The sequence below is a fragment of the Erinaceus europaeus genome, chromosome 10, assembly GCF_950295315.1.
Source record: "Erinaceus europaeus chromosome 10, mEriEur2.1, whole genome shotgun sequence".
NCBI lineage: Eukaryota > Metazoa > Chordata > Mammalia > Eulipotyphla > Erinaceidae > Erinaceus > Erinaceus europaeus.
The window spans coordinates 49,753,370-50,041,727 of NC_080171.1; the positions used below are offsets into that span (position 1 = coordinate 49,753,370).

The 288,358-nt window shown below is 38.9% G+C and overlaps 1 protein-coding gene and 1 pseudogene across 1 annotated transcript; one reads left to right on the forward strand and one right to left on the reverse strand.

Moving 5' to 3' along the window:
* Window positions 1-17,416: 17,416 nt before the first annotated feature.
* Window positions 17,417-85,674, forward strand: LOC103125263 (polyadenylate-binding protein-interacting protein 1-like; annotated as a pseudogene).
* Window positions 79,645-220,554, reverse strand: TTC39B (tetratricopeptide repeat domain 39B). Its single transcript, XM_016193696.2, is given in 21 exon segments — window positions 79,645-86,694; window positions 88,899-89,015; window positions 92,243-92,360; window positions 104,870-104,978; window positions 107,757-107,883; window positions 114,399-114,490; window positions 115,429-115,590; window positions 117,418-117,477; window positions 117,563-117,630; window positions 118,196-118,304; window positions 119,212-119,277; window positions 126,954-127,059; window positions 128,118-128,182; window positions 131,459-131,526; window positions 139,475-139,551; window positions 140,809-140,940; window positions 144,817-144,927; window positions 151,314-151,406; window positions 181,834-181,868; window positions 220,317-220,431; window positions 220,433-220,554. Coding segments are annotated over 21 exon segments (2,043 nt in total). The 3' UTR covers window positions 79,645-86,603.
* Between the last annotated feature and the right edge of the window lie 67,804 nt (window positions 220,555-288,358).

Consider the following 288,358-nt stretch of genomic DNA (forward strand, 5'->3'; position numbering starts at 1 on the left):
AACACTTTCCTTTCACTGCTCTTTAATTACAGCTCTTGTTCTTATCTTTTCTCTTTTCTCTCTCTTATTTCTTTTTTTTTTTTTAATGTTGTCATATACTTCTTCCTTCCTTCTTCTTTGTCTTTCTGAATTTAGGAATTATTTGGGGGAAGAAATCTGACTCAGAGTGGACTCTCTATGTGTGTATCTCTGCTCTACTTCCATTTCCCCTCTTGTTACCCCTAGAATATACAATGGATAATAGATTTGCATAACTATCTATTCTTGCTATCCCTTCTTTCTTTTCTTTTTCTTCTTCACTGGGATTTGGTTACTATTTTTTCATGGACTGGAGACATTGTTTGGCTAACTGGTAGTGATTAAACTGCTTCAATACTTGCTTCAGTTGCTATTGTAATTCCTGAGGTTGGTGAGTGCAATTGTCATAAAGATATTTAGTACAGTGTTGCTTGTACTCAAGACACAACAACTGAGGAACAAAAGAGCATAAAAATAAGAAACACATAAATCAAAAAAATGGGTAGATCAAAAACAAATAAAACTGCTACTCCAATGAATGAAGACAAGAGCCCAGGAGAAACTACAAATCATCCAGAAGTAACCAATCTGAGATACTCTCAGATTCCTAAAGGGGGATCCCTCCTCACTTCCTGGGGATCAAATGAAACAGAGTTCCTGCAGCTTTCTCTAGAAAACCCCTCTGTGACCTACTAGAAACATTGTCTCTTTCTGTAGTTTCTCCCACTTCCTTAAATTGAAATTTCTTTCAATTTTCTTAGCTCCACAGTCTAGGATCAATCAGTAAAGGTACCTCTTCACTACAGACTCTCCACAGAGAAAATGATGTTCAATAGTTTTCACACGTGGATTCTCATAATGCTCATAGAAGCATCGTATTTTTTTTAGCTGCGTCAAGAATAACTTGATAATCATCTAATGGTGTGGTTCTTAAACTTCTATGAAGTTCTCGAGAATTGAACAAAAATTATAACCTCTTTTGCCAGAAACGTGCATAGGTATTGTATACATAATTTCAGAGGGCCATAGGACATCCACTAAAAGAAATATATGGGTAAGAGTGACTGATAGTGGCCAACCTTAACATTTGAAAGATGATAAATATATAAGGAATATAGGTGGGAAGTTAGTCGTTCAATATTTTAGACCTTGGTATGAATAGCATTAGAATTCTGACATTAGAACCCAGTCTCCTGATTCCTATTTTGGCCTCCTTTCTACCTATTCATGTAGAATTTTCATTCATTTTTCATGTTGAAAGATAGTTATTATTAAATATTGGGCAGACTGTGGCATTCCAATTCATTTGTAGCAAAGGCCTCATTTATAAGACTCTCTGGAGCTGGCAATGCTGAGTCAAGGAAGATGGAGGTTGAGGTGGGGAAATAAGACTCTTAACTCCCACATCAACCAGTCAATAGATACAGGTTGCTCAGAGACATGTGACTGTGAATCAGGAAGTTCTCTTCAGAGCCTCAGCTAAGTCACCAGCCAGCCATCTCCCAGCATGATAGTGACAGAATAGCTCTCTCTGGGGAGGGTGGAGGGACCTGAGTAGGGCACAATTACATTCACTAGACTGGATATAGAAACCCTTGCAATCAGCCTCCTATTCCTTCTCAACTAACTCAAAATTATAAATCTTTTCTTCTTTTCCTTTCTCCCTTCTTGAAGACCTAAAATCAGCCCACAAAACAACAGTAGCAGGAAGAATACATTATGAAGCCCCCAAACATATCAGAGCTAGACTGAGGACTCCTCTAAACATTTGTAATGACAATTGACCTTGACAAAAACAAGGAAGTCCAATTCCCAAAATAGTCTCGGGGGATCCCAAAAGTAATGGGATGAAATTGATTGAGCAATGCACTGTTTCGCTTTATAGCCTTTCCATTTGTCACACAAATTATAATGAATACTTATTTCTTGATTTACATTTCGGCCTTCACACAATTTGCAGCTCCTGCCATGTTTACATGCACCATCTGGAAGAACTAATGAGCCAAGGAGCACCAGAAATTATAACTTGCTTTGACTAAACCTAGAAAAAATTTTACTGGCAATAAAATGATTTTGCCTTTTTTAAAAAAAAAAAACTTTCTGAAATCGTAAGGAGATTAAAACATGAGTTTCACTAAGTGTAGGCAGAAATGTGCAAAGCTAATTATAATAGAAATAACCTGAAGGCATCTGGCATTTCTAATCAATTCAGAATAATTTAGTCATTATTGCAATAGTCTCTTGAAAGAAAGTCTCTCCAGATACCAGAATTCTTTAAAAATAATTAACTAACCTATATGCAAATGTCCCAGTGGCTCTCAATAAGTAATGAGGATAGGACAGTCTGGGACTCAGATTTAGGTCCTTAATGGACCTAACCCTAGCTCTGGCACTTACTGCTAATATGACTGGGGATACGGTGGGGAGTGTCAAGAGATAAAGTGCCTCCCTTACCATGTGAGGGACCTGAATTCAATCCCAAATACCACATGGGAGCCCTATGGACAGCAACAGGGGGGCTCATGGATGGTGGAGCAGTGCTTTAGTATCTCTTTCTATCTCCTCTCTCTTTTTCAGTTCTTTCTCAACATAATGCATCTACACGAGAAACTTAACACCTTTAAATATCAGGTGCTTTGTACATAAAATGAAGATAATAATATGAGCAACTAAATTCTGATATAGCAAATAGTCTAATAGACTCTAGGGTATTATAAATGATATAAAGATAGAGTCAACTTTTTAGAAGGTATTTCATACTCTATTCTTATTAAGAGGTAAATTTAGAAAAAAATAATGACTTTTATTATTATTTCTACTATTATAGAAAATTCCTCCACCTTTAAAGTGAAGGCAAGAGGAAAATATGAGGACTGTACACTAAATCCAACCTCTTCATATGACCATTTCCATATGACCACAGTCTCATCTTAAACTACTATAACGAAATATCATAAGTTGGATAGAAAAAAACAACAGAAATTATGTCTCCTGATTTTATAAATTAGGAAGCCAAGATAAGAAGCTCACAGTTTCCGTCCCTCTTCCTGGCTTAGACAGTCATCTTTCATTGCATGCTCACAAAGAGGAAAATGAGCATACTCTCTGGCCTTTTCTGAAATGAGAACCTTTTTTTTAATTTTTAAATTTATTTATTTTTCATTTTGTTGTCCTTGTTGTTTTTTATTGTAGTTATTATTGTTGTGGTTATTATTGTTGTTATTGGTGTTGTTGTGTAGGACAGAGAGAAATGGAGAGAGGAGGGGAGGCCAGAGGGGGAAGAGAAAGATAGACACCTGCAGACCTGCTTTACCGCCTGTGAAGCGACTCCCCTGCACGTGGGGAGCCGGGGGCTAGTCCTTATGCTAGTCCTTGCGCTTTACGCCATGTGCGCTTAACCCACTGTGCTACCGCCCAACTCCCAAATGAGGTCCAATTTTATCATAACCTTGTCTGGACAAAATTAACCAATTACTAACACCATCTATTGGAGTTAGGGCTTAATAGATGAATTTTGGAGATGAAGAAATAGTAAAGAAAAAAAAAGTCATGCAATTGACTGTGTATGGACTAATGGGACTTGAGTACTTTCTAGGTGTTCCCTTGAAGCAAAATGTCACACCACCCCATCTTTGCATTCTACTCCACTTACATATTTGACAGTGAGAACTGAAGCAGTCATCCTGGAAATAGAAACTGTGTGTGGAATATGGTAGAACAAGAACTTAGACACCACAACATTTGTAACATCAGTACTTATGATGCAAACTAAACTATCGAAGTCACTTCAGTTCTTTTTCTAAAACAGCTGAATCTATTGATATATCATAAATACTTCTTACCCAGATCACATCGCAGATAACTAACAGAGCTTAGTTATCTGAACCCAAATCTGTGTGAATTTAAAACTTAGTCTCACACTTAATAGACAGTACTGCCTTCAAAATAAAGAGGAAAAGAAAAAGACATACCAGAATGATATCAAGCTGGCTAAATACAAACTAATTTTCACTCTTCCATGCTTGGAACCAGACCATGTTGCTGCATGCTAGAATCTCAGAGACCTCACAATCTTGAATACAAACATCAACAAACAGCTAGAAGGATGGGATGGTGCTCTATTAAACTTTGACCATCCAGACACAATTCAGACAGTTAATGATAAGGGTGGATTCAGATTGACTGTGGGAAGTAACCACTTTAAAGACCTATACAGATAAGAAATAACACCATGTCAGTAACACTTCCCAGATGACAACCCACAGGGCAACACCAGGTGTTGTATTTGTGCTCACCTTTTACCCTGCACACACACACACACACACACACACACACACACACCCTCCTGGAGTCTGACATAGAAGAGCAGAAAGTCCAAAATCTATACTTTGAAAGAATCAGCTCTGACCCTAAAGACCTAAGCAAGCAACAGCACCCTGTCAGGTTCAGCCGAATGCCTTACCTTCTGTCACCAACTTGGTTTGGGGACATCATTTAATTCATATGAAACAAAGTAAAAGACTGAGCAATTTGCTTTTTTTTTAAAATATTTATTTTATTTATTTATTCCCTTTTGTTGCCCTTGTTGTTTTATTGTTGTAGCTATTATTGTTGTTGTCATTGTTGGATAGGACAGAGAGAAATGGAGAGAGGAGGGGAAGACAGAGAGGAGGAGAGAAAGATAGACACCTGCAGACCTGCTTTACCGCCTGTGAAGCGACTCCCCTGCAGGTGGGGATCCGGAGTCCAAACCGGGATCCTTATGCAGGTCCTTGTGCTTTGCGCCACCTGCGCTTAACCCGCTGCGCTACAGCCCGACTCCCTGAGCAATTTGCTTTTTAACATTGTTCCCTTTGTATTTGAGATAGAGAAATTGAGAGGTGAGGGAGGAAGAGAAAAGAAGAGAAAAAAAGAGACATCTGTAGCACTTCTTCACCACTTATGAAGCTTTCCCACCTGCAGGCAGGGAGCAAAGTCTTGAACCTAGATCCCTCAGCAAGGTCCTGCATGCACTCAACTTTGAGTGCACCACTGTCTAACCCCAAGTAATTTGCTTTTGACTTGCAGGATTTTCAAATGCAACAAGGAAGCACTCTTCCCACATTTTTTATATAGATGCCCTTGCCTCTTTCTCACCCCACCCACATCAGTACTCCCTTACCTCCCCTTCCTTCACCTGACTCTGAAACTGTGAGGATGCACTTCAACACAGATAGAAGGACTTGGGGGGAGGAGTAAAGGATTTCTTTTGTTTCTGTGGTCCTGAAGGAATTACTAAAATCAATTCTGACCTGAATGTCGAAAGTAAAGGACACATCTTATAGCCAAGCAAAATGGCTTTCTGCACAAAGTAGTCCAGCTGTTTGTCCCTGAGAAGGAATGTAGGGAATAGTTTCCAGTCTGCCTGCAGGCAGGAACAGAAATCCAACACCCCAAAGAAAGTCCCAATTCCCTGTAAACAAAGAAGGGAAGAACTGTTTATCACAGCCACTAAAGTCTTTTAATATCAGGATCCAAGTATGTCAAGCACACCAAACAAATTTAGCTTCACCACCTGTTCCGGAAAAGAAACGCCCATGCCAAAATCCCCCCAAAAGCGCATAGATATTCTCAGTGTGGATTAGCTGGGAGTCTTTTCAAATATGTTCTATATTAGAGTTTGTAAACTGGGCACTTGATGTACACCACATGGCTGCTGTGTAAGACATGTGAAGTTTTTGTTTTGTGCTTCAAAAAAAAAAAAAGAGTCACAGTCCTTTGCTTTACAAAATTTGATAGAATGGGAAGAAGTTCTAAAAACAACAACAACTTGGTTACACTGAATACGGTTTTAGGTTGGGACATGGGAAACAAAGAAAGGAATATGTCTTACTAAGAGAGAGACATATATTTGAAAAACTTCACTATCCAAGAGAAGTGCCAAGACAGAGGGTGGTTCATTGCCAAAAGAACAGGCTACATGGTAATTGATAAAACACAGATGTGTAAGTGTATCAGTGCCAAGAGGATAAGATGCATTATTATAAGCAGGTAAAGAAACAGGATACCTCAGTTAAGTCATATTAAAGAGTCAGGAAAAAACAAATTTAAGGCAAATAGCAAAATACAATGAGTGTGTTATGGAACTACACCCTATAACCCTATAATCTTATAATCTACTATTAATCACACACAAAAATAAATGAAAATGAAAAACAGTTTCACTCAATATTTACTTGCAAACCACCCTCTAACCAATGGAATATGACAGATTAAATGAGATATGAATGTGTCTGCAGTGTTTTAGAAAAAGCCACACACCTACTGAATTTTCCATATAGCCCTGTTATGAAGCCGGCTGCTAAAACAAAACTGTATTGCAGCTACAATGCACCCATAAACCTGTTGAATCCCTTTCCTTTAAGATGCAACTCAAAACTCCTCTTCCTTGCCTCCACTCCACTTCCCACAGTTATCAGGAGCTATACTACCCTTGGTCCCAATGTACAGTCTTAATGCAGAGATCTCCCTGATAAATCTAAGAACAATGTAAAATACATATAGATTCTTTGTCTCTACAAAGAATCTCGCAAAGTTGAAGCACGCTTGATGAATGAATGAGCCCTTGACACTAGAGGAAAAGCAGGCAGGCAGGAAGACTGGTAGAAAAAGCCAAGTGGGGAGTTGGGCGGTAGCATAGTGGGTTAAGCACACATGGTGCCAAGTGCAAGGACCGGTGTAAGGATCCCAGTTGGAGCCCCTGACTCACCACCTGCAGGAGGGTTGCTTCACAAGTGGTAAAACAGGTCTCTCCCCCTCTCTGTCTTCCCCTCCTCTCTCAATTTCTCTCTGTCCTATCCAACAACGACGACATTAATAACAACAATAAAAATAACCAAAACTATGATAAAACAACAAGGGCAACAACAAAAGGGGGGAAAATCCCTCCAGGAGCCGTAGATTCACAGTGCAGGCACTGAGTCCCAGCAATAACCCTGGAGGCAAAAAAAAAAAAAGAAAGATAAAAAGAAAATCCAAGTGGACTCCAACCTTACCAGTCTATAGACAGATGTGAGGCCTCACCAATATTAAAACCTCAGTGTTAAGAGTAGCAACTCTCTCCATCCACACTATCCGGGCAGTAATCCAATTTATTTCTGTTTCCCCAGACTATCGGTGCACTTCTCTAGAAGGAATCTCAGATGTGCTCACAAGTTAGTCCTGACAATTGTTTATCTTATTTTCTTGCTAATGTAAAGCCCATTTCTTGCCCTCAGATCCCCTCTGCCTCAACAGCTGCATCACAGCTTTGGGAGGAGCCCTTATGTAAGTACAGATCCTGCAGCTTTGCGGTCACAGGCTTTCCTGTCTGCAAGAACAGCTGGGTTGTCTGTTGAGAAATGAGAAGGGATGGCAGGCTTCCTTCTACCATGTTTAACTATGGGGAGTGGATTGGGGCTGACAGTGGGAGCAGGTCAAAGGGTCAGAAAGGTAAAACAGTTTTTCAGGTAGCACACACAGAAGTCAATTCTCTCTGCGGTGGCCGTGGGAACTCAGAGGAGCATATTTAGGATGGGTACAAGCACCAAACCCAAAACCCTCAAACACTCCAACAGAATCTAATTGGGAAAGCAGTCACCTACCCTCCTTCATTAGAAATTCTCTCGGGAGTCAGGCGATAGCACAGCGGGTTAAGTGCACATGGCGCAAAGAGCAAGGACCGGCATAAGGATCCCGGTTTGAGCCCCCGGCTCCCCACCTGCAAGGGCGTTGCTTCACAGGCGGTGAAGCAGGTCTGCAGGTGTCTATGTTTCTCTACCCTTCTCTATCTTCCCCTCCTCTCTCCATTTCTCTCTGTCCTATCCAACAACAACGACATCAATAATAACTACAACAATAAAACAACAAGGACAACAAAAGGGAATAAAGAAATATTAAAAAAAAATTTAAAAAAAAAGAAATTCTCTCAGGGCACCTCCATCCAGGCTTCTTTCACCCAGTAAGTAGTATTTAAGCCCCAGTGGCCACAGCTCTCCAGCAGTGTAATCAATAGCTTGTGAAAATACTTTGGCCAAGCACAGATCCACCAAAAATTATCTATCTCATGTGTGTGTGTGTGTGTGTGTGTGTGTGTGTGTGTGTGTGTGTGTGTGTTACATAGAGAGAAAAAGATACAACAGCACTGAAATTTCCTTGATTGTAGTAGAGGCTGGGCTTGAACATGGCTTGACTATGTAGCAAACAGTACACAAATAAGCTTCTTCACTGGGCCCTGATTTTTTTTAAAACTTTTAAAGTTAAAATTAATTTTAATTAATTCAATTAATTTCTGTATTAAATGTAAATTTCATCAACTTAAATATTTCCCTCTTATCCATGTCCACTGCTAATATTTCCATATTAATATAATCATTCTCTACACATCATAGATAATGGTACATTTTCATTTTATCAAGTAATATGGGCTGGATTATTTAACCTGAGGGGGCAAAGAGCCTTAAAAGGTCAAATTAGGTCAATATTTTTTAATCTGGTTCCTCAGACTATTTTTGGCCTCCTCAGTTGGCCAAATTTATCTGAAAAGTTTTGGGTTTTTGCCTCCGAGGTTATAGCTGGGGCTTGGTGCCTGCACAATGAATCCACTGTTCCTGGTGGCCATTTTTTCCCATTGTTGTTGTTGCAGCTTGTTGTTGGATAGGACAGAGAGAAATTAAGAGAGGAGGGAAAGACAGAGGGGAACAGAAAATAGACACCTGCAGACTTGCTTCACCACTTGCTTAACCACTTCACTCCCCCTGCAGGTGGGGAGTCAGGGGCTCGCAAAGGGATCCCTGTGTGGGTCCATTGCATTTCTTAGTATGTCTGCTTAACCAGGTGTGCCACCTCCCAACCCCCTAAAGTTCTTCCTTATGATGAGAAAGAACTGTGAACATTGAATAATCCAATGAAGAACTCCATGACACTGAGAAGTACTCATAACTAAACAATTTCACCATTCCTCATTCTATTTTTAAACGTTATCATGCATTCTTTTTGAAAGACGGCTTTCATGGCAGAGGGGGGAAAAGATTGAGAGACCAGATCACCACTTACCTCTGATATGTGGTATTGGGGATGGTATCAAAAGCCTCCAATGCTCATCCAAATTATCTCCTCAGCCCTCATCATTTGTTCTTCCTCTCTGTGAGACAAAGTTTAGTCTCTTCTATCTATAAGTCAATCAATGCCTGTCTTGCCTTGAAGATCTCAATTATTAATATTCCCCAAGAAATACTTATCTATTCCTTTCCCTCATTGGATCCATTCCCATAACTCTAGCTTTGTCCAAATCCTCTTACCTGATATGTTTAACCCCTTCTATTCACACATAGTTGATGTCCTAACTGCCTCTTTCAAGCTCTTAGTTCTGATTAAACCATAAGAATATTTTCTTCTCCAAAGTCCCATGAAGTTAAGATTTAGCCCACAACAAGCACATTGCATGACCTCATGGAAAGTGGAAACTGGAGCACAAAATGAAGCACACTGTGGGAGGAGTTTTGGGCAAGGTAACCACACCTGATGTTTCCTGTTGACCAACAGGATACTGGCTCAGGTGTGACGTGGTAAGAGTTTAAGAGGAGAGGTTTACACACAGAAGGGCCTTTTGAAACTTTGCCAGGGACCCTGGGAAACTGTCCCTGAGCTTTTTCTTCTCTCTAATTTAACTTCTGCATGAATCCTACCTCATAACGTAATAAAGGAAGATTTGGAAATCGCATACATATATATATATACATATATATATATATATACATCCCACAATGATAAAATTTATGATTGTTCACATTGTCAAGAATATTTTATTAATGTTATTTTCATTAATAAGATTCTCAACTGTCCTAAAGGAAAGAATGGTAACTCATGCACATTTTCTACCAAGCACAATGCTAAACACCTAGTAAATATTCAATGTCTGTTATGCTAATTTACATTAAAATTTTATACCTAACGTGGGAACTATCATTTTAGAACTTGTATGCTCACCAAGCAGAATTTCATAACCTCATTAATCTAAATGTAAAAACTTAGGTAGATGGCTTTATGACAATATACTATTATGGTATCTCTATCATAGTTAATCTGATACGTTTCCATTTATATAAGCTGTCATTTCCATTTTGACCAATTCATTTATCAGAACCACAGAGGACAAAGTCAATATATGAGTTGACATACAAACATATCTTAGTGTTGTCTAATGAGCAAGCATTTAATTTTTTGTCCTGTATGTCAATATCGATTAACATATTCTGAGCATTCAGGGGAAAAAGGCATTTATGATTTATCATTAGCTAAATTAAAGGTATTAAACAGGAAAACTACAAAAAAATAAAGATAAAAAATAGGAAAACTACATTGTTTTGAATTTTATCATACATTCCTGGAAATGGGAGGGTCTCTGAGAAACACTTAGATGAACATTTTTTTAATTATTTTTTTATATTTTTATTTTTCTCTTTTGTTGCCCTTGTTTTTTATTGTTGTTATAATTATTATTGTTGTTGATGTCGTCATTGTTGTTAGATAGGACAGAGAGAAATGGAGAGAGGAGGGGAAGACAGAGAGGGGAAGAGAAAGAGAGATATCTGCAGACTGCTTCACCGCCTGTGAAGCAAACCTCCTGCAGGTGGGAAGCTGGGGGCTCGTACAGGGATACTTACTCTGGTCCTTGCTCTTCCCGCCATGTGCGCTTAACCCACTGCACTACCGCCCGACTCCCTTAGATGAATATTTAAAGATAAGTTGAGACCTTCAGGATGTTATTCCTCAGAAGAGAGCTTGAAAATGCTTTGAGGAAAACAAGGGAAAGACTCATTGTTGTTTTTAAAGTGAATAGAAAGAGATGTGTAGAGAGGATAGAAAGAATAGCAAAGAGAATAAAACAAGAAAATTTTTGTTTGTTTGTTGAATGTGAACTTTATTGTGGCTTGGATTATTAAGGCAGTGTAGTAAAGGCACTGCAGAAGTTACAGGCTGGAAAACATGTAGGAGATGGGCTAGCTAAAACACAAACTATAATATATTTGTAATGAATGCTTGCTGAACTAGCCTAAGTACTACCACTATGAATTTTAATCATTGCAGAAGCATTGAAATATTGTTGCAGATGAGGTTTGGGGCTGAAAGGGGTGGTTTCATGGAGGAGTTGGCATTTATGCTGGGCCTTGAAGGAGGGGTTAGACTACTGGTAGTTGACGTGGAGGGAAGAATGTTTCAGAATGACTGACACTAGAGAAAATCTTGTAAAGTTGTGAGAAAGCAAGAGGGCAAACAAACATCCCCAGAGAGTGAAGTTTCCCAGCTAAGATCAAAAGTCTGAGGGGTCTGAACTTGGACCCAAAAATCTTACGCTCCTGAATAAGGTCTTCAGTGCCAATGATATTGGGAGGCACGTGAAAATGGGCTTGTTTGTAAACCTAGGAGGAGCAGCAGGAGGTTTCACATTGCAGTCAGGGGCCCCAAACTGGCTGTTTTATGCCTAGGTGGATTATCCCATTCTGTTGGGGTGGGGGTGTACAGTAATTAGCTGCCCTTACTTTTGCCCACTGACGGTCTAAATGGTAGTTCTTGCGCACCCACATGTGCGTGTGAGTGTAGTGTGTGTGGATGGGTGGGGGACAAAACTGTCTCCCACTGCAGCTTCTTCTACTTTTTCCTTGTGTGGCACACAGCTGGCTTCCGACTGAGCTGGAGCTCAAGCTAACAAGAAAATATTTTGTGATGAAAACTTTCCCCTGTCTACGAGGAGGAAAGGGTCAAAATCTGCCCCAAAAAGAAGGAGCCCAAAAGGGTTTTATATAATTATTCTGGACGATGTGAAATAGGACTGCCTATTTTGTTTGCCACCCAAATTTTATTTCAAACTATTTAATTTGTTCTTTGCAGGCGGGGGTAGATAGCATTATTATTATTATCATTATTATTATTATTTTGCCTCCAGGGTTATCACTGGGGTTTGGTCCTTACACTACAAATCCACTGCTCCTAGAGGCCATTTTTCCCATTTTTGTTGCCCTTGTTGTTATTGTTACAGTTGCCATTGCTGTTGTTGTTGGATAGGACAGAGAGAAATAGAGAAAGGAGTGGAAGATAGAGAAGAGAAAGATAGACACCGGCAGACCTGCTTCACCACTTGTGAAGCGACACCCCTGCGTGTGGGGAGCCAGGGGCTAGAACCAGGTTCCCTATGCCAGTACTTAGATAGCATAATTGCTATGCAAAGTGACTCTCATGCCTGACTCCCAAGTTTCAGGTTCAATCCCCAGCAGCACCACCATAAGCCAGAGCTGAGCAGTGCTCAGGTAAAAAGAGAAAAAAAAAAAAGAAAAGAAAATTGTTCTGCAGAACTCAATCTTGATAAAACTCATTCTCAGCAAAGATCAACTTCTACTTAAGATCAACTCTATCGAAGTCAAACTTTTCTTAATCTCTAATTAGTTAAAATTCTTCTCAATTTAATACCTGAATCAGCTCAAGCAAAATCTAATGCAGATTATTCACAAAGAGTTCTACTCAATCAAATTTCCTTACCAAACTTTAACTCTGCTAGTAGATGCTTTCCTTGAGTGTAACTTTTTTATTTCTTTAGGAAATTTGAGACTATCCAGAATGTGTCAACTATGTGCATTGTTTATCTTTAGCCATGTTATTCAAAGGAGAAAAATTTCACTGCAGGTGCTAAAGAAAACCATCAGATTTGAATTCTCTGTGAATTTATAGAAAATTTGGTAAGGATGGAATTCTACCTATAATGGTTTCTACATCTTTTTTTTTAATATTTATTTTATTTATTTATTCTCTTTTGTTGCCCTTGGTGTTTTATTGTTGTAGTTATTATTGTTGTTGTCGTTGTTGGATAGGACAGAGAGAAATGGAGAGAGGAGGGGAAGACAGAGAGGAGGAGAAAAAGATAGACACCTGCAGACCTGCTTCACCGCCTGTGAAGTGACTCCCCTGCAGGTGGGGAGCCAGGGTTCGAACCGGAATCCTTATGCCAGTCCTTGTGCTTTGCGCCACCTGCGTTTAACCCGCTGCGCTACAGCCCAACTCCCGGTTTCTACATCTTAAAGTAAACTTACTAGATTTTAAGGGACAATGGTCCATAGTTTACATGATAGTCACTCGAAGTGTTTAAAACTTCAAACACACACGCATGTAGAATATTTGAAAGTAGAGCAAGCCCTCCCAAACTACTCAAGTCCAAGATGATGCTTAATGATGTCTGTTTCTAAGATAATCATTTCAAACTAAGATGTCACTCTTCACAACCATAGAAATAGAAACTACCATGTTTACCACTGGTGTAGCATATGAAATATGAAGCATTCAAAATACCAAGTCCTGATAGTACCCAGTTCAGAAAGCACAGCACAGAGAGCAGACTCGGTTGCAAAGTCCTTATTTAGGCAAGAGACTGGCTCACTCGTTAATAGCTTTTTTTTTTGGACCTGAAATGAGTGCAGCCTAGAATGTTCCCAGTTGTGACCATGAACTGCAAGCTCAGACCCACAGGGACTCAGAGGTTACACAAGCTCCTGTACTAAATATGAATATATATGGGCCCTAGGTCAGGTGAATAGGGTAAACAGTTACTTTTATTCATAAATTTTTCTTCAAGGTTGGAAGCTATTCTCAGTCCTAATCCAACTTTCTAGCCCTATTCTCAAGTCTGACAACATCTCCCTAGAAAGTATTTTTCTCTACCATCATGTAAGCTATTAAATTCAAGCAAAAACTACAAAAGTCATGGGTTCCTAGAAACATACCTAAACAGGAGTCGGGTGGTAGCACAGTGTTAGGTTAAGCGCAGGTGGCACAAAGCACAAGGACTGGCATAAAGATCCCGATTCGAGCCCCCGGCTCCCTACCTGCAGGGGAGTCACTTCACAAGTGGTGAAGCAAGTCTGCAGGTGTCTTTCTCTTCTTCCTCTGTCTTCCCCTCCTCTCTCCATTTCTTTCTGCCCTATACAACAACTATGACATCAATAATAACTATACAACAATAAAACAACAAGGGCAACAAAAGGGAATAAATAAATTTTTAAAAAAGGAAAAAAAGAATCATGCCTTAAATACACTTCCTTGAATCTTTCTACCCTAAGGTCCCTACTTTCATCTGCTGTATTCTTACTTATGATTCCTGTCCATTAACCATCTTCTTCTGCTTTATTTATATCTTACCATCTTTCAGCCACCAAGTTACAGTTAATATCATGATTCCATCCTGACTTCCCTAGGAAGATGACCTCACCAATGTATCCAGGAACCTCAACTCTCCAGACCCCTATCATCCCACTAGGGAATGCCCTTGTCCAGTGGAGAAGTCAGAACTCCCACCTTCTGCTCCCCATATAGAATTTTGATCCTTATCTCACTCAACATGATGTCCTCGAGTTTCTTCCAAGAGGATGCAAAAGAGACAACCTCAACATTTTAATAGCTGAGTAGTATTCCATCATGTATATATACCACAATTTTTTAAACTATTCATCTGATGTTGGACATCTGGATTGCTTCTAAGTTCTGGCAACTGCAACATGTTGAGTGCGATAAGCCAAAAACAGAAGGACAAATAACAGATGCTTTCACTTATTAGCAGAACTTACTAAAGCAGGGACAGAGAGGGAAAAAACAAAATGAAACATGGACTGGACATAGTGGATTGCACCAAAGCAAAAGATTTTGGGGAGGGGTGGGGAAGGAAGATTGGAAGAAAACTTTGGGGGCCTATTATATAATGAAACTGTATACATATGTCAAAGATTGTACTGTAAAGCATTAACCACCCCCTCAAAAAAGAGTAGCTCTCTGAGAAATCAAATTAATATCTGTGTGGGAAAAAATTAAAATATTTTATTAAAAAATTTTGGTCGATATTCCTAGGAGAGAGATGATAGGGGAAGACGATCAGAGGGCTCTGAACTCCATCTACATCAGGATCTGGAGAGAAAAGAGGGAAAAAAATGAAGGACATTCAGAATTAGTAATAGATGTAGGTGTAACTTAGAAACGAAGAGAAGACAAGACCATAGGAAAAAAAAAGGGGGGGGGCATACACACACATACACACACACACACACAGAGAGAGAGAGAGAGAACTATTAGTCAACCTGTATCGGCAACCTTCGGAGAACTACTATAGCTTCCAATGGAGGGAATAGGGATACAGAACTTTAGTGGTGAGGACATTGCAGAATTTTACACTTGCTATCTTATTAAGTGAACAAAGTGCAAGGATAGATGTAAGGATCTGGGTTCCAGCACCCGGCTCCTCACCTTCAGGAGAGTTGCTTTACAGGCAGTGAAGCAAGGTCTGCAGGTGTCTATCTTTCTCTCCCCATCTCTGTCTTCTGTTCCTCTCTAGATTTCTCTCTGCCCTATCCAACAACAACGACAGCAATAACAACAACAATGATAAATAACAAGGGCAACAAAAGGAAAAAAAATAACCCCCAGCAGCAGTGGATTCATAGTGCGGGCTCTGAGCTCCAGCGATAACCCTGGGGCAATAAATAAATAAATAAATAAATAAATAAGTAAATAAACAGCCAGAATCACCACAGGAAAAAAAGAAAAGAAAAGAAAGAAGGAAGGGAGGAAGGAAGGAAGCAAGGAAAGGGAAAAGTCCTTATCCTGTACCTGGTCATCAACAACAGGCACTTTACAAATCATATAGTAAATAGTATATTTCTTTAGTAATAGAATTATGAAATATTAAAGTGCTTTAAAAAGGGTATATTTTGCATAATATAGTATAACAAAGAACTGTAGTTACCTACCAGCTTTTGAAAATGCCACTAAAATAAAGTTAATTAATTAAAAATACACAACTATACAAAAATAATAGGAAGGAGATAACTGCCAATGAGTGATGCCAACAAATTTTAAAAGAAGAAAAGCAGACTATTAACAACTACAGCAAAGGAGAGGAATCTTTTGGAATCTATAATTGCTAAGAGACAGAACCAATTCACTTGCAGCACCCTGGAAAGACTCTGGAATAGATGCATCAGAAAACAGAAAGGGAGATGAAGCCAAGGAAAGAAAATCTACAAAGTAGGGAGTATCCAAACAATGTCCCTTCTGCTGACTTCTTACAGCCAATACACTAACTTTTTTCTTATCATATAGGAGACTGGAAATTTGGTTTCTGGAAAAATTCAACCAGAGAAACTCAAAAGTATCAGGTTGTGGAAAGTTTTCCTAACCATGGAAATCAAATCAGGGGATCCAGAAAAATCTTCAGTGGCCTGGTGATGGCGCAACCAGTTAAGCACTATGTTTCAGGACCATGGTTCAAGACTTTGCCCCCCACCTGTAGCGGAGATGCTTCACAAGCTGTGAAGCAGGCATGCAGGTGTCTATCTTAGTCTCTCCCTCTCTTTCTTTTTATTTGTGTTATTGTTTTATTAGTGATTTAATACTGATTTACAAGAATAAAAGGAGTATAACCATAATAGGGGTGTAATTCCATACAGTTCCCACCACCAGAGTTCTGTGTCCCATCCCCTCTGTTGGAGACTTCCTTATTGTTTATCCCTCTTAGAATATGGACCAAAATTCTCTTAGGGTGCAGAAGGTGGGAGTTCTAACTTCTTTAATTGCTTCTCCACTAGATATAGGCATTGAAAAGTTGAGCCATACTCCAGGCCTGTTTCTATCTTTCCCTAATGAGGTAGAGCTCTGGAGAGGTGAGATTCCAGCAAGCACCGGTAAAGCCACATGCTCAGAGAAGTCAGAATGGAATCATAGTAGCATCAGCAACTTGGTGGCCAAAATTGTAGTAAGATGGAGAGCAGGACAAAATGCTTAATAAACAGGAACCATAAAGTAGGAATAGAGCAGATGAAAGTAGGGACTTTAGGGTAGAAAGAAGCTGGGAAGTCTATTTTAGGAGTGTTCTTAGGAGTCTATATCTTAATAATCTTTGCTTGAGCTAGATAGCTAACATAGTGGTGGGCCAGAAATACTGTCTGGGAAGATGGTATCAGAGTTGAGAGTAGAGGTAGGAAGCAGGACTAAGGCAGAGAGTTGCTCGCAAACTTGAAAATATATAAATGCAATTATCTATTTACCACAATGATCTAATCCCGGGGCTCATATCCATTCATATTTAACACTGGAGCCTGTACAACCTCTGAGTATCTGTCAGACAGCTTACAATCCACAGTCACAGCTGGAAACAGAGCTAGTATTCCTTAAGTGGCAGAGCAGACTGACCCAGTCTCCCTTTAAACAGTGGAGCAGTCCCTACCATTGCTACTTCATAGTGAGGATACAGTCCTGAAGAAGCCTACAAAAGGGCTTACAATGACATTCTCAATCTGTGTGACCAGTGATAGTAAAGAGACAGTGTCTACTAGAGGTCTAGGCCCAGTTCGCCATGGCGAAGCCCCAGGTGTTGGTGGCTAGGGTCTTGATGTCCAAGCTGTCCGCCAACACACCTGAGTCCTACCCATCAGGATACTCGAACTACATGGAATCCTATGAAGATGGTTGTGAAGATTATCCCACCCTATCAAAATATGTGTAGGATTTTTTGAATCATCTACAGAATAGCCCAGCAGTTCTGAAACTGAAACTGAACAGTTTGCAGACACCCTGACTGGCTGGGTTACAACCAATGATGCTTTGCAGGAACTTGTGGAACTCACCTATCAACAGGCCATGTCTGTCCCAAATTTTTCTTACATGGGAGCTCGTCTGTGTAATTACCTGTTCCATCATCTGATAATTAGTCCACAGAGTGATAACTTCTGCCAGTTGTTCCTTCAAAGAAGCCGGACTGAATACGAAGCTAAAAATCAAGCTGCAAAAGGGGATGAATGACTCGAAAATGATTACGTATATTTGTCCTATTTTGGGGGAACTTCATCTTAACCTAGAGATTAAGGGAACAAAGGGACAGGTTACAAGAACAGATATTCTTCAGGCTGGTCTTTGGGAGTTGCTGAATGTCCTTTTTTCTAATCCTGTGGATAACAACTTGATTTGTGCAGTAAAATCACTGAAGTTAACTGGATCAGTTTTGGAAGATGTCTGGAACGAAGAAGGAAAGAACAATATGGAAGAAATTAATCAGAGAACTGAAAATGTTGTCCTAGATGCAAATTGCAGCAGAGATATAAAGCAGATGCTCTTGAAATTTGTTGGACTCTTTGTGTGGCGATGCCTCTTCCTGGGCACAAACTCCTGGCTTACCTGCTCTGTTGTGCAACAGATGCAGGGGCCTAGGGGAATGTTCCAGAGCAGCAGGAACATTCAGAGCCATACAGGTCTCTCTGTGCCCAAAGCTAGTGTCACGGCAAGAGAAGACCTGGGGACTTGTCTCATGGACAATCCGTTTATTGAACAGCAAAGTAGGGCTTATAAGGGGTTGTAGAGGGAAGTAAGTTATCCATTCCATATATGGTTTGGAAGAAGAGGGACAAAGAGAAGTAGGGGGTTGGGAAAAGGTCAGAGCATTCCTAGTAAATATTGAACAAGGGGTTTAGTTGATCAAATGAATGAAGGAAGTAAGGTTATCAATAACCAGCAGACGGAGAGGAGCCTTAAGAGAGAAGATGGATCATGTAAGATTAAAAGGACCGGAGGGGGTGGAGGAGTAAGGAGAATGTCCCTGGTTATAGTTTGACAGAGCAGAACAATGATGTATGTATATATGATCAGAGAAGATGGACTTCTATTAACCTCTGAGTAAACAAACCAACTGGTTTGAGAACAAGGAAATGGGCTGCATGCAAAGTATTTTGTGAGGCAGAGAGACTGACAGAGGGAACTTATTCCTGATGGTCGCTTTCTTCCATGCTCGATCTCAAATAGAGAGAGACTGATAGAAAGGTCATGCCATCTAAACTCCCACTTTTCAATAGGAGGTCCCACACCATGCTCAACCATGCCTCACAATTTCCCTACAGAAACTTGTAGAGCTTTGGTCAAGTAATTGGGGTAGAGTCCACGCAACATCAACTTACAGAGAAGCAATGCCCAAAAATGACCCAAACTACTTCATGAATGAACCAACATTTTATACATCTGGTGGCGTTCCTTTCACTGCAGTTGATCCAGATTACCAAGAGAGTTACTTGAAAGAGAAGACTTTTTTCCAGATTATGAAGAAAATGGAGCAGATTTATCAGGGGCTGGTGATCCATACTTGGATGATATTGATGATGAGATGGACCCAGAAACAGAAGAAGCTTATAGTCTACGGCCATACCACCCTGAACACACCCAATCTCGTCTGATCTCAGAAGAAGCTTATGAAAAGTTTTGTTTGGAATCAGAGCATAAGCGAAAACAGTATAGCTAAATTTCAGCATATCAGTTTTATAAAGCAGTTTAAGTTATGGTAATTTAGCAGAATGCAGGGAAGCAAGAAAATTTGTCACACTTATGCCAAATTAAGGATTTTGAGTTTCATGATACTAATGTCTGCAGCTTTAATTTTGTTTTATACTCTCTGCCAAAATAAACATTATTCCCAATAACTTAGTGTGTGTGTGTGTGTGTGTGTGTGTGTGTGTGTGTGTGTGTGTGTGTAATAATTTATTATGCACAGTTAATTCTACTGTTTTGGCTGCAATAAAATCAATTTTGAAAAAAAAACAAAAACAAAGATTCCTTGTCTAGAGCCCCAGTAATGAGGTGATATGACAGTGGCCAAAGAGGCCATCATTAAGTGAGCCAATCTCTTGCTTTTTTCTAGCTTGTGTAGTCATTTCTTTATCTGACAAGCTTAGACTTTCTCCCAGTTGTTAAAGTGTTGAGTGTCCTTTGTTGCATTCAAATCAGTACTAGGCTTATTGGATTTGGCCTCAAGTTAGGGGGGAAATAGACCCAGGATTCTAGTGGGGTCTCAGCCTCAAGTTTTTCTGCATTTACTTGTTTGATGATTCTAACAAAGGTTGCCATAAGGACAATAATTGTCCTTTACTTGATATACAGTTTTTGCCAGTATAACATCTGGCCAGTTGTATAGTGGTTTTGTTTGTTTGTTTTGAAACTTATCAGAGGCTAACAATAATACTGATGCTCTGTCACAGATTTAAAAAGATGGAAGAATACTTCCTTCTGATAAGTTAATTAGAGAGGACAGTATTTGGACCTAAGTAATGAATATATGATTAGAGGATTTATGATGCCTTCTTTGGACCCTTCTACTAGAATTCCAGGCTTGTTAAGTCTAAATCTAATCTCAGAGGACTATTAAGCACTTTTACTTTGAGGTATATAATTGCCCCCTTGCTTGTGGATACATGTACACATGTACCTAGTACTCTAAGCCCTGGCCTGTAGCTAGTATCTGTAACTGTGTTAGGAAACATGCCATCTGAAATGAAACTAGGTAGTTCCATGTGTTGGGAAACATCTCACTAAACTAGGGAAAATGAGATGTTGACATTTCAGCCTTGGCATCTCTAGTGACAATCCACAGTAACAAGTCAGTAGCAGCATAACAACAGTATGGTGGCATTGGTAGCACTGATTTAGTCGAGGTCAACAGAGGCACACGATAAGGTATCAGAAAGAAAACACATCAAGGGCAGGGAAGTGGCACACCAGGCTAAGTGCACACATTACAGTGCATAAGGACCTGGGTTCAAGCCCCTGCACCCCACCTGCAGGGGAGACACTTCACAAACAGTGAAGCAGGTCTGCGGTTGTCTAGATTTCTCTCTCCTTCTCTCTTCTTTCCTCCTCAATCTCTCTGTCCCTATCCAATACATAATAAATAAAATATTTTCTTAAAATCCTTAGAAAACACATCAAGAAATACAAACACAGGTTACAGGACTAGGAGAAATATGGATCTTAAAGAGAATGGGGAGGATTCCTTGTAGTCTTAAAGTTTAAAATAGCAATAGATAATTATTATTATAACCAAATTACTGGGAGCTTGTTCTTCTTCAAAAATTCAATGGTTAGGATTTACTAAAATATACTTGAACTCACTATGCTTTATGACATTTAAGTATGTCTACTAATAACATTTTAGATTCTGACAGGGCTAAATGGTTTTGATCTGTATGACTTAAGGTTGTAGGTAACTTGGTTATTTAAAATATATATTAGAGCTGCTTAAAGCTTTTAAGCCCAGAGTCAGAATTTGATCATCTTACAAATCGGAGACATTAAATACTTAGGCTAAAGAAAATATGTATACTCAGAGCTCTGATCTAGGCAATTAGAAAACTGGAAGTATTAAATCTATTTTTCATCCTTGACATATTGAATCTATAATAAATTTTAAGATTATAAATTAATGGGGGTATAATTTCACACCACTCTCACCACCGAAGTTCTATACCCCACCCTCCATGTCCCAAGATAACCACTATAGTTTTACCTCAGTTTGGAAATGGGTTGACATTTTGTTGTTTTTGTTGTATGTTTGTTTTCATGTTCCTATATAAAATTTTCTATATTCCCACATATGAGTGAAAACATTCTGTAGTTATCCTTTGCTTCCTTACTTACTTCAATAAGCACAATCTTCAATTCTATCCATTTTACCCCAAAGGACACAATATTACCTTTTTATTGCTGAGTAGTAATCCACTGAGTATATGTCCTATAACATTTTATCTAGTAATCTGCTAAAGGGCATTTTGGTTGCTTCCATATTTTAACTATTGTGAATAATGCAGCTATGAATAGGGAGGTGCATATATTCCTTCAAATTTGTGTTATTATCTCTTTTGGATAAATGCTTAGGAGTGGGATTACTGGATCATAAGATATCTCCATTTGTATTTGACTAAGGATTCTCCATACTGGTCTCTGTGGTGCTTGCACCAGTTTGTATTCTCACCAACAGTTTAACAGAGTTCCTCTCTCTCCACATCCTCTCCAATATTTATCCTCTCCTGTTTTATTGGCAAATCCCATTCAAACAGATGTGAAGTAGAATCTCAATGTGCTTTTAATTTGCTTTTCTCTAATGATGAGTGAATTGGAGCACTTCTCCATATGTCTGTGGGCCATGTATATCTCTTCTTTAGAGAAATGTTTATTCATATCTTCTGACCACTTTTTATTTGGTTGTTCTTTTTCTTTTTGTTGGGCTATATAAAACTTCATAGATGTTTGTTATCAAACACTTGTCTGAAGTGTGATGTGATAATATCTTATCCCAGGTGCTGGGTTTCCTGTTTATCCTTATGGAATTTTCTATTGATGTGTAGACACTTTTCAATTTGATATAGTCACATTTGTACAACCTTGTTTTTGTTTCCCTTGCTCCTGGGGTTGAAGTCTCCAAATACATCTTTGATGTTAGTCATGAAACATTTCACGAATTTGTTCTTTTGTGTATTTTATAGTTTCAGGTCTGATATCCAGAACTTTGATCCATTTTGAGCTAATTTGGTGTGTGTGGTGTTAGTTGGTGATCTAGTTTCGTTTTTCTACGTGTGACTGTCCAGTTCTTCCAGCATCATTTGTTAAACAATCATTTCCCCACTGGGAAGTTTTGTCCCCTTTGTCACATAGAAGGTTCCTATACATGTGTGGGTTTAGCCCTGGGCTCTCTATTCTGTTCCACTGGTTCATATGTCCATTTTCCCCCCTCAGTACCACACTGTTTTAACTACTATTGCTTTGTAGTATAAACTGAAGTTGGACATTGTGATGCCTTCATTTTTTTTCTTTTTCCTTAAGAGGACTTTTGCTGTTCGTGGTTTTATAGTTCCACACAAATTTTTGTATAAGTTGTTCGATTTCCTTGAAATATGTCCTTGGGATTTCAGTATGGATTGCATTATATCTATAGATTGCTTTTAATAAAGATAAATTTGATATCAATCACTTGTCTGAAGTGTGATGTGATAATATCTTATCCCAGGTGCTGGGTTTCCTGTTTATCCTTATGGAATTTTCTAGTGATGTGTAGAAGCTTTTCAACTTGATATAGTCACATTTGTACAACCTTGTTTTTGTTTCCCTTGCTCGTGGGGTTGAAGTCTCCAAATACATCTTTGATGTTAGTCATGAAACATTTCACCAATTTGTTCTTTTGTGTATTTTATAGTTTCAGGTCTGATACCTAGAACTCTGATCATCATTTACCCACTGGGAAGTTTTGTCCCCTTTGTCATATATAAGGTGCCTATACATGTGTGGGTTTACAAAAGATAAAAAATGTTAGCCATATAGAAAAGTGTGTATGCAGCTCTTCTGGGGTGTATTGTCATCTTTCTCAATGATATGCCTGTCACCCTCAGCAAGTCCTACAGTGAGGTGCTGTCTGGTATATGTTATAGATAGAAATCGGCACTGGCCATAATTCAGGAGCAGTTCAAGAAAAGAGATGCTCTGACAAATGTTAATATTAATTAACTCTTTGCTTTTATCATTCAGAACACACATACAGGGTCCAGGCAGTGGTGTACCTGGTAGAAGACACACATTACCATTTGCAAAGACCCCAGTCCCTACCTAAAGTGGAGAAGTTTCATGCATAGTAGAGCAGTACTATAGGAGGTTGATCTCTCTCTCTCTCTCTCTCTCTCTCTCTCTCTCTCTTTCTCTCTCTCTTTCTCCTTTCTTCTCCCTCTTCCCCTCCCTCTTGCCCCCTCTATTTCTCTCTGTCTCTATCACAAAAGAAAAAAAAAAGAATTTGTAATGCGGTGACATTGTCACACAGATACCAAGCTCCAATGACAACCCTGGAGGGAATAAAAAGCATACTCTACAGTGTGCTTTATGTAGTCAGTGTATTCTTGGGATTTATTTTTAAATATTTATTTTTTATTTTATTTTATTTTATTTTCTCCTTGTATTGGTGATTTAACAAAGTTATAAAATCCCAGGGGTAAAGTTTCATAAACATACATGGTCAGTGTGTCATCACACCCTCCACCAAAGTTCCATTGGAGAGATTACTTTAAACTACAATCTTCTAACTTCTTTTACTCAGTATTAGCTATTCCTCTCCCCCCCCCCCTCCTTTTTTGGTTGTTGCACAACTCCACTTCTCTCTTAACTAGAACAATAAAGGATAAATTGCATTGTGTGAGCTAAACAAAGGGTATAGAATGCTCTAGTCCATCATACATCATGGAATAACAAATTACAATAATGTCAATACTGACTACAAAAGCAATTACTCATTACAGGAAATTGCTGTAATTTAAGATGATCTGACTATTGAAGCTTTCAAAATGCTAAGGCTGCATATTTTATTGCTAAATATCTACCCACCTCTTCATAAATGCACTTTTATAGTTGAAATGGCCCTAAAAGGCCAGAGTCCATAAAATAATCTTTGATTTAAAAAAAAGATTACTTTATGTTACTTTTTTAAATATCAAATTATGTTCAAAGAGCTATTTGTGTAACCAAGAGGCAAACAGGAATCAAAGGATTAAATGGCAAACCCAGTATGGAGTCCATGACAAGTCTCTAGCAAACCCTAAGGAGGGAAAACGGTAAATTTGTAGACACAGATGAAAGGAATTGTAAATAAAACTAGGAGACTTTTAAGCATTTTTTAAGTAACTAAAATCAAGGCTTCTAAAAATTCTTCCTTCTGTCATTATAGAAGGAGAGAGTCTTTTTCTTTTTTGTCTTTATACCTTTTTATTCATTTTTTATTTGTGATTAATAGTAGGTTACAAGTTTGTAAGATTGCAGTGTGTAATTCCACAGCACACCCACTACCAAAATTCTGTGTCCCCACAGGATTGGACTGGGGAGAAACTATAATGATTATGCAGAAGACTTTCATGCCTGAGGCTCCAAGGTCCCACGTTCAATGTCCCCAGCACCAATATAAGCCAGTGCTCTGGTCTTTCTTTCTTTCTCTCTATATTTCATTCATTAAAATAAAATATTTTTAAGAGAATGACAACACTATTAATAAAAGATAACTGAATATGGTAGAGGCAACCAAATTTTGATGTTAAGACAGTCAAGTCTACATTAGGGTGACCAGATAGGTTGTATCTATAGGCTCAAATCCCAACTCCTTCATCACTGGAATTGGGATAGTCTAAAAATCATTCAGCTTTGCCCAAACTGAAAAACTGCTGTAAGAATTAAGTGAAATTCTATCAGTGAAAATAAGTGATACATGGTAGGTGATCCCTGGCAAGCTACTAGGCAATAAGTTTCAGTACAACTGAATCAGAGCATGTACCTTATTACCTGCTGTTACCACCAGTGCTTCAAATAAATAATTGCACTGTCTGTGCTCTATCAATGGTGTTTGAATAAATGAATGAGCCTTATTACTAATCACTGATTAACAAGTGAGTGAACTAATTTGCAAAGGATGCATTCCTTTGAGGCTCTATTATTCTTTTTTTTCCTAATTTTTATTTATAAAAAGGAAACACTGACAAGACCATAGGATAAGAAGGGTACAACTCTACACAATTCCACCATCAGAACTCCGTATCCCATCCCCTCCCAATAGCTTTCCTATTCTTTAACCCTCTGGACCTAAGGTCATTGTGGGATGCAGAAGGTGGAAGGTCTGGCTTTTGTAATTGCTTCCCCGCTGAACATGGGCGTTGACAGGTCTATCCCTACTCCCAGCCTGCCTCTCTCTTTCCCTAGTGGGGCGAGGCTCTGGGGAGAGGCTATATTATTCTTTACAAACTAACATTCAAACAGAAGACTCATTTTAGTTGCTCTTCACCGAGCAGTAGGTGTAGATGAAATTTAATTAATATAATAGGTGTTGAGAGTAACTTTCATAATTCACTATGTAGGGGACTTTTGAAAGGACTAAGATTAACCTAAAATTGATATTTTAGTCAAAATAATCTAGCAAAATGAGTGGACCACTATAAATCACAATAAAATCAAGAATAGGGAGACATGACAAAAATGACAAGACATTATACTCTTACATAAATTAGAAAAGGACTTTTCCATTATGATGTCTAACTCCAGAAGTGGATGAATTGATAAACAGGCTCATCTATAGGGGAGTGGTAATAAAGATCACTGAAATTACTCATTTTTCATGTCAAATAACCAACACTAGAGCAACCAGGCTTCTATATGGAAAGTGCAACTGGCAGAATAATAAAAACCTGCCTGAGAGAGTAGTGACAAACATGTGTATGTTTGTTACAGTGATTTCTTTGAAGAGCACTGTATAGATTTTGAAGTTCACATTCCTTTCTCTTGCTAAAATTCAGTCCTATTCCCTTATACTATACTTTTTTGTACACTTAAGTGAAGACAGTTTGAGGGAATAGTAACATTAGGGATGGATAAGCCATGGAAAATGTCCCTGGCAAATAAAATCTACACTCATCAACTAACGTTTAGGAGAAATACAACAAGAGAAGAGGATATTTTTTCTCTTTTTTTCTTTTCCAAGTAAGATGCCTTAGGAAGTGACAAAAAATAATAATAATAAAGTAGGAACTCAAAGAAAGAAGGTTCTTAAGTGACTGCAAAGTCCAGAGATGTCCAAGTACCAAATGTACCAGTGTGAGGCAGCACATATCCATTTCAGAAAACAACTAACTCTCAAATATTTCCATGAAAGAATCCTAAACAATATGCCTAGGCTTTTTTTTTAATGTCTCTGTTTTCAATTAACAGTCTACCTTTATATTTTTTAAATATCCCCTCATTGTTTTTTTTAATATTTTATTTTATTTATTTATTCCCTTTTGTTGCCCTTGTTGTTTTATTGTTATAGTTATTGTTGTTGTCGTCGTTGTTGGATAGGACAGAGAGAAACGGAGAGAGGAGGGGAAGACAGAGAGGGGGAGAGAAAGATAGACACCTGCAGACCTGCTTCACCGCCTGTGAAGCGACTCCCCTGCAGGTGGGGAGCCGGGTTTCGAGCCGGGATCCTTATGCCGGTCCTTGTGCTTTGCGCCACCTGCGCTTAACCCGCTGCGCTACAGCCCGACTCCCCCCCCCCCCCCTCATTGTTTTTAAAGATAAAGATGCTGATGGATAATTTTAACATTGCCTTGTGAAAATAAAAATCCATATCAAGATAAAAAAATCATGATTCTGCACTAGTTCTTGGAAAATAAATACTAACAAGAGCTTTGTTTTGCTATCTTCTGATCTTCTAAGCAAGTGCATGAGGGCTGGAAAATGGAATCACTTAAATAACAACTCAGATTGTTTCCTCTCACAAACAAAATAATAGTGGGAACATTTCTGTGACTCCAAGGGAGCAAATGCTTCTAATTAGTGAACAAGATCAGCTGAGGTAGCTGCTTAGGGCATCTGTGCCTCTCATTAGGGACATTGTCCTATTGGGCAAAGCAACAAAATTGCCTGGATTCTGTTTGTGAAGGTTGCCACCTACTGAAGAATATGCAATACTACAGTCAGTTTCCAGAAGAGGGGATAAATGATGGAATAGGGGAAACTCGTTGAAGATACTGTGAGGAGGAGAGACACTTATGCCTTGATAAAGGGATAAATGACTTGATAGTTAACGGCTATGCATATGCCAAGAGTGTGATTAGAAGATTTGGGGGGGGATGTACTTAACTGGATTTTAGAGTCAACAAGATTTGTAAAAGGAGAGAGCAGTAGCAAGGGAAATGGAAGGAACAGCAGCTCAAACACAGACACAGATGTGAGAGTAATCATAGGAAGGACAGAGTTCAGTGTGTGAATAAGACTGGTTATAATACAGTGTTCCCACTAGGAACTTGTTGTAAATATGATTAGATACTGTTACTCTTGGTTTGAATAGTGAGATAGGTCTGGGAGCTGACAGTGGGTAAAGCACTAGACTTTCAGGCATTAGATCCTAGGTTTGATCACCAGCATTACATGTGCCATAGCGATGTTCTGGCTCCCTCTCTCCCTCTCTTCTTTTCTTTCATTAATAGGTAAATTATGAAAAAAAAGATAAGTTGACCAGTACTTTGACACCTTTCCCCAAAATCAAGAAGGAAAAGAAACCCTGAAGATTTCTCAAGGTCCTAGCAGAAGGCTCTTAACTATTGATAAATACTTTCTAGAATCATTTCAAGCAAATGTATATCAAATTACCAATTTTTCAAACTTAAATATACAGTTTTCAGTTGCACCTCAGTGAAACTAGAAAATGAAACATAAATATTTTAAGTTTTATTAATTAAGGAAATAATTCAAATAGAAATTACTGCACAGATGGCAAATATCTTAACTCTTTGGAAATTACCTCAAAGGAAACTATTCAGGTGGAAGACTGACACCATGATCTGACAGGTAAAATACTGGCTCAAAAATGCCCTGAGAAGGGAGTTGGGCGGTAGCGCAGCGGGTTAAAGCGTGCACATGGCGCCAAGGGCAAGGACCTGCTTAAGGATCCCAGTTAAAGCCCCAGTTCCCCACCTGCAGGGGAATCACTTCACAAGCGGTGAAGCAGGTCTGCAGGTGTCTTTCTCTCCTCCCCTTTTTTTTCTTTTTTATTTAAGAAAGGATTAATTAACAAAACCATAGGGTAGGAGGGGTACAATTCCACACAATTCCCACCACCCATTCTCCATATCCCACCCCTTCGCCTGATAGCTTTCCCATTCTCTATCCCTCTGGGAGCATGGACCCAGAGTCATTGTGGGTTGAAGAAGGTAGAAGGTCTGGCTTCTGTAATTGCTTCCCCGCTGAACATGGGCATTGACTGGTCGGTCCATACTCCCAGTCTGCCTCTCTCTTTCCCTAGTAGGGTGGGTCTCTGGGGAATCGGAGCTCCAGGACACATTGGTGGGGTCTTCAATCCATGGAAGCCTGGCTGGCATCCTGATGACACCTGGAACCTGGTGACTGAAAAGAGAGTTAACATAGGAAGCCAAACAAATTGTTGAGCAATCATGTACCCAAAGCTTGGAACAGTAGAGAGGAAGTGTTAGGGGGGTACTCACTGCAAACTCTAGTGTACTTCTGCTTTCAGGTATATATTTTGCAATAGTTTACAGATACGTGTGAACATATGCTCTCTCTCACAGAAAGTGGTGTATATCTAGGTTTTGGGACTTTGTTAGAAAGTGAACCACCTAAGATGGAATTAGAGTATACTATGAAAGGAAAGGTCTCACCCGAGTAATGAAGCTGAAGGGTTGTCATTCCACACGAGAAGTCTCTGGACACAGTCTGAGGTGAAGCATGTTGAGGTGGCAATCGTTGTGTTGGTTAGGTTGTGATCGGCAGATGCAATATTATTTGATATGCATTGGGAGAGGCATACACGAAAGTGGGCCCTATCCAAGGGTTCCAGGACTAGGGGAAGTAGGGGATCTATAGTGGAGATGTGAGGTTCCTGCTGTCTTAGGGTTCAAAAAGACAATGGGTAGGTAATATTATCATCACATTATTTGGTAATTGGGTTAACTTTGAAAAGTCCTTTTGTTAGGGTTTGCTGTACAGTACCCAGTATCTTGTATATAGCTGTGCTATTGGTTGCTTCTGATCTACTTGGTCTAGGCTTTTAAGATTGTCTTTTTGAACTCTAAGACAGCAGGAACCTCACATCTCCACTATAGAGCCTCTACTTCCCCCAGTCCTGGAACCCTTGGATAGGGCCCACTTTCCCGTATGCCTCTCCCAATCCATATCAAATAATATTGCATCTGCCGATCACAACCTAACCAACACAACGATTGCCACCTCAACATGCTTCACCTCAGACTGTCTCCAGAGACTTCACGTGTGGAATGACAACCCTTCAGCTTCATTACTCAGGAGAGATCTTTCCTTTCATAGTATACTCAAATTCCATCTCAGGTGGTTCACTTTCTAACAAAGTCCCAAAACCTAGATATACACCACTTTCTGTGAGAGAGAGCATATGTTCACACGTATCCGTAAACTAATGCAAAATATATATCTGAAAGCAGAAGTACACTAGAGTTTGCAGTGAGTATCCCCCTAACACTTCCTCTCCACTATTCCAAGCTTTGGGTCCATGATTGCTCAACAACTTGTTTGGCTTCGTATGTTAACTCTCTTTTCAGTCACCAGGTTCCAGATGTCATCAGGATGCCAGCCAGGCTTCCCTGGACTGAAGACCCCACCAATGTGTCCTGGAGCCCCGCTTCTCCAGAGACCCACCCTACTATGGAAAGAGAGAGGCAGACTGGGAGTATGGACTGACCAGTCAACGCCCATGTTCAGCGGGGAAGCAATTACGGAAGCCAGACCTTCTACCTTCTGCAACCCACAATGACTCTGGGTCCATGCTCCCAGAGGGATAGAAAATGGGAAAGCTATCGGGGGGGGGGGTATGGAGAATGGATGGTGGGAATTGTGTGGAATTGTACCCCTCCTACCCTATGGTTTGTTAATTAATACTTTCTTAAATAAAAAAAAATTTAAATAAATAAATAAATAAAAATAAAAAATAAATTAAAAAAAAAAGAATCTCCCCAATAACAAAAGTCCTGGACCAGATGGCTTCACAAACGAATTCTACAAAACTTTCAGGAAACAGTACCCATACTTCTTAAGCTTTTCCATAAGATTGAAGAAACAGGAATACTAAAAAAAAAAATAAATAAAAAAATAAAATAATAAAATAAAAAAAAAAAGAAACAGGAATACTCCCTTCCACCTTCTATGAAGCCAACATCACCCTGATACCAAAAGCTGATAGGGACAGAACAGAAAAGGAAAACTACAGACCAATATCTCTGATGAACACAGATGCCAAAATATTAAACAAGATTTGGCCAACCGGATACAGCAACATATCAAAAACATTGTTCATCACGACCTAGTGGGATTCATCCCAGGAATGCAAGGCTGGTTCAACATCCATAAGTCAATCAATGTCATTCACCACATCAATAAAAGCAAAACCAAAAACCACATGATTATCTCAAAGATGCATAGAAAGCCTTTGACAAAATCCAACACCCATTCATGCTCAAAACTCTACAAAAAATGGGAATAGATGGGAAATTCCTCAAGATAGTGGAGTCTATATATAGCAAACCTACAGCCAACATGATATTCAATGGACAGAAGCTGAAAGCATTCCCCCTCAGATCGGGGACTAGACAGGGGTGTCCACTGTCACCGTTACTCTTCAACATAGTATTGGAAGTTCTTGCCAAAGCAATCAGGCAAGAGAAAGAAATCAAAGGAATACAGATTGGAAGGGAAGAAGTTAAGCTCTCACTATTTACAGATGATATGATAGCATACATTGAAAAACCTAAAGAATCCAGAAGAAAATTACTGGAAGTTATTAGGCAATATAGCAAGGTATCAGGCTACAAAATCAATGTGCAAAAATCAGTGGCATTTCTTTATGCAAACACGAAATCTGAAAAAGAAGATATCCAGAAATCACTCCCATCTACTGTTTCAGCAAAATCAATCAAATACCTAGGAATAAAGTTGACCAAAGAAGTGAAAGACTTGTATGCTGAAAACTATGAGTCGCTACTCAAGGAAACAGAACCTGATACCAAGAAATGGAAAGATATCCCATGCTCATGGATTGGAAGAATAAATATCATCAAAATGAATATTCTCCCCAGAGCCATATACAAATTTAATGCAATACCCATCAAAGTTCCACCAAGCTTCTTTAAGAGAATAGAACAAACACTACAATCATTTATCTGGAACCTGAAAACACCTAGAATTGCCAAAACCATCTTTAGGAAAAGAAACAGAAATGGAGGCATCACACTCCCAGATCTTAAACTATATTATAAAGCCATCATCATAAAAACAGCATGGTACTGGAACAAAAATAGGCACACAGACCAGTGGAACAGAATTGAAAGCCCAGAAATAAATCCCCACATCTATGGACATCTAATCTTTGATAAGGGGGCCCAAAGGATTAATTGGAAAAAGGAGGCTCTCTTCAATAAATGGTGCTGGGAAAACTGGGTTGTAACATGCAGAGGAATGAAATTGAACCACTTTATCTCACCAGAAACAAAAAAAAAACTCCAAATGGATCAAAGACCTAGATGTCAGACCAGAAACAATCAAATACTTAGAGGAAAACATTGGTTAAACACTTTCCCACCTACACCTCAAGGGCATCTTTGATGAATCAAACCCAACTGCAAGGAAGACTAAAGCAGAAGCAAACCAATGGGACTACATCAAATTGAAAAGCTTCTTCACAGTCAAAGAAACTATTAAACAAACAGAGAGACCCCTCAAAGAATGGGAGAAGATCTTCACATGCCATACATTAGACAAAAAACTAATCACCAAAATATAGAAAGAGCTCAGCAAACTTAGCACCAAAAAAGCAAATGACCCCATCCAAAAATGGGCAGAGGATATGAACAAAACATTCACTACAGAGGAAATCCAAAAAGCTAATAAACATATGAAAAACTGCTCTAGGTCACTGATTGTCAGAGAAATGCAAATTAAGACAACACTAAGATACCACCTCACTCCTGTAAGAATGGCATACATCAAAAAGGACAGCAGCAACAAATGCTGGAGAGGTTGTAGGGACAGAGGAACCCTTTTACATTGCTTTTGGGAATGTAAATTGGTCCAGCCTATGTGGAGAGCAGTCTGGAAAACTCTCAGAAGGCTAGACATAGACCTTCCATATGATCCAGTAATTTCTCTCCTGGGATTATACCCCAAGGACTCCATAACACCCAACCAAAAAGAGGTGTGTACTCCTATGTTCATAGCAGCACAGTTCATAACAGCTAAAACCTGGAAGCAACCCAGGTTCCCAACAACAGATGAGTGGCTGAGAAAGCTGTGGTATATATACACAATGGAATACTATGCAGCTATCAAGAACAATGAACCCACCTTCTCTGACACATCTTGGACAGAGCTAGAAGGAATTATGTTAAGTGAACTAAGTCAGAAAGATAAAGATGAGTATGGGATGATCCCACTCATCAACAGAAGTTGAGTAAGAAGATCTGAAAGGGAAACTAAAAGGAGGACCTGACCAAATTGAAAGTAGGGCACCAAAGTAAAAACCCTGTGGTGAGGGGTAGACATGCAGCTTCCTGGGACAGTGGGGGGTGGGAGTGGGTGAGAGGGATGGGTCACAGTCTTTTGGTTGTGGGAATGGTGTTTATGTACACTCCTAGCAAAATGTAGACATATAAATCATTAGTTAATTAATATGAGAGGGGGGAAATCAATTGTATGTCTCGAAGTTTTTCAAAACACAAATTGAATATTTTTAATATATAGGCTGTGTAATTGATATGCAGACTCTCTCAAAAGCATCCAATAGCACAGCTATATACAAGATACTGGGTACTGTACAGCAAACCCTAACAAAAGGACTTTTCAAAGTTAACCCAATTACCAAATAATGTGATGATAAGATTAACTATCGATTGTCTTTTTGAACCCTAAGACAGCAGGAACCTCACATCTCCACTATAGATCTCCTACTTCCCCCAGTCCTGGAACCCTTGGATAGGGCCCACTTCCTGTATGCCTCTCCCAATCCATATCAAATAATATTGCATCTGCCGATCACAACCTAACCAACACAACGATTGCCACCTCAACATGCTTCACCTCAGACTGTGTCCAGAGACTTCTCGTGTGGAATGACAACCCTTCAGCTTCATTACTCGGGTGAGACCTTTCCTTTCATAGTATACTCTAATTCCATCTTAGGTGGTTCACTTTCTAACAAAGTCCCAAAACCTAGATATACACCACTTTCTGTGAGAGAGAGCTTATGTTCACACGTATCTGTAAACTATTGCAAAATATATACCTGAAAGCAGAAGTACACTAGAGTTTGCAGTGAGTACCCCCCTAACACTTCCTCTCTACTGTTCCAAGCTTTGGGTCCATGATTGCTCAACAATTTGTTTGGCTTCCTATGTTAACTCTCTTTTCAATCACCAGGTTCCAGATGCCATCAGGATGCTGGCCAGGCTTCCCTGGATTGAAGACCCCACCAATGTGTCCTGGAGCTCCGATTCCCCAGAGACCCACCCTACTAGGGAAAGAGAGAGGCAGACTGGGAGTATGGACTGACCAGTCAACGCCCATGTTCAGCGGGGAAGCAATTACAGAAGCCAGACCTTCTACCTTCTGCAACCCACAATGACCCTGGGTCCATGCTCCCAGAGGGATAGAGAATGGGAAAGCTATCAGGGGCGGGGGTGGGATATGGAGATTTGGTGGTGGGAATTGTGTTGCGTTGTACCCCTCCTACCCTATGGTTTTGTTAATTAATCCTTTCTTAAATAAAAAATAAATAAATAAATAAATAAATAAAAAGAAAAGAAAGAATGGATAGCAAGAATAGACCGTTATGAAAATCTACTTTCCACTGTATATTCTAGGGGTAACAAGAGGGGAAAGGGAACTAGAGCAGAGATACACACATAGAGAGTCCACTCTGAGTCAGATTTCTTCCCCAAAATAATTCACAAATTCAGAAAGGCAAAGAAGAAAGAAGGAAGAAGTATATGACAAAACAAAAAAAAAAAAAGAAAGAAAGAAAGAAAAAGAAAAAAAGAAAAAGAAAAAAGAGACAAGTGAGAGAAAAGGGAAAAGATAAGAAAAAGAGCTGTGATTAAAGAGCAGTGAAAGGAAAGGGTTTTTTTATTACTTTATTTTAAATTTAATTTAATTTTTTTAATTAGCTAGGAGGAGGAGGGAGGGGAGAGTCTGTAGAGGAGGTAGGAGTAAGGAGACAAGTTCTTCCCACAATAGATAAGATGCCCACTACCCTAGCAATGACAGATACCCTAAGAGTTAATTCTGATCAGCCTAAAGGGGTGGGGGGGAAGATATATGCCTTTATATAATATTAATAATAAAACAGAGCAGGGCAAAAAAAAAAAATCCCTGTTCCAGATTACCTCAAACCTCGTGATCAGAGGCAGCTGATTGTTAAGAATGAGAAAAAAGAAAAAACCTCAGGACTAGACAAGGATAGCTGAAATAGACAGTTATGCAAATCTGCTATCCACTGTATATTCTAGGGGTGGCTAAAGGAGGAAGGGAAGTTGAGCTGAGACACACGCAGTGAGAGTCCACACTGAGTCAGAATTCTTCCCCAAAATAATTCCCAAATGTGTATCAGTGAATTCAAAAAAGCACACTGTTTGGTGGTGTGGGAGCTGGGGCCTGTGGCTTTGGAAGCTGTAGGATTAAGGAAGAAAGGATGACAAGAATGAGAAAAAGAAAAAAAAGAAAGAGAGATAGAGAAAAATGAAAAAGATAAGAAAAAGAACAGTCATAAAAGAGCAGTGAAAGGAAAGAGTTTATTCATTTATTTATTTATTTTTAATTATTTAATTAGCTACACGGGGTGAGGTGGGGGGGGGTTGGCTACTTAGAAAGAAAAAAGGCCAGAGGTTTCAGAAGGGTATAGACTTAGAATGAATGATACTCCCTGGTGGGATAGGAATTTGGTAAAGACAGAAGCTCAGCAGGGGAGCCTGCTAGGAGCTGGTCCCCAGGGACTGATTATGGGGGGGGGGGATGCTTACTAATTAAAAGGAAAAAAATTATTTTCTCTTTTTTCCTACTCTATTTCTTAACCCAAATTAAGTTATAGTCACCTCCTTGGTATCACCGCTAGGACCCCTTATTGACTGGCCTACTAAAAGCAGAAAATCCTACCGTTTCCAGAGGATGTGGTCAGAGCTCAAGACACTAGCAGCTTCTCAGTCCACTATCTTCCGGGAACCTTCTCTCCCCTTTTGTCTTCCCCTCCTCTCTCCTTTTCTCTCTGTCCTCTCTAACAACAACGAGATCAATAACAACAATAATAAAAACAACAAGGGCAACAAAAAGGAAATCAATCAATCAATCAATAAATGCCCTGAGCATTGAACTAGTCAACCTGCATGAAGAGCTGTAGCACCTATGGTTACCCCACAACCTATCAATATTGGAACTCAATCCTGTTGTCCAAGACTCTGAGGCCCTGATTCTGCCTGCAAATCAGCACTTTCTCTGCCCTGATTAAAGCACAGCTCACTTCTATTCAATATTTCATCCATTTTTTCCTAAACATAAAAACTATGACCCAATCCTGTCCCTGGCATTAACCTTAGGGAAGCAGAAATGAAAAGAAGATATGACCCTTTCTTCATAGTACTTACGGTCTAGCAGAATGGTAAGAAGCAGTGATTAACCTAAATTAAGTGCTGTTAGAGCCTAAATGTAGACAACTGAGTTGGTATGAGGATGGATGAAAAGCAGCATTTAGCTACTAAACAGTTGACTTACAGCTGCAATTGTGAACTTCAGTAGCACAGCTGCCACAAGGTGGCAGACAAGAATACAGTATTTGGAGGGCTCAAGCTGGTTCTATCTGTACCAGCGCTGTAAGTCAGAACAAGTTATTTTATATAATTCTTAGTGGCAGCTTACTCGTGTACAACATGAGGAAAGTTATGGAAATTAAATTGCAAACTCCACAAAAAGTGTTAGCACAATTACTAGAATATAACATAGTTATAGTCACTGTTAGTTGATACTTCTCCTTGAAATTATTAATCCTCTGGTTTTATACTGTGTACTAGGAATCACTGAGTTTTTTTTTTTTAGGTAATAAGTAGCTAAATTCAGAACCAGTATGGAAACTGTGTCTACTTATGAATACAATTGTTCATTATGACATAGATTAGTTATATTTTATCAAACTATCAGGCAATGCAGCTTTGGTTTAGTTTTTTGTTTTTCCTTTTGAAATTTAATTTTCTGCTTTTAGATGCAGACAGTAAGAAGACAAAAATAAAAGGTTTTCATTTAAGGACAGGAATTTAGTCTTTTTTTTTCCTTTTGAAATTTAATTTTCTGCTTTTAGATACAGACAGTAAGAAGACAAAAATAAAAGGTTTGCATTTAAGAACAGGAATTGCTACACACACATACATACACACCATCTTGAACTTTCCATTCCAGATAAATCACAAGATCCGCAATGATGGAGAAGAGAAGCAAATAAAAAAAATTCTCCTCGAAGGAATCATGTTAAGTGAGATAAATCAGAAAGAGAAGGATGAATATGGATGATGTCACTCACAGACAGAAGTTGAAACATACTACCATGACTCCAACCTGCCTTCCCTGGGAAGAAGACCTCACCAATGTGTCCTGGAACCCCACCTCCCCAGAACCCTACCCGACGAGGGAAAGGTAGAGATAGACTGGGGGTATGGATTGACCTGTCAATGCCCATGTCTAGTAGAGAAGCAATTACAGAAGCCAGACCTCCGACTTTCCGCACCCCATAGTCATCTTAACCCACAATCTTGTCAACCATTATTAAATCACTAATAACAATAATAAGGGTGAAAAATAAGAAACACAAAACAGAACTTGCACTGGGTTTAATGTATTGCACCAAAGTAAAAGACTCTGGGGTAGGGGGGAGTGTTCAGGTCCTGGAATATGATGGCAGAGGAGGACCTAAAGGGGGTTGAATTGTTATGTGGAAAACTGAGAAACATTACCTGTGTATGAACTATTGTATTTTACTGTTGACTGTAAACCATTAATCCCCCCAATAAAGGAAATTCTCCTTTAGCTATCTTGCAGAAATTAAACCCTTATGTTTGATATAATGTATGTGGGGAATTTGCTCTTAACAAGACTGAGTTAACCAAAAACTTCCTTCGAATACAATGTATTTGTAAGTCAGTGACTTTTAATTTTTCCACACAAAATACTTCTGTTTCATATACAATGAAAAATAGCTAAAACATAGGGTAGTGCTTTGAGATAACCCTTGACTATTCTTCTGTTTTCTTTTATTTTTATATTTTTTTAATTTTATTTATTTTTCCTTTTGTTGTCCTTGTTTTTATTGTTGTAGTTATTATTGTTGTTATTAGATAGGACAGAGAGAAATGGGGAGGGGAGGGGAAAACAGAGAGGGGGAGAGAAAGGCAGACACCTGCAGACTTGTTTCACAGCCTGTGAAGGGCCTCCCCTGCAAGTGGGGAGATGGGGGCTACAACAGGGATCTTTACTCGGGTCGTTGAGTTTTGCACCACGTGCGCTTAACCCGCTGAGCTACCGCCCAACTCCCTATTCTTCTGTTTTCAAACTTTGTTTACTGGATAGAGGCAGAGAGAAATCAAGCAGAAAGGGTAGGTACAGATGGGAGAAGAAAGACGTCTACAGCTGTTTCAGTACTTGTGAAGCTTCTCCCCCAGCAGGTAGAAACTCAAGGCTGGAATCCAGGTTCTTTATGCTTAGTAACATGTGCGTTCAACCAGGTTAGCCCCTGGTTATCCCAACTGGATATAGTATTTGACAGCTGATACCACTCTCTCCTCATACCTGGGAAAGTTAAAGAAAGCATGTCATTTACCCAGGGGCCAGTCACTGCACTTAGGGGCAGGCTGGCAAAATAGCTCACTTGGATAGAGTGATCCTTTGCTATGTGCCCGACTCCCACTGCACTGTTTCAGGAAGCTTAATTTTAGTTGTCTAGTTTCTTTCACTCTCTGCCTCTGTCTCTATCTTTAAAAAAAAATGCAACTGGGGCGAAGTAGGAAATAGATTAAGGAATCTATTTCCTTTCTTACATTCTGTTAAATTACTACCCCTAACAAAGTCAGTTTTTTCTATGTCTTTTGTTATGTTCACAAGAATAGTCTGAGTTGTAAAAAAAAAAAAAAAAAAGCAAATTTGAGAGTTTTGCTGACTGTGCTTGTTTATTCAAATAATAAAAGCTAACTCTAAAGTATATCATCTGTTTTGAGGCTTTTAAATAAATTTGTAAATACTCTACCTAAACTTAAGTGTGGTGTATTCAAAAGTTTAAACTGTCTATATAGAATATGTACAGATATGTGATAAATTCTATGCAAATAAAGATTGAAGGAAATGTATTAAAATGTTTTAATCAGGTTTTTCCTTTTTGTATTTCTCATATTTTCATATTTTCTTTGATTTGTATATAAAAAAGCAAAAATATTTATAAATGGGCAAAATAAGGGGCACACAGTAGAACAAAATCATGAAATTTCTCTTAATTGAACAAAAGGATATTTAGCTCCCATAAATATCAATCATTTCTCTTTCTACTCAGGCACCATGGAAATGTCCAAAGAACCAGAGTAAATTTTTTTTTTTGTTTTTAATTCTATTACCTAGTAGTAACTCAATTTACTAAAATTCACTTCCCAGAAAGTATTTCAATGAATTATCAAATTGACTCAAGAAAATTAGCTTTCAGGGGGGGGGGGAATACTAAAACTGCATTGCCGAATTGTTTGATAAAATATACTAATTTATGTCAGAATGAACAGTTCTAGTCACAAGCACACAGTTTCCATACCCCTGCTTATTACTTGCCTGAATAGAGCCAATGATTTCTAGCCCCATGTGTTTAAACTCACAAAGTCTCCTAAGAAAGCAATTTTTTCCCCTCCTTATTTTGACACTGGAATACAACTTTCATTGAGTTCTGAAATCAGATTTACCAGATTCATGTATCTTTTCCCATACCAGGTTTTATGGAACAGACAGGGAGAGGTCCAGGCCCCTCAATAGTTTCCTGGATCATTTCCTGACTCTTTTGGCAATATTTCACATATATAGTAATCACTTTTACAAAACAAATCTCTTTCTTTCATAACACATCTTGTTTTTATATTCCTAGAGTTAGATAGCTTAAGTGACTCCTTCCTAAAAGCCCTACCCCATAAATCCATAAATTCCTCCTGCTATGATCAATTTTAGACAGACCTGCCATGCTAAAAAAAAACATTCCACACTTAAAGACTTTTCCACCAGTACATGCCATAAGTATTTGCCGAGACAAGAGGTCTTTCATTAACATGTTTATAAAGAGATTTAACCAAATTATCTTTCTTTCCATAAAACAGAGTGTGAATTTCAGACCTGGTGCTCTCTTTCCTTCCCAGTCATCAAAAGGAAGAGAATTTGGTTTAACTTGCTGCTTTTATTGAAAACACTTTTTTCTTCCTGAATTAAAAAAAAAAATGTTTGAGGACCAAGGAAACAGCATAGTGGTTTGAGCAACAAATTTTCATGTTTGAGGCACAAAAAGTCCCAAATTCAATCCCTGAAACCCTCATAAACCAAACCTGAGCAGTATTCTGGTAAAAGAAAAGAAAAAAAAAAAAAGTCTGCCAGTGCTTTTCTCTCCCCCTCTCTGTTTTCCCTTTCCCTCTCGATTTCTAGCTATCCTATCAAAAAATAAAATTGAAAAAAAAAAATGGCCACCAGGAACAGTGGATTCCTGGTGCCAGCACTGAGCTTCAGTGATAACACCATAGGCGAAGAAGAAGAATGGGGGGGGGGGGAGAAGAAGTCATATAACAATATTACAAACACCTCTATGCAAATTAAACAGAAAACTGGGGCTGAGTGTTGGTGGATCTAGTTGAGCATACATGTTACAATGCCAAGGACCCAGGTTCGAGCCCCTAATACCCACCTGGAAGGGGAAAGCTTTGCAAGTGGTGAAGCAGTGTTGCAGGTGTCTTGATCTCTCCTTCTCTATCCCCTTCCCTCTTGATTAAAAAAAAAAGAAGAAGAGAAAAAAAGATAATGTAACACTGACAGCAAAACTATTTTTATAAATAAATTTTTATTAAAAACATGAATATTTAGATTAACACAACTACTCATCCAGAGATTAGCACTGTATATCATTTTCCCATTTTAAATAAATGTATATATTAATAAAGTGACTACAAATCAATGCTCCTTGAGAAGCATATGAATTATAAAGAAATGGGTAGAAAGTTTAAAATAGTAGTGTGCATAGCATGGTAAACCTGTTAGGGAAACAACTTCCAAATCCCACTAGAAAATCAAGGAGACTGGGGGGCCAGGTTTGGGTGAAGGAGAAAGAATTTTATTGCTCAGGCCAAAAAGCCCAGATCATTCTGGAAGCTTTACAACTAGGAAAAAAGTTTCAACATCATTTATTTAGCAGGGTAGAAACAAGCTTTTGGACTTAAAGAAGCAGATATAGCATACATGTTTCTGACTCAGTTTTATCCCTCCCACTCCCCAGCTTAGCCCCCATTTGGGGAACTGAAACCATTAACCTTGAGGAAAGCCCCCCCACACATGCTAATATGGCAGTTGGCAATGCTGAGTTGGGTTCCTTACATCCTGTTTTTCTGCCTTCTTGCCCCACCCCTGTCCAGCCTCCTTTATCTTGTTTTCTCCTTCTCTTCAACTTTGCTGTCACACCCAGCAAAATAATTATAACTAGTGAAAAAAAAATTTTGCTTCCAGGGTTATTGCTGGGGCTCGGTGCCTGCACTATTCCACTACTCCGGGATGCTATTATTCCTATTTTGTTGTCCTTGTTACCCTTGTTGTTGTCATTATTATGATTGTTGTCATTGTTGTTGTTCTTGTTGGATAGGACAGAAAGAAATTGAGAGAGGTGAAGAGACAGAGGGGGGAGACACCTGCACTGCCTATGAAGCAAACCCCCTGCAGGTGGGGAGCCGGGGGCTCCAACTGTGATCCTTACGTTGGTCCTTGCACTTTGTGCCATGTGCACTTAACTCATTGTGCCACCACCCGACCCCCACTAGTAAAATATTTTTATTAAGGTTCTAGTTAAATATCCTAAGGCAGCACAGTTTCTAGAAAAACGTTAAAGAAAGAGTAATTCAAGAATATTAACAGTAATGAACATTTAAGGCATTTTTCCTTGTTCCTAGTTCAGAATAATGAAAGTTTTTGAATACAGGGTCACCACTTACACCAGCAATAATTCTGGAGCCTCAGTCTATCCGCGTGAGGACCAGACCACCAACATTTCTCACATCTAGCTTCATGTAATAGAAACTTTATTCTAGGCAAGAATAGTGAAGAGTTCTGGAGCTATCTCTATCATGAAATCATACAATGAATGTTCTCTCCTATGGCACAAAAGGCTAAGAATCCTAGAACATAATTCCCTTTCATCCCTGTGTACTAGTGGCCAGATATCCCATGCCAAGAGAAAGCAAGCTGAGATAAACACAGGCTTCTCCCAACTCAGCACTCTGCTCAGCAAGCAGTACTGTCATTCTGACAGAAGTGGACTAATGGTCCTTGCCCCGCACAGTGGACCCATGGTGCTGCAGTTTTGTCCATAGGGAGAAATAAGTCATAAGGACAGAAAGCTTTAACTCTCTACTTAGAAGGGCAATTTTATTTGGAGCAGGTTAGGGAAGGGCAAGCCTAAGGGCATTATTGAAAACCATAGAGATTTTAGTATTAAGCAATTAAGAGCCTTTATTAGAGTTTTAAGCACAATGGTAGACCAGTAGAAGTTTAAGATCTAAAGAAAAAAAAAAGCAGCTAAGAACAATCCTATAGTTAAAGTAAACCTCAAAGATTACCCTACAAAAGACTGTAGAACAATTTATAGTCCAGGTTATTGTTTTAAAAAGAGAGAGAGAGAGAGCAACCAATAGGAAATAAGTGAAGCCTAGCAGCTAGGTGTGATACCAACAGATGTAGATGGCCTAGCAGAGATACTAAAGTCAAACCAAGTCTGTCCATTACCACAGAAAGGCAAAACTCTATCACAAAAGCTTTTGTGTGAAGAGAAATTGCTTTGAACCCAAACCTGCAATCAAATGACAGAGTATATTAACTCAAATCAACTTCGACTCTTTCCCAAATAATATTAGCTTCTTATACTAGTGTATGTGGTAGCAAATCAGGTATGGATCAAAGGCCCCTGGGCCCTCCCATATAGTTTCTCAAAGCTCCTAGAACAGAAGCCTAAACCCTTAATTATTCTTTATTATAATTTACAATTTAATTTATAATTTAAAGAGGTCAAAGCAATGTATCAGTCTCAGGTCAGCTCTTCTCTCCATCCCAGCCACAATTTTAAGAGATAGCCCAGCCCTTTGAGGGTCTATCTCAAAAGATTAGGAAAAGAGAAACTCAGAACAAGCCCCACTAAAACCACTGTCATCCCAGAGTGAGTTTGAACACACTCAGGAATATACCCTCTGAAATGCAACATCAGACCCAGAAGAAACATGAGCCATTCCAATCAAGTCACTGGACAAGGAAAAAGAAAGTGACAAAAGAAAGTAACTTGAATTTACAGGGACAAAAGTAACAGAAATTACAAATAAAGTTGATAATGTGGGCAAAAATGGTTCACTTGGATAGTGTATCTACTTTGTCCTTCACGCAACTCGGATTTGAACTCAACCACTGTCGCACTGAAGGAATCTCTGCAGCTGTGGTGTCTTTCCCACTCTCTGATTCTGTCTGAAAAAAGTCAGCTCAGAGTGATGAAGCTTCAGCAGCAGCAGCAAAGGTTAATATAACAAGCACTATCGGTAGAGCATCTAGAGCCCATTCTAACTCTACTAAGGGCATCACAACCATGGTAAGTCTGGTCCCCTGGGGAAAGTGCATATGGGGAGTAGGCACCTCTTTTTGGCCTCTTGCTTGCACAGTTACAGTAAGTAATTAAGGGTTAGTTTCATTCACTGTTTTAAACTGCCTAAGCGTCTGTTCACTCAATAAGTAAAAAGTCAACTATAACATTAATTGTTTTAGTCCATCTGCACTGACTTAACAAAGACATCATAGACAGAGTGACTTATGAACAAATAGAAATTTATCACGGGAGTTGGGCTGTAGCGCAGCGGGTTAAGCGTAAGTGGCGCAAAGCACAAGTACCGGCACAAGGATCCCGGTTTGAACCCCGGCTCCCCACCTGCAGGGGAGTTGCTTCACAGGCGGTGAAGCAGGTCTACAGGTGTCTATCTTTCTCTCCTCCTCTCTGTCTTCCCCTCCTCTCTCCATTTCTCTCTGTCCTATCCAAGAATGACAACAACAATAATAACTACAACAATAAAACAACAAGGGCAACAAAAGGGAATAAATAAATAAAATAAATATAAAAAAAAAGAAATTTATCACATAGTTCTGGAGATTGGGGAATCTCAACATCAAAATGTTGACAGAGGACATGTCTGGTAAGAGCACATTTCCTAAACAAGCACTTTGTCACTCATGTGAGAGCACAAGTAATCTTGCTCAGTCTTCTCTTGCATAGACACACATTCCATGCACAAGGTCTCTGCCTCATAACCTAATCACCTCTCAAAGTTTTCATCTCCTGATGCTGTCACCTTGGTAACTAGGGTATCCATATATGAATGGTGGGGTAGGGACAACACAAATATTCAATTTATAGCCCTAAACAACATTGCTTAATGCCTAATGACCCTTGAATGATAAATCACATCTGGATTGGGAGATTATAGATGATCTCTAAGTGCCTAATCAGAGCATGTGGCTCTGGCTTCCTGAAGTGTCTTTGGGAACTTTAGAAACCTACCAAGTTGTTAAAAGAAATACATAGTTACTGTGAGATATGAGTCTTCCAGGCCATTAACTGTTCTTGTCCTATCTGGTATGCTTCTCCTGGACTTGCACCAGGGTTGTACCAAAAATACCCAATGCTGCCCTGCAGATGTGCTATGGTTTCTGTTTGACATCCCCTACAGCAGAGGGGGCCAAATGTATCCTCTGATAGTCATAAGTGTCAATGTTGAATTGACTCTAACAAGACCCCCTATGGGCACTGCATATACACACAAACACATGTTTTTTTATTACTTTACAAAAAGTGAATCTACCCATCAGTATTGCCTTGGAAACTAATTTTACCACATAAAATGTGATGTCCATCTTTCTAGTACTAAATACTCTCTATTATTTACAATAACTACATTATGTCCATCAAATGAGTATACCATGATTGGCTAAACTTGGTGTTGGATACGAAAGTTTTTTTCAAGGATTTTCTATTTTAAACCATGTTTTAAGAAATATGTGTTAAGCGCACATGATACAAAGCACAAGGACCCAGGTAAGAAACCCAGTTCAAGCCCCCGGCTCCCCACTTACAGGGTAGTTGTTTCACAGGCAGTGAAGCAGGTCTGTAGGTGTCTATCTTTCTCTTCCCCTCTCTGTCTTCCCCTCCTCTCTCCATTTCTCTCTGTCCTATCTAACAACAGTGACATCAATAACAACAACAATAATAACTACAACAACAATGAAAAATAAGAGCACCAAAAAAAGAGAAAATAAATAAATACTTAAAAAATTTTTAAAAGAAAGAAATATGTGAGGGGGCTGGGGCAGTAGTGCAGCAGGTTAAGTGTGCATGGCACAAAATGCAAGGACCAATGCAAGGATCTAGGCTTTGACCCCCAGGTCCCCACCTACAGGGGGCATCACTTCACAAGAGGTGAAACGGGTCTCCAGGTGTCTGTCTTCCCCTCCTCTCTCGATGTCTCTCTGTCCTATCCAATAACAACAACAGCAATAATAACAATAACAAGGGCAACAAAATGGAAAAAATGGCCTCCAGGAGCAGTGGATTTGTAGTGCAGGCACTGAGCCCCAGCAATAACCCTGGAGGTAAAAAAGAAAAAGAGAAAGAAAGAAATAAGAAATATGTGAAACCAAATAGGTTAATGTATCCATGATTATTGCAAAAACATAGTCCTAAAAATGCTAAAAATGAAAATATCAATTATGATGCCAAGATTCAGATGTCTTGAAATTTACACCAAAAGTCTACTATTTTTTTTTCAATGAGTGCTTTTTATAGATCTTCGACTTGCTAAGTGAAGGCCTTATCCATACCTATTATTCAGTTATCTTGTACTATATTTGCAATAATAACAAGGCAGTAAATATTATTTTTCCATAAATGTTCCATAGCATCAACCCAATTGATCCAGTAAGATATACTGTTTCATAGCTTTATAAATCTAGCAATCATAGTTTTTTTTTTAGTTGTAAGGTTAGAGTTAATAAATAAAATTAGTTTATAGCCTACACATTTCATTTTTCTTGCCAGTGAAATTAGAACAAGGAGAAGCTTCTTTGGTTCCTGAAACATGTTTATAAACCTCTTCTAAACTGGAAATAATTTATGACTGAATGTTCTGTACAATACAGTCGTGTATACATCAGGCCTTGGTGCTTCATTACCTGATACGTGTTATAGGGCACTTTTAGAATTTTTCTTTTTTATACATGCAGCTTATTTAATTTCCTTTTGCGTCTGGTCCCAATAATTTCAAAAAGCTATTTCATCCTCATGGAAAACACACAAAATAAATCTCATAATCCTACATGCTATCTTCCAAGGGCCATATTTATAAGGTCCATAAATCAAGAAGCTTTGGAAGCATTTTCTTCAGTTCTATTTAGAATTGGTTGCTTCTATGCATGAGCTAAACATTAACTGATAATGACATTGGCTTTTGCCCTAAATGGGACTATGCTTTTTTAGAATGACAGATCTAGCTACAGTAATGTTGCAAACGTCCTACAGATGCCTTTTATCAAAGAGACCACTTCTTAGGCATTAAAACATTTCAAGGAACAACAATTCAGTAACAGAAGGTTTTCTCCGACTTTGGATTAATGGTAGTACATAAATAATGATTGTGTTTGTCTACAACTAGGCTAGTATAAAGATGTTTTTTTCTATTTTTATTTGATTGCATAGAGAGAAGTTGAGAGGGGAGAGGGAGAGAGAGAAAGACACCTGCAGACCTGCTTTACCACTCTTGTAGCTTCCATCCTGCAGGTAGGGATCAGGGGCTCGAACCTGATTCCTTGGGCATGATAAAGTGTGCACTCAACCAGGTGTGCCACGGTTTGCCTCCTTACTATTTTTCAAATGTATCCTTCTGATATTTTTTATTGATTTAATAATGACTGACAAGATTGTAGGATAAGAGGGGTACAATTCCATAGTATAAAGATCTTAATATGGGAGGACTCTGTTCATAGACTGAAGTTGAAAAATAAGAACAGAAGGGAAAACACAAAGCAGAACTTGGACTGGAGTTGGTGTACTGCACCAAAGTAAAAAGCTCTGGGGTGGGGGAAGGGTGGATTCAGATCCTAGAACATGATGGCAGAGGAGGACCTAGGGGGACCTAGAATGACCTAGACTGTTACGTGGAAATCTGAGAAATGTTACACATGTACAAACTAGTGTATATTACTATAGACTACAAACCATTAATACCCCCCAATAAAGAATAATAATAATAATAAAAGAGCTTTCTTCAGGAAAGACCAAGAATCCTGAGCCAAACTAACCAAGACTGAACTGTGAACCACTGTGGAAACCCTAGCACTCCCACCCCTCCCCAGATGGTCTCTAAGGACACTTGCAAATGAACAAATATCACAGACTCCATCTTGATTTCCTCATGCATACTTTTTTCCATACACCAGTTATGTAGACCTCTGAGAAAAGATAAGCCTTCTATGCAGACTTTAGGGAGAAAGTATTGCTTAATAATTCTATTATGAACTTTTACAAATGATTATGCTATGGAAATTCATTCCTCTTGACATGACCCCCTTCCAGATGAACAACTTCAGAAAACAACCTTTTCTAGCTGGACAAATAACCGGGGACAGACAATCTTGTGATAGGACCTTTCTCCAGTCAGACAACCTCCTAACAGGACACATCTTGTCAGTCAAGATAATTACAGAACTAAACCCTTCTCCCACTCAGCCATTATCTGTTATAACCCTAGCCTCAGAGTAAGATGATTCCTTGAGACATAAGTCTGCCATCTTCTTATGTTTGGCATCATCTGATCAAATATGCTTTTCTTGAACCAACTAGTCTCCAAGTTACCAAGTTAATTGGTTTCTGAGAGGCGAACACAGAACCTTAGAATCAGTAGCACGCTCCCACAGTGCATTGCATCTGAAACTTGAGGGCATGATCAAAAGAGAAGCAAGTGGTAATTTTATTTTATTTATCTTTATTTAAGGAGTGAGAAAGACCAGAGCCCAGATCTATCATATGCATTACCAGGCTTTAAACCCAGGACCTCATGTATGCAAAGCATATGCACTACCAATGTAACTATCTCCCTGGCTAAGAGATATTTTACTTATTTTATGTTATTATTTCTTTTATTTATTTGTTTGTTTATTTTATTATTTTATTTTATTTTATTTTTTTACCAGAGCACTGTTCAGCTTATGGTGGTATGGACGATTGAACCTGGGACTTCGGAGCATCAGGCATGAGAGTGTCTTTACATAACCATTATGCTATCTACCCCCACATGAGATTATTTTTAATGTCTCCTGTAAATTTAAATAGGAGAATCACATGCCCTCTGTGAATGCAAAAATTTAAAATTTTTAAATTGACACTTTTAAAATGACATGATCTAGATATTTACTCAGGCAGAATCTGAGAAAACAACACTGAGGACCTAGAGAAAATAAAATTACAGTTTGCTTGGGTTACTCCACAGTCAGCATACCTAGCAAACCTCCACTTAACCTTGATTTCTGGCAATGGTAGTAATCAGACAGATCCCTGCAGATATGTCCTGAATTTGGGGAAGTTGGGAGTAAGATGGGGACTAAAGATGTGCTTCCTTTAGCTCGAGGACCCAATATCACACATTTTAAAGTTTATTTATTTACTTATTTTTCCACCAGGGTTTTCACTGGGGCTTTATGACTAGATAATCCTATAAATTTCAGTAGACTTTTTTTTTTTTTTTTAGCTAGAGGGTGAGAGACTGACAGAGAAGAAAACAGAGACAAGGAAAGAAGACATCACAGCCCTGCTCCACAACTCATGAAGCTTCCCTTTTGTACAGTCTCCTATCCAGGTCCTTGAGCATGGTAACATGTGCTCTCTACTCAGTGAGTTATCTCCCAGTCTCATATTTTAAGTCACAACCTTTGAAGTTTATTTTTATTTTTCTTAAATGACAAGGAAAATAAATTTGAAGGTACTAAATAATCTATAATGTTCTGTTCACCTCAAAACATTTGATTACAACTCTGACGCCATCTTCCCAGACAATATTTTTAGTTCACCTGCATGTTAGCTCATGGGCTCAATCAAAAGTTACTGGAACATACCTAAAATAGACTTCCTAGCTTCTTCCCACACGAAGACCCCTAATTTCATCTGCTCTATTCCTACCTTTGGGTTACTGTTTATTAAACAGTTTGTCCTGCTTTATATCTTACCACCTTTCAGACACAAAATTGCAGATGCTACTATGATGCCATCCTGATCTCCCTAGACAGACAACCTCATCAATGTGTTCTTAAGTTCCACCTCTCGGAAGCCCCACCCCACTAGAGAAAGATAGAAACAGGACGGGGGTATGTATCAACCTGCCAATGTCCATGTCTAGTGGAAAAGCAATTACAGACGCCAAATCTCCCACCTCCTACACCCCATAAAAAAGTTTGGTCCAGAGTCAGGCTGTAGCGCAGCTGGTTAAGCACACGTGGCGTGAACTGCAAGGACTGGCCTAAGGATCCCGGTTCAAGCCCTGGGCTCCCCACCTGCAAGGGAGTCGCTTCACAGGCAGTGAAACAGGTCTGCAGGTGTCTTTCTCTCCCCATCTCTGTCTTCCACTCCTCTCTCCATTGCTCTGTATCCTATCCAACAACGACGACAAGAATAACTACAACAATAAAACAACAAGGGCAACAAAATGGAATAAATAAATAAAAATTTTAAAAAAGAAGTTTGGTCCATACTCCCCAGTGGACCAAAGAAATGGGACACAGAACTCTGGTTGTGGGAACTGTATGGAATTGTACCCCTGTTATCTTACAATCTTGTTAATAATTATTAAATCACTAATAAAAATTTTTTAAAAAACATATGACTAATTAGCTAACAATGCCTACCATTACTTACTTAAGGCTCACTCTGCTCTAGGCACTGAGGTAAGCATAGCATAAGCATCCTCAAGACAGTGCTGGGTGTACAGTGGGCACTCCACAAATATTACATTAACTAGCCTAAAACTATATTTAATTCAAGTCATGAAAAGTCCTTCTAAGAAGGAGTAAGTCTTATAACTTTGTCAGTAAGAATTCAATATTCACTGTAGTAGCATAAACTATATTGTATAAGGGCTACATTTATTATTCTATTTGCTTTAATTAAGACATTTCAAGGCACACACACACACACACAAAAAAAAAAATCAAAACCTGAGCTTATTCTAGAAGAGGCAATCAAGTTTACTTCTTTGCAAAGGGCAGACTTATCTAACTTCCCTGTAGTAGGAATAATCCTCAAAGTATATTCCACAGAACACAGGTCACTCGTAGGTGCTTTGCATGATTAGTGATAGCATAAAATGATTTCAGTAGGGCTGACAAAGAACTTCCTTGGATAGTGTACTGATTCGCCTTGTATACCACCCAGGTTCAAGTCCAGCCTCCACTGCACTGAAGGAAGCTTTGGTGTTTTGATCTTGCTTTCATTCACCCTCTCACTCGCTCTCACAATCACTCCCTTCTTCTCTATCTTTATCTAAAATATAAAATGTTTCTTTAATAAAATTACCATGGATCATGCTGGGTTGAGAAAGTTAAACTATCTTATTTGTTGTAATATATATTGGAATCTTTACTACCCACCTATTTTGTGAACTTCTCCAAAGAGGATATGGACTGTGGCCTTTCTCAAATCTATGTGCGCCCTGAATATATTTTTATTACATACTAAAGAGTAATAGTTTACAAAATCAAATGTGGAAAGCACAGGCCTAGATCACTCATGCTTCTCCACTTGTCTGTAATACCATGCCTTCAGTTCCACTCTCCTAATTGACCATGCATTTTAAGTAGCTGGAATTACTCTGTGACCTGGAATTTTTGAAGAGGCCAAAGATTACATTCTAGAACTGTAACTTCTTAAAGGCTAGTTGCTGTAGATAGAACTAAGAAATGTCTTGTGAAACCAGATACACCTGCATTCCACACCAATACATAATTCCATAGACTACACTTAAGTCACCAGAGGAAATAATTCTGCAGGAGCAGATGACCACAGGTCTGAAGAGCAGCTTTTTGCTTTTTCTTTTATCTTTTTCTGTTTTCTAGGTCCTTTAAACTTCAGCTTCCTTAGACAGAAGTCACCTAAATGCATGGCAAATCTTTGCCATCACAGTGATATATTCTGAATGTTTCTCACGATTGGGCATTCTTCAATTTCAAATCTCTGATATACCCACCAAAATTTACTTGAAAGAGACACACAAATGCTGATACCATGTCTATTTGCCTTCAAATCAGAGTCATAGTTGTTCAGAGTTTAAGAGACCGTGGAGGCCAGCTTGTTTTGTTGATTATCTCACAAGCGACCCCAAGAGATGGTACTTTTATAAGCACTGCTCTCACTCTGAAGATCATTGAAAGCAAACTACCAATTCCCCTTTTCACTGTGACTTCCTGTCAGGATGGAACCCATATACAGTTAGATAAACATAGGTTACCTCAGCTATGCAAAAGATTATGGTGTATCACTTCACTTTAGTCAAAGTTGTAGATTAGTACTTGTTTTTCCTAACCATGAGGAACCTGAAGATTTTTCACAATTAGACAAAAGGAGGAAAGTAAAAATAACATTCCGAGTTTGTTCTAGTGATTCTAGAGACTGTTCATACTCTGAACAGTGAGAGTGGAACCTGCTTTATACAAACTGTCTTTAGTATATCATTCCTGCCTGATTTTACTGTATGTTAGTGTTATTTGGGAAGTCATTTGGAGGACCAAGGATCTGAAAATGTTCAAAATTTTATCTGTATAAGTTAGTGGTGAATGTTTATTTTTTCATTTTACATAATTTCAGAGTAAGTTTTCATAAGGAGACTGAAATTTCATAAAAATGCTCTACTTTTGGCTATCAGGTAAACAACCAGTGGTTTGCACTGACTATATCAAAGGTTTGGCATCTACCTGCAATAGTGCCATCTGGTGGTCTCAAAGTCCTACTGCACCACTTGACTGCTGAAAATAAAACCTGGATTTTAAGCAACAAAGTTGGTAACAACTTAAAAGTAGTACATACGTTCTGGAAAAGGACCCCAGAAATGTTAAAAATTTTACAAATTTAAGTCTGGAGTTGGTGTACTACACCAAAGTAAAAGACTCTGGAGTGGGGGAAAGGTTCAGGTCCTAGAACATGATGGCAGAGAAGGACCTAGAGGGAGTTAAACTGTTACGTGGAAAACTGAGAAATGTTACATATGTACAAACTACTGTATTTCACTGTTGAATGTAAACCATTAACCCCTTAATAAACTAAAAAAAGAAAAACATTTTAACAATTCCTCTTGCTACCCACTACATTAAAAAGTTCTGACAAAATAACTGTGATATAAGCCCTTGTTTCTATAGGGAAGCAGCTAGAGAAATACCTATTTTGACTGTAAGGGATGAGCCAAGTGGTGTTTTTGCTTGTTTGTTTTTCCTTACGAGAGCACTGCTCAGTTCTAGCTTATGGTGGTGTGGGGCATTGGGACCTCTGTCATAAAAGCCTTTTGCATAATCACTGTACTATCTCCCCAACCAACCAAGTGGGATTTTAAGTGAGATTTGTTTTCCGGATTTTGCAGTAACAACCACCCATTCAACTGAGAAATGGGTAGCAATTAGCTAGCCCAGCCTATATCCCTTGCATCACAATGTTTAAATGAAATGGCTGGAAAGGGAAATAGCTCAACTTGCAGAGCATTAGACTTGCATGCTTGAGGTTCCCAGTTCGATCCCCAATACTACAAGTACAAATGCTTTGGTTTGTCTCTTTCTCTCTCATGTGAACACTGTGTGTGTGTGTGTGTGTGTGTGTGTGTGTGTGTGTGTACCTTTTAACAAAGTGACAATAAATACCCCTCCAAGAATACTGAAACTGGGAAATTGAAAAAAAAATAATGTTATTGGTGTAAAGAGTTTAAAGAAGGGCACATGCCAAGAAATAAGAGTATCCAGGATAGTCCCTGTATACAACAAAATTTTAAGGAATCAGGATCAATGAAAATACAGACAAAGCTGGCCAAGAAAGAAAAGAATGTAGCTCCTTCTAACATAAAGATCCCAAATCTTACCTGCTATACTTTTACCGTTAGGTTCCTGATTATTAAACACATTGATCTGCTTTACATCTTAATGCATTTTAGCCACCAAGTTGCAGATGCTACCATGATGCCAACCTGACTTCCTTGGGCAAACAACTTCACCAATGTATCCTGGAACCCCACCTCCCCAGAGCCCTACCCCACTATGGAAAGACAGAGACAGGCTGGGGGTACCTACCAACCTGACAATGCCCATGTCCAGCACCTTTTGCTCCCCATAAAGATCTTTGGTCCATATTCTCAGAGTGATAAAGAATAGGGAAACTTTCAGTGGAGGGGTGGGGATATGGAATTCTGGTGGTGGGAATTGTATGGAAATGTACCCCTCTTATCCCACACTCTTGTCAATCATTATTAAACCACTGATTTAAAAAGAAGAGGCCCCCCTCAAAAAAAAGAAATAAATAAAGGAATGGAATCTATATGAAAAGAGAGGCACAAAGGACAGATAGGAAAATCAATGGAGAGGAAAATGGATAGAAGTGGCCGCTCAACAACAATGGTAGGGACTGCCCCACTCTCCGAAGACAGGCTGGGTCAAGACACTCTGCCACTCGAGGAGGACTGGTCCTGAAATGAGTGCAGCCTAGAATGCTCTTAGCTGTAACTACGGAATGCGAGCTCAGACCTATAGGGATGCAGAAGTTACACAGACTCCTGTGTTGAATATGAGCCCCAGATCAAACTGATGGGGTTTACAGTTAATAGTATTTATATACTTTTCCTATATGTGGGAGTTACTCTCTTCCCTGACAGTTTTCTAGTCCTATTTCCAACTCTGACACCATATCCCAGACAATAGTTTAGCCCACCTGCATGTTAGTTATCAGACTCAGGCAAAAATTCGTAAAAAGTCATGGGCCCCCTGGAATATACAACAAATGGACTTCCTAGCTTCTTCCAAAATGTAAACCCCAAATCTCAACTGCTATATTCTTACCTTTAGGTTCCTGATTATTAAGCAATTTGTTCTGCTTTGTATATTAATGCTTTTTAGCCACCAAGTTGCAGATACTACTATGATGCCAACCTGACTTCCCTGGGCAGATGACTACACCAATGTATACTGGAACCCCATCTCTCCAGAGCCCTGTCCCACTAGGGAAAGACAGAAATAGGTTGGGAGTATGGATCAACCTGACAATGCCCATTTCCAGCAGAGAAGCAATTACAGAAGTCAGAACTGCCACCTTCTGCATCCTAAAAGAATTTTAGTCAATATTCCCAGGGGGATAAAGAAGAGGGAAGCTTACAATGGAGGGGATAGAATGTGCAAGAAGTCTCTTACAAAATATAAATTTTGTTTCTCCTACTATACTAATTTCTGAATGCTTTTGTTGCTTATTTTACTTATTCTCTTCAGTTAACAACAGACTTGATAGCTTCTTGTTTGGAATTTTGAGGTATTACACACAATTCCATAGCAGCATTGAATATTAAGTCACCTGGGAAAAAAATATAACTACAGATCCCTTTGTCTTTTACTCAAAAAGGTCCAACTCATTCTTCACTGATGCTTGTTCAAACTGAACACATTCAAAGGCACTCACCATCTCTCCCCATGTCAGCTGTCAACCCTGCTCTTTTCTGTACTGTCAACTTGTTCAATAACTTGATCCTGTGCCAGAAAGCTGAGAACACACACATACACACACACACACACACACACACACACACACAATTTAGCTGTGACTCTAGACTGAATATATACCCCAAAGCTCTTATGTTAAAATCTAGCCCTCCTCTGGTGGTGGGAATTGAATGGAATTGTACCCCTGTTAGCTCCCAATCTTAATAATAATTATTAAATCACAAATTTAAAAATATCTAGTCCCCAATATGATATTTTGGAGGCAGAACCATTGGCAGGTGCTCAGGCAGTAAGAATGGAGCCCTTGTGATTGGGATACGTGCCCTTACTTCAGAGAGCTCCCTTGTCCCTTTTGTTATATGAGAACACAACAAGAAGACAGTCATCTATAAGCCCTTCTCATCCACTGAATGTGCCAGTACCTTGACCTTAGCTTCCTAGCTTCTAAAACTATGAAAAATGAATTTCTTCTATTTTTAAGCCATGCAGACTATGATATCAGCCTATGACTGTCTGTTACAGTAGTTCAGTGGAGTAAGACAACCACCAACTTGCTTTGTATACATAATACTTCATGTCTGCATGACAACTCTACCACTCCTGGAAGCCATTTTTTTTCCCTTTTTTTCTTTTCTTTTCTTTTTTTTTAGTTGAAAGGACAGAGGGTTTTGTTGTTGTTGCTGTTGCTTTGTTTGTTTACTTGAGAAGTGATGGGGTAATATAGAGGGAAAGAGACAGAGAGACACCTGCAGCGCTTGCTTCACTGCTTGTGAAGCTTCCCACTGCAGTTAGGGAGTAGTGGCTTGAACTTGGATCTCTGCACATGGTAATGAATGTATGTGCTTAATCAGGTGCCACCACTTGACTCCTCAAATGGGAATACTTCCAAAGAGTTAATATATTAAACCTAATCAGTTCTACCACACTGAATGTAACAAGACCTATGAGAATCGTTTTCCTGTTGAAAATTGATGTGGCTATTAATTAAAATTGTTTTGGTCTTAAGTCAACATTTATTTATCAAAAAAATAATCTAACAAATTATGTGTCAGGTACTCTGCTGGGCATAAAAAATATGATTCAAATAACTCCCATTTTGAAAAGACATACTTTCAAATTATTTACAGTTACGTGGCATGCATGCTATACAACTTGTCTAGTTTAAAAGCACCAACTAACAGAGGAAGAAATAATAAATTTTCTCTAAGGGATAGAGATGAGAAAAGAATGTGAACCTCTGAAGTCCAATAGATACCATTTTTTAAAAAAGTATAAGAAATATAATGGGTGTGTTTTCATGAGATGGTAAAGAAAAATAACACTAAAATATGATTCCTGTGTAAAAGATGAGACTGTATGTAAAATGTAAATAATTTCTACTTCCCAGTTTTTCTGCACTAAAAAAAAAAAAAAAAAAAAAAGCACAGTAGCTAGATAAAGGCTGCAACATGGCTTTTTCAAGAAGAAGATGGTGAGGCCAACAATTCTCAAAGTAGCTCCATGGAGGGAACCAGGAAAGAGAGAAAATAGGCTATGTGCTGAACTATTCATTCTCAAGTGCGACATCCTGCCGGCCAGTGCCCCACCAAAGGTGGGCGCGAGGAATAACATCATTGCAAGACTGGCCAGCTCCTCATGGGGCGCGAGTGCTTCCACACTACGATCATCATCTCTGGCATTATGCTATTCCACTGCAGAATACTGTGCCCCAGTATGGTTCCGTAGCCCCCATGTCCACTTGGTCGATTCCAAATTATATTCCTCCATAAGGATAATTTCTGGGACCATCCGTTCCACCCCAGTTCCATGGCTGCCAGTTCTTAGCAACATCGCCCCGCCAGATATTCGTCAGGATGCGGCATCATCTAAGTTCATTTCCCACGTCTACGACTGGACCTGCCAATATACGCGGATACCTTTGCCCACCCTGTTCAGAGCTGGCAGTCAGCTGAGGTAAAGAACAAACACCTCATCACAGACCCCTGCAAGCGTCAACCCGGCTTTGACCTAACACGTTATGACTGGGCTCTCCTCAATCGTTATCGAACAGGCCATGGCCAGTGTGCCGCTATGTTCCATCGCTGGGGAGCCAGAGACGACCCGAACTGCCCCTGTGGCTCCAGATAGACTATGACCCACATAGTCAAGGACTGCCACCTCTCCAGATTCAAAGGAGGTCTCGAAACTTTACATCAGGCTCAACCTGATGCTGTTGACTGGCTACGGAAGAAGGGCAAACGCTAGAAGAAGAAAGTGCCCCACCCACAGCATGGATTACTGGGTCTTCATCCACCATCATAAGAGTGGTGGTAGTCTGAAAATCTTGTGGCTTGGGGTAAGTTGTGTAACACCTTACTGACTTATTTACTGAGAACAAAACAGTTGAGAATCTTGCCACAGAACTGAACTGCAAGAAACAAACAGTCACTAACACACTGGTGCAGCATGGTATCAAAATGAATACCAAGGTAAAAGGACACAAGATATACAACATTTTGTACATCAAGTGCTTCTTGAGTGGAACAAATAACATACTGGGCTTCAAACTTCTCCCAAGGCTGTCTCAGCAAGATGTGATCAGTGTGTTCCCCACATCATCCCAACAGTACAGGTTTCTTACTCTTTCAAAGACTATAGTTCCTAGAACAATATCAAAAACAGTTATTTAGGGGGCTGGAGAGCTATTTCAACATTACAAAGTACAAGACTTGCCTGTTTTGCACAAAGACAAAACTTTTAGCCCACCTGCATGTTAGCTGTCAGGCTCAGGCAAAAATTAGTAAAGTCATGGGCCCTCTGGAATATACCTAAAATAGACTTCCTAGATTCTTCCAACATGAAAACCTCAAATATCATCTGCTACACTTTTACCTTTTGTTCTGCTTTATATCTAAAGTCTCAGACAACCTAAAATCAATTTCTGGCACTGAAAATGTCAGAGTTGAGGAGTAGTTCTCTCTCTCCCTCTCCCTCTCCCTCTTTCTCTCTCTCTCATTAAAAAGTACATAAAATTGATATTTTTTTTAGAAGTCTGTTATTTTTGATTCCTAAAGATGAAAAAGTGGGAGAAATAAGGGCTTGAAAGACTTCTAGGGATGTAAAAATGGACATGTGAAAAGTCTCTTTGGCATGTCAAAGTATTAAATTAAGCGACTTTCAGTCTCACCTTTGGGAGTGTTACCCACTTGGGGGAGCCATCATACTCCTTTGGGTGGCTATAGGAATATGGGATTTAAACAGAAAACAAATTGTGCTGAAGCTCACATATGGTGTCCTAAAAATGTCTAAAATGATGTCATCTAAGGAGGGGGGGACTGTAATTAGATAGTTGAGAAAGAGGCAGTTGAAAAAACAGATTAATGATGCCTTTGACACAGTCAGCCTGAGAGGAATACTGGTTTCCATGACAACTAAACCACTTAACCCAAATTAACAAAGCTGCTAAAAAAAGAGAGAGAGAGAAGGAAAGAAGAAAAGAAAAAAGAAAAAGAAAAAGTTAAAAGACTGGGAGAGGAAAACCCAGTACATCCTCTTTGGGGAAATTAAGTAGCTTGTCCCACCAGTGCCTGTGAAAAGTGTATGTATTAGCTACATATCCTCAGGGTATGTATCCTCTTACACTCTGGTTCGCAGTAATTAGTTTTCAGAAGCAGTCCAAAAATGTTGAGAAATAGCAACTAATTAGCACAGTTTTCTGATAGGACAGCCTTATTATCTTGATGAAGCCTTAGCTAGACAGTAAGAACAAGGAATAGACAAAGGCTGCTTCTGGCTTCTCCCAAATTTTGTGTTGATGTCCACGCTCACAATGTTCACAGCTTCTTCCTGGAAACACTTCCTCAGAAAAAAGCAGGTCAGCCTACAATCTGGAATTTTGTCTGTAGCAGAGAATTGTGGCTTTTACATTCCTACTGAGACAAATCAAATGATTGCCTCATGATAACCTTAAATGAAACAGTAAACTCTATACATAATTTAATGTCCCCTATGTAAAAAAATAAACTATACTTTCCTGAGGGGATTTTAGGACAGTGCATAACTAGCCCCAAAGTTTACTGCACTTGAGGTGAACTTGTCAGAATTACAGTGGACATGAATGGACAAAGAGAGGTCACTGACAGAAAGGAGCAGGGACTGAGGTGTGGGGAGTTGTGCAGTCTGACCTTTATTTACCTGTAAATCTGCATTATGAATTCCAAATTATCCCCTCAGTATCCGCTTAATGGTGGCCAGAGAAAGGGGATATCTGTTATATTCTTTGTTCATTCTGGCATCAGCTTCCTAGACAAAACTTTTAACCCACCTGCATGTTAGCTGTCAGGCTCAGGCAAAAATACTTTAAGTCATGGGCCCCCTGGAATATACATAAAATAGACCTACTAGCTTCTTCCAACATGAAAACCTCAATTCTCATCTGCTACACTTTTACCTTTAGGTTCCTGATTATTAAACAATTTGTTCTGCTTTGTATCTTAATGCTTTTCAGCCACCAAGTTACAAATGCTACCATGGTGCCAACCTGACTTCCTTGGGCAGACAACCTCACCAATGTGTCCTAGAACCCCACCTCCCCAGGGGCCTACCCCACTATGGAAAGACAGACAGGTTGGGGGTACCTACCAACCTGACAATGCCCATTTCCAGCAGAGAAGCAATTACAGAAGTCAGACCTCCCACCTTCTGCACCTCATAAAGATCTTTGGTCCATACTCCTAGAGGGATAAAGAATAAGAAAACTCCCAGTGCAGGGGAGGGGATATGAAACTCTGGTGATGGAAATTGTGTGAAATTGTACCCCTCTTATCCCACAATCATGTCAATCATTATTTAATTAATAATAAAAATAAAGAAATAAAAATTTACTTTGGAGGAAACTACTGTCAACATAAAAGAAAGAATAGGGGCTATATACTGAGAGCATTGCCAAGTTTTAGCACTTCTTGCAGCAAGTTTTGTGAGAAAAGAGGATATTATAAAAATTAAGTTTATTATGGGAAGTAGATGAACAATGAGTGCACACTCTCCTGATTTACTCTATGTGGATATTTTAATCTATGTGCCTGGTGGAGAAGTGCCTTTCCTCTCTGATATGGAGACATAAAGACTGCATTTCCTTTGTGTTTGCTCTTCTGGCAATTAAAACAGTGGCTATAGATGCTACCCCTCCTCCTCTTCACATTCCTATGCTAATGAGCCCAAGACAGCCCTGCTAAAGGTAAACTGATGGCTAGGGAGTAAATTCAGCTGTCTCAAGACTGATACATACCAAGCACTAGTTCTGCTCTTTCTTTACCCATACCAAGGCCACAGATAAGGAAAATGTATAGCAGTTACATGAAAGATTGCTGTTAGCGAGCAGAAATCAAACCACCATCCACTGCAAGGAAGCAAAAGATGGTTTATTCACGAATTCGAATCCGGGCCGAGAGGCGACTGGCAGCAGTCCACCAGCTCGACCCTGAACAAGGCTCAAACCACACAATTTATAGGAATTCAGACTACACTCAGGGATGGGGAACACATCACCATATCAACTTATATACAATAACATGCTATAGAAAACGCAAAATCCAGTCATTTCAAACCTAGCAAAAAGCGTGATCCACTCAAAGCAAAGCGCGGGCTAGTTTCAAACATTGCAAAGTCACACAACCAATAGAATCTAGCCAGGTAGGGTCACCACATCCTCCCGCCATCAGCTGACCCTTCCTGGAAAATAATTTCCTTGTGCAAAGGCCCTGATAAGCCTTGCCTGTTTGCAGGGTCTTTCAAGCAACTTGCAAAACAACCGATGGCCTTCATTGATTAGGTCCTGTTTTTCAAGGGGAAAGGGCAAAGAATTTTCCATCTCACACTGCAAGCAGAAAAGCAACTACACTTAAAACAATTCTAAAGCTACTGCTTCTAACAATTGCCTTTGTTTGTTTCTGCCTACTTTGTAATAGTGAAGCAACCCTGCTCCCTCCACCCCTTTGGGGAGGGGGACCTCAATAAAACTGTGTGCTTTCCAAAGGTCAGGGAGAACTTCCTGGAGTGATCAGGAGTCTCCAACACACTGGTGTAATAAATTCCTCTCTTTCACCAAGAACTGACTTAAGTCTTGTGTTTTGGGAATCATTTCTGTGACAAGTTAACAGGAAAGTTTAAGGGGCTGGGTGGTGGGGCACCTGGTGAAGCACACAAGCTCCTATGAACAAAAAGACCTGGGTTCAAGGCCCTGGTGCCCCCATTCGGCGGTAGGGGTGGGGGAGCTTCACAAGTGATAGAGCAGTGCTACGTGTGTGTGTGTGTCTCTCTCTCTCACCTCGTTTTCTGTTTCTAGCACTATAAAATCGAAAGGAAAGGTGACCACTAGTAGCACTGGAGTCATAATGCAGGCACTGAGTCCGAGCAATAATTCTGTTGGCAATAATTAATTAATTAATTAATCAATCTAAAAAAGAAAGTTACCCATAAAGGATGCTCGTGGAAGCATAAACTCAAGTTCTTGCCCCTTCTCCCACCTCAGATCAAAATCCTCCTTAAGAGAAATTTTTCCTGAAAGCTTTTTTAAAAATTATTATTTATTTTCCCTTTTGTTGCCCTTATTTTTTGTTTGTTTGTTTTGTTTTGTTTTTTGTTGTTGTTGATGTCGTTGTTGTTGGATAGGACAGAGAGAAATCGAGAGAGGAGGGTAGACAGAGAGGGGGAGAGAAAAACAGACACCTGCAGACCTGCTTCAACACCTGTGAAGCGACTCCCCTGCAGGTGGGGAGCCAGGGGCTCGAACCAGGATCCTTCTGCCCGGTCCTTGTACTTTGCACCACGTGAGCTTAACCTGCTGCACTACCTCCCAACTCCCACCTGAAAGCTTTTTTCTACTCTAACCTCCAAGATCTTTCATATAAAATTCACCTATTGCCAAGGACATATTTTGAGAGGTGACAGATTTTTGCTCCTTTATATCAGCAAATACCCCCCTTTTTTTTAATGCCTCCAGGGTTATCACTGGGGCTCAGTGCCTGCACTACAAATCCACTGCTCCTGGAGGCCATTTTCCCATTTCGTTGCCCTTGTTGCTGGATAGGGCAAGAGAAATCAAGAGAGGAGGGGAAAACAGAGAGGGGGGAGAGAAAGATAGACACCCGCAGACCTGTTTTATGGCTTGTGAAGTGACACCCCTGCAGGTGGGCAGGCAGGGCTCGAACCAGGATTCTTAACTCCGGTCCTTGTTTTTCAAGCCATATGCCATGTGCCTGCTGCGCTGCTGCCTGGACCCCAAATAGCTTCTTTTCAATAGCTAGCCCAGGCTCCTTCTTCAAAGCTGCTACCATAAAGAGCATTTTAAGATGGGGACTTTAAATAGCAAGAAAGATTTCAGAAGACATTGAAATCACCCACAACTCTTAAAAGCTTTGTAGTGACCCTTTACAGTCAGAAGCTTCTATCCTCACAGCAGCTATTGCATTGACCTCCCTCCTTGCTTTTACCCCCAGGCGTCCAGGCTGCTGGAGATAGTTGCACCAGTGAAACACTTCAAGCGCCAAGAGCAGACACATCACAATGAGCTCACACCACCGCTTCACCAGGAGAACTGAAGCTGCAACCAGGCTACAACCCCAAGACCCCCCAAAAACACACACAACAAACACACAGGTAGCTGCTTTCTTGTTTTTTTTCTATTACTATTACTATTATTATTATTATTATTAATTATTATTATTATTATTTTATGACGGCACTAGCACCGTGTGCATGTAACTTCACTGCTACAGCAGACTTTTTCAGACAGAAACAAGACAGACGGCAGAGGGAAAGATGCCCATGGTTGCAGCACTTGCTGTGTGGTGTTTCTGGGCTCGAAACTTGGCCCCAGACATGGGAAGGTAGGCAATTTCAGGTGAGCAATTTCTCCAATCCCTCCTCCATATGTTTTCAATTCTAGACATTGTTACTTTGACCCAACCAAATCTCCTTGTAATACACTTCCCTGAACTGAAAAACAAAACAAAACAAACAAACAAACAAAAACTTGAAATATAAAAACTGCATTGCCCAGATAAAGTTCTCTTGGTTAACACCTGAAAGCGCTCCTCTGAAGCTTTCCTAAACCAAGATGGCGTACAGCAAAGTGACATTTAACACAGGAAAGTTTTTTTTCCCCCCCAGACTCGAAAAATCATCTACAAAATAGTGTCAAATAAGATGTTAAACTTGGAGGCCGGGTGGTGGTGTACCAGGTTAAGCGCACATAGTACGAGGCACAAGGACCCGGCTAACAATCCGGGTCAAGCCCCTAGCTCCCTACCTGAACAGGGGTCGCTTCACAAGCGGCAAAGCAGGTATACAGGTGTCTTTCTCACTCCCTCTCTATCTCACCTCCTCTCTCAATTTCTCTCTGTTTTTTCTCTGTTCTAGCCAATAAAATGGGGGGAAAATGGCCGCAGGGAGCAGTGAATTCATAGTGCCCGTATGGAGCCCCAGCGATTACCCTAGGGGTAATCAAAAAGACATTAAACTTAGACTAACACATACAATACAAGCACAAACAACAGGTGATAACTCACCCAACCCGGAAGAGTGTACACATTTCCCCAAGAGCAAATAGCAGGTCCCACTTCCGGCCAGCAGTGGGGAGCACTTGCACCAGGAAATGTTGAGTGGTGGGAGCTAATGTGCGGTCTATCCATTCTTCCTCACACTCCCGCCCCCTCCCTCTCTCAACCTTAAAATCTCAAAAATAAAAAAGAGAGGAGGAGAAAAGAGTGCTTGGAGCATAGAAATCATGAAGCCCCCATGATAATTATGGTGGCAAATAAATAAATAAATAAATGGCAAGAAAGATAACATATATATATATATATATACCTTCTATAAACAGCAGCTCCTGGGAGAGTTTAGCAGTGCCATTATCACTGCTCCTTCTCTAGATGTTTTGTTGCAGTTTAAAATGGTTGTGGAGAGGTTAGAGGGAGGTGGGTGGTTGCACATAATCTATCTATGTCTCTTATATCTTGGAAGTAAAAAGAATGAAAAAGTGATGGTCAAGGAAGAGTGGAATCTTTCTGGACAGGGACACAGTAGCAAAGAATATAATTGCTGCAAAGCAAAATAGAGGAATGATCTAGTGATTTTGTACGTATCTAGTGTCCTGTATCAAGTCTTTTTCTTAAAATACCTGGAACAAGGGAATCGGGCTGTAGCGCAGCGGGTTAAGCGCAGGTGGCGCAAAGCACAAGGACCGGCATAAGGATCCCGGTTTGAACCCTGGCTCCCCACCTGCAGGGGCGTCGCTTCACAGGCGGTGAAGCAGGTCTGCAGGTGTCTATCTTTCTCTCCTCCTCTCTGTCTTCCCCTCCTCTCTCCATTTCTCTCTGTCCTATCCAACGATGACAACAACAATAATAATAACTACAACAATAAAACAACAAGGGCAACAAAAGGGAATAAATATTTTTTTAAAAAAAGGAAAAAAAAATATCTGGAACAGGGGCAATGAGGCAGGCCATATCTCATCTGACAGAGCTCACACTTTCACACTTTACCTGTTTGAGGAATGGGCTTCCAGTCCCAGCCACCACATTGGAACACCAAGCAAAAGGGAAATGAAAAACTGTACTCATGTGTCAGCAACTGTACTATAATCCATTAATCCCCAATAAAGTTAAAAATATGTTTCAGAAAATTATAGATATACCAGTTATCCCTCTTCTGGGTATTTATCCAAAGACCATGAAACTATGAATTTGAGGATTTATAAATATCTCATGTTCATTGAAATATTATTTACAGTAGTCCAGAGTTGGAAACAACATAGATACCCATCCACAGTTGACTGAATAAAGATTAGGTACACACACACACACACACACACAAACACACACTGTGAGGTATTACTCAGCTAAAAAAAAAAAAAAAAGACGATGAAATATTGCTGTTTGCAACAACGTGAATGGATGGATGTCAAAGATATTATATTCAGTGAAATAAGTCAGATAAAGAAAAAATAGGGGCCCGGGTGGTGGTGCACCTGGTTGAGCGCATGTATTATAATGTATAAGGACCCAGGTTTGAGCCCCTGGTCCCCACCTGCAGGGGAAATCTTTGCAAGTGGTGAAGCAGTGCTGCAGGTGAATCTATGTCTCTCTCCCTCTCTATCACCTTCTTGATTTCTGGCTGTCTATATCCAATAAATAAAGATATTTTTTAAAAAAAATTTTAAAGAAAAAGAAAAAACAGACACTGTCTGATCTCACTTATGTTATAAACAAGAAACAAACTAAAGTGATCCAGGAGGTGGTGCAGTGGATAAAGCATTGGACTCTCAAGCATGAGGTCCTGAGTTCGATCCCCAGCAGCCATGTACCAGAGTGATGTCTGGTTTTTTCTCTCTTTCCTCCTAGCTTCCTAATAAATAATAAACATATATATTTTTAAAAATATATATATATATTTTTAAAAAAAGAAAGAAACTAAATGGAAACCAAAACCTGGGGAGTCTGCATAATGGTTATGCAACAGATTTTCATGCCCGAGGCTCCAAAGCTCCAGGTTCAAAAAAATCCCCAGTACTACCACAGCCAGTGCTGAGCAGTTCTCTGGTAGCTCTCTGTGAGTATCTATATATATCTCTCTGTTATTAAAAATAAATAACAGGTGGTCTGGGAGGTGGCGCAGTGGATAAAGCATTATATTCTCAACCATGAGGTCCCAAGTTCAATCCCCGGTAGCACATGTACCAGAGTCATGTCTGGCTCCTTCTCTCTCTCCTCCTATCATTCTCATGAATAAATAAATAACAGCAAAGGATGACAGAGGACCTAGTGGGGGTTGTATTGTTATGTGGAAAACTAGAAAATGTTATGCATGTACAAACTATTGTATTTACTGGAGATTGTAAAAACTTAATCCCCAATAAAGGAAAAAAATGTTAAAATTAATGAATTTTTTTTTCCTCCAGGGTTTTGCTGGGGCTCGGTGCCTGCACCAGGAATCCACTGCTCCTGGAAGCCATTTTTTTTCCCTTTTGTTGCCCTTGTTGCTGTAGCCTTGTTGTAGTTACTATTGTTATTGCTGTCGTTGTTGTTGGATAGGACAGAGAGAAATGTAGAGAGAAAGGGAAGACAGAGAGGGGGAGAGAAAGATAGATACCTGCAGACCTTCTTCACTGTCTGTGAAGCAACTCCCCTGCAGATAGGAGTCGGGGGGTCTCAAACCAGGATTCTTATGCTGGTCCCTGCGCTTTGTACCACGTGTGCTTAACCTGCTCCGCTACCGCCCAACTCCTGAAATATTTTGTAAAAAATAGAAACCAAATAGCTATAAAAATATAGAGTGGACTGGCAATATAGCTTGTTTGGATACTGTGCTGCTTTGCTGAATGCTGTGCATGACCCATGTTTGAGCCCAGCCCCTGTGGCATTGCAGGAAGCTCCTGTGCTGTGGTTTCTTTTATTTTAAACTTTGTTTATATATTTATTAATGGAGAGAAATGGAGAAGGGAGGGGGAGATAGAGAGAGAGAGAGAGAAATACCTGCAGCCCTATTTCACCACTCATGAAGCTTTCCCCCTATAGGTAGAGGAACAAAGGTTTGAACCTGGGCCCTTATGCATTATAATGTGTGTGCTTAAAAAGGTGTGCCACCGCCTGACCCCTGTGCTGTGCTTTCTTTACCCTCCTCTCTTTGAACCTCTTTGTCTCTATCTTAAAAAGTCATCCCAGAGCAGTGACGTCTCAGAGATGACAAAAAGTAGTCAGCCCTAAATCAATAAGGTGCAAGGGGGAAATAACAAAATAGTAAAGCAAAAAGACTTTCATAACTGAGGCTCTGAGGTATCCCACACCAACATTGGCTAGAGCTGAGCAGTGAGTGCTCAAAATAAAATAAAAGAAAAGGAAGGGAGGCGGGACTACGAGCAGCAGCAGATCTGTTTCTGTTCTCTCCTCTCCTCTCCTCTCCTCTCCTCTCCTCTCCTCTCCTCTCCTCTCCTCTCCTCTCCTCTCCTCTCCTCTCTTCTCCTCTCCTCTCCTTTCCTCTCCTCTCCCTGATCAACTAGGAATACCAAAGGAGACCACCTGGGACTGAAACAAGAAAGGACTAGAACGACTACAGGAAGCCACCAAATCACCGGTGAGTGCAAACACATGTGGCTGGTGACAGAGAGGAGCCTAGGGAGAGACTAAGTGGCTGGTAACAGTCTGACACTCTCTCAGTTGAGACACCACCTTCAGTCTGTCCCACCAACAAGGGGACAGCTGAAGGGAGGAGAGGACTCCCTGGAGACTCACCAAGTGTAACTCTGAGTCTCCATTGCTATTGCCCTCAAAATCTGGAGCAGCGGCAGGGAGGGACACGGGGGGGGGGGGGGGGGACAGAGATCTAACCAGGAAATTCAGGAGAAGACCTGTACCTCTGTGGCATAGCTGTGGGGCTGTGAAAGTCTCTTTGCATAACCACTGGACTATCTCTGCCACACCATGCCTTATCTCTTGGTTAGGAGTCAGTGATTAAGTTAGAAGCCCTCAGGCTCCCATAGCCTACAGAGAAGGAAAAAAAAAAAAAAAAGAGGCTTTTAAATCACTGAGCTCCTACTCAGGGATTAAAATACTATTGAAACAACTGTTAACTTCCACCACTGTGAACCCTTTAATTACCTTACTTAGACACAAGTCAATCCAGGAAATAGTGATCAGTAATTTTAAAAGTACTAAGAGAGGGAACTCATAACATAATATATAAAATGGGTAAACCAACAAGAAGAAATATTGGAGAAACTAACCAGGACAACAGTCCAGCTAAAAGCCCCCCAAAGGGTGAAGCACAAAATAACGAGTTCACCATCCAAACATTAGCTAAGGAAATAATCACAGGAATTAGTAAAGAGTTTGAAAGAATTGTAATCAGAAATACAGGAACAACAAATGAGACTCTGGAAGAAAACACTAGCTATCTCAAGGTTATTAGAGAGCTGAAAGCTGAAATAGCTGAGCTAAGAACACATCTAGCTGAACAAGCTAAAACAGTATCAGAACAGGGAAACAAAATAGATGAACTCCAGAAAACAGTAGAGGGCAGAGAGAATAGAATGAGTGAGGCTGAAGACAGAATTAGCAAGATCCAGGATGAATTAGAGACAACTAAAAAAGAAGTAAGAGATCTTAAAAAGAGATTAATAGATGCTGAAACCAACAACAAAGACCTATGGGATGACTTCAAAAGAAACAATATGCGCATTATTGGCTTACCAGAGGAAGAAAGAGAAGGAGAGGAAGAAAGCACTCTACAGGACATAATAGCTGAAAACTTCTCTAGTCTAGACAATATCAAAGACATAAAGATTCAAGAAGCCCAGAGGGTCCCAAACAGAATTAACCCAGACTTAAAGACACCAAGACACATCATATTTAGAATGGAAAGGAATAAGGATAAAGAAAGGATCCTGAAGGCTGTAAAAGAAAAACAAAGAGTCACCTACAGAGGAAAACCCATAAGATTAGCAGCAGACTTCTCCACACAAACACTACAGGCCAGAAGAGAATGGCAAGATATCTATCGAGTGCTCAATGAGAAAGGCTTTCAACCAAAAATACTATATCCTGCTAGACTGTCATTCAGACTAGATGGAGGCATTAAAACCTTCTCAGACAAGCAACAGTTGAAGGAATCAACTATCACCAAGCCCGCCCTGAAAGAAGTTCTGAAAGGTCTTCTATAAACAGTCAGACCATCATAAATAGGCTGTATATCAGAACACTCTAAAACTCTACAAGAATGGTGTTAAAATATCTTCAATCTTTGATATCAATAAATGTCAATGACATGAATTCACCTATTAAAAGACACAGAGTAGGAAGATGGATCAGAAAACACAACCCAACAATATGCTGTCTATAGGAAATCCACCTAACTCAACAAGACAAACACAGACTTAAAGTGAAAGGATGGAAAACTTATCATATAAGCCAATGGCCCACAAAAAAGGGCAGGAACAACTATTCTCATATCTGACATGATAGACTTTTAAATAGATAAGATTAGAAAAGATAGGAATGGACACTACTTAATGCTCAGAAGATCAGTCAATCAAGAGGACTTAACAATTATTAACATCTATGCACCCAATGAGAAGCCATCTAAATACAACAAACATCTACTGAAAGAGCTACAGCAATATATTAACAGCAACACAGTCATAGTAGGGGACTTCAACACCCCACTCTCTCAACTTGACAGATCATTCAGGCAGAAAATCAATAAAAACATAAGGGAGCTAAATGAAGATAGATAAACTAGAACTATTGGACATTTTCAGAGTCATTCATCCCAAGAAACTGGAATACACATTTTACTCAAATCCACATGGGTCATTCTCAAGGATAGACCATATGTTAGGCCACAAAGACAGCATCAGCACATTCAAGAGCATTGAAATCATCCCAAGCATCTTCTCAGACCACAGTGGAATTAAACTAACACTCAACAATCAACAAAAGATTAATAATAGTCCCAAAATGTGGAAGCTCAACAGTACACTTCTTAACAACCTCTGGGTCAAAGAGGAAATCAAGGAAGAAATCAAAATGTTTCGAGAGTTCAATGAAAATGAAGACACAAGCTATCAAAATATTTGGGACACAGCTAAGGCAGTACTGAGAGGGAAGTTCATAACTATACAACCACACATTAGAAAACAAGAAAAAGCACAAATAAAAAGCCTGATTGCACATCTTAAAGACCTAGAAGAAGAACAACAAAGGAACCCTAAAGCAACCAGAAGGACAGAAATCACTAAAAGTAGGGCAGAAATAAATAACATTGAGAATAAGAAAACCATGCAAAAGATCAACAAAAGTAAATGTTGGTTCTTCAAAAGAGTGAACAAAATCAACAAACTTTTAGCCAGACTCACAAAACAAAAAAGGGAGAAGACCCAAATAAATCGGATAATAAATGAAAAAGGAGATATCACAACAGACAACACAGAAATTCAACATATCATGTGAGGCTTCTATGAACAACTCTATGCCACCAAGCTAGAGAACCTGGAAGAAATGGATGATTTCCTAGATACCTACCAACTTCCAAAACTAAGTAAAGAAGAAGTGGATAACATGAACAGGCCCATCACAGCTAATGAAATTGAAACAGTTATCAAAAATCTCCCCAAAATAAAAGTCCTGGACCATATGGTTTTACAAATGAATTCTATAAGACCTTCAAAGAAGATCTAATACCTCTACTTTTAAAAGTCTTCCAGAAGATTGAAGACACTGGAATACTCCCTGCCAGCTTCTACGAAGCTAACATTACTCTGATACCAAAAGCAGACAGGGACACAACCAAAAAAGAAAACTACAGACCAGTATCTCTGATGAACATAGATGCTAAAATAATGAACAAAATTCTAGCCAACCAGATACAGCAGTATATTAAAAAAGACTGTTCACCATGACCAACTGGGGTTTATCCCAGGCATGCAAGGTTGGTTTAATATACGTAAATCAATCAATGTGATCCACCACATCAACAAAAGCAATACCAAAAACCACATGATCATATCAATAGATGCAGAGAAAGCCGTTGACAAAATACAACATCCCTTTATGATCAAAACACTACAAAAAATGGGAATAGATGGAAAATTCCTGAAGATGGTGGAGTCTATATATAGCAAACCTACAGCCAACATCATACTCAATCGTGAAAAACTGGAAGCATTTCCACTCAGATCAGGTACTAGACAGGGCTGCCCACTATCACCATTACTATTCAACATAGTGTTGGAAGTTCTTGCCATAGAAATCAGGCAGGATCAAGGAAGTAAAGGCATACATATTGGAAGAGAAGAAGTCAAACTCTCCCTATTTGCAGATGACATGATAGTATACACAGAAAAACCTAAGGAATCCAGCAAGAAGCTTTTGGAAATCATCAGGAAATACAGTAAGGTGTCAGGCTACAAAATTAACATTCAAAAGTCAGTGGCATTGCTCTATGCAAACACTAAGCTAGAAGAAATTGAAATTCAAAAATCAATTCCTTTTACTATAGCAACAAAAACAATAAAATATCTAGGAGTAAACCTAACCAAAGAAGTGAAAGACTTGTATACTGAAAATTATGAGTCACTACTCAAAGAAATTGAAAAAGACACAAAGAAGTGGAAAGATATTCCATGTTCATGGGTTAGTAGAATTAACATCATCAAAATGAATATACTACCCAGAGCCATCTACAAATTTATTGCTATCCCCATCAAGATCCCAAGCACATTTTTTAGGAGAATAGAACAAATGCTACAAATGTTTATCTGGAATCAGAAAAGACCTAGAATTGCCAAAACAATCTTGAGAAAAAAGAACAGAACCGGAGGCATCACACTCCCAGATCTCTGACTGTATTATAGGGCCATTGTCATCAAAACTGCTTGGTACTGGAACATGAATAGACCCACTGACCAGTGGAATAGAATTGAGAGCCCAGAAGTAAGCCCCCACACCTATGGACATCTAATCTTTGACAAAGGGGCTCAGACTATTAAATGGGGGAAAGCAGAGGCTCTTCAACAAATGGTGTTGGAAACAATGGGTTGAAACATGCAGAAGAATGAAACTGAACCACTGTATTTCACCAAATACAAAAGTAAATTCCAAGTGGATCAAGGACTTGAATGTTAGACCACAAACTATCAGATACTTAGAAGAAAATATTGGCAGAACTCTTTTCTGCATAAATTTTAAAGACACCTTCAATGAAACGAATCCAATTACAAAGAAGACTAAGGCAAGTATAAACCTATGGGACTCCATCAAATTAAAAAGCTTCTTCACAGCAAAAGAAACTACTGCCCAAACCAAGAGACCCCTCATAGAATGGGAGAAGATCTTTATATGCCATACATCAGACAAGAGTTTAATAACCAACATATATAAAGAGCTTGCCAAACTCAACAAGACAACAAATAACCCCATCCCAAAATGGGGGGAGGACATGGACAGAATATTCACCACAGAAGAGATCCAAAAGGCCGAGAAACACATGAAAAAATGCTCTAAGTCTCTGATTGTCAGAGAAATGCAAATAAAGACAACAATGAGATATCACTTCACTCCTGTGAGAATGTCATACATCAGAAAAGGTAACAACAGCAAATGCTGGAGAGGGTGTGGGGTCAAAGGAACCCTCCTACACTGCTGGTGGGAATGTCAATTGGTCCAACCTCTGTGGAGAAAAGTCTGGAGAATTCTCAGAAGGCTAGAAATGGACCTACCCTATGATTCTGCAATTCCTCTCCTGGGGATATATCCTAAGGAACCCAACACACTCATCCAAAAAGATCTACGTACACATATGTTCTTGGCAGCACAATTTGTAATAGCCAAAATCTGGAAGCAACCCAGGTGTCCAACAACAGATGAGTGGCTGAGCAAGTTGTGGTATATATACATAATGGAATACTACTCAGTTATAAAAAATGGTGACTTCACCATTTTCAGCCCATCTTGGATGGACCTTGAAAAATTCATGTCAAGTGAAATAAGTCAGAAACAGAAGGATGAATATGGGATGATCTCATTCTCAGGCAGAAGTTGAAAAACAAGATCAGAAAAGAAAACACAAGTAGAACCTGAACTGGAGTTGGTGTACACCAAGTAAAAGACTTACACCAAGTAAAAGACTCTGGGGTGGTGGGTGGAGAGAATACAGATCCAAGAAGGATTCAGAGGACCTAGTGGGGGTTGTATTATTATATGGGAAACTGGGGAATGTTATGCATGTACAAACTATTGTACTTACTGTTGAATGTAAAACATTAGTTCCCCAATTAAAAAAATCAGAAAGAAAAAAAATAAATAAAATAATAAAAGATATAAAAGTATAAGTATAAACACAGATAAATAAAATCACTATAAGACCAAAATAGGGACCAGTAGGTTGTTCACCTGGTAAAGCACATATTTTACCATGTGTGGACTTGGCTTTGAGTTTTAAGCTCATATAAGAAAATCATGCACTAGTACTAGGGAAGCTCCATGAATGGTGGAGCAGTGTTGTGGTATTGCTCACTCTTTTTCTCTCTCTTCTCCTCTCTTTCCATCACCCCTCCTTCTCTTCTTTACTCTTTCTCTCTCCTCTGCTGTCTCTATCTGCAACTAAAAGGGAAAAGGGGGGTCTGGAACAGAAACAGCAAAAAAAAATTAAGAAAAAACATTTAAGGGGCCAGATGGTGGCACATCTGGTTAAGTGCTCATGCTACAGTGAGCAAGTAGCTTGGTTCAAGCCCCTGGTCCCCACCAGCAAGGGAAAAACTTCACAAGTGATGAAGCAGGGCTGCAGGTGTTTCTCTTGTCTCTCTCCATCTCTATCTCCCTTTCCTCTCAATTTCTGGCTGTCTCTATCCAATAATAAATAGATAAATATGAATAAAAAAGAGAAAAAAATTAAAGAACAAATTAGTACTTATTAAACAGGAGGAAAAAGAGGGTAAAATGAATGAATAGTATGAATAATGGAACTAGATTTTTAGTGATGTACACAGATTAGACATCAGCATATACAAGTAATGGCTTTTGATTTACAGTGATGTATACTTGGAACATATATAAATGTTGTAAACTAATGTTATTTTAACTACAACAAAAAATTCTCCTGTTTTCAGTACTCTTACAAAATAAAAGGTATGGGGGCTAAGCTGTGGTGCACCTGGTTAAGTGCACACATTATAGGGCTCAAGGACCTGGATTCAAGCCCCTGGTTCCTACCTGCAGGGGGAAAGCTTCACAAGTGGTGAAGCAGGGATGCAGGTATCTGTCTGTCTCTTTCCCTGTCTCCATTTCTCTTCTCTATTTTCTTGTGTCGTTATCCAATAATAAATAAATATTAAAAAAAAACATTTTTAAAAGAGTAAGCTTTCACTTACTGCTGAATGTAAAACATTAATTCCCCAATAAAGAAATTTTAAAAAAGTGACAGAAGAAAAAGAGTAAGCTTTCTTTTAATAAATAAATAAATAAATAAATAAATAAAATCTATGAGCTATAGGCCAGAACAAGGAAGAACAACCTCAATGGCTTCAGTCCCAGGAGACAGCTGAGAATTCCTGTCTGAGTGCAATCACTAGTTCAAACTGTGAACTAGCTGTAGATACACATCCCACAATGAGAGGCAGGGAACAGCCTTTGCTTCATCTCTAGGTTCTCCCCAAGGAAGGGCTACTGCCAAAAGAGCTAAAGACTGGAGCATCAGGATTTGCTCACATTCATGGGCAAGCCAACAAAAGACAGCAATGAAAGGACAGTTGGTAGCTGGCTGGTTGCTAGGCACCATCTGGAGAAAGAAATTTGCTGATAATTGGAACAGGAGACTTTTTCCTTTGAACAGAGCTTAACAGACCCTTAGGAGGGCAGAAGATTGCACAAATAAATCAAGAAATCAAATTTGCAATGAAACAAGTGATGAAGAAAACAATGGAATCAAATTCATCATGTTTCCTAAGATTTTGGAAGATATCCAGGAATCTCTTTTAGGGGAGATGAAAATTGGCCATCAAATGTTAATGGAGAAATCACTATAGGGAATATGAGAAAAAGGAGTTTATTTGGATAAAAGGATAGAATAGTTGCTGAGGTTGTGTTTCCCTGGTCTGGACTTTTGTTAAGAGTCACAGTAATGGATCTAAGTCTAGGAGATTCTATTTACCCATCACTGACTTGCTCTATAACCAATAACCTTAAAAAAGATGTTAAAATCAGTTATTGGGAATTTACACTCCCATGGTGCCCACATTCTGTACAGCATATTGTCCAACATTGACCATCCAGACATGGATTTGATTAATCAGAATCTTAGCCAATTACTAATTTTTTATGTATGTGAACAAAGTAAGTGCTGAGACACAAAGTTCATCTAAATAGACAAGGAGATGAACTTCCTAGAAGTATAGAGATCTGTGTCAGAAACACCGTTCCCCAAGCCCCACACCACCCCATTTTCTGTTAGGTAACAGGCTTAAAAGAGCCTTAATACCTCCTCCCACTGCATTCATACCTCCTCAAAAAGAAAAAAAAAAAAAGTTCAATTTAAGATGTGGAAAGCTGAGAACTAACACATAGTGACCAATTCTCTATCCATAGGTTACCCTGTGGTTGAGGGGCCACTTCTGGTCCTGAAAATGAATGAAACTAGATGTCAGAAAGAGCAAGTCAGTTACTGTTTTTGTTCAACTAATGAGCTGAACCATACTGCACATTTAGAAATAGAACACTCATCTCCAAAAGCCACTTTCCTTGGCAAAGGACAGGGAACATAATGCAGCTGTTTCTAAAATAAATAAATATTTTGGACAGCCAGTCAATAAGTAATCTTTTTAAAATAATAAATTTTATTAGTGATTTAATGATGGTTAACAAGCTTGCAGGACAAGAGGGGTACAATTCCTCACAGTTCCCTCCACCAGAGTTCGGTATCCCATCCCCTCCACTAGAAGGTTCCCCACTCTCTGACCTTCTGGGAATATGGGCCAAAATTTCCCATGAGGTGCAGAAGGCAGAAAGTTTGGCTTCTTCAATTGCTTCTCCGCTGAACACGGACGTTGGCAGGTTTATAAATAATCTTTTTTGGTCAAACTTTACTTGATTAGGACTTTGAAGGACTACCTCGGTGCTAGATGACGAAGGGTGAAGAAGGAATGTGTATGGTTCTTACAGGACAAAAGTTACACATAAATCTGACACAGATTAGAAAAGAAAAAAAAAGACTCGGGCATCGGGCGGTAGTGCAGCGGGTTAAGTGCAAGGACCGGCACAAGGATCCCGGTTCAAGCTCCCCATCTGCAGGGGAGTCGCTTCACAAACGGTGAAGCAGGTCTGCAGGTGTCTATCTTTCTCTCCTCCTTTCTGTCCTCCCCTCCTCTCTCCATTTCTCTCTGTCCTATCCAACAACGATGACATCAAGAACAACAGTAATAACTACAACAATAAAGCAACAAGTGCAACAAAAAGGGAAAAAAAACAAAAAAAACAGAATCCCTCATGGCACTGAAATGTCAGAATATACATTTTTCTTGCTAGATTAGTGAACATCATAAGTGTTACAGAGTCAGCTGGTGGTTTTATCTCATAAAGGAAAAAATAAAATAGGAGATAAGACAAATACTAAGATGGAACAATTCTTAAATAATTATAGGTCTAATAATTTCTTTAAATCTACTTTCTTGAAATAAAATATTCCTTTTTTTTTTCCAGGTAACCCATTTTATATCACTTTTATCTCCATATCAACCCAGAACTTGGCAAGTAGATATTTTATCAAATACAGATTTATCTAGGTAGGGCCATAGAAGTGAATAAAACTGGGCAAATAAACATAAATAAATAATTTTTAAAAGATTTATCCATATAGGGGGCTGGACAGTGGCACACCCAGTTGAGCATAAACATTACCATGTGCGAAGTCCCCCGTAAGGGGGATGCTTCACAAGCAATGAAGTGATTGCAGATGTTTCTCTTCTGCTTTATCTCCCCCTTCCCTTTCAATTTCTCTCTGCCCTATCAAATAAAAGAAAAAAAAAAAGAAAAAATGGCTCCCAGGAGCAGTGGGTGCTTCATGTAGGCATTGAGTCACAGCTATAACCCTGGTGGCAGTAAAAAATAACTAAAAAATTTAAAATATTTATCTGTGATAACAAAAAATATCATATGATTATAGTCTGAACTTTTTTTACTTTTGGCGTTATCAGAGTTATTTATTTCTATAAATAAAATGTGTATGATCTAGTGATACACTTAAATTCACATCTAGCTTTTACTAGAAGTTCAATGAAATATATATGTTGATATACATATACATATATTTATGTTCATAAACTATTTTCTTAATTCATGAAGTCATCATTTGCACACACAATTGTTAGCACAGAGGAGTTTTCAAATATATACTACTATTTAATTTTTTAATTTTTTTCCTTTATTGGGGGATTAATATTTTACATTAGAATACAATTACAGTGAATACAATAGTATGTACATGCATAACATTTCCCAGTTTTCCACATAACAATACAACCCCCACTAGGTACTCTGTCATCCTTTTCTAGGATCTGTACTCTCCCCCCCATCTAGTGTGAATTTTAAGAGACATTAGTGGTATAAACTTCAAAAAATTAAAAATAAAAAACGTTTCTTCAGAGGGTGGGTGAGACAGCTTACTTGGAGCCTACCTGCTTTGCCAAGCATGGGGCCCAGTTTTGAGCCCTAAGCCCTCAGAGTCTGGAAGAAAGCTGTGATGCTATGCTGTCTCTTGCTCTCTATCTTTCCTTTTCTACCTGAAAAGGCTTGGCCCAAAGCAATAAAGCTGTAGCAACAAGACTGTTTCTCCTCTTAATAAAAATACAGAGTCCCCAAAACATTACTAAAATGGCTTTCCTTTTAATATTAGCATAAAAGTGCCCTGTTTAAAACTATTAATAGTTTACTAGCATAAACTAAGTGAAGGAGAGGAAAAATATACATTGAATAACATAGAAATTTTCAGGCCTAGAATGAGTTCTAGGCCTGAAAATGAGTTATTTTCCATTTCATATTTGGGCCAAAACAATTCTTGGAAATGATCATAAATGCAATAATTACTGGCTTAATTCTAAATAGATTTGCAGTCATTGCTTTTCGTGTTATTTTTGGCAGACTGGCTGTAGCAGTGGCATGCCATCATGTTGATATAGCCAGTTTCTCAGAAAACAAGATTTGTGACAATTTACTCCATTCTGCGCCAGAGACTATCTGAGGCTTTCACAGTGGACTAAAAATGCACACAAACCCTCCCCCTTGCAGCTGCTTCTTGTTTAACATTCTCATATTTTTTTTAATTCAAATTTCAGATTTTATGCTTGGCTTCTCCTTCTGTCCACACCCCCCCCCCTTTTTTAGAGCTCAAATAATACTACCTCTTTTAGATAAATGGAAGTCTAGGGGGTGGGATGGGGGAGTACAGATAAAACCTTAAATGTTGGATCAGAAGAACTCATTTTAAGATGTGTTCTTAATTGTTTTCATCTGTATTGTGTTTTTACTCAACTTGAATACATCAGGCTTCCCTGAACTGTGTTATGAGAGTGCACAATTCACCCCAAATCATTATTATGCTCTCTGAGCTTGCCTCCTAAATCTCCAATCCTGTAACTTTGAATGCTCAGGACTTCCAACTTTTTCTGAGCCCAAACCTCTCTCCCATAGTTGAGTCAAGTTACTCAACTGCATTCCGAACACTGAAATATCTAGTAAATTTCTCAAAATCACTGTCTAAAATGGATTTCTCAGTATCCTCTCCCCAAATCTGCTATTTGTCACTTTCCCCACCTCAAGTGATGCAACTCCATCCTTCCAGTTGTCCAAGTCCCAACCCAAAGCATCATATTCTGATCAGTCATCATTACTCCTTGAATGGATCAATACAATCACCTCTACTTTTATATATCTGCCACCCTTGCCCATTTCAATCTATTTTCCATATGGCAGCTATGGTAAGCTTAAAAAAAAAAAAATCAGTCCTTTGTGTTCCAGGTGGTGGCACAGTGCATAAAGCATTAGACTCTCAAGCATGGGGTCTTGAGTTCAATCCCTGGCAGCACATGTACCAGAGTGATGTCTGCTTCTTTCTCTCTCTCCTATCTTTCTCATAAATAAAGTCTCTTTTAAAAAATTCAGTCCACGCCTCTCCTGTACTGAAAACTCTGTAATGGTTATTCGTCTAAATCAGGGTATTTTTGCTTTGAACTGCTGAAATTTGTCTGTTTTTGCTACTACAGCATAACCTAACCCAATACAGAAATTACTTCCAGACGGGGCCAGGTGGTGGTGCACCTGGTTGAATGAACAGGTTACAATGCACAGGACTCAGGTTCAAGCCCCCCAGGCCCCACTGCAGGAGGAAAACTTCACAAGTGGTGAAGCAGTACTACAGGTGTCTATCTCCCTCCATCACTGTCACCCCCATTTCTCTTGATTTCTAACTCTATCCAATAAATAAAGATAATTTTTAAAAAGAAGAAAAAAATTAAAGAAAAGGTAGGGAGGAAGGAAGAAAGGTAGGAATGTGGGAAGTAATTGCTTAATATTAACAAGTCAATGGTGACATTGACTAGTTAATATTAAGTTTAGCCAATTAAATCAGGGGAGATTGAACATGGAAATAAAATGACTGGAAATATTACTATGTCTCCTTTTTTATGTGTGTGTGTATGTGTATATGTATGTGTGTGTGTATGTGTACTTATATGTACATACACATATACATAAGTAGGTATCTGTGTGAGAAATATACACATATGAAGTATATATTTATATGCATAAATATATGTATATAAAATTTTTAAAGGAATGAAAGGCCCAGGAGCAGTGGAATCATGTATGTGTGAGGACAAAACACCATACACACACACACATACACACACGCACACGCACACACAGGCAATAAACCAAATGCCTGGACAATAGTTATGATTAATGATGTTCATCAACAATTTCTGGTTCTTTTCCTTCCAGGCACATGAGAGTTGCGCTTTCTTGCCCAGCTGAAGTTAGCTAACACTTATGATTTTCTTGGAACATAAAATACATGGCACTTCTAAGTAGGTACTCTAAGAGTCCTGTCATAGAGACCATATTTCCTTCTCCCTCCCATTCCAGATGATAGAGATGGTGGAGATGGACATCCAGCGTTCTGTGTGAAGACAATGTGAAATGAACCCTCACCAGTCCAAAACAAAGATAACAAAAGTCAGTCTTTGGTGCTATGAATATTTTCTTCCTCTTTTTGGGTAGAGACAGAGAGAGAGAGAGAGAGAGAGAGAGATAGAAAGAAAGGGAGAGAGAGAGAAAGAAAGGGAGAGAGAGAGAGCTCCACAGCATCAAAGCTTCCTTCATGAAGGATGTGAGCCTTTAGGAGAGATTTGAAAAAAGAAAGTCAGACCAAGAAATAAAATTGGATCAAAGACCACCGTAACAGATGTGCATATCAACCAGAATAAGATTGTAATTCCATCAAGTGCAATTTATTTAAATAATTTGCACATTATAAGTGAACCAGTTGTGATAATATAAAAATATAGAATTCTGAGAATATCTGGCAGTTTAAACATATACACAGATATGTATTTGCAGATTATTCCGTAATGCTAAGGAATGAAAATTGAAACACTGACTTTCAAGCTGGAATGATTTATTTGCACTTAAAAATACAATTTCTAAGATGACATCTGTTCTCAAAAATGTCTCAGTGTTAAAAATAGGTTACATAAATTGCCTGTTGAAATTTTATATCTCATATCAACATTAGCTTAAAAATTATAGACAACTTTAACACAAAATCAAGCAAGCGGATACTCATTGGGAACACATTTTTTCTTTATATTCAAGATATCAGAAGTTCACAGTTTTCTTTATTCTTCCTGACTAACATTGTTAAATCAGATTTAGGCTACAATCTACTTGATTTTCTGGCACCAGATTCAATGCCTACTTTATCAACAGATGGATGTAACTAACATTCATCTTACACAAAACTCACACATCTTCAATTTCTAAAATTGTTAGTTCTGAAAAACAGTGACCATGGGGAATGAGAAATAGAAGGCTAAATTCAAATGTAATGCAAAGTGAGAAAATCTGACAATTTTTACTAATAAAACATTGGGTTATAAAATGCACAAAGGTAGCTTTGATAATTCAACAAGAACTCAAGCGTTGACTTATGAAAACACTATGGCCTCCAAGGTCTTGTTTATTCCAAATAACAATACACATTGTCAAAGACTGAAAAAAAAATCCTCCTAAATGTCAAGGCAAAATTAAAGATTTTTAAGTGACCAGGTCTTAAGACAGCTTTGCTCATGTGTTTTAAGGCAAAACAAAACTACCCAAGTGAAATGCCTAAAAAATAAATTTGCTTTGGAAATAAATTTCAGTAATAAAAGAATACTTTTCACATATTAAATATATATCTTTATATATAATTTAGCAACTTGCATAAAATGCAAGAAATCTATGAAAATCTGCAAATAAATATTTTAAAATACTAGAATATAAATGAGTAGCTGGAATTTATTCAGGTGTTTTGATGTCAACAGTTAACAAAAGGAAAAATAATAAATAATAAACTATTTAGTTATAAAACTGCTCCTAACACAACATAAAAGGCAACATACTGTTGAGAATTTAGTAATATACATAGACAGAACATATTTGTGAAACACATGTATTCTTCTTTTGAAAATCTGAGTTAAACAGAACTCATTGGTTTTCTTGAGCCATGAAATCAATAGCCTGAGCTTTATAATTGTAGCCATAATCTCTTTTCATGCAAATTTAATTTTAAATAAAATAACAAGTCACTGTATAGAAAGCAGTTATCCACTATAAAGAGTAAAATTACTTCAGAAAAAAACAGTACAATAGTTCATCAAAATTGTTTAAACTCAGTTACTGTACCTAAACTGCCACATTTTCATTTGATTCCAATAAAAATAAGAACTAAAATGTCTGTATGGTTTACAAAGCAGAATTGTAGTCTCTTCAAATGAAGACCTTCTAGCACTTCAAAAATAATTTAATTCTTTTAAAGCTGAGATGATAAACAATGTTCTTTAGTGTTCATCATATCCACTTTCTCTAGCATTCAGTTGTTACAAGACCAATTTTCCCCATAAGTGACACAAAACACTACAAATTCAAAACCATACAGGAAATTTTAAGTAAAAAAAAATTAAATGTTGCTTTGGGATATGCCAACATCCCTACATTCATCACTTAAATTCTGTGTATCTAACAACTAGTGGATTGACATGTGAGGTGTATTTTATATTCATATGTAATAAGTTAAACCTAATGTACCTAATTCAAATACTAACATGCCTTGCACTTCCCTATTAAATACCCAATCTGTAGGTAAGTGTGTGCCCCTGCCCTTTTTTAAAATTAATTTAACAGTGAAGAGAGGGCTGGGGATTATGTAATGATTATGTAAAACAACTTTCATGCCTGAGGCTCTGAGGTGCTAGGTTCAATCTCTGTATCACCAAAAGCCAGAAATGGTGCTACTTAAAACGAATAAGGAGACAAAATACATAAAGTGAGGGGGGGTACTTTGATTTTTCTCATGCAAATTCATTTGACAACATTACTGTGTTAACACACACAGTAACTGAACAGAATGGGAACTGAACTTCCTTGAAGTTAGAGTTCCATTATCCCTTCAGGATGATTCAGGCCAAGAACCTGCTCAGCCTTCTCTGTCAGCAAGTTGGTCCTCACATCATTTCTTTTTGTAGCTGCACAGTCACAGAAGGACTGGAATGAACTTCAACACTGTCAGGATCAAAGAGTTATAGTTCAACACAGAAAACATTTTTCCCCTCAAGATAAGCTTTGATGTGTAGTTTTCGTTAAATTTCACGTTCAACATTCTGAAGTAATGAATCTATCAGCAAATGTAGAAAAGGGAAAACTCACAATAAAAAGAACAATGTGGTTTTGCAACAAGCAATCTAACACATAAAGGAAAAAAAATGTAAATAATTGGGGAAGGAGTAACAATCAGGAAAAATATTCTACACTCTTTCTGAAAGAAAAATATTAAGCACTGAAATTTGTAAGTTGTTTTCCACCTGCTAAAAATGGCTATAAAGACTAAAATATGTTATTTTATTTGATGCATATCACTTAAGTACCATGCATGCTTAAATATTAGCAATAGGCATCAAGAGGCATGGTATAATTTTAAATCACCTGTCAAATAATTCTCTAAATGGATAATCAATACTTGAAAGCCTATAGACAGTAATATCTGTTGGCTAAGTCAATGTTGAAACATATCAATAGTGTTACTAATATAAAGGAATTGAAAAGGTCACTACATTTTTAGGAATAATATTTATTTTTGAAAACATTATTTTAACCATAAAATCTAGTAATATCGCAAAAGTGACAGTAACACTTCTAAGGCTTTAAGAATTTAATGCTGCATCTAAAACTGCAAGGAATGTGTATAAAATTCAATCTAAGTTAATAGCATTAAATAAGGTTTCTCAAACTAAAATACCAGGAGATCTTGGTGTGGGGGGGGAAGGGAATGGATAATGTTCAATCACCATCATCATTTGCAGAATAAACATGATAAGGTGAATATTATATAAAGTAAAATAGTAAAAACAAAATTCAGATTGGATGATCATAGTAAGATGTAAGCAAAAGCAGGAATCCCAAGAAGCACACTGTCAAGAGGTCTTTAAAAAGAAATGCAACAAAAATTTCTGCATGAATGTTCCCTCAGCATCATTCTAACATGTCACTAGCTGTGATTCAAGTGCTCAGTTACTACATGTAGATAGTAACTACCATACCAGATAGAGAAGAAGTGAAAGAGAGACAACATTGACTGTTTATAGAGTGTAGGAAGGTCAAGATGATTCCTCCAGATCCATTTCAGGTCCTGTAACTCACAAATTTTTAAGAACTTGGAATGATCCCTGGAGTTTTTTTGTACCTTTTTTTTTTTTTATAAAAAAAAAACATTTTTAAAACTGCTTGAGGGGTCTAGAAGGGGATTCAGTGGGTAGAGTGCATGCTTTATCTTGTGTCAGGTCCTGCACCACTTGAGAACGTCATGGACAGCATCAAGGGGAGCTCCATGGATGTTGGCAAAGCAGTGTTTTGATGTCTCTCCCTCCCTTTTCCTTCTCTCTATTATAATAAAAAACAAAAAATAACTTGAGACTGGAGGAGGTTCATTCCTGACTTCATTCTCTTGTTCTGTGCAGAAAAATGTTTGAATTATTTATAAATATAGTAAATGTAACTAGAAAAAAAGCAGAAATATGGAAAACAATCAGTAAGGAATTAAAGAAATTATAGAAATTTGGAAAATGTTTTAATGTTCAAAGAAGAAAAATTCCTATTTATGAAGATCAACAGGCACACTTTAGATGAGAATACTTATGAGTACTATTGCAAGGACTATTAATGCATCACAGTGTACCTACCTCTAAAAAGAGCTTCAAAAGAGAAAATTCTTCAACAAGGGCAACAAAAGGGAAAAAAAATAGCCTCCAGGAGTAGTAGATTCATAGTGCAGGTACTGAGCCCCAGTATTAACTCTGGAGGCAAAAAAAAAAAAAGAGAGAAAGAGAGGAAATTATTTTCTTTGGGGGGAGAGATTAATTATTTGTACACATCCTACTGATTTGAAACCCTAATTACAAAATCATAAAATAACCTGAAAGTTTGCCTAAACCAAATTTCCAGACCCGGGAGGAATGGCATTATTGTGCTAAACACACTTCTTTTCAAAAAAGATGATTGTATGGTTACATTATTTCAGTGACTTTTGGGGGAAAAAAAAATCTTCCTTGAAGCTGACTAATCTGGAATGAACCTCTTTATAGCTTCAACCAATGTATCTCATCTTCTGTCCTATGAAGAGACAGTAGTAATGAGCTTCCATTTTCTATCTGACATGGGTCCTTTTTGTATATAGGAGAAGCTTAGCAAACATTAAATATATGATCACATAAGAACTAATGTAGTCTATCAAGTGGGAAACCATGACTTCCTTGTCACCCATCCAACAAAAGCATAACTTCTACTTGAGTCTTAAATGTCTGCAGAGCCAATCAGGACTCTGGCTACATTTGAAAAACTACAACTATACTAGGAATTGGAGAAATTGCACAAAAATGAAAGACATCATGACAACCATACTCCATCACATATGATCTTCAAAACAATAAGTAAAACAATGTCACTTCAGCACTAATTCATTACAAACTATGAATCACAAAATAACTCCATAAACACAGTATTAGCTGGTGAAGAGAAACTGATGCCACCAGGGCACCTCCCATGTAGCAAGTGATGGTTAATGTCTGTAGTGAAAATATTCCTGTGCTTAAAAATCTATTTAATAAATTATCCATACTACTAGGTATCTAACTATAAAAGCACTAGGAAGCAATAGTAATAAAAAAATAAAGGAAAAATAACAACAGATAAAAATTTCTCTATATTTGTTTGATAGTATAAAGTTAAAATGAAATAACAATTAGACTCAATTATTGCATTTTATAGCTGAAAGATAACTTTTTACTGACTTTTCAGTCTGACTTGTAGTTTCTCACAAAACCAATATGGGTATTTATACTTCACAAAATAATGGTATCCCAATTTCACTTAAGGAATTTATAAACTTTTTGCAAGTAATATAGACATGTTTCCCACTAATAATTGCAATGAGAGTTAGCTCTTTTGTTTGGACCTACTGTTACTTGATTCATATATTAACTATACTATCTCTGAGGAGGGAATTATTCTGACTCAAGTTTAATAATACATTCTCAGTGTAGGTCAAAAATCATTTAAAAAAAAAGAAAGAAATACCTGCTGGTTATAGGCTTTTGTAGCAAGAAATAAACACTAAGGAAAAAAATCCAAAATGTGGCTACTGACAGTGCCTAACACATTAATTCAAAGGTATCCAAATTTCCAAGCTTTTCTTTTTTGTATCAGAGAGCATAGACTCGGCCAGTACTTTTGTGTGGGTACCATAAACAGTGCATAAAAACCATAATTACAACTCATATTCAGTTTTTGAAAGTTCACAAAAAAAGTAATGATATGCACTGTCTAATTAAGCATGCAGAAGTACTAAGAATCAGTTGCTAGCTCCATTCAGGAAACTGAGTCTCAGAAAACATGAATGACTTGTTCCATGTTGAGGAATTATAACTAACAGAGATAGGAAATTGTTAACCTGGAGCTGTCAAGCTGTAAGGACTTCCATGACAAGCTATTCTTTGTCAAAACAGAACTAGGAGAAGAGTCCTGATTCATCAGTCCTTCAACTGTCTTTTCTTTCTCTGGATGAAATGTTATCTTTAGCCATAACCCATTCATTCATATTAGGGGGAGGAAATAGTAGTGATGACACATTAAAACACATTCTAACTAGGAGTGGTTTGAATTAAACATTTTAACCTTGGTTGATGAAAATAAATTCTAAAATAGACTTACAGAAAAAAGAAACCTTGAAACTCATCTGTCCTTTTTCCATCTCACAGATGAGGAAAACATGGTGACGCCAAGAGCAATGGACTCCTTGAAGGGCAGCCCACTCACTGACTGCCAGCCAGCACCACAGCCAAAACCACAGTCAGGCTTTCTTCTGCTCATGACCTGATTGAGTTTCCTAACTAAAGGACCAAGCACAGTCCAGATATTTACAAGGAACTGTCACAGTGCTAGAGAGATTATAAAATTAGATCTAATTAATATCACGAGGGTACAAAAGTATTAATTGATATTTTATATGTCGCTTGATGCAGCAGGAACTACTTGGTTTCCTATAAGAAAAATAATCAATGCATATATTTCATGTTCTCTTGCAAAGGTTGTGGATAATGTCTAAAATATGACTTTTTCTTTCCTTTAAGTATACAGAAACTGAAAATTTTCATAACTACATTAGACTTAAGTACATTCAAAAATAGCATAGTTACTCAAAAGTGTTACAATTTTTAACTTACATGAAGAATAAAAACAACACAACAAATCATCCTCTTTTCTAGACACAGGTCTCTAACCTATGAAGTACATTTTCCTGTCTATGTTTATACCCACTGGCTTCTTTGGGGGGGGGGAGGCATCATAAGATTATTATTAAGCTGTTTTTGAATGTAGGCGATTTTTATTTGCTCCTGAAATTTAAATACTATACAACAAAATATCTGACCAACAAATCTAAAAATAGCTCAACTTGCAAGCCATTTGCTACTTAAATTATATTAATTTCCACATTAAAAAAATAAATAATTAACCTTTATTGTACCTGTGAGTACTTTAAAAGAGATTTTTTCACTCTCCAACAAAAATCTAATTATTAAATCTTTTTGGAGAGGCAAATGTAAAAATTATCTCTATTTCACTCCATAGAGGAAAGAAAACCATTCATGTAGACCAACAGTTACCACACACATGATAGAAAATATTAACAATAAAATTGGATTTTTGTCTCTCATTCACAAGATTACTTTTCCACTTTAATACAAGGTCTAATCTATAGCAGATGCCAACACTAATTGAGGGAAAATTCCACCCTTCATATTCTGATCAATCTGAGGAAGGCTTTTTCCAGAGGTGAAGAGCTGCCTGAATTCTGAAGTGTAGTCTGGACTCCATGGAGTAATCTTTGTAGTTGTTTCTAAAAACAATAGTAATAAAGTTGGAATGTCAGAATGCCTTTGTATGTCAAGGGTACCAGCACCAACCTCCCTGTCCTCTTTTTTTTTTTAAATATTTATTTATTCCCTTTTGTTGCCCTTGTTGTTTTATATTGTAGTTATTATTGTTGTCTTCGTTGTTGGATAGGACAGAGAGAAATGGAGGAGGGGAAGACAGAGGGGGAGAGAAAGACAGACACCTACAGACCTGCTTCACTGCCTGTGAAGCGACTCCTCTGCAGGTAGGGAGCTGGGGGCTTGAACTGGGATCCTTAAGCCGATCCTTGTGCTTTGCCACGTGCGCTTAACTCACTGTGCTCCCACCTGGCTCCCCCTCCCTGTCCTCTTATCTTCAATTCTTACTTGCTTCAAAATTTTAATATGCAAAACAGTGATTTTGTTAGACGAGCATGATAACCAGTACACTATAGAAACAATACAACAGTCATCTTGTTAGACTGTAGATTCTAGTTCTGTGAGAAGAGGGGTGGCAATATTCTACATTTCTAGAAGTTTCTTGAATGTGATCTAAAAGTCATCTTTCAGTAGCAAGTTAAAAAAAATTTTTTTTTACTGCCTTTGCTTATTTATTGGATAAAGACAGCCAGAAATCTAATAGGAAGGGGGTGGTAGGGGGAGAGAGAGAGAGAGAGAGAGAGAGAGAGAGAGAGACCGGCAGTATTGCTTTTCCCCTGCAGATGGGGACTGGGGGCTCAAACCTGGGTCTTTCTGCATTGTAAAATTGTGCTCAATCAGGTGTGCCACCACCCAGCTCCGCAAGTTTCTACTTAATCACAAGCACAGCAAGAAGGGTTATGAGGAAGGCTTAACCAATCTTGTTGACGAGCTGTCAACAGTTTGGCAACCTTTTTTAAATTGGAAATTTTAAGACAGTCTCATGTAAAAAACGTGAACATGATCATTATTTGAAACAAAATGTTGCAGCCAGGGAAGTGGCTCAATGGTAGAGCACATGTTTTGTATGATGAGGTCCGGGGTTCTACCTTTAGCACGTCATACAAATAAGAAAGACAAAAATATATAGAATATCATAAATGGTGGAGTGGTTCTCTGGTTTTTCATTTCCTCCTCACATGTAGCTAGGAAGTTTTTTTAAAATTATTTTTATCTTTATTTATTGGATAGAGACAGCCAGAAATCAACAGGGAAGGGAGTGATAGAGAGAGAGAGACAGAGAGACACCTGCAGCACTGCTTCACCACTTGCAAAGCTTTCCTCTTGCAGGTGGGGACCGGAGGTTCAAACCCGGGTCCTTGCGCATTGTAATATGTGCGCTCAACCAGGTGCACAAACACTGGCCCCAGAAGTTGTTTTATTTTAAGTTTAATATTTAACATTGATTTATAAATAATATAATTTGAAGAGAATAGTTTCACACCTGTATATTTAGGTACATACAATACCCTGCACCCACTACCAAAATTCCAACATTCACCCTTCTGTATAATCACCATCATAACAAATTTTTACAAAATCTTAAACTCTCATGAAACAGCAGCTACAACAAAGACAACATGATTATTTTGGTGACATCAAAATTATCCCACGTTTTCCACAAGCAAATATTAATGATTTGGCCAGTAAGTATCCTATGGTAATGTAGAAAGAGACCAAAGAAATCCACTGATATTTTAAAACTTAGGTCACTCTTCTTGACACACAGCTGTGAAGAAAGTTGTTATGAGCTTAAGGTGAGAACAGGGAAGTGACTGCTGAATTTGGTAGCATGGCAAACAATGAATGTTGTTGACAAGATTGTGGGATAAGAGGGGTACAATTCCATAGAATTACCACCATCAGAGTTACATATCCCATCCCATCTTTATCCCTCTAGGAGTATGGACCAAAGACCTTTATGGGGTGTAGAAGGTGGGAGGTCTGGCTTCTGTAATTGCTTCTCCACTGGAAAAGGGCATTGACAGGTCAAATCATACCCCCAGTCTGTTTCTATCTTTCCTAATAGGCTACCATGTAACTCTAAAGCATATAGCATAATGGTTTGTTTTCCATATTATTTATTGATTACTATATAAAGATAAGCAGGCAAAGATGGCATTTAACTGATTTTTTTACTATTGTTTTAATTTATGTTGTTGCTGCTACTAAAATGACTTTAATATTCCTGACTTCATAGGAATGAAGGAAAGCTTTAGTCATCACTTACCTTGCAGTTTCTAGAACTTTTACAGCCTTGTCTACTTCCCCTTGGCTTTTGTATAAAAATGCCAATTCAAACAGGGTAAATGGCACTAGGTAGTGATCATACTTCAGTAGCTTTTCACTAAAAAAGTAAATGAAAAGCAATTAAGTCTAAATAAAATAAGAAACATACCATCCTCTTTCACAATTAACAGATGCAGCCTGGAGTCCATCATTAGACAAAGTTGTCATAATATACCCAAAGAACTTAATAAACCATGGCAATAGTATGTATGCACTTAATGTACTAATCTTTTATTTATTCTGTAGTCAAAATCCAGCACTAGGGATTGTTTACGGACTCTTAGGGAGATGAATGCAAGTAATTCTCCAAAGAGCAAATCTGGAAAGGACAATTTTATACTAGTGAACATAGATGTACTTAGGAAATGACTCAATTTAGAAATAAGAGAGCTATTCCCTTTTTTAAAAAACATAATTTCTTTTTTCTCTTCTTTTTTCTTTTCTTTTGTTTTTGTTTTTTTTAATTGATGTTCTTTTTTCTTTTAATTTTTTTTTATTTGTTATTGGATACAGAGAGAAATTGAGAGAGAAGGGGGAGATAGAGAGGATGAGAGACAGAGAGACACCTGCAGACCTATATCACCGCCTGTGAAGCAACTTCCCTGCAGGTGGGGAGCCGGGGGCTTGAACCAGGATCCTAACCGGTCCTTGCGCTTTGCGCCACATGCGCTTAACCCGCTGTGCTACCGCCCGACTCCCTTCTTTTTTCTTTTCTTTTCTTTCTTTTTTTTTTTTTTGTGCCTCCAGGGTTATTGCTGGGGCTTGGTGCCTGCAATATGAATCCACTGCTCCTGAAGGCTAATCTTTTCCCCCCATTTTGTTGCCTTTGTTGTTGTCTTTATTGTTATTATTGCCATTGATGTTGTTGTTGTTGGATAGGACAGAGAGAAATCGAGAGAGGAGGGGAAGATAGAGAGGGGAGAAGGGGATAGAAAGATAGACACCTGCAGTATTGCTTCACCACTTTTGAAGCAACTCCCCTGCAGTTGGGGAGCTGGGCGCTTGAACCGGGTTCCTTGTGCTTTGTGCCATGTACTTTTAACCTGCAGCACTACCGCCCAACCCCACCTTTTTATTTTATTTTTTTACTAAAGTTATAACCTTCCTTAGTATTTTAAGTCTTATAATTGTAGAAATGTCAATAAAATGGTCAGCATGTCTATTTCCAGCAATATTATGAAAACTCTATAGTTATAAAGCATCAGGAAACACTTAAAAAAATATGAGTAAGACCATATCAAATGTGTAGCTCAGTTCACAAGAATTTAAGAAAGGCAGTCAAGTAGCAAAAGCAGAAATGGAACTGAAACAAAACAAAACAAAACAAAAACAGAACTCCAAGTATTTAGGATTGATGCCAAAGCAGTTTTGGGACCTAATTCAGAGGGAATCAACCAAGGCATTGTGTCTAATGTCCATGCAGGAGCTAAGGTCTTATGAATATAGAATAAACAGGGGGCCAGAACTATGACCTCTATACAAAAATGAGACCATCAGATAAAGAACAGACTGGGAAAATATACTTGCTGGCATAAAAGGATAATAAGAGTACACTTTAAGTGGGAAGAAAATGTATTTCTTAGGAAATTAATAACCAACACTCCTGCCCTAACATGAATCTCAAGTTCAGAGTTACTTTGCCAAAAAGATCTGAGAACTTCCAAACAATGAAACTATGTATGAATGTGGGTCTGGGCTAGAAAAAAATAAAAGCACCTGGCAAAAACAAAAGCAAAAATGCTTTACAAAGACTTTTCATCAATGCTAGCCACATAGGAGTCTCAAGATAAAGCCCCACTGAAGATGAGCTCACAATACAAAACTACAAAAGTTAGTTCTGGTTCATCCTTTTAATCCTTATACAAATACTGATAAAATAGAGCTCAGGGGATGGGGGGGGGTGTAGATAACATAATAGTTATGCAAAGAAACTTTCAGGCTTGAGGCTCAATCCCAGGTTCAATACCCTTCACCATAAACCAGAGCTGATCAGTGCTCTGGTAACAAATAAAAATAAATAATAAATAAAATAAAGTTCAGTGGATAGTTTCTCAATATGTATACTAGAAGATCAGGTAGGGATGTCAGCCTGTTAAGTGTACTTGGACACCTAAGCCTCAGAGGCTGCAGGTTCAATCCCCATCACTTTATACCAAAACTGTGATCCTGGTCTCTCTCTCTCTCTCATTTCCTCCCCATAATAAACAAATCTTTTAAAATATATATGTTTACTAGAAGCAGCGCTTATTTGGGAAATAGACATGATCTCTTTCCACTTCTTTCTTTTTTATATATTTATTTATTTTCCCATTTGTTGTCCTTGTTTTTTATTGTTGTAGTTATTATTACTGTTGTTGTTATTGATGTGGTAGTTGTTAGATAGGAGAGAGAGAAATGAAAAGAGGAGGGGAAGACAGAGAGGGGGAGAAAAAGACACCTGCTGTGAAGCGACTCCCCTGTAGGTGGGGAGCCTGGGGCTCAAACCAGGATCCTTAGCCAGTCCTTGTGCTTCGCACACTCTGCTGCACTACCGCCTGACTCCCATCTACTTCTTTCTTAACAGGACACCAATCCTATGTTCTCATAAAATAATGTTAGAAAGAGTCTGATCAGTGGCTACTTGTAGAAAACAGGTTATTAATTCACAGCCTGTGGTTGCATTCTGTTCATTCTGCAATGCTTTCAAAATATTTGAGCCAATATCTAAGAATCAGATTTTTTTTTTCCCCCAAAAGATTCAGATACCAAGCTACTCATGAAAATCTAAGGATTATTGCTACTGGGACAACACTATACAGACTAATTAAATTAACTCTGCACTTTTCAGAAAGATACAACCTCTTAAGTACAGTCCCCACTAATTCCTAGTCCTCCCATCACTCAGTAAGTTTACTTGTCTGGCTCCAGTAGATATCTGCATTTGTGAATCTAGAGCAGAGAAGAGGGCCTGACATCAGAAGATGCAACTCTCTTCACAAAACAAACAAACAAACAACAACAACAAAAAAAAACAAACCACTAGTGGATTCTCTTTCTTTTACCAAGTAAAAGTTGATTAAAAAAAAAACAAAACTCCCAGTCCCCACCTGTAGGGGGAAAGCTTCACTCGTGGTGAAGCAGTGCTGCAGGTGACTCTCTGTCTCTCTTCCTCTCTATCCCTCCTTCCCTCTTGATTTCTGGCTGTCTCTATCCAATAAATAAATTTTTAAAAATACCCATTTTTTTCCACAATAATTCTCTAGAAACTGCAATTTGCACTGAGGCTAGATTCATTGTTCGTTTCACCTTTGCACAACATGATTGAAACACAATTCTGCTTGCAGGGGCCGTTGTAAATTCTTCAGGCAGCATCCTTTCAGTAGCTTCACTAAGCACTCATCATCCACAGAGTAATCGCTGAGGTCTTAAAACAAAACAAATAAAAAATTACACACAAAAAAGGAAGATGGTTTTAAAAAATCCTATTTGAGAGGAAGAACTAAAAATTGTCAATTTCAGAGGAGTTCTTTTAAAATAAAGAAAATATCTTTGGTATTTGATATGCCTTAGTAAATAAAATATGTTACGTATTGGTGAATATCAAATGTGTTACATTAGTTTACCATGTTATTTAGGGATTCACTCTATTCATTTGAATTTTTTAGGAGTTTATACTCTGAGTTCTGTGATGTTAGAGGTAACAATAGGAAACCTGAACTCTCCATAAAGTAAGAGATTTGTTGATTCTAGGAAAGGGAAAGCCACTGAAGATGAAGGTTGCCCCTCACCCCCCTCCTGAGATTCTGGCTTCTAACTGGTGGCTTCATGCAGTAAAGAAGAGCACTTCCATATGGAGAAGCAGATGGACACCTACCCATTAAAAATTCAGGAAGTAGAAAATCCTCTCCAGATCATTATGTTTACAGCTTATCAATTCTCATAGATTATGTTCCTTTGAGGGGAAAACTACATAATAAAATCAGACCAAAACAGTCCCCAAAGTAGTTCCAAAGCACCTAAAATCTTCACAGATTTCTAGCTTCTTGTGGCTAATGTAAAAGATCCCCCTCCCCGCCGACTCCCATCACTTCTCCCCTTTTGAAAATGACTCTTGGCCTTGTATAGCCCAAGGCTGCAGAGTATTAAACAGAAGGAGCCATATGATGTGTGTGGCATCAATCTGAAAAAGGATAGTCACTCTTCTACCACTTTTGACTCAAGGGAGGAGAGGGGCCTTTGCAAGTGAGGCACAACTAAGAAGTCATTTAAATAGACTGATAATTCATAAATCTCAGACTAGAACAGCACATGTGGAGGGGGCAGTAAATTAATTAATCAGCATTTAAGTGCTCTTCATATTGAAATCCTCTTGTTTTTGATAAAAACCTCAGAACTTTCTGTTTAACACAGGCTGGTGGTTTAGTTGGTAAACAGCTTGTATATGGGACTTTGATAATGCTACTTAACCAAATAGAAAGAGAGTCACTTACTTCTACAGCTGAAAACCTCTGATTTCCAGCTCTGGTAGTTCATCCACCAAGAAAACCACAGATATCAACACCACATTGCCTTTCCTATTACTTAAGGACTAGTTCTCAAGAAAAAAAAAAATCTATTGTCTCCATGAATGTTCACTAGAATATACATTCATAAATCATTATCTTTTCAGGTATACAATCAAACCCTTTGGGTCCAAACAAACTGCTAGATTTCAATATAGTAAATAAAAATAGATTTGAACATTCTGAGTAGCATCTTGTGACAGTTCTGTTATCACACCACTACAATGCTCAGTCAACAGAGATTTTGCTGAGGAACAAACATAAGATCATATCAAGTTATCAATAATACACTTGAATTTTCTTTAGATCATGAGTATGAAGTATAGAAAATAGGTTTAAAAACTACATTTGTCTATAAGAATCCTAAAAAGCAAGGTATTTTCTCCTCAAGCTACAGAATACTCTGTCAGATCATTATTTTCCCTTAAACACAAATGCTTTATAATGACTCTCAACCTTGAGTGAGTTCATAGATAAACATTCTAATAATTTCCATTTTACATTCCAAGAACACTGCCCAGTAATGCTACCAAAACAGATTTTCATTACAAAAGACCTGCTGAATGTAATAATAAAGCAAAGAGTAGGCTAGGGGAAAAAAGAAAGTCTGAAGCCAAAGTGACAAAAATATCTGCACTGAATGTTCTGCAAGCCTGGTGAAAAGCACCAAAGGAAAAATTTGGAAATGGGTTTAGAAAATGAAAAGCCGTAAAGTAGCTCCTTTATATAACTCTGATTATAAACCCTACGCTCCTTCATATAACTCTGATTATAAACCCTACGCTCCTTCATATAACTCTGATTATAAACCCTACATCATTTCAAAGAGCAAAGTAACTGCAACAACTAGTCTATGTAGAGCTGCTATAAGACCTTCTGGCTACAAGTTTAATTTAGCTAGATTTTATTTATTTTTTAAAAATATTTATTTTTTATTTATTCCCTTTTGTTTCCCTTGTTTTATTGTTGTTATTGATGTCGTCATTGTTGGATAGGACAGAGAGAAATGGAGAGGGGAGGGGAAGACAGAAAAGGGGAGAGAAAGGCAGACACCTGCAGACCTGCTTCACCACCTGTGAAGTGACTACCCTGCAGGTGGGGAGGGGGCTCGAACCAGGATCCTTATGTAGGTCCTTGAGCTTCGCGCCACCTGCGCTTAACCCTCTGCGCTACTGCCAGACTCCCTTAGCTAGATTTTAAGTGGAAGTCTACGAAAATCAGTTGACTCCAGGCATATTACCAAGTGTTTTCTGGTCTTTGAACAGTACTTTTTTTTTTGCCTCCAGGGTTATTGCTGGGGCTCAGTGCCTGCACCACAAATCCACTTGCTCCAGGAGGCTTTTTTTTTCCCTTTTTGTTGCCTTTGTTGTTTTATCATTGTTGTGGTTATTATTGTTGTTGTTATTATGTAGTTGTTGTTGGATAGGACAGAAAGAAATGGAGAGAGATGGGGAAGGCAGAGAGGGGGAGAGAAAGATACCTACAGACCTGCTTCACCACTTGTGAAGTGACCACCCCTGCAGGTGGGGAGCTGCGGGCTCAAAAAGGGATCCTTACTCGCTGCTGCTACCGCCCAACCCCCTTTAAACAGTATTTTTTTATATCAGTTATTATTTATGTATTCAATATTTGGATAACACTGAAACTCTAGAAGGAAAACCAACAAAGACCCAGGGGTCCTTGATGATTAGAAGGCATAGGGAGAATCTGAGAAGCATAATGACCATCACAGAATTTCTTATATTTACATAGATAAATTCCTATATTTACATAGATGTTGTCTTTTTTTTAATTGCATATGTGATATATTTCTATATGTGGATTTCTTTATTTTTTAATTTATTTATATAAAGGAAACACTGACAAAACCACAGGAAAAGAAGGGTACAAGTCCACACAATTCCCACCACCAGAACTCCATATCCCATACCCTCCACTGATAGCTTTCCTATTCTTTAACCCTCTGTGAGTATGTACCCAAGGTCATTGTGGGATGCAGAAGGTGGAAGGTCTGGCTTCTATAATTGCTTCCCCACTGAACATGGGTGTTGACAGGTTGATCCATACTCCCAGCCTGCCTCTCTCTTTCCCTAGTAGGTTGGGGCCCTGGGGAAATGGAGCTCCAGGACACAGTATTCTAACCTTCATAACTATGGCACTGTAAGGGTAAAATACCATTTGTGCCATCTTTTACTTTAAATGCAGTTAGTAAAACTAGGAAAGAAGGAAGGAAAGGAGGGAAGGAGGGAGAGAGGAAGGAAGGAAGGAGGGAAGGAAGGCAGGCAGGCAGGCAGGCAGGCCTAAAAATGAAAGAAGAAAAGGAGGATCTATGGGTGGTGGAGGCTGCAGTTAACTCACATTTACAAATTCATGCCCTTTTCCAATTTGCCTCTCTACCAACTTCGAAGGAGTAAGTGCACACAGTACTACGCACAAGGACTGGGTTCAAAGCCCTGCTCCTCACCTTCAGTGAGACAGCCTTGAAGCAGGTCTGCAGGTGTTTACTTTCTCTCCCACTCTCTACCTCCCCCTCCCCTTTCAATTTCTCTCTGTCCTATTAAAAGGAAAGGGAAAAAAGGTCACCAGAAGATCTTCTCCCATTCTGTGAGGGGTCTCTTTGTTTGTTTAATAGTTTCTTTGGCTGCAAAAGCTTTTCAATTTGATGTAGTCCCATTGGTTTGTTTCTGCATTAGTCTGCACATCCAAAGAAACTATTAAACTAAGAGACCCTTCACAGAATGGGAGATCTTCACATGTCATACATCAGACAAGAAACTAATCATCAAAATATATAAAGAACTCAGCAAATTTAGCACCCAAAAAGCAAATGACCCCATCCAAAAATGGGCAAAGGATATGAACAAAACATTCACCTCAGAGGAGATCCAAAAGGCTAACAAACACATGAAAAACACATGAAAGACTGCTCTAGGTCACTGATTGTCAGAGGAATGTGAATTAAGACAACACTAAGATACCACCTCACTCCTGTAAGAATGTGGGAATGTAAACTGGTACAGCCTCAGTGTAGAGCAGTCTGGAAAACTCTCAGAAGGCTAGACATGGACCTTCCATATGATCCAGTAATTCCTATCCTGGGCTTATTCCTCTCCAAGGACTCCATAACACCCAACCAAAAAGAGGTGTGTACTTCTATGTTCATAGCAGCACAATTCATAATAGCTAAAACCTGGAAGCAACCCAGGTGCCCAACAACAGATGAGTGGCTGAGAAAGCTGTGGTATATATACACAATGGAATACTATGCAGCTATCAAGAATAAGGAACCCACCTTCTCTGACCCATCTTGGACAGAGCTAGAAGAAATTATGTTAAGTGAGCTAAGTCAGAAAGATAAAGATGAGTATAGGATGATCCCACTCATCAACAGAAGTTGAGTAAGAAGATCTGAAAGGGAAACTAAAAGCAGGACCTGACTAAACTGTAAGTAGGGCACCAAAGTAAAAACCCTGTGGTGAGGGGTAGACATGCAGCTTCCTGGGACAGTGGGGGGTGGGAGTGGGTGGGAGGGATGGGTCACTGTCTTTTGGTGGTGGGAATGGTGTTTATGTACACTCCTAGTAAAATGTACTCATATACATCACTAGTTAATTAATGAGAGGGGGAAAATTAATTGTATGTCTCGAAGTTTTTAAAACACAGACTGAGTCTTTTTAATATATAGGATGTATATTTGATGTGCGGACTCTCTCAAAAGCCTAGACCAAGTAGATCAGAAGCATCCAATAGCACAGCTATATACAAGATACTGGGTACTGTAGAGTAAACCCTAACAAAAGGATTTTTCAAAGTTAAAGTTACCAAATAATGTGATGATAACATTACCTACCCATTGTCTTTTTGAACCCTAAGACAGCAGGAATCTCACATCTCCACTATAGAACCTCTACTTCCCCCAGTCCTTGAACCTTTGGATAGGGCCCACTTTCCCGTATGCCTCTCCCAATCCATATCAAATAATATTGCATCTGCCGATCGCAACCTAATCAACACAATGATTGCCACCAAAACATGCTTCAGCTCAGACTGTGTCCAGACTTCATGTGTGGAATGACAACCCTTCAGCTTCATTACTTGGGTGAGACCTTTCCTTACATAGTATTCTCTAATTCCATCCCAGGTGGTTCACTTTCTTTTTCTTTTTTTTTTTTTTATTTAAGAAAGGATTAATTAACAAAACCACAGGGTAGGAGGGGTACAACTCCACACAATTCCCACCACCCAATCTCCATATCCCACTCCCTCTCCTGATAGCTTTCCCATTCTCCATCCCTCTGGGAGCATGGACCCAGGGTCATTGTGGGTTGCAGAAGGTAGAAGGTCTGGCTTCTGTAATTGCTTCCCCGCTGAACATGGGCGTTGACTGGTCGGTCCATACTCCCAGTCTGCCTCTCTCTTTCCCTAGTAGGCTGGGTCTCTGGGGAAGCTGAGCTCCAGGACACATTGGTGGGGTCTTCAGTCCAGGGAAGCCTGGCCAGCATCCTGATGGCATCTGGAACCTGGTGACTGAAAAGAGAGTTAACATACGAAGCCAAACAAATTGTTGAGCAATCATGGACCCAAAGCTTGGAATAGTGGAGAGGAAGTGTTAGGGAGGTACTCACTGCAAGCTCTAGTGTACTTCTGCTTTCGGGTACATATTTTGCAGTAGTTTATAGATACGTGTGAAGATATGCTCTCTCTCACAGAAACTGGTGTATATCTAGGTTTTGGGGCTTTGTTAGAAAGTGAACCACCTGAGATGAAATTAGAGTATACTATGAAAGGAAAGGTCTCACCCGAGTAATGAAGCTGAAGGGTTGTCATTCTACACGTGAAGTCTCTGGACACGGTCTGAGCTGAAGCATGTTGAGGTGGCAATCGTTGCGTTGGTTAGGTTGTAATCGGCGGATGCAATATTATTTGATATGGATTGGGAGAGGCATACGGGAAAGTGGGCCCTATCCAAGGGTTCCAGGACTGGGGGATGTAGGGGTTCTATAGTGGAGATGTGAGGTTCCTGCTGTCTTAGGGTTCAAAAAGACAATCGATAGTTAATGTTATCATCACATTATTTGGTAATTGGGTTAACTTTGAAAAGTCCTTTTGTTAGGGTTTGCTGTACAGTACCTAGTATCTTGTATATAGCTGTGCTATTGGATGCTTCTGATCTACTTGGTCTAGGCTTTTGAGAAAGTCCGCGTATCTAATACACAGCCTATATATTAAAAAGATTCAGTTTGTGTTTTGAAAAACTTTGAGACATACAATTGATTTTCCCCCTCTCATATTAATTAACTAGTGATCTATATGTCTACATTTTACTAGGAGTGTATATAAACACCATTCCCACCACCATAAGACTGTGACCCATCCCTCCCACCCCCCACTGGCCCAGGAAGCTGCATGTCTACCCCTCACCACAGGGTTTTTACTTTGGTGCCCTACTTACAATTTGGTCAGGTCCTCCTTTTAGTTTCCCTTTCAGATCTTCTTACTCAACTTCTGTTGATGAGTGGGATCATCCTATACTCATCTTTATCTTTCTGACTTAGCTCACTTAACATAATTCCTTCTAGCTCTGTCCAAGATGGGTCAGAGAAAGTGGGTTCATTGTTCTTGATAGCTGCATATTATTCCATTGTGTATATATACCACAGCTTTCTCAGCCACTCATCTGGTGTTGGGCACCTGGGTTGCTTCCAGGTTTTAGCTATTATGAATTGTGCTGCTATGAACATAGGAGTACACACCTCTTTTTGGTTGGGTGTTATGGAGTCCTTGGGGTATAATCCCAGGAGAGGAATTACTGGATCATATGGAAGGTCCATGTCTAGCCTTCTGAGAGTTTTCCAGACTGCTCTCCACAGAGGCTGTACTAATTTACATTCCCACCAGCAATGCAAAAGGGTTCCTCTGTCCCCACATCCTCTCCAGCATTTTTTGCTGCTGTCCTTTTTGATGTATGCCATTCTTACAGGAGTGAGGTGGTATCTTAGTGTTGTCTTAATTTGCATTTCTCTGACAATCAGTGACCTAGAGCAGTTTTTCATGTATTTGTTAGCCTTTTGTGTCTCCTCTGAGGTGAATGCTTTGTTCATATCCTCTGCCCATTTTTGGATGGGGTCATTTGCTTTTTTGGGTGGTTCACTTTCTAACAAAGACCCAAAACCTAGATATACACCAGTTTCTGTGAGAGAGAGCATGTTCACACCTATCCACAAACTACTACAAAATATATACCTGAAAGCAGAAGTACACTAGAGTTTGCAGTGAATACCCCCCTAACATTTCCTCTCCACTATTCCAAGCTTTGGGTCCATGATTGCTCAACAGTTTGTTTGGCTTTGTATGTTAACTCTGTTTTCAGCCACCAGGTTCCAGATGCCATCAGGATGCCGGCCAGGCTTCCCTGGACTAAAGACCCCACCAATGTGCCCTGGAGCTCCGCTTTTCCAGAGACCCAGCCTACTAGGGAAAGAGAGAGGCAGACTGGGAGTATGGACCGACCAGTCAACGTCCATGTTCAGTGGGGAAGCAATTACAGAAGCCAGACCTCCCACCTTCTGCAACCCACAACGACCCTTGATCCATGCTCCCAGAGGGATAGAGAATGGGAAAGCTATCAGGGGAGGGGGTGGGATATGGAGATTGGGTGGTGGGAATTGTGTGGAGTTGTACCCCTCCTACCCTGTGGATTTGTTAATTTATCCTTTCTTAAATAAAAAATAAATTTAAAAAAAAAGGTCACCAGAAGCAGTGGATTCGTAGAGTCGGCACAAAACCCCAGAGACTGGAGAAAAAAAAAAAAGTATGGTATGTCTATCTCATTTTCCCCAGCCCTACTTCCCTACTTAAAAATATTTAAAGTAGGGGGATAGGTGGTAGTGCAGCGAATTAAGTGTACATGGCCACATGATGTGAAGCACAAGGACTTGCATGAGGCTCCCCACCTGCAGGAAGGTCGCTTCACAGTGAAGCAAATCTCCAGGTGTCTATCTTCTCCCTCCATCTTTCCTTCCTCTCTCAATTTCTCTCTGTCCTATCCAAGAACAATGACAGCAGTAACAACAATGATAAACAATAAGGGCAACAAAAGAGGGGGAAAAAGCCTCTAGGAGCAGTGGATTCCTATTGCAGGCACAGAGCCCCAGTGATAACCCTGGCGGCAAAAAAACATCTTTAAAGTATGTCATCTCAATATGTCATTATAAGAAATGAAAGGATGGAGAGAGCATCCTGGTTTTCTAATCCTCTTTTGCATTTTAAATGTTTTACCTGATACATACATTACTCCTTTAATTGTTCCCCCAACTAAGGAAGGGGCAAAATAAACAGAGAAAGGGAAATGGTCTGCTTTTTTGAGGAACAATATCTTACCAATGTTTACACTTAAAAAGGTTTTCGTTTAGCCCTGAAGTCTTCATGACTTTGCCTAAAACTTATTTTTCTTTTTAGTTTATGGAATTTTGACTTCACTCACAGGTAACTGTATTAAAAGTATAATGCTTTCTCAACCTATTATAATTTTATATCTAGTATGGAAACCTGAAAGTGTTCAAATGAATAAATTAATGAAACAGAAAAGGCCAAATAAATTGAACAAAACAAATCCCACTGAATTTGCTCAAGAGTCCAAGTGGATTTGCATAGAAATATATTTTATAAAATCTCATTTTAGATAAACTGGCATGCAGTTTCACTTAAATTTCAATATAATGTTATTTTACAGTGACTCTTTACTCCAATGTAAAGGAAATATATTTCCTTTATAAAATTATCCTCTATTAAAAACAGTAAAAATGGGGGGCCAGGTGGTGGCATACCTGGTTAAGCGCACACATTACAGTGCGCAAGGATCCGGGTTCTAACCCCTGGTCCCCACCTGTAGGGGGAAAGCTTCATGAGTGGTGAAGCAGGTCTGCAGGTCTCTCTCTTTCTCTCTCCCACTCTATTTCTCCCTTCCCTCACAATTTCTCTGTCTCTAGTCAAAATAAAGATTAAAAAATTAAAAGAAAAACAGTAAACATTTCCTCACACTCACTAGGAAGGGTAAAAAAAACCCAAAATCCTACAAGTGTTTGCAAGAAAGGTACAGAAAGTGAAGCTCTTGTGCAATGTGATGGAAATATAAAATGCTCAGCTGATGACACTGCCCCAGCAACTCCAGTTCTTAGCATATATCTGAAGAACTAAAATCAGTGTCTCAAAAACTTTTTTCTTACTCCTATAGACGCATTATTTACAACAGCCTAAGTGTAGAAGAAACACAAGTAGCATCAACAAACCAGTGAATAAAACAAACTGCTCCACATACAGATACAACTGTGTATGGCAACAAATGGCAAGTCATTTAAGTATGATTATGTTGTATCCCTGAAACATAATGGGATTGTAAACTGTATCTCAGATGAAAAGCATATGATATGTTAGATGCAAAACAAATTACACTAGTACATTTCCAGGTAGACACACATTCTAAGTACAACAATGTAAAACTAGGTTCCAGCCTGGCCTCCAGTGCACTGGAGGAAGCATCAGTGCTTTTATTTATTTATTATAAGTAAGTTTTATTCAGGTTCAAGGTATGAACCCCATAACCTTACCTAGACACAAGAGTCAAACATTTCAACTAATAATATTCACAATCTCCAAAAGTTTATTTAATCATCCCTTTCACCCTTCCTTCCCCTCTTCTTTCTTTCGCTCTTTTATTTTTAACTTTATTATTTAATATCAATTTATAAAATTACATGTCAACAGAGGTATAAATCCACTCTATTCCCACCTTTGTATTCTTTCCTCTTTCCCTCTCTGTCTCTCGCTGTCTGAAAAAAGTCAGCCCAATGAGGTGAAGTCCCACTGATGACAAAACAACAACAGTAAGGTAGAAAGGACAAAAATCCTAAATTGACTATGCTTAAAGCAAAAGGTTCTAGGGAAGGAGGAGAAAGGATGGGATAGGGGGACACTGGGGCCCTGGTATATGATGGAGGGAAAGAATCTAGGATGGAGGAGCAAGTATTTTTGCTGAAACCCAGGCAGCTATCATGGGGAAATGAGTTGTACTTATGTGTTCACCTATACTATAAGTCATTAACCCTCCCTACAAAGCATTTTTTAAAAAGGCAACAAACATATGGGTGGATTTTTTTTTGCTCCCCCCCATTGTTGTCCTTGTTGTTGTTGTTATTATTATTGTTGTTACTGATGTCGTTGTTGTTGGATAGGACAGAGAGAAATGGAGAGGAGGGGAAGACAGAGGGGAGAGAAAGACAGACACCTGCAGACCTGCTTCACTGTCTGTGAAGTGACTTCCCTTTAGGTGATGAGCTGGGGGTTCCAATTGGGATCCTTATGCAGGTCATTGTGCTTCACGCCACGTGTGCCTAACCCATTGCGCTACCACTGGAACTCCATGGGTGGCTTTTTTTTCACCTACACCTACTACTGTATTTACATGTTTAACTTAAAAAATATAGAGAGAAAACTATTGCTCTTTTAGCTTTATACTGTATATCAAAGCACCAGAATGAGTCGAATTTTTCATACCTAGAGACATATTAGAACCCTTATACACAGAAAGTGTATATTAACTTTTCCCACATTTGAGAGCTTCTTTCTGCTCTGATCCAGCTTTCTAGTCCTATCCTCAACTCTGACACTATCTTCCCAGACAATACTTTTAGCCTACCTGCATGTTAGCTGTGGGGCTCAGACAATAATTAGTAAAATCACAGGCCCCTTGGAATACACCTAAAATAGACTTCCTATCTTCTTCCAACATCAAGGCCCCAAATCTCATCTGCTGCACTTTTATCTTTAGGCTCCTAATTATTAAACAATTTGTTTTGCTTTGTATATTAATGCTTTTCAGCCACCAAGTTGCAGATGCTACCATGATGCCAACCTGATTTCCCTGGGCAGACAACCTCACCAATGTGTCCTGGAACCCCACCTCCCCAGAGCCCTACTCTACTAGGGAAAGAGAAATAGCCTGGGATGGATCCCCCTGCCAGCACCCATGTCCAGTGGAGAAGCAATTACAGAAGTCAGATCTTCCACCTTTTGCATCCCATAAATATTTTTGGTCTATACTCCCATAGGGAAAAAGAATAAGGAAACTTCCAATGGAGGGAATGGGATATGGAACTGGTGGTGGGAATTGTATGGAATTTTACCCCTCTTATACCACAATCTTGTGGATCATTATTAAATAGCTAATACTTTAAAAAAATTCAATAAATAAAATACTTATAAAACTTTAAAAAATAGTTCAAAAAGTGTATATTAAGTATAGAATCAATACTCATTAGAGCCCATCTTTTTCTAGTGAAGAAAAATGAGTAAACTGTCTCATTTTACTTCGTTGGCTAGAACAGATTACAAAATAAGCCCACTGTCCTGGTATGACACCTAAGTGACTTGGAGAATGAAATGGAATACAAGGAAAGGTTAATCATTTATGACTGGGGTTATCAAAAGACAACCTTAGTGAAAGATGCAGAACTAGAAAATGTCAGAGAAAGGATGCCTTAGATATTATCTAATCGAACAATGCTCCTTTCTTAAAGGAAGCCTAAGGTCCAGAAGGATGAATAGTATTTCTAAGGAACATGCAGCTGCAGAGCTGGGACTATTGCCCAGATCGCCTGATTTTGTTCTTTCTACTAAGCCAACTACTTCCAGTAAGTGGAGTTTCCAGAAAGTTGGAGAGAGGCCCTCTAGTACAACAAGAGAATGAGTTAAAAAAAAAAATTGTGGAACACTTCAACATGAAATCCCTGTCTGCAAAAAAGGTAACAGACATTAAAAAGGAAAAGTAGGCAAGAAAGAAACTAAAACCAAAGAAGTATATATTGACCCTTGTTCTACTCTAAAACTCAACTGTCTTCCTTTGTCTTTTTCTGGAAATCATTTCATAATGATATTTCACATACCATACAACCCCTCTACGTAAAGTATACAATCCATTGGTTTTGAGTATGTTGGAGCTGTGAAACCATCACCACAATCAAAATTAGGCCATTTTCATCACGCTGCCACTAAAAACCATACCCTTCCTTTAGCAATCACACATGCCTGCTCTCCCACCCCTAAGCCATCTCTGAGCCCCTTCCTGTATTTTTTTTCTTAGAATGTTCTCAAAATTCACACTGTTTGTGTCTTTTGTAACTGGCTTCTTTCTCTTTGCCTAATGTGTGTCCACCTCACAGTGGGCATTACTCCTCCTGTTACCCCAGTGCCATCACCAACGCATCAGCAGGACAGGTTCCTGCTTCATAGGAGCTCACGGTGGTAGTTATGTACAGAGATGGCCGGAGGGGGTGGCAATGGGAAAGAACTCCAGGCCCTTACATCTCATACTTACTTTCATTTTGTAAAGCTGCCTCAGCCTTTTCAACAGTGACCAACAGACTTTCTGAAAGGTCTTTTCTTTTGCCCACTATTGGAAAGCCATTCCAGATGTACATCATTTCCTAATGAGGATGAATGAGAAACAATTTGCAGTTATTCAGTGTCCTTCATGATGACAAGCCACATATGAGTGTTGTGCCCTCTCGGCCAGGGATCCTCAAGCAACATTTTGAGATCATTTCCCCTTCCTTCCCACATTTGAAGTTTTGAAATATAGTTTCCTCTTTTTTCATTTTATTATGTGTGTTTTGCCTGTTCAACTTTGGAAGAATTCAATATGTAGCATACCATGCATTGCTAACAAAGAATTTACCGTGTCATTTAACAAATATTTAATTATTTATATTATATATACACCAAATTATTGGTATTTGGTCTATAAGACTAAACTACAAACTAAGAAAAAATAACTTTTAACTGAAATTATGAACAATTTAAATTTTTATTGTTGATTTTAAGTAAACAAACATTTTATAATAGGTCCCTGAGGAGGGCCTAGTGGGGGCTGAATTGTTACGTGAAAAACTGAGAAATGTTACACATGTGCAAGCCACTATGTTTTACTGTTAACTGTAAACCATTAAACCCCCAATAAAGAAAATAAAAATAGCCACCAGTTGTTTACATAAAGTGTTTCCAAGATTATTAGTGGGAATGAACATAGGAAATATTTTACTGGGCTCAGGTTCTATTATACCATTAAAAATATGTGACAGGCCAGTAATGCAATCCATTATGCAGAAAATGCATTCATTTAAAGGCCATATGGCTGGATGACAGCCCCTGGAAATGTAAACTAATGATTTTCCATTGCAAATTACATTTAATAGACTAACAGATGAGAATTTCTTTTGGATCAAAAGCAAATATGTTTTGCTTGAAAATATTTTTCCAAACTCCCTGGTGATGAAGTATATATTTTGAAGGGTATGAAATAAGCAGGGCAAAATTAGTATCTTCTCAGGTAAAATAAATTTTGAAATATGATATTGTTTTGAACACTTTTACATAGAATCAGTGGAAATGGTTGAAAACTAAGATCAAAACACTATACCTTTTATTTCACATTTAACAGTTTCGGATTGCAAAAGTGTAAGAACTCAATGCAGTCACTAACAAAATCCTTTTAATTGATAAAAAATGTTTTCATCGAGACAATAGTTCATCAGAAGGATATCCTATCTACAATTTTAAGAAAAACAGGACTTTGCTAAAATTTCTAGTGACCACAAATTCAAGCCAATTCTATACCCATAGACCAAGAGTAAGAATAGCAGGACACAGTTACGTACATATGAGGCCAGAGAAACATCTGTGATGCTGTAGCAATGTTTGAGAAAAGTTTCTTCTTATGACACAGAAAGAAAAATAATACCCCAATGCAAATCACTTGGCAGAACTGAATAAGCAAAGGAGCTCAAGCTGTAAGTGGGAAAGAAGCGACAGGTTTTCACGTCCAGCCAGGAAATTGGAGTGCTTGGTCATTTTTATGATTTTTGATGGTTCATTACTTTTTTAACCTGTGCTCTAACATGATTATAGAATAGTCACATTTTTGTTTTGTTCCACCAGAGGCTCAAAATAATCTGGTCTGGTGTTGTCTGCTGGGGTTATTTACCTTGAGTTGGGAACACCTAGGCCTACTGGTGTAGGCCCTACTAGCTTTTACCTGACTTCTGTCAGGGCTACAGTTTTCTTTCTCAAAGAATATACAAAGAGCTCCTAGAAATCAATGATAAATCAATGTAAAGGGCAATGATAAATTAAGGAGTGAAATGAATTAACCGAAGAATGAAATAAAAATGAATGAACATAAGAAGAGATTAAAACAGTGAAACTCTGGTAGAAATTCAAATCTGCATGACCTTTTTAGAAGGCAATTGGCAATATAAAAATATCAAATATATGGGGGTCGGGCGGTGGCGCAGTGGGTTAAGCGCATGTGGCGCAAAGCACAGGGACCGGCAAGGAACCCGGTTCGAGCCCCCGGCTCCCCACCTGCAGGGGAGTCGCTTCACAGGCGGTGAAGCAGGTCTGCAGGTATCTATCTTTCTCTCCCCTTCTCTGTCTTCCCCTCCTCTCTCCATTTCTCTCTGTCCTATCCAACAACGAATTGCGTCAACAAGGGCAATAATAATAGCCACAACGAAGCTACAACAAGGGCAACAAAAGGGGGAAAAAATGGCCTCCAGGAGTGGTGGATTCATGGTGCAGGCACCGAGCCCAGCAATAACCCTGGAGGAGGAAAAAATATATATATATATCAAATATATATTACCCTTCAACAATGAATTTCATTTATATAATTTTCCTCAGAGTATATTACTTGCATATATACAAAAGGAAAAATATAATTGGATATTCATTATAGTATGTTTGTAATAGTGAAAACTAGAAGTACCTAAATAACTTTCAGTGAGGAAGAACTAAGTAAATTAGGAATTTTTTTTTTTTAATCAGCGCTGGCAAAATAGCTCACTTGGACAGTGTACTTGTTTTATCATGATCATCATCCAAGTTCAAGCCCACCCTGTACTGAGAAAGCTTTGGTGCTATGGTATTCTTTTGTTTCTCTATCTCTGTTTCTTTCTATCTGAAAAAGTTGGCCTGGAGCAGTGAAACCCCAGTGATAAAGAAGGAAGGGAGGAAGGAAGGGAGGGAGGGACAGAAAGAGGAAGGGAGGAATAACCCCCTAAATTTGCATTTCATATACTCTCTCAAAAGAGAAGGGAAGACCCAGCAATTCACTGGCAGCAAAAATAAGGTTAGATGTGCTCTCTGTTGCTGTGAATAGAAATTTTTTCTCTAGAATGCAAACAGTATATAAAATAAAGACATACCAGGGCAGGCAAGACTAGCTTCACAGGTGCAGGAAAAGAAGTGGAGTAACGTCGAGACTTCCTCACAGCAAATTTCTCAGTAGGGATGGATTTCCCAGCAATTCTCTGCTTCAAGCCATCCACCTGTCTATGAAGAGCCAAGCCCCAGAGAAAAGTTATCAAAACACAGTCACCATTTACATCTGTGGTCTCCTCACTGCACAATAAATTTATATCACCTACAAACTTGTTCCAAAAGTAAACTCACAGGCTTCACCCCAGACACACTACAAAGTAGCTACAGCACTGGGCTCAAAGACCTGGAGTTTCATTAGTCCACTAGTGATTCTTTTTTTTTTTAAGATTTTAAAAAATATTTATTTATTTATTTCCTTTTTGCTGCCCCCCCTTTTTTATTGTTGTTGATGTCATCGTTGTTGGATAGGGCAGAGAGAAATGGAGAGAGAAGGGGAAGACAGAGAGGGAGAGAGAAAGACACCTGCAGACCTGCTTCAATGCCTGTGAAGTGACTCCCCTGCAGGTGGGGAGCTGGGTGCTTGAACCGGGATCCTCACGTCAGTCCTTGCGCTTTGTGCCACGTGCGCTTAACCCACTGTGCTACCGCCCAACTCCCTTCCACTAGTGATTCTTACGTTTACACACAAGCTAGAGTCACTGGCGCATATATATTTCTTTTTTTTTTAATTTTCTTAATCTTTATTTACTTATTGGATAGAGACAGCCAGAAATTGAGAGAGAAGGGGGAGATAGAAAGGGAGAGAGACAGAGAGACACCTGCAGCACTACTTTACCACTTGCAAAGTTTTCCTTCTGCAGGTGGGGACTGGGGGCTTGAACCTGGGTCCTTGTACATTGTAACATGTGCGCTCAACTAGATGCACCACCACTCAGCCCCCCATATATATATTTCTAGTTAACTTAATCTACCATAGTTCACGAAATCAGGAAATAAAATTGGTAAAATGCTTGAGTCAGCTGGAAATAGTTCAAAGCATTTACTTACTTTGTGAATACTTAGAGGGAGAAAATCTCTGAATTCCCTCAGACACATATGTAGATAAGTATAGCTGTTTCTATTTGCATAGTGCAGGTCTATAAAATAAAGTGCTCAAACGACAGCCCTCAATTAATGTTTTACTTGAGAAAATGTTTCTTGAGCATAGGTGAGTTAAGGACATGCACTAGGTTTATAAACTTCCTCCTAAAATTTTAAGGAATACAATTATGAAATAACAAATACATAAAAATGAGAAATGGCTGGGGGGGGTGGACGATTGCACTATGAGCACTTAACCTGGTGCACTAAGAGCAAGGACAAGTGCAAGGATCCAGGTTTGAGCCCCTGGCTCCCCACCTGCAAGGGGGAGTCACTTTACAAGTGGTGAAGTCTATTTTTTTTTCTCTCCCTCTCTATCTCACCCTCCCCTCTCAATTTCTCTCTGTCCTATACAACAACAACAACAATGGCAGAAAAGGCTGCCAGGAGCAGTGGATTTGTAGTGCTGGCGATAAACGTGGAGGCATAGGAAAAAAAATGGCAGATGGGAAGATTATGTTCCTGGAACACTTTCTTACATATAACTTTGTAAATATATCAAGCAGGTGAGTTCAGGGTGGAATATACAATTATATCACCAAAACAAAGAGTAAAAGGAGAAAAGAGAATAAACACTCCAATATTAGAACAAACTTGTGTTAGGATGGTTTTGTGCAGTATTGGAGATGAGGATTTTACCCAGAATACTCATCATGTGATGTGCATTACCTTGAGGCAGAAGAAATGTAAGGTGGTGACTAAAATAAGGGATAAGAGCACATACTGGATGTGAAAATACATGTCTTAAATATCACAGAATCTTTGTGAAGAGATTATTCAGTTTGGAGACTAAACTCCCATTATATAAATCAATTACATGCCATCAGACAGAAGATTCCAAGCTTGGTTATTTTTGAAAATAAGATTTGTGACATTTCATAGAATCTGTTTTGAAATAGAGGAAACTGATTCTAAATCAAAGGAAACAGAAATTCAGAAGACTTACATGTATCTGTACAAGTACTGCTAACCGATTGTGCCACTGGAGCTCCAAGACTTCAATATATCTGAACTGCATATCCCCTTAGTTGCTGCTTGTGTGAAATGTGAAATGCATTTTGCCATTAAGACATGGCATCGATTCTTCTAGAATTTCTACTAGTATTAATTCTACACTTAATAGACATGGCCCTACTTAAAAAAATTTTTTTTAAATATTTTTATTTATTTATTTTCCCTTTTGTTGATCTTGTTGTTTTATTGTCGTAGTTGTTGATGTCATCACTGTTGGATAGGACAGAGAGAAATGGAGAGAGGAGGGGAAGCTAGAGAAAAGGAGAGAAAGATAGACACCTGCAGACATGTTTCACCGCTTTGAAGCGACTCTCCTGCAGGTGGGGATCCAGGGGCTCGAACTGGGATCCTTACACAGGTCCTTATGCTTAACCTGCTGCACTACCACCGACTCCCGGCCCTACTTTTTTTTTTTTAAAAAAAAATCTTATAAGAAATAATTAAAAGTGGTCATGGTCTTATCTTCAAATTTTTTTGACAAGCCTAAGAGTTCAACTAAGACAGTTTTTCCCCCCCAAATAAATGTGATCACAAAACAGTTTCAGTTAAAAGAACCCTGTCATCAATTATTTTTGGAGAGTATAGTGGTCTCTATTTTATCTCCATTGGTCACCATTTCCTTTCTACCACTGTCATGCATGCTTACAGTCATATTTTAAACTACTTCATCTTTTCTAACTTAAAACACAAATTCTGGGGGCCAGGAGGTAGTTCACCTGGTAGAATGGACACTATTATGTTTGCGGACCTGAGTTTAAGTCCTGCTCACTACATAGAAACACCATACAAAAGGGAAGCTTCATGATAGAGCAATGCTATGGTGCCTCTCATTCTCTCTCTCTGGCTCCCTGTTCCTTTTTGTCTTTCACCCTCTATCTGGCAAAAAAGGGAAGGAAAATAAAAAAGTCAACAAGAAGCAGTAGAACCCTAAGCTCCAGCAAATCTCTGGAGACAAGTAAAAACAAAACAAAAGAAACAAAACCATAATTTCTAGCACAATTCTGAGCACCATTTTCCTCATTTTAACTTGTGTTTTCTAGTATGACTGTCAGCTCACTTGCCCTTCAAGTTTCTTCCAGTTCAGCAGTCTCCTGTCTCCCCACTAACCCATATCCCTTTGTTCTTTGACATTCCTTGTCCATACACACATATATGTATGTGCATATAATCTATGTGTATATCTACATACTATGTACATGTATGTGTGTCTAAGTCTGTGTATGCATTCCTATCTAGAAAGAAACATCATGTTGAGTTAAATATCTGTTATTTTCCTTTTTTCAATGTGCTGTGCTCCTTCCTACACTGGGCCTTCTCACAGGCGGTTGCCTTAGTTTGAAGCTCATTGCCTCAACTCCTCTCCCTGACCCACCAGGTCCTACTCTACCCTTAGTGTCTAAATTGCCACTCCCTCTCATCTCATTGGGGAATGTGGGACAATGGAAGGGTCAGTGATGTTAAGTTTTATTTTCTGATTTGCTAACTGATTATCCAAATCAGAGAGAGAAAAGAACACCAAGCTTACTAAGGAAGACCAGATTTGGTGGCTTTAGAGTATTTTGACATATCCAAGAAAAGGTAGTCAATGGGAGCTGCGTATGGCTCCGTCATGAGAGTAAACCCAGGGATTTAAACTTTACTCATAATTTAAATACTGAAATAAATTTTATTTTTTAATTTTTAAATGTGGGCTGACTAGAATTTCTAAGGTCTATACTTTAACACAGACCTTTGTAATAAAAAAAGAAGTGAGTCAGAAACAGAAGGATGACTATGGGATGATCTTACTCACAGGCAGAAGTTGAAAAAAAAATCAGAAGAGAAAATACTGAACAGAACTTGGACTGGAGTTGGTGTATTGCTCCAAAGTAAAAGACCCTGAGGTAAGTGGAGGGGAGGGTCCAGATCCTGGAACATGATGGCAGAGGAGGACCTAGTGGAGGCTGTTCTGTTATGCAGAAAACTGGGAAGTGTTATGCATGCACAAACTATTGTATTTACTGTTGACTTTAAAACATCAATCCCCTAGTAAAGAAGTAAAAAATATCAACATTAACTAGCTAGAGAAGTTGGATGAACCTATGACAATACAATTAAAGAATGGTAAAAGAAATAAGAACAGGAATAAAATCAGTCATGTTATTCTCCTCACCTATTTCCTATTATGGACTGCAAAAGCTGAATAAGGGCAAGAGACTGGCATACTTTAACAATGACTCTTTAGTTACTATCAGGCCATCCCATCAACTGGGGCCCTATTCGGGGAGTCCTGAGATTCCCAAACAGACACGATGGGCCTAGATCTCTAATAAATCCCTTTCTCCATTGTTACCAGTCATCTCTATCAGGAACAAGACATTAGACCCCTTTGTGGGCCCCCATAGGACTTTGCCCTCAACTTGGATCAACAACAGTAGAGAGTGTTCCATCCTTTGAAGGGAGGCTGGACAACATACTCTATGCTACACCTGAGGAAGATGGGTCCTGATATTGGGACAGGTTGGAACGTTCCTACTCATGACCACAGAATGTGAGCACAGATCTACAGGGACGCAGAGGTCACATAGGCTCTCAAACTGAATATGGGTCCCAGATCACATCAGATCGATGGGGTTACAGTCAACAGTATTTATACACCTTTCCTGTATCAGGGAATTTACTCTCTTCCCTGATCCTTCTTTCTGGTCCTCTTCCCAGCCATGACATCTTCCCAGACAATAACTTGGGTCCACCTGCATATCAGATTTCAGACTCAGGGGAAATGAAGGAAAAAAGAAAGAAAGCAAGCAAAAAAAAAAAAAAAAAAAAAAAAAACTAGTTTAGCCACAGGCTCTTTGGAATATAACTAAAATATGCCTACTAGCTATCTACAAAACAAAGACCCCCCTCCCAGCTCTTCATCTGCACTACTCCAGCCTTTAGGTTCATGATTACCCAACACCTTATTTGGATTTTTACTCTCTTTTCAGCCACCAGGTTCCAGATGCTAGCATGATGCCAACCAGACTTCCCTGAATAGACGACCCCACCAATGTGTCCTGGAGCTCTGCTTCCCCAGAGCCCTGCCCCACTAGGGAAAGAGAAAGACAGGCTAGGAGTATGGATTGACCTGTCAACACCCATGTTCAGCAGGAAAGCAATTACAGAAGAAGCCAGACCTTCCACCTTCTGCATCCCACAATGACCTTGGGTCCATACTCCCAGAGAGTTAAAGAATAGGAAAGCTATCAGGGGAGGGAATGGGATACAGTGTTCTGGTGGTGGGAATTGTGTGGAGTTGTACCCCTCTTGTTCTATGTTTTGTCAGTGTTTCCTCTTTATAAATAAAATAAAATATAAAAAAAAATCAGTCATGTATTATAACTTTATATTTATAAGATTATTCCACTGTCTGGTTCCACTACAAGATTATAAACTCCACCAGGAAAAGATGCTTCTCTATTCCGCATCTCATACAGTACCCTTCACAGTGTAGTTACTGTATTGTGTTTCTTAACTTCATCTAACTCATAGCAATAGTTAATACCTTTTGACAACAATACCATTTTAGGAAACTGTTCAAAATGTAGTTAGCAAAGACCCTAGTAACAAAGCAAAATTAATGTGTCTCAAGATTCTCAACTACACTGGCATACTGCAAAATCCTACTGAGAGAGTGACATTTTTATTCTTGAATAAATACATTGTTTTTAAGAATTCCTGTGTTGTGATAAATTAATGAAATATCAAAGTGAAACATGCAGAGCATTACAGAGGAGAGGGAGACAATTTATTTATGTGCCTCTCTGTTGTTTTCGATGGGTTAGATTGTTTTCGCCAGGCTGGCTTCACGGGCGGGTAACAGACAACCCGGGACTCATGGCTGGGTTGTAGGCAGTATCTCTTTATTCATGCAGGACGCAGCACAATCTAAGACGAGCTAAGTTAAACTCAAAGTACAGTAAAACTCACAATGCTGTCTTTATATATACTTGCCAAGTAGGGTGGAAACAGGATGTGACATAGAGAGGGTGGAGAGAAAAGTGACTGGTAAAAATCAGAGTGTGACAAGGAGGGGGCAGATTAGGCGAGAATCCTATCACTGAACCACAAATGCCCTGGAGGGAGGGTGGAACTTGTTAACAGTAAATAGAATGAAGTGGTTATGTAAATAGAATAGTGTTAAGCAGGGGGGATTTAAACCAAATGAAACAGAAAGGGTCTCATGCATACCAACACCTCTCTATACATCCAGGGTGTTTGGTATAGAAATAATATCTTCACAGGGTGCCTCCTCACCTGGTAGAACATATGCCTTACCATATATGATGCACTGGGTTCGATCCCTGACATCGCACAGAAGCACAATGGACAGCATCTGGTGGAGCAGTACTAAAGTGTCTTTATTCTTTCTCTGTCCCTGCCTCCCTCTCTAAGTAAAATGGAAGAGACTGGCACAAGGAGGCCACTCAATTGTACTGTACATATATGAGACCCTGAGTTCGTTCCCCAACACTGCATAAAAACAGGGAGACAGACAGAACCTTGCTTACCTGAATAAAGCTACCACATTCTCTTTTGTTGCTAGTACATCCTCCTCTGGAAGCATACTCAAAATTGCAGCTTTCAAAAATACATATGTTGCCTTGAGGAAAAGGAGATAGGTTGCTAGTTACCGAATATTTCTAAGTACAGGACATCTCTACAATGCAATGACCCACAAAATCTTACAAATATAATACTTAAGGGGGTAGGGATATAGCATAATGATTATGCAAAGAGACATTCATGCCTAAGACTCCAGAGTCCCAGGCTCAATCCCCCACACCATCGTAAGTCAGCGCTAAGTAGTGCTACGGTAAAATAACAACAGTATTATTATTATTATTATTATTATTATTTAAGGGGCATGGAAGAAATAAAACAAAATACTATAGTGGCCATTCCAAATGAGAAAAATGCTTTTTACTTAGTTTTGATCAATTTTTTTTATCACAAGACAACAAAGTTAATAGCTGAAAAGCTGGATAAGATTAACAAGAGATCATGATCTCAATCCTCTCAACTTCTAACAAATGAACCAGAATTAATTTTGGTTATTATGAAAGAAATATTTGTCATCAGGACATAAGAAAAACTACAAAATTTATCAGAAGCACTGATATATGCATTTAAGATAGAGACAGATAGAAAGAAAGTAAAAGACACCACAGCACTGGAGCTTCCTTCAGTGTGGTGGGGGCCAGGCTTGAACCTGTGTTTCTCACATGGCAAAGCAGCACACTATCCAAGTGAGTTGCTTCACCTGTCCAGAAGTATTGGTATTTAATAACTTTTAAATATAAGTACAGTTTATCTTCAGAGGTAAAGTTCTGTTAAAAAAACTCAAGGTAAAGGTACTTTTAAAGCATGTAATACTGGGGACAATCTTTAAAAACAGAGGGTACTTAGTGCATACTTCTCCATTTGATAGATCTGAATTAGGGAAAAAAAAGTGTTGATGGAACAATACTAGGCTGCAAAGTGAAAATTATGGCCATTTATTAGAAAACCTATGACATTAATGAAAGCACTGTACTTTACCTTGGACCATTTACTCTCTTTGCAAAGCAGATCTGAATAGTGATACGCCTGCATCCAATTTTGTTGAAATAGGTGAATCCACATCAACTCCCAGTAGCAGAGATGGTGAAACTGTTTCCATTCTTCTTGAACTGAAATGCATTTTCGAAATGTCTCTTGTGCCTATAAGTCAATTGCATAAAGCTGATCATCCAGATATTAGACAAGGAGATAATAACCTAATGGGAAAATACATAAAACACTATGTACAAAAAGAACAAAATCATCATTCATTAAACCATTCAACATATGTTCCTTTCCTTACACGCAATGATACAGTTAAGCTCTATCTATTTAACTTCTTGAGGGGGCCAGAGGAACTTTATAACATAGGAATAAGGAAGTTCTTTCTCAAATAAGACATAAAATGCAGTGGTTTATTAAGAAAGACTGACAGGGAATCGGGCAGTAGCGCAGTGGGTTAAGCGCACATGGTGCAAAGTGCAATGACCAGCATAAGGATCCCGGTTCGAGCTCCCAGATACCCACCTGCAGGGGAATTGCTTCACAAGTGGTGAAGCAGCTCTACAGGTGTCTATCTTTCTCTCCCCCTCTCTGTCTTCCCCTCCTCTCTCCATTTCTCTCTGTCCTATCCAACAATGATGACATCAATAACAACAACAGTTATAACTACAACAATAAAACAACCAGGGCAACAAAAGAGAACAAATAAAAAATAAATATATATAAAAAAAGAAAGAGTGGTAATACAAATAAAAACACCCAGAGGGTGAAATATACTTTAAACAAAGTTTAAGGTAATTAATAAACCAAGAGAAAATATCACTATATAAGTAAATGTCCTTATCACCACAATTTAAAAGATCCTTAAGAAAAATAAAAATCAATGGGTAAACTGGCAAAATATCAATAGTCTAATCAGAGAAAAAAATGTTCACATGACAAATATACATATTAAATTTATAAACTGAAAGGTAAACACTTTAAATTATATCATTTCTCAGCTATCACATTGGCAAAAATTAAATAGAAAGCTAATGCCCAGACTTAGCAAAATATATTATAAGCATTTTCATATCTTTACAACAGTTTAAGGGGAAGTTAGGAGGGTAAATTAACTAGATTTATCAAAATGTAAACAGTTTTGACCCAGAAATCCTAATTATAAGAAATTATTATATATAAGCACATCTATGCATAAAAATAACACACAATACTTAGAACATTATTGTTTATATAAGCCAAATGACTATCAGCAGAATGACTATCCCTTTAATTATTGTATCTGATTCATACAACAAAAGTCACATCCAAAAGCATGAGGGAGCAAGGCTCTAAATTGAAGTTGGGAGGAGTGTGCAGTCACCTATCACAGGAAGATGAGAAATTGTACCTATGGTGTCATCAACTGCACTGTAAACTGTTATTCCCCAATGAAATGATTTGGTGGAGGGCAGGTAGGCGGGGGCTGAGAAAGAGAGAGCTATAGATATATTTACCTGGAAAGATGCAAATTGTCAAAAACCATCACAGGAAAATAAATATGCTTAGCCCATGTATAGAAGAAAGTTATGAATACAATTATATAGAAGGCTCCACTCTTCAAAGAATTAGTGAATAATTCCCATGGATGGAGTATGTACATATAGAACAGTGGGGACCCTATCTCAGGCAAAGACTAGTTTATAAGGTCAATACACATAATGCAGGAATTGATAACAAAGTTTTCTGAAAAACATTTAAATCATCCTTTTGTATTTTATATATTCTATCATGAACTGCCTTGTGTACTTGATGGCCAATGCAGACTACATTCAGTAGTTGCCCCATATAATAGAACACATACACAACATTAACCTTTGACTTTCAAATATGTTTTCCCTTTATATCTATTTAGTGCAAAAGGCTGAGTTTAATGTTGAATGTGTATATATGTGACTCAACTTCACCATACAGGCAACTCCCAAATAATTCTCCCAAATAAATTACCTCTTCTACGTTTCCTTTTAGCAGCTGTATTCGAGCATGATAAAACAACATGAGTGAGCCCTGTGGAGAAAGGAAGAAATCTGTTTAACATCAGTGCTGACTGACTGATCATGGCTGAACTATATACTTGAAATTGTAAGCATACATTTGGAAATTGCTGGAGGAAGGGTGCAAGGAGACTCTCTGCTTCCACAACATTCACTTCTCCTGTACCTAAAATTTAATAGGAAAAGTCTCAGTCCTCATGAAACATGGTACATATTTATAACTAATACTCCAAATTTCCTTAATAAGTATCATAGAAAAAGTGAAAACTGTGGTTTTATGATTTTTCACTTTTGAGAAATAAAAGTAATACAAATCTCATCCATGGCTTTATACTAAAAAGTCTAAGATAGAGTAATTCTTAAGAATGGAAGTGGCTATCTTAGATCCTTAATTGGAATTTCTGGTTTTAATGGCAATGTTAATTTTTTTTACAACATTTAATTTTCTATGAAAAAAGAAATCTGATATGAATATATTCAAATAAATTATTTGAAAGGAAATTTGTAGTTTTTTTTTCCCCTTCAACAGAATAAAATATATTCAGTAAAAGAAACTCTCCACTACTTCTAAATGTTACTATGATGACAAATGTTAACTGTTTTTATCTTTACTCAAAAACAGAGAAAGTAAAAAAATATGAATTATTTGTTCTAATATTTTTCTAAATGTTTACTTACTTAAATGAAATACATTTAACTTTCAGTAATATGAAATATAATCTGGTCCTTACCAAGTATTAGGGAGATATAAGTATGAAAAGCTAGAATAGTCAAGCAGCACAGTGGAGACCTCATGCTTATTCCAGATGCACCTTCCCTTAACTGCAGGAGACCTAGGTCCTGCGGGAATTAAATGAGAAAGACATGATTGAAGAACTATACTCAAACATTAAAAAAAAAAAAACATTTAAAAACTCACAGATAGCCAACCTTCATAAAGAGGGGTCTGTTTTCAATGCTTGCAACAGTGGTAATAACTAATTCTAAACAAGATTTACATCAGGGTGAATGATTAAGAGGAAGGGTGACCATAAAACAAGAAGATAGAGGCTATCCTGAAAAGATCACTATAATTATGCTATAGTCTAATAAGAACTTAAACAGTAGAATAAATGGGTGGCACTATAGCTTCTTGAACTTCCTCTCATACATTTCTTAAAACCTACTCTTTCAACTAACAAGGAAAGCTTTCACAATATGGTAAGAACATACTGGGTGTTATGATTCATGGATGTTACAGACTACAGTAATAGCCACACAAAAATGTGAGAATCGTGGAAAACTAATTTTTTTCTCACTTAGCGTTAGAGAAAAATTTATAGAAGTGTACAGAAACTCAAAGACTGCAACTATGTTTGAGTCATGCAAATAATAATAAAATGTTAGCTACAGAAATCTAGGTTACTCTCCTGATTTGACAGGAGATGCTAGGTTTACAAAAATGTTATAGAAGCATATATTCACCTTTAACTATACAAGAGTACTAGAGGTCTAGCAAGCAGAAATGTTTATAAAATGCAACTTTTCATTCCAGTATTTTGGTGACAAAGTTGAAAATGGTTAACTTTGAAAAGAGAGACCCATCTCTAACACCTGGAAAATATGTCCTGAGAGTAAAAGTTCTTTATCATTCTCCAAGTTGCCAATAATTGTCATGCTAGTTATGAAGTCCTACTGAATTGCCTGCATGTTGGATAAATGAGGTCTTAGCTTCCATGTCAAAGATAAGATAAAATTAAATTTGTACCCGATTTCCAGAAAATCCTATAAATTCTAGTAGTCTAATAATCCGTGCTGGTAAAAGGGACAGCATCTGTAACAAATAAAAAAAGTATACAAGTATGTTATTATATCTAACTAAAGAAAAATGTTAAAATCCGATTAAAAATGATAACATGAAAAAATTAGAACCAACTAGACATGTCTCAATTATCACAGTCTATCTACAATAATCATTACTTATAAATTAATTTAACTTAATTAAGATAAGGCATTAAAAATTAAAATCTGGCCCTTTCAAGGTGATATAAATACATGTTCCATTAAAAACAAACACTTATTTATGAGAGACAAGAAAACAAAACAAAACAAACAAACAAAAAAGCAGAGCATCTCTCTGGCACATGCAAGGCCAGAAAGTGAACTAAGACTTCCATCTTGAGAGGAGGTCAATGTTTTAACCACTGTGCTACTTACTGGGCTGTTACATACTCCTTTTATGTGGAATAATAAAGTGCTGAGGAAGCAATATCTCAGTGTCCACCTCTAAACATAGTTTAGTGTTCTATTCCAGAAAGCCAAAGTTTTTGTCATAGGTACCATTCAGAAGTCACAGGTACCACTCAAAAGTAGATATTTGTAGTACCACAGCCCTTCTCTGGAGCACAGCAGTAAAAGGAAACCTTTCCCTTAAAGAACTTTGAGCACAGTAACTGGTGTTCACTTTGCTTGGAAGGAGAAAGAGCCAGATGCACACTGATTATATACTAACTCATGGTCTATAGACTAAAGCTTGACTAAATGGTTGCAACATGGCTAGGAAATTGGCAGGGTTTGGGAGGGTTATATGACTAGAATTCTTGGAATGCATGAAAAACATGAAGATATTTGTATCCCCATGTGAATGCTGAATGTTGAGTTGTGCATGCTTAGTGATGAATGCTAAGTTCACCAAAAGCTAACTCAACAGAAGAGGATTTCCATAATCAAATGAATGGTTCTGTAGACGCCATACAGTTTCCTTCCCCAGCCACCCATGTCATCAACAAATGGGTATGTGAACAAAGTCATGGAGATAACTCGCAATACTTTTCCACATCAATCTGAAAATCTTAAATAAATTTTCAAAATTTCTAAATAAGATATTGCAACTTGACAGATATCTACTCAAACTCTATCTCACGCAGAGCATCAATATTACCCTCAAGGTAAATGGTTTCTGCCTCAGCTATTTGCATTACAACTACATGCCATTTTTGCAGTAATCATATTTCTGATGTGGAAATGGAACTGGATTCCAGGTTCCTTATTAACAAAAGCAGTTGCTCTCCTTTCCTCGCCTCTCCCGGATCAACTAGGAATACCAAAGGAGACCACCCGGACCGAAACAAGACAGCACTAGAATGACCACAGAAACCCAGTAAATCACCCGTGAGTACAAACACGCGTGGCTGGTGACAGAGAGGAGAGAGGGGCCTAAGGAGAGATTAAGTGACTGCTAACAGTTCGACAGTTTGTCAGTGGAGACACCACCTCCAGTCTGCTCCACCAACAAGGGGACAGCTGAAGGGAGGAAAGGACTCCCCAGAGACTCACCAAGTGCAATTCTGAGTCTCCATTGCTACTACCCTCAGAATCTGGAGCAGCAACAGGGAGGGACACCAGGGTACAGAGATCTAACTGGGAACTCAGAAGACCTATACCTCGGTGGCATAGCTGAGGGGCTGTGAAAGTCTCTTTGCATAACCACTGGATTATCTCTGCCACACCCTGCTTTATCTCTTGGTCAGGAGTCAGTGATTAAGCTAAGAAGCCTATTGATAGTTTAAAAGCCCTCAGGCTCCCATAGTCTACAGGGGAAAAAAAAAGGCTTTTACATCACTGAACTCCAACTCAGGGATTGAAAAAACTGTTAACTTATATAAAATGGTTAAAACAACAAGAAAAAATATTGGAGACTCGAACCAGGACAAGAGTCCAGCTAAAAGTCCTCCAGAGGGTGAAGCACAAAACGAGTTCAACATCCAAACATTAGCTAAGGAAATAATAACAGGAGTGAGTAAAGAATTTGAAAAAATTGTAATCAGAAATGCAGGAACAACAAATGAGAATATGGAAGAAAATTCTAATTATCTCATGGTTATTAGAGAGCTGAAAGCTGAAATCGCTGAGCTAAGAAGGCAACGAGTTGAACAAGCTAAAACAGTATCAGAGCAGAGCAACAAAATAGATGAACTCCAGAAAGCAGTAGAAGGCAGAGAGAATAGAATCAATGAGGCTGAAGACAGAATTAGCAAGATTGAGGATGAATTAGAGACAACTAAAAAAGAAGTAAGAGATCTCAAAAAGAGTTTAAGAGATGCTGAAAACAACAACAGAGTCCTATGGGATGACTTCAAAAGAAACAATATACACATTATTGGCTTACCAGAGGAAGAAAGAGAAGGGGAGGAAGAAAGCATTCTCCAGGCCATAATAGCTGAAAATTTCTCTAGTCTAGACAACACCAAAGACATAAAGATTCAAGAAGCCCAGAGGGTCCCAAACAGAATTAACCCAGACCTAAAGACACCAAGACATGTCATACTTAGATTGCAAAGGAATAAGGATAAAGAAAGGATCCTCAAGGCTGCAAGAGAAAAACAAAGAGTCACCTACAAAGGAAAACCCATAAGATTAGCAGCAGACTTCTCCATACAAACATTACAGGCCAGAAGAGAATGGCAAGATATCTATCGAGTGCTCAATGAGAAAGGCTTTCAGCCAAGAATACTATATCCTGCTAGATTGTCATTCAGACTAGATGGAAGCATCAAAACCTTCTCAGACAAGCAACAGTTGAAGGAAGCAACCATCACCAAACCTGCCCTGAAAGAAGTTCTGAAAGGTCTCCTATGAACAACCAGACCACCACAAATAGGACATATATCAAAACACTCTAAAACTCTACAAGAATGGCGTTAAAATATCTTCAATCTTTGATATCAATAAATGTCAATGGCCTGAATTCACCTATTAAAAGACACAGAGTAGGAAGATGGATCAGAAAACACAACCCAACAATATGTTGTCTACAGGAAACTCACCTAACGCAACAAGACAAACACAGACTTAAAGTGAAAGGATTTAAAACTATCATTCAAGCCAATGGCCCACAAAAAAGGGCAGGAACAGCTATTCTCATATCTGACATGATAGACTTTAAAATAGATAAGATTAAAAAGATAGGAATGGACACTACTTAATGCTCAGAGGATCAGTCAATCAAGAGGACTTAACGATTATTAATATCTATGCACCCAATGAGAAGCCATCTAAATACATCAAACTTCTACTGAAAGAGCTACAGCAATATATTAACAGTAACACAATCATAGTAGGGGACTTCAACACCCCACTCTCTCAACTTGACAGATCATCCAGGCAGAAAATCAGTAAAGACATAAGGGAGCTAAATGAAGAGATAGATAAACTAGAACTATTGGACATTTTCAGAGTCATTCATCCCAAGAAACTGGAATACACATTTTACTCAAATCCACATGGATCATTTTCAAGGATAGACCATATGTTAGGCCACAAAGACAGCATCAGCCTATTCAAGAGCTCTGAAATCATCCCAAGCATCTTCTCAGACCACAGTGGAATTAAACTAACACTTAACAATCAACAAAAGATTAGTAACAGTGCCAAAATGTGGAAGCTCAACAGTACACTTCTTAACAACTTCTGGGTCAAAGAGGAAATCAAGGAAGAAATCAAAATGTTTCGAGAGTTCAATGAAAATGAAGACACAAGCTATCAAAATATTTGGGACACAGCTAAAGCAGTCCTAAGAGGGAAGTTCACAGCTATACAAGCACACATTAGGAAACAAGAAAAGGCACAAATAAACAGCCTGATTGCACATCTTAAAGACCTAGAAGAAGAACAACAGAGGAATCCTAAAGCAACCAGAAGGACAGAAATTACTAAAGTTAGGGCAGAAATAAATAACATTGAGAATAGGAAAACCATACAAAAGATCAATGAAAGTAAATGTTGGTTCTTCGAAAGAGTAAACAAAATCGACAAACCTTTAGCCAGACTCACAAAACAAAAAAGGGAGAAGACCCAAATAAATCGGATAGTAAGTGAAAGAGGAGAAATCACAACAGACACTGCAGAAATACAACATATCATGCGAGGCTTCTATGAACAACTATATGCCACCAAGCTAGAGAACCTGGAAGAAATGGACGATTTCCTAGATACCTACCAAATTCCAAAACTAAGTAAAGAGGAAGTGGATAACATGAACAGGCCCATCACAGCTAATGAAATTGAAACAGTTATCAAAAATCTTCCCAAAAATAAAAGTCCTGGACCAGATGGTTTTACAAATGAATTCTACAAAACTTTCAAAGAAGAACTAATACCTCTACTTTTAAAAGTCTTCCAGAAGATTGAAGACACTGGAATACTCCCTGCCAGCTTCTATGAAGCTAACATCACCCTGATACCAAAAGCAGACAGGGACACAACAAAAAAAGAAAACTACAGACCAATATCTCTGATGAACATAGATGCGAAAATATTGAACAAAATTCTAGCCAACCAGATACAGCAGTATATCAAAAAAATTGTTCATCATGACCAAGTGGGGTTTATCCCAGGCATGCAAGGTTGGTTTAATATACGTAAATCAATCAATGTGATCCACCACATCAACAAAAGCAAAACGAAAAACCACATGGTCATATCAATAGATGCAGAGAAAGCCTTTGACAAAATACAACATCACTTTATGATCAAAACACTACAAAAAATGGGAATAGATGGAAAATTCCTGAAGATGGTGGAGTCTATATATAGCAAACCTACAGCCAACATCATACTCAATGGTGAAAAACTGGAAGCATTTCCACTCAGATCAGGTACTAGACAGGGCTGCCCACTATCACCATTACTATTCAACATAGTGTTGGAAGTTCTTGCCATAGCAATCAGGCAGGAGCAAGGAATTAAAGGCATACAGATTGGAAGAGAAGAAGTCAAACTCTCCTTATTTGCAGATGACATGATAGTATACATGGAAACCTAAGGAATCCAGCAAGAAGCTTTTGGAAATCATCAGGCAATACAGAAAGGTGTCAGGCTATAAAATTAACATTCAAAAGTCAGTGGCATTCCTCTATGCAAACACTAAGTTAGAAGAAATTGAAATCCAGAAATCAGTTCCTTTTTCTATAGCAACAAAAACAATAAAATATCTAGGAATAAACCTAACCAAAGAAGTGAAAGACTTGTATACTGAAAATTATGAGTCACTACTCAAAGAAATTGAAAAAGATACAAAGAAGTGGAAAGATATTCCATGTTCATGGGTTGGAAGAATTAACATCATCAAAATGAATATATTACCCAGAGCCATCTACAAATTTAATGCTATCCCCATCAAGATCCCAAGCACATTTTTAGGAGAATAGGAAAAATGCTACAAATATTTATCTGGAACCAGAAAAGACCTAGAATTGCCAAAACAATCTTGAGAAAAAAGAACAGAATCGGAGGCATCACACTGCCAAATCTCAAACTGTATTATAGGGCCATTGTCATCAAAACTGCTTGGTACTGGAACATGAACAGACACACTGACCAGTGGAATAGAATTGAGAGCCCAGAAATTAGGCCCCACACGTATGGACATCTAATCTTTGACAAAGGGGCCCAGACTATTATATGGGGGAAGCAGAGTCTCTTCAACAAATGGTGTTGGAAACAATGGGTTGAAACATGCAGAAGAATGAAACTGAATCATTGTATTTAACCAAATACAAAAGTAAATTCCAAGTGGATCAAGGACTTGGATGTTAGACCAGAAACTATCAGATACTTAGAGGAAAATATTGGCAGAACTTTTTTCCGCATAAATTTTAAAGACATTTTCAATGAAACGAATCCAATTACAAGAAAGACTAAGGCAAGTATAAACCTATGGGACTACATCAAATTAAAAAGCTTCTTCACAGCAAAAGAAACCACTACCCAAATCAAGAGACCCCTCACAGAATGGGAGAAGATCTTTACATGCCATACATCAGATAAGAGTTTAATAACCAACATATATAAAGAGCTTGCCAGACTCAACAACAAGACAACAAATAACCCCATCCAAAAATGGGGGGAGGACATGGACAGAATATTCACCACAGAAGAGATCCAAAAGGCCGAGAAACACATGAAAAATGCTCCAAGTCTCTGATTGTCAGAGAAATGCAAATCAAGACAACAATGAGATATCACTTCACTCCTGTGAGAATGTCATACATAAGAAAAGGTAACAGCAGCAAATGCTGGAGAGGGTGTGGGGTCAAAGGAACCCTCCTGCACTGCTGGTGGGAATGTCAATTGGTCCAACCTCTGTGGAGAACAGTCTGGAGAATTCTCAGAAGGCTAGAAATGGACCTACCCTATGACCCTGCAATTGCCCTCCTGGGGATATATCCTAAGGAACCCAACACATCCATCCAAAAAGATCTGTGTACACATATGTTCTTGGCAGCACAATTTGTAATAGCCAAAACCTGGAAGCAACCCAGGTGTCCAACAACAGATGAGTGGCTGAGCAAGTTGTGGTATATATACACAATGGAATACTACTCAGCTGTAAAAAATGGTGACTTCACCGTTTTCAGCCGATCTTGGATGGACCTTGAAAAAATCATGTTGAGTGAAATAAGTCAGAAACAGAAGGATGAATACGGGATGATCTCACTCTCAGGCTGAAGTTGAAAAACAAGATTAGAAAAGAAAACACAAGTCGAACCTGAAATGGAATTGGAGTATTACACCAAAGTAAAAGACTCTGGGGTGGGTGGGTGGGTGGGGAGAATACAGGTCCATGAAAAATGATGAATGAAATAGTGGGAGTTGTATTGTTAAATGGGAATCTGGGGAATGTTATGCATGTAAAAAAAAAAAAGAAGAAGAAGTAGAAACGCAAAGCAGAAATTGACTGAGTTTGGAGTATGGCACCAAAGTAAGAAAGCAGAAGTACACTAGAGTTTGCAGTGAGTACCTCCCTAATACTTCCTCTCCACTTTTCCAAGCTTTGGGTCCATGATTGCTCAACAATTTGTTTGGCTTTGTATGTTAACTCTCTTTTCAGTCACCAGGTTCCAGGTGTCATCAGGATGCCAGCCAGACTTCCCTGGATTGAAGACCCCACCAATGTGTCCTGGAACTCAGCTTCCCCAGAGACCCACCCTATTAGGGAAAGAGAGAGGCAGACTGGGAGTATGGACCGACCAGTCAACGCCCATGTTCAGCGGGGAAGCAATTACAGAAGCCAGACCTTCTACCTTCTGCAACCCACAATGACCCTGGGTCCATGCTCCCAGAGGGATAGAGAATGGGAAAGCTATCGGGGGAGGGGGTGGGATATGGAGATTGGGTGGTGGGAATTGTGTGGAGTTGTACCCCTCCTACCCTATGGTTTTGTTAATTAATCCTTTCTTAAATAAAAAATAAGAAAAAAAAGAAGAAAAAAAAAGCAGTTATGTTCTCTCTTTATTGTATAATCCAAAATTTTGCTGTACATGCACATAAATATTCATGTACTGACCAAAGCCCTCTCTGGGTGACAACACAGGAAAGAAAACTCATCCCATTCTAGTACTTATCATTCAAACCCAGGGAGAGGTTCTAGGGAAGGCTCAAATACATTTCAGTTCTTGAAACCTTAGGTCCTTTGGAAAAAAAAAAAAAAAACTACAATTATTTACTTACTAAATTAAAGGCCCCATTCCCAAGCTTAACACCCCCTTCAAATTCATAGAAGAACTGCTGTTCAGCTTTGCTTTTCTTGATCACATGCAGGATAGAAAGACATTCTCTGGAGTCAAAATAAAAGATAAAGCATCAGTTTACTATGATCTGTAAAACATTAAGTCAAATTACATACTTAAAAATTATAGATACTCCTAGTCAACATAATACAAGAGTTTCACATAGATAATGCTGTGCTGAGTTTATTCTTAATGTTACAGGCTAATACCAGTTACTAAGGGAAAATGGCAAACTCATTTCTACACTATCAAGATCAACCTTTCTGGGCTTAAAATAGGGTTCAAGCATCAGCAAAGCTCAGGTACAACAAGAGGACAACCACAGGGCTCTCACCTCACCATCCAGGTTCATCCAGTGCTGTGCACATTTCTGCAACTCTCTTTTCTAGTAATTGGTGACTGTTACAAATATTTCAAATAACATGCAAAAGCATAGCTGTTACTACAAAAGCAACCCACAGAGAATTGGTCACCCTTAACAGATTCTTATAAGGGCTGAGGAGATAGCATAACGATTTTACAAAAAGCCTCTCATGCCTGCAGTTCTAAAGGTCCCAGGTTCAATCAAATTAGAAATATTATAGTAACTTTTAAGTTTTTTCTCACACTTGTATTTAAATTTAAATTCTATAGTCCTATTGCATTGAATATATAGTGAGATAAAAAATATATCTAGTGCATTTTTACCAACATGAAATTTTTTCAAATATTATTTATTTATTTATATATTTATTTTCCCTTTTGTTGTCCTTATTGTTGTGGTTATTATTATTGTTATTGATGTCATTGTTGTTGGATAGGACAGAGAGAAATCAAGAGAGGGGGAAGACAGAGCTAGGGGGAGAGAAGGATGGATACCTGCAGACCTGTTTCACCACTTGTGAAGTGATCCCCCTGCAGGTGGGGAGCTGGGGGCTTGAACCAGGATCCTTATGCTTATTCTTGCACTTGGCGTCATGTGCACTTAACCCTCTGCGCTACCACTCGACTCCCAAACATGAAATTTTTAATAAAGTAGTCATCCATAGTGAGAATTATAAGTACAAACCATTTGGTACACAGTATAAGAATCACATAAAAACTACATCTTAATATTTTAACTTACTTATATATTTGGTAACTTGTTCTAATTTTGAGTCCACCTTTAATGAAGTTGATCATATTTTCATCCTGAAAACAATACAATTAAATAATTAAATCACTTAACCAAATGTTCTTAAATCTATCCCCAGAGCTACATTTTTGTAGCTCTTTTAAAGACATAATTTTAGGGTGAGGGTAGATAGCATAATGGTTATACAAAGAGACTTTCATGCTGGAGGCTCTCAAGTCCCAGGTTCAATCCCCCATACCTCCATAAGCCAGAACTGAGCAGTGCTCTGGTAAAAATAAATAAATAAATAAAAAAGGACAATTTTAAAATTAATATTCTTTTAATCAATACAAATTTCCTTCTGAGTTCATTCAAAATGATTGACTTCAAAGGCATACTCTAGGGTCAGGGAGATAGCAACAGGAGAGAGCTTTCATATCTGAGGTTCTGAGGTTTCTGATTCAAACCCCACACCAACCACAATAAGCCAGTGCTAAGCAGTATTAAAAAAAAAATAGGTATATTCTAATGTCAAATTTTCCTGTCCATCATACTCCAGTCAAGGAGAATACTGTCCTTCTTTAACAGATTACTTTTGCAAACAGGTTATTTAACATTGTGAATTTCATTCATATACATTTTCAAAATACAAATATGTGATCTGGATTATAAATCATCATTAATGCATTTGTTTTTTAGGGGAAAAAAAAGCCATTTCACTTCTCTTGCCATCAAGTCATGAACTAAAGAGAGGTAATTCATCCAGATGAATGTCATCTTGAAGGTGAACATTTTCAGATCTCAAGAGAATCTTTTAATAAATTGTATCAACCACTTAAAGAAAATTATTCTCAGGGCCAGGCAGTGATGCACCTGGTTAAGTGCACACGTTACAGTGCACAAGGACCTGGGCTTAAGCCTCTGGTTCCCACCTGTAAGGGGAAGCTTCATGAGTGGTGAAGCAGGGCTGTAGGTCTCTCTCTGTCTCTCTCCTTCTCTCTCAATTTCTGTCTCTATCCAATAATAATAATAATAATAAAAGAATAAATAAAAAAGACCTTTTTTTTAAAAAAAAATTACTCTCTAGTAAATGATTCTACTAGAGATGGTCTCATGTTTCCTGTTTCCAAAGATGCTATTCTAGATTATGAATATAAAAGTTATGCTCTGACACTGGATTTCTTATATACTTAATCATCTTTCTGAAACAAAAGATAAACTGATTTTAGTTTGCTATTTTATTACTTAATTAACACTTATAATATAATGATCAATAATGTAAGTTAACTAAGCAACTTCAATCTATATATTCCTACCTTTAGGAACTTTATGATTATACAAGTTCAAATATTGAGCAATAAATAGGTTATTCAATTAAGATCTGCTTCAAATAAAAACATTTAATTTCATGATTCATCAAACATTTACCAAATACCTTTTTTACCCCAGGCATCCAAAACCAAAATCAGATCAAAGCAATGCAGTATCCTAAGAGCTGGAGGCATGCACACAGATGGCAACATGCACAGGGTGTCATGAGAGCATGATAGAATGCGTAAAGGGACATGGAGAAATTCACAAAAGCCACTAAAAACAGATATGAACTGTGTCAGCAAATGGAAATTTGGGTAGAAAGGCAAGGAAGCATTAAAAATAATGATGCATTCACCATCACCCATGCTTTCATAATTCAACATTGCTACAGAACCTGCAGACAAGGAAAGAACCAAGAAGTAAGAAAACAGTGTCTACCGATGCCACTCAAGTGTGCACCACACCTGCCAGTAGCATTTGAAGACTTTGGTAAGAAGGGATTAGGGTTAGGAGAATACCAGGCTATTAGTTTGTGTTGCATTTCTGACGCTCTGATGTAGAATCACTGCAAGCTACTAAATGCTGAAGCAGAGATGACAAGGCAATAATCTCAGCCTTGAGAGTGGGCTCAATTACACAATGGAGGTAGGAAAAATTAGAGAGAAGGTCACTGGGTGGCTGTACAATCTAGGAAAGAGTTGATGAGCAGTTCTACTAGAGCAACCATGATCAGAACAAAGAGGAAAAGATGGAGCTGCTAAGTTTTCAAGAGCTAAAAGGAGCAAGACAGAATATGGAAGCATGACAAGGAACCAAGGATATCTCAAGTCCCCAAATAAAAAAATAAACCTTCAAGTCTCAGATTTGATTGTTAAATATTCACTTGGAAAACATATGAGAAAAAAGTTGGGGTCTCTATGATTAACATTATGTTTACAAAGGTAGTGAGACCATTGTTTTTAACTAATCTTCATAACATATAGGATTTTAGGAAACAGGGTTATGGGTCAGAATAATTCAATTTTACTAAATCAGAATCTAACCTAAAAGGCCAGCTCTAGGAAGGAAGGAAAAGGGAAAGGAAGGAAGGAAAAGAAAGAAAAATAATTTTGATACAAGGCAAAGCATAAAACCTGAGGAAGATCTTCCAGTTTACGAATCAATTCCTAATGCTTTACAATCTCTACCCCACCTCTCTCTCATTGTATCCATCATGGGCAGCCATGTTGTTAAAAATCCATGTTTTTCAGAAGTACTGGAATATACAGTGATAGGCAAAGTATTGGTTGTAACAGTTCCTAGTTGTGAAATTAAACTGCCTATAACAAAAGGATGTACTTGTTTTACTCAGGGATGTATAAAAATGTTATTTCAAAGAAAGAAATAAAAGCAACAAAGGAGAATGAGAATAGGAAGAAAGGAAAAATAACACCTGAAGTACACATAAAAAGTTTGGCTCTCTATGCATGCACAATTGGAGCTTTGCTGAAGCATCTGGTATAAGAATGGAATAGCCAAGGATGAAGGAACCTCCTCTGCTGGACTGCTCTTGCATGCAGCCCATCCCCATTAGCAAGTGCCAAGAGGGGCCGGCCGTTTCACAATTTGCATTCAGAGAAGCAGAGCCTAAAATAAGGCATGGCAGTTGCAAAACAGTTACTTTAAAAAGCAGCAGGTCCTGGGTGGGGGTAGATAGCATAATGTTTATGCAAAGAGCCTCTCATGCCTGAGGCTCCAAAATCCCAGGTTTAATCCCCTGTACCACCATAAACCAGAGCTGAGCAGTGATCTGGTAAAAACAAAAAAACAAACACAAAAAACAGCCGGTCCCAGTAAAACTCAATTACAAAATTAGCTCTTCTTACATATAAAGCTCCCTGGAATACATATATTTCTTTCAGTGCTAATCAGAACAACAAATATCTTTCACTGAAATTTCACATCAATAGAAGTGAAGCACTGACACAGAATTAAGTCACATTTTCTTTTTATGTCACACTGGCAGGCCTCCCAAGCAGTATGGATTCTAAGTTCATTACCTGCACAAATGTGAGTGCGGCTTTCTGTAGGAGACACTCGGCATAACAGATTTCAGCATGCATTTCCTCTATTAGAAACAAATAAGATTACATTAAGGGAAATCAAATGTCCACAGTAATTGCTGTGAGATGTTCAGAAAAGAGCGCTACGTAAATGAGCCCAAGAGAAACACAAAAACCTTGATTGCTCTTGTACCTTCATAAAAGTGGATGAGAATCTTGGTTCTTGCTTTTTCTGGAAGATTTTCCCAGAATGTGCAAAATGGTTCAGGGAAAGTACCTTTGGCCCCACTTAAATATAACTTCAAAAAGTCAGGCATTTAATGTCAGAAACCCATACTCAGTTCACAAAGGAAGTTAACATTCACAAACATTAAAAGAGAAAAGAGGAAGAAACTAATTTTTAACTTAACAGTAACATGCAAGCTTGACAGTTTTCAAGATTTATCAAGATTCTAGTTTCTAAAATATGATGGTATGTTGTTAAAATTCGGAGGCTCTTGCTGGCCGGGCTAGCTTCACGGGCGGGTAACAGAGACAACCAGAGACATACGGCTGGGCAGGGAAGCTGTATTACTTTATTCAGGAACAACGATTCATAAACTAAACCAAACTAATCACCAAACAGAACTCTGCTGTCTCTTTGCGGCGGCGCAAGCACTCTCTCTTACTCTCGAACTCAGGAACTCTCTAACTTTGCAACTCTTCAACTCTCCAACTGTGGAACTCTCCAACTCTTCTCTCTGGAACTCAGGAACCCTCTCTCGGGGTTCCTTGGGGCGGGGCCAAGCAGGCCCGCGAAATTAGCAGGACTGATCCAATTCTCTTGGCAGGGGAGAACTAGAACCCAATGTAAAGCATACAACAATTTTTTCTATTTTTTTAACTAAATGACTATAGTATCAACAGTAACTTTAAGTCTAAATTCTTACTAGACAAAGTTAAATGAAAAAGGTTTTCAACGTAATTCTCATAAAGATAAAATTAACTTACATTTAAAGTCTGAGGTAAAAATTAGTTAACAATCAATATATTTTAACTAAGTTGGTCTAAACAAAAGGTTAAATAGACTTGTTGATGTGTAAAACTCTCCATTACCTTCTCTATTAGAAATGGTAGATCGCACAATGGCTATGCTAATTATTCTCATGCCTGAGGTTTCCTTTCCTGACTCCATCTCGAATGGGTGTAACAAGAGGTTAAAAAGACGTTGTTGCTATGTAAAAGTCTCAAATTCCTTCTCTATTAGAAATATGCTAATAACAAGTTTTGTTTCATAGAAGTAAATTGCAGCCAGCTGCCTTTGGGACTCTAGGCCGTTTCCCTGCCCCCATGCAAATGCCCGTTGAGGCAGGTAGCCCCCCAGAGGCAAGAAATTTTTTTTTTAAGCTGATAAAGTTTTGCCCACAGAGACAAAAAATGGCCGGCCCCCTCAGGCCTTCCCTTGGCAACACACTGGTTCTTGTTACTTGCTTACATGTTTCTCCATGTTTGTGCCAGTTTCTTTTTTAAAAATGCCTGTATGATATATGTTTCTGTTCACCCCACACCCTTGATACTGTAGTCATTTAGTTAAAAAGAAAAGGGGGAATTGTTGTATGCTTTACATTGGGTTCTAGTTCTCCCCCGCCAAGAGAATTGGATCAGTCCTGTTAATTTCGCGGGCCCGCATGGCCCTGCCCCTAGGAACCCGGAGAGAGGGCCAGAGTTCCAGAGTTCATGAGTTCCGGAGTTGGAGAGAGTGCTTGCGCTGCCGCAAAGAGACAACAGAGTTCTGCTTGGTGATTAGTTTGTTTTAGTTTATGAATCGTTGTTCCTGAATAAAGAAATACAGCTTCCCTGCCCAGCCGTTGTCTCCGCGTCTCTGTTACCCACCCGTGAAGCTAGCCCAGCCCGCTAGAGCCTCCGAAATTTTAACAACAATGGTATGCTTATTATGGCAATGATTAAACACATTGTTAACTTAAAGAGAAAACTGTAATTCTGTATTTTTGAGTTCCTGTTTTGAAAGGACTTAATTTTTATGAGACAGGAGACCAGAACACTACTTAGCCCTGGCATAAGGTGGCATTGAGGATTGCGCCTGTGGCATTTGGTGACACAGGCATAGTTCATCTGTCCTAGTAGACTAAGCTATCTCTCCAGCTCTGGAATTCCCTAGAGTTATGTGAGAACTGCCCTCCATTCTTACCTTTTTGGTAAGAGCTTAGAAAGCATGACATTTTTCTGTGAAAGAAGTAACAGAAAAAGGTTACTTCTGAGTTCTTGAGAAATATTGCTCAATCAAAGTAGATAAGAGCTAGTATTGTATTTCTTTCACTTACACACACACACACACATACACACACACACACACACACACACACAGACACACACACTGGGTCTCACAAACTGGTTCAATTTCTTGTCATGTTCACATTCAAAAGAAGCAACTATACAATTACTATCTGACAACAGCACATAAAGATGGTGCCAGTCTCATGACAGGCCTACTTAATACATTAGTGGCTCTGGCACATTCTGGAAGCATCAACAGTCAATGACCTTTGAAATATCTCACCTCACCTCAAAATGTGCTTTTTCTCAGTGTAGTCAGTGGGGTATAAACTGGCAGACTTCCCTTTTACAACCATTGAGCTCCTCCTTCCTAAGTAAACTTGTAACAAAGCAGGAATTGTTAAAGATTATTCACTTTGAAAGCCTGTGAGGTAAAACACAGGTTGCTGGCATGAACATGTGCCAAGGAAATGAAGCTAGTGCAAAGACAGGATCAGCATGAGCAAAGACATGGGACAAGGAATGCACACAAAACTTCAGCACTCCGCTGAAGCACAAGGTGTATAAAAGAAGTGAGCAATGAACTTGGAAGGGCAATTCGGGCTTATTTTATGGACAACCTTAAACATCAAAGTCTGGGCTTGATTCAGCAGGCAACAGTGAATCCTTGCAGTGATCTGAGCAGATGGGTGGACAAATCAGGGTTACATGAAAGATAGAGAACTCTAAAAGCACCACATGGAGTACCAGAAAAAGAAGGCAGAGAAAAGGCTAGGAAGTTTGAACTCCTATACTTCTATACTACGTAGTCTTCATATTAAGCACCTTTCAAATTCTAAACAGTATATTGAAATATCTGCTTAATTTTAAAAACAATGTGCTAGCCATGAAAGAACAGGGCTGTTCCCCATTAAATCCAAGAAAAGTTTAATTAAATAAACTCACTCCTGCAGACAAACAGCCACTCAAGGATATAAATGAAAATTACTAAGGGGTAAAAACAAATCATATACCAAAGCAACAATGTTTTGACATGCTCCCTTGAACACAAAATCTGTTTGGGTTGTAGTGACAGCCAAACTCAACAGAAATAAAATGTAACAATTTATAAAAGTCTTATTTCTTCACTCCAATTGATTTATTCTGAGTAGTTCCTTAAGACTCAAAATGAGCTGTTCAGACTTTATGAGTAGGTACCTGCCAAAACATTTAATTACAAATTTCTAGTCTACTTAAAAAAACGTATTCATGATGCACTGAAATATTAAGTGCATCTTTAGATATAGAAACCAAAATAAAACTGTATTTTGGAGTAAGCTATGCTCACAATCGAAGTTTTGTTTTTTAATTAAGATGTAAGACTTTATTTTTTAGAACAATTTTAGGTTCACAGAGAAACTGAACAGAAGGTATTTCCTTCTTCAGAGGATATCCTACATGACTCTGCCCTCACACATGCATTGGCCTGCTCTCCACTAACATTCTCATCAGCATAATACACTTGTTAAAAACAAATGAGCATCAGTTGATGCGTGGCCTGGTGGTGGCACATCCAGTTAAGTGCACATAGTACTAAGTGCAAGGACCTGGGTTCAATCCCCCTACTCCCTACCTGCATCAAGGATGCTTTATAAGCAGTGAAGGGGGTCTGCAGGTATTTCTCTCTCCCTCTTTATCTCCCTCCCTCTCATCTCTTGGTGATGTATCTCTAGGCTCTATGAATTTGGACAATTGTACAGTGAAATGTATCTAATACTAAAATCCTAGACTGTTATCATTACCTTAAAAATCACCTGTGCTCTACCTAGAACTCCTCCCTCAACCCTTGCCAGTCATTCACCTTTCAGTGTCTTCATAGCTTTGCCTTTAGAATCATCTAGTCTTTTTTCAGAATGACTTCTTTTACTTGTAATATGCATTTAAGGTGCTTCCCAAGGTTTTGTGACTTGATCGCTCATTTCCTTTTAGTGTCTGGATGTGCCATACTTTTATCAATTCACCTACTCAAGGAAACTATATTTGCCTATAAATTTTAGCAATTATGAGAAAAAGCATATTTTGACACCCAAATGCTGGTTTTCATGAAGACATAAATTTTTAGCTCCTCTGGGTAAGTAATCAAGGAGATTAACTTTTGGCAATAGGAGATTTAGTTTTGGTCCAAGGAATGGCTCAGTGGATAAAGCACTGAATTCTCAAACATGAAATCTTGAGTTCAACCCCTGGCAGCACATGTACTAGAGTGATATCTGGTTCTTTCTCTCTCCTCCTATCTTTCTCATTAATAAATAAAATTAAAAAAAAAAAAACTTAAAAAAAAGAAACTACTGGGAGTTGGGTGGTAGTGCAGCGGGTTAAGCGCAGATGGAGCTAAGCACAAGGACTGACTAAGGACCCCGGTTCGAGCCCCCGGCTCCCCACCTGTATGGGAGTCACTTCACAGGTAGTGAAGCAGGTCTGCAGGTGTCTATCTTTCTCTCCTCCTCTCTGTCTTCCCCTCCTCTCTCCATTTCTGTCTGTCCTATCCAACAATGATGACATCAATTACAACAATAATAAAAAACAACAAGGGCAACAAAAGGAATAAATAAATAAATAACACAAAAAAGAAACTACTAAACTGTCTCTAAAGTAAACTGTACTTTTATTTATTTAATGTTTTTACATTCCCATCAGCAATGAGTGAGAGTTACTGGAGTTTTGTTTTTGGACTTTTGTGAGGGTTTTTTTTTTCTTTCTATCCTTGCTATTTGGTGTTATCAGTGTTCTGGATTTTGAACATTCTAATATAATGTGTGGTGATATCACAACATTTTTGTTCTGTTTATTTTTTTAAAAATCAGTAAAAAGTAATTTTCTTCTTTATTCTACTGTCTAAAATGTGATGTCCAAAAGTAGTATTTCATATATAAGAACACAGTACCATCTGTTTCTAAGATGTTTAATAAAGGAATAATTCAACCTTCCTCATTCATATGTGATGTATTTGTCCCATTTTCTATCTACCTACAGAAGAAAGTAGTAATTACCAGGGACAGCATTGTGGCTTAGAGAAAGACAGATCAGGTTCGAACCCAACCCTGCTCTCCTAGGCAATCTTGGGTCATTCATTTAATATCTTAGCTCCTACTTTATAAAGAGGAGGTAATAAAGATTAGATAATGTTAAGCATCTAGTACAATGCCTGATCTATAGCTAGATTTTTTTTTTTTTTTAGCTAGAACTTTTAATGAGCCACTACGTTACTTTTTTTTTAAATTATTCATTCTTCTTTTACCCAAATATGGCATGTCATTCTTCCAGAAACTAAGGTTAAAAAATAACAACAACAGGGTATTGGGCTATAGCGCAGCAGGTTAAATGCATATGGCATGAAACTCAAGGACCAGCATAAGGATCCCGGTTTGAGCCCCCAGATCCCCAAATGCACGGGGTGTCACTTCACAAGTGGTGAAGCAGGTCTTCAGGTGTCTATCTTTCTCTCCCCATCTTTGTCTTCCCCTCTTTTCTCCATTTCTCTCTGTCCTATCTGGCAACAACAACATCAATAACAACAACAACAGTAACCACAACAATGATAAAAACAAGAAGGGCAACAAAACAAAAAAAAAAAAAAAAGGAAAAAAATAACAACAAACTCAAGCACCAGCCTTCATATTGCCAAACAAAAAGGAAAGCAGGGCGCAATTAATCACTGAAGGAAAGGTTTATAGAGGAGAAAAAAGCAAAATATAAAAGAAAGAATTAAATTTCTTTGGGTCACATTTAACTTCCCAGTGACATCGATTAGTGAACTTATAGAACTACTAAGGGAATACTTACAGATTTCCAAAAAAAAAAAAAAAGGAAAAAATGAAGACATCCTTAAATATGGCTTCTTAGAAGTCAACTTCTAAAGAAAAAGAAGATAAGCTTTGGGTGCCTATGGTCATCAAACACCTTTCTACTCTATGATGGTTTTTAGGGTGGACATCACACAGGACAATCCTCTCCCGCAATCAGTACTCTAGTCTCATATGTGAAAATGATCCCAGGTCCTCCAGTACCCATAAGAAGCTGGAAGATACCTCACCAAATAGGGTGCCTGCAAGTATTTCCATGCATGTGATTCATATTCAAGCCCTGGCATCAATGGGAGGTATTATGGCAATGGAGAAAGCTTCCCAATTACAGAAGCCTTCTGTACCCCAAAAAGTATCTTGGTCCATATACTCCCCGAAAGGGAGAAATGTTAGGGGGAAATGGCCAGAGGGCTCTGAACTCCAACTCTATAAGGACCCAGAGAAAGAAGAGGAAAAAAGGAAGGACATTTAGAAGTAGCAATAGGTATAGGTGTGACTTAAAAAGGAAAAGAAGGGGCTGGGTGGTGATGCACCTGGTTGAGTGCATGTGTTACAATGTGCAGGAGGAAAGCTTTGTGAGTGTTGATACAGCGATTCAGGTGTCCTCTGTCTCTCTCCCTCTCTATCTCTCTCTTTCCTCTCAATTTCTTTTTTTTTTAATATTTATTTATTTATTTATTTCCTTTTTGTTGCCCTTGTTATTTTTATTGTTGTAGTTATTGTTGTTGATGTCGTTGTTGGATAGGACAGAGAGAAAAGGAGAGAGGAGGGGAAGACAGAGAAGGAGAGAAAGATAGACACCTGCAGACCTACTTCACTGCCTGTGAAGCGACTCCCCTACAGGTGGGGAGCCAGCGGCTCGAACCAGGATCCTGCCGCCGGTCCTTGCGCTTCGCACCACGTGCGCTTAACCCACTGCGCTGCCGCCCGACTCCCTCCTTTCAATTTCTGGTGGTCTCTATCCAATAAATAACTAAATAAAGATAATTTTAAATAATTTTAAATTAAAAAAAGAAAGGAAGAGAAGGCATGACCATAGGAAAAACGGACAAGTATATATAAATATAGAGAGATAGTTATAAAGATAATAGTCAACCCATATCTGCAACCTTGGGAGAACTACTGTGGCTTCCATTGGAGGGAATGGGGATCCATAACTCTGGTGGTGGGAATGGCATGGAATTCTACCCCTGTTATCTTATAATTTTGTAAATCAAGATTAAGTCACTAATAAAATTTTTAAAAAGAGAGAAAGCTTCAGTGCTATGGTATTCATTCCTTTATCTCTCTCGCTGCTCGCTCATTCTCTGTGTCTATCTGAATGAAAAAGAAGAAAATTAATAATAATACCCTTCAAAATAAATATAAACCAGCCTTTTGCAGAAAGTTGCACTGTCTAAATGCTTTCACTTTTCAAACCCTTAGGCCCACTAATTCTATTTAATCCCTCTAGTAGGATTCTAGAGATACTTCAAAAATGCATAAAAACATACGTACAAAGATCTTAGGACAGTATTATTTATAGCAATGAAAAAATTAAAACAACATAACTTTCCTTCAATAGAGAATAAACAAGTAATTTACAGCACCACATCTCACAGAATACTGCTATTGATACATTTAACTGGTATGAGGGGGAGGATCACATTGTGTATAGCATGTATCATGTGATTCTATACATGCATCATTAAAGAGATAAATGATAAACTTCAAAAATTCTATATACCTCATACATATGCTTATATATACACACAAAAAGTCTGCTAAGCTTTAAAATCAAATACTAACAATGGCTACTTCAGTAAGTATGATGGGGAGGAGGAAAAGTATTTATTTTATATAATATGCTGTTTAGTGGTTCAAAGAAAGGGAAAAAAAAACTTTTCATAGCTCTTACCTTCAGTTAGCTGTTCTAATGATCCTCTAGAAAGAATACTTGAGAAAGTTTCTACAACTGTGCATTTTTTCCTATATCTGTATAGAAAAAACAGAAAGGAAGATGGGGAGTAGGAAGAAAGAAAGAAAGAAATACATAAATCGGGCTGAGTTCATTTCAGTTGGCATTTTTTCTATCATGATGAGACCAAAGAGTCAGTAAGGTAGAGCTCTAGATGCTAAAGTCTGCAAGATCATTTTCTTTCCTGTTTTGATCATTATTATTGTTCCACCACTCTGGGATGACCTTTTCAGATAGAAAGAGAGAGACAAAGAGAAAGATACCACAGCACTGAAGCTTCCTCCAGTGTGGTGAGGGTTGGGCTAGAGCCCGGGTGGTACACATGACCCAGCTCCCAGCACCAGGCTGGCATTCTGTGAGCACTAGACGCATGCCCACTAGCCAAGAATGAGAAGAACCTACACAAAACAGTGAACACTAGCTCTGCTAATCAATACAACTTTGGAAAGAGTCTTCGCAGGCTAAGAACAGACTTAAGAAAACAGTATTGGGAGGTTCTGTTGATTTATGTGCTGCCAATATAATCACTAAAGGCACTAGCATATCAGTATTAAAATATCTCTACAGTTTCAGAGTGCAGGACCTGTATGTGTGAGGTTCCTTCTACCTTCAGTCCCCAGCACTTCATGTAGCAAAGATCACTCTGATTGGTGGGCTGGTTGGCATCGCTCCCTCTCTCTCTTTTGCCTTCCCTTTTTTTCTTGTAATATATATATTAATCTCCATTTCTAATTTATAGCTTTTCTAGGACCTACCTATATACCTACGGAGAAAAGGTTAAAATAAAAGTGAAAATTTATCTCATTTTTACCAACCAAAAATGCTTAAGTATACTTTTTTAACAACAGCAAAAAGGCACTCCCTTCTGAATAAGTGGCACCTCCCACACAAAAAGATGCAGTCCTTCCTTGGACTGGCTTAGCAGGTGGTACTCAGGCGACAGCCATGAGAAGCCAGAGAGATGCTTGTTACAAAAAAAAAAAAAAAAAAAAACAACTCCCTCAGCCTTTGCCTAGAGTTCAAGTTATCAGAAAGAAAGGTAGAAGACATAGTAGTGTTTGGCCAAACAAAAATCACAATGCAATTTCTAGCAAGATAATTTTGACTCTATTGTATAAAATTACGAGACTAGGAAATGTTGAACTCCAAGCCATTTTATACAACTGTGACCAACTTTGAACAAAGAGTTTTGAATTGGGCAAAACACATTCAGTTTGTTAAACCAGCAAAAAGGTCCGCAGTCACGTCTTAAGTATCAACGACTCAGTCCGTACCTTTGGCAGGTTTGTAAGGCGTCTCTCATAGCAGATATGCCATTCTGGATATCCTGTTGCTCAAAGGTCATGACAGCCTGCAACACCACAATGGTGCTGTAGCCTAAGGCATGATACATGCTTTCTTTAGCACTGGGGAGAACACAGGGAATTAATACATCTCAATTCAACTGAAGAGAATTCAGGTCTTATCTGACACCAGTCACAAGAAGTCCTAGTAAATTCATGTTGTGAGTTTCACAGTAACAACCTTTGCTCTTGAATGACAATCACTGAAATTATATAGCCTGGGAACATCGTAACCTAAGGACCTCAATTTTCAAGGACTGTCCAATTTAAGTTACTCAAGGTTGGAACAAAATTCAACAATGTGTTTTTCTCCTGTTTCAGCACAAGGGGGCAGTCTGCGGATTCAATTCCTAGACAGTGTTAAAAAGCAAATCAACTTTCCCCCAGTTGAACAAGGGGGCTCTAGCTCCTGTGATAACTACTAAAATGAAAAACCACTAGAAATGTATTTTGTAACAGAACGATTCTACTGGTTTCTGAAACATGAAGGACTGTTAAATGTTCCCTCACTTCTCCCAGTCAGAAGTCAAGACTTTCGCAGTAAATTAGGTTAATCACAATGGCCCCTAGATAACCTATCTAACCTACATCTATCATCTGGGTTCCTCATCAAAATTTAACAAGTCAGATTATCAAGTCATCAGCTAGTTCTACTAGCAGGCATTCCAAATTCTCAGGAAAGTAAAACCTCACTACTTCTTTTTCAAAATTTCTTAAACTGTTAAATCTTAAGCTGATTCATTTTATAAGATTTAAAATATCTTGGAGCAGTGAGTCATTGGTGGTGTCTATAGCCAAATTGAAAAAAAAAACAATAATAAACAACCCCAATATCAATAAAAATGATTTAAAATATCTAATCATGGTTTGTTTTTAATTCATATATAATGCACAACAGATTGCTGTTCCACAAAATAAGTGCAGGCCATATTGTCCTTCCCTCACCCCATGGAAGCAGTCTAAACAGCCTTTGGTAACCTGCAGTTTGTTGAGGGCAAAAACTGTTCAAAAGAACTGCAAGAAGTAAGAGCAGCCTAAAAGTAATCAGTAACTGTGACATTAAACCTTGCTCTGTAAGCCAAAAGTTCCTACAAAAAAAAAAGAAAAAAAAAGAAACCATTCAAGAGCCAGTAGGGAGGTATGTTTAGCAGTGACACATGAAAAAAGATCAGGTAATATAAACCTTGGTGAGGGCCAGCATTTGTACACCTGGTAAAGTGTATACTTTAGCCAATACATAAAGAACTGGGTTTAAAATTCCATCTCCACTTTCAGGGGTGGAGGGGGAGAGGACTTTACTCGTGATAAAGCAGTACTGCAGCTGTTTCAGTCTTTCACTCTCTTTCTCTTTCATATAAAAAAGAAAAGAAAAGAAAATGCATATTGATCAAATGTAATACTAATTTTTTTATTACAAATTATGACCAGCTGGGGGTCAGGGACAGACAAAAAGGGGAGACTTATTTTAATTAAAAAGCAAAGGAGGAATGGAGTGGTGGTACAATTCTGACCATGTGCAAAGACAAATGTTCAAGCCCCTGGTCCCCATCTTCAGAGAACAGTTGCACAAGCAGTGGAAGTGCTGTAGGTGTCTCTCCTGTTTCTTCGCCGCCCCCCCACATTTATCACTTGAGTATCAAAAAGAAAGAAGAGAAAACAATGGCAGCAGGAATCTTTGCATTATGCAGAAATGGAGCCCCTGTGGGAGCCCCTGAGGTAAACAAAAAGGCAGCGGGGGGGGGGGGGGGGGGGGTCAGGCACAGTGGGTTAAGGTGGCGCAAAGTGCACATAAGGACACCGATTCAAGCTCCGGCTCCTCACCTGCAGGGGAGTCGCTTCACAAGCATTGAAGCAGGTCTGCAGGTGTCTATCTTTCTCTCCCCATCTCTGTCTTCCCCTCCTCTTACCATTTCTCTATGTCCTACCCAACAACAATGACATCAATAACACTACAGTAATAATACAACAATACAATAAAACAATAGTAACTATAACAATAAAACAAGGGCAACAAAAGGGAATAAATAAATATTAAAAAATCTTTAAAAAAAAAAAAGGAAACATATGGGCAGGCTGACTGAAAGACAAAAAGGAAGAAAAGATTAAGCAGAGAGAAAACAAGAGGCAGATAAGGAAAGGGAAATATGAGAGACTATCAGAGCAGAAAGAGAAAGGCAGAAAACAGACAAAGTACAGATTCTGACTCAACTATTGGACATCACACTGAGTAATTTCCTTAGGCCACAGATCATCATCTGTTTTCTCATCTGCTCCTCATATCTGAAATGTGAACAGACAACAGCTCTTCTGAATCTTAACAGACTTCACATTAAGTTAAACTCCTCAGTAGATAAATTAATTTCACCTCAGTAGGTAAATTAATTTGCATGACTCAAAGTCACTGTGCAAAGTCACATCAACTTACTGATTAATTATTCAAATGAATGAGTGTTCTACATATGCACCCAAGGGACCCTCTAGAAAACTTATATGAAATTTAAGCTTCATCCAAGTAAATTAATATTTAGGAACACAACATTAGATTCTGTTAGTAAAGTTAGAATTCTGTCAGTTAAGTTGGAGATTGTGGTCAAAGTGGAATTTCATGAGAAGACTGAGCACAAATTATGCTGCTACATTTAAAAAATGAACAGGTATTATTAGTTAAATTAAAAAGTTTAAGTTGTCTATCACAAAACAATGTGCCCCAATGATATTTTATTCTCTTATACTTATTTTTAGCATTTGAAATTTGCATGCTATATTTCACTGAAGAAAATAAAATGAAGCCCTATAAAACTCTATGGACCATGACAATATTTCAAGAAGTATAGAAATTAAAATATGTGGTCTGAGAGGTGGCTCAGTGGACAAGGCATTGGACTCTCAAGCATGTGGTCCTGATTTCAATACCCAGGAGCACATGTACCAGAGTGATGCCTGGTTCTTTCTCTCTGTCCTATCATTTCTCATGAATAAATAAATAAAATATTTTTTAAAAATTAAAATATAAGAAAATCAAAATTTTCTATTGATTAAATTTGAAAAGTATAATCCTTAACTGGGTTAAACTTGGCTAACAGTAAGGGGTCTCGAGCAAATTAGCTCACAAATACTTAAGTGGAAATGCAGATAAATTGGCTAGCAAGATAGGATATGAATGTGATTACAACATATTACCCCAGAGCATGCCACTCTTGCATATTATTTTGAATTAAATTTGAGAAATAGCTAGTGCAAGAATGGCATTCTGTGGTGGGGAAGGTGGCTCAGTGCGAGTTCACAGGATTTGTATATGTGAGGACCCAGGTTCAATTCCCTCACTGCATATGTCAGAGTAGCAGCCTGGCTGACATCTCTCAGTCTCTCTCGTGAAAAAAAAAAAAGTTAAAGCCACTCTGATGCTCCTTTGTCCCTCAAATCAGAAAATAAGTCTCCCCTGTAAAACACAGTTCCATATACCAAGAAGTAGAGTGACAATTTCTAACCAGAAACAGATTTTTAAGCCTAGGAGTCTATGTAACTAACAAAGCTTTTGTCATTTCTTTACTAACTTTTCACCACAAGTTCAAATTTCTTTGTCCTGTCAATTCTTCATGAATTTATTTTTTCTATTTCTAATGTGTATAAATTTCCTTCTTTGTTCCTTTCTTTAGATTACACTTTTAGATCTCATATTTCTGGGTCACTCATATATATATATATATATATATATATATATATATATATATATATATATATATATATATATATATATATATATATAATACATTAATTTTGCATTTCTCTTGTTAATCAGCCTTATGCCAGTTTGGTTATTAGACCAGTCAAGTAACCCAGAAGAAAAGAATGAAAAAGTTCCACATCCCTATAGCATCAAAACCAAAAAATTCTGGGGGAAAAAAAGTATTTTATTTAAACGAAAAAAAAGTTAATTACCAAGGTCGGAGCAATTCTAAGGCATCTGTGAATCTGTTATTTAGAAATAAGTTCAATGCCACTGCACATTCTTCTAGTCCAGACTTGAGATCCATCTTGCTTAATGGTGACCTAATGATCAAGAGAAAAAAAAAATACATAGAATTTCCATAGCTTTTACTATGAGCAATCTGTCACAGAGAGAGTTGGGTTTGTCTGATGGTGGAAGAAGGGGCTGTACTGCAGAGAAAGAGGACTGGAATTCTAACTTTGCCACTTAACTTGCCTGTGTCTTTATCCTCTGGAAGCCTAACTTTCACTAACTTTTCACTGGTAAACTAGAAATACTAATCTCTATCTAATTCATGGGAGTGTTGTCAAATAAAAAAACTCTTACTCTTAGCAGGCCCTAAATGAATGAACCCCCTCCCCATCCGACTGCAAATACCACCAACTGTAGGAACTACTCTTATTCCTGGGCAGAGTAGAGATGATTTTATTTTACTTTGATTAGGCAGAGAGAGGGAAAATGTACTTCTGAGTAAAATTATGCTTTTTCGAGAAACCAGAAAAGTTTGATTACTTCTGATTCTACTGAGTAGTCTTACAACTCTATAAATTATAAGTAACTGACACCAATGCAAAGTAATTATTGTCTACTGATGCATAAATTCTGTTCCGACTAAGTAAAGGTTCAGTTGACTTCCCTCTATCAGATTAGAAAGAAGCTAACATTGTTTGATTTAGCACATTACAGATAAATATGTGCTGTTGTATATCTCCTTCAACCCTAGCTATGCTCTAGTACTTTCATTAATAAATTAAACTCTGTAGCATACGTTCAATTTTAATTCTGTATGACTGGTGATTTAATTTTTTAATGTTTTATTTATTTATTTCTATGAAAGAGACACCAGATCACCTGGACCCTTGTGTATACAAGCTATGAACTCTACCTACTTAGCCACTTCCCCAGACTATAGGTTTCTTGGTGTTTTTTAGTATTTTGTTTTAATAATAGAAAGGTAAAGAAAGACACAGAGAGAAATGCTGGGCACTACTCAGCTTTGGCTTATGTCGGCACTGGGGATGCGAACCCAAGACCTTGTAGTCTATGTAGAAAAGTCTTTTACATAACCTTTATACTGTATCCCTGGCCCATGATTTAACTTTTTGAAGATCATCTGTTAATTATTTATGATTAATAAAAATGTTGCTGTTTAGAAGTAGAGTTACATCTAGAATATTTTGTGTAGCAAATTTTAACAGGAAAATATTGGGCTGTCAACAAAGTCTACGTCTTTTTTTTTAAATTTTTTAAAAATCATCTTTATTTATTTATTAGCTAGGGACAGGCAGAAATTGAGAGGAAAGGGGATAATAGAGAGGGAAAGAGACAGACACCTGCAGCCCTGCTTCACCACTCGCAAAGCTTTCCCCCTGAAGGTGAGGACCAGGGGCTTGAACCTGGGTCCTTGCGCATCGTAACATCTGAGCTCAATCAGGTGTGCCACCACCTGGCCCCAAGCCTACATTTTTCTATGCAAAAATGTGTCATGACTTTTGCAATAACCCAATATTTCAGTAAGTTAAAGGAATAATACAGTGATTTCGTTAAAGTTGAGTTTCTATGCCACCAATCTGTCTGAAATGATTCTTCAAATGTGTCAACAAAACCCCACATCAGTTAAAACTTCTGAACCAGAAAGTGTTCTAAAGGGCTGACTTGCAATGTCCCTCTGTACTAAGATCTACCTTCTCAGGACTGGTTCCATCTTATTACTCAGAATTCACTTTAAAAAGCACCAATTCAGGGAGTCGGGCTGTAGCGCAGCGGGTTAAGCGCAGGTGGCGCAAAGCACAAGGACCGGCATAAGGATCCCGGTTCGAACCCCGGCTCCCCACCTGCAGGGAGTCGCTTCACAGGCGGTGAAGCAGGTCTGCAGGTGTCTATCTTTCTCTCCTCTTCTCTGTCTTCCCCTCCTCTCTCCATTTCTCTCTGTCCTATCCAACAATGACAACAACAATAATAACTACAACAATAAAACAACAAGGACAACAAAAGGGAATAAATAAATAAAATAAATATAAAAAAACATACATAAAAAAAGCACCAATTCAAACAGGACTCCCCCAACCCACACTTTGCTCACTGCTTTATTTGTTTTATCTGCTCTATCGCCACCTAAATGATCTTGTGCCTGTATTTGCAGGTATGTTTGTCACTTTCCCCTTTCCATTACATAAATGCAACAGGATCATTTAAACCACTGCTGTGACACCAGTGTCTTGGATGGTATCTAGAACCTAGTTCATACTCAGTGAATACTACCTGGTGGGTAAAAAGGTAGAGACGCACTGCACCAAAATGGAATTATTCCTCATGCTCAGAGTTAGAAAGCAACTCTTTTCCCACCTGCAGGGGGCAAGCTTTGCAAGTGGTGAAGCAGGGCTGCAGGTGCCTCTCTGTCCCTCTCCCTCTCTATCCCCCCCTCTCAATTTCTGGCTGTCTCTATCCAATAAATAAAGATAATAAATTTTAATGCTTAAAAAATACAACTCTCCTTCTAAGGGAGCACAATAATAAACTAAGCGGAGGGTGGAACAGAAGTAAGAATTGAGATGGTTGGTTTGATATATCAACTTGACTAGGTTAAGAGATATCTACACACCTGGCAAAATATTTCTGGACTTTCTAAGTGAACTGAGAATAGCAGATGGCACTGTCCACTGTGGGTAATCTTCTGAGGGCCAGAAATATTTGTTCACAAAGGCAGAAGAAAGGTAAATTTATGTTCTCTCCCCGAGCTGAAACATTTGTGCTTCTGCTCCTCGAGTCTTCAGGTTCAGACTGAATTGCATATTGGTTTTCCTAGGTCTCCAACTTTTAGACAGATCATGGGGTCTCTTAACTTGCATAATTATAAGAACCAATTCCTATAATGAATCTTCTCATATGTATGTCCTACTAATCCTATTTCTCTCGAAAAGTCTGCCACACATAATTACTCTGCCTTTATATTTCTAGTGAATGAAGTGACCAAATGAGAATACAAGGAATTCACAAAGCTTTCACTGCAAAAATTTTCCCATGAAGGTTGCTTGCTATCTATCATTTTATCTCCAAATTCTAACAGTATTACCTGAACAGCTCGAGAACCATCCTCACTGTCCAGTCTAATTTCACTGTCATTTGCTGCCTGGCATCTGCAGACACATTTCTCTCTCTATCCCTTACTCCATTGGCCCCCAGTGGAATCCCCACTAATATTTATGGAGTTCTAACTGGTAGCAGGTCCCCTTCTGGGTGCTAGGAATACAGCAATGAATGATTTACACAGGATCCCAGCTCCCAGGGAAATCTTTTATTATCTTAGGGATAATAAAAGTCATCTTAGCCTAAAATGAGTAATCTGGGAGAAAAGATGGAGAAATAGGCTCAACATTCATGATAGGAGGCACAAAGAAGGCCCCAATAGATGATATCTAAGTGCTAAAACAAACAAACAAAAAAATGGAGTCAGCCACCTAGATATATAGAGAAATGAGGGGAAGATTCTAAACTGGGGATTTAGTGAGTAAACCAGAGAACAGAAGGAGGACAGGAGATACCACGGTGACAGAGAATGGATTTTTTAATCCCAAGGGCAAAAGAAAATACTTTGGCTCAGAATTTCACACTCCCTTTATTTTTAATTGATTGACTGACTGGTTGATTGGATAGAGACAGAGATAAATGGAGGGGAGGAAGAGAGGGAGAGAATAAGGGAGACATTCCTTAGCATTGGTTCATCATTGATGAAGCTTCCCCTACAAGTGGGGACAAGTGGTTTGAATCAGTGTCCTTGTGCATTGTAACTTGTGTGATTAGTGGGTGTTCCACCACCCAAACCCATCCCACTCCTTTTTAAATTACTGATTCCCTTCAACTACCAGGTTTTCCAGTTTACCTCTCACCTGTTCTCTTAATATTTACTCCTACCAGTTCTCTCCAGTTACAGCTCACCCTTTATTACCAGGAAATGAGCTGTGGGCAGATACTGGTCTCTCACCAAATATCCACCTCTGCATCTCAGCTGTTAACACAAGTCACCTGGTAGGATGCGTTCTAATCACATCCAGCTTACAGGGGTAAAAGAAGTGGGAGACCAGTACCCCCAAACACAAAAAAACAAACTCTTCCAAGCAGTAAACCAAAATGTTTACATTGATATAAGACACTACTGACCCTCAACAAAACTATATATTCTGCAAGGAATGAGCACAAGAGAGCAATCATTTGTTTGTTCGTTTGCTTGTTTGTTTTTGCTACCAAGGTTATCACTGGGGCTCAGTATCTGCATGACTCCACTGGGTAGCTATTTTTTATAGAGACTGAGAGAGGGAAAGAGGAAAAGACAGGCAGAGAGACGGGGAGAAACCTGTAGCACTGCTCTCCTGAATCTTACTCCATGTAGCTAAGTATAGAGACTTGAAGTTGAGTCCTCAAGCAAGGTAGCACGTGTCTTCTATAAGGTGTGCCACTGCCTGGTCCCTGAGAAAGCAATTTAAATAGCAACCAGGACCCTACAGCACTCCTGGGAGTCCGTTGTTCTTTTCCATTTCTACTGACATCACATTATCAAGACTCTCATCACCTAATGACCTTGACCTCATCTTGATCTCATCACATCAAGTCCAAATTCTGAAACACTCTTCAAGAATACCTTCCTATTACAGATTTGATTCAGGGATTCTCAAACTTCAAAGTGATTGCAATAGACTCAGCTAAAGGGCTTATTAAAATACTGCTTAATCCCATCTCCCAGAGTTTCTGATTTGTAGGCATGGGGCAAGCCTAACAACTTTCCAGGTACAATTAATTCTGGTTTTTTTTTTGTGTGTGTGTGTGTATGTGTGTGTGTGTACCAGTGCACTGAGAAGCTCTGGTGTATGGTGGTGCTGGGACTTCGAAGCTTCAGGCATAAGACCCTCTTAGCATAACAATTATGCTATCTACTCCAACCCCTAATTCTGCTTTAATTCATTCTGGATACCATTCTCATGCTACCTTCCTAAAACAGGTGTTCATCATACTGCCTCCTTAGACATAAAATGACTAGCCTGCTACATGAAGTTCAAAATATTCAAGTTCCTGAAATTGTGTCACCACCACATCTCCCCAACCAGACTTGAAAGATGAGCTATTTAAAAACAACCAAGTATCTTGTAAGGTGGCTTATCAGCACAGCATCTGCCTTGAGCCTGACATGATACAATGAACAGACTCCTGGACTGTCAATCAGAAGTCAAGATGTCATTCTCCAGCTAGAAAGTCACTTATCCTCACCCCAGTCCACTCCTAAAATACCCTCAGTGTTACTGTGATTTATAATATATATATATTTGGTCTTTGTTCCCATTCTAAACAGTGACAGTCATAAAAAGCACTATTATCAATGAGGTAACATTTGGACCTCACCTAAGGATGGGGCCTGGTTGCCAAGCAACCTTATGATTAGAGGGTAGGAACTTTCCATTCCACCAACCCCCTTGAGTTCCAAAGAAAGGATTAAATCTGCAGATGGAATTGATTACCAATGACCAGCGATTTGATGACCTTGGCTATATACTGAAGCCTCCATAAATGAGAGTCCACAATTGTCTATCCTCCCCTTGAAGCAGTGAGCTAAGGCAGGTTCTAACCCAGCACCATCACCATCCTCACAAGAGAAACTTGTGATTTAGAAGGGAAAATTCCAATGCAGTCCATAAAAATAAATAAATAAATAAATAAATAAATATTAAAAACCTATGCCAGGGACCAAACCCAGGACATCACAAATGCAAAGCATATTCTACCACTGAGCTATAGCATTTGTTTAATATAATTAAATTTTTTAAAAATGCTTAAAGGGAGTATTACCTGAAAAGTAAAATTTACTTTTGTTTCCAAGTTTTAACATTTTATTAAGTATTTATCAAGAGAAACTTATCCCTTAGTCCACATATTCATCATTTGTATTCTGTGAAAAATTCTCATGAACGTCAACCCAGAGAATGATTTACATTTCAAAATCACTTTGTACTCTGACAGATACCAGCCTTCTTTATCTCCTCAAAATCTCTTGTGGAATCGTTTCTACAGAAATCTGCACGTCTTCTTTCTTGGTTTAGTCACAGCAAGCTTATTGAAAGCTACAGTCCCATAAGTATAATCAAATCAAGCTCTAAAAATACACACACACACACACACACAGTATATATACATATTTATACTCTTGTCAGCACAAATGTCCTTCCAAAATAAAGGGGCAATGACTGGTCTTTCAGCAGCCATTTTGTTTCTGCTTGTATGTAATCATGCCACCTATTGACTGAGTCCCTTAGCCTCTTTGAGCTTTCTTTCCTAATTTGTAAAATGGGCTATACTCCTATCAAAGCCTCTTCGCAGCCCACCAGTTAATAAAACGCAAAGTCCTATTCTGGCATCAGCATTATAATTAACATACCCAAAACATTTGCATTCCCTTCCTGACCTGCTCACATTAGATGTTCCATGCTGTCCAGATGCCTTTTTTGTATCAAATGATGCACAATGATGACTGCTTGTGGCCATGGTTGATCGAGATCTATTAATTAAAAAAAAAAGGTGTTTATTTCAGTGTCTTACAGGAAAGATCTACACAAATAAAAGTATGCGGCAAAGCTCTTATTTAGTATACCTCACCTCCATTTTCTAACGATTTTGATAATCAGTTAACAAAAGTATGTTGTGAGCTAAATATTCCCAAAGCACAACCCACATAAAATAAGTTTATTTTTATTCTAGTACATGGAAGCATAAAAAATTAATCAAAATTACCTCACAGTACTCTAGCCATTAGTCCAATATCTAATTATATGTAATATAGTATATATTAACTATATATATATATTACATTATAATGATGCCACACATATCTTCCCAGCTCTTTTCCCAAGCAAATCTACAGATTTATTAAAACATATTTTAAAAAATTTACTTATAAACACTATTTATGTAGTGGGATAGCATTATAGAAGAAAAAATGTTTCTTAACATTCTAATGGTCTCTTGTTGAGTCTGAATATTAAATAGCTAAATGGGCCAGGTGGTAGTCACCTGGGTGAGTGCACAGATTACAGTGCTTAAGGACCTGGGTTCAAATCTGTGGTCCCCACCTGCAAAGGGGAAGATTCCTAAGTGGTGAAGCAGTGTTGCAGGTGTCTCTATATATCTTTATTTCCCTATGTTCCTCTTCCTTCTCAACTTTCCTGTTCTCCATCGAAATAAATAAATTTTTAAAAAATTAAACAGATAAAAACAGAATAATGGGGGGAAGCAATGATTTGCATGCTATACACATATATTAAGTTCTGCTTTTTTTTTTTAAGTTGCGTATCAAGGGTTTTATTAAGGATAGAGTGCACACTTTGCCATATACACGAATCAGGTTTGAGGTCCTCACACCACATGGGAGCACCATGCACAGCACTAGAGGAAGCTTCATGAGCAATGGAGTTCTGCTAAAATTTATTAAGTTCTGTTAAAATCAAGTTTGTTGTGTCAGATTAATGTACAGATGTTTGCTGTACCAGAAATGCATTTATCAATTACATAAATTATTGTCTAATGCTTATTTCATCAAAAAACCTATTGTCTCATTTTTATAAGAAAAATTTCAAATATATAAGAAAAAGAAAGTCAGTTCTTAAGTGTCTGGTTTTTCTAATTTTGCCTTTTTCTCTTTCCTACATTGATAACATGTCTCAATGTTATTTTAAGTTTTGAACCTAAAATAACTATAATGAAACATTCTTGAACTTCTTTCAAAAGTACTTCATTACATAGTCCCTAATGGTCTTAACCTGATTTTTAAGGTATCTACCTTTGCAGAAAATAACCCATGATCCATTTCTTATTGGAAGCGACTGGCTCTCACCTGAAGTTTAGAAGTAACACTTAGTAGGCACTATAATGAATTTTCTGAACTAATCTCATTTCTATGTTTGGCAAATCAGAAAATTTCTGTGCATTGAGCCTTTGTGAATTACAGCAAGCTATCTGCCAAGTGTTGCCTCACCCTTTATGCAAGGGGACTGACAGGTCAAGGAAGAGAAAACAATAAAAAAAAAATATCAATTAAGGGAATATAACAGTTCTCTGTATTAGTCTCACACTTCTTTGCTAGGTTTCTAATTATTGCAAAATAAACTATTTTAAAGACAGTTTACATGACCCTGTGGCAAACAGCAATGGCAGAGATCAAATGGGAATAGCCACTCAACCTCAGATACCACCAATGGCAGTGAATAATGCTAAGTCAGGGTTATACCAACAGGTCCTGCCTTCACGGGTGCTTTTGTGGCAACAGCCACCAACACAGAGGTTGATGCAAAGGCATTTCAATGAAGGTGTCAAGCAGAGACCAATACACAGAGTGAGGCATCTTCCCTGCATGTAGATGCTAAGGGAGAGGGAAGAAGAGACCTTTGAAGAAGATGTAGGCCTGATGCAAAGCATAGGCTTTTCTTCATTAGACATTTCTTTCTCACTCCCTCCCAGAAAATCAGAGTCACTCCAAAAGAGTTTTGAACTAACGGTGCCATCCTTTGTTGCTAAGAATGGTTGTTATTCCTTCCTGATGAGTAGAGTTCTAAGCCAAAAGAAAAGTCATTGAAAAGAACAGACATCCACTTCCATATATATAGTTTAAAATGTATAGCCAGAGACGTAGCTCACCAGAGAGAACACATGCCTTGACATACACACTGGCTGAGTTCCAACCCTGGCACCATATGACAATACTATGGCACTGGGGGTAGCTCTGGTGTTGTAATGCCCCACCATCACCACCACTACCAATTTTCTGCCTCTCACAATCTATCTGAATGAAAAGGAGTAGTGAAATCATGCATGCACAATGCCCCAGCTACACACACAGAACAATAATTAAAATATGTTTCAGATCTTATTCACTAGAGAGGGCAGAACTAACTGGCTTTCTCTAGGAAAAAGAACTACCACTACAGATGTTGTTTTCCCTGCCCATGGCCACAACTAATCACTGACAGCTGGAAACTAAAACCACAGTCTGCATCTTTCCAAATTCTTTCTTTAGGCAAAGCAAATTGTACTCCCTCATATTATTTCAACAAACCACAGTGGAATGTAAGATTGGCGAGAGATGTATAGTTCCTGTTTCAGTTTACTGACTTACCTTCTTAATTTTTTCTTTGTTCTCTTCATTAATGATTTAACAGAGAGGTACAAGATTATAAAATAGCATGGGTATAGTTCCACACCACTGACGTTCTGTGCCTGCTCCCTACAGTGATAACCATCATAGGTCTCCTGAGATCTTAAAGACAGGTTGGCCAGATTTTTTTTTCCAGTGTATGTGTTTCAATTCTCTACATTCCACTTTTAAGTGAGCCTTGATTTTTTTTTTAACTTAAAAAATATATCCAAGATATAGTTCACCCAGTAGAACACTATATAAGGACACCATGCATAGAGGAAGCTTCTCAAGCAATAGCACAGTACTGTGGTATCTCTACTTCTGTCTTTGTTTTTCCTTCTCTGTCTCTCACCCTTACCTGGGGGTATAGGGTTGGGGGGGGGTAGGAGATAAAAGTGTCTGTCAGGACTAGTAGAATCATGCAGGCATGAAGCCCCAAGGAAGCCCAAGTTGAAAAGAGAAGGGAGACACACTTTCTTTTTGGAGGATCTTCTTATTTCTACAGAAATTCTTCTAGCTTCTACCTGATAACTTTCTCGCCGCTCACCTTTAACGCTTTCAAAGCAGGATTTCATAATGTGATTTAGGAGGAAGCATGCAGAATGCCGGGTTTCAGACCTAGGTGTGCCAATCCCCTGCAAACAATGTGAGGCTTTTGTTTAGTGTTTTGCTGGCGAGTGAACCCAGTATTTAGCACACATATAGTACCTCTACTGAGAGGCTTCCCCAGCCCAATTTTTCTGCTTCTTTATTTCTTAGAGAGAAATGAAGGAGAGACAGAGAAAAGGAAGTCATTACAGTATGACTGTATCATCCACAGAGCTCACCTGGGGTCAGGGTTCCAACACAAGTCTCACGGTCAGCAAAGCATGTGCTCTACTGAGTAAATCATCTCCCAGTCCCTTGTTTCAGTCTGATTAGATGAAGGGCGTCAAAGAGCTGGATGGTGGTGATGAATTCATACAGTTATGAATGAATTTAATAGCATTGAACTGTCTACAAAAAAATGGCTAATTTGGAGGACTAATAGCTTAGTTGGTAGAACGCAAGACCTGAATGCCTGATCCCCAAGATTTGACAGCAGCATCACAAATTCCAGAGTGGTCTCTATCCATCTCTATCTTTCATAAGATATATTTTTAATAGGAAGATAGTCAATTTTATGTATTTTGCCACAGTAGAAAAAGAAATGACTGAACAATGAAGGAGGTAGATAAGTAGTAGACGTTTTTTTCAGATAAACAGAGAAAGAGGGAGAGAGGGAAAGACACTACAGTCCTAAAGCTTCCCCCAGTGCAGAACAGCCTGGGCTTGAACATGAGTCATGTGCAGGACAGACTAGATGCCTATGCCAGGTGAGCAATCTTGCCAGTCCCCCCCCAAAAGAATCTTTTTTTAAATCTTTATTTAATTTTACTATTATTATAGAGAGAAAGGGAAATTGAATGAGGGAGGGAAGATATAGGGAGAGAGGGAGAAAGAGAGATACCTGTTAATACTGCTTTGTCACTCATTAAGCTTCTCCCCTGTCAGTGGCAGTGGGGGACCTGAACCTAGGGCCTTGCAAATGGCTTGCACATGCCACCACCCAGCCCCAGAAAAAGAATTTTTTTAAAAAAATAAGTTATCCTCTCATCTACCTCATGATTCATGAATGGAAATAAATAAGTTGAAAAAATAAGTAAGTACCCCCCAAAGTCCTTTGTCAGACTAGGCATCTTATGGTACTTATGTAAGTCAAGGTAAGTGCCTGTGATTGAACTTTCACAGAGACCTTCATTCTCAGACAAAATATTTTCAATAAATGCAAGGGCTTTCCCCACAAATATCTACATGAAAGGCACAGAACTAGAAGGGAAAGCATATATACATTCAAGCAATTAACACCCAAAGCTTAGCTTTCTTTAGCTCTTTTAACATGTGACCACTTTCCTAGTTGGTGTACTATATTTAGTTACCCTGTGATATTAAGCTGGCACGCAAAATTGTTTGGTCTTATAGGAATGCTATTGCTTAAAAAAAAATTAAACAAACCTCAGCTAATTTTAAGGAGGAGTGATAGCACATAAGCCCGGTTTGTTAGACTGTGTAAAGGCTGGAATTCTGCCCCACCCATCAAGTAAGATGATAATGGATACAGACCCAAACCACAAGAGAAATTCAAATCTTACCCTATACTTCCCTGCTTTCTGAAATACAGCTACCTTTAATAGCTTAAAACAACATCATATAATATCTTGTTTAGTATCTAAAATGATCAGCAAATAATAGCATTCATTCTACTTGGTTGGTCACTAAAGGCTACCCACACCTGTGGACTGATAAAATATCAAAAGGAAAATAAAAAGTAAACCAGGCATGAAATTTACATCAAACTCATACTCATGAACTCTACCCATATCTGTAATTCTACTCTTTCTAAAACGAGTCAGAAACAAGTGTAAATGTGGTGTTAAACAGTGGAAAACAAGCGCAAAATGCTAGTGAGATCTCTAGGCATAAAGCAGAAAGGGGAAGAGAGAAAAAAAAAAAACTAACTAAACATTTCTCATGGCACCAATACCCAGGCACTGTGGCTTTCTTTCTTTCTTTTTCTTTTTTTTTAAAGGAAAGAGAGCACAATAGTTTTAAGGAGCAGTGACAAACAACTTTTACTAGGATAGAGTCCCAGCACTCTGAATAACCGTGGGTATCTAACTTTTCTTATCTGTAAAATGGAAATGACAAGATCAAATAGTATGATTATCACTGAAGACAGAGACAGATCTACCATAAGCTTTAGGCCTGGCACAGAACTTGCAAAAGAAGGTAACCAAACTGACTTTGTGAAAACTATGGAAGGGTTAGGGGTGAGGGGAGAACTTTGGTGGAGGGTGTCATGACTTAAACACACTATGTATGAGTATGAAAATACTCCTGACATCTTACAATTCTATAAAGCACTGTTAAATCACTAATAAAAATATTGTGTTTTTTTTTTAGTCTAGCTCCTTTTTTTCTTCCATAATGATATGAACGTAATGACTCAGCAAAACAGTGACTAAACTTCCTTCACAGCTTTGTTTAGGAAACCACAGAGCCTCAAAATAGCTGCGCCCACAGAATGCACGCTCAGACTTAAAGGGATGCAGAGGTTACATAGGCTCCTGTGCTGAATACAGACCCCAGATCAAATCAATGGGATTTACAGTTAACAATATTTATATACTTTCCTCATATTTGGGAGCCACTATTTTCCCTGATCCAGCTTTCTAGTCTTTTTTCCAACTATGACACCATCTCCCCAGACAATACCTTGGGGGTCCACCTGCATATTAGATGTCAGGCTCAGGCAAAAATTAGTCAAGTCATGGGCCCCTTGGAATATACCTACTAGCTTTTTCCAAAATGGAGATCCCAAATCTTCACCTGCAATATTCCAACCTTTAGGATCATGATTAGTCAACAATGTGTTCTGCTTTATATCGTAACTCTTTTTCAGCCACCAGGTTCCATATGCTACCATGATGCCAACCTGATTTCCCTGAGCAGAAAACCCCACCAATGTGTCCTGGAGTCCCACCTCCCCAGAGCCCTGACCCACTAGGGAAGAGACAAGCTGGGAGCATGGATTGGCCTGCCAACGCCCATGTTCAGCAGGGCAGCAGCTAAAGAAGCCAGACCTTCCACCTTCTGTACCCCATAATGATTCTGGGTCATACTCCCAGAGGGATAAATAAGGCTTTCAAGGGAGGAGATATGATACAGAGTTCTGGTGGTGGGAATTGTACACCTCTTATCCTATGGTCTTGTCAATATTTCCATTTTATAAATAAAAATTTAAAAAATTAAGCCACTTGCCAAAATAAAACTAAAAAAAGAGACTAAAAACTAGGTAAGTTGTATATATGTTGTTTCAGGTAAGCTTGTTGAGTGTCATTGGGTTAAAAAACAAAACATGTTTTCTATTCGAACAAAGATTGAGATCATTATCAATACAAACAGGGATGTATTATGTACAAATATATATATATATATGAAACACACATGAGTATGAGATGAACAATGTCTAGGAAGGAACAGTGCTTATTGATCCCATTCTAAGTACTATGATTTCTATCTCCTCACTTCACTCTCTCTCCATGCCTAAATTGAAAGAAGAGTACACAAATGGTTCCTAAGCCTAGCTACCCACAATCAACAGAGAAACCTGTACAAAACACAAGTTGCCTGACTCTACTGAATGCCCATTTGAGTACCAGCATATCACACCTAGAATCAACTCATTCCTGTGTAATCTTAAATTACATAACCTCTCTGTACAGTGGTATTACTGTCTTGTTAAAAGAGAGATAGTAACTATTATGGCTTAATGAAGAGGCACATACATAGAGTATCAGTTAATGACTGGCCTGGAGAAGATGGTTAGTAAAACTGACCTTTTTGTGTATTCTCACAGAACCTTGGGACTTCTCTGCCACAGCCCTTAAGAGATTCTACAGGGGAGGGCATTTCAGTCTTAATCTCCACCCCATTCATAGACGCCAACACAATACCCATGACAGTGCACAGCACCACAGCATTCAGTAAACATTCATTGAATTAATAACTATAATACACTATATATACTGGCATGTAGCATAACCAATTTCCAACTTTTCCCCACTAGACTGTGAACTTTTCCAAAGCAGGATTATTTCGTGTGTGTGTGTGTGTGTGTGTGTGTATGTGTGTTTATTTTAATGTAGTGACTACCACAGGCCTGTTAGACTAATTAAATTATTTCCAGAATATCTTTCTAGTGTAAACATTGTAAGATATTGTGACTTCAAAAGATCTGAGACAGATTACTTGTAACTTTCTGTATGTCTTACATTTATGTTCAGCTGCAAAGTACTGATACTTCTACAATCAAAACAATATCACAATTATAATAAAACTAGGTAATGTTTTAATACCCTCCTCACCTACTAATATATATGTGTGTATGTATATATATATATATATATATGTATGTATGTATGTATGTATGTATACACATATCCCATGAGAGTAGATAGAATATCTTGTTTAGCATCATAGTCCCAAGTCTGGCATGGACTTTGTAACAAATGTAAGCATTTGTTAAATGAATGAATTAAATGAATGAAGTAATGAAGTACTTTGCAAGTCTAAGGCAAGATTCTTTTTTTGAATTTTTAGTAATCGTCCCTAATTAAATTCGAAATTGCTAAAATTAGGTATGACAAAATGTTCAAAAAATAAAAACAGCAGATGTTTGATATCTGGGTGGTAAAGTTTCTTTCTTTTTTTTTTTTTTTTTTTTTCCTAAGCCTTGGTTCATTTTAAGTTGCAGGAAATCTTCCAAAGTACTGGCACCCACAAACTCAAGTAACACATCTCCCAAAGTCAAACACATTCTGTGTCTATAAAGACTATTGCCAGTTAGTGTTTAAAAGTATTTTGACTAGTGATCTCTACATGTATTAACTTTTAGAAATCTCTAGCTGATATGATTTAAGATACAGGAATGAGATCAGCAGTCAAGTGATATGAATCAGTTCCCTAAAATCACAAGACTTTTCCTTTAACAAAGACAAATCAAGAACATGTGAGGGCTACATTAAGAAACAAAATTTAACCTTCTACCTTTACAAAATGTTCAACATTGACTCAGTAATAATTCAGCAAGGATGCACTGCTAGCCCCCACTGAATTCCAAAGGGGAAGAAAAGTGGGACACAATGACTAAGGACAGATGTTAAGACCAAAGGGGCTGCGTCACCAGAAAAACAATGGCATGGATTCAAAAACACAATTAGAAAAGGGTGGTCACAGAAAGATGACTCTGCTAACTCCCTTTTACTGTTCTCTGTTACACAGAGACTGAAGCTAACCCAGCTAACACAGGAAGCTAGGCAAGAGAAGACTATAACCATCAATTCATCCCATCTAAGAACATGGCACTGAAATATTTTTTTTTTATGTAAGGTTTTAATCACTCTAACAAGACCCTGCAATAAAGCCAGCAAAGGACGTAAGAGAAACACAGTGAACAAAAAGTGAGTTGTCATCATCCTTCCATTGTTCCGCAGCCCCATCTATGCACACCTTGCAGCAGCAGTAAACCAGCCAGCGTGGCATACTGGGAAGATTGCATCTCTGTAGCAGCAGGACCAGCTATTTTGTCAGATCCAGCACTCACCTTTAGGAAGTTATGGGGAGAAAAAAAAAAAAGGAAAGAAACAAGAGGAGATAGGGATAAGGAGGGAGGAAGGACACCCTGACAGGCTTGGCATAAAGCCCTTAATGAAGACAATGTCAACTAGCAAAACACCAGGTCTCCAGTGAAATTTAACTCTGATTTCTAAAACTGGCACGGCTTTCCATACATTAATCTTCACAGATTTAAAGAGAACATTTCAATCATACACCCAGGAACAGCTAAATAAATGCAACATACTCACAGGTTTAAAGCAGCTGTAACTTTGGAGGAATGACTACAGCCCCACTGTGGGGAAAAAAAAAAAGCCTTTCCCTCTCCTGTAAGATTTTTAAATGCAAAAAAAAAAAGAAGGAAGGAAAAAAGAAACAATCCTCAATATAAGAGCAACAAAATACCTCTATTTTTGTTTTATTTCTAGGTCTCCAGTGAGACTCAATCACCAGGCATAAGAAGTTGCCGAGGAGGAGCTGACAGCATCCCAGAGCTTTCCCAGGGCAGAATTTAAGACTTGTCAGTTAAAGTGGCAGCTACACTCACTGCCGTAGCTGATGCTTCTGCAGGAAGGGATGCTGGGAGATTTTTCCCCAGTCTCTGCTGCAGCCTAATTCTAATCCATCACTATTTAATTATCCTAGGGAAACAGGCAAGGAAAAATACTAATGACCTGGATTTACAGAATCCATAGGCTAGCTTAATGATTTTCACCTAATCCAAGGATTCACCAACATTTAAAGAGGGCCAACAGAAAAATAAAATGAATTGCCTCTTTTGTTATAAGGAAAATGAAAGAGCAGGTTGGAATTCCCAGGGAAGAGGTAGATTTTATCCCCTCAGGGACTTCGGCACAAGTTAGAATGGTGAAGTGAATTATGTATGCATATGACACCAGTATAGTTGAGAGCAGTATTTTGAAATCATTAATAGATAAACAATATTCGATCTGGCTTTGATAAAGCTGAAAAAAAAAGGCTCTGAGATGGTTGGTGACGTAGCTTTCTTGTCTTGCCAAAGGTATACTTGCACATACCAGAATTAAACTGCCTTTATTATGAGGCTCACCATCTTAACTGATTATAAAAATAGTGGGTAATATATTCTAATATTCCATGATCATAAAATACCAAACTCTTTGGAGAAAACGGAGAAACAAAGCTAAGGCACAGAGAATATTGTAGTGAACAGATAGACCATGTGGAGACCCTGAAACTCTAAGTCCAGCAAGGAAATCACATGTTCATCAAAGAACAGCAAATGTAATAGATACAGTACTTTTAAGGACAAATACAGGACACCTTAGAACTCTACAAGGAAAAAAAAATAAATCAGTTCTTATAGAAATCAGGGTTTCTTAAAAAGAAAGAGAAGCAGATCCAACTGAAAAATGATTATTAGTACAGTGTTTTCATATTTACATATTCCCATCAATATAAATATCCTTCATCAAAAAGGGGGCATTTGTGTACAAATGTAGACAGGTAGTTGTAGAGATTACAGCTAACCCATGTCTGCAGCCTTGGGAGAACTGCGGTGGTTTGCAATGGAGGGACTTGGGATTCAGAACTCTGGTGGTGGTAACTGTGTGGAATTATACCCCTATTGACATGTAATTTTGTAAATCAATATTGAATCGCTAATAAAAATTTTTAAAAATAAATATCCTTCATCAAACATTTATTTTTCCTATATCAAAGGAAACTGAAGTGCAGTCATAATTTCTGTGAATGTATTTGAACTTTTTAAAACTTTTTCTTGTCTTTTATTTATTTATTTATTGGGTAGAGACAGTCAGAAATCAAGAGGGAAGGGGGAGATAGAGAGGAAGAGAGACAGAGAGACACTTGCAGCACTGTTTCACCACTCAGCAAAGCTTTGCCCCTGCAGGTGAGGATTGGGGGCTTAAACCTGGGTCCTTGGACATTATAACCTGTGCACTCAACCAGGTGCACCACCACCCAGCCCTTTTGAATATTATCAACTTTGAATATTATAAACTTTGTTAAATGGCAAGGAACTGCTAAGTCAATAAAAGACCTGACACAGCATTTTACACATACATAGCTTTCAACTGTCTAAAAATAAGGTCTAGCTACTCTTGCAGAAAACTTAACTACCAAAATAAATAGGAATCACAAATCTGTATAGAGGGAAGGCTAAAACTGTTGCCTGCAATACCTCTAAAAATGCTAATTAGCAGAGCAACATGGAACTTTAACTTTCGACTTCTAATTATAACATTCTGCTTATAGGCAATTAAAAAAAATTAGTCCTTGCTGACTTGAAACATTCAACCAGGGCAATAAAAATAAAGTGAATAGCACGAAAATTACAACATTCTATACAAATCCCTAAATGCTTCTTCAGCTTTAAACAGTTTCAAAGTCCTTTATACCAGTCAGTGGCTATTAAGTCATCAGATTATTAAACACATGTTAGCAATGTTGAACTACATACTTTTCTTAAATGTTACTATATCCACCAAAAAAAAAAAAAAATCACTGTGCTTTTAGGATTTCTACCTAGGATATTCTACAAATAGGAGAAGCCAGAAGGGAGAGAATGGAAAGAGAGAATCAGAGAAATATATCAATCTTCATATCATTAGTGATGGGAAAGTTTGACACATTTCAAAAGGCAAATCTCTCAAGTATCTACATTTTGGAGTGTTTTATTAGTCATTTTAGGCTGCTATTTTTATTAAGAGGTAGGTGAAAGTATCAGGAAGTAAGGCAGGTTAAAAAATGGAAGAGTCAAGAAAACAGGATTGAGCTCAGTACATCTCTTAAGATTCTGACAGTTCATTTACTTAAACTTCATTTTAAAAAAAAAATGAGTCAGCTTAATAGCAAAAGAATTCATAAAGGACAGAAGATCCTGGCTACCGTTTACAAGGTCCAAACAACTGGACATTTACAAAATTATGTATGTATTTGGGGTAAGACAACCAGCTGTGATCATTAAAAATAAATATACATTACAAAAATATTTCTTATTTCTTTGCCTCATATAATAATTACAGCAATAATCATGGTGCCCTATTCTAGGAAAGTTCTCAATAAATGATGGCTGGAATTTTTTTAACATAAGTTTAAGTACTCACCTATATTTTCCAATTAGTAAATTAATGAGTGAATTTATTCACTCAACAAGTAAGTATGGGGCACCAACTATAAGCATGATGAACACTATAAAGTGTTGAGCAGAACAGACTAGATCTATCCTCATAAAGCTGAGAGAATGGGGGTCTGGCAGTGGCACACCTGGTTGAACACACATGTTACCAAGTGCAAGGTCTCTCTGGCTTAAGCGCCCATCCTCACCTGCAAAGGGAAAACTTCATGAGCTGTGAAGCAGTGTTGTAGGTTTCTTTATCCCTTTATATCTCCCCTCCACTCTCAATTTCTCTCTGCCTTATCAAAAATTTAAAAAAAAAAACAAAAAACAAGAGAAAGGAGCATTTGGTTTAAAAAATAGTAATAATTAGCTACATTATGAGAAATGGAGCAATGAAAGAGGTCACCTGTTTAGATGGTGTCACTGAGAAATGTTTAGGGGACATGGCAACTGACAGCTGAAGAAATCATAAAGAAGCTCTGGGAGGAGCAGGAGGAAGTCATTCTAGTCAAGCATGCTCAAATCTAGGACAGTAAAGAGCTTGCTCAGTCAAAATAAATAAATAAATAAAATCAAAAGAGCTGTGTGAGAACGGTGAGTGACGGTGAAAGCTGTTAGACAGGGTTGGAGTATTATGTAGGGGCTTGACTTCCATCCTTAGAGACCTTCAAACTGATGGATTATTTCTAAGCAAGAGCATGACATCATGCCATTAAATTTCCAAAAGGATCACTCTGTCCTGATTCAAATAAAAAACAAGTATGCTGTTAAAAAAATAAACTATGAGACAGCTGAGAAGATCTGAACACTAACAGCATATTTGATAAATAGTGGTAGCATTTTAAAGTGTGATGATAGCCTTGCAATTTCTTGAATGTGCATGCTAAAATAAAGATAAACTGATATCATATATAAGGCACATAAATTATATAATAATTCTCTATCAATATTAATTTCCTGAACTTGACACCTAGAGCTGAATTATGTAAGAGCACATCTTTATTTTTTTGAAAGCACTTACTGAAATATTTAAAGTAGATATAAAATATACTGTTGCTTGTTGTCTTGTAATTTTGTGGATCAATATTAGTTCACTAATGAAATTTAAAAAAAAAAAGACATAAAATATACTGTCTACGGATAGATTAAAAATGAAGTAACATTAGCCATGAGTTGACAATTGTCAAACTTAAGTAATACATAAAGAGTTCAGCTTACTATCCTCTCCTCCTTTTGTATATGCTGTATATTTTCACATTAAATTTTGTACTATATTTTTAATGGGTTGGTGTATAGAGAATGAGTGAGGTGCAGTTGAGAATATGGAAGGACAGAAAGCAAAGGAAGCAAGAAGACACATGAGGTGGCTCTTAAACCAATGCAGCAAAATCTGAGCATAGCTAATATTACAATGAGAAGAAAAAGAAAAGTGAATATGGGAAACAAATATTGGAAGATGAAATCATCCAATGTTTTAAAATATCAATAGAAGATAAAGGAAAAGCAAGGATAATTAAACATATCTCCCAAGATTCTGGTTTCTGCAAGTAGGTGGAAATATTTACAGAGATGGAGAAGGCTGGGGGAGAAAGGCTTCACAAGAATGAAGGAGATAGTGAAAAAAAAAAAAGTTCAATTTAGAAAATATGAATTCAAATGATTATGAAACATTCAATGATTTTTTTTTAATTTCTTTATTGGGGGATTAATGTTTTACATACGACAGTAAATCAAATGATTATTTAAACCAGAATAATTAAATAAACAATGACCGGGCCTATTTCCTATCAAAATTTCCCCAGACAGCACAGAGCAATATTCAGGTCCTCAAGGCTACTGACAGAGGAGGTGAGAAAGTCAGCATTCCTGTGGTCCAGGAGGTGGCACAATGGATAAAGCATTGGACTCTTGAGCATGAGGTCCTGAGTTCAATCCCCGGCAGCACATGTACCAGAGTGATGTCTGGTTCTTTCTCTCTTTCTCCTTCCATTTTTCTCATTAGTAAATAAGTAAATTAAATACTAAAAAAAAAAAAAAAAAAAAAAGTCAGTGTGTGGAATAGGGTCCCTTTGGCTTTAGACACAACTTGGGAATTAGTGTCAGGTTGAGTGATTATTGTCAAGAAGCCTCATGAGTCCACAGAAAGGATAACCACAATGGCAAAGTCCCTTCCCATAAGGATTACAGAGGACATTCATTTTGCCAAGAAGACACCATCACCTCTACTGGCCTCATTGAAGAGCTAATTGAAACAATGGGCTGCCAGGAAGCTTCCTTCCAGTTATAAAATGTTAATTCTCCTAGTGAAAAGGAATGCTAATAGAATATAGCCACCTATTCTTCATTATATAAGGACTTATCCATTTGGAAGGTCCCAATATAGGAGCACACCATTAAAGGAGATTTGATAGGAAGGACAAAGGAAGTACACCAAAAAGTAGAGCAAATGATAACAACACAGGGAAAGAAGACAAGGGGTATGCTACTCAACTTAGGCATTTTAGAAGACTTTATTTCCATTTACTATATTTTATTAACTCTATAGCACAAAACTTGCCATCAGGTCACTGTCAACTAAAATTAGGACGCATATTAAAAATGGCAAGTCCATTTCTAGCCTTCGGAGAGTTCTCCAGACTTTTCTCCACAGAGGCTGGACCAATTGACATTCCCACCAGCAGTGCAGGAGGGTTCCTTTGACCCCACACCCTCTCCAGCATTTGCTGTTGTTACCTTTTCTGATGTATGACATTATCACAGGAGTGAAGTGACATCTCATTGTTGTCTTTATTTGCATTTCTCTGACAATCAGAGACTTGGAGCATTTTTTCATATGTGTCTCGGCCTTTTGGATCTCTTCTGTGGTGAATATTCTGTCCAAGTCCTCCCCCCATTTTTGGATGGGGTTATTTGTTGTCTTGTTGTTGAGTCTGGCAAGCTCTTTATATATGTTGGTTATTAAACTCTTATCTGATGTATGGCATGTAAAGATCTTCTTCCATTCTGTGAGGGGTCTCTTGGTTTGGGCAGTAGTTTCTTTTGCTGTGAAGAAGCTTTTTAATTTGATGTAGTCCCATAGGTTTATGCTTGCCTTAGTCTTCTTTGTAATTGGATTTGCTTCATTGAAAATGTCTTTAAAATTTATGCGGAAAAGAGTTCTGCCAATATTTTCCTCTAAGTATCTGATAGTTTGTGGTCTAACATCCAAGTCCTTGATCCACTTGGAATTTACTTTTGTATTTGGTGAAATACAGTGATTCAGTTTCATTCTTCTGCATGTGTCAACCCATTGTTTCCAACACCATTTGTTGAAGAGACTCTGCTTTCCCCATTTAATAGTCTGGGCACCTTTGTCAAAGATTAGATGTCCATAGGTGTGGGGCCTCATTTCTGGGCTCTCAATTCTATTCCACTGGTCCATGTGTCTATTCATGTTCCAGTACCAAGCAGTTTTGATGACAATGGCCCTATAATACAGTTTGAAATCTGGAAGTGTGATGCCTCCGGTTCTGTTCTTTTTTCTCAAGATTCTTTTGGTAATTCTAGGTCTTTTCTGGTTCCAGATAAACATTTGTAGCATTTTTTCTATTTTCCTAAAAAATGTGCTTGGGATCTTGATGCGGATAGCATTAAATTTGTAGATGGCTCTGGGTAGTATGTTCATTTTGATTATGTTAATTCCTCCAACCCATCAACATGGAATATCTTTCCACTTCTTTGTGTCTTTTTCAATTTCTTTGAGTAGTGACTCATAATTTTCAGTATACAAGTCTTTCACTTCTTTGGTTAGATTTACTCCTAGATATTTTATTGTTTTTGTTGCTATAGTAAAAGGAATGGACCTACCCTACGACCCTGCAATTCCTCTCCTGGGGATATATCCTAAGGAACCCAACACATCCATCCAAAAAGATCTGTGTACACATATGTTCTTGGCAGCACAATTTGTAATAGCCAAAACCTGGAAGCAACCCAGGTGTCCAACAACAGATGAGTGGCTGAGCAAGTTGTGGTATATATACACAATGGAATACTACTCAGCTGTAAAAAATAGTGACTTCACTGTTTTCAGCCGATCTTGGATGGACCTTGAAAAAATCATGTTATGTGAAATAAGTCAGAAACAAATGAATATGAATATGGGATGATCTCACTCTCAGGCGGAAGTTGAAAAACAAGATCAGAAACGAAAACACAAGTAGAACCTGAAATGTAATTGGCATATCGCACCAAAGTAAAAGACTCTGGGGTGGGAGTGGGTGGGTGGGGAGAATACAGGTCCATGAAGGATGATAAATGACATAGTGGGGGTTGTATTGTTAAATGGGAAACTGGGGAATGTTATGCATGTACAAACTATTGTATTTACTGTTGAATGTAAAACATTAATTCCCCAATAAAGAAATAAAAAAATAAAATAAAATAAAATGACAAGTAACGCCAGTTACAATATATTAAAAAGATAGTCTGTCACACCCAAGTGAGATTTATCTCGGGGATACAAGGATAATTCAACATATGAAAATCTATAAACATAATTCATCACATTAAAAACAGGAAAAACAAAAACCACATAATTATTTTGTAAGATGCAGAGAAAGCTTTTTACAAGATTGAACACCCTTTCGTGAGCAAGACTTTTTAAAAAATGGGAATTGAAGACGGTTGGTTTGCCCTTTGCTGGCATGCCTCCCACTCTCACTTTGAAGCAAATGGCTGCTTTTTACCATCTGCACTTCTCTTTTTTTTTTTGATAACTAAGTTCTCAACTTGTTTATTCCAATAAACTTCCTATAACTTATGTTGCATGTTGCCTTATTCTCTCCCAAGTCCCGTGAGCACTGATACCCAGAAGACAGCACAAATATGTCTTCATCTGGTCACCCTCTATGGTTAATTGGTTGGACCTTTCCCTGACCATCTAGCATGCCTGTCCTACACTTTCAAGTCCTATTCTCTCTGATACTAATTTCTTAACTTGTTTATTCCAATAAACTTCCTATAATCTTTGAAAAAATGGGAATGGATGAAAAAGTCCTCAATCTATTTGTTATATCTAGTAAACCCACAGTCAGCATCATACTCAGTAGCAAAACACTGAAAGTTCTTCCTTTTACATGAGCTACAGGACAAGGCTGTCCACTATCATCATTAATATTCAACATAGTTTTGGAAATTCTATCCATAGAAATTAGATAAGTAAAGGTATAAAAGGGATACAGGTTGGTCGAAAAGGAGTAAGGCTGTCACCATTTGCAGGTAATTTGATAGTATATAAAAAAGTAAAAAAAAAATCCAGCAGAAAACTCTTGGAAATCATACACAATATAGTAAGGTGATGGGTTAGAAAAATTAGTGTACAAAAATCAGTGGTATTCCTCTATGCAAACAGCAAACCAGAAGAAGAAATGTAGAAATCATTCCTGTTATAGTAAAAGCAAAAACAACTAGGTATATAAAAGTAAACTTAATGGAAATGAAAGACATTGAAAAGTAGGTGTATATGAAACAAAGCCATATATGGATTTAATGACACTCCTATCAAAGTTCCATCAAATTTCTTCAAGAGAATAAAACAAAATTTGCAACAGCTTATCTGGAACTGAAACATATGCAGAATTGCCAAAGTACTCCTCAGGAGAAAAAAAAAAAGAGCAAGAACGAAGGTTATCATGTCTCCCGACCTCAAATTACACAATTGGGTTATGATGATCCAAACTAATTGGTACTGGAACAAAAATAAACACACAGTGGAACAGAACTGAGTACCCAGAAGTGAGTCCACACATCTATGGACAACTAATTTTTAACAAGGGGACCCAAAATATTAAATGGAGTCTTTTCAACAAATGGTGCTGGGGAAATTAGGTGGAAACATGCAGAAGAATGAAGCTGAGCTACCACATATCACTATGCACAAAAATCAACTTTAAATGGATCCTAACACTAGGACATTAGACCAGAAACCTTCAAATACATGGACAAAAACATTGGCAGAACGATCCATGATGTCTGCTCTGGAAACATCTTTGAAGAAAAGGAGGGAGAAAGAGACCCCATCAAACTAAAAAGCCCTGCACAAAAAGTAAATAAAAAAATAAATAAATAAATAAATCACCAAAACAGAAAGACATCTTACTGAATGGGATCTTTACATGCCTTATGTCAGATACAGAGCTAGTAATACAAACATATAAAGAGTTCACAACAGCTAGCAACAAAAATAAATAAATAAAGCCATTGAAAAATGGGGAAAGGAGAGGCAAGGTGGTGGAACACCTGGTTTAAGTGCATGTATTACCATGCACATGGACCCAGGTTCAAGCCCCCCAGTCCCCATCTGCACGGGGAAAGAAGCTTCATGAGTGGTCAAACAGTGCTGTAGGTGTCTCTCTGATTCTCTCCCTATCTCCAGATAGCCAACAAACATATGAAAAAGAAGTTCAAAGTCACTGCTTATTAGAGCAATGCAAATAAAAACAACAATGAGATGTCACTATTTTGTGCTAGGAAAAAAATGCTTTATTAAATATAGTAAAAATTTTCAAAAAGGCATTCTGCAAGGCAGAGAGGGGGATGTCTGGTCTTAAATCCACTGGCCCCCAAAATTTAAAGCAATTTAAAATTTTTTATTAAATATTTACTTCTTTACTTACTCCCTTTTACTGCCCTTGTTTTATTGTTGTAGTTATTATTGTCATCATTGTTAGATAGGACAGACAGAAATGGAGATAGGAGGAGAAGACAGAGGGGGAGAGAAAGATAGACACCTGCAGACCTGTTTCACCACCTGTGAAGTGACTCCCCTGCAGATGAAGAGCAGGGGGCTCAAACCAGGATCCTTACGCTGGGCATTGCACTACATGTGCTTAACCCGCTGCACTACCGCCCGCCTCCCAATTTAAATTTTTTGAAATTTTATTTATTTATTAGAAAATTAGGTTACACTTGTATGATTATAGGGTATAGTTCCACCCCACACCCACCACCAAAGTTCTGTGCAATTTTAAAGGTTTCCAGGTTTCAACTATTTGTGTTCAGGCAAGTCCATCTTAAGTTCCTTTGCAAAGGCCTTTTTCTTGTTTCTAGTTATGGAGGTTGAGGGTGTAAAATTCCAGTTTTCAGACCCTGGCACTTCCTGCTCCTGCCATTCAGTGATTTTTTTTTTCCAAGTCTGGGCCCAGCCCCAAACTGGACATTCTAGAACCTTCTCTAACAGAGTAAAGCAAACCTGACCACTCCCTTCAGAACAGCTCCAGCTTACTAAAGAAACAGAGATGGGGGACATTGTCTGACTTTTCACTTTTGCTTGTCTTTTTGTTTGTATGTTTTTAGTTTTTTATTTTTCTTATGCTTGACAGGACAGAGAGAAATTGAGAGGGGAGAGGGACATAAAGAGGAAGAGAGACAGAAAGATTCCTGCAGCACTGCTTCACCATGCATAAAGCTTACCACATGCAGATAGGTAGGGACCAGGAGACTGAACGAGGTCAGGGCCTTTGCCCTTGGAAAATACCACTTTATACCATGAGAATGTCATACATTAGAAAGACAGAAAGAAAAATGTTGGAAAGGATGGGAGGGGGGCAGAAAGGAATCTTTCTACTCTGAATATAAATTGTTCCAACCCCTATGGAAAACAGTCTTAAAGTTCCTCAGAACACTAGAAAAGGATCTCCCATTTATTTTCAATGTTAGGTATTTATTTTAGTTATTTCTGTCCTTCTGGTTGCTTTAGGGTTCCTTTGTTCTTCTTCTAGGTCTTTAAGGTGCAATCAGGTTGTTTATTTGTGCTTTTTTCTCGTTTCCTAATGTGTATTTGTATGGCTAAGAACTTCCCTCTCAGTACTGCCTTAGTTGTGTCCCAAATATTTTGATAGCTTCATTTTCACTGAACTCTTGAAACATTTTGATTACTTCCTTTATATCCTCTTTGACTCAGTAGTTGTTAAGTAGTGTATTGTTGAGCTTCCACATTTTGGGACTATTACTAATCTTTTGTTGATTGTTAAGTGTTGGTTTAATTCCACTGTGGTCTGAGAAGATGCTTGGGATGATTTCAATGCTCTTGAATTTGCTGATGCTGTCTTTGTGGCCTAACATATGGTCTATCCTTGAGAATGACCCATGTGGACTTGAGTAGAATGTGTATTCCAGTTTCTTGGGGTGAATGACTCTGAAAATGTCCAATAGTTCTAGTTTATCTCCTCATTTTGTTCCTTTATGTCTTTATTAATTTTCTGCCTGGATGATCTGTTAAGCTGAGAGAGTGGGGTGTTGAAGTTCCCTGCTACGACTTTGTTGCTGTTAATATATTGCTGTAGCTCTTTCAGTAGATGTTTGATGTATTTATATAGCTTCTCATTGGGTGCATAGATGTTAATAATTGTTAAGTCCTTTTGATTGACTAAGGATCTCCCATATATAGGAGTGAATCTAGAGACAAAAATTAATTAAACACTGATTGCCTACAGGCAGCAGTGGAAGGAAAAAATATAAAAGGGCAATCTTTTTTTTTTCAATTTTATTAGTGGTTTTAATATTGATTTACAAAATTATGAGGTATAACAGGGGTATAATTCCACACTGTTCCCACCACCATTCCTTTCATTGGAAACTTCAATAGTTTTCCCATGGTCACAGGTTGACTATTATGTCTATAACTATCTATCTATATATATATATATATATATATATATATATATATAGAGAGAGAGAGAGAGAGAGAGAGAGATGTTTGTCACACAATCATTTTGGGGAGGGTAATAAAAATGCTTTAAAATTGATTGCAAGTGATGTTAAAATTGATTGCAAATAAATTGTTTATGAGAGTGGCTACATGCCTTGTCACTAAGTATGGACCAGATTCATACCTTGGCACCGTATGGAAGCACCAATGGACAGGGGAAGTTCTGTTTCTCTCCTCTCTTTCTCTCTGTCTCCTTGAGTGAGAAGTCTGTCTATGAGAGGTGAAGTCACACATGCATGAGGTCCAAGATCAAGGGGAGAAAAAGGCATATATATATATATATATATATATATATACTGTATAATTCAGTAAATATGCTAAACTTGAAATAAACTGTAGACAGGAATTTAATGGGATATAAATATGAAGAGAGTAAGTATTGCAACAGAGTTGTTTAAACAACTTCTCAGGGCAGAGAAAAATAATCTCATGAGAGATTATGTTTCTATCCATAACTAGTACCAAGACTGAAATATAAGTTTCCTTACTATATCTTCCTGTATGACTTTTATTCTTCCTTTCCTTCATGGCCACTTGTAAAATTCTGTACTGTATTTTTTTATTCTCTAATGATATATAAGGTAATCAGAAAAATGCCACACTAGATCTAACAAAATGCCAAAAATTGTTAACTGATTAAGAAGCAAAAGGCTAGAAGAAGTAGAGGTTCCTCTCCAATTCAAATCAAGATTTGTATTAGAGAGGGGGTAATTGGATCAAAAAACAAATAAACAAAATAAAATGACAGTAAAATAAATCCACTTCTGCCTGAAACTACTGTTTATAATTTAACTATCATGAAGAAAAATATTAACTAGATGTTTCTCAACTACCATTCACCAACTTTCACCCTTAATACCTTAAAACTGACCAAATGATTGCAACATCATTAATTGATCTACCCTGAAGTGAGGGGCCTGGGGAAGGAGTTGGCCTTAACAGTTTTATTTCATTCTAATCGAATTCAAAAGAGAAGATGTGAAGAAGGGGAAAAAATGTCATGAGAAACGCTATTTCCACTGTTAGGTTCTAATCACCTGACTAAAACAATCTGCTTATTTAATCTTTTAGAAGTAAGGACAAATTCACTGTAAGGGTTGCACATGAACATATTTATCCTCACTGCTTTCTCACTGCCTCAGGACTTGAATTAAACATGTACACATTTCTATGTAAGGATAAATTTAAAATTATAATAAGACCCTATAAGCTAGAAGAGATCACTGCTGAGAACACATTAAACCTACATCTGTTCTAGCAGTCTTGGGACATAAATTTGATCTGTCTCTTCAAACTTCTCTAAATTACCATAAAAAAGAAAAAAATTATTAGTGAGTACCCAGCAGGCTCCCAGTTCATTTGATTTTTATCCTGTTGCTCTGTGGTTTATGAGGAGGTTGACCCAAAGCACTATCAAGTCACAGTGATCCCAAGTGGATTTTGACCATAGAAGCCAGGAATCCTGGTGAACTCATTTCATTAGCATCACAGGGATCCCCTAAAACTGAAAATCAATGTCTGCTGTTCCCATCACTCAATCAGAAGGCAGATTTCCTTTATAACCTATGAAATATTTCATTTCTTTTTTAAATTCATTAATTTTAATTGCCTATTTATTTTCAAAATAAGACAGAAAGGAAGGAAGGAAGAGAGGAAGGAAGGAAGGAAGGAAGGAAGGAAGGAAGGAAGGAAGGAAGGAAGGGAAAGGAAGAAGCAAGGAACCAACCCACCATTTACAAAGCTCCCGACTCTGCTCTCATGTGAGATCGAACTCAGTCTCACAATTATGAGATAGACACTCCTGCTACTGAGTTACCTTCCAATCCCATTGTTTATTAATTTATCAACAGAATTTACTTATACCCACCACTCTTTCAGAAATGATAGCTGTGGCAAACACTGGGAAAGAAGTACGTACTCGGTCATTAGAGCACCAAGCAGCTCAGATTAGATTAGAATGGAATCATTCACTCAGGAGAGAGAAAGGGAGAGGGGAGAATCAACAGCAGAGCTAATCTTCTGGCAAATTTCTGTGATCCCTGAAATGGGTCTAATTTACCATCATTCCTTAAGAGCTCACCTCCTATGTCAAGCAGGTCACAAGGTTTTAACTTTTAAAAAGAACATCTTGAATGGGCCACTGTTTAAAGAAAAGAAAATATTTTATCTTCAATTTCCCTCCAGTGCTGAGTAGTGGAAATGTTAATATGATCTGTCAGTTTTCAAATCTTGCAAATTCCCAAAATAGTTACTCATTAAAATAACAAAGTTGCTACTGACAAAGGTCCAAAAGTAGTAAATATCTGCATCTGCTGTAGTAAAAATCCATTAAATAGAAAAGGAGAGTAGGAAATATTTTTATTTTGTGGAAACAATTTGAGGCTTCCCTCTGTTAGCACGAATCTTTTCATTAGAAATTTAGGAGAGAATATGCACAGGAAGAAATAAAAGAAACCTAGAATATGTAGTTCCATCAGTGTAAGGAAAATGAACTCTACTGGTGGGTGATCATCACATCAGCTGAAAGAACTAAAGTAAATGATGTCCATAATGAATTGAGGGGAAGAAAGAGAAAAATACTGGCAGATTGAAATTAGGACAAACTGAAAGTTAACACAAAAAGCAGGTGAAGAATTTTTTTTTTTCTGAGCCTGACATCTGATATACAGGTGGACCCAAGTTATTGTCTAGGGAGATGATGTTATGGCTGGAAAAAGGACCAGAAAGCTGGATCAGGGAAGAGAGTAGCTCCCAAATATGGGAAAGGTGTATAAATGAAAAAAAAAAAACATGAATATAGTCATGGGCCCTTTGGAATATAACTAAAATAGGCCTACTAACTATCTAAAAAACGGACACCCCCAAATTTTTATCTGCACTATTCCAGCCTTTAGGTTCATGATTAGTCAACAATTTGTTTGGCTTTATATGTTAACTCTTCTTTCAGCCACCGGGTTCCAGATGCTAACATGATGCCAAAAGGACTTCCCTGGGCAGACAACCCCACCAATATGTCCTGGAGCCCAGCTTCCCCAGAGCCCTGTCCCATCAGGGAGAGAGAGAGGCAGGCTGGGAGTATGGATTGACTTGTCAACACCCATGTTCAGCGGGGAAGCAATTACAGAAGCCAGACCTTCCACCTTCTGCATCCCATAATGATCTTGGGTCCATACTCCCAGAGAGTTAAAGAATAAGAAAGCTATCAGGGGAGGGGATGGGATGCGGAGTTCTGGTGGTGGGAATTATATGGAGTTGTACCCCTCTCATACTGTGGTTCTGTCAGTGTTTCCTTTTCATAAATAAAAAATTATATATACGGGGGTTGAGCTGTAGCGCAGCGGGTTAAGCCTACATGACACAAAGCGCAAGGACAGGCAGAAGGATCCTGGTTCAAGTCGGGGGCTCCCCACCTGCAGAGGAGTTGCTTCAAAGGCGGTGAAGCAGGTCTGCAGGTGTCTGTCTTTCTCTCCCCCCTCTGTCTTCCCTTCTTCTGTCCATTTCTCTCTGTCCTATCCAACAACGAACGACATCAACAACAACAATAATAACCACAACAAGGCTACAACAAGGGCAAGAAAAGGGGGGGGGGGAATGGCCTTCAGAAGCAGTGGATTCATGGTGCAGGCACTGAGCCCCAGCAATAACCCTGGAGGCAAAATACATATATATATATATATATATATATATATATATATATATATATATATATATGGCAGAAGAACTGAACACTTTACTAGAGAAGATATACAGATAGTCAATAGTTGTAAAAATATATTCATTATCACTTATTATCTAGGAAATGCACTTTTAGAAAACAGTGAATTGCTGTTTATACCAGTATAAAGGCCTATGTTAATAAGGATAGAAAGAACAAATGTTAGTAAGGATGTGTTGGAAAAGGAGCTGTATTGGTGGCATTCTAAAATGATCCAGCCACTATGTAAAATAGTTTGGAAAGTTATCTAAATAGTAAAAATAAGCCTGAAAATGAAAAAAAAAAAAGAATTTTTTACAACTAACATGTATTTGAAATCAAAGAGAAAATAGTTTCTACCTCAAAAAGGTTGAATAATGGATTACTTTTTGAAATAGTTTCATTACAAAGAATAGTCAAAAACACAGGAGTTACAGAAGAGGAAGATCATACTTCATAATGGAGAAATAAAGGGATACATCCAAATGAGTTCTTTTTCCTGAAGGAAGCACAAACTATTTACTGTCAAACTGTTATCCCTAAAACATTTTCAGTCCTTCTGAAATTTTCTCAACATAATTACAATAAGTGTCTCTATCTTTTTTTTAATTGTTTTATTGGGGGGATTAACAGTTTATAGTCAGCAGTAAATACAGTTGTTGCTAATGTGTAAAATTCCTCAGTTTTCTGCATAACACTATAACCACCACCACCCCTGTTGCCCCCTGCCCCTCCCACAAGTCCTCCTCCATCATGCACCAGGACCTGAAGGTTTCCCCCTCTCTAATCCTTTACTGTGGTGCTATACACCAAACCCAGTCCAAGTTCTGCTTTGTGTTTCTCCTTCTGTTCTTATTTCTCAACTTATGTCCATGAGTGAGATTATCCCTTATTCATCCTTCTCTTTCTGGCTTATCTCACTTAACATGATTCCTTCAAATTCCATCCAAGGTGAGATGAAGAAGGTGAAATCACCATTTTTAATAGCTGAGTAGTAATCCATTGTGTAATATACCACAACTTCCTCATCCACTCATCCATCTGCTGTTAGACACCTGGGTTGCTTCTAGGTTTTGGCTATTACAAATTGTGCTGCTATGAACATAGGTGTACACAAATCTTTATGGATGGGTGTGTTTGGTTGTGTCTCTACCTTCTTGAATGAAATATGCTGGATATAAGTAACCCTTTTTTCAGTGTTTCAGAGATAACATCACAAAAATAATTTTCTCAGTAGAGAACAAAGGTAGGAGTAGTATCAAAGAACCAATTTATTTATCAATTTACTGAGCATCTACTGTGTACTTCCATTTTTACATTTAAATTCCAAATTTATTTAATTTTTTCTTCTCAATACATCCATAAAAGGACAAAGATACTGATCCCAGACCTTGGGGCAAATATACAGTAGGTTGAGACTATAGTAGCTAAGCATGATGGTTCAGATTAAGGCTGGGAAATAGATCATTCTGTAGAACAAGTGTTTTACCATTCACAATGTCATAGGTTCAAACCCCAGCACCACATGGAAGTATGATGAAATGATGAATAGCACCAAGGAAACCCCATGGGTGGCTGGTGGAGTGTGCTATAGCGTATCTCTGCTCTCTGCTCTCTCTCTCTCTCTCTTCTCTCTCTCTTCTCCTCTCCTCTCCTCTCCTCTCCTCTCCTCTCCTCTCCTCTCCTCTCCTCTCCTCTCCTCTCCTCTCCTCTTCTCTTCTCTTCTCTCTCTCTCTCTCTCTCTCTCTCTCTCTGTGTCCAGGTAAGTTTCAACATGAGTCTGGTTTGTCAGCAATGAGTACCTATCTTAGAGATGAAAAAAGAATTGGATTTGGGGGCTGGGTGGTAGTGCACATATTACAATATGCAAGGACCCGGGTTCAAGCCCTCAGTCCCTACCTGTAGGGGAAAAGCTTTGCAAGTGATGAAGCAGTGATGCAGGTGTTTCTGTCTCTCTGTCTCTCTTATTTATTTATTTATTTATTTATTTATTTATTATTGACTAGAGACAGAGAAATTGAGAGAGGAAGGAGAGAAACAGAGAGATACCTGTAACCCTGCTTCACCAGTTGTGAAGCTTTTCCCCTGCAGGGGCTTGAACCTGGATCCTTGTGCATTATAATTTATGCACATAACTACGTGTGCCACTGCTTGGCCCCTCTCCATCTCTATTTCCCCTCTGTCTCTTGATTTCTAGCTGTCTCTACCCAATAAATAAACAAAGATTAGGGAAAAAAATGGTTTTATAGTCAGTCAACTTTTTTCAAGGAATTTAAAAATTTTTTTAATTATCTTTATTTTATTTACTGGATAGAAACAGCCAGAAATTGAGAGAGAAGGGGGTGATAGAGAGGGAGAGACAGAGAGACACCTGCAACACTGCTTCACCACTTGCAAAGCATTCCCCCTACAGGTGGGGACTGGGGACTCGAACCTGGGTCCTTGTGCACTGTAACATGTGCGCTCAACCATGTGTGCCACCACTCAGCCCTGTCAGTCAACTTTTTACTTAAGCTAGAATCACCATTCCCACTCTCCTTGAATGTGGAAACAAGTCAGAAATCAAACACACACACACACAGAAAAAACACTAGAAATTGTTGCTAATGGTGACATTCAGATTCAGAAGTAAAGTTAATGTTAATCTAATGCAACCAGCAAGTTCTGAGAAACACAAAGGAATAATGTGCCCTGCCAATTGTCAAGTCAATTACATCTGTCTAAACTGCTTTCATCTCTGAGGCCAGAGCTCCTTTCTGATACGTGTCTGGGATTCTAACTTCCTATAGGGAACAGCCGTTCCTCCATGAGGAACTTAAATTACCAGCCCCACAGCCTGATCCTTTTCTAACTTCTGAACAGAAAGAAATCTCTCATTGCCACCCACAGTGCAACAAGAACCTGTGACAAAACTGAATAATAACCAATATCTATGTGGTGAACAAAATGTTCTTCAAAGTGATTCTTTGGAGTCACATTAACAAACTACATTGCAGATAGCATGATATGAAAAGGAAAAAATGAAGTAGCTTTACAGTGAAAACAGTTGACAAACATCTGAAGCCAGGAAACCAAGTTAAACAGTAACAATAGGAACCTCTTGATAGCAACCACCTTTAAGATGATATGATGAAAATGACACTTCAAATCTATGTTCTTCCTTCCAAAAACATGTTACCTCAGTCCAAATGTCCTTCATAATTTTTAGGAGAATCCACAAAATAACTGACCCTCACTGCTCAAAACTATCAAAGATCATCAAAAATGAGGAAGGACAACATATTCTCAACAACAAAGAGTAGGCTAACGAGACAAAATGAGTAAACATAATAATCTCTGAAAGGAGAACTGGGACAGAAAAAGACACTAGCTAAAACACTAAAGAAATATGAAAAAAGCATAAACTTTAATAAGAAATCATCCATGTTTGATTATTATTTGTGACAAACATGCCATGTTTATATAAAAAAGTCATAATAGGGAAACCATTTCTGAGACATACAGGATCTCTCTGTACTACTTATACAATGCTCTTGTAAAACTAAAACTTTCAAAATTTAATAGCTATGTATCTTTTAATCCTAGTCATTAAAAATTTTAATCATATAAAAATATTCAACACATAAACATTAGGACTCTTGGAAAATATATAGATTTTTAAATCTAACACAAAAAGAACTGGAGAAAAGTATCTGTAGCAAATATAGTAAAACTTTAAGTGCATCCATTGTTGAAGTTCAGAAACATGAAAGAGGAACACTGGAAAAATCTAAGTAAATGAAAGACTAGAACCTATACAAAAAGAAATGAGTGCAATGTACTAAATAGTATCAATAATGTTTGTAAGCTAGATTTCATTTAAGTAGCAAAACTGTTTAAAACGATACCTTTATTTAAAATAATAACAAAATTCCATATGTTAAGCCACTTCACTTACAGTATTGGTAGCCATGTGAACTGACAAAACTCTTGAAAAGTCTATGGACTAAATTGTGGAAAATTAAGTCTGTCCTTATAAGAAGAGATACTATAAGATCCTCTCTCTTCCTTCAAATGTGCCCTCTTCAGTTCTCTCTCTCTCTCTCTCTCTCTCTCTCTCTCTTTCTCTCTTTTCCTCCCCCCACCCCCTTTCTAACAAGCAACCATGAGTTATCAACAAGTCAAGGGTGAGAGTGTTCAGAAGATTCTGGCCATACTGGCATGTTGATCTCAGACTTCCAGCCTGCAAAACTGTGAGATCACGAGTTCCTGCTGTTCAAGGCATCCAATCTGGGGCATTTGGCTACAGTAGTTCAAATTCACTAATACAGAAAGGCAATTTGAAATATTTCAAGAGCAATAAAAAAGAGTCATCTCTTTTAATCCAGTAAAGCTAACCTTTGGAGATTATCTTAAAATAATGGCAAAATACAAAACAACAAGGGCAACAAAAAGGAAAATAAGTAAAACTTTTTTTAAAATTTAAAAATTAAAAATAATGGCAAAATAGATAAATATAGTATGGTGTTCTACAGGAACTATTAACACACTATGTAAAATTAATCCAAAACTATGATAGGAAATAATTAGAGTAAAATCAAATTCAAACAAAAGTCTATACTACTAAATGAAACACATAAGGGAGAAGACAATGTTTATACAAAGAGACTAATGCCTAAGGCTCCATCATCCCAGGTTCAGAGCAGTTCTCTGGTAAAAAAAAGAAAAAACTAAATGAAACAAATAAATACAGAGCAAAATGTAAAGGAATTCACAAGGGCGTCGGGTGGTAGCACAGCGGGTTAAGCGCACATGACGCAAAGCACAAGAACGGGTCTAAGGATCCCGATTCGAGCCCCCGGCTCCCCATCTGCAGGGCAGCCGCTTCACAAGTGGTGAAGTAGGTCTGCAGGTATCTTTCTCTCCCTCTCTCTGTCTTCCCCTCATCTCTCCATTTCTCTCTGTCCTATCCAACAATGACATCAATAACAACAACAATAATAACTACAACAATAAAACAAGGGCAACAAAAGGGAATAAATAAATAAATAATTTTTCAAAATGTAAAGGAATTCACTATAAACTAATATAACCTGATTTGTTAGAAAACATCTTGTGGGAGTAGGACTGTAGCGCAGCAAGTTAAGCGCAGGTGGCTCAAAGCGCAAGAACCAGTGTAAACAACCGGTTCAAGCCCTGGCTCCCCACCTGCAGGGGAGTCGCTTCACAAGCGGTGAAGCAGGTCTGCAGGTGTCTTTCTCTCCCCCTCTCTGTCTTCCCCCATCTCTCTCCATTTCTCTCTGTCCTATCCAACAACGACGACAACAATAATAACTACAACAATAAAACAACAAGGACAACAAAAGGGAATAAATAAATAAATATTTTTTAAATAATAAAATACTTTGTATTAATTTAATGTTACATGAATATTCAAAAATATGTGATAATAACTTCAAACAGATCCTTTCTTAAGTATAATTACATCCTAACTCTTAAATTATAGAAGTAACTATTTGTTTAATGCTAGGAACTTCCCAGGGCTGTGCACATGCACTTAGTCATCTAATCCTCAGAACAGCCCTTTGAGGAGGTCAAGCAGCAAGTGGTTAGCCTCGAGTCATCAGTGTCAAGGGCTTAGGGAACCCAGACTAGTTTCCAGGTCAAAACACTAACCACCTCACCCAACTGGGTGCTTTCTTCCAACCAGACACAAAGGCAGCAGAAGTGACTTTCTTTTTAAAGCAGTGCTGATCTTTTTTTGTTTGTTTGTTTGTTTGTTTGTTTCATTTATTTGTTTTTAGAGTAAGAGATGAGGGAGAGAGCAAGGCACCACTCCACCATCCATTAAGTTCCCCTTGTTGCTCCCATATGGTCACAGGGATTGGACCCAGAGCTTCCCATATGAGAGTCAGACACTCTACCACTAAAATGCCTCTCTAACCTCAGAGAAGTAGCTTTTCTTTTGATAGTAACACTGGACTCCCCCAAATGAGGTACATTTATCTGAGAAAACTTTCAATTTTTATTATATACTTCTTAATATGATACTACTTACATAGAGATGGTGTCTAAGGCATCTTCAAAGATGTCCTAGAGGGGGGAAGAAAAAAAATACAATGAGTTACTAAAGGATTAATAACTCTAAATCTAAAAGATAAAATTAATATGTATATGTTTAGGAAAGGATGACAGATGGTGATGGAGACAAGGAATGTTTTGGTGCGATGCATACAATTACTCAACGTAATATAAAAAAATTCCAGAAAAACCAAGCAAAGATATATATATATTTAAATGGAGAGGGGCTGGGCTATTCAAATTTGAAGAGAAGGTAACTTTTTTTAGTAGTCACCTTCTATTCTTCAGTCTCACTGATCTCAGAGATAAAATAAAACAAGAGAACTTGTTTTTTTCTTTCTTCACAGCTATTTCTCTCTGTCTTATCAAATAAAATAGAAGAAAAAGGAAAAAAAAAGTCACCGGGAACAATGGATTCATACTGCCAGCACTGAGCCAAAGCAACTGGAGGGAAAAAAAAAGAAAAAGAAAAAGAAAAAAAGGATATATATATATTTCAGGTAGAAAAGAGAGAGAGAAAGAGATATCATGAGGGGCCCAGAGGTAGCGCACATGGTACAAAGCTCAAGGGCCCATTCAAGGATCCCGGTTTGAGCCCACCTGCAGAGAGGGTAACTTCACAGGCAGTGAAGCAGGTCTGCAGGTGTCTATCTTTCTCTCCCCCTGTGTGTCTTCCCCTCCTCTCTCCATTTCTCTCTGTCCTATCCAACAACAACAATAACATCAATAATAATTACTACAACAATATAATAACAAGGGCAACAAAAGGGAATAAATAAATAAATATTAAAAAATTAAAAGAAGAATTGCTAAAAAAAAGAACTTTGAAAGGGGCCAGGTGATGGCTCACCCAGAAGAGCACACACATTACCATGCCTGAGCATCCAGGTTCAAACTCCCTCCAGACACCCACCCATCCCCCTCTGCAGGGAAGAAGCTTCATGAGCAGTGGAGCAGTGCTGCAGGTGTTTTTTCTTCTCCCTCTCCATTGCTCTGTCTCTCACTTTCTATCAAAAGCAAAAAGAAGAAAGAGAGAAGAGAGAAAGAGAAAGAAGGAAAAGGAAATGGCTTCTGGGAAAGGGAGTTGTGTAGGTACTAAGCTCCAAGCAATAACCCTGGTGCCAAAGAAACTTAATTTAGTTAATTGAAATTCGAGAATCCAAGACATAGTTCACTGCGTAGGTATGTACCTTGCAATATACCTAGTCTAGGCTTGAGCCCTGGCACCACGTGAAAAACCACATTAATGGGGGACATTCTGGTGCTGTGGTTCTCTCTCTCTCTCAATGAAAAAACAACTCCAGGAGTGATAAAAATCATGCTAGTTCAAAATGTCAGTACATGTCACAATAGTGACAACACACTCACTCCCTGACACCTATAAATATAGCTTCCTAGCTCCTTGGGAAAACAGGTATAGGATATATGCCTAAAAGGTGAAATACCAGAACCAAGGTCTAGGAGACAGTCTGGTCATACCTCTCACATACCATAGAATCAGAGACCCATTGGCTTCCTTTGCCTATACTCTTCTGTGGGTTCCAACAGCCACTTCAAATTCTAGTCCTTTCCACTATGATTCCAATCAGAACTAGATTTGACACTTGATCAGAAGTAGATGGCTAATTAGCAGCCTCACCCAACACTAAATTTACCCATGTGAATTCTTCATGTAGCTTAACTTCATTTGCCTACCTATACTCTCTGCTTCTCCATACCACCATCAACTTCCCAGTGCCTCTCTATGCTGGTTTTTCCCAAGGTTCAGAGTCTCACAAGTGGAACTCCCATTGAAACACACGCAGGCAGAGCAGTCAGAATCTTTCTAGCTAAGAAAATAAGACAAGAAAGATCATGCTGCCAATAGAAACAGTATGTTCAAGGGGCAAGGTGATGCACCTGGTTGAGCACACATGTTACAATGCACAAGGATCCAGTTCGAGCCCCTGGCCCCTTGAACATACTGTTTCTATTGGCAGCATGATCTTTCTTGTCTTTCTTGTCTGCAGGGGGAAAGCTTTGCAAGCGGTGAAAAAGGTCTAAAGGTGTCTCTCTCCCTATCACCCCCTTCCCTTTTGATTTCTGGCTGTCTCTACCCAATAAATAAATAAAGATAATTTTTAAAAATTTTAGTTAAAAAAAAAAAGAAACAGTATGTTCAAATGAGAGATTTACTGTTTACTTCATTCCTTGAAGGCAGTTGCCTTTGTCTCCTCCATTCCCATACTGGGGTCAACCTAGAAGGGAGACTCCCCATGTTTAGTTGAGCCGCATCTAACTCCTGATCACATACTGCCTCAAAAGGGTACCCAGCTTTTTCAAGAGTCTACCTTCACTCCCTAGCTGGAGTCAAGAGCCATCACATTCCTTTTGGACCCAGTGTTTAACCTCTCATCACAGTATTACATTCTTTATAGACACCTTAGCAAATAATTGTCTGACTAGCAAGTTGAGAACCCTTCTCTTCAATTGGAATGTCCTCAGCTTGAATGATTTCATTTTGCAATTCAGTAAATGGTTCCTGACCCTGTTCAATGCAAAAGTGGCTGGAGGACTTTCTTGAAGCAAGGTCTGCACTCTCAGATCTGCTCCCTGCAGGGTAGGGAGTCTAGAACCAATGCTCTTTCCCCAGATGGATGGAAGATCCTGGGTCAAGAATGACTGAAAGGTGTGGGGTGCAGCATCAACTGCTAGGGCTTTTTTAAATGTTTTCTAGCATAATTTGTCAGCTTTTGTCATTCTATGTAGCAAAAATGCATGTAAATGCATCTAAGTGGCAAGAAGTGCTTAATAAGGGTTTTTTTTTCATCTCAAATAATAAATGTATTAATCATGAAAATGTTTTCATTTTTTTTTCCTTCCCATGGTGGAAGGAAGAGGCTAAGAATAAAAATAGCCAACATGCTATTAACAGAAGTTATTTAGATGCTTTGTATTAATTTCCAAAGACAAAAAAGAAAAAATAGATCTACAAACTTTTTAGGCCTCCAGATCTAAAATTTAGTTCACTTTGTGGTGTGAAAAGAGACATATGGCACATCTTACTAGAAAACAAGAGTAAGGCAAACATGGTTTTAAAAAAATTATAACTAGGAACCACAAATGTGAAAAGTAAAATCATTTCCCCAAGGCCTCTTCTCTCCCTTACCTCATCTTGCTCCTCCTCTTCCTCTGTCTTTCCTCATCCTCCATCTTTCTCTCTGTCACATGGATGGCATTGTGGATCTGTGAGTGGAGTCTGCCATGCTCTCACTAAACATCTATTCTCTATGGAGGGATAATAAAGTTTTGGTGGGGCTTTTTCCTCTGGGAGAACACCTCTCACCCCATAGCATCAGATCTTCCTCATTGGAGCTTTCACCAAACATTCCATCCCACTGACCAATGAAGTGGTGTGTTTGGCACCACAGAGTCAAAGAACCCTAGAGCTGCTAAGGACTCTGACAAGTCATAGATTCTACACCTGTCTCCAGGGCACAACTGAGTCATTCTCAGGGCAATGAGATAAACTGAGGATAACCCACCTTGCTGCAGGATTAGGCCCTACGCAAATTGGGGAGCCAGACTGAAGTCAGTTGTTATATTTTATTATCATAATGATACAGTAGGAAGATTCCTCAAATAGTGGAAGTAAGTTGCTTTACAGTTAAAAGGAGAGGGCACATTGCTTGTCAAATCACATAAAAGGGGCCGGGTGGTGGAGCACCTGGTTGAGCACACATTACAATGCTCAAGGACTTGGCTTCAGGTCCCCACCTGCAGGAGTAAATAGCTTCAGGAGTGGTGAAGCAGAACTGCAGGTGTCTCTCTGTCTCTCTCCCTCTCTATCTCTCCACTCCCCTCAATTTCTGGAAAATAAATAATTATCTAATAAATAAAGATAATTTAAAATTTTTAAAGAAATTACATAAGAAATGCGGCAATTTAAGTCACATCATTTCCTTTCATAGCTTTTTCATAAGCATTTTTATAAATCAGTATTAATTAATCTAAAATACAACTTTATTATGTATCCATAAAGTGACTCCTCGAAAAAATATTGGACAAAGCATTTTAAATATATATATATATATATATATATATATATATATATATATATATATATATATATATGCTCTGAGTTCATCAGCCAAGCATGATTTTGTATTTTGCTCATATGTGCTATCCACTTCTCTGTAATCTATTTGTCAAGTTCAAAAAAGTAGTCCATGGTCTTCTGGAATATTTAAACTCCCCAAATGGATCCACGGGGCCACAAATTGCATTTTATATACAATGCTAGGCTTTTAATTCCACATTCTAAGAGGGTGTGTCAATGCCCTGTAACTCTGTAGCCAAATCTAAAATTCCACATCAACACCCTCATTACTGGTTTTGAAGGATGCAAACATCTTTTACACCTATTCTTAAAAGATTCACATCAGGGCCAGACAGTGGTGCAGCCAGTTAAGCACACATATTACCAAGCGCAAGAACCCAAGTTCGAGCCCCACATCCCCAACTGCTTTATGAGCAGTGAAGCAGGTCTGCAGGTGTCTTTCTCCCTCTTTGTCTCCCAGTCCTCTCTCATTTTCTCTCTATCCTATCTAATAAAAATTAGAAAGAAAAAGGAAAAAAGAAGGTAAAAATGGCAGCTGGGAGCAGTGGATTTGTGGTACCAGCACCAAGTCCAAGTAGTAACCCTGGTGGCAGTAAAAAAAAAAAAAGCACGCATCAAAATGAATTCTGTGAAACCTTAAGCTTTGCCTCCTGCTCTTTAATATCCAGACCCTTCTTACTCAGTCTGTTAAACAAACAGTAAACATAATTACAGGCAGGACCCAGGACTTCAGCTCACTGGGGAACAAACAGTGTGACCTTGGCCATCGCACTGTGATCTTGGTCAAAACACTCCATCTCCTGGGGTTCCAATTTCCTCATGAGTAAAGCAAAAGGAGCCTGGGGATATGGCTCAATGGCAGAATAGAACAGCCTATGCTTCACATGGATAAGGTTCTAGGATGAATCACACATACATACACATAAAGCAAAAAAACTGGCATAGATGTCATCCTTTACTCAAAATTCTAGATTATCTAAATTAAACAGACATCCTCCTCAGTAAGACAACTTGTTTAAATATCATACATGCTAAAATAAAATTTCTCAGGAAAGGCCCCCATTCAGGGGGATTATATCTAAATGGAGTATTAGGCTTTTTCAAAGTTTGAGCAGCGAATATAGTACTAACATGATCCTGAACAGTGAGCACGTCAAGTACCAAACAGAACAGTTCAACAGTGATTCTTTAGAAATTCTCAATACCTCGGGAGTCGGGCTGTAGCGCAGCGGGTTAAGCGCAGCCGCAAAGAACAAGGACCGGCATAAGGATCCCAGTTCGAACCCCGGCTCCCCACCTGCAGGGGAGTTGCTTCACAGGCGGTGAAGCAGGTCTGCAGGTGTCTATCTTTCTCTCCTCCTCTCTGTCTTGCCCTCCTCTCTCCATTTCTCTCTGTCCTATCCAACAATGACTACAACAATAAAACAACAAGGGCAACAAAAGGGAATAAAAAAATAAATATTAAAAAAAAAAAAAAAAGAAATTCTCAATACCTCTAGCCAAGCATGGAAAAACCATGACAATTAAAAAGGTACCACAAGATGTCACTCTCTCAAAAAACAACTGAACAGAACTCATTGCTTTAGTTCCTACCAATGTATAGATTAATAAACAATTAAAATTGGTTCAAAAATGAAATGGTTACTTTAGTTCCTCATCTGCCATCATGTTCCAGAACCTGAACCTTCCCTTAAAGTCTAAGCCAGTCCATAAGAGGAAAGCTACGCAGGCTAAATTAACATTGAACAAGTATTTTAAATTGCCAATGTGATGAAGTCCTCATGGTTTGGGCTATAACTCAGAGAAACAGTCATGTAAAAATATAAAATGTGCACATTACATATGGTGTTTCATAATGAGCACATATACAGACAATGCAAATGTATATTGTTGAATTTATTTAATGTGAGCAACTAATTTTACTATCCTGTGCACACCCTTCAGCTACTCCATATGATTGTAAAATTAACCCTGGCAATCACTTAATATGCCAAGCACTACATTCTCAAGTACCCATCTATCTAAGTCACTGTAAAAAGGGATTTCTAGAACATGCCATTTTTGCAATGGAAATAATATTACACAAAACAAATAGCACCAGGGTATAATACCTTCAGTCCCATAAGTTATGTTTTCCTCCTGGGCCAGAATTGCAACCATGTCCAGAAAAACAAAGGAAGTAAAGACTCAGACAACATAAGAATCTACTGGTGACAAAGGGTATATGTAGTGAGTCGGGGAGGTCTCTGAAAACACAGAAGGTTTAGTTCATCTGTATTTTCATGCAGGCCAAGTCTGGGTATCTGAGAAACTCTCCTCTCGGTCCCTGCCTGCACTTTCCCACCTGCAAAACCGGAGGACAATATGCTGTGTCCCAAACATGTCCAAAAGAAATAAACCAGTGGTGAAAACCTTTCAACAAGATCACAGAAAATGACTACAATCCCAGCTCCTTGTTACCACTGGCAGCTGAACATTCAGACTCATTCATACCCTCTAAGCTTTCAACATTCTTAGTTTAGTGATTTCAGGATGGTATTTTATTTTTTATTAGTGATTTAATAATGACTAACAAGATTGTAAGATAAAAGGGGTACAATTCCACACAGTTCCCAACATCAGAGTTCCCTGTCCCACCCTTTGTAGAAACTTCCCTATTCTTTATCCCTCTCTGGGAGTATGGACCAAACTTCCTTATGGGGTGCAGAAGGTGGAAGGTCTGACTTCTGCAATTGCTTCTCCACTGAGCACGGTCGTTGGCAGGTCGATCCATACCCCCAGCCTGTTTCTATCTTTCCCTTATGGGGCAGAGCTCTGGAGGGGTGAGGTTCCAGGATATACTGATGAGGTCATCTATCTGAAGTCAGGATGGCATCATGGTAGCATCTGTAACTTGGTGGTCGAAAGACAGTATGATATAAAGCAAATTATTCAATAAACAGGTACCCAAAGGTGGGAATAGGGCAAATAAAACTAGGGATATTTGTGTGGGAGGAAGCTGGGAAGTCTTTGAAGGGAGACTGGGTCAACCTACTATGCCATGACTTTAGTAATTTTTGCCTGAGCCTGATCACTAGCATGTGGGTGGACTAAAAGTATTGTCTGGGAAGACCGTGTCAGAATTGAAAATAGCACTAGAAAATTAGATTAGGGCAGAAAGTAGCTCCCAAATATGAGAAAAGTATATAAATACCATTAACTGCTAGCCCCACTGATTTGACCTAGGGCCCATGTCTATACATATTTAGCACAGGAGCCTGTGTAACCTCTGAATCCCTGTCAGTCTAGGCTCAAGGTCCATGGTCATAGCTCAGAACATTCTAGGCTGCACTCATTTCAGGACCAGTCTTCCTCGAATGGCATAGTAGGTTGACCCAGTTTCCCTTCAAAGAGTGGGACTGTCCCTACAATTACTGCTCTAGAGTGAGGGCTTATGATGGTGTTCCTGATGGGAGTGACCAGTGATGATGAAGAGAGGGATCCATTAGAGGTCTAGACCCATTATATCTATGTGAGAATCCAAGGATTCCCTGACTAGGGCCCTCAGATAATGAGGTATCTTGGAATTAACCAAAATGGCCATCATCAAACTGCCAGTCTCTTGACCTTACTCAAGTTTTATAGTCCTTACTCTATTTGACAAGGTTAGACTTAAAGTGACTGAGGAAAGTGAAGTGGGGGACAGGATGACATTAAATCAAAGAGGAAGCTGCTATTGGTGATACATAAAATTATACTTCTGTAAGTTTTCTTGATAACCTCAACTTATAGTATGTTTTGGGGATAGAAGCATGTGGTAGTCACTATGGTAGAATATGATGATCGTTGAGTTGAAGGTAAAATGTACTGATACCAATCTTGGAAAAATGTGGAAATGTATTCTTATGACAATAAAAATCTGGTAATCAGCATTTCCTCAATAAAATGATACTGAAATTGGGTGGAGGCAATTGTTAATATTATTTTCACTAGTAGCAGTTTTGTATATTTCTATTGCTTAAGAATATTTAAGGCTACTTGCAATTTGGAAATAAAATGTGTTGGGGGGTGCCTGTGGTGATGCACCCAGTCATGCGCACATAGAAGGACCCACCCAAGGATCAGATTGGAGCCCCCATTCCCAACCTGCAGCAGGGACACTTCACAAGTAGGAAACAGGTCTACAAGTGCCTTATCTTTCTCTCTCCCTCTCTATCTCCTGTTCCCCTCTCAATTAAATATATATATATATATATATGGAAATTAAATATATGTATATGGAAATTATACATATATATATATATGGAAAAATATATATGGAAAAATAGGGGGAGAAGCCTCCTGAAGTAGCTGCACTGAGCCCCAGTGATAACCCTTGAGGGAAAAAAAAAAAAGGAAATATAATGTATCTTTAAAATGTCTTTATCCTATTTTAGGAGGTTATGTACATTGTGTACAGTGCTGCACGTATATCTACTTTTTATTTATTTATTTATTTATTTATTTATTTTTGCCAGAGCACTGCTCAGCTCTTGCTTATGGTGGTATGGGGGATTGAACCTGGGACCTGGGAGCCTCAGGCATGCAAGTCAGTTTGCATGAATACCAGGCTAGCGTCTCGGGAGAGAGACCAGGAACTCATGGCGGAGCGGGAATGCAATGCAATGCCTTTATTGATCAGAGACAACACCTTTATATATATCTTTTACTGGAAGTGGCAAGTGGGAAAAGGAAATGGCTAAGAGAGGGGGTGGAGAAAGGAGAGGGGGTGAAGAAAAGAGCACAAAGGTAGAAAGCTCCCATAGCAGCTGTTGCAAAGATTCTAACCAATGAGATTAACCAATACCCTGCAGGCAGGGCGGGTCTCATGCAAAACAATGATTATGTAAATAGACCATAGTATCAGCAATGGAGCAGGGGGGCTGCCTGACACATAACCATTATGCTATCTCCTGCACCAGGTGTCTCTATCTGCCTCCCTCTTCCCTCTTAAATTCTGACTGTCTCTATCCAATAAATAAAGATAATAAAAAATTAAAGTTCAGCTGAGATACAGTATTTAGTTAACTAATTTAGATACTGTTAACCTGATAATATATCATTTCTTTCATTATCATTAAAGTCATAGACTAGGGTGAACAAAAGAAACGTTCTTTTGTCATCTTGCTCAACCCCCAAACTTTCCAGCTACAATAGAAAAGAATTTGAATTCTCTTTGGTAGCTCTATTCCAAAATGAATGTCTTGAAAAAAGTGGACATAACTCTTGTCACTTACTATGAGTGCTTGGAAGAAGCAGTACCTGAAGATCAAGGCTTCAGACATGACCTCAGATTGACAAAGCTCATGATTTTGGAAACAAAAGGGAGGACTTGAACTAACAAGTTTCCAATCAATCCGTCTGGGTTCAAATCCCAACTTCACCATTCATCACATTAGTGACATTAGGTCTTTTCCCTTTTTGTGAACAAATGGACCTTTTCTCTTTTGTGCTTCCACTTTTCATTCCATCTGGTTGTTCACAAATTAAATGGTACATGTGAAAATTCAACAGAACAAAATATCCAGTGCACCCATTAATTGTCACCAATGTTATTATTGGGACTTGAATGTCTTGCTATATACTGCAGCCCAGGTGTGTAGGGGATGGGACACAGCACTTGACACTAAAAATCTTGGTTCTGTCTCCTCTTACTGATGTGTGTCCTAGTCACCTCAAATAAATCAAGCAATCATAGTCATCAGCAACCCATGGGCCAAATCTACTCTACTTGGTTTTATAAATAAGGCTTTTTTTCTCTAACATTATCCTACTCACTTAAATACTGTCTATGCCTCCTTTCCTATTACAACAGAGGAGTTGAGGAGTTGCAACTGAGACCAAATGATCTAGGAAGCCAAAAATATTGACAATCTGGCATTTCATAGAAAAAGATTACCTACTTTTACATAAACGATAAAATATCAAATTTCCTTCCCTATCCCTTGTATATTTTGATGATAGACTAAGAAACTGATGAAATAGTAAAAATTGTTTACCAAAAAAAGTTTTGTTTTGTTTTGTTTTTTTAAGAAAAGAACTGCTTTGCAGCCTCAAGCATGAGAGTCTCTTTGCATAACTATTATGCTACCTCCCCAGCCTAGCTTTTAAATTGAAGGGGGAAAGAATGTAAAGAATGTGGTAGTAGAATCCCTGCTGCAGCTTCATCATTAACAAACTGTGTGTGTCCTTGGGAAAGTTACTCTGATATCTCTAAGATTCATATTCATCACTGCAAAATGGTGACAACAATATTAAACTTTTGGGTAGGGTTGAAAGATGTTGGTAGGGTTTGGCTTAGTGTATACTCCAAATGAGAAATCATATCAACTCTCACTAAATAATAATAATTACTAATTACTATTATTTCCATTGTTATAACTATGGGGGAAAGTTACATACTCAAATATTGGTCCACTTTCCTTCCCAGGTTTTCTCCCTTCATGAGAATTATAAGTGGCAGCAAGGCAGAGGTACAAAACTCAAAGAAAACCCAGAGTTTGATAGACTCATTTCTGCCAAAACTAATCTCTCCTCCACCCCAACCAGCTCTGTCCTCTCAAAAAAGACATTAACAAGAAGCGAAAGGCCTACCTCCACATTTGTATTATAAAAAGAAATAAACTATGTTTTAAGATAAATTAACTGAATCATTTCCATTATAAATGAAATCCTGACATTTTATTTATAATAAAAAGTAAATTAAATAATAGGAACTTATTTAAAACTAACAGAAAGAGATTACCAGAAAGGATCAGAATAATAGATCAGAACCAGTACCTTAGATTTAATGCATATTATATATACCAAAAAATTTGACTAAGTGAATTACAAATTCTAAACTTGTTAAAAGATGAATATTAAACTCTGGTAAAGCAAAGCATTAAAATGGCTTTGAAATGACAGCAGAGGGATACTAGGAAACTATCTGGGTTGAGGTAAAGATTCAATACCTTGATTATAGTGGTGGGAAAAGATGTGTATACATTTATGAAAGTTAATGTCTACTTAACATGGGTACATTTTATTGCATGTAAATAATGTCTGGGGAGTTTAGGGAGGAGGATAAATATAAAAAAAATTGGGAGGTTGTGAGAATAGCATAGTGATTATGCAAAAGACTTTCATACCTTAGTCCCTAAGATCCCTGTACCACCATAGCCAAGGCTGAGCCATGCTTTAGTATATAATAATAGTTATTATTATTATTAGTTAATAAAATAATAAATACAAATTTGGGGGGTAGAGCATCAGTCTTGCCATGTGTAAGGTCAAGGTTCAAGTCCCTGCATACCACATGGGAATACTATATAACACTGAGGGACGTTTTGGTCTCTCCCTTTCTGTTTCCATCTGTCTATCTACCTACCTGAAAAATTCAGCCAGGGCAGTGAAATTGCACATGTGCAAGGCCACATTCATGTGGCTCTATGAGGCAAAAATAAATAGACTACAGGGAGTGTTAAAAATTTGGATGTTAATGATGTCACAATTCCTAACATTTCTATTTTTTAAAGTTTTTTTTCCTTTTATTTTTTAATCTTATTTATTATTAGATAAAGACAGAGAAAAAAATTGAAAGGGATGGGGTGCTGGGAAATTGTGCAGATGCATTCACATCTGCCATGTTGTCCCCTCAGGCTACTGCTAGTTCCCTCGAGAGTTGGGACATTCTCAGAGTGCCTGTTCAGCCATGTTGTGCCCTCAGGGCACATTGTCTATATCCCCGTGATATCCGGAGTGCTTTGGTTACTCCTCCCCCCTCCCATTCTCACGAGAGTTATTATCCTATCCTGGAGTGTTATGGTTACTCCTCCCCCTTCCCATTCTCGTGAAAGCTACTCCTATAAAAACCCTTCGTTTTCTGTATCTCGCTCTCTTGCCAGCGCTTCACTCCGGTGTTCAGACAAAGGAAAGGTTACTACGTGAGGCGGCCATTTTCGCTACCTCCACGTGGCCCAACCTGCTTCTCTTGCACCCAACTCTGAGGTGCCAGCAAAAATAAAGATTTGTGTTTCCTCTTCACTTCGGACCCCCTCTCTCTTCTCCGTGGCCCGTGCACAACAACATCTGGCTCAACAACATCTGGCGCCCAACGTGGGGCATGAACCCACGACCCTGAGATTAAGAGTCTCATGCTCTACCGACTGAGCTAGCTGGGCTAAGCTAAACTAAAAACTACAAACAATCTTGTCCTTATAAATATACTAGCCCAGTAGGGTGGGAACAGGATGCGATGCAGAAAGGGTGGAGAGAAAAGTGACTGGTGAAAATCAGGGTATGACAAGGAGAGGGGGCGGAGCAAGTGAGAATTCTACCACTAAACCACCAATGCCCTGGAGGGAAGGTGGTGCTTGTTAACAGAGGTTATGTAAATAGAATACAGTGGTTATGTAAATAGAATGCAGTGTTAAGCACGGGGGATTTAAACCAAATGAGACAGAAGGGGTTTTTAGAAGCATACCAACAATGGGGAAGATAGAGAAGGAATGAGATAAAGAGACACCTGCAGCCCTACTTCACCACTAATGAAGCTTTCTCCCTATAGGTGGGGACAAGGGGATTGGAGCTGGGTCCTGGCACACTGTAACGTGTGTGCTTAACCAAATGCACCACTGCTGGGCCCCATTCCTAACATTTCTACAGCATCCTTTTTATCAAGTATTGTTTTACAAATTTTTACAAATATAAATTCATTTACTCTTTAAAACAACCCTCCAAAAAGATTTACTATTACCTCCAGTTTACAAAGAATGAAACTGGATCAGAAAGAAGTTAATTAGCCAACACTGTAAAATAGGTTAGTGGCAGAATCAGGATTTAAGCCCAAAGAGTTCAATTTCAGATTCTATGATTTAGGTTCATTCTCTTTAAAAATATTTTTCAGAAAATTTCTATGCTCAGTAATCTGAGTTATTTAACAAAATGAACTTCATCAATCTGGGCCCTAGGGATACAGATATGCTAACTTCTCCTTACAGAATATAGCTCAACTGTAAAATTATATATGTGCTGATTTGTCTCCTATCTCTCTTCCCTCTAGTCTGCAGGTTCCACAAGACACATCCACAAAGATATGCATAGAACCTACCCACGATGCCAACACCAATCATACTCCTTGAAAGAATGAATAGAGAAACAAATGAATACAACCAAGAATGCTTTTAGTTTCATATCAATCATATGTGTGTATACATGTGTGCATGTGTGTTCACATTTATGTACAAATCACAGTTGAGTACAGTGCACAGGCTATTATTAATTCATACAGAATTTTAACTGAACACATAAATTTTCTATCACTAAGAGGAAATATAAAATATTTGTTAGCACATTCATGCACTTATCATTAATCAAATGCTAAAAATAAAAAAATAAAAAATAAAAATAAATAAATAAACAAGAACATCACTATAATACTTGCAATATATAATACTTGCAATATATCAGAGCAAATAAAAAATTGCTGAATAATGGCACTACAATACATTAAATCCATAATATCAATAAATGTCAATGGCTTAAACTCACCCATCAAAAGGCACAAAGTGGGAGGATGGATCAGAAAACATAACCCAACCATATGTTGCTTGCAAGAATCCCATCTGACCCAACAAGATAAACAGACTTAAAGTGAAAAGATGGAAAACTATCATACAGGCTAATGGACCACAAAAAAGGCAGGAACAGCCATTCTCATCTCTAACACAAAAGAGTTTGAATTAAATAAAATAATAAAAGATAGGCAAGACCATTACATAATGATTAGAGGATCAATCAACCAAGAAGACTGAACAATTATTAACATCTATGCACCCAATGAGGGACCATCTAAATACATCAAACACCTACTGAAAGAACTACAAAAATACATCATTCGTATTACAATAATAGTGGGAGACTTTAACACCCCACTCTCACACTTAGATCAACAAAGCAGAGAATCAACAAAGAAACAAGAGAATTAAATGAAGAGATGGACAGACTAGACCTCCTGGACATTTTCAGAGTTCTTCACCCCCCCAAAACTGGAATACACATTCTTTTCAAATCCACACAACACATACTCAAGGATAGACCATATGTTAGGCCACAAAGACAGCATCAACAAATTCAAGAGCATTGAAATCATCCCAAGTATGTTCTGAGACCACAGTGGACTAAAGCTAACATTTAACAACAAACAGAAAATTATTAAAAGTCACAGAATTTGGAAACTAAACAACATACTGCTTAGGAATGGAGGAAGGAGGCTCTCTTCAATAAATGGTGCTGGGAAAACTGGGTTGAAACATGCAGAAGAATGAAACTGAACCAGAAACAAAAATCAACTCCAAATGGATCAAGGACATGGATGTTAGACCACAAACTATCAAATACGTAGAGAAAAACATTAGTGGAACACTTTCCCACATAACCCTCAAGGACATCTTTGATGAAACAAACCCAATTGCAAGGAAGACTAAAGCAGAAATAAACCAATGTTGTACAGCCTTCTTTCGGAGGATGGAACATTTTCTACCTTTGTTGATCCAAGTTGAGGGCAAGGTCCTATGGGGGCTCACAAAAGGGGTCTACTGAGTTGTTCCTGATGGAGATGAGTGGTAACAATGGAGAGAGGGATCTATTCCAGATCTAGGCCCATCATGTCTGCTTGGGAATCTCAGGACTCCCCAATTAGGGCCCCATCTGATGAGGTGGCCTGATAGTGACTAAAGAGTCATCGTTAAAGTATGCCAGTCTCTTGCCCTTATTCAGCTTTTGCAGTCCTTGCTTTGATAAGGTTATCTTTAGAGTGAATTAGAGAACTGTAATAGGAAATAGGTGAGGTGGAGTATCTAAGTCTAAGTAGACACTATTTTCATTATGAATTTTATACTGACTCACTATAGACTATTGTGTATTTATGCTTTCAGGTATATATTTTGCCCTAATTTATGGATACATGTGAACATATGCTCTATCTTATGGGACCTCGTCTATATCTAGGTTTTAGGACATTGTTAGAAAGTGAACCTCCTGGAATGGAATTAGAGAATACTATGAAATCCTAACAAAGGGATTTTTTAAAGTTAACCCAATTGCCAAATAATGTGATTATAGCAATAACTATCTATTGTCTTCTTAATCCTAAAATAGCAGGAACCTCCCACTTCCTCAATAGAGCCTATATTTCCCCCAGTCCTGGAACCTCTAGGGTGGGGCTCACTTTCCTGCATGCTTCTCTCAATTCATACCAAACGATATTGCATCCACTGATCCCAACCTAATCAACACAATGAGTACCACCTCAGCATGCTTCACTTCAAACTGTGTCCAGAGACGTCAGGCATGGAATGTCAACCCTTTACCCTCATTACACAGGTGAGACCTTTCCTTTCATAGTGTCCTCTAATTCCATTCCAGGTGGTTCACTTCCTAACAATGTCCTAAAACCTAGATATAGACCAGGTCCCCTGAGATAGAGCATATGTCCACATTCATCCATAAATGAGGGCAAAATATATACCTGAAAGCAAAAGTAAACAATAGTCTGCAGTGAGTCAGTATAAAGTTCCTAATGAAATAGTATCTAAATAGACTTGAATATGGGCTCTAGACCAAATCAAATAGATGGGGTTTACAGTCAACAATATTTATATCCTTTTCCCATATTAGGGAGCTACTCTCTTCCCTGATCCAGCTTTCTGTTCCTTTTCCAGCCATGACATCATCTCCCCGGACAATAACTTAGATCCACCTGTATATCAGATTTCAGGCTCCCAGGAAAAAAAAAAGTATAGCCACAGGTCCTTTGGAATATAACTAAAATATGCCTATTACAAAATGGAGTACCCCCCAACTCTTCATCTGCACTATTTCAGCCTTTAAGTTCTTGATTGATCAATAATTTGTTTGACTTTGTATGATAACACTCTTTTCAACCACCAGGTGCCAGATTGCTAGCATGATGCCAACCAGACTTCCCTGGACAGACAACCCCACCAATGTGTCCTGGAACTCCGCTTCCTCAGATCCCACCCTACTAGGTACTAGGGAAAGAGAGAGGCAGGCTGGGAGTATGGATCGACCTGTCAATGCTCATGTTCAGTGGGGAAGCAATAACAGAAGACAGACCTTCCACCTTCTGCATCCCACAATAACATTGGGTCTATACTCTCAGAGGGTTAAAGAATAGGAAAGCTATCAGGGGAGGGGATGGGTGGGAATTGTGTGGAGTTGTACCCCTCTTATCCTATGGTTTCGTCAATGTTTCCTTTTTATAAATAAATAAATAAGTAAATTGATTTATAATATTATAAGATTTTATCAGTATAGGTGTGTGTGTGTGTGTGTGTGTGTGTGTGTGTGTACAACTCACCATACCTACACAAAAGCTCCCTGACAGAATTTTGTGGAACCTGACAAGCAGTTCTAAACTATATGAGAGAAAAACATTTTATAGAATTTTCATTGCTAAATTAAAACCATAGGATTGGCAGAGGAATATGCAGTTATGTGAAATATAAATAACAGCTTTGATCTCTAAAAAAAAAAAGTGATACTTAAGTTCATTTTTTTGATAACTTTTTTGTCTAATGACTAAAGACTTGGCTCCACTGTACTGTGTAGAGCTTGTATGTATAAAGTGCCTAGTTCAACCCCCAGCACCACACACAATGGATTAAATGCTCTGGTTTCCTTCCACACATGTATACTCTCTCTCTTTCATAAAAAAAATAATATTTAAAATTTTTTTCATAGAGAACTTCAAACTTGCAATGAAATTACCAGAATAAGAATAGTTGAAAACAACTGTGTTCCAGGGAGCTTGGAGGTAGCGCAGTGGGTTAAGCACACGTGGTGCAAAACCCAAGGACCTGCATAAGAGTTCTGGTTCACCTTGGATAGGGCCCACTTTCCCGTATACATCTCCCAATTCAAACCAAATAATATTGCATCCGCCGATCACAACCTAACCAAAGCAACGATTGCCATCTCAACATGCTTCACCTCAGACTGTATCCAGAGACTTCACGTGTGGAATGACAACCCTTCAGCTTCATTACTCGGGTGAGACCTTTCCTTTAATAGTACACTCTAATTTCATCTCAGGTAGTTCACTTTCTAACAAAGTCCCATAACCTAGATATACACCAGTTTCTGTGAGAGAGAGCTTATGTGCACACGTATCCATAAACTACTGCAAAATATATACCTGAAAGCAGGATTACACTAGAGTTTGCAGTGAGTACCTCCATAACACTTCCTCTCCACTATTCCAAGCTTGGGATCCATGATTGCTCAACAAATTGTTTGGCTTCATATGTTAACTCTCTTTTCAATCACCAGGTTCCAGATGCCACCAGGATGCTGGCTAGGCTTCCCTGGATTGAAGACCCCACCAATGTGTCCTGGAGCTCAGCTTCCCCAGAGACACACCCTACTAGGGAAAGAGAGAGGCAGACTGGGGGTATGGACCGACCAGTCAACGCCCATGTTCAGTGGGGAAGCAACTACAGAAGCCAGACCTTCTACCTTCTGCAACCCTCAACGACCCTGGGTCCATGATCCCAGAGGGATAGAGAATGGGAAAGCTACCATGGGAGGGAGTGGGTTATGGGGATTGGGTGGTGGGAACTGTGTGGAGTTGTACCCCTCCTACCTTATGCTTTTGTTCACTAATCCTTTCTTAAATAAAAAATTAAAAAAAAAAAAAAGAGTTCTGGTTCAAACCTCAGCTCCCCACCTGGGGGGGGGGGGGTCACCTCACAAATATTGAAGCAGGTCTGCAGCTGTCTTCCTCTCCCCCCTCTGTCTTCCCCTCCTCTCTCTATTTCTCTCCTATCCAAAAATGACAGCAATAACAACAATAAACAAAGGTAACAAAACACTTGTGTTCCATTTATCCAGATTAATCTTAATCTTAATCTTCCCCTACTTGCTTTATAATCTGCTCTTCCCTTTCCTCTTCTTACCTATCTAGCTACCTAGCTGAGTAATACTATTTTCGTGAATCAACTGAAACTACATTATAAATAGTATAGCAAGTAAGGATATATTCTTATATTACCATAATACAATTAATTCAACTACTTTAAATTACTGTGTATATTCCAGTTATTCTGCTAGTTAACCCAGCATAACTCTCTCTCTCTCTCTCTTTCTCTTTCTCTCTCTCTTTTTCTTTTTGCCAGGGTTATTGATGGGACTCAGTGCTGGCACTATGAATCCACCACTCTCCATGGTCATTTTTTTCCCCAGATATATATAAGAGGACAAAAAAATTGAGAGAGAAGAGGGAGATAGAGAGGGAGAAAGAAATATAAGAGACCTACTTCAAAGCTCAAGAAGCATCCCCCTACAGGTGGGGAGTAGGGGCTTAAACCCAGTTCCTTGCGCTTGATAATGTGTGTACTTAACCAGGTACTCCACTGCCTGACTCCTCTTCCTCCTCTTCCTCCTTCTTCTAACCAAATACCACATCACAGGTTTATCATCATCATCATCATTACTATTGGTTGTTTATTTTAAAGAGAGAAAGATATACATACAAGGCACTCAGCTTATGATGACTGAAGCTGAAACTGCAGAGCCTCAGGCATGAGAGTCTTTTACACACCCATTATGTTGTCTCCTTATCCCCAATTTTTCTTTATGGCACCCTCCTCTCTCCCTCACAATACAGAATCTAGTCTAGAATCAATTTTTGCATTTGGTTGTGACATACTGTACCTCCATGAGTTGGGGGAGGGTAGTCTTTCTTTATCTTTGGTGACATTGGCATTTTTTTTAAAGTGCATCTGGGGGCCAATGATAATGCACCTGGTTGAGCTCATATGTTGCAATGCTCAAGGACCCAAGTTCGAGCCCCCGGTCCTCACCTATAGGGAGAAAGCTTTGCAAGTGGTGAAGCAGGTCTGCAGGTATCTCTCTGTCTCTTTATCTCCCCCTTCTTTCTCTATCTCTGACTGTCTCTATCCAATAAATAGATAATACAAAAAATGGTTTAATTTTTTTTTAATTTTTTATATATATTTATTTTCCATTTTTGTTGTCCTTGCTTTATTGTTGTAGTTATTATTGATGTTGTCATTGTTGGATAGGACAAAGAGAAATGTAGAGAGGAGGGGAAGACAGAGAGGAGAAGAAACAGATACACACCTGCATACCTGCTTCACCACTTGTGAAGTGAATCCCCTGCAGGTGGGGCGCTGGGGGCTTGAACCGGGATCGTTACATCAGTCCTTGCGCTTTGTACCACCTGTGCTTAACCCGCTGCGCTACTGCCCGACCCCCTAAAAATTTTTTTAAGTGCACCTGTTCTTAAAAAAACAAATAGAAAACCATCTTTAAGGTTTCTCCATGTTTCCTCATGATTAGGTTCAAGCTAGACTTCTACAGAAGGAACACTTCTTGCATGTCCATGTCAAGTTATTTATATCTGAAAGCACAGATGCTCATTTGCATCTAATGGTGATAGTAATTTTGATTGGCTAGTTAAGGTGTTGTTTAGTTTCTCCACTGCATGGTTACTATATTTGTCTTGCAAGAAATGAGGAGTCTCTGGAGACAGTGTAAGACTGAGCAAGGACCATGCTTCATATGTAGCCTTGCCCTAAAGTCAAAATTTATTGATGGCTGCCAATTTAACCCAATCTACTATTAGAACTGAAAACTGATTTTTCTGGCTCCAATATTCCCTCTTCTTTTACCAGATAACCTCTATCATTCCACTCAAAGTAGTGCCTCACTGTCTTCCTTATGTTTCTATCTAGCTATCATTAATATGGTCGAGAGGATTTTTAGTGTTTAAAATAATCAGAAATAGTACATAGGATTTACATGCAAGAAGTCTCACTCAGGTTCCATCCCAGACACCAGGCCATGATCTAGTCAAAATAAAATAAAATGGTCAGTAATATATTAATGTTCTTAATTATTTTCAAGTTGTTCCAAGTTGCTGTCCTCAGCAACTTTTAAGTATCTCTCTCTCTCTCTCTCTCTATTTTTAAACCTCCCCCAAGCAAATATTAATGCCTAGATTTACTTATGACAAGACTCCTGTTTTGTGAGGAATCTTACAAGGTTAAGGCATATCTAAATTTTAGCAGTAATACTGAATTACTATCTTGATTCACTGAATGAAAAGCAGGGTATGGGGGGGCTGGGCGGTAACGCAGTGGGTTAAGCTCACATGGCGTGAAGCGGTAAGATCCCTGCTTGAGGATCCCGGTTCAAGTCACCGGCTCCCCACATGCAGAGGGGGTTACTTCACAGGCAGTGAAGCAGGTCTGCAGGTGTGTATCTTTCTCTCCTCCTTTTTGTCTTCCCCTCCTCTCTCGATTTCTCTCTGTCCTATCCAACAACAGCAACAACAACTGTAACAACAATAACAGCTAAAAGGACAATAAAATGGGAAAAGTTGCTACTAGGAGCAGTGGATTCATAGTGCAGGCACCAAGCCCCAGTGATAACCCTGAAGGCAAAAAAGAAAAACAGGGTATGTAGCCACTGACTTAGACACTTAACATACCAATGAATAGTAGAAAATGGGATTTATTAAAATGAATGTCAATGGTCTACCTGATTTGTTGTCATCTAAATCTATATTATTACTCCTTAGTTCATCTAGTTATTCACTGCTCTAAACATTATGAAAGAAACTTAAAAAATAGTCAGTGTTTGTATCAGAATATAGGTGCAAACCTCTAAAACTTAGTCACTTTAAATCAGTGCTTTTTAATTAAGAGAGAGAATTATAGTAAAAACTGACAAAAATGTTCAGCCAATCTAAAATCATAATCAAGCTGGGAAGATAGGATAATGGTTATAAGAAAAATTTTCATATTTGTGGCTCTGAAGTCCCAGGTTCGATCACCAGCACTATCATAAGGCAGAGCAGAACAGTACTCTGATTCATTCTCTCTCTCTCTCTCTCTCTCTCTCTCTCTCTGCCCCTTCCCCTCCTTCCTCCCTCTTTCTGTATCTATTTCATTAAAATATTTTTAAAAAGAAGTAGAGAAACAAGATTGGCAAAAATAGCTCCTAATGATGGTGCTCTGCCCTTGTGTTGTGTCCACTGCAATGAAGGAAGCTTTGGTACTGTGGTTTCTTTCCTTCTGGCTTACTTCATCTCTCTGCTCTATGTCTCACTCTTTCTGTCTGAAAAAAATTGGCCTGGATAAGTGAAACCCAAGAGATAACCAAAATTTTTTTTTTTAATTTTTTGTTTTTAATTTGCTTTTTTCCCCTTTTGTTGCCCTTCTGTTGTTGTTGTTGTTGTTGTTGTTGTTGTTATTGATGCCATCATTGTTGGATAGGACAGACAGAAATGGAGAGAGGAGGGGAAGACAGAGAGGGGGAGAGAAAGACACCTACAGACCTGCTTCACCACCTGTGAAGCGACTCCCCTGCAGGTGGGGAGCCAGAGACTTAAACCGGGATGCTTACAGGGTCCTTGCTTCGCACCAGCGCTTAACCCGCTGCGCTACCTACCAACTCCCCCAAAAAAATTTTAAGTAAAAATTTAAAAAAGAAAAAATATGTTGAAAGAGAGGCTGTGAAACAGCTACAGATTAAAAAAAAAATCCTACTGTAACACGAGTTGTGGTGAATCCGAGCGGGATTTGAGGAACATTTCAATACAATTCTCAGGAACAGGAACAAATGTGTAGCTATGAAAGAAGCGCACTGACTGCATGAAAACCAGGTGACAACCATTAAGGTAACGCCATGCGAGATTTTATGTCACTTTCCTGTCCCTTTTGGACTCTTGCTATCAAACAAGGATAAGAAAATGAAAGCTGTCTCCAAGCAGCACTCCAGAGGTCATTCTCCAGCTTCCTCCATATTAAAGGCAGGATGCGGCAAAAGTTTCTTTGATCAGACTTCCAGATCCCTGAAAACACTCTACTGCAAAACTTCTGTGAACTCTTAGCTCTAGAATCATCCGTCAAAGCATAGGAGCATTTCCCATTGACTGCCTCAGTTCTGGATGGGGGTGAGGGACATTGCCAGAAATCCAGACCAGAACCACTCCTTCAGCCCCGCCCCCCACACACTTCTAAACACAATTCAGTCTTTCAATTCTTAAACTCCCTTAGGTAGTTCCTGTTTCCTCCACTGAAACCTGTCTGCATAAAACAGATGACAGAGAAGAAATTAAGTAAGAGAATATAGATTGTGATCATATCTAAAAGGAAATAAGCAAGATGTGGAACAGAGAAGAGAAAGGCTTTTTTTTTGGAAGAAAGCCACATGAGGAACCTGAGCTTCGAAATGAGGACAGAAAGCTGAAAAGTAGTTGGTCACATGAAGGACTGGTGAAGTTCTAGCCAGGCTGGGGAAATACCCAGACAAGAGCACTGTGATGGAAAAAGAACTCACTCAGCATGTTCAAGAAGCTTAATGTAATAGAGGAAAGGGGGGGAAAGGCCGCAGATTAAGTTAGAGGAGCAAAGCAAAATCAGACTATAAAGACTACTGAATGAAGACTGGATCTTATTCTGAATGTTATAGAAAGTCACTAAAACATTCTAAGCAGGCAGTAAATGTGATCAATGTTTGTGAAATAGCATTTACACTGTGGAGTAGAGGGTGGATTAATGAAAGCAGAAATGACGCAAATGCTCTCCCAGAGGTTCAGGCTTGAGAAGATGGTGGAGTGAACTAGGGAGATAGGGATGCCGAAGAAAAGGAGCAGTATGGTACATGTTTACCAGGTTATTAAAAAGAATTAGCTAATGACAGATATACATGGGAGCAAAAGAAGGAAAAGTTAAGGGGAATGGAAAGAAAAAAGTCAAGGATAATGTATAGGGAAGCTCCTTCTGGTTGAGCAACGTTGTTTTTAAATTGTTCCCTAATGTCATGTGTTTGTTCCTAAAATAATTACGGAGAGGGCACATATTCTCCACATTGTCACAACTGAAATGGAATGCTTTGTGGTCTCTCATAAAGAGATAAGAGCTTACTATGCCATGTGTCCCCTAGTCAAGCCTATTCTATTGCCAGGTAAAATTTGCTTCCTCAGATGGAGACCAAATGATCTGAGCTGGATAGGGGAGCTTGATTATATCAAACAGGATGGTTGTATCTAAGTTAAAATGTAACTTCCTTCCCAAAAACCTTAAAAAAAAAGTCTTTAAAAGAAAAGGTCACTTTCTAAACTAGCAGTTTTATTTTTTAATTTCATATAAGATTAGTATTATAGGCCACCACCAGATGACACACCTAGTAAGAGGTTAAGCCGGTCAGCAGGTGTCTCCTTCTCTCTCCCTATCTCCTCCTTCCCTTTCACTTTCTCTCTGTCTTGTCAAATAAAAATAGAAAGGAAAAAATTAACTAATTACTTTTAAAAAGGGGGAAATGGCTGCCAGGAGCAGTAGATTCATAGTGCCAGCATGGAACCCAAGGGATAAACCTGGCAGCAAGTTAAAAAAAAAAAAAAAAGTGTGTGTGTGTGTGTGTATGTGTATGTGTGTGGGGTGTGTGTCATTGTAGAGGAACCTTATATCTTAGTAAAAATGATCTCTACTTTGTTTCAAAATGAGACAAGGCTTGCTTAATGTCCAATGAAAGAAAACTCCACAAATCTCAATGCTTTCTATTTTGAAAGGCTGTGAGAAATACCACTATAAACACATTTGCTATTACTAAATAGGCAAATTGTTGGAACACTTCAGGCTTCTAAAAGCATTAAGTGCATGAATAAATTATAGGCATCTCATGTTGTGAATGTTCCCTATCTTAACCAGCTAGGTAGCAAACATTACTTCATATAGTGTCTCTCCTCCCTTGCACTCCCTTCCACCTTAGGAATGTGTACCTCCAACTGCCTTGTCCTTGGTTGCCTGGTTTGAGCCAGTTAACAAAAAGACATTTGTTAGTGTTTGTATTTTTAAATAAAAATAAAAACAAAACCTTCCCTCTTAAAACTAGATCTTTACATTAACAGATGTAAATAGCAATTAACTAGCAAGATAATTCTATGTAACAGTAGCCTTGGTTGAAACAATCTTATTATTATTTTTCCTGCTTTGCAAAATCATAGCCATCTGAATGTACCGATCAGAAACAATATCTATACATAGTTGTTAGTCAAGTTAATGACTATAAGTAAGTATGTCAGTCACCAGAAGAGGCGATGCCAAGGCTATATATACAGATTGCCCATGAGGGGGAAATTAGAATCCCTGTTTGACTGATAGGGTAACTAAACTAATGTATGTTCAGAAAAGTCTAATGAGATCCCTTGCTCTAGGTCACATTGCCAAAAAATAGCAGAACCCAACGCATATCTGCTAGCAAGCATGGCCACCACTTTCCCATAAGTCTTTTTAGGAAAAGACACATCAAAATTAAAATAAAATAAAAATAAATTCTAAAATTAAAAGAGCCTGAAAATAGGCTGATATTTTTTAACTATCTGTCCTAATGAGATTTTGACTGTGGTGATGGTCCTTGAACTGATAATGGCTTAGAAATGCAATTGCCTCTTCATCTTTCTATCAGGAAACTAACCAATCATATTGGATTAACAGCATCTTTTTAGAAGAATAAACTAAAAAAAAAAAAAAAAGAAAAAATCAGGGGAGTAGAGGGACTGTTATATATATAATATACACTATACATGAACAGCACTCAACCTGCTCTTTTGATGATGTTTCAATGTAAAAATCAAGTACTGACCCACTCAGTAGTCTTGCTTTTTGGTACCTAACACTGTTACTATTGCTTTATCCCCATCACATGTAATAACTGCTTATTTCTATGATACCTAAGAAATTTTATCCTGGTGATTTTTTTTCAGATATTTTAAGTGTGAAAAGTATTTTGAAGAGAAGAAATATTTATGAGATAATGGAAGTAGTCCTAATTTAGATGTGATAATGACTACACAATTCTGTGTACTTACTAACAATCATTGAATCATACACTTGAAAGTAGTAAATTCCATAGTATGTAAGCAACATCTCAGTAAATCATTTTTAGTATAGTGAGATAATGTTACAAGACTGTAGAGATAAATTCTCCTTCCTTTCAGAATGAGAGGATAAAAAACATCACAGTGATAGAACACCTTTCCCTTCTGGAACAACAGGTGCACGCATCCCATCTCTGCTGAGTGGCATAACAGGACTATCAAAAAGAGACTACTTCTCCTTGTAGGCATCCAAGAATGGGGGGAGGATAGCTTAGGTGGGGGGCAGGAATGTCTTGAAATAACAGAGGAGGAAATCTTAATAAAGTGAAGAGAAACTAGTCAGATTAGGGCACAGCACATAAAAAAGTTCGGAAGTGAGAAAGGACTGACCTTTTGGAAGATGGGACTATAGCAGGGGAACTATAAGCACTTAAGCAGAAAGGCATATTTCTATGTATCAGTGCTTTGTATAATAGGCTCTTCTTTCATCCTTTTCATCATCCTTATGGGACAGATGGTAAGAGTGAAAGAGACCACAGCACCAAAGATTCCCTCTATTCAGTTGAAGCAGGACTCAAACCTGGATCATGTACTAGGCAAAACAGTAACTATACAAATGAGCTATTTTCCTGGCCCTTTTATTTCCATTTTGAAGTATAGAGCACCAGAAGAGTTAAATAATATGTCCAAAGTCACATAGCTAATGGGGATCTGAACCCAAGCTAGTCAATCCTCAGAAACTCCATATTGCTCCATATAAGGAGTAGCTGTTCTTAGTCAATGAGCATCTGGTCAATGATTTTGCACAAATGATAACATATGAATGCTTCCAAAGGGATTCTTGTATTAAGCAAAAAAAAAAAAAAAAAAAAATCCAGGAAAAACAGAACTCTGAAACAAAGTGGTCTGGTGATACAGGGAAGAGTGAAGGAGTGATCACAGAGGAACGTGACTAATCCTGCTGTCCACCCCAGCAAGAAGGGTCAAAGTGGTTCTGTATCACAGAACTTAGCCTAGAGTATAGAGTATTTGACAAACAAATCTACAGAATTACTCAAATATGTCTGACTTATCTGATGTCTCCTCAACACTGAAGTTTGCCATCATCACTTTAAAACTACTGGTGCTTGGGAAATGAAGTTGGGAAAGGAAAAAATGAATCCAAGAAATGGGATTGGGTCAGCATTGCTTCTGTTAGAGAAAGAAAGAGGCATCTTCCCCAAATGTGAGAGGACATATATGTCTCTGCTATCAAAAAAAAAAAAATGAAATAGAGAAAACAAACCAAAACTCCTTAGTTGAGTATTGAAGGCCTATAAGAATCTGCTGAAACATGAACAGCACTGCTTTCTTCCTCACACCTTCTGCTCTAGCACAATGGCCTCCATCATGCTCATTCATGTCTGAGCACACGTCTGAGCAAGTCTCTTTTTAACTCCCTCTGACTGGAAGCAGAAGGGGTGGCCTCCAATGTGCAGCTCTACTGTTACCTGCTGAAATTCCACCCCTCTGAACATAGACCAAATATCACCTCCAAGATCACAGATGTCAAAGCTAGGAAGAACTTCATACAGATCATCAATGTCAATTCTTTAGGTCACCTATGAAGAAGCAAGCCAAGGCCCAAAATGTTATGCAGTAAAAACTTGGTCTGGACCCTAAATATACATCAGGACCTAGGGAACAGGGTACATGTACACGTTTCTGTAAGTTAGGGGCAACTATAGAACTTAAAAGGTCTCAATTGTCTGCTGCAATTAGACTTAACAAACTCAGCTGACAAGTAGAAAGAAGACACCATAAAAAAGAAGACACCATAAAAAAGAAGACACCATAAAAAAGAAGACACCATAAAGAAGACACCATTAAATATTTACTACTTAGGCCTAGAGACTGCCCTACACTACTTCCTACTTTACTTTCCTCAATCACTTTATATACTCAATTAACTATACAAAGAAAGTAAGAGATATCCTCTAATCTCTCCTGACAGCAACAGTATTAATGTCACCCACTTGATAATCTTTAGAAGAAATACTGTATACAATTGGCTAAGAGATATACTGGCAAAAGTATATCTGCAATGAGTCAGTATATGCAGCAAACAAGTAGAAAGACCTAAAAAGACACCATAAAGTTCATGATGAAATAGTGTCTACTTAGACTATATAGCATAGATCTATATAGCATAGAACATATATATATATATATATATATAATAGAACTATATAGCATAGAAAATGCTCCTTTCCCTCCTCACCTAATTCCTATTATACTTTCCTCACTCACTCCAAAGCTAACCTTATCAAGGTAAGGACTGCAAAAGCTGAATAAGGGCAAGAGACTGGCATACGTTTTTTGTTTTTTTTTTTTTTTTTTTTTTTTATAAAAGGGAAGCACTGACTAAACCATAGGATAAAAGGGGTACAACTCCACACAGTTCCCACCACCAGATCTCTGTATCCCATCCCCTCCACTGATAGCTTTCCTATTCTTTAACCCTCTGGGAGTATAGACCCAAGATCATTGTGGGATGCAGAAGGTGGAAGGTCTGGCTTCTGTAATTGCTTCCCCGCTGAACATGGGTGTTGACAGGTCGATCCATACTCCCAGCTTGCCTCTCTCTTTCCTTAGCAGGGTGATGACTCTTTAGTCACTATCAGGCTACTCCATCAGCTGCGGCCCTATTCGGGAAGTTCTAAGATTCCCAAACAAACATAATGGGTCTAAACCTTGAATAGATCCCTCTCTCCATTGTTACTACTCATGTCCATCAGGAACAACACAGTAGACCCCTTTGTGAGCCCCCATAGAACCTTGCCCTCAACTTGGATCAACAATGGTAGAAAATGTTCCATCCTCCGAAAGAAGGCTGGACAACACACTCTATGTTCCACCTAAGGAAGATGGGTCCTGAAATTGGGGCAGCTTAGAATGTTCCTACTCATGACCACAGATATGAGCTCAGATCTACAGGGATGCAGAGGTCACATAGGCTCCTAGGCAGAATATGGGCCCCAGATCACATCAAATCGATGGGGTTTACATTCAACAATATTTATACAACCTTCCCATATTTGGGAGCTACTCTCTTCCTTGATCCAGCTTTCAGGTCCTTTTTCCAGCCATAAAAATCATCTCTCCAGACAATAACTTGGGTTGACCTGCATATCAGATGTCAGGCTCAGGAAAAAAAAACAAACTAGTATAATCATGGGCCCTTTGGAATATAACTAAAATAGGCCTACTAACTATCTATAAAACAGACATCCCCAAATCTTCATCTACAATATTCTAGATTTTAGGTTCATGATTAGTCCATAATTTGTTTGGATTTATATATAAAATTTATATATATTATAACTCTTTTTTCAGCCACTAGGTTCCAGATGCTAACATGATGCCAACCAGACTTTCCTGGACAGACAACCCCACCAATGTGTCCTGGAGCCCCACTTCCCCATAGCCCCACCCCACTAGGGAAAGAGAGACAGGCTGGAGTATGGATTGACCTGTCAACACCCATGTTCAGAGGATAGGCAATTACAGAAGCTAGACCTTCCAGCTTCTACACCCCATAATGACCCTGGGTCCACACTCCCAGAGGGATAAACAATAGAAAAGCTATCAGGGGAAGGGATGGGATACGGAGTTCTGGTGGTGGGAATTGTGTGGAGTTGTACCCCTCTTATCCTATGGTTTTTGTCCGTGTTTCCTTTTTATAAATAATTTTTTTTTTAAAAAAAGGAAAAAAAAAATTTCTATCAACTAAAGGAACATTATGACAACCTCTATTATAATCATCATCAAACAAGTAAAATGCAGTAAAACTTAATAGGTCTATTCCCTCCCCAACTTGAAGCCAGATCACACAAACCCAAAACCAATTTGGATACAACAAATGACACTCAATGATTTAACAACTGGAAGAAAATCTAATCTCATCAGATAAAGACAGCTGGATAAGGGCAAGAGACTGGCTTGCTTTAATGACCTTTTGGGTCATACCACATCACCCCAACATCTAGGGCTCTAGTTAGGGAACCCTTAAATTTTCACAAAGATATGATGACCCTAGACTTCCAATAGATCCCTTTCTCCACAAACACTGGTCACTTCCATCAGGAACATCATTATATTCCCTTCTATGGGCCTCTCCAGGACCTTACCCTCAATGTAGAGCAGCAACAATAAGGAGTGCTCCACTCTCTGAAGAAAGGTTGAGTCAGCCTATTTTGCCAATCGAGGAAGATTGGTCCTGAAATGAGTGCAGCCTAGAATGTTCTGAACTGTGACCATAAACTGTGAGTTCAGACTGACAGGGACTCAGAAGTCACACAGGCTCCTGTGCTAAATAGGAATATATATGGGCCCTAGCTCAAATTGATGGAATAAACGTCAATGATATTTATACATTTTCCTCATGTTTGGGAGCTACTCTGCCCTAATCCAGCTTTCTAGCCCTATTCTCAACTCTGACACTATCTTCCCAGACAATATTTTTAGTCCACCTGCATGTTAACTATCAGGCTCAGGCAAAAATTACTAAAGTCATGGGCCCCTTAGAACATACCTAAATTAAACTTTCTAGTTTCTTCCCACATGAAGACCCCTAATTTCATCTGCTCTACTCCTATCTCTGGGTTCCTGATTATTAAAAAATTTTTCCTCCTTTATTTTTTACCGCCTTTCAGCCACCAAGTTGCAAACACCATCCTGACCTGTATAGGCAGTCGACCTCACCAATGTGTCCTAGAACCTCAACTCTCCAGAGCCCTACCCCTCTAGGGAAAAAAAGAAACAAGCTAGGGATATGGATAGACCTGCCAAGGAACATGCTCTGTGGAGAAGCAATTACAGAAGCCAGACCTCCCACCTTCTACACTCTACAGAGAATTTTGGTCCATACTCCCAGAGAGGAGTATAGAAAGGATGAGGCATGGAATTTTTGGTGGTGGGAACTATATAGAATTGTACCCCTGTTATCCTAAAATCTTTTTAACTATTATTAATAATAAATAAATACATACATACATACATACATACATACATACATACATAAATAAGACTTGGTCTGGGAACCAAGTCATTAATCTTGTAGTGAAAGCCCTGCTCTACCCAAGGACACCAGACCTGCTTTATTCTCTGCTGACTCTTAACTGCTTCTTGATATCCACATTCCTGATCATCTTTTCCAGCGGTGTCAAAACTTTATCTTTTTTTATATTTTATTTATTGAAGAGAGACAGAGAGAAATTAAGAGGGAAGGAAAAGATATAGAAGGAGAGAGAAATAGAGATACCTGCAGCACTGCTTTACCCCTCATGAAGCTCTCTGCCCCCACTGTAAGTAGGGACCAGGGGTTTCAACTTGAGTCCTTGTGCACTGTAACATGTGTGCTCTACCAGGCATACCACCACCCAGCCCCCTATCCTTATATTTTTAAAGATGTATTTATTTTCAGAGTGACAGAGACCAGAACATTACTACAGTCCAGTACCAGAATTAAACCTGGGATCTCACATACAGAAGTCCTGAACTTTGTGAACAAAGAAACCAAAACATCATTAAATGGACTGCCCCCACATCCAATCTTATGATAGCTATAATTTGGTATGAATGACTTCAAGCAGCCCTTCTACCCTTCTTGCCTCACTCCCTTGATACCACAAGCCCTACTTCCTTCCCCTCCAAACCTACGCATCCTATTCTCTCTTCCTCCTCGGAGACACACCATCCGTCATGAGTTCCTTTATCCCTGACTCTCTTCTATATGGGTAACCAATACTTATCCTGAAAGATCCAGAATTTTCAAAAAATGGCCTCCTGCAGGAAACCATCCTTGACTGCCCATTGCCCCAGGTGACATGACTGCCTTTGTTCCTAAAGCACTCTAGAATCTCTCCTCTCTACTTCTCAGCACAAGCATTGAATCTAGCTACATACACCCATCTCTACCCTTCATCGGGCTATAGCTCAGCACAGGAGTTGTATTTATCTCTCCAGAACAAAAACAATACCCAACACGTTAAATTAGAATGAATAATTCTTCTTTCTTACCCTGTGCAATCAAAACCAAACAGATATATGTAATGAATTATGCCACGGAAATATTTAAACATGTATGTATAGGCCCTGTAAAAATGTCAGCATAAGATCAGCACTGCTGGACTGGAGAGACAGCATAATGGCTAGATGAAAAACTTTCATGCCTAAGGTTCTGAGGCCCAAGGTCCAATCCCCAGCACCATCATAAGCCAGAGCTGAGCAGAGTGGTCCCTGACTCTCCATACGTATCTCTATTTTTCTTTCTGTATCTGTGTCATTAAAATAAATAAAACATTTAAAAATTAATTATCTTTATTGGAATAGAGAGAGAACAGAGGGACAGGAGAAATAGCAAGAGAGAGAGAGAGAGAGATACCTGCAGCACTGCTTCATCACTTACAAAGCTTTCCCCCTGTAGGTGGGGACAGGGGGCTAGAACTCAGGTCCTTCTGCATTATAACACATGCAGTCAACCAGGTGTATCACCATCCGGCCCCTTAATTAAAATATATTTTTAAAAAATCAGCAATAAGATGACATGCCTACAGATCTCAGGCGGAAAACATCATTTACTATATACTCACATTCTTTAAATAAAGAGCATAAGAGGCACAATGGCATTATGAATTGGCAGCATCTAACACTTGAGGAGTCCCTTTAGAGAGGTTTGGTCACCTCAGCAATGCTGGCTGGGCAGAAGGGCTCCAGGTGTACAACACATTTCTTCTAAGCACAGAGGAGGAAGGAGAGAGGACTGGCACAGCCAGGGACCCACAGCCACATAATGAAATAAGGAATTACTCCCAAGGAAGCTTTACAGGGGGTCCAAGGTTCACTGTTTCTGGAAAGTGAGTACACAGTAACTTCAGGAAGCCCACCTAAGAAGACCACTGGCGCACCTGAGAGGAGAGCCAGGGGCTATCCATATATGGCTAAATGGAAACTCTGGGCCCCACAGAATTCAGTGTCAGATTCATACTGTGGATAGTGAGTACCAGTACCAGAACTAAGAAAATCGGCAGTTATACCAGGAAGACCTGAAACCCACATAGAGAAGGATACCTGGGCTGCTGAGCTTGAAGAAAGAGGAAACTGGATGTGAGGGCAGGGCATGGAAGGAAGTGACAGGGTGCAAGTGGAGGAGAAAACAGGGGCAAGTGAGAAAGTGGGATTTCAGAAACAGATAGGATTTCAAGAGACTCATGATTGAATGAGGAAAATTGTGTTTGTGAACCTGAGTTGCAATTAAGACTGCTAGTAAACTGACAATAGTTTGTCCCTCCCACTAACATGCAGAGTCCATTTATACTCTCACAGCTTGCCCAAAATCATATACTCAAGAAATGGCTCATACTCTCTCAATAAGAAAATCCACAAATGAGTACAGAGGGGAATTTATTCTGCATGTTCTTTCTTACCTATTTATTTATTTATTTTCCCTTTTGTTGCCCTTGTTGTTGTAGTTATTATTGATGTCGTTGTTGTTGGATAGGACAGGGAGTAATGGAGAGAGGAGGGGGAGACAGAGAGGGGGAGAGAAAGATAGATACCTGCAGACCTGCTTCACCGCCTGTGAAGCAACTCCTCTGCAGGTGGGGAGCCGAACCAAGATCCTTATGCCAGTCCTTGTGCTTTGCACCATGTTCACGCTTAACCTGCTGCACTACTGCCTGACTCCCTATTCTGCATGATCTTATACCACCTGAAGGAGGGCTAGTTGAACCCTACTCCTCTCAGATAATAGCACCTCTAAATCACTGTCCCACTAGGGAAAGAAAGAGAGAGGCTGGGAGTATGGATCAACCTGTCAAAACCCATGTTCAGCAGGGAAGTAATTACAGAAGCCAGACCTTCCACCTTCTGCACCCCATAATGACCCTGAGTCCATACTCCCAAAGGGATAAAGAATAGGAAAGCTATCAGGGGAGGGGGTGGGATAGGATATGGAGTTCCAGAGGCGGTAATTGTATGGAATTATACCCCTCTTATGCTATGGTCTTGTCAGCATTTCCATTTTATAAATAAAAATTTAAAAAAAAAAAAAAAAAGTAGCACCTCTGACAAGTCACATGGAAACTGAAACTCATTACTGAAGAGCTCCTCTCTGTCTCCCTACTGCTGATTCTCAAAGTAGTGGACAGCTCCCCACCCACTCCACCCCACCCCCACCCCCACACATACAGACACCATACCACACCAATCCCTCTTCCACATTATCACTCAAATCTGGCATCTTCCTTCCAAATGCTGTGGCCTCTGCTCCACTTCAGTGCTCACCGCCACCCATAGTCTTTTGGCCTCCCTACTGCCACCTCCACAATTTGGCCACATCAACTTCACCAAAGTTATCTTCCTAAAATAATCTCATCACATCTGCCTAGTTACAAAACCTTCCAGATTCCCATTCTTTCGAATCCAAAGTTAGCATGACATTTCAAGCACTGCACAGTTCAAATGAGACTTTGCAGTCTCACACCCCCTAAGATTCTCCTTCCTTCCTCTCATCCCCACACACAAACTAAGTGCCCTATTGAATTTAAGATGTGCCCATCTTAGTTTCTACTCAGGCCTATGCCTTATCCTCTTGTTCCATCCAGTACAATCCTGCTCAGCCTTCAAGACCCACTTCAAATACCATCTCTTCTTTAAAGTCTTTGCCAGTCCGTAAACTACTGGGTTGTCAGAAAAGTCATGATGCATTTTTGCAAAGAAAGAATGCATCATGATTTTTCCAACAAGCCAATAGGATGGTCAACTGTGCCCTCCAAACCTGCTGCCCTAAGGTAGTTACTAAAAGCACTTTTAGTCTACAGTTCCCTACCAAGAACTATACATTATTTGGTCCTCCTACCCAAAGCCAAGCCTGGCCCAAATCAGAATTTGTAACTTATGTAACCATGTAACTATGTCTTTTGCTAGAGCCTAAGCTCCAGCACCGAGACTACAGATTGCTAGTATCTGAAAAAGAATGAGTGGGGGAATGAAAAAAAATCAATATAATTCTAAGAAAAGTACAGCAGTCTAGGAGGTGGCACAGTAGATAAAGTTTTAGACTCTCAAGCATAAGGTCCTGAGTTCAGTCCCAAGCATCTGGTGCCCTATCTCTCCTCCTCTCTCTCATAAAAAGTATACAAGTCAGTCTTCTCTAAATGGCATCTAAAATTCTAGTGGAGAAGTTATATCAGAATAAAAGGTGTGGGAGGGGTGACTACCATGAACGATAGAGCTGTTTTTTTGTTTCTTTTTCCTTTTTCATTCTGTCTTTGATAGATAAGGAGAGACTGAGAAGGAAGAGAAAGACAAAAAGGAGAAAATATACCTGCTGTACTGCTCCACCACTCAGGAAGCTTTCTCCCTGCAGGTGGGGATTGGAGTCTTTAAGCCCAGGTCCTCATGCATAGTAACATGTGCATTCTACTCAGTACACCCCACCTGCCCCCACAGATCTTTTCTCTTCTAAGTATTTGACATAAGTACTGGTGGACTGAATAACCTTAGTAGAGTTAAGTATAAACTATTCTGTATTTAATTCTCAAATCCCATGTTATAACAAAGCATTTAGGGCAAAATATAAACATCCACAAGGGAGTTAATGGGAAAAAATCAAGTAAGAAAAATCCTTTAGGAAATAACCTTTTGTTGACAGAATTCTGTAGGGTCACAAATCACTATAATATTTATGATGTTTATGGGCCTATGAGATAGTCCACCTAGTAGCATACCAGCTTTGCCATGTGTACAACCTAGGTTTGTTCCCTGGCCCTTACAATAATGAGGGGAACTTGTGCTATAGTCTGTCTGTCTTTGTTTTTGTGTGTGTGTGTGTGTGTGTGTCTCTCTCTCTCTCTCTCTCACTGAAAAAGTCAGCCCAGAGCAGTGAAATTCCAGTGAAGAAAGAAAAAAAAATAGTTAAAAACATTTTTCCTTCATTGAGGATGCAAGCCCTATTTCTATGCCCCCACATTATCTTCCTAGCACCTAAAAAGAAAAAGGGTACATAAGTTTATTGAAAAAAACACTCCATCCCAGAGGTACCAACCACGACAGTTCCTCTACTATCTTTAGTAAAAAAAAAAAAAAAAAAAGGAGCAAAAGAGGAGGAAGGGGAGGAAGAGGTGGTGGCAGGGGCCAGGTGATGGTGCAGCCAGTCTGGAACACATGTTACCAAGTGCAGTGATCTGGGTTCAAACTCCTACTCCCCTCCTGCAGGGAGGAAGCTTCACAGAGAGTGAAGCAGGTCTGCAGGTGTCTATCATACCTTCTCCCTTTCTATCTTCCCCTCCCCTCTCAATTTCTCTCTATCCTATCTAACAAAGAGAGAGAGAGAAAGGGGCCACTAGGAGCAGTGAATTCCAAAGGCTAGTACCAATCCCCAGTGATAACACTGCTGGCAAAAAAAGGGGGGGGTGGGCACAGGAAATTTCTAAACTATCCTCTTCTGCCAATAAGAGATCTCCTCTTCCTCACCAAAGCATAGAATTTTACAACTCCTCAGGCTAGTATAATACTTAAGAAGTAATGAGAACCTAGTAGTTGTTGAGTTTTTAAAACAAAAGATATAGGAAAACTGAAAAGTTATTAAACAACAGTTTCATCATTCATTCATTTAAAAAATGAATTTACAGGAGTCCGGCGGTACCTGGGTTAAGCACACGTGGCGCCAAGCACAACCAACGCAAGGATCCCGAAGGTCCCGGTTCCCCACCAGCAGGGGAGTCGCTTCACAGGGGGTGAAGCAGATCTGCAGATGTCTATCTTTTTCTCCCCCTCTGCCTCTCCCATCTCTCTCCATTTCTCTCTGTCCTATCTAACAATGACGATATAAATAATAACAACAGTAATAACTAAAACAACAATAAAAAAAATGAATTTACCAGGGTCAGGTGGTGACACACCTGATTGAGCACACAAATACCATGTGCAAGGATGACGTTCAAGTCCCCAGTTCTCACCTGTGGGGGGAAAGTTTCATGAGTGGTAAAGAGGTGCTGTAGGCATCTCTCTTTCTCCATCTCTCCAACTTGCCTCTATTTCTCTCTGTTTCTATCCATAAAATTTAAAAAATAAATAAAGTAGGAGTCCAGATGATGATGCACCTGGTTGAGTGTACACATTAGCATATGCAAGGACCTGCAGAAGCATATATAAAACAAATAAATAAAATAATATATGTTTTATTTTTCCTGGTGTGTGTGTTTCCAGAGCACTACTCAGCTCTGGATATTTTTAAATTTTTAACACTTATTTATTTATTTTGGGTAGAGAGAGAAATTGAGAGGAAAGAGAGAGAGAGAAGCACTACTTCACCACTTGTGATGCTTTCCCCACTGCAGGTGGGTGGCAGGGGCTTGAACCTGGGTTCTTGCACACGGAAGCATGTGTGCTCAACCAGGTGTGCCACCACCCAGCCCCATAAATCTTTTTTAAAATATGAATTACCATGTATCCGTGTGCCAGGTTTTTCTGCTGCTCAGAAGCATAATTTCACCCAACCTGGATAGAGGCCTCCTTCCTACGTAGTACATCTCAAGTCCTTGGTTCATTTTGTAGTTAATAGACATAGCTAAGGTGATTGGTCATATGTCTCAGTGCACCCAAGACAGTGCCCATTTATACCTATTGCCCAAGAGTTCATTCCTAACAGCACCTCCCTTCTCACTCAACACTGCCCTGATCCAGACAATAATACATAACCCTAAATATAACAAATCTTTTCTAAAAAAACCAATTAAGGACTCAAATTTTTCACCCCGTTTACTAGTTACTTCCAGTCTTGTCCTTTACAACATGAGTATAGCACTGATTTAATGAAAAGGACAAAGAAAGAAGCAGTTGGAGAATCCGGCTGGACATCAGATTGAGACCACATTGTGGAGTGGGCACATGCGTGCCCCAGATACAAGGACATTTAATTTAATATAAAATTAGGAGCAGTAAAAATTTTTGAGGGAGTGAATGATTAATCAAAGTACCACTAAAGTATTACTACCTTGATTACAGGGAAGGTTATTAAGAGAGGTGAAAAAATAAATAAAACTGACCACAGGTCATACCAACAGACAGCCTAAAGCTATAAATAAAGGGTGTCACAGATGAAAATAGCAACAAACATGCTAGCTGGTAATTTGCCTTTAAGTGTAGTTTGAAAGCTTCAGGGATAAACAGATTTAGTTGAGCAAGTTCTAGTTCATTTGGTCTATGGTCCTGAGGGCCTAGCACTAGCTAGGGATAGACCCGTCTGTCATTGGTGGAAAGGAACTCAATTTTTGTTTTATTTTCACCTTAAGGGTCACATTTTAAAATGTAGTATTCATTGTCAAGTTTTCCCATAAAGAAGAGGACAGGAATCTCAACATGCCTTCTCCAGATATTCCACTATTGCATCACTTGAAACCAACCCTCTTCAAGCAGCGACTTGTAAAAATCAAGTCAAGTAAAATGGCAGCAGCAGGAGCTGCTGTGAGTGTTGCTCCTACTGCTGCAGGGGCCTCAACTTCAAGCAAGAGAGAGAGAGAGTGAGTGAGTGAGTCTCTTCTTCGGAGCTGTCAAGGGTTAAAAAAGGAACAGTCAATAAATCAACAGGTCGCGAGCAAGAGCCAAGCCCAGGGTGATCAGGGTGCGCCAGCCACGGGAGGAAGTGGCTAATTACTTAAATACAGTCTTGACGACAGGATCCCAGAGTTATTTCGGGAAGCTTCTCCCCTCAACCGACCGCGGACAAGGGGAGCTGCTTGGGAAGAAAAAAAAAAAAAAAAAAAAAAAAGCATGATTCCGGTGAACAGAGGGAAAAGCACCAGTTCCTGGACTGCCGCTCCAGATCACTAGCCCCGGCCGGCCCAATCCTGCCCTCTCCAGCAGACAGCCCCCACCTCCCCGCCAGGCTCCTTCCTCTGGCGGTGCCCCTTCTCATCGATTCTAAATTATTTGGCCGTCCTGCCACCAGGAAACTTGCGTAGAAGGTGAGATTCCAGATTTAAAGACGATTCCACAAACCCTAGAGGACTAGTATCCGAGACCTCGAGGTCAACCTCGTAAAGGACCCTGGAGAGGTTCTCAGCAGCTCGCTGCACCGAGACCCGGGCAACCGCGTGCTCGCATCCATCAACCCGCAGAGACGCGGGGCTCTCCAAGCCCACGACCTCACGGTGCGGGTGCCTGGAAACAGCAGCGCCTCCCCTCCGTGTGCTACAGAGACCCTCTGCACTCTCTCCAGGACAGGACCTTCCAAGACCGGGTGCCCCCACCTGCAGCCCAGCTCCGGTCCTCGGAGCGGCAGACTGCAGGTCCCAGACAGGGGAGGAGGAGGCGGGTCCTTAGCTGCCCCGGCCGGATTCGTTCATCCCTCCCAGGTTTAGGGGCAGCGCCCGCACCCGCCGCTGCCCAGTACCTCGTCCGCTTCTAGCTCTGCCCGGTTGTCCACGAGCGCCATGTTCCTCCTTTGGCTGTCGAACCAAACAGGGAGCTCAGAGGCGACTCGGTCTCTCTGCCCCGCGCTCAGCCCAACAACCCAGAGAGGAAGGGGTCGGCCCCGGTTTTGAACCGGGAACGGGGCCCGGGCGGAGCCAGAGCGCAGCGACTCGAATGCTTTCTCCGCCCCCGAGCCCAAAGACCAGAAGAGCATCCATGTCCCGGGAGGGCGCGGGCCCTTGGCTTCGCCGCAAGCTCCGCCCCACCCGCAGCCCTCGCCCCGCCCTTCACGCGGCTCCGACCGAAGCAGCCAACCAAGTTCCTACAACGTTACTCCGCCCCCAGCCTGCACAAACCTTGGACCGCCCCCCCCAACCTGGGCGGGGCGGTGTCGCGGGCCGGGTCGCCCGATGAACTTGAGTCTTTGCAAGTCTGGTCTGACCTCCGGGATGGTGCCCTGAGGTCCCTTCTGCCTACTCTCTGTGGAGGGCTTGCACTTGCTTGGTGCTGAGAGCCCAAGATTGACAAGGTCATAGTCAAAATAAAGCCACTCAGTCCACCTGGTACTTGGACTTGATACAAAGCTACTTTTCCCACTCAGTGGGCACTGTGTATTTCAGATGGTGTAGTCAGAAGTCAGCCTGGGGTCACGGTCAGTAATCACCAGAAGTCTTTATCTCACCACACCACCTGACCAAGACAGTAGGTCTGTAGCATAATGATCAGATACAGTGACTCTAAATTTGAAAAATAAAGGGGGAAACCACACGACGTTTACACAATTAAGAGCTGCTCTACGCCTACTATGTGCTGTCATCTTTACACTCCCTGTAGTATTCCACAGTGAACCTGTTCTAACTCTAAACGTGTAGAATTTCGCTTGAACATTATCTTCTTCAAGACTGCATCTCTAGCGCCTGTATCAGTGTTTTGAATATAGTAGGTAGGTGCTAGACAAATAGTTACTGGCTGAATTTAAAAATTGACTATTTCTTCTAAGGAGTAAAATAATTGAACTATCCAAGCCAATTTAAAATGTTAAAGCTCAATTTTCAGATACTATTTTTAGGGTTAGCTTTACTTCACAAACCATAAAATTTACCAAGTGTGTACTTTGATGACAAAACTTTGCAGAATACTCATGCAATCATAATATTAGACACCTTAAAAAAGTTCCCTGCCTCACTAGATGTCAACTTCTTGCCTCTAGTCTTTCACCTCTGTAAACTAGTGATCTGCTTTCTATCATCATTGTTCTGCATTGTCTATAGTTTTATATAAATCAAATCACAGAACAGGTGACCTTTTGTTTCTGGCTCATGAGACACAGTTTAATGGTCATTAACTGATCTTTATAAAAATAGCTAAAAATGACTGAATACTTACTATGTGCTAACCCTTACCCTGGCATATATTATTCATCTTTCATAATCCCATAATATCTTACAGATGACTAGACAGGGACTCAGAGAGTATAAGTAACTTGCATAAGGTCAGACCGCTAATAAGCAAGTAGAGATGTCAGGTTCTGAACTCCAGCAATATGATTTTAGTATGTGACTACTTACCACTGGACTACACTGCGTCCTGCAACCCTCTATTTCTCCCTGTAATGTTTCATTAGAGCAGCTGTTTGCACATGTTTATACACAGACTTTCAGTGAGTCATTTTTGCATCCTTGAAACCTGCTCACTGACTTTAATGAGTCATCATATAATTTTATACTTGAAAAATAAATTTATTTCTATCCCATAAACTACATTAAAAAAGATCAGAGTGTGAAGATGTTTCCACAGCACTATGAAATCACTACAAATTGTTAGTTACAGTGAATGGATTTTATGGTTAAGTAAATTAAATCTCAGTAAAGCTGTTTTTTCTTAAACTGACAAACATTGTCATGTTATAAAGATGAAATTCTACAAAGTTGTAAAACAATGGTAACTAAGAAATTTTTAAACTGGTTAACATATTTTGGGGTATTATTATTAGAATCATATATCTGGAACTAGAAGGGACTTTGAGGCCATTTATTTCCAATACACACGAAAATTTCCATTTCAACTCTTCTGTTTATACTTCACTTTCTCAGGCTAGATTTCCTGTCTTAGTCCAGATTCTACTCTGTATTACTCATGCATGATTCTGTTTTAAAGTTCATTGAATGTTAAATTAATATCATATTTTACATGAAACTATTGCATTGGTCACTTCTTCCTCTTTTATGTGGTTTGTTGTGTCTTATGAATTTCAACTCCTCAAATTCTGAAAAGTAAAAAAAGTTAATTCTAGTGGCATGATTTGTGTTATGAATAAGAATCAAAAATCAGTAACTTTTCAAAAATTTATTCATATAGATGCAGTGGGTAGATTTGCTTAGATATGGTAATATCAATGCTTTAGCATAATTCATTATTAATGTCAGGCACAATCTGAAACCCTGTATATTTAAATTCACATGCCTAGGTGAGCAACACTTACATTTCTGAGGAAGTTAATTACAGACACTGAATGAATAAATGTGTTCTAGCCACTGGAACATTTAGTTAGATTCCCTTTACTCCTGGCAAATACCAACTTGCTTTCCCTGAACTTGTGATTTTACAAGATCATGATTCACAAATTTCAAACAGCTTTTGACAACGAAGAACTAGGATGGATTCATTTTTGCAACAGAATTGCCTTTGTCAGTTTGCTAATAATGTATGCCAACAGTAAAGTGAGATTACTCAGATATTCCATTTCCCAAAAGAAGCTATCATGGTGATTAAGCAAGAGCAATGTCTGAATCTCTGAATCTTTTTTTTTTAACTTGGAAAGCACACCTACCAAGGACTGTTAGGGTTTCAAAATAACTCTAACGCTGCAGATAATCTAATCTTTACTATTCCTAAATTTACCTGTAGACAGCATGGGTTGTTGTTGATGCTGATACTCTGACAGAGAAAATTGCAACTCATTTTCTATAGTAAGAAAGAGAATAGTTATAAATGTGGAAAAGAAAATTTTTAGATATGGGTGGGGTAGATAGCATAGTGGCTATGCAAAGAAACTCTAATGCCTGAGCCTCCCAGGTTTAATCCCCCTGCACTACCATAAGCCAGAGCTGATTAGTGCTCTGGTAAAAAAACAAAACAACAACAACAAAAAAAAAAAAACCTCTTTTTTTTTAGATATTCCCATCCAAGTTATTATTGTAAATCAAGTATTTGTTAATGACTCTTACACATTCATGGCTTAGCTCAAGGATAATTTCCCTCTAAAACAGGTTCTCTCCCTTAATAGCAAACTGCCACAGCGTCCTGCTAGCACATACCACTATCTGAAATAGTCTTGTCCATATATTTGTTTAATTGCTATGGCCTGCCACCCTCAACAACAAATTCCACATACTATATGGTGAGTTCCAAAAGGGAAGGACTTTGTATTTTGTGTCTATAACAAGAACTCTACTGCCCAAAACTTAACTAATACTTAACAAATAGCATTGAGTGAATTAATGAAAGTAGAAAAAGACTTGATGTTATTGATATACAGGGAAGCATGCTGCCTAACTAAAAAAAAAATATTCTGAAGGATTCCTATACTACTAGAAATAGTCAATGTAAAGAAATTTTGTCAGTTGAACTACTTGATTTCCAGAAAAATTAAAGAAAAATTGCTCAAGGGAGGCCTGTGCCCATTAGCTGTTTGCTTTTTCATCTCACAATCTGAATCTGGTGTGATAGTTAGAAGGTCCTGCAACCCCAATGAGCCAATTTTTGAGAATGAAAATCATTAACTAAAAGAGTGACACAAAAGATTGGAATGAGTCTGAATTTCTGATAATTGTCAAACTGCCATACATACTACCAATTTCCAGATTTCTACTACATGGATAATAAATTCGTGACTGTTTTGTTTATGTCACTGTTACACTGAGATTTAACCTAAGTCTGAATGCGTACACATCTAATTCGAAACTGCTCTGGATCCTCATGTGCATTCTACTCCAGCTATAAAGGATTTGGAACTTCATGTCAGTGTTGGACTGGTGAAGCTCACACACATCTCTCCTCAGAAGACTTCCCCAGTCCTCTTTCCAATTTCTGTTTCACCTTAGTTTCTGTTGTACTTCTCCTGACATTGCTAAAAGATACTAACCTCTTTTATTTCTTTTTAATTGTTTATATTTATTATTGGATAGAGAGGTGGCAGTCGTTGACTATGTGGGTCATAGTCTGTCTGTAGCCACAGGGGCAGTTCGGGTTGTCCACCTCTCCAGATTCAAAGGAGGTCTTGAAACTTTACATCAGGCTCAACCTGATGCTGTTGACTGGCTATGGAAGAAGGGCAAACGCTAGAAGAAGAATTGGATAGAGACAGAGAAATTGAGAGGGGTAGAGGGGATAGAGAGGGAAAGAGACAGTAAGAAACCCACAGCTCTACTTTCACCACGGTGAAGCTTTCCCCCTGCAGGTGAGGATCAGGGACTTAAACCAGGGTCTTTGTGCACTGTAATGTAACTTAACCAGGTGCACTACCACCTGACCCCTGAAGATACTAACAGCTTTTTCAAAAGAATATTCTCATCTGTAGTTTTAGTAAGACTTTAGTGATCTTCAGTGCATTTCAGCAATTTTATTTTATTTTATTTTATTTTATTTTATTTTGGTTCTAGGGTTTTTGCTGGGGCTCGGTACTAGCACTACAAATTCACTGCTGGGGGGAGTGGGGACTCAAACCCAGATCCTTGAGCTTCCTACTATGTGTGCTTAATCGAGTGCACCACCAACCGGCCACCCATATAGTTTCTTCTTATAACCTCTGTTAGGCCTAGTATATCAAGAGTATAAATAATTACATAGAAAAGGAGTTAGTCTGTAAGACTTATGACAAAGAGAAATTGAAAAGGGGAAGGAGGAGGGAGAAGGGGAAATTGAGAAGGGGAGAGAGAGAGAGAGAGAGAGAGAGAGAAAGAATGGAAGGCACCTGCAGACCTGCTTCACTGCTTACTAAATGTCCCTCCTGCCAATGGGAAGCAGACTTCGAACCCAGGACCTTGCATATAGTAATGTGTGTGCCTCTGTCTGCCCCACCCTCCCTGAGTTTCTGATCAGGTAGGGTCTGAGGCTGGGCTTCTTACTGCTTCTGCTGCTGCTAATGTTCACTCAAGGACCAAGCAAGAGGGTCACTGTGCCAAGTCTTAGCAAGCAGCGTGAGCCTTTCAGGCCTTCTGGGCATGAGTAATCTACCTACTAGATATTTTCCAGCAACCAATAGTTCAAAGTGAAAAAGTTTAAAAGACCTAGTGTTTTGCTATTTAGCACCCAATTAACATTCTATATAAAGGAAAAACTGCGACAATTTTCTGTAAGGTTGTCGTCCAACAATAAATGAAACCATGTAAGTGTTAAGAACATTTATTCATGGTGGGATTGTTCATATATAATGCAAGTGGAGATAAATAACATACTAAGAGTTTTTCTGAAACTTAGTTTAGGAAGGACTTGACAATAGTATGGTAACTGTTCTTCCTCCTTCCACTTTACCCCTTTGTCTTTTTTTCTTGCTTTTTTTTTCTTAGAAATATTATTGAAAGCTTAAATAACCCTCAAAGTACCTCAGTGTGCCAAACAAATCCCAGAAACTTGAAAGATCCCCAATCTCTAAACTCTTATCCAACTGTTTATTACCAGACAATCTCTTTGGAGACATATAACCTGGCAGACTTAAAATACACTTGAGCATTTTTTTATGGCACTTTCCAATCACAAGGGATTTGTAGAAAAACATAGATATCAAACTGTGAAGAAAGTGCTATGAACTGACTGATAATGACCACTTATGGTAGAGAGGCCCATAAGTTTCTGTGGTAAATTTGCTGCACTGAGGCAGTTTAGGGGATATGTGGGCCATTCCTAATCTCTCCTCAATCTCTCTCTCTCTCTCTCTCAGAAAGAAAGAGATACTAAGCTTTGAGAAGTTTCACAATAAGGATTAGAAGATTTAGATTTTACAGTTTTGCTCAGATGATATCCCTCTGGAATCTTATTTTTAGAGGTTAAATCAACAATGTTCAAAGATAAATACTGAAAGTTGTATAATTTTAACACTGTTTTAAATTTTTATTTGTATTCAACTCTGACAGGCAGAGATAAAAATTTGAGAATATGTTGTGCTATAAAATGTTAATACTAGAAGAATATAGTGAGGACAATTTAGTAATAGTCTATCAAAATTACAAATGCACATCTGGAAATTTCCCCTATAGATTTACTCCCATATATGAAAAACTAGCTTTGCACAAGCTTACTAACCATTGCAAGATTTACCATAATGTAAGCTTGAAATATGGCTATTTATTGGCAGTATATTGACTAAATACTTTATGATACTTCTAAGCAGTAGAATAATAGAATATTATTAAACTTAAAAAATAAAATACAGGGGCTGAGGAACAGCTCACTCAGTAGAGTACACACTTTACCATGTCTGAGGATATAGGCTCAAGCACCAAGCACTGTTGGTATGCATGAGACCCCTTCTGTTTCATTTGGTTTAAATCCCCCCTGCTTAACACTATTCTATTTACATAACCACTTCATTCTATTTATATAACCGCTGTTAACAAGCACCTCCCTCCAGGGCATTGGTTCAATCCCCACTGTTTCATGATATGTTTTGCTCCACCCCCCCTCCTTGTCACACTCTGATTGTCACCAGTCACTTTTCTCTCCACCCTCTCTATGTCACACCCTGTTTCCACCCTACTTGGCAAGTATATATAAAGACAGCATTGTGAGTTTTAGAGTACTTTACCTTTAGTTTAGCTCAGCTCGGCTTAGATTGTGCTGCGTCCTGCATGAATAAAGAGATACTGCCTACAGCTCAACTATGAGTCCCTGGTCGTCTGTTACCTGCCTGTGAAGCCAGCCCGGCGAAAACAACCTAACCCGGCGAAAACAACGAAGCACCACATGAGAACATATGCATTGTGCCAAAGGAAGCTTCATGAACAGTGAAGTCTTGCTGTGGTGTCTCTCCTTCTTTCTGTATGTCACTTTTTTCCCCTACTCACTATGTCTCTGTCTATAATTCAAAGGAGGAAAAGTGTCCACCAAGAGTGGTGAGTTGTGCAGCCTGATGCTCTACAACCAAATAAAATAAAATATCATATATAAAAATATGGAATCTACAATGCAATGTGCACCACCTGGGCATGCTTTACTTCAGACTGTGTCCAGAGATGTCAGGCGTAGAATGTCAACCCTTCAGCCTCATTACTCGGGTGAGATCTTTCCTTTTTCATAGGATTCTCTAATTCCATTTCAGGTGGTTCACTTCCTAACAAAGTCCCAAAACCTGGATATAGACCAGGTTCCATGAGATTGGGCATATGTCCACATGTATCCATAAATTAGGGCAAAATATATACCTGAAAGCAAAAGTACACAATAGTCTGCAGTGAGTAACCCCCAACACTTCATCTGCACTATTCTAGCCTTTAGGTCCATAATTGTTCAACAATTTGTTTGGCTTTGTATGTTAACTCTCTTTTCAGCCACCAGGTTCCAGATGCCAGCAGGATGCCAACCAGACTTCCCTGGACAGACAACCCCACCAATGTGTCCTGGAGCCCCACTTCCCCAGAGCCCCATCCTACTAGGGAAAGAGAGAGGCATACTGGGAGTATGGATCTACCAGTCAACGCCCATGTTCAGTGGGGAAGCAATTACAGAAGCCAGACCTTCCACCTTCTGCATCTCACAATGACCTTGGGTCCATACTCCCAGAGGGATAAAGAATGGCAAAGGTATCGAGGGAGGGGATGGGATATGGAGATCTGGTGGGGGGAACTGTGTGAAGTTGTACCCCTCCTATGCTACAGTTTTGTTAATGTCTCCTCTTTTAAATAAATAAATTTAAAAAAGAAAGACCTAAAAGACACCGTAAAGTTCATAATGAAATAGTTTCTACTTAGACTTAGATACCCTCCTCACCTACTTCCTATTATACTTTCCTCACTCACTCCAAAGCTAACCTTATTAAAGGACTGCAAAAGCTGAATAAGGGCAAGAGACTGGCATACTAGAATGATGACTCTCTAGTCACTATCAGGACACCCCAAAAGCAGGGGCCCTACTACGGGAGTCCTGAGATTCCCAAGCAGCCATGATGGGCCTAGATCTGGAATAGATCCCTCTCTCCATTGTTACCACTCATCTCCATCAGGAACAACACAATTGACCCTTTTGTGAGCCCCCATAGGACCTTGCCCTCAATGTAGATCAACAATGGTAGAGAATGCTCCATCCTCCAAAGGGAGGTTGGACAATATACTCTTAAGTTCCACCTGAGGAAGATGGGTCCTGAAATTGGGGCAGCTTGGAATGTTCCTACTCATGACCACAGAATATGAGCTCAGATCTACAGGGATGCAGAGGTCACATAGGCTTCTAGGCTGAATATGGGTGACAGATCAAATTGATGGGATTTACAGTCAACAATGTTTATACACCTTTCCCATATTTGGGAGCTACTCTCTTCTCTGATACAGCTTTCTAGCACTTTTCCCAGCCATGACAGGATCTCCCCAGACAATAACTTGGGTCTACCTGCATATCAGATGTCAGGCTCAGAAAAAAAATAATTAAAATAGGCCTACTAACTACGTATAAAACAGACACCCCCAAATCTTCATCTGCAATATGAAGATTAGGTTCATGATTAGTCAATAATTTGTTTGGCTTTATATGTTTACTCTTCTTTCAACCACCAGGTTCCAGAAGCTACTATGATGCTAACCTGACTTCCCTGGGGAGATGACCCCACCAATGTGTCCTAGAGCACCACTTCCTCAGAGTGCTGCCCCACTAGGGAAAGAGAGAGACAGGCTGGGAGAACGGATTGACCTGTCAATGCCCATGTTCAGTGGGGAGGTAATTACAAAAGCCAGACCTTCCACCTTCTGCACCCCATAATGACCCTGGGTCCACACTCTCAGAGGGATAAACAATAGGAAAGCTATCAGGGGAGGGGATGGGATCTGGAGTTCTGGTGGTGGGAATTGTGTGGAGTTGTACCCTTCTTATCCTGTGTTTTTTGTCAGTGTTTCCTTTTTATAAATAAAAATTAAAAATATATGGAATCTCTTTACTGACTTTGAATCATCTTCAAGATATACTATTAAATTAAAGGACAGTTTCAGTTGTTCTGCAACCCTTTTTAACCCTTCTTCCAAAATGTTTTAGCCAAATTCACAATCCTCTGGAATCCATTGTTTTTTCCAGTATCTGCTGCAGTTGGTCAAGCTCAATGGATGTGAGCAAAACTATGGCATGCCCGTCCTGAAGATTCTTCTTTTTGACACAAGAGTTCTCAAGAGTTCTGTGCCAATTGTCTTTCTTCTTCACTGGACACATCCTTAATTAGGTATTCCATCCTGCTGTTTTAAACACAGATTCTCTTATCTTGGTGTGCATTTGATCTAGAAAAACACTGGATCTTATTAAAAGTGTAGATAAGTAACAGTGCAGGATAATAAGCTCAAAATTTTAAATGATCAAGAGAAAACTTCTTTCTTGTTCAAACCACAGTTATTTTTAATTTTAGAGCTATTGGAAATTGAACCTAAACTTAACTTGTACACAAGCATGTTCATGCAAGAATTGTCCTAAACCTGGCTAAATCGCCTTCCTGAAAGAGCATGCCTATTTTTTTATGAGTACTAAATGAATGGCCATAAAGCTCCTTTTGGTGCACTGTGCAACCTCCCTGATGGATCCAGAGAGAGGAAAACAAAATCAAAAAAGAAAGAGAAAGGTGCACAATGTGACATAGAGTCCAGGACAGGCAGGAGTAAAGTATCTCTTACTGTGACTTTGACTAGCCAGATTCTTTCTCTTCTCATACTACACAGTGCCAGAGCTTTTTGTTCTCTTGTATCCTGAGTCCCATGCAATACCTAATCCAGGTCTATTCCTTTGGCAGGAAACTAAGAATTTGCTCCTCATATAATGAAGGAGAGAATAGCAGTCTTCTTTAGTTCTCTCTGCAGAGTGCTACAGTTTTCTAGCAGAGTGGGACTCCCTGACCCATGGCCATGACTAATATATCAAACAAGCAGGAAACGGAGATAGAAGCAGGAGGAAAATTTTTTTCCCCTCTATCTCATTACCCTTTACAGTTCTATTACTTTCTGCTTCTGGGTGGAATCCTGGTCATAGTTCACAAATCTTCACATCATTCCAGGATATTGTAGTATCTCATTCAACCTAACAATCAGCAAACTCCAAATACCAATCCAGTTAAACTCCCACCACCATCAAGAACCCCATTTCAGGCTTCTGCAGTAGGGAAAACAAAAGTTTGTATCTTCTTGTTTCCAACACTAGCTACAATTTTGGGGACTTCATAGGACAGATGTTGTTTAAAGGTTCAAATTTGCAAATATCTCTGAGAGATATAATGAACAATACTATGAATTTAGACAATATTTGCATTATAATCATCAAACTTGCTAAAAGATTAGAACTTAATTTTTCTAACCACTAAAAAGAAATCATTATGTGACACGATAGAGATGTCAATCATTGCTGCAATGGGCAATCATATTAGAATATATGAATATATTAAATTAATGTATTGGGTTTTTCTTTATTGGGAAATTAATAGTTTACAAAATTAATGTATTTTTACACAATAAATTTATACAACAATGTATAAAAAATTACTTTTCTGGTAAACTGCCTATAGTTTTAAATTCCCAAACTTCCAAGGCTGTATACTAATATTTCTCAACCAATAGTTACATAGGAAAAAAGATTTATTTTATATGAAATTTATATTGACATTGCCAAAATAACTTTCAATGAAACTCATAAAATAGAGTCCAAATTAGATTGGTAAAATATCAGAATCTCATTTGGATGATTTTTGAACAGTGTGGATGGGGAAGATAGCATGAGTCAGGGAGATATTATAATGCTTATACAAAGAGAATCTCATGACCGAGCTCCCAAAGTCCCAGGTTCAATCCCTCACACCACCATAAGCCAGAGCTAATCAGTACTTTGGTAAAAATAACAACAATATCCCCTATAAAGTATTAGTAATAAAGTCTTGGGTCAGCATAACCCTGGCTCAAACCTATCCCTCACCAGCCCCTCCCCACTAGAGGGAAACATCCATGCTGTGGTGTCTTTCCTTCTCTTCCTCTGTGTCTCTGTCTCTGTCTGAAAAAGTCAGCCAGAGCTCAAAAGCCCCAGCAATGGCAACAATAAAATCAAACAGATATTGTTGACGCAGAGATATGACGTCTTACAAAACAATTGTAGTTTGCAATTACATTAATTGCTTGTTGATATGCAATATTTTCTTTTTTTTAAATTTCCCCTGGGGCTGCGACTTTATTTTCTTTTAAAAAAAATTATTGGGTGGGGATAGATAGCATAACGGTTATGCAAAGAGATTCTCATGTCTGAGGTTCTGAAGTCTTAGGCTCACCGTAAGCCAGAACTGAGTAGTGCTCAGGATAAAAAAAAAAAAAAGTTATTAGTGATTTACTATTGATTTACAAAATTATAAGATAACGGGTATAATTCCACACCTTTCCCCATTCCCTCCATCGGGAACTGCATTAGTTCTCTCAAGATCACAGGTCTGTACAGCAAACAATAACAAAGGGACTTTTCAAAGTTAACCCAATTAACAAATAATGTGATGATAATATTAACTATTGATTGTCTTTTTGAACCCTAAGACAGCAGGAACCTCACATCTTCACTATAGAGCCCCTACTTCCCCCAGTCCTAGAACCCTTGGATAGGGCCCACTTTCCCGTATGCATCTCCCAATCCAAACCAAATAATATTGCATCCGCCGATCACAACCTAACCAAAGCAACGATTGCCACCTCAACATGCTTCACCTCAGGCTGTATCCAGAGACTTCACGTGTGGAATGACAACCCTTCAACTTCATTACTCGGGTGAGACCTTTCCTTTTATAGTACACTCTAATTTCATCTCAGGTAGTTCACTTTCTAACAAAGTCCCATAATCTAGATATACACCAGTTTCTGTGAGAGAGAGCTTATGTGCACACGTATCCATAAACTACTGCAAAATATATACCTGAAAGCAGAAGTACACTAGAGTTTGCAGTGAGTACCTCCCTAACACTTCCTCTCCACTATTCCAAGCTTGGGATCCATGATTGCTCAACAAATTGTTTGGCTTCATATGTTAACTCTCTTTTCAATCACCAGGTTCCAGATGCCACCAGGATGCTGGCTAGGCTTCCCTGGATTGAAGACCCCACCAATGTGTCCTGGAGCTCAGCTTCCCCAGAGTCACACCTTACTAGGGAAAGAGAGAGGCAGACTGGGAGTATGGACCGACCAGTCAACGCCCATGTTCAGCGGGGAAGCAATTACAGAAGCCAGACCTTCTACCTTCTGCAACCCTCAACGACCCTGGGTCCATGCTCCCAGAGGGCTAGAGAATGGGAAAGCTACCAGGGGAGGGGGTGGGTTATGGGGATTGGGTGGTGGGAATTGTGTGGAGTTGTACCCCTCCTACCTTATGTTTTTGTTCACTAATCCTTTCTTAAATAAAAAATTAAAAAAAAAAGATCACAGGTATGGGCTATTACTTCTATAACTATCTATCTATATTTATATATATTTGCCCATTTTTTTTCTATGGTCCTGCCTTCTTCTATGCTAACAACAATGCTTGTTTAAGAGTGCTTTATTTTTAGGTTATTTGGGGAGCTTAGATATTTAATGCATTATATTTTTTAAATTAAGATGTATTGGAACACAACATCATAATTTTGCATAAGAAATAAAAATTCTCTGAATCCACTGTTAGAATTCAATCAAATTACCTATTTGAAGTCCTTTTTTTCTTTTTAAATTTATTTTATTTATAAAAAGAAAACACTGACAAAACTATATGATAAGAGGGGTTCAACTCCACACAGTTTCCCACCACCAGAACTCCATATCCCATCACCTCCCTTGATAACTTTCCTATTCTTTAATCCTCTGGGAGTATGGACCCAAGGTCATTGTGGAATGCAGAAGGTAGAAGGTCTGGCTTCTGTAATTGCTTCCCTGCTGAACATGAGCGTTGACACGTCAATCCATACTCCTAGGCTGCCTCTCTCTTTCCCTAGTGGGGTGAGGTTCTGGGGAATCAGAGCTCCAGGACATATTGGTGGGGTTGTCTGTCCAGGGAAGTCTGGTTGGCATCATGCTAGCATCTGGAACCTGGTGGCTAAAAAGAGTCAACATATAAAGCCAAACAAATTGTTGACTACAATTTGAAGTCTTAAGTGCTTAGATTGAAGGAACATATACTCAGAGCTATGGTCTATGAATCAAAAAGTTTGAGATATTGGATTCATTGTTCCCCTCTCATATATATTGAATAGTGATTTGTGAGACTATAAGTTAATTGGAGTATATAACAACACCATTCCCACCACCAAAGGTCTGTGTCCCATCCCTCCCTCCCCCCGCACAGTGAAGCTGAACATCTACCCTTACTTCCCCCTCCAGATTTTTACTTTGCTGCAATACTAGAAACTCATTCAAATTTTTGCTTTGAGTTTCCCTTTCTGTTCTTCTTTTTCAACTTCTGTTTATGAGTGGGATCATCCCATTCTCATCTTTGTTTTTCTGACTTAGTTCATTTAACATAAGTCCTTCTAGCTCCATCCAAGATAGGTTAGAGAAGGTGGGTTCATTGTTCTTGGTAGCTGCATAGTATCCCATTATGAAAATATACCACAACTTGCTCAGCCATTCATCTGTTGTTGGGCACCTTGTTTGCTTCCAGGTTTTAGCTATTAAGCATTGTACTGCTATGAACATAGGTGTACACATATATTTTTGGTTGGGTGTTATGGAGTCCTTAGGATATATCCCTAGGAGAGGAATTACTGGGTCATATGGAAGATCCATGTCTAGCCTTGTGACAGTTCTCCAGACTGCTCTCCACAGAAGTTGGACCAATTTACATTTCCACCAGCAATGTAGAAAGGTTTCTTTGTCCCCACAACCTCTCCAGCATTTGTTGCTGCTGTCCTTTTTGATGTATGCCATTCTCACAGGTGTGAGGTGGTATCTTCTTGTTTTTATTTGCATTTCTCTAACAATCAGTGACCTGGAGCAATTTTTCATATGTTTGTTAGCCTTTTGTATCTCTTCTGTAGTGAATATTCTGTTCATATCCTCTGCCCATTTTTGGATGGAGTCATTTTCTTTTTTGTTGCTAGCAAACAATTTCTACCTAGTTCTATCAAAGGTTAAGATCTTATTGACCTGTAGAACATTAGCCAGTTCTTGCATCCACATCATAATCATCTTAAATTCTTTTTTTCACTGGCATTATGCACATATATTTCTCCCAAGCTCATCTGAACCACTGTTATCATCTTCTTGGTTTATCATCATTATTCATGCTAGTTATGTTCTTAAAGTTGCCATATGCACTAAATTAGTAAATACTGTGTCACTGCTTTTAGGGGAAACACAGATTCGTTTTCTATAAGCCTGTTTTATGTATGTTTCTGTTTAAGTTATATATATAGGGACTTGTTGTTAATAGCAGATAGCTCAGCATCTGAGTGTATACTTTTCATGCTTTAGGCCCAGCACCATACCACACAATAAGAGAAATAAGAATAAGCATTATATATGGTGAAGAAGTTTCAATTTTCAATCTCTCTCTCTCTCTCTTTACCTCAAGGGTTACTGTTGGAGTTCAGTGCCTGAACTACAAATCCACTGCTCCTGGTGGCCATTTTTTCCTTTTTTTTTTAAATTGGATAAGACATAGAGAAAATTGAGAGAGGAGGGAGAGATAGAAAGAGAGACACCTGCAAACCTGCTTCACTGCTTGCGAAGCAACTCTCCTGTTGGTAGGGAGCCAGGAGCTCAAATAGGGATCCTTGAGAAGGTCCTTGCACTTCTCTCTCTCTCTCTTCCTCTCTATCTCCCCTCCCGTCTCTCTGGAGAGAAAGTATAAGTAAAAAATAAATACCCTTTAAGTATAAAGTTTTAAATTATATAAGTAACCTATAAGTAAAATAAATGATTTAATTCTAAAACAAAACAATGAATTCACAACTAACAGCACTCTAACTGATGCCTGATTAAAATTTATCTAGAGACATATTTCCTCTGTAAGACACATCACAGTCTTCTTGTACTTAGAAACTTCAATCTTACACACAAGGACCATTTTAAACAGCAAATTCACCAGAAAAAAAAAAATCACAAATGTGAAATGAAATTCTCACTTTTCCTTCCTAGTCACTCTTCAGTGCTGAGATCTTATGCAAATATGATTCCACTACTCCCAGGATGACCTGTTCATTCTTTTTTTTAGTTCATACAGATAGAAACACTACAGCACTGCTCCATCATCAGTGGAGTTTTAGGTGTTCAAGTACTCCAATGTGACGTCAAGGCTTAAAACCAGATGGGTTTTTTTGTTCATTTGTTTGCTTGCTTGTTTATTTTTGTTTTTTTCTACAAATAACTTATGATTGAAGTTTGTGCTGACAATCCCTTTGTTGTTGGATTGCAAAGCCACTCCTGATCCTCTATCTAGAAAACTTCTGACAGTAGTAGCTGGACTTTAATTGTAAAACTTTAGGAAATAGAAAACCTCGAGTAATCAGTTATAAAAGAGCTTTAAATGTACTACTACAAATTTATAGAAGATATTTCCATTGAGACTTTACTTATAGGGGAAATCAACTCACAAAAGATTTGCTTTAAGGGAGGCTTGTTGCGTATAATCTGCAATGCAGAAAACATCTGAGTTTTTTGTTTGCTTGTTTTTGTTTGTTTGTTTGTTTGTTTAATGTTGAGCCTTAGCAGTACCTTCCTACTGGGAACATATGGTAACATATGCACTCTTATGTGTGAGCTAGCTCCTGGCCCTCTTCCTGGTTATTTTTCAAATCTCATTTAAAAAAAAAAAAAAACTAAGTTGGAAGATTAAAGACATGATTAATTACAGAAACTAAAAAGGAAGAATTATCTTTAAGACAAAAAAAAAGGTTTTGGTAAAATTTTATAATTTTTGTAGCCTTGTTAAATGGTTAGAGATTATCCTTCAGATTGCTAATAATATAAGGTAGAACCCAAAGTACCTGACTTTGTCCTGTTCCCTTAAATAGGGATTTTGAACTAAACTCCTCATAAAAAGGTCTTGAAGCAGAGGTCTCTAGCTTGACTTTGAATGGGAAAATATAAACATTAGCACTAAAGAGTCCACTGCTGCACTATACATTTTAATGCAGCAGTTTGCAGTCAGTACAGAGGGATAAAAATGAATTAATTTTGAAGTTTCTGCAATAATAGACAATGGGTAGGAGGTTTGTTATATGTACTAGACCTGGCTTCTCCAGACAGAATTCTGGGCATTTTTATTTTTCTGAAACTTTTTCTCCAATAGTGACAGAGCTATTCCTGTGATTCAACATTTCATCATGCTTCTTAGAACCCACAAATCTACACTACCTCTTCCAATCTGTGTTTCCTTATGATTTACTGCCCCACATTCAACAATATACAAACAGCTATTGTAGCACAATGCGAGCAAAGTACAATACTGGACTTGTAAATGTAAAGATGGCTAAGATATGGGACTGGGATTAATCCTACACTCTGTGAGATTATAAGTGAACACACAAAATAAGACAATTTAGAAAAGAGAAGGATTTATTCCTTGATCAATGAAGAAGAAGGAAAAGCTCATGATAGAAAAAAAAGACAATCCTTCTCATAAAAATAATAGAATAAGAAATATAAAATACTATGACATCAAAGCAAAATACTCATTGATTTTTGGGAAAGGAGCAGAATATTTGTTAAGAATATAGGTACAGCCCTTTTTATGCCCTTAAATGATTAGACTTGGAAATGTCATGATGCTGGTGGGTTGAATTTTAACTTAATATGAAGATCATCTTTCATCTCAGCTTTGGACCCCTCCTTCTAACGCTCCAGTTCAATAATTTTTCTGATGTCCTTCACCAGTTTTAATCAATAAGAAAATGGAGTGAGGAGAACATGATGAACATGCTACCCTTTACCAGATTTATTTTACAATTAAACAATAGGGTAAGGAGGTGTGATGTATGTGCATATGATCACACTGTGTCCCTTTGTGCTTGAGTCAAAAGTCCCAGGAAGACTCAGAAATCAATGTGGAAGAGTCTAGTGACTAGTGATGAAAAAATATCATATATGCAAAAGATGTCTGTTTAGTGGTCTTGAAACTTGTGAAGACTCAGGAGTCCTCTTTAAACAAAAAATGAATTGGCATTTCAAAATTAAGTATGGGTGCCAGGTGGTGGTACACTGGTTAAGTGCATATATTACCAAGTGGAAGGACCTGGGTTCAAACTCCGCTTCCCACCTGTAGGGGATCTGCTTCATGATTGGTGAAGCAGATCTGCAGGTGTCTATCCTGTTCTTCCTCTTTATCTCCCCCCAATCCTCTCTCAATTTCTCTTTGTCCTATCTAGGAAAAAAGAAAAAAAAAAAAGACCACCAGGAACACTGAATTTGTAGTGCAGACACTGAGCTCCAGCAATAACCTAGGAGGCAAAAGAAAAAAGTTAAGTATGAAAATAAATATTTGTGTAGAATAAGAAACTAAACTATTTTAAACACCAGTGACTTGGTGAGTCCTCTCCTGACATCTCTAGACAGTTTTTAGAAATACTTTTTTTTTAATATTTATTTATTTATGCCCTTTTGTTGCCCTTGTTGTTTTATTGTTGTAGTTGTTGTTGATCTCGTTGTTGTTGGATAGGAAAGAGAGAAATGGAGAGAGGAGGGGAAGACAAAGAAGGGGAGAGAAAAACAGACACCTGCAGTCCTGTTTCACCGCTTGTGAAGCGATTCCCCTGCAGGTGGGGAGCCGGGAGCTCGAACCAGGATCCTTACACTGGTCCTTGTGCTTAGCGCCACCTGCACTTAACTCGCTGTGCTACCGCCTAACTCCCTAGAAATACTTTTAAAGAAGTGCTTCCTGGTTGCAATGTGGTCTCTCCTTCACACACAGAAACAGTTTACAACTTCTTTTTCTTTTTTTTGAGATTTATTTCATTATTTTATTTCACAAGATAGGTATAGGGAGAAAGAGAGCTGCCAGATCAGCACTCTGCACATGCATTGCCAGGGATCAAACCTGAAAAGTCAAATTCCAAAACTTCACCACAACAACACTTCTGGGGCCACTCTCTACATCCCCCCTCCTTTGGCCAGAGACAGAGAAATTGACAGGGGGATTTTTACTTTGGTGCCCTACTTACAATTTGGTCAGGTCCTGTTTTTAGTTTCCCTTTCAGATCTTCTTAGTCAACTTCTGTTGATGAGTGGGATCATCCTATACTCATCTTTATCTTTCTGACTTAGCTCACTTAACATAATTCCTTCTAGCTCTGTCCAAGATGGGTCAGAGAAGGTGGGTTCATTGTTCTTGATAGCTGCATAGTATTCCATTGTGTATATATACCACAGCTTTCTCAGCCACTCCTGAGTGTTGTTGGGCACCTGGGTTGCTTCCAGGTTTTAGCTATTATGAATTGTGCTGCTATGAACATAGGAGTACATACCTCTTTTTGGTTGGGTGTTATGGAGTCCTTGGGGTATAACTCCAGGAGAGGAATTACTGGATCATATGGAAGGTCCATGTCTAAGTAGGGCACCAAAGTAAAAACCCTGTGGTGAGGGGTAGACATGCAGCTTCCTGGGCCAGTGGGGGGTGGAAGTGGGTGGGAGAGAAGGGTCACAGTCTTCTGGTGGTGGGAATGGTGTTTATGTACACTCCTAGCAAAATGTAGACATATAAATCACTAGTTAATTAATTTGAGAGGGGGAAAATCAATTGTATGTCTCAAACTTTTTCAAAACACAAACTGAATCTTTAAAATATATAGGCTGTGTATTTGATATGCGGACTCTCTCAAAAGCCTAGATCAAGTAGATCAGAAGCATCCAATAGCACAGCTATATACAAGATACTGGGTACTGTACAGCAAACCCTAACAAAAGGACTTTTCAAAGTTAACCCAATTACCAAATAATGTGATGATAACATTAACTATCGGTTGTCTTTTTGAACCCTAAGACAGCAGGAACCTCACATCTCCACTATAGAGCCCCTACTTCCCCCAGTCCTGGAACCCTTGGATAGGGCCCACTTTCCAGTATGCCTCTCCCAATCCATATCAAATAATATTGCATCCGCCGATCACAACCTAACCAATGCAACGATTGCCACCTCAACATGCTTCAGACTGTGTCCAGAGACTTCACGTGTGGAATGACAACCCTTCAGCTTCATTACTCGGGTGAGACCTTTCCTTTCATAGTATACTCTAATTTCATCTCAGGTAGTTCACTTTCTAACAAAGTCCCAAAACCTAGATATACACCAGTTTCTGTGAGAGAGAGCATATCTTCACACGTATCCATAAACTACTGCAAAATATATACCTGAAAGCAGAAGTACACTAGAGTTTGCAGTGAGTACCTCCCTAACACTTCCTCTCCACTATTCCGAGCTTTGGGTCCATGATTGCTCAACAACTTGTTTGGCTTCGTATGTTAACTCTCTTTTCAGTCACCAGGTTCCAGATGCCATCAGGATGCTGGCCAGGCTTCCCTGGACTGAAGACCCCACCAATGTGTCCTGGAGCTCAGCTTCCCCAGAGACACACCTTACTAGGGAAAGAGAGAGGCAGACTAGGAGTATGGACCGACCAGTCAACGCCCATGTTCAGCGGGGAAGCAATTACAGAAGCCAGACCTTCTACCTTCTGCAACCCACAATGACCCTGGGTCCATGCTCCCAGAGGGATAGAGAATGGGAAAGCTATCAGGGGAGGGGGTGGGATATGGAGATTGGGTGGTGGGAATTGTGTGGAGTTGTACCCCTCCTACCCTATGGTTTTGTTAATTAATCCTTTCTTAAATAAAAAAAGAAAAGAAAAGAAATTGACAGGGGGAGATAAAGATAGAGAAAGAGAGACATTTGCAATACTTCTTCATTACTCATGAAGCTTCCTCCCTACAGATGGAGACCAGGGACTTGAACCCTACAGCATTGTGGTATATTAGTTCTGCCAGATGTGCCTAGCCCCTCATCCTATAATTTCTAACAGATATCAGCATTCCAGAAACCTGAACAAGTGAGAAATCCGGCAGTTTAAATCTCATTATCTCTGAAGTACGAGCATTAGTCTGCCTTTAGGCACACACTGTATAGAATTTCTGTAAGCTGGGCAAAGTAGAACCAAATTACTATTGCTTTACTCGGCTTTACACTTTTTAGTGCTTTACACTACTTTTCACTTCTTTTCCAAAGAAGTGAAAGATTTGTATACTGAAAACTATGAGTCATTATTCAAAGAAATAGAAAATGACAACAAGAAATGGAAACATATCCCATGCTCATGGATTGGAAGAATAAATATCATCAAAATGAATATTCTCCCCAGAGTCATATACAAATTTAATGTGATACCTATCACAGTCCCACCAAGTTTCTTTAAGAGAATAGAACAAAAATTACAATCATTTATCTGGAACCAGAAAACACCTAAGATCACCAAAACAAACTTGAGGAAAGGAAACAGAAATGGAAGCATCACACTCACAGATCTCAAACTATATTATAAGGCCATCATCATCAAAATAGCCTGGTACTAGACAAAAAATAGGTACACAGACCAGTGGAACAGAACTGAAAGCCCAGATCTAAACCCCCACACCTATGGACATCTAATCTTTGATAAGGGGGCCCAAAGTATTAAATGGAAGAAGGAGGCTCTCTTCAATAAATGGTGCTGGGAAAACTGGGTTAAAACATGAAGAAGAATGAAACTGAATCACTTTATTGCACCAGAAACAAAAGTCAACTCCACATGGATCAAGGACTTTGATGTTAGACCAGAAACTATAAAAAATTTAGTGGAAAATATTGGTGGAATACTTTCCCACCTAAACCTCAAGGACATCTTTGATGATACAAACCCAATTTCAAAGAAGACTGAAACAAAAACAAGTCAGTAGGACTACATCAAATTGAAAAGCTTCTGCACAGCAAAGAGACCATCACCCAAATAAAGAAGATCTTCACATGCCACACATCAGACAAGAGGCTAATAACCAAAATATATAAAGAACTCACCAAACTTAGCAACAAAAAAGAAAATGACTCCATCCAAAAATGGGCAGAGGATATGAACAGAATATTCACTACAGAAGAGATACAAAAGGCTAACAAACATATGAAAAATTGCTCCAGGTCACTGATTGTTAGAGAAATGCAAATAAAAACAAGAAGATACCACCTCACACCTGTGAGAATGGCATACATCAAAAAGGACAGCAGCAACAAATGCTGGAGAGGTTGTGGGGACAAAGAAACCTTTCTACATTGCTGGTGGAAATGTAAATTGGTCCAACTTCTGTGGAGAGCAGTCTGGAGAATCGTCACAAGGCTAGACATGGACCTTCCATATGACCCAGTAATTCCTCTCCTAGGGATATATCCTAAGGACTCCATAACACCCAACCAAAAATATATGTGTACACCTATGTTCATAGCAGTACAATGCTTAATAGCTAAAACCTGGAAGCAAACAAGGTGCCCAACAACAGATGAATGGCTGAGCAAGTTGTGGTATATTTTCATAATGGGATACTATGCAGCTACCAAGAACAATGAACCCACCTTCTCTAACCTATCTTGGATGGAGCTAGAAGGACTTATGTTAAATGAACTAAGTCAGAAAAACAAAGATGAGAATGGGATGATCCCACTCATAAACAGAAGTTGAAAAAGAAGAACAGAAAGGGAAATTCAAAGCAATAATTTGAATGAGTTTTGTAGCAATGCAGCAAAGTAAAAATCTGTGGGAGGAGGGTAAGGGTAGATGTTCAGCTTCATGTGGGGGGGTGGAGGGAGGGATGGGACATAGACCTTTGGTGGTGGGAATGGTGTTGTTATATACTCCAATTAACTTATAGTCTCACAAATCACTATTCAGTATATATGAGAGGGGAAAAATGGATCCAATGTCTCAAACTTTTTAATTCATAGACCATAGCTCTGAGTATATGTTCCTTCAGTCTAAGCAACTAAGAATTCAAGTGGGCAATCTGATGGAATTTAAACAGTGGGCTCAGATTGTTAATACATTTCTTTTTTTTAAACTTTTTATTATATTTATTTATTTTCCCTTTTGTTGCCCTTGTTGTCACTGATGTCATCATTGTTGGATAGGACAGAGAGAAAGAGAGAAGGGGAAGACATAGAGAGAGGGAGAGAAAGACAGACACCTGCAGACCTGCTTCACCACTTGTGAAGTGACTCCCCTGCCGTTGGGGAGCTGGGGGCTCGAACCGGGATCCTTATGCTGATCCTTGCACTTCACACCACCTGCGCTACTGCCTCCAAGCCAATTAAAACACACACACACACACACACAACTCTCCTTTCACTACTTTTTTTTTTTTTACTGTTTCTTCTTTTCTTTTTTCTTTTCTCTCATTTTTCCCGTCTTCCTTTCTTCCTTCCTTCTCCCTCTGATTTCTGAATTCACTGATACTCATTTGTGAACTATCTCAGGGAAGCAATCTGACTCAGAGTGGACTCTCTTTGAGTGTGTCTCTGCTCTACTTCCCTTTCTCCTCTTGCTACCCCAAGAATTTACAGTGGACAGTAGATTTGCATAATTGTCTATACCTGCTATCCCTTTTTTCCTTTCCTTTCTTTTTCATTTGGATTTGGTTGCTATTTTTTCTGGAACTGGACACATTGTGGGGCTAACTGGTATTGGTTAAACGGCTTCAGTCATTGCTTTAGTTACTATTGTAATTTCCAAGGGTGGCGATTGCATTTGTCATAAAGGTATTTAGTATAGCGTGGTTATACACAAAACACAACAACTGAGGAACAACAGAACATAAAAATAAAAAAACACAACAATAAAAAAAATGGTTAAACCAAGAGCAAATAAAACTGCTACTACAATGAATGAAGACAAGAGCCCAGAAGAAACTACAAATCAGTCAGAAGTAACCGTAGATAAGAAAAGTATGCAAGCAATAGTAAACCTAATAATCACAGAAATGAAAGAAACTTTGGAGGAAAGGGCTAGCAGTATTAAGGAAACAACAGATGAGACCCTCAAGGAAAATACTAACTACCTTGAGGCAATTAGAGAACTGAAAGCTGAAATAGCTGAAATGAAGAAAGCAGCTGATGGTAGGGAAAGCATACTAGCAGAAGCAGAAAACAGAATTAGCCAGACAGAGGATGAGCTAGAGAAAACTAAGAAAGAGGTGAAAGAGCTCAAAAAGAGATTGAGAGACACTGAAAACAACAGCAGAGACATATGGGATGATCTCAAAAAAAGTAACATTTGTATAATTGGCCTGCCAGAGGAAGAAAGACAGGAAGGGGAAGCAACCATTTTAGAGGAAATTATAGAAGAAAACTTTCCAGACCTTAACAACAGAAAGGACATTAAGATCCAAGAGGCACAGAGAGTCCCAAACAGAATCAGTCCAGACCTGAAGACACCAAGACACATCATAGTTACAGTGAAAAGAAGTAAGGATAAAGAAAGGATCCTAAAGGCTGCAAGAGAGAAACAAAAAGTCACATACAAGGGAAAACCCATAAGATTATCTGCAAACGTCTCCACTCAAACTCTAAAAGCATTGAAATCATCCCAAGTATCTTCTCAGACCACAGTGGAATAAAGCTAACATTTAACAACAAACAGAAAATTATTAAAAGTCACAGAATTTGGAAACTAAACAACATACTGCTTAAGAACCACTGGGTCAGAGAGACACTCAAGCAGGAAATTCAAATGTTCCTGGAAACAAATGAAAATGAAGACACAAGCTATCAAAATATTTGGGACACAACTAAAGCAGTCTTGAGAGGGAAACTCATAGCCATACAATCACATATTAAACAACAAGAATAATCTCAAATAAATGACCTTACAGCACACCTTAAGGACTTAGAGGAAGAGGATCAAAGGAACCCTAAAGCAACCAGAAGGACAGAAATCACTAAAATTAGAGCAGAAATAAACAACATCGAAAATAAGAGAACCATACAAAAGATCAATGAAGCCAAATGTTGGTTCTTTGAAAAGTTAAACAGAATTGACAAACCCCTAGACAGACTCACTAAACAAAAAAGGGAGAAGACTCAAATTAATACAATTGTAAACGATAGAGGAGATATCACAAATGACACCACAGAAATCCAGAAAATCATGCGAAACTTCTGTGAAGAACTACACGCCACCAAGCTAGAAAATCTGGAAGAAATGGAAAAATTCCTAGAAGCATATGCCCTTCCAAAACTGAACCAAGAAGAACTACAAAACCTAAATGTACCAATCACAGACAAAGAAATCGAAACCGTTATTAAGAATCTCCCCAACAACAAAAGTCTTGGACTACATGGCTTCACAAACGAATTCTACAAAACCTTCAGGAAACAGTTAATACCCATACTTCTAAAGCTTTTTCATAAGATGAAAGAAACAGGAACACTCCCTTCCACCTTCTATGAAGCCAACATCACCCTGATACCAAAAGCAGATAGGAACACAACAAAAAAGGAAAACTACAGACCAATATCTCTGATGAACATAGATGCCAAAATATTAAACAAGATCTTGGCCAACCAGATGCAACAGCATATCAAAAAGATTGTTCATCACAACCAAGTGGGATTTATTCCAGGAACGCAAGTTTGGTTCAACATACATAAGTCAATCAATGTCATTCACCACATCAATAAAATCAAAGCCAAAAACCTCATGATTATCTCAATAGATGCAGAGAAAGCCTTTCACAAAATCCAACACCCATTCATGCTCAAAACTCTACAAAAAATGGGAATAGACGGGAAATTCTTCAAGACAGTGGAATTCATATATAGCAAACCTACAGCCAACATCATACCCAATGGTCAGAAGCTGAAAGCATTTCCCCTCAGATCAGGGACTAGACAGGGCTGTCCACTATCACCATAACTCTTCAACATAGTATTGGAAGTTCTTGCCATAGCAATCAGGCAAGAGAAAGAAATAAAAGGAATACAAATTGGAAAGGAAGAACTCAAACTCTCACTATTTGCAGATGACATGATAGTATATATAGAAAAACTTAAAGAATCCAGTAGAAAACCACTGGAAGTTATTAGGCAATATAGCAAGGTGCCAGGCTACAAAAATCAATGTACAAAAATCAGTGGCATTTCTCTATGCAAACACTAAAACTGAAGAAGAAGACAACCAGAAATCACTCCCATTCACTGTTGTGGAAAAATCAATAAAATACCCAGGAATAAAGCTGACCAAAGAAGTGAAAGATTTGTATACTGAAAACTATGAGTCACTATTCAAGGAAATAGAAAATGATACCAAGAAATGGAAAGATATCCCATGCTCATGGATTGGAAGAATTAATATCATCAAAATGAATATTCTCCCCAGAGTCATATACAAATTTAATGTGATACCCATCAAAGTTCCACCAAGCTTCTTTAAAAAAATAGAATAAAAATTACAGTAATTTATCTGGAACCAGAAAATACCTAGAATTGCCAAAACAATATTGAGGAAAAGAAACAGAAATGGAGGCATCACACTCACAGATCTCAAACTATATTATAAAGGCCATCATCATCAAAATAGCCGGGTACTGGAACAAAAATAGGCACACAGACCAGTGGAACAGAACTGAAAGCCCAGATCTAAACCCCCACACCTATGGACATCTAATCTTTGATAAAAGGGCCCAAAATATTAAATGGAAGAAGGAGGTTCTCTTCAATAAATGGTGCTGGGAAAACTGGGTTGTAACATGCAGAAGAATGAAATTGAACCACCTTATCTCACCAGAAACAAAAATCAACTCCAAATGGATCAAAGACCTGGATGTCAGACCAGAAACTATCAAATACTTAGAGGAAAACATTGGTGGAACACTTTCCCACCTAACCCTCAAGGACATCTTTGATTCTTCTTCTTCTTCTGGCGTTTGCCCTTCTTCAGTAGCCAGTCAACAGGTCAGGTTGAAAGCTGTCAGGAACTGCTTGTTGGTGGCTTTGAAAGTGACTGGGATCCATGTGGATTCAGTCGGCTAGGAAGGATCGTCAGTTTCCCCAATGAATGGGTACTCACGGGATGCACCATGAGAAGGTCGATCCAATGCATCCTGACATCTTTGATGAAACAAACACAGTTGCAAGGAAGACTAAAGCAGAAACAAACCAATGGGACTACATCAAATTGAAAAGCTTCTGCACAGCCAAAGAAACTATCACACAAAGAGACCCCTCACAGAATGGGAGAAGATCTTCACATGCCATATATCAGACAAGACACTAATCACCAAAATATACAAAGAGCTCAGCAAACTTAGCAACAAAAAAGCAAATGACCCCATCCAAAAATGGGCAGAGGACATGAACAAAACATTCACTTCAGAGGAGATCCAAAAGGCTAACAAACATATGAAAAACTGCTTCAGGTTGCTGATTGTCAGAGAGACGCAAATAAAGACAATACTGAGATACCACCTCACTCCTGTGAGAATGGCATACATCAAAGGACAGCAGCAACAAATGCTGAAGAGGCTGTGGGGACAGAGGAACCCTTCTCCACTGCTGGTTGGAATGTAAATTGGTCCAATATCTCTGGAGAGCAGTCTAGAGAACTCTCACAAGGAGAACTCTCATAGACCTTCCATATGACCCAGTAATTCCTCTCCTGGGGATATACCCCAAGGATTCCATAATGCCCAACCAAAAAGATATGTGTACATCTATGTCATAGCAGCACAATTCATAATAGCTAAAACCTGGAAGGAACCCAGGTGTCTAAAACTTTGGTACATATACACAATGGAATACTATGCAGCTATTAAGCACAATGAACCCACCTTAGCTGACCAATCTTGGACAGAGCTAGAAGGAATTATGTTAAGTCAGCTAAGTCAGAAAGATAAAGATGAGTATGGGATGTCCCCACTCATCAACAGAAGTTGAGAAAGAACAGAAGGGGAAACTAAAAGCAGGATCTGATTAAATTGAGAGCAGGGCACCAAAGTAAAAACCCTGTGGTGAGGGGGAGGGTGGACATTCAGCTTCTCAGCACGGCGGGGAGGTGGTGTGGGGGGGCAGGAGTGGGTGGTTGGGATGGGACACAGTCTTTTGGTGGTGAGAACAGTGTTTATGTACTCTTCTATTAAAGTGTAGACATATAAACCACTATTTAATTAATATGAGAGGGGAAAAATTGATCATATGTTTAGAACTTCTTAAAACACAGACTGAGTTTTTTTTTTTACTACATAGGCTGTCTTTGATATGTTAACTCTCTCAAAAGCCTAGACCAGGGAGAACAGAAGCAACCGGTAGCACAGCTATAAACAAGAGGCTGGGTATTATACCCCAAACCCTAACAAAGGGACTTTTCAAAGTTAACTCAATCACCAAATAATGTGATGATAACAATAACTAGCCATTGTCTTCTTGAACCCTAAGACAGCAGGAACCTCACATTTCCACTATAGAGCCCATATTTCCCCCAGTCCTGGAACCTTAGGGCAGGGCCCACTTTCCTGCATGCTGCTCTCAATTCATATCAAATAATATTGCGTCCACGGATTGCAACCCAATCAACGCAACAAGTGCCACACCAGCATGCTTCACTTCAGACTGTGCCAGAGACTTCAGGTGTGGAATGACAACCCTTCAGCTTCATCACTTGGGTGAGACCTTTCCTTTCATAGTATTCTCTAATTCCATTCCAGGTGTTCCACTCCCCAGTAACGTCCCCAAACCTAGATACAGTCCAGGTCCCCTGAGATAGAGCATAGGTTCACCCATGCCCATAAACTGGGGGAAAAATATATACCTGAAAGCAGAAGTACACAAGAGTCTGCTGGGAATACCTCCCAACACTTCATCTGCACTATTCCAGTCTTTAAGTCCATGACTGTTCAACAATTTGTTTGGCTTTGTATGTTAACTCTTTTCAGCCACCAGGTTCCGGATGCCAGCAGGATGCCGGCCAGGCTTTCCTGGACTGAAGACCCCACCAATGTGTACTGAAGCTCCACTTCCTCAGAGACCCACCCTATTAGGGAAAGAGAGAGGCAGACTGGGAGTATGGATTGACCAGTCAACGCCCATGTTCATCGGGGAAGCAATTACAGAAGCCAGACCTTCCACCTTCTGCAACGCACAATGACCCTGGGTCCAGAGGGATAGAGAATGGGAATGCTATTAGGGGAGGCGATGGGATATGGAGATCAGGTAGTGGGAATTGTGTGGAACTGTACCCCTCTTATCCTATGGTTTTGTTAATATCTCCTTTCTTAAATAAATAAATAAATAAAAGAGGGGTACAGCTTTGCACAGTTCCCACCACCAGACCTCCGTATACCAACCCCTCTCCTGATGGCTTTCCTACCCTTTAACCCTCTGGGAGTATGGACCCAAGATCATTGTGGGATGCAGAAGGTAGAAGGTCTGTAATTGCTTCCCGGCTGAACACGGGTGTTGACAGGTCCCATACTCCCATCCTGTCTCTCTCTTTCCCTAGTGGGGAAGGGCTGTGGGGAAGTGAAGCTCCAAAGCACATTGGTGGGGTCGTCTGTCCAGGGAAGTCTGGTCACATTCTGCTAGCATCTGGAACCTACAATCATGGACCTAAAGGCTGGAATAGTGCAGGTGAAGCATTGGGAGGTACTCCATTTTGTAGATAGCTAATAGGCATATTTTAGTTATATTTCAAAGGGCCTGTAGCTATACTAGTGTTTTCTTATTTGTTTTTTCCGAAGCCTGAAATCTGATATGCAGGTGAATCCTAATTATTGTCTGGGGAGATGATGCCATGGCTGGAAAAGGAACAGAAACCTGGATCAGGTAAGAAAGTAGCTCCCTAATATGGGAAAGGGGTATAAGTATTACTGTAAACCCCATCAATTTGATGTGATCTGGGGCCCACAATTAGCTTAGGAGCCTGTGTGACTTCTACATCCCTCTAGATCTGAGCTCACATTCTGTGATCATGAGTAGGAACATTCCATGCTGCCCCAATATTGACCCATCTTCCTCAGGTGTAGCATAGAGTATATTGTACATCCTCCCTTAGGAGGATGGAACATTCTCCACCATTGTTGATCCAGGTTGAGAGCAAGGTCCTATGGGGGCCCACAAAGGGGTCTATTTTGTTGTTCCTGATAGAGATGACTGGTAACAATGGAGAGAGGGATTTATTTGAGGTCTAGGTCCATCAAGTCTGTTTGGGCACAGGACACATTTTAACCAGGTCTTTGGGGAATATGTGGAAAACTTCACTTAGTTTTCACCTTGCAGTTAATAGGACAATCTTATTATTCCTCCGTAACATAGACAAATGTAAAGACTATCAAATGGACACAAATAAATATTAGTGATAAGGTTTTCTTTTTTAAAAATTTATCTTTATTTATTGGATAGAGACAGCCATAAATCAAGAGGGAAGGGGCTGTCAGAGAGAGATAGAGAGATAGACATCTGCAGCACTACTTCACCACTCACAAAATTTTTCCCCTGCAGGTGGGGACCTGAGACTCTAACCCAGGTCCTTGCACATTATAATATGTGCACTCATCCAGGTGCACCACCACCCAGCCCCCAGTGATGAGGTTTTCATGTGCTCTGTTAGCACATCTGATCACCAAGGAAGTCATATGTTACAGTGGTGCATTTCTACAAGGTTCTTTCAAGGAAGTTCCTTTAGTTTGGGTTCATTTGTGTAGTCACTATAGTGTAAGGAATGTATAATGTGGGCAACTTGGATTTGGAAGATTTGGGGTATGCTTACATTGGAGCCTAGCATGATGTATTCTAAATATTGCAAGATATTTCATTTTCCACTGCTCAAGCCAGGTGATTTGCCGTTAAACAAATAATATTTTCCTAAAATTTCTATATTGGTATATATTTAAAATAATTCTAATTGAGGACAAATAAAGTTCTGTTATTTCTCTCTATACTGTCAAAGTTATCTGTTTGTTTTCTTTTTGAATTATTCATTTATTTATTGGATATATAGAGAGAAAATTTAAGAGGGAAAGAAGATAGAGAGGGAGAGAAAAAGAGGCACTTGCAGACCTGATTTACCTCTTGTGAAGCTTCCCTGTTGTTAAAATTTCGGTGGCTCTAGCCGGGCGGGCTAGCTTCACGGTGGTGAACAGAGACACGGAGACAACTGCTGGGCAGGGAAGCTGTATTTCTTTATTCAGAAACAACGATTCATAAACTAAGACAAACTAATCACCAAACAGAACTCTGCTGTCTCTTTGTGGCAGCGCAAGCACTCTCTCTCACTCTGCAACTCAGGAACCCTCCAACTCTGGCACTCTGAAACTCTCCAACTGTGTAACTCTGGCGGGTTTCCTAGGGGCGGGGCCAAGCGGGCCCGCGAAATTAACAGGACTGATCTAATTCTCTTGGTGGGGGAGAACTAGAACCCAATGTAAAGCATACAACAATTCCCCCTTTTCTTTTTAACTAAATGACTATAGTATCAAGGGTGTGGGGTGAACAGAAACCTATATCGTACAGGCATTTTTATAAAAAAAAACTGGCACAAACATGGAGAAATATGCAAGCAAGTAACAAGAACCAGTGTACTGCTAAGGGAAGGCCTGAGGGGGCCATATCTACCTCTGTGGGCTAAACTTTATCAGCTTAAAAAAAACATTTCTTGCCTCTGGGGGGCTACTTGCCTCGAGGGGCATTTGCATGGGGGCGGGGAACGGCCTAGAGTCCCAAAGGCAGCTGGCTGCAATTTACTTACTATGAAACAAAACTTGTTATTAGCATATCTACTGCACGATCCAACATTTCTAATAGAGAAGGAATTTGAGACTTTTACATATCAACAACGTCTTTTAACCTTTTGTTACACCCATTCAAGATGGAGTCACGTTGTACTCAGGAAAGGAAACCTCAGGCATGAGAATAATTAGCATAGCCATTGTGAGATCTACTATTTCTAATAGAGAAGGTAATGGAGAGTTTTACATATCAACAAGTCTATTTAACCTTTTGTTTAGACCAACTTAGTTAAAATATATTGTTTGTTAACTAATTTTTACCTTAGACTTTAAATGTAAGTTAATTTTATCTTTATGAGAATTACGTTGAAAACCTTTTTCATTTAACTTTGACTAGTAAGAATTTAGCCTTAAAGTTACTGTTTACCAAACTTTAAACATACACATAAAAATGGTCATTAATACACAAGGAGAGAAACCTTCATTACGAAGACATGTCATTTTAAACACGAATTTAAATCTGTACTGTCTTAGTTGCTGGGGGGAGTTCACCATCCGGAGGTGGCTTCCCGCGCAGCTTCACTTCTAGGAATTGCAGGTTGCGATCTCTGCACAAATCTCTGCGTACTCTAGCTTGTCTGCCTTCAGACCGGACCGGCGGCTGGAGATCTCGTGTGCCCAGTTTCGGCAGGGAGCCCGGGGGTCCGGGAGGCCCGGGATGGTTCCAGAATTCATAGCAAGAGGGCAGGCGGGCCAGTTTTGTAGAAGGCGTGGGCCTAGATGCCCAGGGGTGGCGGCCATGATAGGCCACCGCGGCCCTGCCCCATAGCCCTGACATGTCTGCTGCCCTGTTCGCAGTGGCCAAGTAGCGTGCATCCAGTGCCCTGCGCCACGTGGTGGAGAGCCGGCTCCTGTGGGCTGGCCTCGGGCTCTTGCGTGTTGGCATCGGGCTCCAGCATGTTGGCATCGGGCTCCAGCATGTTGGCGTCAGCCTCCTGCAGGCTGCGGGGCTCTTGGGGCTCTTGTGTGCTGGCGTCGGCCTCCTGCGGGCTGCGGGGCTGCGGGGCTGTGGGTGCGGTGCGCGGGGTTGTCTGGGCGCAGCTGGCTGGCTGGCTGTTTAACCAGGTGGAAACAGCAGCTCCACGCCTCGCCTCCCGCAGGCTGGCTCTTCCCGCTGGCTGTTCTGAGTTCGCCTGAGCGAGTGGAAACCACAGAGTGGTCCAGAGATAAATGTTCCAGAAACAGCAAAACAGTCTCTTGAAGAAAGAGCAGAGGCCTTTGGAGATCTCTTCACAAGCAGAAGAGAAGGCCATAGTACATAGGTAGCCAAATTGTCTTTACTTATCTGAGAGATGCGCAGGTCAGGTCCACGTGGGCGCCATTTGTTGTTAAAATTTGTAAGCTCTAGCTGGCGGGGCTAGCTTCACGGGCAGGTAACAGAGACGCAGAGACAACGGCTGGGCAGGGAAGCTGTATTTCTTTATTCAGAAAGAACGATTCATAAACTAAGACAAACTAATCACCAAACAGAACTCTGCTGTCTCTTTGTGGCAGCGCAAGCACTCTCTCTCACTCTGCAACTCAGGAACCCTCCAACTCTGGCACTCTGAAACTCTCCAACTGTGTAACTCTGGCGGGTTTCCTAGGGGCGGGGCCAAGCGGGCCCGCGAAATTAACAGGACTGATCTAATTCTCTTGGTGGGGGAGAACTAGAACCCAATGTAAAGCATACAACACTTCCCCTCCTGCAGGTGGGGACCAGAGGCTTGAACCTGAGTCCTTGTGTGTTATAAAATGTGCAGGTGTGCCACCATACAGCCTCCTATATTTATTTTCTTAAGAGAATTTTTTTTAAATTTTTCATATGAAGTTAGATTGAGCAAAGAAGAACAAACAAGTACTAATCCACACAAATTGCAAGTTCAAGAGGCCTAGCTATGGAGTAGGAGCCATTTCACATAGCTCTCCAGTTAAAACTAGAAAAAGCAACAGGAAATTACTGGAAAACTTAACAAAATATAACCAGGGTTTCTTCAGAAACGCACTAAGCCTTAGCCATCAAGTTGCAGATGCTGCCATGATTTCATCCTAAACTCCCTTGGTAGACAACCTCACCAATGAATGGGTCCCAGAACCTTACCCCTCCAGAGCCTTACTCCACTAGGGAAAGATAGACATAGGCTGAGGGTATGGATCAACCTGCCAACGGCCATATTCAGTGGAGAAGCAACTACAGAAGCCAGAATTCCCACCTTCTGCACCCCATAAAGAATTTTGGTTCATATTCCCAGAGGGAAAGAAATGTTAGGGGGAAATGACTAGAAGGTTCTGAACCTCAATTCCATAAGGACCCTGAAAGAGAAAGGAAAAATGGAAGGACACTCAGAAGTAGTAATAGTTGTAGGTGTGACTTAACAAGGAAGAGAAGTCAGGGTCATAGAAAAAGTAGGATACATCATCCAGGGCCCTACTTAGGGAATCCTGGGATTCCCACATAGATATGATGGGGCTAGACCTCTGAGAGATCCCTCTCTCTACCAATCCCTGGTCATCTCCATTAGGAACAACATCATCAACCTTCTTATGGGCCTCTACAGGCAGGATTTTTCTCTCAATGTAGAACAACAATGGTATAAACTGCCCCACTCTCCAAAGGGAGGCTGCATCAATATACTCTGCCACTTGAGGAAGACAAGTCCTGAAATGAGTGCAGCCTAGAATGTTCCTAGCTATGACCACGGAATTCGAGCTCAGACCTACAGGGATGCAGTGCTTACACAGCCTCCTGTGCTGAATATGGCCCCCAGATTAGATCAATAAGACTTATAGTTAACAGTATTTATATAATTTTCCTATATTTGGGAGTTACTCTCTGTCTTGATCCATCTTTCTAGTCCTATTTCCAACTCTGACACCATCTCCCCAGAGAATACCTTTAGCCCACCTGCATGTTAGCTGAAAGGATCAGGCAAAAAATTAGTAAAGTCATGGGCCCCTTGGAATATACCTAAAATAGACTTCCTAGTTTCTTCCCACATGAAGACCCCTAATTTCATCTGCTCTGTTCCTATCTTTGGGTTCCTGTTTATTAAACAATTTGTCCTTTATTTCTTACCATCTTTTAGCCTTTACTTCCTTGATCCTGCCTGATTGGTATGGCAAGAACTTCCAACACTATGTTGAATAGTAATTGTGACAGTGGGCATGCCTGGCTAGTACCTGATCTGAGGGGAAATGCTTCCAGTTTTTCACCATTGAGTATGATGTTGGCTGTAGGTTTGCTATATATAGACTCCACTATATTGAGGAATTTTCCATCTGTTCCCATTTTTTGTAGTGTTTTGATCATAAAGGGATGTTGTATTTTGTCAAAGGCTTTCTCCACATCGATTAATATGACCATGTGGTTTTTGGTCTTGCTTTTGTTGATGTGGTGGATCATGTTGATTTATTTACATATATTAAACCAACCTTGCATGCCTGGGATAAACCCCACTTGGTCATGATGAACAATCTTTTTAATATACTGCTGTATCCGGTTGGCTAGAATTTTGTTCAATATCCTAGCATCTATGTTCATCAGAGATACTGGTCTGTAGTTTTCTTTTTTGGTTGTGTCCCCGTCTGCTTTTGATATCAGAGTGATGCTGGCTTCATAGAAGCTGGATGGGAGTATTCCAGTGTCTTCAATCTTCTGGAAGGCTTTTAAAAGTAGAGATATTAACTCTTCCTTCAAGGTTTTGTAGAATTCATTTGTAAAACCATCTGGTCCAGGACTTTTATTTTTGGGAAGGTTTTTGATAACTGTTTCAATTTCATAAGCTTTGATGGGCCTGTTCATGTTATCTAGTTCCTATTTAGTTAATTTTAGATATGATATTTGTAGGTATCTAGGAAATCGTCCATTTCTTCCAGGTTCTCTAACTTGGTGGTATATAGTTAGTTGTTCATAGAAGTCTCGCATGATATGCTGAATTTCAGTGGTGTCTGTTGTGATATCTCCTGTTTTATTAATGTCTGATTTATTTGGGTCTTCTCCCTTTTTTGTTTTGTGAGTCTGGCTAAAGGTTTGTCAATTTTGTTCACTCTTTCGAAGAACCAACATTTAGTTTTGTTGATCTTTTGTATAGTTTTCTTATTTTAAATGCTATTGATTTCTGCCCTAACTTTAGTGATTTCTGTCCTTCTGGTTGCTTTAGGGTTCCTTTGTTCTTCTTCTTCTTCTAGGTCTTTAAGATGTGCAATCAGCCTGTTGTGCTTTTTCTTGTTTCCTAATGTGTGCCTGTATGGCTGTGAACTTCCCTCTCAGTACTGCCTTAGCTGTGTCCCAAATATTTTGATAGCTTGTGTCTTCATTTTCATTGAATTCTTGAAACATTTTGACTTCTTCCTTTATTTACTGTTTGACCCAGTAGTTGTTAAGGAGTGTACTGTTGAGCTTCCACATTTTGGGACTATTACTAATCTTTTGTTGATTGTTCAGTGTTAGTTTAATTCCACTGTGGTCTGAGAAGATGTTTGGGATGATTTCAATGCTCTTGAATTTGTTTTTGTTATTGTTGTCATAGTTATTATTGTTGTTGTTATTGATGTCTTCATTGTTAGATAGGACAGAGAGAAATGGAGAGAGGAGAGGAAGACAGAGAGAGGGAGAGAAAGATAGACACCTGCAGATCTGCTTCACCACTTGTGAAGTGACTCCCCTGCAGGTGAGGAGCTGGGGGCTCGAACAGGGATCCTTATGCAGGTCCTTGCACTTAGCGCCAAGTGCACTTAACCCGCTGCACTACCACCCAACTCCCGAACCTTTATGTCTTTGATGTTGTGTAGACTAGAGAAGTTCTCAGCTATTATGTCCTGAAGAATGCTTTTTTCCTCTCCTTCTCTTTCTTCCTCTGGGAAGCCAATAAAATGTATATTATTTCTTTTGAAGTCATCCCTTATTTTTCTGTTGTTTTCATTATCTCTTAATCTCTTTTTGAGATCTCTTATTTCTTTTTTAGTTGTCTTTAATTCGTCCTTGATCTTGCTGATTCTGTGTTCAGCCTCATTGATTCTATTCTCTCTCCCCGCTACTGTTTTCTGGAGTTCATCTGTTTTGTTACCCTGTTCTGATACTGTTTTAGCTTGTTCAGGTAGCAGTATTCGTAGCTCATCTATTTCAGGTTTCCATCCCACATAGCCAAACAAAGCTAGAACTTAATTTACAAGATAATGAGTATATATTGAGCAGAAAAGCCAACCCACCTGTTCATTTGCCCTAGGTTGCTACTATGGAAACAAACCCATGAATATAAACAATCCATTGTGCTTTGCTTAATAATAAAAACTTCCTTCATGAATCCTTTCACAAAGTGCTTTGCTAGTACACTGCCTTTATATGTAGTTGTCCCATAAATTAAATATTGCTCTCATTAGTTTTTTTTAAAAAATAAAATAACCTTATTATAAAAGCAGCACTTCCAATATTAGAAGACAGAAAAATGCAGAGAAATAAAACAAAACAAATTTCTGAAGTAATTGGACTTTCTGTTAATAGGTCAGTTGGGAGTTGAGTGATTCAATTAAAAAAAATAAAGGGACAAAAACACCTAGATCTAGATACACTTAATCTTTTGATTCCTTTACCAGTTTCAAGGATTGATCATTCTGGAAAGAGCCAAAAGTACTTATAGCTGATTTTTAGGAAATTCCAGGGTTCCAAAGTAGTTTCAGAGAAAATACACTGCAAACCAGAAAAGTCTCTGTATACACTTTTCTTAGCACATTACTGACTTCTACCACAAAATCAATGAGTATATCTGACTAATTAACTTGCACTAGAAGATACATTTTTAATTCTCAAAGCATCTAGCCCTTCAATGTGAATTCTGTCTATGATTTTTGAGAAGTTTGAGGCAGTGTGCTGCCATGTTTTTTTCCAGGTTGTTTCAGAAAACACAAGCCTATTGTTGAAAAAAAATGAAAACCAAAAATCAATGTTTACTAGTCTCCTCTAAAGACACAGTGGCTATTCCTGTGTGTTCTGCTTATCACCCAGCTGAATGGATGAGTCTTCAATAATATATTTTTCAACCCAAGTTGTTCTGTTTTGTTTTTCAGGGAAAAATGTTTCTGGGAGCTGGGTAGTAGCACATCTGATTGGGCACACAAGTTAGCATGTGAGGACCTTTGTTTGAGCCTGTGCTCTTTACCTTTAGTGGGGAACCTTCACAAGCAATGAAGCATGTCTGGAGGAGTCTTTTTCTTTCCTTCTCTATCTTCCCCACCCAATTAATTTCTCTATGCCCTATCTAATAAGAAAATTAAAATCAAAAAGGAAAAAATGATCCCTCAGAGTGGTGGATACATAGTACTAGCACTGAGCCCCAACACTTTTTGTGGAAGCACCAAAAAAAAAAAAAAAAGCCAGAGAAATTGTTCAACTGGTAGAGTGCAGGACTTGCACGCCTGAGGCTCCTGGGTTAATTCCTAGCACTATATGTGGCAGGGTATTACTCTGGCATCTCTCTCCCTCTCTCACACACAAATATGAAATTGTCTCTACCTCATATGAATTAATGAGATATTTTAAAAATGAAATTAAATGAGAAACCTTAAGGAAATCAGTCTCAGAGACTTATAGAACATTTTAACAATGGTAATAAATTTGTGGAGAGATTGTATTGCAGCAAAGCAAAAGAGGGTGTTAGAGTTCTGCAGCATGATAGTGAGAAAAGACTTCAGTTGGGGGTGAGAGTGTTTTGCAGATAACTATTTTGAATAGATGATAAATTGTACTTGTGTCAACAATTGTACTGTAAAACATTATCTCCCCCAATAAGATGATCTGAAGAGATAAACAAATGTCTATGGAGAATGGATAAGACATACAAAAATATTTTTAGTTTCTGGGGGCAATAAATTATGGGATAGTATATTATGAATATAAGGGGTATGTTAGCAATATTTGTGCAGCCCCATCTCAGCGTCCATTTTTTTTTTTTGCCTCCAGGGTTTTCCTGGGGCTCGGTGCCAGCACTATAAATCCACTGCTCCTGGAGGTTATTTTTCCCATTTTTCTTGCCTTTGTTGTGGTTGTTACTGTTGTTATAGCTGTTGTTGTTGGATAGGACAGAGAGAAATTGAGAGGAGGGGAAGACAGAGAGGAGAAGAGAACAATAGACACCTGCAGACCTGCTTCACCGCTTGTGAAGCAACCCCCCTGCAGGTGGGGAGCCCGGGCTGGACCAGATATCCTTAAGCTGGTCCTTGCACTTCGCACCATGTGTGCTTAAACCACTATGCTACCGGCCAGCCCCTCAGTGTCCAGTTTCCATCTTTTTTTTTTGCCTCCAGGTTTATCGCTGGGATTTGGTGCCACTATTCCTGTTGGCTTTTTTCCACTGTTGTTATTACTGTTATTGTTGTTTCTGCTGCTGTTGTTGTTGCATAGGACAGAAAGAAATTGAGAGAGGAGAGGAAGACCGAGAGGGGAAGAGAAAGATAAGACACCTGCAGATCTGCTTCACTACTTGAGAAGCGACTCCCCTGCAGATGGGGAGCCAGGGGCTCAAACCAGGATCCTTGTGTGGTTCTTGGGCTTCGCACCTCATGCTCTTAATGCCAAGTGCTACCACCCTGACCTCCCACTTTCTATCTTAACCAAGGAAAGGAAATTTATGGCAATACTCAATGCCAGAAGTCAGTGCTTTTAGTCAAATAGGAGAAACTCTTAGAAAGAAAACTTCTTTCCATATCTATTGATTCTCAACTATCTTCAACCCATAAAAAATATATTAGAATGTCATCTATGTGGATAGCATACTCTGATCCTTTCAAGATCATCTTTAATCTTCTATTTGAACACACTGAACCTCTAAAGTTTACTACATTATCAGTCATATTTCTCACCATTCTTTTTTCTATAAGTTCCCTATTTTCTTACAATCATTTCTGTTGGTCAAAAACTTTTCTTCTTTTTTTTTCTATTGGATAGAGACAGAGAGAAATTGAGAAAAGTGGTAGAGATGGAGAGGGAAAGAGACAGATACCTGCAGCCCTGCTTCACCACACATGAAGCTTCTGCCCCTTCAGATAGGATCTTTTTAAAAAAATTTTTTTTAATTTTCTTTTCTTTTATTTATTTTCCCTTTTGTTGCCTTTGTTGTTTTTATTATTGTTGTAGTTATTATTGTTATTGTCATTGTTAGATAGGACAGAAAGAAACTGAGAGAGGAGGGGAAGACAGAGAGAGGGAGAGAAAGATAGACACCTGCAGACCTGCTTCACTGCCTGTGAAACGACTCCCCTACAGGTGGGAAGCTGGGGGCTCGAACCAGGATCCTTATGCCGGTCCCTGCGGTTTGCACCACATGCACTTAACCCACTGTGCTACCGCCCGACTCCCTAGATAGGGTCTTTTTTTTTTCTAACTTGGTGCTGGTGCTTGAACCTGGCTTCAGGCATGTGCAATACAGCTGATTCAACTCCTTTGACCACTTATTTTCATATATATATATTTTTTTGAGAGAAGTGATGAGAAGATACCAAAGTACCTTATTAAACACCACCCTTCCACATGCTTCTGGGGCTTATGTATGGTGCCTAAGGATCAAAGCCAGGATCTCAAGCTTAAAATGAAAGGTATGCACTGTATGTTACCTACAGTAACACTCCCTCCTTACTTTTCATCTTAGTTATCTTTTAAATTGCAAAGTATCAGCCAGATAGAAATAAACAGACAAAATCCAAGGAATTACAGATTTAGAGAGACTCTCAGAGTTAGACTACAGAAATCTCATTATGAGGACTCTCCAAGAATTTAAGAAAGAATTAAAAGAGCATGTTACTATGGAATTAAAACATACAAGAGAGGAACTTATACCAGAGTTCACTAAGAATCTTCAAATATTGGAAGAAGAACTTCAGTCAGAACTCCAGAAAGTAAAAGACACTCTAACTGCAATCCATGACCAGGTAGAAGACTTAGGAAGTCAATTCACACATCCAGAAGAAATAATCTCCACTCTTTCAATTCAAAGATGAGGGAGATGAATGGTTCAGAAAGACTGAAGCAACTTTCTGTGAAACTGCAGACGCTACCAAAAGATCAAATATAAGAATGATAGGTACATATGAGGGAGAAATAAAGGCTTTCTCAAATATTCAACAACTAAAGGAATTTGCCACAATCAACCCCACCTTACAAGAACTACTGAACCAAGTCCCACAAGAAAAGAGGAAGCAAAGGAATACATGTTCCAAACACCAAGTTGCAGATGCTACCATGACGCCAGCCTGACTCCCCTGGACAGATGACCTCACCAATGTACCCTGGAACCTCACCTCTCCAGAGCCCTGCCCCAGTAGTGAATGATAGGGACAGGCTGGGAGTATGAGTCAATCTGTCAATGCCCATGTCCATCAGAGAAGCAATTACAGAAACCAGACCTCCCACCTTCTGTACCTTATAATGACCCTGGGTCCATGCTCTCAGAGAGATAAAGAATAGGAGGGCTTCCAGTGGAGGAGATGGGATATGAAACTCTGGTGGTGGGAAATGTATGGAATTTCACCCATCTTATTCTATGGTTTTTTTTAAAAATATATTTTCTGTTTTTTATTTTATAAATAAATTAAATTTAAAAGTTTATTGGGGCTAATTTCTAGATTTCTTTTCCTCACTTAGTGTTTGCAAAATGAATGCCACCAACTTTTGTATGTTAATTTTGTAACTTGACTCTTGACACCTTACTATATTGACTGATAAAATTTCCAGGAGTTTCCTGCTGAATTCTTTAGCTCTCTCTACATATATTATCATATCATCTACAAATAGTGGCAGTTTAACTTCTCTTCCTCCAGTCTGTATTCCTTTAATGTCTTCCTTTTGCCTAATTGCCATGGCCAGGACTTCCAACAATATGTTGAATAGTATTGGTGACAGTGGGCATCCCTGTCTAGTCCTGATATAAGTGGAAAAGCTCTCAGTTTCTCAGCATTAACTATGTATGATGTTGGCTTTAGGTTTGCTGTATGTCGACTCTACTATGTTGAGTTTTATTGTTCAAATCCAGAAACAGAACCTTTACTTGCTCTGTTTCTCTGTGCAAAAAATATTTCTAGATTTTGGGGGGTGGGAGTCAGTGGGTAGAAGGGACATGGGTAGTACATACTCAAGTAGCAAAACATATAAAGTGAAGAAGACATACAGTCTACTACCATCACTGTCCTGCCCATAAATTTATCCTTAAACTAACCAGCATCCTTACCTTTTCAATTATTCCTTTTGATTTCTTACATATTTCCCAGCATATTTTCCCAATTTCTTTATGTATATGCAAGCCAATAAAATATAGTTCCTTATTTTTTTGCATTTTTCAAAATAAGTATTCTCTATCTTGCTTTTTTCACTCACATAGACAACTTCCTAATAACATTTCATTTTATATTACATATATATTGAACCAATCTGTCACTGACATGCCTTTGACTGCTCTACTTTTGCAAACAATGTTGCAACAATATGCCTTGGGCAAAAATTTTTTTGTTTGTTTGAGTATAAGAGTGTCAGCAGAGCAGTATTTCAAAAGTAGAACTACTAGATCAAAGGCTGTATGTGTCTATACCTGCTAGATATTTTGGTTGATATTGTGAAATCCTGCTTATCTACACTGTGCCAATTCCAAATTCCTACCAGCCAGTGATGAGATTACCATTTCCATCCACTTTACCCACAGAATATCTTATCTAACTTTGGGAGTTTTGCCAGTCTAATGAATGTTCACATTATTTATTTATTATTTTGTTGAATTCCTGGTCTCTGTCTTGTCCACTTTTGGGGTCTTTTTACATACTAAGGAGACCAGATTATTGTCTATAATATGACTATAAATGTTATTCCCCAGCTGCCACTCTTATTTTGTTTGTTTTGTTTTGTCTTTTGACTTTAAATTGAGCTTTTGTTTTCATATACTAAATTTATCAAAAGATGGGGGGAAAGCACAGTAGTTATGCAGAAAGACTTTATTGCCAAAGGATCCAAGGTCTCAGGTTCTTCAGCACCACCATAAGCCAGAGCTGAACAGTGCTCTGGTGAATAAAAAAAAAAAGTAAATTTATCTAAATTATTTTTAGATATAAAAATGTTTTTGTTGCTTGCTTCGTTTTTTTTTTTTCAACTTCAGATTCAGTTTATTAAGAAAATGTTAACTTAAAGGACTGCTGTTGTCCTAAGTTTTCAAACTTTTCTTTTGTGGATTCTGGATTTCTATTCATAGTTTGAAAGTTCTTTATCCACACACAAAAGTAAACTACAAATGGATCAAGGACTTGGATATTAGGCCAAAAACTATCAAATACTTAGGGAGAAGTATTGGCAGAACTCTCTTACATCTAAATTTTATAGGCATCTTCAATGACACAAGTCCAGTTGCATGGAAGACAAAAACAAAAAAAATAAACCAATGGGACATTAAATTGAAAAGCTTCTAAATAGCAAAAGAAACCACCACCCAAAAAAAAAGAATAATAAAAGAGAGATACCTTACAAATTTGAGAAGATCTTTACATACCATACACCAGACAAAAGGCTAATACCTTCTTATCCTATGGTTTTTGTCAGTGTTTCCTTTTTATGAATAAAAATTAAGAAAAAAAGAACATTGTATAATGTGTTTACTTTTCGAAATTATGAGTAAAGTTGACATAAATACTTATTCATGTCTTTACAGAGCATAAATTCTCTTATAGTTTAATACCGAAGACTGGAGCTGATGTGTTATATAGTATATTAATCAGCGTTCTCCAAAGAAATAGAATCAGTAAGTAATCTATTATCTATATAAATAACAATGGCATAGAGACATAGAGAGATTGGGGAGTAAGAAAGGAATTAATGTTGATGCAGGCAAGAGACTCCAAGGTTTTCTGTTACAAACTTAAGGCTTCTTCTGGAAGCTTTGGCCTTTGTTTTTAAAGCACATTAACTATCATGCATGGCAAATGTATACTTAACTGCTGAACTGTTTTCCAAAGTAGCTGTACTCTTTACAGTCCTCAAGCAAGCTGTAAGTCTTCAGAAGTGGCTTTTTAAAAGTAATTTCTTATTTGATAATTATCACATACATACCACTTAGCACAAGTTCTGGGAATATAAAGAAAATAAATCAGTACTATTCTCAAAAAGTTGTCAACACCCAAAGGAATACTACCTAATTCAAGTATTAACCTTACGGTAAAATACATTTAATTCAGCTTCAATTTTAAAAACTGAATATGCTATTCAACATTACACAGCTAATTAGCCTAGTTTTCTAGCAAGTATGACACACTCTTTACCTTTTGGCCAGCATTTATTTTAAATTAACCACTGTATGCATGCACTCAGCAGAGACTAAAAGTCTTAATTGGAGCATAAAATCAGAAGTCCTAAATGATGTTAACTGAAGAGTAACTCCTCCCCCACTTTTATCATGATTCTCACTTTTCTTCCCACTAGATGTCAGTTTCTAAAGAAGAATAAGAGGGCTCTGTAAATCAGCTATGACTCATGAGAAGAAGAGTACTGCACAATTTCTTCAGGCTCTTCTAGGGAAGGTTTGGGCTCAGTGCTCAGCCAGGCATCTCATTACCATGGTAACGTGGTCCTCATTCCAATTCTAGGGAGCTCTGCCTGACTCAATGATGGAAGAACATTTTTGCGCTTGCATCAGAAATCAAATAATGCTTTCCAGGAAAAAAAAAAAAAAGGAAATCTCCTTGATTAATGCCTGCACAAAAGCTGGGGACAAGTGACCATGAGCAATGATTTCGACAAAAATGAGCAATATTAGTCTGATGTTTATACTACCCATCTTCAGCAGTATTACGCCCTTTAGCAGCATGGGAAGCAGATGACTCAGATCTGAGGAGGCTCAGGATAAATAGGAGTTGATACAGCAGAATTCTCTTGTTTCTAAAGAAGTAACAAAGTGCTGGAGTTTTTCATGGCAAGCAAGTCTATCAGGTTTTCAGAACTACTTCCAGCTTTAGCTTTTGCTATTCAGGGTGCCACATAGCTTGTTCAGAACCTCTCCAGAGGCGCTGGGCAGTGGCACACCACGTTAAGCTCACACATTTCCATGCACAAGGACCCAGGTTCAAGACCCTAGTCACCACCTGTAATGGGGAAGCTTCATGAGCAACAAAGTTGTGCTACAAGTGGCTCTCTCTGCCTGCCTCTCCCCTATAAACTTCTTTCTATTCTATAAAAATAAAAGGAAAAACAACAACAACAAAAACAGAATCTCTCCAGCTCCCTGCCTAATTCTCTAGCTTTCTGCTTTCTTTTTCTCTCATCATTCTTTATGTCTCTCCCTTTCTCTTTTTCTCCCCCCTCTCCTCTCTCCTTCTCTTTTTCTCCTCTTTCCTCTCACCTTCATTCTCTTTTGTTTGTACTGTTTTACTCAGAATAAGAGTTACTTATTGCAGGTTGGGGAGACAGCATAATGGTTATGCAAAAGACTCTCATGCCAGAGACTCTGAGGCCCCAGTTTCAATCCCCAGCTCCACCATAAGCCAGGACTGAACAGTTCTCTGATTTCTCTGTGTTTTTATCTCTGTATGTTTCTTTCATTAAAATAGTAAAAAAAAATTTTTTTATCTTTAAAAAAGAGTGACTGATTGCCAAGATGATCTGTCCTGCTGGGGAATATGGTGCCAAGATGCCTCCTATTCTGCTGCCTTTCCTCTCCCATACCATCACTAAAGGTGGTGACAGAGCATTGGAAAAGGGAATCTACTTAGTCATCATTCAACCATTTGTTTCCACAGTCATACTTTCATTTTGTTCTCACTTTCACCCCATTTCCCATACTTTCTTTCTCCTTTTTCTCTCTTGTTCCCCTTTGCTGCTCTTCTCTACAACTCTGCTCCCAAAAGTAGCCATATCTGTTTCACCCAACTGCAGAGTTGTAGCAGAAGGTAGTCATAATAGTCCATGCCCTGAAGCACTGGCACTAATGTAGTCTTGGTAGAAAGCTAGATATATGTGGTCAGCAGGTATACATTCTCCACAGACAGAAACCAACTGACAGAGTGGGTGAAGATGAAGTCACACTAATTCACCTTGTCTAACCAGATTATTCACATACTCATTGCTCTCTTCCTCCTTACTAACCAAAATCCTTGTTTAGTATGACCATCAGTGTCAAAGCTATGAAAAACAGTATTTTCAATTTCTTCACAAAAGATGGCCAGTGAAATTTGAGTAGTGGTCACTGGGTTGAAACTCCAAGGAAATTTCATCAAAGAGGGTTGATTAGCTGAGAACCACTTTTTTTTCTCTTCCAAAAGTAATATATACACAACCCCATCCTTGAAATTTGACAATATTTGGACATGGCATCTTTAAAGAGGTAATTAAGTTAAAGTAAAGGTTATACCTGTGACAGAGTCCCCACTTCCTTAGCATAAATGACTCCATCTTGACCTGAACCTGAACTTGTGCAACTGCTTTACTTGCCAACAAGAAGTGGATCTTAGTGTTCTGAAATTATTGATTAATCATTGATTATTGATTGTTTCCATAATGGGTCATCCTGACCACATTAGCAGACTACCCTAACCACCTCATGTTTGGCTTCTGTAACCTAGCTTTTTTCCCACACTTACCCCTATAAATGACTGTGTTACACTGAACTCGGGACTGCACGCTGTGCAGTGCTTTAGCTGTGAGTGTAGTTGAATAAAGAGTGTAGTTGGGTGAATAAAGAATCCTAAATTTGGCTAATTTGATCTCAGGTGGTCTCTGACATGTACCTCACAACATACCCATGGATTACTTCTTGGTAAGGATGTGGAGCAGAAAGTTAGAATAGACACAGAACATGGATGATACAAAGGAGCCATTCTATATCTATTGCTACTTCCAAAAGACCTCCTTTTTTCCTCTTCTCTCTGTAGGTCTTGATGTAATTGGAGTTCATAGCCCTCTGGTCATCTTCCACAACCACCCTCACCCCCGGGTGTGAACCAAAATTCTTTAGGGAGTGCAAAAGGTGGGATTTCTGACTTCTGTAATTGCTTCTTCACTGAACATGAGTGTTGTAAAGTCAATCCATACCCACAGCCTGTTTCTATCTTTCCCTAGTGGGGCAGGGCTCTGGAAAGATGAAGTTCCAGGACATATTGGTGAGGTCATCTGTTCAAGAAAGTCAGGATGGTGTTGTATGCTTTACATTGGGTTGTTCTAGCTCTCCCCCGCCAAGAGGATTGGATCAGTCCTGCTAGTTTTGCGGGCCTGCTTGGCCCCGCCCCTAGGAACCCCGGGAGAGTTGGAGAGTTGCAGAGTTCGAGAGTGCTTGGCGCTGCCACGGGGGGTGAGGGGGGGGGAAGAGGCAGCAGAGTTCTGTTTGGTGATTAGTTTGGTTTAGTTTATGAATCGTTGTTCCTGAATAAAGAAATACAGCTTCCCTGCCTAGCCGTACATCTCTGGGCGTCTCTGTTACCCGCCCGTGAAGCTAGCCCGGCCAGCTAGAGCCTCCGAATTTTAACAACAGGATGGAATCATAGTAGCATCTGCAACTTGATAGATGAAAGGTGGTAAAGCTATACAGCAGGACAAAGTGTTTAACAAACAGGAACCAGAAAGTAGGGATAGAGCTGATGAGAATAGTATTTTTTTATTATTATTTTTTATTTAAGAAAGGATTAATTAACAAAACCATAGGGTAGGAGGGGTACAATTCCACACAATTCCCACCACCCAATCTCCATTTCCCACCCCCTCCCCTGAGAGCTTTCCCATTCTCTATCCCTCTGGGAGCATGGACCCAGGGTCATTGTGGGTTGCAGAAGGTAGAAGGTCTGGCTTCTGTAATTGCTTTCCCCACTGAACATGGGCATTGACTGGTTGTTCCATACTCCCAGTCTGCCTCTCTCTTTCCCTAGTAGGGTGTGTCTCTGGGGAAGCTGAGCTCCAGGACACATTGGTGGGGTCTTCAGTCTAGGGAAGCCTAGCCGGCATCTTGATGACATCTGGAACCTGGTGACTGAAAAGAGAGTTAACATACAAAGCCAAACAAGTTGTTGAGCAATCATGGACCCAAAGCTTGGAATAGTGGAGAGGAAGTGTTAGGGGGGTACTCACTGCAAACTCTAGTGCACTTCTGCTTTCAGGCATATATTTTGCAGTAGTTTATAGATACGTGTGAAGATATGCTCTCTCTCACAGAAACTGGTGTATATCTAGGTTTTGGAACTTTGTTAGAAAGTGAACCACCTGAGATGAAATTAGAGTATACTATGAAAGGAAAGGTCTCACCCGAGTAATGAAGTTGAAGGGTTGTCATTCCACACATGAAGTCTCTGGACACAGTCTGAGCTGAAGCATGTTGAGGTGGCAATAGTTGTGTTGGTTAGGTTGTGATCGGCAGATGCAATATTATTTGATATGGATTGGGAGAGGCATACGGGAAAGTGGGCCCTATCCAAGGGTTCCAGGACTGGGGGAAGTAAGAGGATCTATAGTGGAGATGTGAGGTTCCTGCTGTCTTAGGGTTCCAAAAGATAATCGATAGTTAATGTTATCATCACATTATTTGGTAATTGGGTTAACTTTGAAAAGTCCTTTTGTTAGGGTTTGCTGTACAGTACCTAGTATCTTGTATATAGCTGTGCTATTGGTTGCTTCTGATCTACTTGGTCTAGGCTTTTGAGAGAGTCTGCATATCAATTACACAGCCTATATATTTTAAAGATTCAGTTTGTGTTTTGAAAAACTTCGAGACATACAATTAATTTTCCCCCTCTCGTATTAATTAACTAGTGATTTATATGACTACATTTTACTAGGAGTGTACATAAACACCATTCCCACCACCAAAATACTGTGACCCATCCCTCCCACCCACTCCCAACCCCCACTGTCCCAGGAAACTGCATGTCTACCCCTCACCACAGGGTTTTTACTTTGATGTGAGAATAGTATTCTTATGGTAGAAAGATGTGAGGAAGTATATTTTAGGCATGTTCCAAGGGGCCCATGACTTTGGTAATTTTTGCTTAAGCTTTACAGGTAATATGCAGGTAGACTAAAAATACTATCTGCAAAGATGGTGTCAAGAGTTGAGAATAGAGGTCTTCTGGAGGTGGGGCTTGGTCAACTAGGAATATCAAAAGAGACCACTTGGGATCGAAACGAGAGGACTAGAAGTACTTTGGGAAGCCACCAAATCACCAGAACATTCAAAGACCACAACTCTGCCCAGACCTCCAGCTTTACCCAAACCTCCAGCTCTACCCAGCTGAGAAACTTCTCTAAAGAACAAGGAATGTCGGGAATTGGGCTGTAATGCAGTGGGTAAAGTGCAGTTGGCACAAAGTGCAAGGACTGGCCTAAGAACAAGGAATAGGAAAGATAATCTGATACTGCAACAAGATGAGACTGGAACTACTTTGGGAACCCACCAAGTCACCGGTGAGTGAAAATACATGTGGCTCATGGATAGAGTGGAGCCTAAGGAGAGATTCCTGGGGCTAAAGCCCATATCTACTTCTGAGTGGCTAGTAACAGTCTGGCAGTTTGCCAGTTGAGGAACCATCTCCAGTCTGTTTTACCAACAAAAAGATTGCTGAAGGGAGGAGAGGACTCCCCTAAGACTCACCAAATGCAACTGTGAGTCTCCATTGCTACTTCCCTCAAAGGCTGGAGCAACAAAGGGGAGGCCGTGTGCTGACATTGGGTGACAGAGAACTGACCAGGAAACTCAGGAGAAGATCTATACCCTGGTAACCTAGTGGTGGGGCTATATAGTGGGAGCCTTTGCACACTGTTCTCCTGATGAGAACATGGTGAATAATTGCCTCAGAACCTACTGATTATGAGCAGGACTTGTTTAGAAACTCACAGGACCCAGCAGTGCTGCCCAGACTGGCAGAGAAGCTGAATTGAGCTCAGAGCTTTGGATCCTTGGGGTGTTGGAGTCTCTTTGCATAACCACTGTGCTATCTCTCCCCCACCCTGCTTTATCTCTTGGTCAGGAGTTAGTGATTAAACTAAAAAAAAAAAAACCTAGTTATAGGTAAGAAGCCCTCATGTGACCATAGCCTACAGGGAAGAAAAAGAACAAAAGAGGTTTTAACAGCCACTGTGCTCCAACTCAGGGATTGAGATAACAGTGTAACAACTATTAATTTTGTGAACTCTTTAAGTATCTTAGTTAGACACAAGTTAATCCAGGCAAGAGTGACCAGTAGGTTGAAAAGTAAACAGAGAGGGACCTCATAATACATGTAGACAATGGTTAAACCAAAGAGAAACATTGGAGAAATGAACCAGGACAAAAGTCCAGCTAAAAGCTCCCCAAAGGTAGAATCACAGAAGAATGATATCAACATCCAAACACTAACTAAGGAATTAGTCACAGGAGTGAAGAGTTTGAAAGAATTGTCAGTGTCATCAGAAAAGCAGAAACAACAGATGAGACTCTGAAAGAAAGCACTGGAGGTAATTAGCTGAAAGCTGAAATAGCTGAGCTAAGATCACAACTAGCTGAACAAGCTAATACAATATCACAACAGGGTAACATAATAGCTGAGCTACAGAAAACAACAGAGAAGAGAGAAGATAATAAATGATGCAGAAAACAGAATTAGCAAGATTGAGGACTAATTAGAGAAAACTAAGAAAGAAGTAAGAGATCTAAAAAGAGATTAAGAGATAATGAAAACAACAGAGACCTATGGGATGACTTCAAAAGAAATAATATACACATTATTGGCTTACCAGAGGAAGAAAGAGAGGGAGTGGAAGAAAGTATTCTACAGGACATAATAGATGAGAACTTCCATAGTCTAGACAATATCAAAGACATAAAGGTTCAAAAATCCCAGAGAGTCCCAGACAGAATTAGCCCAAACTTAAAGACACCAAGACGCATATTTAGATGAAAAGGAATAATAGATATAAATGAAGAATAATAAAATAAAATAAATGATCCTGAAGGCTACAGGGGAAAAACAAAGAGTCACCGACAGAGGAAAACCCTTAAGATTAGCAGCAGATTTCTCCACACAAACACAACAGGCCAGACGGGAATGGCAAGATATCTACCGAGTGCTCAATGAGAAAGACTTTCAACCAAGACAACTGTATCCTGCTAGCATGTCATTCAAACTAGATGGAGGCATAAAAACCTTCTCAAACAAGCAACAGTTGAAAGAATCAACTATCACCCAGCCTTCCCTGAAAGAAGTTCTGAAAGGTTTCTTATAGAACATCACATCATCATAAACATGTCATATATCAGAACACTCTAAAATTTTAGAATGATGACATTAAAATATTTTCACTCTAAAATATCAATAAATGTCAATGGCATGAATATTAAAAGGAACAGAGTAGGAAGGTGGATCAGAAAACACAACACAACCCAATATTCTCTGCAGGAATCCCATGTAACTGAACAAGACAAACACAGATTCAAAGTGAAAGGATAGAAAACTACCATGGGGGGAGTCGGGCAGTAGTGCAGTGGGTTAAGCGCAGGTGGCGCAAAGCGCAAGGACCAGTGTAAGGATCCGGGTTCCAGGCCCCAGCTCCCCACCTGCAGGGGAGTCGCTTCACAGGCGGTGAAGCAGGTCTGCAGTTGTCTATCTTTCTCTCCCCCCTCAGTCTTCCCCTCCTCTCTCCATTTCTCTCTGTTCTATCCAATAACAACCACATCAATAACAACAACAATAATAACTACAACAACAACAACAACAAAAAGACAACAAGGGCAACAAAAGGGAAATTAAATAAATAAATAAAAATTTAAAAAAAAAAATAAAAGAAAATACCATAGAAGCCAATGGACCATACATACAAACACAAAAAGCAGGAACAGCTATGCTCACATCTGACATAATAGACCTTAAAATAAATAAAATTTAAAAAGATAGGGAGGTTGGCATCTGTAACTTGGTGGCTAAAAAGAGTTAAGATATAAAGCAGAGAGACTTGCGGAGGCCGGGCTACTAGCAGCAGCAGATGTGTTTCTCTCCTCTCCTCTCCCGCATCAACTAGGAATACCAAAGGAGACCACCTGGGACAAAAACAAGACAGGACTAGAACGACTTCAGGAACCCACCAGATCACCGGTGAGTGCAAACATATGTGGTTGGTGGACAGAGAGGAGCCTAGGGCTGGTAATAGTCCGGCATTGTATCAGTTGAGATACCAACTCCATTCTGTTTCACCAATAAGGGGACAGCTGAAGGGAGGAGAGGACTCCCCGGAGACTCACCAAGTGCAACTCTGAGTCTCCACTGCTACTGCCTTCAGAATCTAGAACAGCAGCAGGGAGGCCCTGAGCTGACACCAGGGGACAGAGAACTAACAAGGAAACTCAGAAGACTTATACCTCGGTGGGGTGGCATAGCAGTGGGGCTGTGAAAGTCTCTTTGCATAACCACTGGATTATCTCTGCCACACCCTGCTTTATCTCCTGGTGAGGAGTCAGTGATTAAGCTAAGAAGCCTACTTATAGTTTAAAAGCCCTCAGGCTCCTATAGCCTAGAGGGAAGAAAAAGCACAAAAGAGGCTTTTAAGCCACTGAGCTCCAAATTAGGGATTAAAATAATACCAAATCAAATGTCAATTTCCACAACTGTAAACCCTTTAATTACCTTACCTGGACTGACACAAGCCAATCCAGGCAATAGTGATCAGTAATTTGAAAAGTACTGAGAGAGGGACCTCATAACATAATATATAAAATGGTTAAACCAACAAGAAGAAGAAATATTGGAGGTCTGAACCAGGACAAGAGTCCAGATAAAAGCTCCCCAAAGGGTAAAGCACAGATAATGAAGTCAACATCCAAACACTAGTTAAGGAAACAATCACAGGAGTGAGTAAAGAGTTTGAAAGAATTGTCATCAGAAATACAGAAACAACAAATGAGACTCTGGAAGAAAACACTAATTATCTCAAGGTTATCAGACAGCTGAAACCTGAAATAGCTGAGCTAAGAATACAACTAGCTGAACAAGCTAAAACAGTATCAGAACAGGGTAACAAGATAGATGAACTCCAGAAAACAGTAGAGGGGAGAGAGAACAGAATAAATGTGCTGAAGACAGAATTAGCAAGATCGAGAACAAATTAGAGACAACTAAAAAAGAAGTAAGAGATCTCAAAAAGAGATTAAGATATACTGAAAACAACAACAGAGACCTATGAGATGAGTTCAATAGAAATAATTTACACATTATTGGTTTACCAGAGGAAGAAAGAGAGGGAGAGGAAGAAAGTATTCTTCAGGACATAATAACTGAAAACTTCTCTAGCCTATACAACATCAAAGACATAAAGGTTCAAGAAACCCAGAGGGTCCTAAACAGAATTAACCCAGACTTAAAGACACCACAACACATCCTATTTAGAATGTAAAGGAATAAGGATACAGAAAGGATCCTGAAGGCTGCAAGAGAAAAACAAAGAGTCACTGACAGAGGAAAACTCATAATATTAGCAGCAGACTTCTCCACACAAACACACAAACAGGCAAGAAGAGAATGGCAAGATATCTATGGAGTGCTCAATGACAAAGGCTTTCAACCAAGACTACGGTATCCTGCTAGACTACAATGCAGACTAGATGGAGGCATAAAAACCTTCTCAGACAAGCAACAGTTGAAGGAATCAACTATCACTAAGCCTGCTCTGAAAGAAGTTCTGAAAGGTCTCCTATAAACAGTCAGAACACCATAAATATGCCATCTATCAGAACACTCTAAAAATCTATAAGAATGGCATTAAAATATCTTCAATCTTTGATATCAATAAATATCAATGGCCTGAATTCACCTATTAAAAGGCACAGAGTAGGAACAGGGATCAGAAAACACAACCCAACAATATGCTGTCTACAGGAAACCCACCTAACTCAACAAGATAAACACAGACTTAAAGTGAAAGGATGGAAAGCTATCATACAGGCCAATGGTACACAAAAAAGGTCAGGAACAGCTATTCTCATATCTGACACGATAGACTTTAAAATAGATAAGTTAAAAAAGGAATGGACAGTACTTAATGCACAGAGGATCAGTCAATCCTGAGAACTTAATTATTAACATCAATGCACCCAATGAGAAGCCATCTAAATACATCAAACATGTACTGAAAGAACTACAGCAATATAGTGATAGCAACTACAGCAACACAGTGATAGTAGGGGACTTCAACACCCCACTCTCTCAACTTGAAATATCACCCAAGCAGAAAATCAATAAAGACATAAGGGAGCTAAATGAGGAGATAGACAAACTAGAACTATTGGACATGTTCAGAGTCAATCACCCGAAGACAGTAGAATACACATTTTACTCAAGTCCACACGGGTCATTCACAAGGATAGACCATATGTTAGACCACAAAGACAGCATCAGCCAATTCAAGAGCATTGAAATCATCCCAAACATCTTCTAAGACCACAGTGGGATTAAACTAACACTGAACAATCAACAAAAGATTAGTAATAGTCCCAAAATATGGAAGCTCAACAATACACTCATTAACAACTACTGGGTCAAAGAGGAAATAAAGGAGGAAATCAAAATGTTTCAAGAGTTCAATGAAAGTGAAGACACAAGCTATCAAAATATTTGGAACACATTTAATGCAGTACTGAGAGGGAAGATCATAGCCATACAAGCACACATTAGGAAACAAGGAAAAGCACAAACAGCCTGATTGCACATCTTAAAGACCTAGAAGAAGAAGAACAAAGGAACCCTACAGCAACCAGAAGGACAGAAATCACTAAAGTTAGGGCAGAAATCAATAACATTGAAAATAAGAAAACCATACAAAAGATCAACGAATGTAAATGTTGGTTCTTTGAAAGAGTAAACAAAATCGACAAAATTTTAGCCAGACTCACAAAACAAAAAAGGGAGAAGACCCAAATAAATCAGATCATAAATGAAAGAGGAGATATCACAACAGACACCACTGAAATTCAGCATATCATGCGAGACTTCTATAAACAACTCTATGCCACCAAGCTAGAGAACCTGGAAGAAATGGACGATTTCCTAGATACCTACAAATATCATATCTAAAATTAAGTAAAGAGGAACTAGATAACATGAACAGGCCCATCACAGCTTATGAAATTGAAACAGTTATCAAAAACCTTCCCAAAAATAAAAGTCCTGGACCAGATGGTTTTACAAATGAATTCTACAAAACCTTGAAGGAAGAGTTGATACCTCTACTTTTAAAAAGCCTTCCAGAACATTGAAGACACTGGAATATTCCCTTCCAGCTTCTATGAAGCCAACATCACTCTGATACCAAAAGCAGACAGGGACACAACCAAAAAAGAAAACTACAGACCAATATCTCTGATGAACATAGATGCTAGTATATTGAACAAAATTCTAGCCAACCGGATACAGCAGTATATTAAAAAGATTGTTCATCATGACCAAGTGGGGTTTATCCCAGGCATGCAAGGTTGGTTTAATATATGTAAATAAATCAACATGATCCACCACATCAATAAAAGCATGACCAAAAATCACATGGTCATATCAATCGATGTGGAGAAAGCCTTTGACAAAATACAACGTCCCTTTATGATCAAAACACTACAAAAAATGGGAATAGATGGAAAATTCCTCAAGATAGTGGAGTCTATATATAGCAAACCGACAGCCAACATCATACTCAATGGTGAAAACTAGAAGCATTTCCCCTCAGATCAGGTACTAGCCAGGGATGCCCACTATCACCATTACTATTCAACATAGTGTTGGAAATTCTTGCCATAGCAATCAGACAGGATCAAGGAAGTAAAGGCATACATATTGGAAGAGAAGAAGTCAAACTCTCCCTATTTGCAGATGACATGATAATATACATAGAAAAACCTAAGGAATCCAGCAAGAAGCTTTTGGAAATCATCAGGCAATACAGTAAGGTGTCAGGCTACAAAATTAACACTCAAAAGTCAGAGGCATTCCTCTATGCAAACACTAAGTTAGAAGAAGTTGAAATCCAGAAATCAATTTCTTTTACTATAGCAACAAAAATAATCAAATATCTATCAATAAGCCTAACCAAAGAAGTGAAAGACTTGTATACTGAAAATTATGAGTCACTACTCAGTGAAATTGAAAAAGACACGTAGAAGTGGAAAGATATTCCATGTTCATAGGTTGGAAGAATTAACATCATCAAAATGAACATACTACCCAGAGCCATATACAACTTTAATGCTATCCCCATCAAGATCCCAACCACATTTTGTAGGAAAATAGAACAAATGCTACAAATGTTTATCTGGAACCAGAAAAGGCTTAGAGTTACCCAAACAATCTTGAGAAGAAAGAAGAGAACTGGAGGCATTCACACTCCCAGATCTCAAATTGTATTCTAGGGCCATTGTCACCAAAACTGCTTGGTATTGGGACATGAATAAACACACTGACCAGTGAAATAGATTTGAGAGCCCAGAAGTGAGCCCTCACACCTATGGACATCTAATCTTTGACAGAGGTGCCCTGACTATTCAATGTAGAAAGAAGAGTCTCTTCAACAAATGGTGTAGGAAAAAATGGGCTGAAACATGCAGAAGAATAAAACTGAACCACTATATTTCACCAAACACAAAAGTAAATTCCAAGTGGATCAAGGACTTGGATGTTAGACCACAAACTATCAGATACTTAGAGGAAAATATTGGTGGAACTCTTTTCCGCATAAATTTTAAAGGTATCTTCAATGAAACAAATCCAATTACAAAGGAGACTAAGGCAAGCATAAACCTATGGGACTACATCAAACTATAAAGCTTCTGCACAGCTAAAGAAACCACTACCCAAACCAAGAGACCCCTCACAGAATGGGAGAAGATCTTTGCATGCTATACATCAGACAAGAGGCTAATAACCAGAATATATAAAGAACTTGCAAATCTCAACAACAAGACAACAAATAACCCCATCCAAAAATGGGGGGAGGACTTGGACAGAATATTCACCACAGAAGAGAGCCAAAAGGCTGAGAAATACATGAAAAAATGCTCCAAGTCTCTGATTGTCAGAGAAATGCAAATAAATACAACAACGAGATACCACTTCACTCCTGTGAGAATGTCATACATCAGAAAAGGTAGCAGCAGCAAATGCTGGAGAGGGTGTGGGGTCAAAGGAACCCTCCTACACTGCTGGTGGGAATGTCAATTGGTCCAACCTCTGTGGAGAACAGTCCCGAGAACTCTCCAAAGGCTAGAAATGGACCTACCCTATGATCCTGCAATTCCTCTCCTGGGGATATACCCTAAGGAACTCAACACACTCATCCAAGAAGATCTACATACACATATGTTCTTGGCAGCACAATTTGTAATAGCGAAAACCTGGAAGCAACCCAGGTGTCCAACAACAGATGAGTGGCTGAGCAAGTTGTGGTATATATACATCATGGAATACTACTCAGCTATAAAAAATGGTGACTTCACCATTTTCAGCTGATCTTGGATGGACCTTGAGTAATTCTTGTTAAGTGAAATAAGTCAGAGACAGAATGATGAATATGGGATGATCTCACTCTCAGGCAAAAGTTGAAAAACAAGATCAGAAAAGAAAACACAAGTAGAACCTGAACTGGAATTGGCATATTGCACCAAAGTAAAAGACTCTGGGGTGGGTGGGTGGGTGGGAAGAATACAGGTCCAAGCTGGATGACAGAGGACTTAGTGGGTGTTGTATTGTTATGTGGAAAACTGGGGAATGTTATGCATGTACAAACTACTGTGTTTACTGTAGAATGTAAAACATTAATTCTCCAATAAAGAAAATTAAAAAATAAAAATAAAATAAAAAATTTAGGGAAGGACATTACTCAGAAAATCAATCAATCCAGAGGACTTAATGATTATCAACATCTATGCACCCAAGGAGAGGCCATTTAAATATATCAAACATCTATTGAAAGAGCTACAGCAATGTATTAAGGGCAACACAGTAATAGTAGGGGAGTTAGACACTCCACTTTCTCAACTTGAATGATCATCCAGGCAGAAAATCAATAAAGGGATCAAAATGAAGAGATACATAAACTAGAATTATTGGACATTTTCACAGTGAAAGTGGTGATTTCACTATTTTCAGCCCATCTTGGATGGAGCTTGAAGAAATCATGTTAAGTGAAATAAGTCAGAAACAGACGGATGAATATGGGATAATCTCACTCTCAGGCAGAAGTTGAAAAACAAGATCAGAAGAGAAAACACTAAGCAGAACATCGACTGGAGTTGGTGTATTGCACCAAAGTAAAAGACTCTGCGTTGGGTGAGTGGGAGGGTGGAGTTCAGGTCCTGGAATAGGATGGCAGAGGACCTAGTGGGGGTTTTATTGTTCGGTGGAAAAATGAGAAATGTTATGCATGTACAAACTATTGTATTTACTGTTGACTGTGAAACATTAATCCCCCAATAAAGAAATTTTTAAAAAAGAATTGAGAATAGAAATAAGAAGCAGGATTATGTCAGAGAGTAGCTCCCAAACTTGAAGAAAATATATAAATATAAATAACTGTTTACCCCTTATATCTGACCCAGGGCCCATATATATTCACATTTAACACAAGAGCCTTTGTAACCTCTGAGTCCCCGTTAGTCTGAGCTCACCATCCATGGTCACAGCTGAGAACATTCTAAGCTGTATTCATTTCAGGACCAGTCTTCCTCGAGTGACAGAACAGAATGACTCTAGTCTACAGTGGATGAGCCTCTGGCATTCCAAATCTTTGTATTAGCAACCAAATGCATTTCCCACTGAATGTGCCTGCTTACTAAATTTATGCTTTTCACTCAGACAGGATTTCTAGCCTTCCCTGCAAAATCTTTTTTCCATCTCTACTCATTTTCTAGCACTCCTCAAAAGAGATCATTATAGTAATTTTTCAGTTCCAGAATTTTCTTCTTTGTCTTCCACTTATGGAAAGTCTGTGCCCGTTGTGCCACTCAGGCAACCCTCCTCATTGTTTTTGCTAATGAGGCATCTTTTATATTGGGGAGGAGGGGTGTTAATGGTTTACAGTAAATGCAGTTGTTCTCAGTTTTCTTTCTTTCTGTCTGTCTGGATCAGTGCCTGCATCACAAATCCACTGCTCCTGGAGACTATTTTTTCCCTTTTTGTTACCCTTGTTGTTTTATCGTTGTTGTGGTTATTATTATTGTTGTTATTGATGCCGTTGTTGTTGAATAGGACAGAGAGAAATGGAGAGAGGAGGGGAAGACAGAGAGAGGGAGAGAAAGACACCTGAGGACCTGCTTCACTGCTTGTGAAGTGACTCGCCTGCAGGCAGGGAGCCAGGGGCTCTAACCCAGATCCTTATGCCGGGTTATATATATCCTTATCCTTATCCTTATCCTATGTCTTTGCACCAGTCCCTGCTGAATCCCATCTGACCCCCCTCAGTTTTCTACAGAATACTCTCATCCTCAGCCTCCATCTTCCTCAACCATCTTGCACCAAGACCTGAAAACACCCCCTTCCCTCAGAGTCCTTTACTTTGGTGCAATACATCAAACCCAGTCCAAGATCTGCTTTTGCTTCTCTTTCTGTTTTTATTTCTCAACTTCTGTCTATGAGGGGTATCATCTCATATTCATCTTTCTCTAAGGGAATGGGTAATAGGACTTTTGAAAGATCTTTGGTTTTTTTTTTATTATTATAAAGATGAACTTTATTTATACTATCCATTAACACATTCAAATTATGCACTCAAAACAATTACTGCAATTATGAGCAGCATTAGGCAAGACCTTATTTAATATATCTATTTATTGGTCACTTAATCTTTTTTTTATTTATTTATTTTATTATTTTTTTTATTTAAGAAAGGATTAATTAACAAAACCATAGGGTAGGAGGGGTACAACTCTACACAATTCCCACCACCCAATCTCCATATCCCACCTCCTCCCCTGATAGCTTTCCCATTCTCCATCCCCCTGGGAGCATGGACCCAGGGTCATTGTGGGTTGCAGAAGGTCTGGCTTCTGTAATTGCTTCCCCGCTGAACATGGGCGTTGACTGGTCGGTCCATACTCCCAGTCTGCCTCTCTCTTTCCCTAGTAGGGTGTGTCTCCGGGGAAGCTGAACTCCAGGACACATTGGTGGGGTCTTCAATTTTGAAAGATCTTTGAATCCAGCTCCCAAAGATGCTATCTTCCAAGTCTTACCCCATATCAGAGTAAACTAGTTTCCACCTTCATTATGTTCCTTTATTTGCCAACAGGCCACAAAGTCCAGGGCCTCATAAATCCAACCCTAATGTTGCAATCTCTCGAATCTAAGCCTGGTAACAATAAATTCGCCTCCATGCCCATTGTGTGCCATATCTACCACCAGGCCCCAAAGCACTTTGAACTTACATCCCTAAAGGCTCTCTACAAGTCAACTCTGCCAGGTTTCAACTCAACCCTGTATGGATATGGCAAGAGCAGATACCACACTACTTTCTACTCTTGCAACCCTCTCCTCTCTACCCAACATATACCTCCCTCTGATTACAAAATAATGACTTACTTGATTTCCAAAGTGTTACACTAGTGGAAATATTCATGGAAATTGGTATTCACAAATCAAAATTGTCACCCAAATCCCCTTAAATTCCAAGATCTAGGACCTCTACTATAATCCTCAGAAGAATGCCCAACTGTGAAAAGATAAAATGAAGTTGAAGTTGGGCTAGTATTGCCAAGTTAGTAATTCTAATAGGAAGTCTACATTTGTGAGAACCTGGAAGCATTTTGGAGCAATCTCAAAGTTTATACTTTCTTGTTACTAAAAAATGATTGTATCATAGCAATGGTACAAAAATTAAAAGGTTCCCCAGCCAATTCACCCTTTTCCTTGAATCTGAGCAATCAGCTCACTGATCTACTTTTTTTCCAACTGGCTTATTTTCAGGGGGAAGAAATACACTTCTTTTTCAAGTAGGAGGGTAACATACAATGCAAGGCTCTCTCATGCAGAAAGAAACTTTTTTTTCATCTTTGAACTATCCTATAATTTCAAATTCTTCATAATGAAACAGTAGGTACCCTTAATGTTTTATTTTATTTTATTTTTTCTGCCTGAGCCTGAAATATGATATGCAGGTGGATCCTAATTATTGTCTGGGGAGATGATGTCATAGCTGGAAAAAGAACAGAAACCTGGATCAGGGAAGAGAGTAGCTCCCTAATATGGGAAAGGGGTATAAATATTGTTGACTGTAAACCCCATCAATTTGATGTGATCTGGGGCCCATAATTAGCTTAGGAGCCTGTGTGACCTCTGCATCCCTCTACATCTGAGCTCACATTCTGTGGTCATGAGAAGGAACATTCTATGCTGCCCCAGTATCGGCCCATCTTCCTCAGGTGTAGCATAGAGTATGTTGTACATCCTCCCTTCGGAGGATGGAACATTCTCTACCATTATTGATCCACGTTGAGGGCAAGACCGTATGGGGGCCCACAAAGGGATCTGTTTTGTTGCTCCTGATAGAAATGATTGGTAACAATGGAGAGATGGATTTATTTGAGTTCTAGGCCCATCAAGTCTGTTTGGGAATCTCAGGACTCCTCGATTATGGCCCCAGCTGGTGAAATGGCCTGAGAATTACTAAAGAGTCATTCTTATTTTTATTTATTTATTTATTTATTTATTAATATTTATTTTATTTATTTTATTCCCTTTTGTTGCCCTTGTTTTATTATTGTAGTTATTATTATTGTTGTCATTGTTGAATAAGACAGAGAAAAATGGAGAGAGGAGGGGAAGACAGGAGGAGAGAAAGATAGACACCTGCAGACCTGCTTCACCGCCTGTGAAGCGACTCCCCTGCAGGTGGGGAGCCGGGGTTCGAACCAGGATCCTTATGCCGGTCCTTGTGCTTTATGCCACCTGCGCTTAACCCACTGCGCTACAGCCTGACTCCCAAGAGTCATTCTTAAAGTATCCCAGTCTCTTGCCCTTATTCAACTTTTGCAGTCCTTGCTTTACTAAGGTTAGCTTTGGAGTGAGTGAAAGAACTGTAATAGGAAGTAAGTGAGGAGGGTATCTAAGTATAATTATGAACTTTATACTGACTCACTACAGACTATTGGGTATTTTTGCTTTCAGGTACATATTTTGCCCTAATTTATGGATACATGTGAACATATGCTCTATCTTACAGGACCTGGCCTATATCTAGGTTTTGGGACTTTGTTAGGAAGTGAACCTCCTGGAATGGAATTAGAGACTACCATGAAAAGAAAGGACTCATCCTTCTGTTTCTGACTTATTTCACTCAACATGATTTTTTCAAGGTCCATCCAAGATCGGCTGAAAACGGTGAAGTCACCATTTTTTACAGCTGAGTAGTATTCCATTGTGTATATATACCACAACTTGCTCAGCCACTCATCTGTTGTTGGATGAATATGGGATGATCTCACTCTCAGGCCGAAGTTGAAAAACAAGATTAGAAAAGAAAACACAAGTCGAACCTGAAATGGAATTGGAGTATTACACCAAAGTAAAAGACTCTGGGGTGGGTGGGTGGGTGGGGAGAATACAGGTCCATGAAAAATGATGAATGAAATAGTGGGGGTTGTATTGCTAGATGGGAATCTGGGGAATGTTATGCATGTAAAAAAAAAAAAGAAGTAGAAACGCAAAGCGGAAATTGACTGAGTTTGGAGTATGGCACCAAAGTAAGAAAGCAGAAGTATACTAGAGTTTGCAGTGAGTACCTCCCTAATACTTCCTCTCCACTTTTCCAAGCTTTGGGTCCATGATTGCTCAACAATTTGTTTGGCTTTGTATGTTAACTCTCTTTTCAGTCACCAGGTTCCAGGTGTCATCAGGATGCCGGCCAGACTTCCCTGGATTGAAGACACCACCAATGTGTCCTGGAGCTCAGCTTCCCCAGAGACCCATCCTACTAGGGAAAGAGAGAGGCAGACTGGGAGTATGGACCGACCAGTCAACGCCCATGTTCAGCGGGGAAGCAATTACAGAAGCCAGACCTTCTACCTTCTGCAACCCTCAATGACCCTGGGTCCATGCTCCCAGAGGGATAGAGAATGGGAAAGCTATCGGGGGAGGGGGTGGGATATGGAGATTGGGCGGTGGGAATTGTGTGGAGTTGTACCCCTCCTACCCTATGGTTTTGTTAATTAATCCTTTCTTTAATAAAAAATAAAAAAAATAAAAAATAAAAAAAAGAATAAAAAAAAAAAGAAAAGAAAAGAAAAGAAAGGACTCACCCGAGTGATGAGGGTGAAAGGTTGATGTTCCATGCTTGACATCTCTGGACACAGTCTGAGGTGAAGCATGTTGAGATGGTACTTGTTGCATTGATTAGGCTGGAATCAGTGGATGCAATATCATTTGGCCTGACTTGAGAGAAGCATGCAGGGAAGTGAGCCCCACCCTAGAGGTTCCAGGATTGGCAGAAACATAGGCTCTATAGAGGAAGCGGGAGATTCCTATTGTCTTAGGGTTTAAGAAGACAATAGATAGTTATTGCAATAATCACATTGTTTGGCAATTGGGTTAACTTTGAAATATCCTTTTGTTATGATTTTCTGTATCATACACACCATCACCATATTTTATGTCCTTCGACATTATGTGTATATAGCTATGCCACCGGTTGCTTTTGTTCTCCCTGGACTAAACTTTTAAGAGAGTCAACATATCAAAGACTCAGCCTATGTATTAAAAAGATTCAGTCTGTGCTATAAAAGGTTTGAGACATTCAATCAATTTTCCCCTCTCATATTAATTAAATATTGATTTATATGACTACAAATTAATAGGAGTGTACCTAAACCCCATTCCTACCACCAAAAGACTGTGTCCCATACCCTCCCCTCTAATCCCCCACCCACTGCTCCATGAAGCTGAACATCCACCCTCACCCTCAACCCAGGGTTTTTACTTTGGTGCCCTACTCCAAACTCAGTCAAATCCTGCTTTGAGTTTCACTTTTTGTTATTCTTTCTCAACTTCTGTCTATGAGTGGGATCATCCCATACTTATCTTTATCTTTCTGACTTAGCTCACTTAACATAATTCCTTCTAGCTACATCCAAGATGGGTCAGAGAAGATGGGTTCATTGTTCTTAATAGCTGTGTAGTATTCCATTGTGTATATATATACCACAGCTTTCTCAGCCACTCACCTATTGTTGGGCACCTGGGTTGCTTCTAGGTTTTAGCTATTACGAATTGTGCTGCTATGAACATGGGTGTACACTATTTATTTTATTTTAATAGACAGATATAATGAAAAATACACAGAAAAAATCTACAGAGAGAAAAAGAGACTAGAAAACTGCTCAGCTCTGGCATATAGTGGTGCTGGGGATTGAACTTGGGACCTGAGTTTCAGACATGAGAGCCTTTTACAGAATCATTATAACATATTCAGATCCCTGTTTGTTTGGTTTTTTGTTTGCTTGCTTATTATTGGGTAGAGACTGAGAGACATTAAGAGGGGAGGGGAAGACAGAGAGGGAGAGAGACACCTGCAGCACTACTTTCCTGCTTGTGAAGCTTTCCCCTCCTAGGTGGGAGTCAGGGCTTGAACTGGGGTCCTTGCACAATGCAATGTGTCTCAACTGGGTGCACAACCACCCAGCCCCATTTGTTTGTTTTTTAAAAGACAAAAAAAAGTATTTCATTTCTAGTGTATTCTATTCAAATTTCTAGGAAACTCTTGAATTAAGCCTCTTTGATCTGTATGAAGAACCACTTCATGCCTTAAGGACTCAGAGTAAGAGGTACAAAGGAATCCTAAAGCAACAAGAAGGATGGAAATCAGTAAAATTAAAGCAGAAATAAACAGCATCGAAAATAAGAGAACCATACAAAAGATCCATAAAGCCAAATGTTGGTTCTTTGAAAATTTAAACAAGATTGACAACCCCTAGCCAGACTCACTAAAAAAAAAAAAAAAAAAGAGAAGAAGATTCAAATAAATAGAATTGTAAATGATAGAGGAGCTATCACAACTGACACCACAGAAATCCAGAAAATGATGCTAAATTTCTATGAAGAACTATACGCCACCAACCTAGAGAATCTGAAGGGATGGAAGAATTCCTAGAAACATATGCCCTTCCAAAACTGAATCAAGAATAACCACAAAACCTAAATGCACCAATCACAGACAAAGAAATAGAAACACTTATTAAGACTCTTCCCAAAGCGCAAGGACCAATATAAGGATCCTGGTTCAAGCTCCCAGGTCGCCACCTGAAGGGGAGTCCCTTCACAAGCAGTGAAGCAGGCCCGCGGTGTCTATCTTTCTCTCCTCCTCTCTGCATTCACCTTCTCTCTCTATTTCTCTCTGTCCTACCCAACAACAATGACATCACTAACTATAACAATAAAACAACAAGGGCAAAAAAAGGAAATAAATACGTATTGAAAAAAAAAATCTTCCCAACAAAAAAAGTCCTAGACCAGATGGCTTCACAAACTAATTCTACAAAACCTTCAGTAAACAGTTAATACCTATATTTCTAAAGCTCTTCCACAAGATCAAAGAAACAGGAGTACTCCCTTCCACCTTTTATGAAGCTAACATCATCATGATACCAAAAGCAGATAGGGACACAACAAAAAAGGAAAACTACAGACCAATATCTCTGATGAACATAGATGCCAAAATATGAAACAAGATCCTGGCCCCTGAATACAGCAGTATATCAAAAAGATTGTTCATCACGACCAAGTGGGATTTATCCCAGGAATGCAAGGCTGGTTCAACATACATAAGTCAATCAATGTCATTCACCACATCAATAAAAGCAAAACCAAAAACCACATGATTCTCTCAACAGATGCCGAGAAAGCCTTTCACAAAATCCAACACCCATTCATGCTCAAAACTCTACAAAAAATGGGAATAGATGGGAAATTCCTCCAGATAGTGGAGTCCATATATGGCAAACCTACAGCCAACATCATACTCAATGGACAGTAGCTGAAAGCATTCCCCCTCAGATTGGGGAGTGTCCATTATCACCATTACTCTTCAACATAGTATTGGAAGTTCTTGCCATAAAATAAAGCAAGAGAAAGAAACCAAAAGAATACAGATTGGAAAGAAGAAGCCAAGCTCTCACTATTTGCAGATGATATGATAGTATACATAGAAAAACCTAAAGAATCCAGAAGAAAACTACTGGAAGTTATTAGGCAATATAGCAAGGTGTCAGGCTACAAAATCAATGTACAAAAATCAGTGGCATTTCTTTATACAAACACCAAATCTGAAGAAAACATCCAGAAATCATTCTCATTCACTGTTGTGGCAAAATCAATAAAATACCCAGGAATAAAGCTGACCAAAGAAGTGAAAGACTTGTATACTGAAAACTATGAGTCACTATTCAAGGAAATAGAAAATGATACCAAGAAATGGAAAGACATCCCATGCTCACAGACTAGAAGAATTAATATCAACAAAATGAACATTCTCCACAGATCCATATACAAATTTAGTGTGATACCCATCAAAGTTCCACCAAGCTTCTTTCAGAGAATAGAGAAAAAACTACAATCATTTATCTGGAACCAGAAAACACCTAGAATTGCCAAAACCATCTTGAAGAAAAGAAACAAAAATGGAGGCATCACACTCACAGATCTCAAAATATATTATAAGGCCATCGTCATCAAAACAGCCTGGTACTGAAACAAAAATAGGCACACAGACCAGTGGAACAGAACTGAAAGCCTAGAACTAAACCCCCACACATGTGGACATCTAATCTTTGATAAGGGGACACAAAATATTAAATGGAAGAAGGAGGCTCTCTTCAATAAATGGTGCTGGGAAAACTGGGTTAAAACATGCAGAAGAATGAGACTGAACCACCTTATCTCACCAGAAACAAAAATCAACTCCAAATGGATCAAAGACCTGGATGTTAGACCAGAAACTATCAAATACTTAGAGGAAAACATTGGTGGAACACTTTCCCACCTAAACCTCAAGGACATCTTTGATGAAACAAACCCAGTTGCAAGGAAGACTAAAGCAGAAGCAAACTAATGGGACTACATCAAATTGAAAAGCTTCTGCACAGCCAAAGAGACCCCCCTCACAGAATGGGAGAAGATCTTCACATGCCATACATCAGACAAGAGACTAATCACCAAAATATACAAAGAGCTCAGCAAACTTAGCAACAAGAAAGCAAATGACCCCATCCAAAAATGGGCAGAGGATATGATCAGAACATTCACTACAAAAGAGATCCAAAATCCTAACAAACACATGAAAAATTGCTCCAGGTCGCTGATTGTCAGAGAAATGAAAATAAACACAATATTGAGATACCACCTCACTCCTGTGAGAATGGCATACATCAAAAAGAACAACAGCAACAAATGCTGGAGAGGCTGTGGGGACAGAGGAACCCTTCTGCACTGCTGGTGGGAATGTAAACTGGTCCATCCTCTGTGGTGAGCAGTCTGGAGAACTCTCACTGGCTAGACAAGGATCTTCCATAAGACCCAGTAATTTCTCTCCTAGGGATATAACCCAAGGACTCCATAACGCCCAACCAAAAAGATGTGTGTACACCTATGTTCATAGCAGCACAATTCATAATAGCTAAAACCTAGAAGCAACCCAACAACAGATGTGCTCAACAACAGATGAGTGGCTGAGAAAGCTGTGGTATATATACACAATGGAATACTACACAGCTATGAAGAACAATGAACCCACTTTCTCTGATCCATTTTGGATGGAGCTAGAAGGAATTATGTTAAGTGAGCTAAGTCAGAAAGATAAGTATGGGATGATCCCATTCATAAACAGAAGTTGAGAAAGAATAACAGAAAGGGAACCTCAAGGCGGAATTTGACTGAGTTTGGAGTAGGGCACCAAAGTAAAAACCCCGGGTTGAGGGTGAGGGTGGATGTTCAGCTTCACGTGGCGGGGGCAGGGGGGAAGGGGTTAGAGGGAGAGGATGAAACACAGTCTTTTGGTGGTAGGAATGGGGTTTAGGTACACTCCTATTAATTTGTAGTCATATAAATCAATATTTAATTAATATGAGAGGGGAAAATTGGTTGAATGTCTCAAACCTTTTATAGCACAGACTGAATCTTTTTAATACATAGGCTGAGTCTTTGATACGTTGACTCTCTTAAAAGTTTAGACCAGGGAGAACAGAAGCAACCAGTGGCACAGCTATATACAAATAATGTCAAAGGATATAAAATATGGTAATGTTCTGTATGATACAGAAAATCCTAAAAAAGGGATATTTCAAAGTTAACCCAATTGCCAAATAATGTGATTATAGCAATAACTATCGTCTTCTTAAACCCTAAGACAACAGGAATCTCCCGCTTCCTCTATAGAGCCTATGTTTCTACCAATCCTGGAACCTCTAGGGTGGGGCTCACTTCCCTGCGTGCTTCTCTCAATTCATAGCAAACGATATTGCATCCATTGATCCCAACCTAATCAACACAAGGAATACCATGTCAGCATGCTTCACTTCAGACTGTGTCCAGAGACATCAGGCATGGAACGTCAACCTTTCACCCTCATTACTCGGGTGAGACCTTTCCTTTCATAGTATTCTCAAATACCATTCCAGGAGACTCACTTTCTAACAATATCCAAAACCTAGTTATAGACCAGGTCCATAAGAGAGAGCGTATGGGGAGTCAGGCGGTGACGCAGTGGGTTAAGGGCACATGGTGCAAAGTGCAAGGACCGGTGTAAGGATCCCAGTTCGAGCCCCCAGCTCCCCACCTGCAGGGGAGTCACTTCACAGGCGGTGAAGCAGGCCTGCAGGTGTCTGTCTTTCTCTCCCCCTCTCTGTCTTCCCCTCCTCTGTCCATTTCTCTGTCCTATCCAACAATGAACAACATCAACAATAACAATAATAACCACAATAAGGCTACAACAAGGGCAACAAAAGGGGAAAAAAATGGCCTCCAGGAGCAGTGGACTCATGGTGCAGGCACTGAGACCCAGCAATAAGCCTGTTTAATATATGTAAACCCATCAATGTGATCCACCATATCAATAAAAGCAAGACCAAAAAACACATGTTTATATCAATAGATGAAGAGAAAGCCTTTGACA